The 286,213-nt window shown below is 44.0% G+C and overlaps 2 protein-coding genes across 3 annotated transcripts; one reads left to right on the forward strand and one right to left on the reverse strand.

The window, feature by feature from the left end:
* Positions 1-13,372: 13,372 nt before the first annotated feature.
* On the forward strand, positions 13,373-39,591 carry LOC137335542 (nucleotide-binding oligomerization domain-containing protein 1-like). Its single transcript, XM_068000865.1, has 11 exons — positions 13,373-13,593; positions 18,254-18,428; positions 20,609-22,418; positions 22,931-23,014; positions 26,102-26,185; positions 26,293-26,376; positions 28,414-28,497; positions 31,373-31,456; positions 33,600-33,683; positions 35,489-35,572; positions 37,799-39,591. Exons 1-11 carry the CDS (start codon positions 13,408-13,410, stop codon positions 37,866-37,868), a joined length of 2,829 nt encoding a protein of 942 aa, XP_067856966.1. The 5' UTR covers positions 13,373-13,407; the 3' UTR covers positions 37,869-39,591.
* A 2,977-nt stretch (positions 39,592-42,568) lies between these two features.
* Positions 42,569-197,510, reverse strand: znrf2b (zinc and ring finger 2b). Of its 2 annotated transcripts, XR_010966457.1 has the most exons (6): positions 196,722-197,510; positions 105,279-105,374; positions 55,408-55,513; positions 48,755-48,848; positions 43,704-44,010; positions 42,569-43,555 (listed from the first exon to the last, which is right to left on the reverse strand). XR_010966457.1 is itself a non-coding variant. In XM_068000873.1 (5 exons), the coding sequence occupies exons 1-4, from the start codon at positions 197,134-197,136 to the stop codon at positions 48,791-48,793; spliced, it is 675 nt and encodes a 224-aa protein (XP_067856974.1). In that variant the 5' UTR covers positions 197,137-197,510; the 3' UTR covers positions 42,569-44,010; positions 48,755-48,790. The 2 variants fall into 2 exon arrangements, 1 of the variants encoding a protein (XP_067856974.1); XM_068000873.1 differs by having other exon boundaries at positions 42,569-44,010.
* Positions 197,511-286,213: the final 88,703 nt, after the last annotated feature.

The raw sequence follows: 286,213 nt of genomic DNA on the forward strand, positions 1-286,213 counted from the left end.
ACACTCGCACCAGATAAGTGCCAGGCAATGACCATCTCCAACAAGAGAGTCTAACCATCTCTCCTTGACATTTAATTGCATTACCATTGCTGAGTCCTCAACGATTAATATCCTGGGGGTCTCCATTGATCAGAAACTCAACTGGACCAGCCTCATAAATGCCTTGACTACTAGAGCAGGTCAGAGGTTGGGTATTCTGTGGCGAGTGATTCACCTCTCGACTCCCCAAAGCCTCTCCACCGCCTACAAGGCACAAGTCAGGAATGTGATGGAATACTCTCCACTTGCCTCGATGAGGCAGCTCCAATAACACTCAAGAAGCTCGACACCATCCAGGACAAAGCAGTCCGTTTGATCAGTACCCCATCCACCACCCCAAACATTCACTCCCTCCACCACCAGTGCACCGTGGCTACAGTGTGCACCATCCACAGGATGCACTGCAGCAACTCGCCAAGGCTTCTTCGACAGCACCTCCCAGATTCGCGACCTCTACCACCTAGCAGGACAAGGGCAGCAAGTGCATGGGAACAACACCACCTGCACGTTCCCCTCCAAGTCACACATCATCTTTACTTGGAAATATGTCGCCGTTCCTTCATCGTCGCTGGGTCAAAATCCTGGAACTCCCTTCCTAACAGCACTGAGGGAGAACCTTCACCACACGGACTGCAGCGGTTCAAGAAGACGGCTCACCAAAATCTTCTCAATTAGGGATGGCCAATAAATGCCGGCCTTTCCAGTGACACCCATATCCCAAAGAAAGATAAATTTTAAAAATCCTCCTCTTCACCCCCAGTCCCCCCATTGTCCCTCCTTCTGATCTCCATCACCTTTCCCCCCCCATAACATCTCCGATGCACCCCCTAACAATGTGCCCTACCTCTCTAACTTTCTCATCTTCCGCACTGCCCCCTAACATTCCACTCTGTCACCCTTAACCTGCAGAGCTACCCCTTTCCCTCCTAATGGGCTCGATATTAGGAGGGAGGCGGGTTGGCAGTGGGGGGTCGACTGGGCGCATGGGTAACGCACCTAGTGAATTCGGGGTGCTCCGCACGCGATCGCATCCTGATTGAAGCCACTTACCTTGGATTCTGGGTTTCGCGCTGGAAAGCTGCGCAGCGGGCAGACTGTGCGCCCGCATCATAGGCTGTCAGCTGGAGGAGCCCTATTTCAAGGGGCAGTCCTCCACTGACTGATGCTGCTGAAAGGAGACAAAATTACAGCATGGAGCAGCCCAGGGGGATGGCTGCTCCCAGGTTTAATGATGCCTCACTCCAGGTCCTACTGGGTGGGGTGAGGAACATAGGAACATAGGAACAGGAGTAGGCCATTCAGCCCCTCGTGCCTGCTCCGCCATTTGATAAGATCATGGCTGATCTGTGATCTAGCTCCATATACCCGCCTTTGGCCCATATCCCTTAATACCTTTGATTGCCAAAAAGCTATCTATCTCACATTTAAATTTAGCAATTGAGCTAGTATCAATTGCTGTTTGCGGAAGAGAGTTCCAAACTTCTACAACCCTTTGTGTGTAGAAATGTTTTCTAATCTCACTCCTGAAAGGTCTGGCTCTAATTTTTAGACTGTGCCCCCGACTCCTAAATTCCCCAACCAGCGGAAATAGTTTCTCTCCATCCACCCTATCTGTTTCCCTTAATATCTTATAAATTTCGATCAGATCACCCCTTAACCTTCGAAACTCGAGAGAATACAACCCCAATTTGTGTAATCTCTCCTCGTAACTTAACCCTTGAAGTCCGGGTATCATTCCAGTAAACCTACGCTGCACTCCCTCCAAGGCCAATATGTCCTTCCGAAGGTGCGGTGCCCAGAACTGCTCACAGTACTCCAGGTGCGGTCTAACCAGGGTTTTGTATAGCTGCAGCATAACTTCTGCCCCCTTGTACTCTAGTCCTCTAGATATAAAGGCCAGCATTCCATTAGCCTTATTGATTATTTTCTGCACCTGTTTATGACACTTCAATGATCTATGTACCTGAACCCCTAAGTCCCTTTGGACATCCACTGTTTTTAACTTTTTACCATTTAGAAAGTACCCTGTTCTATCCTTTTTTGATCCAAAGTGGAGACCTCACATTTGTCTACATTGAATTCCATTTGCCACAGTTTTGCCCATTCACCTAATCTATCAATATCCCTTTGTAATTTTATGTTTTCATCTCCACTGCTTACAATGCCACCAATCTTTGTGTCATCGGCAAACTTAGATATGAGACTTTCTATGCCTTCATCTAAGTCGTTAATAAATATTGTGAATAATTGAGGCCCCAAGACAGATCCCTGCGGGACTCCACTAGTCACATCCTGCCAATGTGAGTACATACCCATTATCCCTACTCTCTGTCGCCTTTCGCTCAGCCAACTTCCTAACCAAGTCCGTACTTTTCTCTCGATTCCATGGGCTTCTATCTTAGCTAACAGTCTCTTATGTGGGACCTTATCAAATGCCTTTTGGAAGTCCATATAAATAACATCCATTGACATTCCCCTGTCCACTACTTCAAAAAATTCAATCAGGAGGAGGGGGAGGACAGAGATCTTCTCCCCGGTGGGCGGGAGGAAGCGGCCTGCCTCTGCCACCACGAAGGCCTGGCTCGAGGTGGCAGAGGAGGTCACCTGCACCACCAACATATCGCCCACCTGCATACAGTGCAGGAGGCGCTTTAACCACCTAAGTAGGTCAGCTGACGTGAGTACACTTACTCATTCCCCTACACTCCGTCTGCCACATCATCGCCCCCACCCCACATCTCCTTCTGCACTGCCAACACTACTCTGTCACATCACCCCTCACACCCACTCAAAACTCATCCTCATCTTACCTGCACTTACTCACCTCGCCAGTACTCATCCCACCACTACCACTCAACCCAATCCTCATACAATCTCATGGCTCTATCTCATACTCACCCTCTCATGCATCTCTTTCATGGTCAGCCTCACTCAACCTGCCACTACCTGTGCTGCAGCCACAGGGCATGCATCACATATGTGCAGTAGGAAGCGTAAGGCAAACGTGTCATGAGCATGAAGGGGATGCACAAGGGTGTTTGAGGGTTTGTCATGGTTTTTACTTATATTTGATTTCTGATCAACTCACATAACATATTATGTTGTCACCACTACTGCAAATCTTGTCTGGTTTGTGCAATAATGCCCTTTCCTGAGGATCACAATGAAGACCCACACCTGATGCCACCCATTGTGTCACTGCAGAGTGGGTGTAGTTGTATTTGCAGGGCTCTTTTGTGCAGACGACTGAGAGACGTCGGCGATGTCCCCGGTGGCACCCTGGAAGGATGCGGAGGAGAAGTTGTTGAGGGCAGTGGTGACTTTGACAGCGACAGGTAAGAAGATGTTGCTCGGGCCAGCCGGGAGCAGCTTGGCATAAAGGAGACTACATGTCGAGTGACTCTGAGCCTCCATGTGCACTGCTTCTCTGAGAGGTCCAGGAAGTTGAGCCTCGGTCTGTAGACCCTGTGGCGAGGGTAGTGCCTTCTGTGACGCATCTCTCTCTGCGGTTGCCCTCCCCCCTGCTGTGCAGGTGGATGTGTCACAGCACTGTGTTGCGGAGCTCCACATGTCAGAGGTGGACGGCGTGGCCGGCGAGGCTGGTGATGCTGTTCGTCCTCCGAGGAGGTCATGACTGCAGCTATGGCGGCCCCCATCCGGAAGATGTACATTTGAGGGGGTCCGCAAGGTAGGTAATTTTGTCTGCACACTGGGGTTGAGGTTCCAAGTTGGTGAGTTTTATTGGTAGGAGGAGGGTGGTGGAGGCCAAACTTTATCCAAAGTGACAGAGTGGCCTCCTGCAATGAGTGAGGGTCTCCCCGCCCCACACCTGTCAAATGGACCTCTGCAGCTGCCACAAGCTGGTGCCTGCAACACGCCCATTTCAACTAGGAGTGTTTCCACCAGTAGGGGAAACACGCTCAATTGAGATGAAAATCCCACCCCTCCAAAAATATCCTACAAATCAGGTCTGCTAACGACCTGAACTATCACATTAATTGCCTTAAGTGGGATCCCTCCGGCTTTAATTGCTGGCGGGAGTCCCGCATGCGGGGGCTGCGCGCGCATCTAAGAGCGTCATTGGGGAACCCGGAATTGGGCAGGTTGGAGGCAGGCTCTGGACCCGCCCCAGGAACCCCCGATTTTCGGAGTCTCCCCCCGCCATGAACCCGCCGGCTCGGATGTCCAAAAATCGAGCCCAATATCTCCAGTGGCTCGATGGCGGTTTTTGTCTGATTACATTTCTGTGAAGAGCTTTGGGACATCTTTCTACTTTAAAGGCATTATATAAATGCAAGTTGTCATCCTAGTACTGAATAAAAGGATTTCTCTCAAGATTGTATCACAGTGTTCACCAAATTATAACTGATAGTGAAAACAAAATGAACTGACATAGGCGAGGTGGTAAATATTTGCTACTAACCTATCAGTGCCATAAAGAAAATGGATTTGTTGTTAAAAGTCTTCTAGTAAAGCTAAAATAAAATAAGCTTTTTTTTGTAACCTAGAGGAATACCACACTACTTCTCAAAGAGATAAACTTTCCCTAATTTGCATGATCCCATGCAGTTGCTGTGTGGCCTGGCCAAGGTGGCCATCCACATGTTCAGGTTGGACGCAGCCCATGGGGGTACTCGTTCTGGCTGCCTGCTTCTCTTCCATGCATTGTCCATGCCCGGATGGCCCTGGAGAAGGAACACACAGTGTCTGCTGGTACGCTTGAGGCCTTCCACCGCAGGGACTGGAGTGCGTTGTGGATAGTGCAAACAACATTATGATTTAATTTGACACGTTGCTGTTGTTTCTCATGATTGGGGTTTCTATTAGTCGTGCACCTCTAAAAAGGGGGCACTTTTGTTAGATTTTTTTTGCGTGTCTCCTTATCGTTTTAATTGAAAGAGGCATGTAGTTGCTGTTAGGATCTGATCACAATCAGCTGCATTTATCTCCCACAATCTTGGGATCTCAGCCAGTCTGTCATGTGACCTTAAAGCAGAATCACACATCTAGTCTGACTGGTGGTGGTGACGTGGATTTAGGGAAGAGGTTCCCCTTTGGGTGAACTCAGTGCGGTGGGATGCGAGGGGTTGGACTCGATGCACAAGACGGAAGGAAGAGGAACGACCTATTGGATGACCATCTGAGGTTGGGGGGGGAGGGGGGAATTTCCCATTTAAAACGGGAAGAAAATCAATAACAGCATTCCTTAACTCTACTGCCTTGGGCCAGCCACGTAACTGAGGTAAGGCTGAAACCAGAAGTCCTGGGTCTTCAGAGCGAAAAGAACATACAAGTGCTGGGTGTGTACAGTGTTGCAGTGAGACAGTAAGATATTCCTAGCTCTTAAGTACTAATGACTCAAGTAAACTAACAGGTTTTGGATTCTTTGGTTGAAATAATCAGCAATAGTAAAATGCTTGGAGCTGAAGAGGGTTAAGCTGCGTTACTTTAAAAAAACTTGAAGTTTTTTGTTCACCAAATATCGCATCACTGTGATCTGAGGGGGTGTCATTGACAACTGAGGGGGTTGAGTTCGTAATCTGGGTTACACTCTGGAGCAGGACTGAGTGAGTCCTGAATTGTCAGTATTACTGACTTTCAGATGAGGCATTAAACTCTGACCCTGTTGCCCTACTCCATTGCTTCAAGTGGATGTTAAATATCCCATGCACTAATCCCTGTGTTTTAGCTTCTTCCTCCTTCAGTTAATACAACCAAAGTAAAAAGAAACAGATTAACTGCTCATTTATCTCGTTGCTCTTTATGGAAGTTTGCTGCTCCATTTGTCTACCCGAGTCTCACTATCCTTCAAAAGTAATTCATTATGTAAAGGGTTTAAGCACTAGTTCTGCTAGTTGGGGAATCAGTCACTAGTTATAAGTGTCACTAAGAGAGTGAGGAGAGCGATTAAGGGACATTTCTTTATGCAAAGTGTATGCTTTGCCACAGGGAGTGGTTAAGAGAGACACCATTGCATCTTTTAAAGAAAAAGTGGATAAATACTTGAAGCAGAGAAAGATACTGAGCTATGGGGAGACAGCAGGGCAATGTGATTAGTTTTTGGGTTGCTTCAGCAAAGAGCCAGCACAGACGCAATGGGATAAATGGCCTCTTTCTGTCCTGTGAATGTCTGTGATCCCAAGATATTTCAATATGATAATGCGCTGTATAAATATTGGTGTTATTATTAATTGCACCATGAAACCATGTCACATATGTGTGTGTGACATTATAAATGGCCTAGCTCGTCTGTTGATCGGGTGGATGAATGATGCATCACCTGGTGTGCAACGGGACAGAAGTTCCTGGTTCAATTCCCAATTGAGTTACCAATTCCAGCTGCAATGCTTGGAAAGGGGGAAATTAGGCCAGATGCCAAATCCCAGGTCATTATTTTGTGACCCACGTTGAGAAGTGTGGATAGGCGTGAAATTCAGTTGAGCACAGGCATGTGGATCTGCTGTGATGCCCTACATGGTCAAATAGGTTGTTGACATTCACCGACCAGGCTGCCCCATGAAAAAAGGGCCAATTGGGTGGCACTGAAGGGAGTTTGGCACCAATGGGAGATATAACCCGACAGGAGTCAAGAGAAGAAGGGGAGCAAAGGTGGAGGAAGAATGGAGAGAACAAGGTCACTTAACTTGCCTACTCTTCAAAGGTAAAATCAAATGTCTCTTACCCAGAACATGCACAGTGTTGTACATTACTCAGCACAAAGGAGAGGAAGGGGGCCCCATGTATGTGCATGGGGAAGTTGGTTTAAGTTGTGTTGCTTAACTGGTTTTGGATGTAGTCCCAAACCTAGTACCATCCAACAATAGACTCCTTCCAGGCAATGATTTGTTGACAGCGACAGTTTAAAAAGACAGAACCGTAACAAGATCTCCCTTCCCCTTTCCAGTTGCGCTCTTGCGACAATCAATCATGTGCGGAATTGTTGCACTATATAAAGGTTATGCAGAGAGGTAGGTGCCACATACACCAAGTATATGTGATCCTGAGAGAGAACTGCTCTCTGATTTAAAACCACTGCTTGGTTCATCGCCAGTCTGACTGCTAAGGTTGCCAACCCTCCAGGATTGTCCTGGAGTCTCCAGGAATTGAGGATTAATCTGCAAACAACCCAGGAGAAAAATCATTGGGTCATTGAAAAGATTTGTCTGCTTTTTTTCATTTTCTTTTGTTTATTAGTTATAAAAATATTGGAGATGGGAGAAATCGCTGTTTGATTGACAATCACGAGTCATCCAATCAGGTAACAAAGAATGGCTTTCCTATTAGCGAGGGTACGCGGTTGTCCGCGAGGAAAGTTGTGTTAGGCGACCAATGGCGGGCGTGTGGGGGCAGGACGGTTGGAGACAGGAGGTCATGTGATGAAACCTCTAAGAATACGACCAACTAGAGTTGGCAACCTTACTGCACCAAATGAAGCGTTTGAATGCACGGAGTATGGCTGTACTGGGCTAGTACATGAGCAGGAGTGTGGTACGGCTTTCATTCATGTAAGTGCTGGAGGGTGTGCAGAATATAGCCAATCCCTACCAGAAATCACCAAATCCCTTAGCCTGGTACTTCACCTCTCTCCTCTTCTATAAGAGCCCCCTGAAGGCCTCGCTCCTTGATCTTTTCTTCAGTCGTGCCTGCCCCCCCAACCTTCCTCCTCTGTGAAACCTGCCGTCCTTACCCGGTCTGGCCTATTTGTGACTCCAGACCCACAGCAATGTGGTTGATTCTTAATTGCCCTCTGAAATGGCCTAGCAAGCCACTCAGTTGTAAAATCTCGCTACGAAAAGTCATAATAAGAATAAAACCGGACGGACCACCCGGCATCGGACCACTAGGCACCAGACACGACAACGGCAAAACACCAAGCCCAGTCGACCCTGCAAGGTCCTCCTTACTAACATCTGAGGACTTGTGCCAAAATTGGGAGAGCTGTCCCACAGACTAGTCAAGCAACAGCCTGACATAGCCATACTTACAGAATCATATCTTTCAGCCAACGTCCCAGACTCTTCCATCACCATCCCTGGGTATGTCCTGTCCCACCGGCAGGACAGACCCACCAGAGGTGGCGGTACAGTGATATACAGTCAGGAGGGAGTGGCCCTGGGAGTCTTCAACATTGACTCTGGACCCCATGAAATCTCATGGCATCAGGTCAAACATGGGCAAGGAAACCTCCTGCTGATTACCACCTATCGTCCTCCCTCAGCTGATGAATCAGTCCTCCTCCATGTTGAGCACCACTTGGAGGAAGCACTGAGGGTAGCAAGGGCACAAAATGTACTCTGGGTGGGGGACTTCAATGTCCATCACCAAGAGTGGCTCGGTAGCACCACTACTGACCGAGCTGGCCGAGTCCTGAAGGACATAGCTGCTAGACTGGGCCTGCGGCAGGTGGTGAGCGAACCAACACGAGGGAAAAACTTACTTGACCTCGTCCTCACCAATCTACCTGTCGCAAATGCATCTGTCCATGACAGTATTGGTAGGAGTGACCACCGCACAGTCCTCGTCGAGATGAAGTCCCGTCTTCGCACTGAGGACACCATTCAACGTGTTGTGTGGCACTACCACCGTGCTAAATGGGATAGATTCAGAATGGATCTAGCAGCTCAAAACTGGGCATCCATGAGGCGCTGTGGGCCATCAGCAGCAGCAGAATTGTATTCCAGCACAATCTGTAACCTCATGGCCCGGCATATTCCTCACTCTACCATTACCAACAAGCCAGGGGATCAACCCTGGTTCAATGAGGAGTGTAGAAGAGCATGCCAGGAGCAGCACCAGGCGTACCTAAAAATGAGGTGCCAACCTGCTGAAGCTACAACTCAGGACTACATGCATGCTAAACAGCGGAAGAAACATGCTATAGACAGAGCTAAGCGATTCCACAACCAACGAATCAGATCAAAGCTCTGCAGTCCTGCCACATCCAGTCGTGAATGGTGGTGGACAATTAAACAACTAACGGGAGGAGGAGGCTCTGCAAACATCCCCATTCTCAATGATGGCGGAGTCCAGCACGTGAGTGCAAAAGACAAGGCTGAAGCGTTTGCAACCATCTTCAGCCAGAAGTGCCGAGTGGATGATCCATCTCAGCCTCCTCCCGATATCCCCACCATCACGGAAGCCAGTCTTCAGCCAATTCGATTCACTCCACGTGATATCAAGAAACGGCTGAGTGCACTGGATACAGCAAAGGCTATGGGCCCCGACAACATCCCAGCTGTAGTGCTGAAGACTTGTGCTCCAGAACTAGCTGCGCCTCTAGACAAACTGTTCCAGCTGCAACACTGGCATCTACCCGACAATGTGGAAAATTGCCCAGGTATGTCCTGTCCACAAAAAGCAGGACAAATCCAATCTGGCCAACTACCGCCCCATCAGTCTACTCTCAATCATCAGCAAAGTGATGGAAGGTGTCGTCGACAGTGCTATCAAGCGGCACTTACTCACCAATAACCTGCTCACCGATGCTCAGTTTGGGCTCCGCCAGGACCACTCGGCTCCAGACCTCATTACAGCGTTGGTCCAAACATGGACAAAAGAGCTGAATTCCAGAGGTGAGGTGAGAGTGACTGCCCTTGACATCAAGGCAGCATTTGACCGAGTGTGGCACCAAGGAGCCCTAGTAAAATTGAAGTCAATGGGAATCAGGGGGAAAACTCTCCAGTGGCTGGAGTCATACCTAGCACAAAGGAAGATGGTAGTGGTTGTTGGAGGCCAATCATCTCAGCCCCAGGGCATTGCTGCAGGAGTTCCTCAGGGTAGTGTCCTAGGCCCAACCATCTTCAGCTGCTTCATCAATGACCTTCCCTCCATCATAAGGTCAGAAATGGGGATGTTCGCTGATGACTGCACAGTGTTCAGTTCCATTCGCAACCCCTCAGATAATGAAGCAGTCCGAGCCTGCATGCAGCAAGACCTGGACAACATCCAGGCTTGGGCTCATAAGTGGCAAGTAACATTCGCGCCAGATAAGTGCCAGGCAATGACCATCTCCAACAAGAGAGAGTCTAACCACCTCCCCTTGACATTCAACGGCATTACCATCGCCAAATCCCCCACCATCAACATCCTGGGGGTCACCATTGACCAGAAACTTAACTGGACCAGCCATATAAATACTGTGGCTACGAGAGCAGGTCAGAGGCTGGGTATTCTGCGGCGAGTGACTCACCTCCTGACTCCCCAAAGCCTTTCCACCATCTACAAGGCACAAGTCAGGAGTGTGATGGAATACTCTCCACTTGCCTGGATGAGTGCAGCTCCAACAACACTCAAGAAGCTCGACACCATCCAAGATAAAGCAGCCCGCTTGATTGGCACCCCATCCACCACCCTAAACATTCACTCCCTTCACCACCGGCGCACTGTGGCTGCAGTGTGCACCATCCACAGGATGCACCGCAGCAACTCGCCAAGGCTTCTTCGACAGCACCTCCCAAACCCGCGACCTCTACCACCTAGAAGGACAAGAGCAGCAGGCGCATGGGAACAACACCACCTGCACGTTCCCCTCCAAGTCACACACCATCCCGACTTGGAAATATATCGCCGTTCCTTCATTGTCGCTGGGTCAAAATCCTGGAACTCCCTTCCTAACAGCACTGTGGGAGAACCTTCACCACACGGACTGCAGCGGTTCAAGAAGGCGGCTCACCGCCACCTTCTCAAGGGCAATTAGGGATGGGCAATAAATGCTGGCCTCGCCAGCGACGCCCACATCCCGTGAACGAATAAAAAAAAACTCACTGGGATATTTTATCACATTAAAGCGTATCAATAAGATGAATGAGAAATCTGAATATAATAACCAACAGAACGAATATACTGTAAGATCAATATTAAAAGTAATATCAGTGTAGTAAACCTTTCAAAAAAGCATTTCCTACATTACAACAGTGATTACACTTCAAAAGTACTTAATTGGCTGTAAAGCACTTTGGGACGTCCTGAGGTTGTGAAAGGCGCTATAGAAATGTAAGTCTTTCTTTTCTTTCTTTCAAACAAAAGAAAATAATTCTCCATATTATGAGCTATGGGTATGGTAGTGCAGTGGTTGTTACTGGACTAGTAATCCAGTGGCCTGGACTAATACTTTGAAGGTGAGTTCAAATCCCACCATGGTAGTTTTTGAATTCAGTTTTTTTAAAAATCTGGAAATAAAAAGCTGGTATCAGTAAAAGTGACCATGAAGCTGTCGGATTGTCGTAAAAACCCAACTGGTTCACTCATATCCTTTAGGGAAGGAAACCTGTCGTCCTTACCTGGTCTGGTCTATATGTGACTCCAGTCCCACACCAACGTGGTTGACTCTTAACTGCCCTCTGAAGTGATGTAATACTCACCACAGCCTTTTCAGGGCAACTAAGGATGGACAATAAATGCCGGCCTTGCCAGCTATGTCTACAATCTGAGAATTAATAATAATTTTAATGAATGTTATTTTCTAACAACAACTTGCATTTATATTGCCTTTAATGTGGAAAAATGTCCCAAGGTACTTCACAGAGCTGTAATTTTAAAAAATGGACCCAGCCAAAGGAGGAGATATTAAGAGGGGTGACTAAAAGCTTGGTCAAAGAGGTGGGTTTTAAGGAGGATCTTAAAGGATGAGAGGGAAGTGGCGAGATGGACGGGTTTGGGAAGGGAATTCCAGATCTTAGGGCCTAGACTGCAGAAGGCACCCCGCCAATGATGGAAGGGAGCCAGTGTCAGAGGAAGGGAGAGTTTGGCGGGGTGTAAGACCACACCGGGATTTAAACAGGAGGCTGGGAATTTTAAAGCTGAGGCATTGGGGGACCATGAGTTAATTTAGATCAACGAGGACGGGGGTGATGGGTTACTGAAACGTGGTGTGGGTTAGGATACGGGCAGCAGAGATTATTAATAAGTGAGCTTCCTTAATCCAGTGCTTTTGAATAATATCTTTCTTAGGACCACACATCTTTAAGCAAAGAAATTGACAAAAGGGTTTGTGTTGAACATGAGAAGTCTGTAACTAGAGAGAACAGAGCTGGAGAAAGCTGAATGAGATCACCATTATATTAACTGGTCTGTGTTCATGATTAAAGTTATTCTCAACCCTTATAAAGAACCACTGAAACTCAAGGGTTTAAAAGAGCAAACTAAAAATGACAGACTTAAATTATCCTATTGCCAAACATCTATATATTAAAAAATTGACATAGGCCACATACTTCCTGTTCACAAACCTTACTTCCTATTCTCATGATATTTTATGATGTGGAGATGCCGGTGATGGACTGGGGTGGACAAATGTAAGGAATCTTACAACACCAGGTTATAGTCCAACAGTTTTATTTGAAAATCACAAGCTTTCGGAGGCTTTCTCCTTCATCGGGTGAGTGTGGGATTCCATGGAAGGTACCGCATATATAGTCAGAGAACAATGCCTGGTGATTACAGATAATCTTTCCAACTGCCCGTTGTCAAGGCAATCAAAGGAGTCGAATAGTGTTCAGACAAAGAGACATTACATACAGGGCTACTAAATATACAAACGGTCAGAACCCAAAGACAGAGAGAGAGAGAGAGAGAAACATCCGAAAGGAAGAGAAAGAGAGAGAATGATCAGTTGTATTAAAAACAGATAACTTTTTTTCGCTGGTGGGGTTACATGTAGCGTGACATGAACCCAAGATCCCGGTTGAGGCTGTTCATGTCATGCTACACGTAACCCCACCAGCGAAAAAAAATTATCTGTTTTTAATACAACTGATCATTCTCTCTCTTTCTCTTCCTTTCGGATGTTTCTCTCTCTCTCTCTCTCTCTCTCTGTCTTTGGGTTCTGACCGTTTGTATATTCAGAAGCCCCTGTAATGTCTCTCTGTCTGAACACTATTCAACTCCTTTGATTGCCTTGACAACGGGCAGTTGGAAAGATTATCTGTAATCACCAGGCATTGTTTTCTGACTATATATGCGGTACCTTCCATGGAATCCCACACTCACCCGACGAAGGAGAAAGCCTCCGAAAGCTTGTGATTTTCAAATAAAACTGTTGGACTATAACCTGGTGTTGTAAGATTCCTTACATGATATTTTAGACATGACAGAATTCACCATTGTAAATTGCCACATTGACAATTCCCATTAAATTTTTCTGTGTCAAATATCACAATGTAGTTGCAGGCTCCTGCTACTAGATGGCTCTGTGGAGTCAGATTCTGAAGTCTCTCTCCCAACTCCATCACCATTTTGTATATGAAAAGGACTTGTATCCATCAACTGACTGTGAGCAATTCACTAGTTTAAAGTAATATTACTGACCATCCTAGTGTTTGCTTCCTTTAGGAAAGCAGAATTTGAACTTCACCAAGACGTGACTTTACTATGGAGCAGACAGCAGCCCATGAACAACAGGTTGCCTCTTACCATGATCTCCTCACGGTGCATCGGGTGGAGTTAGTGAATGGAATTAAAAACACTGACTGCATCCTGGATAACCTGCTACAGTCTGGATACTTCACGCCGGAAGATACAGAGTTTATACAGCAGAGTACAACTCAACATGAAAAGGTACATCCAGCCAATAAATTACAGGTCATATACCTTTAGTGAGCGGCCTGGATTTAGAAATTTGTATAGTCACTCAGTTCATTTAGCATATTCATTGTAGCAAAGATGTGGAGATGCCGGTGATGGACTGGGGTTGACAATTGTAAACAATTTTACAACACCAAGTTATAGTCCAGCAATTTTATTTTAAAATAAAATAAAATTGCTGGACTATAACTTGGTGTTGTAAAATTGTTTACCATTGTAGCAAAAATAGTGCTTAAGCCAACTGGGTTTTACTGTGTGCAATACACTTCTTGTGTGATACTCTAATTCATCTCCTGAGTTACTCCTACCATATCCAACACCAGTAATAGACCCTTAGCCACTAGTACTTCATCCTAGTGTTATACAGTTCCAGATGCTCTCTCAAGGCACAACCCAAGTTTGCAAGGACAAAATCCCGTAATGTACCACTGTCTGTGTTTCATTGTTCAGGTAGACACAGTACATAAATTTCACAACCCTATGATTTACTGAGCTCCTAACTTCCTCCCTTGGGAATTGTGATTCACCCAGCACAACTTGCTCAAACTCACTCCTGAAATTCTTTGTGCTGCTTGTGGCTATGTTGGTGCTGAGGACAGGGTGGGTGCTCGATGAAACCTACTGCCACTTGGTCCTTCCTGCCATCTCCTTCTGGAAAGAACCTACAGGAAGAGAAAAGGCGAGGACACTCCCATTATGTCACAGAAACATTTTGTGTAGCCAAATCAGCAAGTTAGTCTGCAAAATATGATTAGGTGCCTTTAAAACCTTTGAGCCATTGAACTTAACTTAATGTGTGTGTGGAAAACAAATGACATCACACCGCAGGGGTTGTGTGCATCCCCACTTATTCTTTAAGTAAACCAACCTTGTGAAATTAGATTTTGCAAGGTTCCCAAGTAACCAACAGTTAGCTGTGAGTCATGTAACTCGGAACTAATATTAGTTATGAGTTACATAATATTCTATTCCATAAGGACAGACAGGACAGCGTGGGGCCATGGTTTCAGATGTCACATTAATACTGACCCCGCACTCTACAATGCAAACGAGGGGAACATACAAAAAAAAGAGGTAAAAATCAACTGGACCATCCAGCCCACCCCATCCAGACATGGTGCAGTCTTCATGTTTCTTTAAGCTCTCTCCCAGTCACAGACCCCCAGAAAAGTAAATAAACATTAAAAAAAACCTTAGGCCAATTTAGGAAAAGTTCTGGGAAATTTGCACTCTGACCCCCAATGGCAACCAGGAAACTGGGGTAACTCGCATCAATAACCAAGGTACCATAACTCGAGATTCTTCCACTCTCAGGAAGCTGCCCAGCTCCCTCTTGAAGGATGGCAGTGACTCCGTATTTGCCAAGCGTTTAATCTGTTCAGCAGGCTGACGACTCTCTGTGAAAATAAATACTTCCTGGTACCTAACCTGGGAAAGGAGGATCAAGTTTCTTGCTTACTGGAGAATTGCGTTGGCAGTGCAGAGTGTAATGAAATCATTGTTGGTTCCACTTGCAATAGAATCTATACTAGGAGGTTTGTGCACAAACGTGGTATGCTTTTGAGGCGCTGGTTTTTGAGCAGCTCATAGTCTGAGATTTTAGATGATCCCACCTTCACACAATCATGCACACGCACACAACAGAAATGAAGCATTTTTTTTGGTCTGTGATTTATCCTTCCTGAATTCCACCTTGGTATATAAGGGATTAAAAACCAGCTTCACTCAGAGAAATCATATCCCAGGCTATCTTCACACATTTGTCGCAGAAATTAGTTAGGCTACCGTTGGGGCAAATAGCTGGGTCATTCAATTCAAATACAAATATCCCGTGTGACTTATTCAATTATGTGTTTGATTGGCAACTTCTTTTGATATTAACAGGCGGTTATTTCAACCATTGGGTCCCATTCACTGCTTCAAAGGTACTTATCACCTTTGGATACTTCGTGGTGCATGGATTGATGGCAGGTTAGATCTTTGGATGCTGCTATGATAGGGTTTTGCTGTTAGAAACATACAAAATTTACAGCACACAAGGAGGCCATTCGGCCCATCGTGTCTTTCCGGTCGAAATAGAGCTATCCAGCCTATCCCACTTTCCAGCACTTGGTCCGTAGCCTTGTAGATTACGGCACTTCAAGTGCATATCCAAGTACTTTTTAAATGTGATGAAAGTTTCTGCCTCTCCCACCCTTTCAGGCAGTGAGTTCCAGACCCCCACCACCCTCTGGGTAAAAAAAACTTTTCTCAGCTCCCTTCTAATCCTTCTACCAATCACTTTAAATCTATGCCCCCTGGTTATTGACCTCTCTGCTAAGGGAAATAGGTCCTTCCTATCCACTCTTTCTAGGCCCCTCATAATTTTATACACCTAAATTTAATTACCCCTCAGCCTATCCAATCTTTCCTCATAGCTAAAATTCTCCAGTCCTGGCACATCCTTGTACATCACTGCACCCTGTCCAGTTCAATCACATCTTTCCTGTAATATGATGACCAGAACTGTCTGATAGCTGTGACCTATCTGGGGTTTTATACAGTTCTAGAATAACCTCCCTGCTCTTATATTATATGCCTCAGCTAATAAAGGAAAGTATTCCATATACCTTCTTAACCACCTTATCTACCTTTCCTGCTACCTTCAGGAATCTGTGAACATGCACTCCAAGGTCCCTCTCTTTCTCTACACCTCTCAGTATCCTACTATGCCTTGTTTGCCCTCCCCAAAAGCATTACCTCACACTTCCATTTGCCTCTTTTCTGCCCACCTGACCAGTCCATTGATATCTTCCTGCAGTCTACAGCTTTCAACCTCTGTTAACCAATTCTCAATCCATCTGTTAACCAATTATCAATCCATGCCAGTATATTTTTGTATCATCTGCAAACTTCTTAATCATGCCCCCTACATTTAAATCTAAATCATTAATATATACCACAAAAAACAAGGGACCTAATCCTGAGCCCTGCAGAACCCCACTGGAAGCTGCCTTCCAGTCACAAAAACACCCATCAACCATTACCATTTGCTTCTTGCCAATAGGCAACTTGCCACTTTCCCTTGGATCCATGGTCTTTTGTTTTTTTGAACAGTCTGCCATGTGGGACCTTGTCAAAAGCCTTGCTAAAATCCATGTAGACTACATCAAATATACTACCGTCATCGATCCTCCTTGTTACCGCCTCAAAAAATTCAATCAAGTTAGTCAGACATGACCTTCCCTTAACAAATCCATGCTACCTATCTAGTTTGCATTGATTAGTGCCAGCTATAGTGGTTAAGTTGATTGGAGAAGGATCAATAAGAACATAAGAACATAAGAAATAGGAGTAGGCGTAGGCCATCCGGCCCCTTGATCCTGCTCCGCCATTCAACAAGATCATGGCTGATCTTCTACCTCAACGCCATTTTCCTGCACTATCCCCATATCCCTTGATGCCTTTAATATCTAGAAATCCATCGATCTCTGTTTTGAATGTACTCAATGACTGAGCCTCCACAGCCCTCTGGGGTAGAGAATTCCAAAGATTCACCACCCTCTGAGAGAAGAAATTTCTCCTCATCTCAGTCCTAAATGGCCTACCCCTTATTCTGAAACTGTGACCTCTGGTTCTAGACTCCCCAGTCAGGGGAAACATCCTCCATGCATCTACTCTGTCTAGCCCTGTAAGAATTTTGTATGTTTCAATGAGATCACCTCTCATCCTTCTAAACGCTAGAGAATACAGGCCTAGTCTACCCAATCTCACACGACAATCCTGCCATCCCAGGAATCAGACTGGTGAACCTTTGAGGCAAGTATATCCTTTCTTAGGTAAGGAGACCAAAATTGTACACAATTCTTCAGGTGCGGTCTCAGCAAGGCCCTATATTATTGCAATAAGACATCTTTACATCTGTACTCAAATCCTCTTGTAATAAAGGCCAACGTACCATTTGCTTGCTGCACCTGCATGTTAGCTTTCAGTGACTTATGTACAAGGACACCCAGGTCCCTTTGAACATCAACATTTCCCAATCTCTCACCATTTAAAATATACTCTGCATTTCTGTTTTTCCAAAGTGGATAACTTCACATTTTTCCACATTATATTCCATCTGCCATGTTCTTGCCCACTCACTTAGCCTGTCTATATCCCCTTGAAGCCACTTTGCATCCTCCTCACAACTTACGTTCCTGCCTAGCTTTGTGTCATCAGCAAACTTAGAAATATTAAATTTGGTCCCCTCATCCAAATCATCGATATAGATTGTGAATAGCTGGGGCCCAAGCACCGATCCCTGCAGTACCCCACTAGTCACAGTCTGCCAACCTGAAAAAGACCCATTTATTCCTACTCTCTGTTTTCTGTCTGTTAACCAATTCTCAATCCATGACAATACATTCCCCCCAATCCCATGTGCTCTAAGATGACAGGTGTTCAAGACTAGGTTGTTGAAAGGATTACTTTCCAGGGCCTTTAGTAATACAAATGCGTCTAATCTAGGATTTGATGTTTATCCATTAAGGTTACAAACAAACTATTTTGCAGGGGCTAAAACTTTATTGAATTGATCCAACATGTGCAGCAGAAAAAAGTGATCCAGCTCAAAACTTGCTTGTGCAATTTTTCTTCAAAAATATTTCAGGTTCGTCAAATACTGGACATAATATCAGCTAAAGGAGAAGAAAGTGCGGAGTACTTTGTATATATCCTGCATTGCGCCAAAGAGGTTTACTCAGATTTTCACCCTTGGTTGAAAGAAATTCATTACTGCCCATCAGACCACCTGCTGAATAAACCAGTGCTGATTACAGATGCAGGTGAGTCGGTGTTTCGCAAATGCATTTGGCTCCCACATTAATCAAACGATCCAGGGCCAAGAATTAATTCAACGATGACCAAATACCTTGTTGATTGTGATTATTCAGACAGTGACTGTGGCTGAGAGCCAATTGTCCATTATCTCACGGCAAGACAGATATCAATACTGTAACCAGTGATTGCCGCATTGTAGCAACCCTGGAATACCGCAATCAGAGTGATGAATATCTCGTCTATATAAACATTTGCCTCAAAACCAATGCGACTGTCACATTGCAGATACCAATTCTATTCATGGTTACGATTTAAAGTTATTTATAATAAAAATAACGATAGCATTTTAGAACAGAGCAATACCACCGGACTCAATATCCGCACCCTCCACCATTGGCTCACTGTGGATGCAGTGTGTACGATCTACATGATGCACTGCAGCAACTCGCGATGCTTATTTCAACAGTACCTCCAAGAGCAGCAATATGGTGGAATCCCCATCCAATATTTCTATCCTCTGCAGAGAGATGCCAAAACTTCTAGCAAGCACCTCCCTGGGAGATACATCTGAATCCTTCACACTCTATGTGGCTCAGCATTAGTGCTTGATTGTTTGATACCATTGCACTCTCCTTAGCAATTTTTTTTTTTTTTTAAAAACCACATTGGTTATTTTAGGGCTCTGCTTTTTCTCACATGAAACCAATCACAGGCATGGTAATACCTCAGATAGATAGCCAACTTCTTGTTCGTTATTCCCTAAGGAAATCCCCAGAACTTTCAAAGAAAGCTTTATATCAAAGTGTAACAAAGTACGAACATACGAACAATGACTGACAGGAAATGACCCTCTGGTCCATCCAGCCTGTCCCACACAATCGTGATACCTTGTGTATCACAGTATATACACTCCCCACCCCACACCATGCAATCCCCTGGGAGAGGAGAAAAAACAGACAAAAACCCAGGCCAATTTGGGGGGAAAAATCTGGGAAATTCCTCTCCGACCCCTTTGGTGATTGAAACAAGTCCAGGAGATCACTCTGGCCCCGATAATTCTATGCATTACATTTTGTACCTTTTGGAGGAGGTGATCTCCGCCCCAGCCAGAAACAGGTCCAGCTCTCGCTTGAAGGAATTCAATGAATCGGTGTTCACTGTATGAGCCGGCGGCCTGTTCGAGATTCTCTACTCTCTGGGAAAAGAACCACCTCCTGATATCTAACCTCGATCTGGCCTCATACAACTTAAAATTGTGACCCCTGGCCCTCTCTAACCTGGAACAAAATGTCAACTGAAACACAATCTATTCCTTTCATCATCTTGTAAACCTCAATCAGATCATCCCTAAGTCTACGGGTTTCTAAAGTGTAGAGTCCCAGCTTTTTTAGCCTATCTTGGTAACTAAGATGCTTTAAGCTGGGAATCAATCTAGTGGCCCTCCTCTGCACCCTTTCCAAAGCCTCAATATTACCCATCAAGTGAGGAAACTTGGTTTGTTGCCAGGAAAGAAAATGCAGTGGAAAATTTGTAAGCAACTGGACACAATATTCCAAATGAAGCCTGACCAAGATCTTGTACATGGAGAAAATAGCATGCTTTGTTAATTGTCCTATAAATGGACCCCAACACCCTATTTGCTCTAGCTATCGCTTCATGGCATTGCTCATGAACCTTTAGAGATCTGTGCACTAGATCATCCAGATCTCTTTCTTTCTCCACCAGCTTTAATGCTTTTCCCTGAAGGGTGTATGTATGTTGAGCATTTGTCCACGCATAACAATGCACTTCTCCAAATTAAACATAATTTGCCAGTCATGACCCCAATTCCCCAACTCATCAAGATCCAGGAGTAGAAGACATTCTATTAACCTGATCAAGTTTAGGCTGTGCTGTTAGCAATCCGAGTTATATTTAGAACAAACCACTGTACAAAGTTTATATAAAAAATCAGAGGCTTATTAATATACGACCTGCCATTCTAGTACATTAAAGCAAAACTGATAAGATTATACACTCTGCTTTGGATTACAGTATATATATTTTCCTCTCATGATTGCAAAGATCTTATTTAAGCTCATGCAAACACCAGGGGAAGTAATGACTAAAACAAACCTTTCTACAATTACGTCATTGATATACTAGTTGCAAAGCCTGTCACTAATGTATTGTGCATGTCTTTCAGTTTGCCAGTACACTGAAAAGCTCCGACTTGAATTGCTTCGAGATACAAGGTTCACTTCATCATATGTCCAAAAGGAAGATACTCCGTTCGATGACATGTACACTGAGACTATTATGGAATTACTCAATGCGGTCAATGAAATCAAAGGAAGCATCTCCCAATTGGAGGATTTGTTCGGTGACACTGGCGTCATCAATGACAATGCAGAAACAGTGTTTGTAACTGGTGACGCTGGGGTTGGTAAGACCATACTGCTCCAGAGACTTCAGAACTTGTGGTCCAAGGGAGAGCTGTGCGCTGATGTTAAATTCTTCTTCAAATTCAGATGCCGAATATTCAATAGCTTTAAGGAGGAAGACAAGATCTCACTCAAGGATCTACTGTTCAGGTACAACTGTTACCCTGACAAAGATGCTGATGAAATATTCAGTTACATCCGGCAACATCCTGACTCTGTTCTCTTCACACTGGATGGGTTTGATGAAATTAATGTGGACTGTGACCCTAATGATATCCCTGACATCTCTTCACCCTTTGACCCCACGCATCCTGTGGCCCTGTTGATGAACCTTCTTCATGGAAAGTTACTTAAAGGTTCCAAAATATTATTGACAGCAAGAACTGGCACAGACCTACCGCTGAGAATGGTGAGAAAGAGAGTGACGCTGAAGGGCTTTTCCAAGGACCATTTGCTGCGGTATTTGAAGAAATTCTTCAAAAACAAGGCCCATCAAAGCTTGGTTTTAACCCAGCTGGAGGCGAACCCTCACCTGTGCAGTCTGTGTTCAGTGCCATTGTTTTGCTGGATTATATTTAAATGCTACGAACACTTTCAGTCCACAGGTAGTTCCCAGCGGTTGTCACATTCCGTTACGCTGACTGACGTTTACCTGGTCATGATTGAGGTCTTCCTAAACCGCTCTTCTCGGGCCAATCTAAATAGGAAAAATGCCAGAAGCCAGATAAACATGTTCACAACAAAAAAGGAAGCTCTAATGCGGATTGGTAAGCTAGCCCAAAAAGGCATTGAAAACAGCAATTTTATATTCAGCCACGACAAAATTACAGCAGCAAAGATTTGGGACGAGGACTTACAGCTGGGCTTCATCAAAACTGTAGGCCATTATGATGGATGTGGGAATCAATCGACTTATGAATATCTTCACTTAACACTCCAAACATTTTTCACTGCTTTTTCATTAGCTCTAGATGATGAGATCAATTCACGGGACTTTCTCACACTATTCAACCATGGTAATGTACCAACACCGTCAACCAACAAACTTAGTGATTTATTTTTAGCTTTGTTGAGCCCGATGAGGCAGTCCTCCTCAAATGTCCTCAAGCCATTCAGCGAACATCTGCAGTTTACCTTGCTGTTCCTTTGTGGCTTGTTGTCCAACAGGAATATTGATCTGTTGCTAAATCTCGCCTCTCCTGCAACCGTTAAGGAAAAGCAGTCAGCATTGACGTCCTACCTGATCAGCTGCATCAAAGCGCACTTGCAAAGTCTCCCTCGCTCGTACCTTGAGGATGGCTGCAAGGTTCACGTCCTACCACGTTTCATATGGCTGATAAGGTGCATATTCGAAATGCAGAGTGCAGCAGAAGCCAAACTGGCAGCCAAAGGTATCTGTGCCGATTACATAAAGCTGAACTATTCCAACGTCTCCTCCGCTGACTGTAGTGCTCTCGCCTTTATCTTGCGCCACATCCAGAGGCCCCTGGCACTGGAGATGGACAACAACAACATCAATGATTATGGAGTCGAGCAACTGGTCTCCTGTTTCAGTCAGCTCACGGTCCTCAGGTAAGCTTTGTCACCAGATATTGGTGTCGTCTGGAATTGAGGTGCTTCCAGTAGAACAATGGGATTCACCCTTGTCCGACTGCATTATGCTTTTCCTTCAGGTGTTAGCCTTGGCTCAGTTGAGAATCCCTGAGTCAGAAGGTCTTGGGTTTGAGCCCCACTCCAGAGACTTGAGCACCTGATCTAGGCTGACACTTCAGTGCAGTACTGAGGGATGAGGGAGTAGGAGGGACCACCTATCAGATAAGACATTAAACCAAGGCCCGTCTGCCCTCTCAGGTGGACGTAAAGGATCCAATGGCACTATTTCAAAGAGCAGGGGAGATCGCCCCAGTTTCCTGGCTAACATTTATTTATTTATTCAACCAACATCATTAAAAAGTTTATCTGGTAATTTATCTTATTATGCCTTGATTTGTTGAACAAATCTGTGTCTCTGAAATTGCATCCTTGTTTGGAACAATATTTATTGATAAATTAATCTGTTTCTAACATTTTTTTAACCAATACAGATTGAGCGTGAATCAGATCACAGATCACGGAGTGCACATCTTGGTAGAAGAACTCAAAAAGCACCAGCAGATCAGATCGCTCGGGTGAGAGTGCATGATCCCAGTATGCCTGCGTGGTATATTCCAATTTTTTTTTAAACTTGATTGTATTTCTTCTCTGTCCTGTTTTTCCTTTTCCTCTTCCTAGCTCCTCCACCCCTCTCATGTACAGCTCATGTCGATACTTCATTCCTTCTGGTCGCACAGCTGCTCTGTGGTTTAGGTGGAAGATACCGCACTGCCATAGGGTCAGGCAGGTGGAGTGCCAAGATAGGAATGCCTCATCTAACAGTTTATGCCTCATCTATTAAAAAATATATAATTTAAACAGAAAGAGAAAGCATGTAATGGTTCACCTGTTGGTGGGTGTTAATGTTGCCCTGCACTTGGATTTAAATAAACATTCTCCTAGACTAGGAGCAGCTTGCTTGAATTACATAGTATTACATGGAATTTACTTCACAGAAACAGGCCATTCGGCCCAACCGGTCTATGCCGGTGTTTATGCGCCTCCTCCCACCCTCCTTCATCTAACCCTATTGGCATATTCTTCTATTCCTTTTTCCCTCATATGTTTATCTAGCTTCCCCTTAAATGCATCTATGCTATTCGCCTCAACTACTCCATGTGGTAATGAGTTCCAGTCTCTGTGTAAAGAAGTTTCTCCTGAATTCCTTATTGGATTTATTAGTGACTATCTTATATTTATGACCCCTAGTTCTGGTCTTCCCCACAAGTGGAAACATCTTCTCTGCGTCTACTCTATCAAACCTCTTCAGAACTTTAAAGATCTTTATCAGGTCACCCCTCAATCTTCTCTTTCCTAGAGAAAAGAGCCCCAGCCTGTTCAATCTTTCCTGATAGGTATAATCCCTCAGTTATGGTTTCATCCTTGTAAATCTTTTTTGCACCTTCCCCAGTGCCTTGATATATGGAGACCAAAACTGTGCACAATACTGCAAGTGTGGTCTGACCAAGGTTCTATCTCAGATTTAGGTCCAGGGAGGCAGGAAGTATTGATTCATTCAAGTGAAAATTAGACAGATGTCTTTCAGAAAATAATAATTTGGGATATAGCATAATCTGAAACATGAATTATGCTAACTGTGGTATGTTTGAGAGAAACAGGTGAATTTGAAGTTATGGTTCCCAAAGCTCTCCACTGTTGGGGGCTTTCCCCATCCCCATGTCTGGGTCTGTTGTAGACTAATTGATCGAGATTGATTGCTATGATTAGTCAACAACTTCATTATTGTTGTATCAGGTGACTACCAGGATGGTAGAAGGAGAACTAGATGGACCTTGGTCTTTTTTCATCTAACAGTTCATATTTCATTCTGTTTTAGAGTTGCCCTCTGCTAAAGCATAGGAACAAGAATAGACCATTCGGGCCCTTGAGATTGTTCTAAAAATTCTATTAGATCCTGCTTGATCTGTATCTCAACTCCATTTACCCACCTTTTCTCCACATGCACCTTTGTCCATGTGCAAAATGTATTCTTTATTAACATGACTATGCTTTTATTTAATAATAAACTTGAACATTTGTTAAAAAGAAGCTTACTGTGTCAGAGTTAACACGATGATACTGTACACTAATGTTCTAACATGGCGTTCCAGCTCTGGCCTCTTGCACATCCCCCACATCCTTCATCCCACCATTGGCAGCCGTGACTTCAGCCATCTAGGCCCTAACCTTTGGAATTCCCTCCCTAAACCTCTCCTCCTCTCTCTCCTCTCTATCCCCCTTTAAGACGCTCCTTAAAACCTACCCCTTTGACTGAGCTTTTGGTCACCTGTCCTAATATCTCCTTCTTTGGCTCGGTGTCAATCTTTGTCTGATTACGCTCCTGTGAAGCGCCTTGGGACGTTTTCCTACATTAAAGGCGCTATATAAATGCAAGTTGTTATCACTGTTGGTGTGTCAAACTGGTGAGATACAGGCTCACATGTATAACCTCCCGCACCACGAGTTCCTGATCTCAGCCTTGTTGCCAGGGAGAGGCAATGAGCAAAAGGTAGACAGTTCCGCACAGGGGTGGAAAGAAAATCGAGACAGTATATTCCCCCTCAATCAAGGACTGAAACACCTTCCAGCAGTTGGTTTAAGAGAGTCACTGGCAGTGATCTAGGAGCAGCTCGTGGGAGAGCGACCCAGGGAGACAAGATTAAGCTCAGCTACAATGTCCAATGGTCACTTAATCTGCTCACATTGACTGACAAGGCTCAAACATGAAGAAGAGCCACTTGGGGAAAGTATGGAAGGGCTGTCGGCAACTGTGGAACTCTATCCCAGCAGGAGTCTGCATTTTCATGAGAAGAGGAAATCCAACAGTAGTTAAAGAGTTAAACAACAAAGTAACTTTGCATTCAATGATAATTCTTTACAATGGTTTGTTTTCACATGGTACAGATGATGGCAATTTTTGGCAGAATGATGTCAGAAAAGTTCTTCCACGTGCAAAGAGTGATTAGCGCACGGTCTGGACTGCAGATAGAGTGTGGGAGGCCAAAGCCTAGGATGAGGGACTTCAGTTATGTGGAGAGACTAGAGAAGCTGGGATTGTTCTCCTTACAGCAGAGAAGGTTAAGGGGAGATTTGATAAAGGTGTTCAAAATAATGAGGGGTTTTGATAGAGTAAATAAGGAGAGACTGTTTCCACTGGCCGGTGGGTCGGTAACCAGAGGGCACAGATTTAAGATAATTGGCAAACGAACCAAAGGGGAGAGGTAGAGAAATGTTTTTACGCAGCGAGTTGTTATGATGTGGAATGCACTGCCTGAAAGGGTGGTAGAAGCTGATTCAATAGTAGCTTTCAAAGGGGAATTGGATAAATACTTGAAAAATAAAAATTTGCAGGGCGATGGGGAAAGAGCAGGGGAGTGGGACTAATTTAACAGCTCTTTCAAAGAGCCAGCACAGACACGAAGGGGTGAATGTCTTTCTTCTGTGCTGCATAATTCTATGAAACCTCTGGAATCATTTAAGAAACAATTAGATGCTGCAGTGGGGAGGACTATAGAGTTCTTCTGGTTGGATGAACAAAGATGGCCTATAATGGCCTCACGATGTGTTAGTTTCACATTTGTTTTTTGAACGGCTAAAGTTCAATTGCTTCTACTCCATTTCAGACTTTACAAGAATCGCATAAGTGATGTTGGTGCCAGGGATGTTGCTGAGCTGATCGAAGGTTGTCCCAGTCTTGTTCAATTGAAGTAAGTCACTTCTATTGTGGTTACAAGTTATTGATCATCCGTAAACACTTTTAAGACAACTGTAGAATTATTCATATTATGCCTAACAAGACATGATGTTCAAACAGGATGGGAGCAAACATGATTACCCATGAAGGGGGAACTTACCTAGCTAAAGCAATCCAGAAAAGTAGAACTGTGGAAGACATTGGGTAAGTCGGATATCAGAGTACACTAACATGGGCGGGGGGGGGGGGGGGGGTGCTGAAATTTATAGTAACTCAAGGCTATCAAAATATTAACACCAAAATGTTGCAAAGCTACTAATTCTGAAATATTGGTAGAACATTATATTTTCCCTGAGCAGATCCTTATTATGGCAGTGAATGACTAAACTGATTATCATATAATAGAAATCTGTGTTATTTTTTACCATACGGAGACTCCTGTTAGAAGAAGCCTATGAAAGACAGGAGACTAAAACTCATTCATACATAATTAATGACTTCAGCTGGGTATTGCAGAGACCTATCAAACTTGACAGGTAGGGCGCTTGACTGGTTAAGATTTAAAAACAAATCGAATGTGTTCCCATGTTGATATGGTTTGACTGATCCTTTTTCTCTACCTGTGGAATAGTCGATTAAAAAGGGAATTCCCCGCCTCCTCCTTTTCCCGTCACTAACTCTCGTTCCTGTAGAGCAGGTAGGACAGCTGGATCTTTTGAGCTGTCAACTCGCCTGTCGCTGTGAAAGCTACTCTGTGATTGTCTGATTTTGCTTCTGTGGGATGGAGCAAATGCCCAAGCTTGTTAATAGCTCCTCTTGAAATGGGATGGGGTTTTCCACATGGTAGCTGAGAGTGTTGGATTTAGTCCTACAGCAAATAACCACTAGACAGTTGCCATTCTAATTAGACTCTGGATAAAGGAAGATAGCTTGGCAGCATCTCAGTGTAATAATAATAATAAGATTAATTCAGTCCTCATTGCCATCCACTACTCAACACCAACATATTTAATAACTACTATTTAGAAGCCATGCTAAAGATCTCCCAGGCATAACATCCTACTGCTCCAATTTGTTTGTCCACTTTTTTTTAATCTCAAATCTAATATTGGTAATCCTGAAATTCATTCAGTGGAGTCTTAATGAATTTCTACTCTCCAAATTCTTTTCTAACAGTGCTGAGATATAGGTGGTTTTCTGCTAGCGATATCAATAGAAAACTGTGCTCTTGCTGGATTCTTCAGATGTACACTTTGTCAAAGCAAGAGAGCATGGGAAAATTGGTCATCTTCTCTTTGATTTCCCTATCCTCTTCCCTTATCTTCTTCCTGCTCTCCTTTCGCACTCCACACCATCCTCTGAGTCAGAGAATAGGAACAATGTAAGCCAAACCCGGCCTCAATATTATTTCCCATCAGTCAATTTCTTACTCCACAGTGCTGACTAGATCTTCCGATCATTGATTAATCTTTGCCTTCCCTTCCCAGCCGAACATAAGAAGCATTCTACGGTCACAGGATGTACCACCTAGCAGGCTCAGCTGAGGAGCAGATTGCTGGAGACTGGCCGGCTTTTAACATCAGCCGAGGCTAAGATCAGAAACCAAGCCTTGTGAATGAGAATCCAGCACTGTACATGTCAAGTATCAGCTTGGCCCTGTGGTATCACTCTTACCTTGGTGTCCAAAGGTCATGGGTTCAAGCCCCACTCCATAGACTTGAGCACATAATCTAGGCTGACACTGCCAGTGGAGTACTGAGGGAATGCTGCACTGTTGGAGGTGCTGTCTTTCAGATGAAATGTTGAATTGAAGCTCTCCCTGCTCAGGTGGATATAAACAATCCCATAACACTATATGAAAAACAGCAAGCATATTGTCCTGGACATCCTTCAACCAGCACCACCAAAACAGTTTAGCTGGTCATTCATTTAATTTCTGTTTGTGAGAGCTTGCTGTGTGCAAATTGGTTGCCACATTTGCCTACATTGTAACAATGACTTCACCTCAAAAAGTAATTCGTAGGCAGTGAAGTGATCTTGGATGCCTTGAGGATGTGAAAGGTGTTCTATAAATCTTTCTTTTGCCATGAAAACCAGTGAACAATCCAACTGTATTGAACACCTTTATCACAGTATATGTTTCTCATCTCTTTTTAAAAAAAATCTTTCTTCTTTGTCTTAATTACGGTTTGTAAATCTCAAACAATTCACCAAAGTAATTTAAGTTTTAATGATTGACAGGTTCTGGGGAAATCAGTTAGGAGACCGAGGTGCAGAAGCCTTTGCAGAAGCGTTAAAAAATCACCACAGTCTGAAGAATCTGAGGTAACTAAGTTGATTATCATGTGGCATTTGTGTGCACAACTTCCTGAATGTTAGAAGAGGCATTTACGCCTCTAGCCGAACTGTTCCAGTACAGCTACAACACTGGCGTCTACCCGACAATGTGGAAAATTGCCCAGGTATGTCTTGTCCACAAAAAAAAGCAGGACAAATCCAATCCGGCCAATTACCGCCCCATCAGTCTACTCTCAATCATCAGCAAAGTGATGGAAGGTGTCGTCGACAGTGCTATCAAGCGGCACTTACTCACCAATAAGCTGCTCACCGATGATCAGTTTGGGTTCCGCCAGGACCACACGGCTCCAGACCTCATTACAGCTTTGGTCCAAACATGGACAGAAGAGCTGAATTCCAGAGGTGAGGTGAGAGTGACTGCCCTTGACATCAAGGCTGCATTTGACCGAGTGTGGCACCAAGGAGCCCTAGTAAAATTGAAGTCAATGGGAATCAGGGGGAAAACTCTCCAGTGGTCGGAGTCATACCTAGCACAAAGGAAGATGGTAGTGGTTGTTGGAGGCCAATCATCTCAGCCCCAGGACATTGCTCAGGAGTTCCTCAGGGCAGTGTCCTAGGCCCAACCATCTTCAGCTGCTTCATCAATGACCTTCCCTCCATCATAAAGTCAGAAATGGGGATGTTCGCTGATGATTGCACAGTGTTCAGTTCCATTCACAACCCCTCAGATAATGAAGCAGTCCGTGCCTGCATGCAGCAAGACCTGGACAACATCCAGGCTTGGGCTAATAAGTGGCAAGTAACATTCGCGCCAGACAAGTGCCAGGCAATGACCATCTCCAATAAGAGAGAGTCTAACCACCTCCCCTTGAAATTCAACGGCATTACCATCACCAAATCCACCACCATCAACATCCTGGGGGTCACCGTTGACCAGAAACTTAACTGGTTCAGCCACATAAATACTGTAGTTACAACAGCAGGTCAGAGGCTGGGTATTCTGCGGTGAGTGACTCACCTTCTGACTCCCCAAAGCCTTTCCACCATCTACAAGGCACAAGTCAGGAGTGTAATGGAATATTCTCCACTTGCCTGGATGAGTGCAGCTCCAACAACACTCAAGAAGCTCGACACCATCCAGGACAAAGCAGACTGCTTGATTGGCACCCCATCCACCACCTTAAACATTCACTCCCTTCACCACCGGCGCACCGTGGCTGTAGTGTGTACCATCCACAGGATGCACTGCAGCAGCTCGCCAAGGCTTCTTCGACAGCACCTCCCAAACCCGCAACCTCTACCACCTAGAAGGACAAGGGCAGCAGGCACATGGGAACAACACCACCTGCACGTTCCCCTCCAAGTCACAAACCATCCCGACTTGGAAATATATCGCTGTTCCTTGATCATTGCTGGGTCAAAATCCTGGAACTCCCTTCCTAACAGCACTGTGGGAGAACCTTCACCACACGGACTGCAGTGGTTCAAGAAGGCGGCTTACCACCACCTTCTCAAGAGCAATTAGGGATGGGCAATAAATGCAGCCCTTGCCAGCAACGCCCACAACCCATAAACGAATAAAAAAGGAAAAAAATGTGCCGTGACAAAAAGCTTAATTCTACATCTTCACGTCCAGTTACTTTTCCACCAAAAGACATGTATGGGAAAAAAAGAACTTTACCAGTCAATATTAAACGATGAGAAGGCTCTCTTAAAAAGGGTAAATGGAAGAAAATATATCCTCGCATCATGAATGACTTACACCATTTATAACCAGAAATACTTCATGGGGTGATGCTGGGTAGAAATGACTAAAATAATGCCTCACTCTTGATCTCAATTGGCATTCCATGGGAAGGAGGGAAAATCACAAAGAGTCAACTCAGCTCTTGGGGATCTCCCTCTGTGGTTGGTTCCAAATTAACATTGGTGGAGACCTAAGAGTAGGCCGTCCAGCCACCTCTCTCAGCTGCAGTGGTTCATGTTGCAGGGAGACCATTAGAAAGAGCAAGGGAAGAAAATACAAGTGCCATAAAAAGGATTTTAACTCTAACCGAAACAAAAACCAGAAGCATTTAGTTGCGTCTCTGGACCTAGAAGATCAGTATTTATTTCTATCCCTGTCAAGTATTGCTTCAATTGCTTCACATATCACAAAGGATGTCTCATTTTTTCTTTACCCTATTTCCATTGAATTTTCAGCAGCTGGATTCAGTTACAACAACTTTAAGTTTACAGTTCATGTTTTCAATGCTATTCCAATGCTCTCCTGGCTGGCCTCCAACCATCCTCCTTCTGTAAACTTCAGCTCATCCAAGACTCTGCTGCCCATATCCTAACTCGCACCAAGTCCCATTCATCCATCACCCCTGTGCTCGCTGACCTACATTGGTTCCCGGTCCGGCAACGCCTCGATTTTAAATTCTCACCCTTGTGTTCAAATCCCTCCATGGTCTCACCCCTCCCTATCTCTGTAACCTCCTCCAGCCCTGCAACCCTCCGAGATCTCTGCGCTCCTCCAAGTCTGGCCTCTTGCGCATCCATGATTCTCATCGCTCCACTGTTGGCTGCCGTGCCTTCAGCTGCTTAGGCCCAAAGCTCTGCAATTCCCTCCGTAAATCTCTCCACTTCTGTACCTCTCCTCCTTTAAGTCACTCCTTAAAATCTACCTCTTTGACCAAGCTCTGTGTCCTAATATCTTTTTATGTGACTCAATGTCAATTTTTTGTCTGATAACGCTCCTGCGAAGTGCCTTGCGATGTTTTACTATGTTAAAGGTGCTGTATAAAAGCAAGCTGTTGTTTTTGTTTTATTCCTTGAATTCTAAAACCTTTCTAAGTCACAGTCAAGGCATAGATTCACTGCAAAAGAAAATCAATCACTTGTTTCCATATTTTCCCAGCCTTGCAGCAAACCAGATCTCATCAGAAGGCAGCAAGCACCTGGCCAAGGCACTCTGCAAGAACAGCTCACTGAAGATACTCTGGTATACACAGGCATTTAGACAGATGCTCAGCATGCTGATTGATAGTTGAACACTGAAGGCAATTCCAACATCAAACTAAAAACAATCACTAAGGGAAAAATGTACTTTTCTGTTCACTTGTTCCAAAAATAATTGAGTAAAAGTCAAATGTTAATAGCAGTTGGTCAGAATTACAAGTTTAATGGAAATTAGTTTTAATATGTTTATTTGATATTTAAGAATATTCAGCTTCCATAGAATTAAATTAAATTAAGGTGACATTTTATAAGAAACATACTAACATATTTTTTTTAATTTAAAACATTCTTTTTAGTAAGAACCCAGTCACGTTGCTGCAAAGTTAAGGACAAGGTTTAAATGCATAAATTAACCTTAATCCATGTTCAATGTAGTGACACGTGTGGATTTAGAGTGAAAACTGGATTGTAACCAGTGACTACCAAGTTTAAAGAAATATCTTGTATTACTAACTTATATCACTGTGTTTATAAGTAGTGATTATTGCTCTGGATTTATGACAATTTACTACATTTTTCAAAAATTGTTTATTACAAATCACCTCCATGCCAAATTGGACATGGAATAGTTATGAACCTAGGAACTGCTCACAATTCCAGGATCACCACCCCCACCCGCTTCTCTTCTCCACTTAAACCCCTCTCCCCTCCACCCTCACCTCCAACAACAAACATGAGGAGCTCGTGGACTTCTTTGTCACTAAGATTGAGACCATCCGCCCAACTGTCTCTGCTGCTTCCCTCCCTTCCCCTAGTCCACCAAGCCAAACTTCCCCTACGGTCCCCCACCCATCCTAGCCCTGAACTCACATCTTTCTCTAGTTTCTCTCCTATCTCCCCTCATGCCTCTCCAAGCTCACCTTGACCATGAGACTCACCTTCCGCTCCCTCAACCCTATTCCCAGTAAACTACTGACCACCCAACTTCCCTTCCTGGCCCCCATGTTAGCTGATATTGCTAATGGTACCCTCACCTCAGGTATTGTCCCCCTCCTCTTCAAACCTGCTGTCATTCCCCCCCCTCAAAAAATCCACCCTTGACCCCTCTGTCCTTGCAAACAACCGCCCCATCTCCAATCCTCCTTTCCTTTCCAAGTCCTTGAAGGTGTTGTCGCCTCCCAAATCCATGCCCACCTTTTCTGCAACACCATGTTTGAATCCCTCCAATCAGGTTTCCGCCCCTGCCACAACACTGAAACAGCCCTTATCAAAGTCACAAATGACATCCTATGTGACTGTGACCAGGGTAAACTATCCCTCCTCATCCTTCTCGACCTGTCTGCAGCCTTTGACACGGTTGACCACACCATGCTCCTCCAACACCTCTCCTCCGTCGTCCAGCTGGGTGGGACTGCGCTCGCCTGGTTCCATTCCTATCTATCCAGTCGTAGCCAGAGAATCACCTGCAATGGTTTCTCCTCCCGCTCCCGCACCGTTACCTCTGGAGTTCCCCATGGATCTATCCTTGGCCCTCTCCCATTTCTTATCTACATGCTGCCCCTTGGCGACATCATCCGAAAACACAATGTTCACATGTACACTGACGACACCCAGCTCTATCTCACCACCACCTCCCTCGACCCCTCCACTGTCTCTGATTTGTCACACTGCTTGTCCAATGAGCAAAAATTTCCTCCAACTAAATATTGGGAAGACCGAAGCCATTGTCTTTGGTCCCTGCTGCAAACTCCATTCCCTAGCCACCGACTCCATCCCTCTCCCTGGCCACTGTCTGAGGCTGAACCAGACCGTTCGCAATATTGGCATCCTATTTGACCCTGAGATGAGCTTCCGACTCCATATCTGCTCCATCACCAAGACTGCCACTTCCACCTCTGTCGCCCGTCTCCGCCCCTGCCTCAGCTCATCTGCTGCCTGTATCCTAACTCGAAACAATCACCCATCACCCCTGTGTTCGCTGACCTACACTGGCCAGTCTTAATATCTCCTTATGTGGATCGGTGTCAAATTTTGTTTGATTACGTTCCTGTAAAGCGCCTTGGGATGTTTTACTACGTTAAAGATGCTATATAAATGCAAGTTGTTGTTGTTGTCGTGAAGAGATATTCCCATCAGGAACACATACTTTGGATTTGCAATACTGTGATTTATTTTCCCTCTTGCAGGTTGACACAAAACAATTTGGATGATGAAGCAGCTGAAAGTTTTGGAGAAATGCTGAGAGTTAACTCATCTCTGGAAAAGTTATGGTAATATTTAATAGACACCCCTCCCCGATGGGGGACTTGCACTCTTTTCATGTCACAGTACTGTTGCCAGAGGCTGAAGCTGTAGAATAAATCAGGCGCCGTGCACCACTGTAAAGGAACGTCTCAAGATTTCTTTATTTTGGTTGCTTGGCTCCAGAGACGAAGTGCAAACAGCCACCAGACTGCCACTTGGTCCCAGCTGTGAGTAGGTGGAGCACTCAGGCCACCCATGCAGAACAGAAATGGTGTTTGCATATTGCTGGCCTTCTGACCCCTCCCCTCACGTTGGGGAATGTCCACACCATGACCCTAAAGGTGCAAATGCAACCTTTGAGCGACTGCACCTATGGAGGATTGCACATGCTCAGTTGCTTTAAGATTGTGTTTTTGACTTTTGAACCACTTGCACTTAGATATCACCTTTTAAAAATGACAAAATATCCCAAGGGACTTCACAAAGTGGTGGTGAAGGGGAGTCAGATAACAAGTGAGAGTTGGGGAAAGAGTAAGGAGAGGTGACCGAAGAGGTAAGTTTTGAAAAGGATTTAAGATATGGAGAGATGATGGAGAAAAGTGAATGGGTTTAGGAGAGCTCCGAGAAGGGGAGCAAGATGGCTGATGGTGCTTCCAGCAATGGCAGAGTGGCGGATGTAACCTGAGTTATGGGTTGCAGAGAGAGGCTGGTGCAAGACTGTGGCAGGAACTCTAAAGGAACGAGGATTTCGAATTCAGTTATTCTGGCGTTATCGCCAGTGCCAAATCTTCCCTGTAGCGTGAGGGCGGTAAATTCAGAACAATCCCCCATGTCGCATAGCAGCTTCCACTGGGTCCAGGTACCTACCTACATGTCTGTTAAATGGTTAACAAGAGATCGTTGAGAGCGGTTTCCCCCCATTTTTATGTGGAAGTTCCTGCTTGTTGCCAACCCTTGATGGTCCAATTGAGATTGGGGCCTCATCTTGGGAAGAAATTTATATCCGAACTCCCAATCCTGCTCCCTCCCAACCCCCACATTATACTGTGTGATATCACCAATGGAAGGCATTGGAATAGGTTGGGACTAGCACTGTTCCTGTTCTTCAGGTACACCTATCATTCTGTTGCAATCATACAGAACACTAAGTTAAGAATAATTTTAGCATATATTCCGGATGTAGAACCAGAAAATAATGTGTAGATTGGAAATTAATTCCGTTGTGCTTTTCTCCCCAACTTACCTTCAATTCAAGAACATTTTACAAAATAGCAAAAGCTCAATGTTAGCTCCAAAGTGTTCTCTTCTTTGAAATGATCCAGTTTTGAGCACACGTTCAGATGGGTTTGGAATATGTGTTGTTATTATTAGAAGACAGGGAGGCCCAATATCTGGAGAGCTTCGGGCCTCACCATTCAAACACGGGGGTGCGCGAATTTACCCTCACATCACCGCCCCCCCCCCCCCCCCCCGTCGCGCCATCGCTCGTGCCCAGAAATGGTTGCGGCCCAATTTCTAGGCCAACGTATTTAACACTCTCCAAACAAAACTTACAACAGCTGTTCACAATATTTTCCTAAGCAGCCATCAGTATCGTAAAGATCAGATTCTGAGTGATTAATCCTTAGGCTGATCTATGCTCAATCTGAACCAGTTTGGATTAGTGATGTTCTACTGAGTTTGAAATTCTATTGCATTTCTACGCTCAGTAGTTCAGTCTCAATGCGCCCCAGCCCTGCACATTCAGTCGGTTTGCAGGAGGTGGCATTGTATCTAGTGTGCGGGTGTGGTCGCAGGGCAAATCGCCAAGAATGTGATTGAATTTTTGCAGGTTGATTGAAAACAAGATAACAACCCATGGAGCTACGTATCTCCTCAACTCGCTCAGAGAAAACAACGCCATAGATGAGATCTGGTAAGGCAAAAATCTCAATCAGCATTTCTGTCGCGTTAGTGAGCGTTCAGTGGAATCCACTTGATACTGAATTTTAATCAAGTCACAAGGTCAGGCAGCTGGCAATTCTAGGTTATTTAACCAGGTTTCTCCCCTTTCTCTTGAAGCTATACAGACCCTTCAGGCACCTACCCAGTACCCCATCAACAGTCTTTATATGTCAACCTATTCAGTGAATGTCGGCAGGCTATGTAATCAGAGGCAGGTATCAATGCCAAGCCAGATATCCTGGCCTCCTCCCAGTGTCCACACACTGGTCCTTTCCTAACCCAGGTTATTGCATCAAGATTAGGAGGAAGAACTGCCTCCCCAGCTCAGTGGCACTGACGCCAGTTGTAGCGTCCCCACTGCTACCCCGACTGAATCACCTAATTTAACATAGCCTGACCGAGCCTTTGGTTCAGTGGTAGCATTCCCACCTCTGAGTCAGAGGGTGCAGGGTTTGATCCCTAATCCAGACAGTCCAGGTGGGTGGAGACCGGAGCTCCGACTCTGAATTCTGGGCTGACATCCAGTGAGATTCTTGTGTCCGGTGGGTGTGGGTTTGGGTGCCCCCCCCCCACCTTCATCGTATGGGTTGTGGGAGCCTATAAAACCCACTGCTGTAGAGGAGAAACTCCCCTATTGGCTGGTGTAAAGATGGTTACAGCTATGGAAGGTATGTTCACGTTGCAGACTGCTAATCAGCCTGCAAATCCTTCCACTACTCCACACTGTTCTCCCAGGAAAGAATGTGAATATATAAGATGGATTTCTTTCAGAAAATAATATTTTGGATACAGTATATGAAGACGACGTGGTAAGTGTAACATGCTTGGGAGGAACAGGTGACTTTGGACCTCTGGTTCCCAAAGCTGTCCACCACTGGGAGTTTACCTCATGTCTGGGTCTGTTGTAGACTAATTGATAGAGATTGATTGCTACGACTAGTCAACAACTCCATTATCATTGTATCATGTGACTACCAGGATGGTCAAAGGTGAACTAGATGGACCTTGGTCTTTTTTCATCTAGCAATTCCAATGTTCCTTTGAAAGCAGCACAGACTGGGAATTGAACCTGGGACCTTCTGGTCTCTATAGATCAGTCACCCACTTCCTTTACTAACTGATCCATTGGATGAGCTCAGGAATTCTACATACAATCTATTATGAGCACTTCTCCTGTGACACATTTCTCAATCTCACTATACTGAACGACGATGAGATAGCTTTTCTATGCAGATATATAACTTTCACTTTGAAACCTGGTGTTACATTCTATTGAGATAATCTAATACAATAAAACATTTTTTGGCTTTTAAAACAATATTAAAAAATTACTGGGGTGGAGGGAAGGGAGATAGCAAGGAGGCACCAATGAGTGGGACTCGGGAAGCTGTGTTCCAAGATCAACCGTTTCTGATCTGTCACTCAGCTTTAGAGGAATTGGTGATACTTCAGGCTAGAACCAAAGGAGATGGGATTTCCGTCACACTTCTGGTAAAGTTATGGAGGTGTGTGGAGGTAAAGTTATGGAGAAAATGGGAAAAAAAGCAGAGTTTTATTTTGATGATTTTTCTCCTGGGTTGCTTGCTGCAGTGAGATTAATCTTCAATTCCTGGAGACTCCAGGACAATGCGGAGGGTCGGCGATCCTAATAATGATGTGATGCTTTGCTGGTTGCTGAGGCTGGAGCTGTCTGATCAGTCAGTGGTTGAGGTGATTGGAACTGTCGCACCTCAATACCAACAGGGGGAGAGGCACCTCGATTCACAAAGATCAACACATCATATTCTGCAGTGTTCCTTTACTCCCTTGCCCCAACAGAACATTGGCCTATTTGTGCTTTCAGTTTGCAAATCTTCCTGCATGCACCAGTCTACAATTGAGAGTAGAAGCAGTGCAGACTGGCCGTAGACTGGATTTGGTCAGATCCGTGATCTCCGGTGGTTTGCAGAATCAGCTTTGGTTGGATCTGGTGCAGAACCCTTAAGGATCCAAGTGCCCTGGGAGCCAGTATAAATGTGACAATCAGTCACTACATTATCTTGTGTATGGTTGTTCGTTACCAGTGTTGGGATATTTTTCATCGTTTTATTAGATTTTTAAAAATGCTTCATGAGGGAAGTAAATCTAGTTCCTGGCACTTTTGGTCTATGAGAAAAGTAATAAATGCCACTTGCGTAATCTGTTGTTTCTTTTTCAGCCTAAAGGATAATCGAATTCCGCCAGAAGATGCTTTGCAGCTTGTGAAAGACAAACGCATCGTCATCTAGGCCGCTCCCGGAACTGTCACTGTTTGCAGCACTAAGGATCGGTCTTGGTTCAGTGGTAGCCACACCAGAACTAGAGTACATAATCCAGGCTAACACTCCCAGTGCAATACTGAGGGAGTGCTGCACAGTCGGAGATGCCGTCTTTTGGATGAGATGTTAAACAGAGGCCCTATCTGCCCTCTCAGATGGACGTAAAATATCACATGGCACTATTTCGAAGAACGACGGGGATTTCTTCCCGGTGTCCTGGCCAACATTTATCCCTCAACCAATACCTAAAACAGATGATGTGGTCATTTATTTCATTACTGTTTGTGGGATCTTGCTGTGTGCAAATTAGCTGCCGTGTTTCCTACATTACAACAGTGACTACACATCAAAAGTACTTCATTGACTGTAAAGCACTTTGGGACATTGAGTTTATGAAAGGAGCTATATAAATGCAAGTGCCTTTCTTTCTTTTTTATTGTTTTCAAACATTCCCTAAAGTAGATGATTTCCTTGCCTTGCTTTAGTGGGTTCTAATTTGAGACAAGCACTGCTTCAGATCAGGGCTGCACTGACCTATACAGTCTGCTCTGCATTGGGCTCCAGTCAGGCCCAGTAGAACTCTGTGACTAAGCGTGCAGATCTTTGCTCACCAACAAAGTGCTGAATAAGTTTCTTGTGTTAATTTAAAAAACTTAAAGGACAAAGGTTAAAAAGTCTGTGGAGTACCTCGGAACTTTTAATAGTTTCCTTTGCAGCAGTTGCAGTATAATTGCAACTGACATGAAGGTGGAAGGACACCAGACATTGTCCCTGAACTGGCTTCACACCTGATTCCCATTGCAGTAAAACTAGACCATTAACTCTCAAGAGCTCATTTATACCACCATTGGACTGACACATCTAAAACTGAGGACCATTATAACATGTTTGGAAGGGCTACAGCATAGATGTACCAGAATGGAGTTAAGGTGCAGATCAGCCATGATCTGACTGAATGGCAAAAGAGGCTTGAGGGGCTGAATGGCCTACTCGTGTTCCTAATGTTCCTGTGTTTAGCTTTCAACATTTAGTGAAATCCCAACTAGGAATTAACTGCCAACTAATCAATCATTAGCTAACATATTTGGAAATATTTTGAGGGACGCCATCTCTGCTACTGGAGAAGATGAAGCAAAGAAAGAGCCACGTATCATTTTAACAAATAGATGACATAACAACCGGTTTTATTGCAAACCGTACCATCACCAAACTGAACAAGGACAGGCCTGTTAATGAGTCAACAGAAAAGTGGAGATAAAAAAAAATCAGCAAGAAAGTGCAAATTTTAACCTCATACCTTAATTATCTCTGTGTATTCCACTCGCAGGTAAAACCAGCTCAAATCACTCATTGTATTAACATTGAATTTCTGAAGGACCATTTATAGCTCAGATGCTTAGCTTACCACATATAGATTCTTAATATGAATCATTCCCACATTACAACATTGACTACACTTCAAAAGTACTTAATTGGCTGTAAAGTGCTTTGGGACATCCTGAAAAGGCGCTATATAAATAAGAGTTCTTTCTTTTCAATAATAGAATTTTGAGAGTGATTTACCCAGTACATAACATATAAAACATCTTTGTACTCTGGCACATATTGACAATATGGTTTGGATGTACTAGATATAATATGCAACTTTATATGGTCTATTATATATTTAATAAAATGAAAACTGATGATAAAATGGTACTATAGTATACATTTTAATATTCGTGACACAGATTTATATTAGCTGTTCCAATTATTTTATGATGTGGAGATGCCGGTGATGGACTGGGGTGGACAAATGTAAGGAATCTTACACCAGGTTATAGTCCAACAATTTTATTTTAAAATCACAAGCTTTCGGAGATTATCCCCTTCGTCACCTGATATATAACCTGGTGTTGTAAGATTCCTTCCAATTATTTTAGATCAAGGGCAATCAGTAGAAAATGCAGTATCTTATTGCTAACAATACTTTATTGCAGACAACTTCTAGAATATGTGCTTGTTTGCAGTGTACGAGCATATTATTTTGCATTTTAAAAGGAGAAGGGCCAAGGCACATAGTGCAGGACATGAACAAGACTGAAAAAGTGAAGATGGAGTAGATCAAATCATAGTGACTATCATCAACTGTGGGGTACCAGTGTTAAAATCAAGGATCAGTTGCTAGTGTTTGTATTGATCCTCTGGCAATTCCAACCATGTGGAACGAGTGTTTGACTGGACTGGACTGCTGCATCGCTGATTCATCCTGTTACAGAGTGAATTGAAGAGAAATGATCGAGATATTTTTCACCAGTATGTTTTGTCACCATCACTGCTGCTCTCATGCACCTTCTGGTACCTGATTTTAAAGAAAGAGAGGTGATAGTTTCGGTCACGACTGAGGGTCTGAGGGAAAGGAAGAAAAACGGACAGTCTTAGGTTGCCGTTGTACTGCTGGTGTTTGCCGCACATCGATGTTAAAGAGATTGTCAAACTGGGGTGCCGGATCCCCATCGGACACCAACTCACTAAAGCCAAGCAGTGCGAGATTCCACCCCCCAACCCGCCAGGAGGCAATCTCACATCAGTTTGAGCTTGCACCACCTGCAGTATGACTCCAGTCCGCTGCACAACAGTAATTTAAAAAGAGCCCAAGCAGTCTACCTAGGAACTTTGGATGGAATCTTTTTAACATATCAAGGAATTGGGGGCCTGCACCGTCTCCCTCCTAACATTAAAGATTAGCTGACAGGACAGCAGCACTGAACGTGTGTCCAACCAAGTACGCAGAGAGCTTCTCAGCGGCTGACCTTACTGCAACCTGGAAGGATTTGCAGCTGGAATTCCCATCAGCCACCTGCACATCTTGCTTCACAGATGCTGGCCTGAGATTGGCAGCTACAGTATAACCAGTCTTACCCCCCAAAAATAATACTCTACTGCTGGCCAACCCAGTGTACTTCAGAATGATAATGAACACATCCACCCCAGATATAGGACCATGGTGTTAAATGTAGAAAAGCATCACTTAGTGCCTTTAAATCTGAAACTTCCATCTGGTACAGAAGCTGAAGGTCTCTAAATAGTCCCAAAAAGTTTAACATGGGATCAAGACCATCCAGAATAGTCCTACTGCACTGTACCATTCCTTCCTTCCTCTCCTTCCCCTACCCATTGTTAACACGTCCTAGTGTGTGAGGCATTAGGAACAGGAGTAGGCCATTCAGCCCCTCATGCCTGTTCCACCATTCAATTAGATCATGGCTGAGCTGCACCTCAACTCTAATTCCCCACTTTTGCTCCATATCCCTTGATACCCTTTGTAAGAATATAGGTATGTTTTTGAATTGTTTTAATACAGAACAAAGATAGACCAGCTAATGTAGGCAGAATTGCTTTAAACAGTATGCTTGCAGATCTTATCCGTTGATCTGAATGACATTGAGAACATTGGCGACGGATGAAACTTTAGATAATGGACAAGATATTGGTCAGGATGAGGCCCCTATGGGTGCATGTCCAGCATTCTATTTGATGACCTAAGGGTCATAAAACAAAATTAATCTCAGCGAGGATTAGACAATGAGAATGCTTGTTTTTAACATGGTATGAAAGAGAGATACAAAGCTTCACTCAGTTAGGAACTTTGGCTACCTTCAAGGAGAGGTATGGTGAACGGCCAGGACAGGCAGTCGCTCACGATTCCCGGGGAGTTCTTTACACGTGAGTTTCTAGACATAGGACTACATGTACTGCTCTGTATGTCGTCTTAAGGTGAATGTTTTGAAACAATAATAAATATAGTTAATTGTCAGACATATTACTGTCTCTAGCCTTCACAAATCTGTTATTAAAAAGGATAAGGATTATCCCAACACCCTTAGCCAACAAAAATGATGCAACCAGGCCATGTTTTTTTAAATACCAGATGAGTGCAAGAAGATTTAGTCACACACAGTAAATGTTTACAGTAAACTGGTCCATTAATCCTTTGTTTGCCACACTATTCAGCTGTATTTGGTTTTACTGTAGCCACCAACAAGAAAGGATTAACTAGCACCAGAAGCTTGATCTTTTTATTAATCCCTGTAGGAGTGGGGGGGATGCGAAGGAAATGTTAATTTTTATTGCGTCACCATGGCGATTGCTTTATTAAGTTACAGGTGAGAATTTACAGCAGTTTCTGGGTTGTTGCAACACCCCCTTGGCCTGATTGCAAAGGCTGCTTATATCTGGGTCTATGCACCATTGCTAATGCACAAAGTTTGTGGGACCAAAACATGATAAAAACAATCACCCAAGGCCAAGGGTGTTGGACACAGAAGACTTGAGATGCTGAGACAGTCAGTTAGGAACTCAGTCTCATACAGCAAAGGAGATGGCCATTTGCCCCATTGTGCCTGTGCCGGCTCTTGGAAGTGCTATCCAATTAGTCCCCACTGCCCTGCTCTTTCCCCATAGCTCTGCAATTTTTTTTCCTTTTCAAGTCTATATCCAACTCGACTGAAAACCTGTGCTTGGAACTGAAATGCATTTTGAAGACGTTATCTTTTGGATTCAAGCCTGGTTATTCCTGTAAACTGACTCAAGAGTGTTAAAAACCACAACAAACTTCACCACGTTCTTGCATTAGCATCTCATCTTCAACTTTGTATTTTCTACCTTTTTAAAGTAGACACAGAATACAATTTATTTTTATATAGTCAATTTATTGATTTTTTTTTGTCGTTGATTTGTTTGTGATAATGTCTCTTCCTTCTGCCAGAGGTGGAGAGATGGTCACCCCAAAAGGTGCAGCAAATTTTACAATGTTTCTTGCAACATTATTAGCTGCTAGTAATTATTATGCAGTTGAGATTTTTACTGCACTTTGTGGTGCCCAGATATCAAAAAGAGGAGCTGGTATATATGCAAGTGCATCTTTTTTCTTTTTGGCTAATGGATGGAGAACGATGGAACATCTTCCTACTTTTGGCACTCACAGTTAGCATCGAGCGTTCCCACATCAGGAAGAAGATGCTCCAACAATGTGCCTTAACCCCAGCTATGGCAGAGCACCCATTGCTGCACTAATGTGACATTTGCATCTCCTACGGGATCCATCTCTGAGCAAGAGTGCGGTCAATATTACATTGCAAACCTGGGCTCATTGGAAGCAGAGTTGAGACTGTCCCAAGTTGATTGGTCTATGCATTGGATCCTTAATGCCAGCAGAGAGAGGAGATTTAAGCTGATCATTCTAGGCTGGATCAGAAGCCTGGTCCCAAGGGATGAATATTAACCCACCGCACTGCTCCATCCTTGCAAGCGCACCTATTATTAAAGAGGTCCAGATCTTCAGGGAAACGCAGGCTTGTTCACTGGGTTACCCTCAATCAAGATGAGGGACATGGTCCATTCTGGCACCTCTCCCTTTTTATGTGCAAAGTAGCGGTGCCGATAAACAGCAGGTCCCAAATTCAGTTCGAACCATCCAGGCTGAGTTCCGCTTTTCCATGCGTTGCCTGAAAACAGGATTGGAACGCCATCGCCCACTGCTATCTGCATTGAAGTTGCTTTCTCTGTGTGTGTGTCGGACAAGAACGTCCAGTTACATCCTAGAGTTCCAACGACCCTATTCCAGTTTTTAAGATCAAATGCTGAGCCATTCACATATCTCTCACTAATGGCTACAGCTGCACAGTTACAGTGCAAAAAAAAAATGTAGAGAAAAAAATAATAACGAACAAATTAATCGACATGTGCTTTCAAATCAAAAAAATGTAGAAAGGCACAAACTAATTATCATACAATTAAAAGTTGGCTGTATACAAAAAGACAAACCTTTTAATCCTTGTGTGTCCTTCATATATATATATACATTTGGCACACCATGTCCAAATGGCAACAGAGCCAACCCACAGAGATTTCAAAACAAAACCCAAAAAGAGGAGGGGTGTGGCGTCACTGAATCTGTAGCCATCATTTGTAAAGAACAGAAGATAGATTTCCTATTCAACAGTCTAAGGAAGCAGCAATGATCATCGCATTCTGTAAGATCCTCCGCCTTTTAGGAATTCAGTCCAGTTTATTAGGACAAGCCCCTGTTTATTTGGACAAGTTGTTCCATTTACACAAGTGGCAGGTAAACCTGATGAAGGAACAAAAAAATAAATAAGTAAAATATACTTCAGAGAGTTCTGACATTTAATACAGGAAATTGGAATATGTTTCATCACCTTTTACATCTCTAACATTAGGCAGAATGTGTAGAGTAAGCAAAGACCATTTATGTACCCGCTTCACAGATGCCCTGAACCACCTGATTTCCAATTAGACTAGACAGTCTATAACAAAGAAAGGTGCAGATACCTGTACTTCAGCTCATTCCTTAGGCACAAACAGGATGAAATGACCTCAGCCCAGCATATTACACAGTCAGTGCCAGTCCGTGAAAGCGATGTCAGTCATGAGCCACAGAACATCTTTCACATTTTAGCATCTAATTTCAACATTTGGTACCCTCGGGTCAAGTCCATTAGCGTTTAGATACAGACTAAACCTTTCTCTTCCCAGCCCATCAAACACTCCCACATCAAGTACAGCACAGGTTATATGCAGAGAAAAGCTCCCTCTGCACTGCCCCAAACACTCCCAGGTCAGGTACGGCAAAAATAGGAATTGTGCCAAAGGACTAGAGAGTGGCAAATGTTACAATCTGTTCAAATTAGGGGAAAAGGGACGGGACAGGAAATTATAGGTCAATTAGGGACGGGACAGGACAGGAAATCATTGGTCCGTTCGGGATAGGACAGGAAATTATAGGTCAATTAGTATTGCATGCAGTTCTGGGCACCCCATTATAGATAGGATATAACAATCTAGAAAAGATACAGCAAAGATTCACTGGAATGAAAGGAGGAATAAGAGGTTATAGTTATGAAAAATGTCTCAACAAATTGGGACTTTTTTCCCTGCATCAGTGAAATTTATTAATTTTTAAAATCTTAATGGAGATTTTCAAAATTATGAAAGGATGTGAGAGGGTAAACAGTGAAATACTGGTTTCATTGGTTCATGAATCAGTAAAAAGGGCACAGCAACTCAGGATCGTCACTAGAAGAATGAAGGGGGAATATAGAAGATTTTCTTTTACATAAAATTTATTAGAACACGGGATGCTTTGTCACAAGTGGCTATTGAGGCAGAGGCAGTAACACATGATAGGAAATTATATAATTATGTGAACTGGAAAAAAAAGAATAGGATACAGGTCAAGGACACAGGGAGATGGAGGTAGCGTAGACAGCTCCATTTGAAGAGCTAGCATAAGTGCAGGCACAATGGGCTGAATGGCCTCCTTCTGGGCTGTAATCCTATAATTCCTTCAGTTCACGCACTAAAGTCTTCAAAAGCCCTTTTCCACTCCCTCTTTCCCCTTCCCCATCCTAAAGTTCCCAAAATACTACATCTAGGGGCTTTTAGCTAGGTCTTCCAGGGTCCTCCTACATTACAACAGTGACTACAGTGCTTCATTGGCTGTAAAGCGCTTTGGGACATCCTGAGGTCGTGAAGGGTCCTCTATAAATGCAAGTCTTTCTTTCAGATCCAAATATAAATTTTTCAAATTGTTATAAAACTAACAAATTTAATGAGTTTCTTTCAACGCAGACTCAAATTTACACTCACGATAAAAACAAAAAGAACCATGCAATCATTGGCCTGCTCTGCAAATACTGAAGTGGAACACTCAGCTCTTATTTCAGTAGAACAGCAAGACTAATGGCCTGAAATTCTTTGTACACGCATGAAGTCATGAAGATAAACATGGAAAGCAGTTCCAGCACTCTCCAGTGAACCAGGTTACAGCTGAGGATGAGATACCACTGTGAACCAAATACATTCTCTCAGGAGGCCAATCTCTTTTGGAAAGAGACAAGAGGCAGCTCAACTAGTAATGGGTACTCAAAAATATCATTCCTACTCAACAGTTGTCAGGATTCAAAAATCGATGGTAAATTAGTTTCTAAAATATTTTAAATACATGGTATTGGCAATTCAATGAGTGATTGACTGGCGACATGCTGCAAGAGATTCGCCTGGCATCATATTTTTCCCCAAATTGTTTACATAAAGCCCAGCTCCAGAGGCAAATTTGGCCCAGAGCCATCACTGGATTGATAGGACTTCAATTGAAGGGCACTTTAATACTGATTACAACAGATATTTAAACAGTCAAATCTTCAAATTTGCCATTAGGTTAATCTGTTACAAGGTTACATGATAAATACTTCCCCATAAGATTAGACAACAAGTCTTTCTTTACTTCACATTCATAGTTGGCTACATATTTATAATTTAAAAAAAAATATTATCCTCTGCGGTCATCATAGAACCCCTTCCCCCAACTGCTAATTGAACCACATACCACCCACTACCATCCCCCATACCACATACTTATCTCTGGACGATTGAATGGGCAAGTACTAGCAACCTGCTTCCAGATCTCTGCCAATGCTGCTTCATGCCTTGGCAATGGTAGGTACACAACAGTGGACTGAAGTGGTTTGCTGTCTGAATTTTCCCTCCTCCCCTCACTCAATAGAACCACTGGGTTTCTACTCTCTGCTTTCCCTGCAGCTACCAGGGATCAGGGATTGAATACTTGACATGGCACCCTACTATTTTATGGCAAAGCCACAGTACACCCTTCTGTAAACTCATACAATTTAGGGAAAAGTTATTCTCAGTCCATAAATGTATCCTAGGGGGGCAAAATATTACATTGAGATTGAAATGTTCCCTCAACCCTTGTCAGATTTTCCGCAGAATATACGTACTCTCGCTGCAAAGTCTGGGTTGGGCTTGCTGCAGAAATTGACCTCGAGGTACCATAGAGACCTTGACTATGAAGGGCTCAAGCACCAGGGGGCCCAAGTAAAACAATTAGGAATTTAAGAAGTAAGAAGGGAAAATCAGGTGAAACACATCTACTTAAATAGTAGAGTAAGTTATCAGGAAGACCAAAGAAGTGGACAGTAAAGATGGGCAACTAAATGCATTCCTGGAGAGAAGGGATTGAGCAATGCAGCGAGAATATAGGTAGATGCGAGAGGAGACCAATTAAATGGATGGGCATGTTAGGATAATAACTTTTCCCTCCTCCTAAAAATGATTAGCCCGGGAATTGCTCATGGAATAATGGCAAAGTTAACAGCGCTCACCATTATTTCAGGGCAAATGGAAGAGCAACTTCTGGCGAGTGCATTGGCGCAGTCAAATGCAGAAATCAGGAAACTGCTCTACCATTTGCCCTGCTCGTTTGAAAGCTGCATGGGAAGGACAGCTCGCCAGCTGAATAAAATGGACCAGCGCGAACTTGCTCTCCTGCCCAGCTGGAAACAAACTAAAATATGAACAAAAGAACAATGACGGACAGGAAAAGACCTTCTGGTCCATCCAGCCTGACCCACACAATTGTGGTACCTTGTGTACCACAATATATACACTCTCTACCCCACCCGAAACCATGTGAAACACCAGATAAAAACCCAGGCCAATCTGGGAAATTTTTTGGCAAATAACCACATTCTCCAACCTTTTGATTGTAGAGTTTTATCTCAGATTCACCCCCACATCAAAACAATTTGGATGATCCTTTGCTGCTCAAAACTTGCAAGGAGAGGTTACTCTATAATCAGAGTAAGGATGCCCAATTAAATCTATGCTGAAATAAAGCTAATCATTGTTATGCTCTGGAATGCACTGCCTGAAAGGGTGGTGAAAGCTAATTCAATAGTAACTTTCAAAAGGGGACTTGGATATATACTTGAAAAGGAAAAAAAATTGCAGGGCTATGGGGAAAGAGTGGGGGAGTGTGACTAATTGGATAGCTTTTCCCAAAGAGCCAGCACAGACACAATGGGCCAAATGGCCTCCTTCTGTGCTGTAAGAGTCTATAAAGCCTGTCAGACCAAATGTCATATCACAACTACAGCCTGTTAACGGCTGTCAAACTTCCATCGTCTGTCCCATAGCCCTTGGCTGACTACTGCAGTGAGGGAACATTTTGTTTATGTCTGAAAAATGCACAGCGTTGACTTGTGATCAATCGGAATGGACGTAGCATCCTTCACAGTCATGACTCAAACACAAGCAGGTTTAACAGCAACATGAAACATTTCATACTTCAGGGCATTTTCAATTACGATTGAAAGTATTCAAGACATGGAACAGAAAGTGAATCATTTCAATGAGAATCCCCAGTTAAATCAACAAAGTGTAGAAAACAGGCTCTTTGTCGAACAATTTACTGTGTGCATAAGGAAAGAGAACCAAGATTCATTGGGTGAAATGAAGTCAAATGCCTTCAATAAATGTGAATGGGAGAGCAGGAATAGAACTTAAATGGGAGCAAATTGTTCCAACCAGAAATACCGGAGGTAAATCAACTCTTCCCTAATAATTGATAACTGTTAAAACAATTAGACTCAGATAATCGTTCTATAATCCTAACACGCCTTGTCCACACACACACTCCGAATGGAGTTGCATTATCCGTCTGCCAGTTTAGATATATGTAAGTTCATATCCAGTCTGAAGCATTTTCATATACAGGACAAATTCACTGAATGCCAATGACAGCTGACAGTTGAAGACATCACAAGTGTCCTATTAGCAGGTTGGATATAGTAGGTATGTGATCCTGTATATGTTTCAGATCAAAAAACATTCTATGAATACCATTAAAAAGCCTTCCAGAGACTTCAGTAACTGTAAGTGACTTGTGTTTCATCAGTACAGTATCAGTCAAAAAAGCAAAAAACAATCTAGTTAACAGACCAAAACTGAGGAGATGGAGCGTTTTGTGGAGACAAGACGTACAAAGGCATTACCTATAGCAACAGCAAACAGTTGGTTCCGTTCATTTGTTAATCTGATGGGTGCTCAGGACATGACCTATTGACTTCAAACCAAGAATCTATACATCTGGAGAAAGAAAAGCAGACACAACATTACTGTTACACCAAGTTTACACACACAAGACACTGTCTACTGGAAAGACAGCAACTTCTTAAAGGACAGTACAGGCCATTACATGGAACGGGGGTTTCCAGGATCTGTGTACAGTTGGAGGATGGCAGGTAACAGAAGAGAATCATCTCACAGCAAAGTTTGTGAGGCATGCCCCATTTTATTAGTTTCAAAGGAGCATGGTCATTTTCTCATTTCTTTCTGTATTTCTGCTTTTCCTTCCAGCGTGCCTGGTGTCTCCCTTCTTTTCTTTCCTCAGTCTCCACTGTGTGTAGTCCAGATGTCCCTGTGTCTCTCCCCTGGCACCTGTTACTTCCTGACTGAGAGCAAGACGAGATAACCTGTTCTTAAGGCCTCTGCCAGTGCTGCGCTCAGCCCTCTCTCTCTGGAGAAAATATTCTGCAGCACTGTCAAAAGACAAGCTGAGGACATTAGCTCACCATGTGAAGTTTCCTGGGTTAAAAAAAACATACCCCACACTAACACATTGTTGCACTGTATTGCATTAACCCACATCATTACCTTTGATGGAGAGGGGAGTCCAGGGTATTTATGGATAATATTCCCTCAGAAGGACAATAGGTGGGATAAAAATCAATAGCTGGTTATATTGTACATGGTCTTTGAAAGGAGCAAGCTGGTGGGCCAAATGGAGAAATTCACTGTCCATCTTGTGAGAGGTGGCAAGTATCATTAGGAGTTCTTAACTCTAAATCAAAAGCAAAATAGTGCGGATGCTGGAAATCTGAAATAAAAACAGAAAATGCTGGAGAAGCTCAGCAAGTGAGGCAGCATCTGTGGAGAAAGAAACAGAGTTAATGTTTCAGGTCGAAGACCTTTCGTCAGAACTGTTTCTTTCTCCACAGATGCTGCCTGACTTGCTGAGCTTCTCCAGCATTTTCTATTTTTAGCTCTTAACTCTAATTAATTGCCACAGTCCAGAAGTCCCTCCCTAAGCTCCCTCCCCTCCTTTAAGAGCCTCCTCTTTGACCAAGCTCGTGAACTCCTCCTTCTTTAACCTGGTGGCTTTTTTCCTCACAGCTGTGAAGCACCTTAAGATGTTCTTCTGTGTTAAAGGTGCAATGTTAAAGCAAGTTTTTGTTGCTGCTGATGTTGATTCTGTAATAATTCCATTCATAGACCTGTGCTCCAAAACAAAAACAGGACACCATCCAAATCCCATACTGATTCTCCGTCATGGACAGTTTTCAGGGGAGTATTAAGCTTTTGATGCTTCTGTACCAATGCAAGCTACATAAGAACACAAGAAATAGGAGCAGCAGTAGGCCATACGGCCTCACGAGCCCGCTCCGCCATTCAATGAGATCATGGCTAATCTTCGACCTCAACTCCACTTTCCTGCCCAATCGCCTTATCCCCTCAGAGTTCAAAAATCTATCTATCTCGGCCTTGAATATACTCAATGACTGAGCATCCACAGCCCTGCGGGGTAGAGAATTCCAAATATTTACCACCCGCTGAGTGAAGAAATTCCTTCTCATCTCAGTCCTAAATGTCTGACCTCTTATCCTGAGACTAAGTCCCCTAGTTCTAGACTTTCCAGTCAGGGAAAACAGTCTCTCAGCATCCACCTTGTCAAGCTCTCTTAGAATCTTATATGCTTCAGTGAGATCACCGCTCATTCTTCTGAGCTCCAGAGAATATAGGCCCATTCTTCACAATCTCTCCTCACAGGACAACCCTCTCATCCCAGGAATCAGTCCAGTGAACATTTATTGCACCGCCTCTAAGGCAAGTATATCTTTCCTTAGATAAGGAGACCAAAACTGTACAATTGCAGCAAGACTTCCTTACCCCCTTGCAATAATGGCCATCATACCATTTGCCTTCCTAATTGCTTGCAGTACCTGCACGTTAACTTCCTGTGTTTCATTTACAAGGACATCCAAATTCCCCTGAACATCAACATTTAATAGTTTCTCACCATTTAAAAAATATTCTGTTTTTCTATTTTTCCTACCAAATTGAATAACCTTACATTTCCCCACATTACACTCTACCTTCTAACCCACTCACTTATATCCCTTTGCAGGCTCTTTGCTTCCTCCTCACAGCTTACTTTCCCACCTAGCTTTGTAACGTCAGCAAACTTGGATACATTACACTCGGTCCCTTCATCTAAGTCATTAATGTAGATTGTAACTAGTTGAGGCCCAAGCACTGATCCTTGCGGCACCCCACTAGTTACAGCCTGCTAACCGGTTTATTCCTATTCTCTGTTTTCTATTTGTTCACCAATCCTCTATCCATGCTAATCTATTACCCCCAATCCCATGAGCCCTAAACTTGTGTAACAACTTTTTATGTGGCACCTTATTGAATGCCCTTTTGAAAATCCAAATATATTACATCCACTGGTTCCCCTTTATCTACCCTGCTAGTTACACTCTCAAAAAACTCTAATAGAATCATAGAAGTTTACAACATGGAAACAGGCCCTTCGGCCCAACATGTCCATGTCGCCCAGTTTATACCACTAAGCTAGTCCCAATTGCCTGCACTTGGCCCGTATCCCTCTATACCCATCTTACCCATGTAACTGTCCAAATACTTTTTAAAAGACAAAATTGTACCCGCCTCTACTACTGCCTCTGGCAGCTCGTTCCAGACACTCACCACCCTTTGAGTGAAAACATTGCCCCTCTGGACCCTTTTGTATCTCTCCCCTCTCACCTTAAATCTATGCCCCCTCGATATAGACTCCCCTACCTTTGGGAAAAGATTTTGACCATCTACCTTATCTATGCCCCTCATTATTTTATAGACTTCTATAAGATCACCCCTTAACCTCCTACTCTCCAGGGAAAAAAGTCTCAGTCTATCCAACCTCTCCCTGTAAGTCAAACCATCAAGTCCCGGTAGCATCCTAGTAAATCTTTTCTGCACTCTTTCTAGTTTAATAATATCCTTTCTATAATAGGGTGACCAGAACTGTACACAGTATTCCAAGTGTGGCCTTACTAATGTCTTGGACAACTTCAACAAGACATCCCAACTCCTGTATTCAATGTTCTGACCAATGAAACCAAGCATGCTGAATGCCTTCTTCACCACCCTATCCACCTGTGACTCCACTTTCAAGGAGCTATGAACCTGTACTCCTAGATCTCTTTGTTCTATAACTCTCCCCAACGCCCTACCATTAACGGAGTAGGTCCTGGCCCGATTCGATCTATCAAAATGCATCACCTCACATTTATCTAAATTAAACTCCATCTACCATTCATCGGCCCACTGGCCCAATTTATCAAGATCCCGTTGCAATCCTAGATAACCTTCTTCACTGTCCATAATGCTACCAATCTTAGTGTCATCTGCAAACTTACTAACCATGCCTCCGAAATTCTCATCCAAATCATTAATATAAATAACAAATAACAGCGGACCCAGCACCGATCCCTGAGGCACACCGCTGGTCACAGACCTCCAGTTTGAAAAACAACCCTCTGTCTTCTGTCGTCAATCCAATTTTGTATCCAATTGGCTACCTCACCTTGGATCCCGTGAGATTTAACCTTATGTAACAACCTACCATGCGGTACCTTGCCAAAGGCTTTGCTAAAGTCCATGTAGACCACGTCTACTGCACAGCCCTCATCTATCTTCTTGGTTACCCCTTCAAAAAACTCAATCAAATTCGTGAGACATGATTTTCCTCTCACAAAACCATGCTGACTGTTCCTAATTAGTCCCTGCCTCTCCAAATGCCTGTAGATCCTGTCCCTCAGAATACCCTCTAACAACTTACCCACTACAGATGTCAGGCTCACCGGTCTGTAGTTCCCAGGCTTTTCCCTGCCTCCCTTCTGAAACAAAGGCACAACATTTGCTACCCTCCAATCTTCAGGCACCTCACCTGTAGCCGTCGATGATTCAAATATCTCTGCGAGGGGACCCGCAATTTCCTCCCTAACCTCCCATAACGTCCTGGGATACATTTCGTCAGGTCCCGGAGATTTATCTACCTTGATGCGCGTTAAGACTTCCAGCGCCTCCCTCTCTGTAATATGTACACTCCTCAAGACATCACTATTTATTTCCCCAAGTTCCCTAACATCCATGCCTTTCTCAACCGTAAATACTGATGTGAAATATTCATTTAGGATCTCACCCATCTCTTGTGGTTCCGCACATAGATGACCTTGTTGATCCTTAAGAGGCCCTACTCTCTCCCTAGTTACTCTTTTGCTCTTTACGTATTTGTAGAAGCTCTTTGGATTCTCCTTTGCCTTATCTGCCAAAGCAATCACATGTCCTCTTTTTGCCCTCCTGATTTCTCACTAACTCTACTCCGGCAATCTCTATACTCTTCAAGGGATCCACTTGATCCCAGCTGTCTATGCATGTCATATGCCTCCTTCTTCTTTTTGACTAGGGCCTCAATCTCCCGAGTCATCCAAGGTTCCCTACTTCTACCAGCCTTGCCCTTCACTTTATAAGGAATGTGCTTACCCTGAACCCTGGTTAACACACTTTTGAAAGCCTCCCACTTACCAGACGTCCCTTTGCCTGCCAACAGACTCTCCCAATCAACTTCTGAAAGTTCCTGTCTAATACCATCAAAATTGGCCTTTCCCCAATTTAGAATTTTAACTTTTGGGCCAGACCTATCATTCTCCATAGCTATCTTAAAACTAATGGAATTATGATCACTGGTCCCAAAGTGATCCCTCACTAACACTTCTGTCACCTGCCCTTCCTTATTTCCCAAGAGGAGGTCAAGTTTTGCCCCCTCTCTAGTCAGGCCATCCACATACTGAATGAGAAATTCCTCCTGAATACACAACAAATTTCTCTCCATCCAAGCCCCTAATGCTATGGCTGTCCCAGTCAATGTTGGGAAAGTTAAAGTCCCCTACTATTACCACCCTATTTTTCTTGCAGCTGTCTGTAATCTCCTTACATATTTGCTCCTCAATTTCCCATTGACTATTTGGGGGTCAATAATAAATTTGTCAAACACTATTTCCCTTTCATAAAACCATGTTGACTCTGCCTAATCATATTATGATTTTCTAAGTGCCCTATTACTACTTCCTTAATAATAGATTCTAGCATTTTCCTACCAGTGATGTCAGGCTAACTGGCCTGTAGTTCCCTGTTTTCTCTCTCCCTCCTTTGTTGAATAGCAGGGTTACATTTGCTACCTTCTAATCCACGGGGACTGTTTTAGAATCTAGGGAATTCTGGAAGTTCAAAACCAATGCATCCACTATCTCTGCAGCCATCTCTTTTAGAACCCTCGGATGTAGGCCATCAGGTCCAGGGGATTTGTCGGCTTTTAGTCCCATTAATTTTTCTAAAATATTTTCTTTATTAATCATAATTACTTTAAGTTCCTCCCTCTCATTAGACCCTCGGTTCCCCACTATTTCCGGTATGCTTTGTGTGTCTTCTACTGCGAAGGCAGATATAAAATATTTGTTTAATGTCTCTGCCATTTCCTTATTCCCCATTATAATTTCTCCTGTCCAAAGGAACAAAAAAGCCCTGTGCAAAAGACTAAATGACACAAAGGCTCAAGTTGGGTGAGATGTGGGGGGTGGAGCAAGATGTGAGATGGAGGGAATGGATCTTATAGAATTCAAGGAGGAGGACACTTTTCTTAATGCTTTCTTAGAACTTGAAACCACACACTTTTTTAAAACCATTTTCCACAATGAACATCAACTCGTGGTTGAGATGCTCCCTTTTGGAAATCAATGAAAGAGCATTACAGTGAAGGGCAAAATGTAATAAACTTCTGTAGTTACTGTGAGGACTCTGCTCATGCTATGGATTAATCCTGAGCCAAAAGTGGGGCAAAGAGACTTGCTTCTCAGCCACGGGAAATTATGCTGAGTCAGCAGTCAGTAAAGAGTGGCCCTGTAGGGTCGCCGACCGGAGTCTCCAGGAATTGAAGATTAATCTCCTGGACACTGTTGTGTCCAACCCGGGAGAAAATTCATTGGGGCATTAAAAAAATTGTGTGCTATTTTCATTTTCTTTGAACATTTTCGTTCATTAGTTATAAAAATATTGGAAATGGAAAAAAAAAGGCTGTTTGACCGGGCGGGGTGGTTGGAGGTCGGAGATCATGTGATGAAACCTCCAGGAATACATCCCACCAGAGTTGGCAACCCTAGCCCAATGTGATTTGCCTGTGAAATTGCCTTCGACCATTCCGGTATGGAGATAACTACCCTTTACTGCTCCCCGACAGTATGAAGACAACTGGGAATAACCCCCTATTAAGAATTACAAGTCTGATCATCCTCTGATGCAGTGCGTTGGGAGCTATTAAATATTTCAGTGAATTTAATCATTTACGCCATCAGCTTTTGAAATGACCTGCTCAAAATTTTCTTGAGATTTTCCAAGGCCTTGATGGTAGATCTCGGCAATACAGTACTGAGAGCGGTGTCAGGATTTCCATCAGAAGTCTCCTTCCTGGGGCATTAGAGGCCTTGACGCTCAAAGACATGCAGTGCAGCAATAATCTCAGCCTACTTACCCTTTATGGTAGATGCATAGACAAGGCAGGCGTGCAATCGTGTCTCCCTGCTGCAGTTCTTCGAGGCATATTGCACACTCTCCTGTATCTTTACTCAGCACGTCCTCTGCAAAGCAAAACATCAATGACATTACTACAACTTGGCTGTCGATTGTTAGCGCGTTAATACTGTTCCGAGCCTGTACCAGCAGAGACTCAACCGCATGTTGGTGTGACAGATTTCTGAAAGGAAGTCTTTACTGAAACACCATCAGTTGAGTGTGTTCAGCACAAGTTGTCCAGAGTCAATTCTCTGTATGTTGTGTGTAAGGAGAAGGTCCTGTTAATACATATTGCACACACAGGATTGACTGCTCCTTAAGTAGATAAAGAATATGTTCTGTAGCCAAAAAGCCCATTTACACAATCTAACGGCTCCTTCATATTACAAGGCTGCCACCAATGGCATTGGCTTGTGACGCACCCTCTGGCTTCAGGGGTACCACCAGCTGCAGATGGTGGTGGTGCTGGCCAGCACTTTTTCTGGCTTAGGAGGACTATCAGCTCAGCACCCACCACTGTACAGGTCTGCAGTGGATCTGTATTTGCATGGAACACTGTGTGCGCACGTGTGTGTGAGAGAAAGAGAGAGTGAGCGTACATGAGAGAGCGAGCGAGAGCGAGCGCACACGCACGAGAAAGGGAGATCGCACACGTGAGAGGGGAGAGCGTGTGTAGGCAAACTAGGCTGTCGATTGTTAGCGCGTTAATACGTGTGTAGGCAAAAGAGGGAGAGTGAAGACTACAGAGAGAGTGAACACCAGGGAGAGAGCACGTGTGTATATATGGGTGTGCGTCTACATCTGGATGTGTGTGCGTGTGGGTGTGCTTGTGTGCGGGCATGTGTGCATGTCTACGTGTGCATGTTTGTTTGGAAGGGGGCGAGGTCGGTTTAGGTCTAATGTTTTACTACGTATATTTACTGATTGTAGTAAGAGTGATTCCCAGCTTTTTACTTTGTTTGTGGAGAGACCTGCCTGCGTTATTCCTCTACAGGGTCTAAGTCACAATTCCACGAGCGTGTGTTAATTATACAAGAGACTGAGCAGAGAGCTCAGCCGCCGTGGTAACGGAGCATTTAAAAAAAAAATCTTACTCATTGATTTGATGAAATGGCACCAGTAGAGGGGGCTTGCCTCTTTCTGTTTTGTGCTGATGAGCTTAGGTCACATTCAGCAGCTAGTTTTCCAAAGCCACGGAGAAAGCAAAACAAACAAGGCCAATGTATTCAGGGTGTCACTGATGCTCAGCACTAAACCTGCCAGGTATCTGCAATAGGACGTGACTGATTAGGGAGCGAATTCCAGAGCTTAGGGTCTAGACAGCTGAAGACACGGCCGCCAATGGTGGGGTGAATGAAATTGGGGATGCACAAGAGGCCGGAGTTGGAGGAATGCAGAGATCTCGGAGAGTTGTAGGGCTGGAGGAGGTTACAGAGATAGGGGAGGGGCGAAGCCATGGAGGGATTTGAACACGGGGTGAGAATTTTAAATTTGAGGTGGTGGTGGTGGGAAGATCAGAAAATAAAACAATCATTGCACTCTTCACTGATTTCATATACATCATAGGCAGGTGTTTTAAGCTATAGTAACCGTTCAGCTCCTCACTGCACACACATCCGACTGCATCAGTCGTAAATTAAAACTGAGATGAGCTCAGAGCTCCAGTTGTAAATTCTGCTGGTGAGAGATTTTAACATGAGCAGCGACCACTAACTGCGGTTACACACAAGTCTCTCCATTACGTCTGCACTTCAAACACAAGACACTCACCTCCTCCAGCTCAGTGACCTGAAGTCACGTGGTTTTTGTTTCCCCTTCTTCTCAGTCCCTTATTTTTATAGTCTCTCACTTTGATCTAACTGGCTTGAAAATGCAGAGGTTCAAGGATACTGTCTGGATAAGAGTCACATATCCCTCGATCATCATCTTCTCTGGAGCCCGCAACCCTGCATAAGGCGTGCGATTACAGAATGTCTCACCAACAACTGGAGACTTATTCCAACAAGAGAAAGCCATTCTGCCCCTCGAGCCTGTTCTGCCATCCTATTAAATCATGGCTGATCTGTACCTCAACTCCATTTACCTGCCTTTGATCCATATCCCTTGATACCCTTACCTAATAAAAATCTATCGGTGTGCGTGCGTGCGTGTTATATAAAATATATACTACATATGTATGTGTGTGTATTAAATACATGGTTATGGTCATTTAATATAAATTGAATTTTTCTTATTCAGTCACTAAATCAGTGTCCTTGATGTCGCTACAGAATAAGAATTCAGGTCCATTTACGTTGGCTGATTATTTTTTCTTCCCTTCCATAGCTCAAGGGCACTGGCACCAATTATAACACTCCCACTACAGACCCCTGTGAGATCAGCTAACTCAGCACAGAACAGAGGGATCAAACCTGGGACCTTTCTCATCTCAGTGCCTCGCCAGGTAGTGTCTGTACTGACTACACCATCTGGGTCATAGAACACTTCTTAGCTCCAAGCAACTGCCACTGCTTCATTGAAAGTAACGAGCAGGGTAGGACATTGGGAGACACGTTGCGAAGACACTGACTGGGAGAAGTCCCTCTGCATGGTACAATTAAACAAAAATTGGCCTTGGAGGGGGTGCAGCGCAGATTCACCAGAATGACACCAGGGCTTAGAGGGTTAAATTATGAGGACAGGTTGCATAGACTTGGCTTGTATTCTCAAGTATAGAAGATTGAGAGGTGATCTAATTGAGGTGTTTAAAATGTTAAAAGGATTTGATAGGGTAGATACAGAGAAACTATTTCCTCTGGTAGAGGGATAAAGAATGCAGGGACATAATCTTAAAATTAGAGCTACGCCATTCAGGAGTGAAATCAGGAAGCACTTTTCCACACAAAGGGTGGTAGAAATCTGAAACTTTCTCTCCCAAAAGGCTGTGGATGCTGGGAGACAACTGAAATTTTCAAGACTGAGATCGATAGATTTTTGTTAGTTAATAATACCAAGGGACATGGAATTAAGGAGGTAAAATGGAGTTGAGATACAGATCAGCTATGATCTGAGTGAATGGCGGAGCAGGCCCAAGGGGCTGAATGGCCTCCTCCTGTTCCTCTGAACCTTGCTTCAATTTGTATAGGAGTTTTGTGTGTAATTACTCCATTACAATGGCTGTAACCTTAAGGACTCCTTTAAATCGGGCGGGGACGGGAAGACAGGACAGACACTCACTAATTTTTGATCAAACGCCATAATTCCAAGCGGTGACTCAAGGGCCAATCTCAGAGTCTCAGCATCATGGACTCGTGGAGGAGACCATGCTGTCACAAAGCCGGAGCTGTCAACACCTCTGTCAACAGAGGTCTCAGCCGTGGCTCGGTGATAGTGCTCTCACCTCTGAGTCAGAAGGTTGTGAGTTCAAGTCCCACTCCAGAGACTTAAGCACACAATCTAGACTGAAGCTTCTGTGCAGCACTGAGGGAGTGTTGCACTGTCAGAGATGTCATTTTTCGGATGAGACGTTAAACCGAGGCCCCGTCTGCCCTCTCAGGTGGACGTAAAAGATCCCATGGCACTATTTCAAAGAAGAGCAGGGGCGTTCTGCAGTGTCCTGGCCAATATTTATCCCTCAAACAACATCGCTAAAAAAAGAGATTATGTGGTCATTCATCACAGTGTTGTTTGTGGGACCTTGCTGTGCACAATTGGCTGCTGCAGCTCCTACATTACAACAATGATGCACTTCAAAAATAATTGGCTGTAAAGCGCTTTGGGACATGCTGAGGTGGTGAAAGGCACTATATAATGTAAGTTCGTTCTTTTTAACACTGGACAACTCCTAAACATGATGTTTTCAGTCATCAGTCAGTCCAGTCCTCAGGTATTTCCCCGTGCACCAAAAATACAAACATGGTTAAAATGGTAAAGGATCATCCTGAATAAGGTCCTCCTACCCAGTGATACTCTTCAATCTGGTCATTTGCAGTTGCACACTGTGTTGACCGGAACTGAAACCCTATCTCTGTAACCTCCGAGATATCAGTGCTCCTCTAATTCTGGACAATTGCGCATCCCCGATTTTTATTGTTCCACCATTGCGGCCATGCCTCCAGCTGTCTAGGCCTAAAGCTCTGGAATTCCCTCCCTAAACCTCTCTACCTCTCTCTCCTCTTTTAAGACGCATCTTAAAACATACCTCCTTGACCAAGCTTTTGGTCACCTGTCCTAATATCTCCTTATGCGGTGTCAAATTATGTTTGATTATGCTCCTGTGAAGTGCCTGGGGACATTTTACTGTGTTAAAAGCGCAATAGAAATGCAAGTTGTTGTTGTTGTTGAAACGGGAACTACTCTGGGAACATTCATTCTGAAAACTTCCCATTTCTGCTTCGTGTTAAGTAGAACGTAATGGAAAGATTAAAAACACAAATGTCAAACACTCTCTCTTCCCTTTTCAGCTTATTTCTTGAGCTGTGCAAAAACAAAAGAGGAACCATCTCGATGTAAAAACGGGTTTGGCTAAAAAAAGACAATTGCGGATTATGGAGAGAGAAGCAGCAGCCAAAAGAGTTGTGTGCCTTTTTCATTAATGTGTAGTTTATTTGTAAACAGATCAAAAAGGTTTGCCAAACACTTCTGCTTAAAGTTGCAGCCCCTTCGATATACTGGACTACAGGGTATTTAAGTGGACAGTGTGCGACATATTATGTTACAAGTCCAAGGGCAGGAGTCAAGTTTATCTTCTCAAGTTAAAAACATTGCCATCAAAGTGAGGTAGGATTAAAAAATAAAAAAGCTTGGCATGAGAAAAGGCCATTCAGCCCATCAAGCCCATACATGACCCCCACCCCCCCCCCCCACAACAGCCAAATCTCTCTACTCTCTTCTAGCCCCCATGTGAACCAAACAGGCTCCATTACCTTCAACCCCCTTCTTTATCTATGACTTTATCTGATCATCTGCTTCATAACTTACGATCCTGTGAATGGCTGAGTCTTTAGTTCATAACTTAGTCCCCTAAGGCCTGGATCTATCTTTGTCCGTCTGAACTCCTTCAAATATAAATATATATTTTTTCAGGCAAATGTGACCAAGACTGCACACTGTAATCCAGAACTGGGCGCAGCAGTGAGCTACACAGTCATCGTTAGAACTTTCTCTGACTTGTAATCCAATGCCCACTAGATAAATCTGCCTTATTGACAATTGAAAAAAAAGAGCATGCTCAGAGCAAATAGTTCAGCTAAAACGATCGAATCCAATATGTAAACCTTCATTTTGCATGTCTTCGTTGGAAACAAAAATGTAACATACTTCAGCTCGAATAACTGATATTATTCAGTACTACAACAACAACTTGTATTTATATAACGCCTTTAACGCAGTAAAACGTCCCAAGGCACTTCACAGGAGCGATTATCAAACAAAAATTGACACCGAGCCACATAGAGATATTAGGACAGGTGACCAAAAGCTTGGTCAAAGAGGTAGGTATTAGGGAGCGTCTTATAGGAGGCGAGAGAGGTAGAGACACAGAGAGGTTTAGGGAGGGAATTCCAGAGCTGGAAACAATACCACAATGCACAGCTCCAACCCACAGAGGAGAATAAAGTGACTGAAGTAGTGGTCATACTGTATATTGATTTTGGAAATTCTACTACATTAATATGTAGTTCCCTAGCTGGTTTCCAACGAACCACTACATTATTGATGCCATGATTACATGTTGTAATATGGGAACTGGACAAAGAACCTCAAATTTAACTGATATGAGATCAAGTTATTATGATATACTGTACTTAAATTTCAAACTGGATTAGAAAGCTTATTCCATTGAATGCAGAATTTTGGATTTCCCCAAAATTAATATATTTCCTTCTGCTATTTTTATTTCTTTTGAAGCTCTTTTCCAAAAAAAAAACAACCTTTTTTCACCTTTGCCTCCCTTCATGTAGCCTTCCCCTCCACCTCCTTTAATCCGCCATAAGATAGTGGGCACATGACCTGCTTCCAGACCTCCATTGACAACTTGTGTCAGCTCTGGCTCAGTGGGTAGCACTCTCACCTCTGAGCCAGAAGGTCATGGGTCCAAGTCCCACTCGAGCACAAAATCTAGGCTGACGCACCAATGCATTCATCCTTCAGATGAGACATTAAACTGAGGCCCCGTCTGAGATTCCATGGCACTATTTCGAAGAACAGCAGGGAAGTTTTCCCTGGTGTCTTGGCCGATATTTATCCCTCAACCAACATCACTAAAAAAAAAACCAGATTATCTGGTCATTATCACATTGCTGTTTGTGGGATCTTGCTGTGTGCAAATTGGCTGCTGTGTTTTCCTACATTACAACAGTGACTACACTTCAAAAGTGCTTCACTGGCTGTAATGCGCTTTGAGACACCCTGAGGTCATGCAAGGCGGTGTTTAAAGGCAAGACTTTCTTTTCCTTCTTTAAATTCTCCCAGGGGGCCCCTCCCCCTCCATCCCCTTTTCCTATCTCAGTACTTGGCCAAACAAACAGAAGCTGTGGAGAACCGCAGATACAAACCAGCATCCTTATCTCTCCAGGGCACACACATGCTGGTACATCACCACCAAACTGCCTTCCTACCTTTCCTTCCTTCCTGGAAAGCTCATTATGGTCACAATGAGATGGAATTAAAAAAAAATAAAATCCCTTACAAAGTGAGACTGTCAGAAAAAATACCACAATGCACTGCTCCAACCCACGGAGGAGAATAAAGTGACTGAAGTAGTGGTCATACTGCATATTGATTTTGGAAATTCTATTACATTAATAGTGCGGGTGTGTTGCCTAGCTGGTTTCAAACTATTACATTATTGATTCCTTTGTGTGGATTCCTATTAGAGCTAGGGCTCGCTTGAAAAGTCATTTTTTTTCCGCTGAATGTGGCAGAGAGGTGAAGTCTTTATAAGGGTCTTGGGTCCTGTCAAAGGTACTTGGTTTACGTCAGTGTTTGGAAAATTATTGCACTGCAATGGCTCCCAAAGGTTTAAAAGTGATGCTGATCATCCAAGAGTTTAGAGATGCAAAAGGGGACTAATGCCCGTTGTTATCTCTTGGGTTATTAATAGCCCAGGCCAAAGCAGTCCGCTTGATCAGAAACCCTATTGGTTTAAACATCCATTCCCTCCACCATCACCGTACCATGGTTGCAGTGTGGACCATCTACAGGATGCACTGCAGCAACTTGCCAAGGCTTCTTCGGCACCACCTCCCAAACCCGCGACCTCTATCACCCAGAAGGTCAAGGGCACTAGGTGCAATGGGAACCACCTCTCCTAATTACACACCGTTCCTGACTTAAACATATATCGCCGTTCCTTCATCGCTGGGTCAAAATCCTGGAATTCCCTACCTAACAGCACTGTGGGAGAACCTTCACCACACGGACTGCAGCGGTGGCTCACCACCTCCTTCTCAAGGGCAATTAGGGATGGGCAATAAATGCCGGCCTTGCCTGCGATGCCCACATCCCGAAAACAAAACAAAAGGTGAGTTAATGACAGCAATGGTGAGTTAATGACAGCAATGGTCACTTGATCGGTGGGGAAACATTTACAACATTGCTAGAAGACTTCACTTGAAGCCTAGGTGATGAGCCCCAAAGTCCTGGGGGAAACCATCACTGAGTTCCTGGAAGGCTCCATTTAAAATCTTGGTCTTTGTGCCAGGCACCACGCATAAGCCGGCAAGTGTTCAAATAAAGGAGAAGGAAAGAAAACTCTGATCCCATTTTCCACACATTGGGTTCCCAATGCCACGTCACCTCTATCGACAGAAGGCTGGATAGGCTTTCCGAACCATGGTCCATGGTGCCCTGTGGCTCAGTGGTGGCACTCTGGCCTCTGAGTTAGAAGGTTACAGGTTCAAGTCCCACTCCAGAGACTTGAGCACATAATCCAGGCCAATATTCCAGTGCAGTGCTGAGGGAGTGCTGCACTGTTGGAGGTGCCGTCTTTGGAATGAGGTGTTAAACAGAGGCCCCGAATGCCCTCTCAGGTGAACATAAAAGATCCCAAGGCGCTATTCGAAGCAGAGCAGGGGAGTTCTCCAGGGGGTCCTGGCCCTCAACCAACATCACTAAAGCAGATTATCTGGTCACTATTGAGAATCCCTACGTGGTCAGTTTTCAGTAAAATATTAAAATGTCTACGTGGCAAAGAAGCAGAATGCAAAATGGTTAGAAAGGGTTAATTAGTTAGTAACTGAGATTGGTACAGGTGGCCTGGCCTCCTGCTGGGCCATATGTTTGCGTAGTCAGCAGGTTTGCATGGTCTTAGCAATGTAGAGTCTTTGATGTGATTCAAGGACTGGTCTGAATGTCTCCATGTTTATGGCAGATCAATATAGGTAACGAGCTTAGCCAAAGTTGAAAGACATTCCAGGTTGGGAGATAAGGAACAGAAGGGACAGGGAAGAACATTCCAAGTTGGAAGGTGAGGAAGTATCCCCTTTGATGTCTAACAGCAACATGATCAGCACATGGACGATTTATGATTGGCCGGAAATAATGTAACCTCGCATGGCAACCTGTGCCCGGCTTATGATTGGTGTTGACCCTCGTTAAGTATGTTCCAACCCTATTGATTTGTATAAAAACGTGTGGATTTCTGTATGTTTTTGTTCTTGCTCTGCCAGCATAGAGGGACTCTATCAGGAGTCCAAATCAATGCTGCAGACTAAGAACCCTGCTATTAAAGTTGTGATGAACTTTAAAATGTATTCGACTTCAGTTTTTACTGAACCAGACTGAGGGGAAAGAATCCGGTTCGTCACTATCACAATGCTGTTTGTGGGACCTTGCTGTGCGCAAATTGGCTGCTGGGTTGCCTACATCACAACAGTGGCTACACTTCAAAAGTACTTCATTGGCTGTAAAATGCTTTGGGATGTCCTGAGGTTGTGAAAGGAGCCCTACAAATTCAGGATTTTTCTTTCTATATCTATCCCCCTCCTCTCTCGCTCGCTCTGTTCCCTCTTATAAGCTGCTCATCTGTAGTGTTTACTGGTTCTGATGGGGGGCAGCACCTGAAATGTTAACCTGTCACTTTCTCTCCACAGATGCCGTGCCTGACTTGCTGAGCGTTTCCAGTATTTTCTGTTTTTTGATGCAACATCTTTCTGGCTGCAGGTGTTGGAGTTGCCCACAGGAGGACGCATGAAACCTGTTACGTGGGCTCGAGTCCGGGATCTGAGTGTTGGGCTCATCAGGCCACTATTGTTAGTTCAACTGTACTAATGCTCGGAGGATCAAGTAAGGTGCAGGAGGTTAGAATTTTCTCTGGGACCCGAGTCTGAAACTAATCCAGCTTAGACTGATGAGATACCAAGGTGAGGCTGATACTCGCTGTGGGAAATGAATACAACACCAACATGCAATTGGGAATGTTCAAATCGTGTTCACAGCCCTCCATGGCCTTGCCCCTCCCTATCTCTGTAACCTCCTCCAGCCCTACAAACCTCCGAGATCTCTGCGCTCCTCCAATTCTGGCCTCTTGTCCATCCTCACTTCATTCTCTCCACCATTGCCGGCCATTCCTTCAGCTGCCTAAGCCCTAAGCTCTGGAATTCCCTCACTGAACCCCTCTACCTCTCTCTCCTCCTTTAAGACGCTCTTTAAAACCTACCTGTCCTAAGGTCTCCTTATGCGGCTCGGTGTCAAATTTTATCCGATAACGCTACTGTGGAGCGCCTTGGGACATTCTGCTACATTAAAGGCGCTATATAAATACAGGTTGTTGATGTTGTCGATCACGTGGAAGATGAGTTAGTTTGAGCAATGTACAAGAGAAGACTGAACAGTGAACAGCACCTCGAAGTTCTATTACACCTGCCCGAGGCCTGCTCCATACGATGCTAACAGGGAAAAGAAATATTCCATTCCTCAGCACTCTCATTTCAATGTGATCAGCACAAAAAGTCCTCCTCCCCTGGAAAGGACCTATCAGATCTATCCTCAGGACAGCAGATGGAATCTGGGTAACTTGGACTTCAACGAAGCAGACTTGATTGTGATTTAAATCCAACACTGCAGCAATTTTTTAAAATTTTTTTTAAAAACACAACTGTTTCAAGGTCAACTTAATTATTAAAAAAGCCCCGTAAGTGGCACAATCATGGTTGTAAATCACTGTCTGTATGTGGTAGTAAAAAGCACATCACATTCTGCATAAGACTCTAATCTCTCCCATTGAGGTCATGGTCCAACAGGGCTATAAATTCTATTGTACTGTATAATTCTTTCAACACTGTGTAACATAAAGTAATCCTTTAAACAAGTCTATCTTTGGCCTGGAGAGCATTCAGTTCAGTCCAATGACGTTTAATCGCAGTAATATGGGAGAAGAGAATTATACCGCACAGAATCAAAATAGAGAGAGATGTCGAGGGTTTTATTGAGGTCAGAGTCAGGATAATCTCGGTGGCATTTACAAACATTTCAAAATGGCTGTTGCATGTAGCAATACAAACATGCAAAGGCGGTGCATCAAGATGCGAATGCAAAACTATACCATATTAAATAGTACCACAAACCTCTTGGGGTTGTGAATTTACTTACTGCACTTGTGGATTACGACCTGGGTTTTCCCTCCTCCAGTGAGGAGACTTCTATCACCACAGAGCCTGCTCCACAGCCTGCCTTAGAACAAGAGCCAAGTCAGACGGTCAGGATTACAACTGCACAGTACTACATGATGCTGTGTGCTTACTGTCTGCAGAAGCAAATTTAATCAAATGTACTTCTGGCTGCAGACAGGCGCAGAGTTCCCGAAATAGCCCAGAATGTTTACTGAAATTTTCATTTGTAATTTCTAACCACTCCTACTCCTGTCACTCACACTCACAATTAAACGCCTGTATTAACTTCTCCCCTACTCTGTGATAGGGTGAGATGTTTCTGTCCAAGGGCATTTTCACCATCATAGCACTTCCATCATCAAGACATCAGGAGCCACCATTAAGCTGCCCAACTGTTGTAAAACTCTAAACTGGTTCATTGATGTCCTTCGAGCAGGGCAATTTGCAATCCCTACAAGGTCTGGTCTACATGTAACTCCAGTACCTTCAAATCTGGATTCCCCAAAGGAGAACTCAATGTTCTAGCACTGCAGCCAGCAGCCCCTCCCCCCTTTCAATCAGAATGCTTCACATTTGAATGCTGAAAATTAAGATGCTCTTAATGCAAGTCTCAAACAAACAGGGGACATCTTGCAAGACGTGATCGCAAAATATGGAAGCTACAGAGAAAGATAATTTAAAATATTTGCATTTATTTAGCATCTTTTGCATTAAAGATGTCAGCCATGGCTCAGTGGTGGCACTCTTACCTCTGAATCAGACTTGAGCCCGTATTCCAGGCTGACATTTCAGTGCAGTGGTGAGGGAATGCTGCACTGTCAGAGGTGCTGTCTTTTGGATGGGACGTTAAACCGAGGCCCCGTCTGCCCTCTCAGGTGGATGTAAAAGATCCCACAGCACTATTTCAAAGAAGAGCAAGGGAGTTCTCCCAGGTGTCCAGGCCAATATTTATCCCTCAACATATCACTAAAAAACAGATGATCTGGTCGTTATCAAATTGTTGTTTGTGGGACATTGCTGTGCTCAAATTGGTTGCTGCGTTGCCTACATTACAACAGTGATTACACCTCAAAAATACATTCATTGACTGTAAAGTGCTTTGGGATGTCCTGAGGTCATGACAGGCGCTATATAAATGCAGGTCTTACTTTTCTTTCATTATATGCTGCTAGATTTTCTGCCGCTAGGGCATTTTTGGGGGTTTTAGTAACAATAGCACAATGCAGGTTATTCAGAGTCTAACTTCAAGGCAGGGGACATTTGTCAATCACTTCTGAAAACTATCCCATAAACTTGGCTTCTGGATATGTCCAAAAATGACCACTTGTATTTATAAAATATCAACACTATTTGGAGCCTAATGGCAAAAACTTGGGGTAAACTTGTTCTGCTTTCACGTACGTCTCAAATATCCGGCAATTCCAGAATTACTGGTTTTGAGGTTGGCTAAGAAAACCTTGGTTTACTCAGAGCTTGTTAATAAAAGCATCAGGCAGATGTAAATAGATTGGCTATCTCTTTACCAAGGGCCCTGTTGTGGTGTGGTGAAGTTACCCGCGGCCCTGGTATGCCTCCATTCTAACCACCTTCTCAAACCCTATCTTCAATCCAGAGCGGTGTGAATCTGGAAAGCTCTCTTCTGGCTGAGTATGCAGCTGTACAAGCTGCTAGTGTCTTTTTGTGATCAGAAGGCTCCAGATGCGTCAATGCAAGGAGTGTAGTGAATAAGACAGATGAGCTGAGGGCACAGATAGACACGTGGCAGTAAGATATCTTAGCTATTACAGAAACATGACTTAAACAGAGGCAGGAATGGCAGCTCAACGTTCCTGGTTTCAGGGTTTTCAGACGAGATAGAGATGGGAAATAAAAAAGGAGGGGGGGTGGCAATTTTGGTTAAAGAAACAATTACAGCTGTGAGGAGGGATGATATGTTAGAAGGGTCATCAAATGAGGCCATATGGGTTGAGTTAAGGAACAAAAAAGGGACAGTCATATTACTTGGCGTGTACTACAGCCCCCAAAACAGTCAGAGGGAGATGGAAGAGCAAATATGTAGGTAAATTTCCGAGCAGTGCAAAAACAATAGGGCAGTAATAATAGGGGATTTCAACTACCCTAATATTGACTGGGATACAAACAGTGTGAAGGCTATAGAGGGCATGAAATACTTAAATTGCATTCAGGAGAACTTTTTTAGTCAGTACGTAGCAAGCCCAGCAAGAAGGGGGGCAGTTCTGGACTTAGTTTTAGGGAATGAAGCTGGGCAGGTGGAAGGAGCATCAGTGGGAGAGCATTTTGGTGGTAGTGATTATAATTCAGTTAGTTTTAGCATAGTTATGGAAAAGGACAAAGATAGAACAGGTGTTAAAGTTCTCAATTGGGGAAAGGCCAATTTTACTAAGCTGAGAAGTGAATTAGCAAAAATGGACTGGAAACAGCTACTTGAAGGTAAATCAGTGTCAGAGCAGTGGGAGGCGTTCAAGGGGTTCAGAGTATGCATGTTCCCACAAAGAAAAAGGGTGGGACTGCCAAATCTAAAGCCCCCTGGATGTAGAAACATAGAAAATAGGAGCAAGAGTAGGCCATTCGGCCCTTCAGGCCTGCTCTGCCATTTAAAATGATCATGGCTGATCGTCTAACTCAGTACCCTGTTCCCGCTTTTCTCCCATATCCCTTGATCCCTTTAGCATTAAGAAATATATCTACCTCATTCTTGAATACATCTAATGACTTGGCCTCCACTGCTTTCTGTGGTAGAGAATTCCATAGGTTCACCACCCTCTGAGTGAAGACATTTCTCCTCATCTCGGTTCTAAATGGCATACCCCGTTATCCTGAGACTGTGACCCCTGATTCTGGACTCCCCAGCCATCGGGAACATCCTCCCTGCATCTAGTCTGTCTAGTCCTGTTAGAATTTTATACGTTTTGATGAGATCACCTCTCATTCTTCTAAACTCTAGTGAATATAAGCCGAGTCAACCCAATCTCTCCTCATACGTCAGTCCTGCCATCTCAGGAATCAGTCTGGTAAACCTTTGTTGCACTCCCTCCATGGCAAGGACATCCGTCCTCAGATAAGGAGACCAAAACTGCACATAATACTCCAGATGTGGTCTCACCAAGGCCCTGTATAACTGCAGTAAGACAGCCCTGCTCCATGTCAAGGAGCATACAGGGTAAGAGAAGGTAAAAAAGGGAAGCTTATGTCAGACACCAAGAGCTCAATACTGCAGAAAGCCCAGAGGAGTATAGAAAGTGCAGGGGTGAAATTAAAAAGGAAATTAGCAAAGCAAAGAGAGGGCATGAAAAAATATTGGCAAGTAAAATCAAGGAAAACCCAAAGATGTTTTATAACTACATTAAGAGCAAGAGGATAACTAAGGAAAGAGTAGGGTCTATTAGAGACCAAAAAGGTAACCTATGTGTGGAGGCAGAAGATGTTGGTATGGTTCTTAATGAATAGTTTGCGAATGTCATCACAAAAGAGAGGGACGATGAAGACATTGTCGTTACGGAAGAGGAGTGTGAAATATTGGATGGGATAAACAGAGAGAGAGGAAGTATTAAGCGGATTAGCATCTTTGAAAGTAGATAAATCACCAGGGCCGGATTAAATATATCCCAGGCTGTTAAGAGAAGCAAGGGAGGAAATAACGGAGGCTCTGACCATCATTTTCCAATCCTCCCTGGATACAGGTATAGTGCTAGAGGATTGGAGGACTGCTGACGTTGTACAGTTGTTTAAAAAGGGAGCGAGGGATAGACCAAATAATTACAGGCCAGTCAGTCTAACATTGGTGGTGGGCAAATTATTGGAAACAATTCTGAGGGACAGGATAAACCATCACTTAGAAAGGCACGGATTAATCAAGGATAGTTAGCATGGATTTGTTAAGGGAAGGTCGTGTCTGACTAATTTGATTGAGTTTTTTGAGGAGGTAACAAGAAGGGTTGATGAGGGTAGTGCATTTGATGTAGTCTACATGGATTTTAGCAAGGCTTTTGACAAGGTCCCACATGGCAGACTGGTCAAAAAAGTAAAAGCCCATGGGATCCAAGGGAAAGTGGCAAGTTGGATCCAAAATTGTCTCAGTGGCAAGAAGCAAAGAGTAATGGTCGATGGGTGCTTTTGTGATTGGAAGGCTGTTTCCAGTGGGGTTCCGCAGGGCTCAGGACTAGGTCCCTTGCTTTTTGTGGTATATATTAATGATTTGGACTTAAATGTACGGGGCATGATTAAGAAGTTTGCAGATGATACAAAAATTGGCCGTGTGGTTGATAGTTAGGAGGAAAGCTTTAGACTGCACGAAGATATCTATGGACTGGTCAGGTGAACAGAAAAGTGGCAAACGGGATTCAATCCAGAGAAGTGTGAGGTAATGCATTTGGGGAGGGCAAACAAGGCAAGGGAGTACACAATAAATGGGAGGATACTGAGAGGTGTAGAGGAAGGGAGAGACCTTGGAGTGCATGTCCACAGATCCATGAAGGTAGCAGGATAGATAGATAAGGTGGTTAAGAAGGCATACAGGATACTTTCTTTTATTGGCCGAGACGCAGAACATAACAGCAGGGAGGTTATGCTAGAACTGTATAAAACATTAGTTAGGCCACAACTTGAGTACTGTGTACAGTTCTGGTTACCACATTACAGGAAAGATGTGATTGCACTAGAGAGGGTACAGAGGAGATTGATGAGGCTGTTGCCAGGACTAGAGAGTTTTAGCTATGAGGAAAGATTGGATAGGCTGGGATTGTTTTTTTTTGGAACAGAGGAGGCTGAGGGGTGATTTCATTGAGGTGTACAAAATTATAAAGGGCCTAGATAGAGTGGATAGGAAGGATCTACTTCCCTTAGCAGAGACGTCAATAATCAGGGGGCATAGATTTAAAGTGATTGGTAGAATGATTAGAGGGGAGCGGAGTTAATAAATTTTCACCCAAAGGGTGGTGGGGGTCTGGAACTCACTGCCTGAAAGGGTGGTAGAGGCAGAAACCCTCATCACACTTAAAAAGTGCTTGGATGTGCACTTGAAGTGCTGTAACCTACAAGGCTATGGACCAAGTGCTTGAAAGTGGGATTAGGCTGGGTGGCTCATTTTCAGCTAGCACGGACACAATGGGCTGAATGGCTTCCTTCTGTGCCATAAATTTTCTATGATTCTATGTTGTACTTGGGTGGACCAAACCACTGGTTAACATTGGAGTTGATTTGGGATGCACCGACCCTTCCTGGTAATGGACGCCATGGAACAACTTGCTGGGGGGCGGGGGCTGGGAAGAGACGAAGGAACGATCGAGCTCTGGTTCCTCAAGGTCGCTGTTCCGACAGTTAACCAATGTGTTAGCACATTTTCTTTTAGGTAGACATTGATGGAGAACCATGAATAGAAAGGGATCTCCCTACGCTTTCCTTGCCCTTTAGTATTAGGGTCGCCAACTCTGGTTGGACGTATTCCTAGAGGTTTCATCACATGACCTCCTGCCTCCAACCACCCCACTTGGTCAAACAGCCTTTATTCCCCATCGCCAATATTTTTATAATTAATAAACGAAAGTGGTCAAAGAAACTGAAGAAAGACACACTTTTTTTTAAAAAATGCTCCTATGATTTTTTTCCCGGGTTGCTCGCAGCAGTGTCCAGGAGATTAATCTATAATTCCTGGAGACTCCAGGATAATCCTGGAAGGTTGGCAACCCTATTTAGCATAGAGGCACGAGTGGCTGGAGCAAGAGTTTGGAAGCACATCGGGGAGAAGGGACTTGTGGACTTCCTAGATGGCTGGGAGGAGACGCAGAAGCAATTCAGCAAGACAGGAACATGAGACATAAGGAAGGCCTCAGGTGACAGGGTGTAGGGACTAAGTGGCCTCGACTATGAACTATGGATACCCATGGGTTGGAATGACCAGTTCATCCATTTTATTGACTAGATTCAAACTAATCACCAGAGAAAACTATACTAACTTTGAATAATGGGGATCACTGGAGCGGCATAGATAATCTATTTAATTAGGAATCACAGAACAAGGGTAATTCCAATGTAGACAGTATGAAAATGTATAGTAGTATGCCACCCAGCTGATTTTTTTTTTGCCACCTAGCTGTTTCCAGGTCGAAATTTTGGCTGTATTCTTCTAATTTATCATCAGGTAACTGATGACTGTGCAGGCGAATGACATTGCTTTGTACTCTAGGCTGAGCTTCAGCTGACTGATGAAGCTGAGAGCTCATTACTCACTTGCAGCCCCGAGGCTGGAGCCTGGTACCACGGCCTTACTAGTTTGCCCAAGGAGCAAGGTAACTGGTGCTTGAAAGCTTTCTCCTTTGCAGAAAGCACTTAGCAGTGCTTTCAAAAAGAAAAGACTTATTTCTATACAGCACCATTCACAACCTCAGGATGTCCCAAAGCACGTTACAGCTTTTTGTGGTCAAGTCTCTGGAGTGGGACTTGAACCCACATCCTTCTGACTCAGAGGCGACAGTGATACCCACTGAGCCACGGCTGAACCCAAAACTTCAGAATGTCCATTTTCTAGGTTCCCAACCAAGTCCTTTCCCCATTCACCCTACCAGTTACCGCACAGATGCTTTCACCTCTACAGAACGACGACATCAGCTTCTGTCTGTGCTTAGGAGAACGGTTTTGCATATTCTGAAGGTCAGATCCTGCTGAGTCATCTCAATGAAGCCGACAAATGCAGGTTCATCACAGGTTTGGCCCAGACTGCCAGTTGTCTCCGCAACACTCTGGCCTGTTTGATCAGTTCAGCTCCAAGCAGCCCATTCTACATTCAGCTACCTTTGCTTAACTGTTTCCTTCCCACCTTTCAAGCCCCACTCGAGAGACTCGAGTCTATAACCCAAGCTGACACTCCCAGTGCAGTACTGAGGGGGTGTTGCACTGTCGGAGGTGCCGTCTTTCAGATGAGACTGTTAAACCGAGGCCCCATCTGCCCTCTCGGGTCCCATGGCACTATTTGAAGAAGAGCAGGGGAGTTCTCCCCGGTGTCCTCAACCAACACTTAAAATAGACTATCTGGTCATTAATCTCATTGCTGTTTGTGGGACCTTGCTGTGCACAAATTGGCTGCTGCATTTCCTGCATTACAACAGTGATTACACTTCAAAAGTACTTCACTGGCTGTAAAGTGCTTTGGGTCATCCTGACGCCATGAAAGGCACTATGGAAATGAAAGTTCTTTCTTTCTTTCACCCCCACAGCAATTCTATTTAATGTTTCAAATTCTACAAAAACAGTAGAATTGGTTACCGCATCTGGACATTTGTGTAATGCAATCAGAAGCACTTGCCCAGAGAAGGACCAGCTACAGAGTTATAGTGAGTTATATAAGTCACTCAGAATATTAATTTTAATCAAGGTTTCCTTTGTAAGGTTCCCCTCTGTCCTTCTATGACCTCCCCTGTACAATGATTTGCTCACTCGGCACACAACTCCTGAATGGGTTTGGTTTACAAGACGTTCCCAGTGCGTACTGCCATTTATACAGTACCTCCCCTCCTCACCCTTGCCTCCCATTGTAACAAACTGTTTAATGAACAGAGCTGAGTAAAGCGCCATTTTCTCCCCACTCAACACAAAGTTTCTCTAAATCACCAGGTCTTTATCTCACCAGCAGTTTTGCTTTCAAACAAAAGTGCCAATGAACAGCTTGAAAAGGCACGACTGCATCACTTGCATTTGAATGTGTCGGGGGAGCAGGTTATGCTTTAACGATGGCTTTACAAGTGTAATAAAGGACACCATACTGTTTAGAAGCACAAAAATTACAGCTAGTGACTGCTGAAGATGCAGGCTCACTCTTTAGATCTGTGTTCAGACTGGTTTCGTCCTGCTGTACTATTTTAAACACTTCTTTATGAAGATAGAAGAGCAAATATGAAGGCAAATTTGAGAAGTGCAAAAACAATAGGGCAGTAATAGTAGGGGACTTCAACTACCCTAATATGAACTGGAATACAATCAGTGCAAAAGGTATAGAGGGCCAGAATTCTTAAATTGCATTCAGGAGAACTTTTTTAGCCAGTACGTAGCAAGTCCAACAAGAGAGGGGGCAGTTCCAGATAGTTTTAGGGAATGAAGCTGGGCAGGTGGAAGGAGTACCAGTAGGAGAGCATTTTACTGGTAGTGATAATAATTCAGTTAGATTTAGCATAGTTATGGAAAAGGACAAAGATAGAACAGGAGTAAAAGTTCTAAATTGGGGAAAGGCCAATTTTACTAAGCTGAGAAGTGATTTAGCAAAAGTGGACTGGAAACAGCTACTTGAAGGTAAATCAGTGTCAGAGCAGTGGGAGGCATTCAAGGGGGAGATTCAAGGGGTTCAGGGTAAACATGTTCCCACAAAGAAAAAGGGTGGGACTGCCAAATCTAGAGCCCCCTGGATGACAAGGAGCATACAGGGTAAGATAAGGCAAAAAAAACGGAAGCTTATGTCAGACACCGGGAGCTGAATACTGCAGAAAGCCTAGAGGAATTATAGAAAGTGCAGGGGTGAAATTAAAAAGGAAATTAGGAAAGCAAAGAGAGGGCATGAAAACATACTGGCAAGTGAAATTACGGAAAACCCAAAAATATTTTATAAATACATAAACAGCAAGAGGATAACTAAGGAAACAGTAGGGCCTATTGGAGACCAAAAAGGTAACCTGTGTGTGGACGGGAAGATGCGGGTATAGTTCTTAATGAATACTTTGCATCTGTCTTCACAAAAGAGATTGTAGTTAAGGAGGAGGAGTGTGAAATATTGGATGGGATAAACATAGTGCGAGATGAAGTATTAAGGGGTTTAGCATCTTTGAAAGTAGATAAGGGGGATGGGAACCGATGCAGGAAGTCAGTGGGAAATAAAATGGTGACAGAAACAAAAGGCAGTAAGGGAGAGTGTACAGAACATGACCGGACAGATGGTCTGAGAAAGCAGGGCAAAGACCAAGGGAAGTCTAGATTAAACTGCATTTATTTCAATGCAAGAAGTCTGATGGGCAAGGCAGATGAACTCAGGGCATGGATGGGTACATGGGACTGGGATGTTATAGCTATTACTGAAACATGGCTACGGGAGGGGCAGGACTGGCAGCTCAATGTTCCAGGGTACAGATGCTATAGAAAAGATAGAGCAGGAGGTAAGAGAGGAGGGGGAGTTGCGTTCTTGATTAGGGAGAACATCACGGCAGTAGTGAGAGGGGATATATCCGAGGGTTCGCCCACTGAGTCTATATGGGTAGAACTGAAAAATAAGAAGGGAGAGATCACTTTGATAGGATTGTACTACAGACCCCCAAATAGTCAACGGGAAATTGAGGAGCAAATATGTAAGGAGATTACAGACAGCTGCAAGAAAAATAGGGTGGTAATAGTAGGGGACTTTAACTTTCCCAACATTGACTGGGACAGCCATAGCATTAGGGGCTTGGATGGAGAGAAATTTGTTGAGTGTATTCAGGAGGAATTTCTCATTCAGTATGTGGATGGCCCGACTAGAGAGGGGGCAAAACTTGACCTCCTCTTGGGAAATAAGGAAGGGCAGGTGACAGAAGTGTTAGTGAGGGATCACTTTGGGACCAGTGATCATAATTCCATTAGTTTTAAGATAGCTATGGAGAAGGATAGGTCTGGCCCAAAAGTTAAAATTCTAAATTGGGGAAAGGCCAATTTTGATGGTATTAGACAGGAACTTTCAGAAGTTGATTGGGAGAGTCTGTTGGCAGGCAAAGGGACGTCTGGTAAGTGGAAGGCTTTCAAAAGTGTGTTAACCAGGGTTCAGGGTAAGCACATTCCTTATAAAGTGAAGGGCAAGGCTGGTAGAAGTAGGGAACCTTGGATGACTCGGGAGATTGAGGCCCTAGTCAAAAAGAAGAAGGAGGCATATGACATGCATAGACAGCTGGGATCAAGTGGATCCCTTGAAGAGTATAGAGATTGCCGGAGTAGAGTTAAGAGAGAAATCAGGAGGGCAAAAAGGGGATATGAGATTGCTTTGGCAGATCAGGCAAAGGTGAATCCAAAGAGCTTCTACAAATACATAAAGGGCAAAAGGGTAACTAGGGAGAGAGTAGGGCCTCTTAAGGATCAACAAGGTCATCTATGTGCGGAACCACAAGAAATGGGTGAGATCCTGAATGAATATTTCACATCGGTATTTACGGTTGAGAAAGGCATGGATGTTAGGGAACTTGGGGAAATAAATAGTGATGTCTTGAGGAGTGTACATATTACAGAGAGGGAGGTGCTGGAAGTCTTAACGCGCATCAAGGTAGATAAATCTCCGGGACCTGATGAAATGTATCCCAGGACGTTATGGGAGGTTAGGGAGGAAATTGCGGGTCCCCTAGCAGAGATATTTGAATCATCCACCGCTACAGGTGAGGTGCCTGAAGATTGGAGGGTAGCAAATGTTGTGCCTTTGTTTCAGAAGGGAGGCAGGGAAAAGCCTGGGAACTACAGACCAGTGAGCCTGACATCTGTAGTGGGTAAGTTGTTAGAGGGTATTCTGAGGGACAGGATCTACAGGCATTTGGAGAGGCAGGGACTAATTAGGAACAGTCAGCATGGTTTTGTGAGAGGAAAATCATGTCTCACGAATTTGATTGAGTTTTTTGAAGGGGTAACCAAGAAGATAGATGAGGGCTGTGCAGTAGACGTGGTCTACATGGACTTCAGCAAAGCATTTGACAAGGTACCGCATGGTAGGTTGTTACATAAGGTTAAATCTCATGGGATCCAAGGTGAGGTAGCCAATTGGATACAAAATTGGCTTGACGACAGAAGACAGAGGGTGGTTGTAGAGGGTTGTTTTTCAAACTGGATGCCTGTGTCCAGCGGTGTGCCTCAGGGATCGGTGCTGGGTCCGCTGTTATTTGTTATTTATATTAATGATTTGGATGAGAATTTAGGAGGCATGGTTAGTAAGTTTGCAGATGACACCAAGATTGGTGGCATTGTGGACAGTGAAGGAGGTTATCTGGGATTGCAACGGGATCTTGATCAATTGGGCCAGTGGGCCGATGAATGGCAGATGGAGTTTAATTTAGATAAATGTGAGGTGATGCATTTTGGTAGATCGAATCGGGCCAGGACCTACTCCGTTAATGGTAGGGCGTTGGGGAGAGTTATAGAACAAAGAGATCTAGGAGTACAGATTCATAGCTCCTTGAAAGTGGAGTCACAGGTGGATAGGGTGGTGAAGAAGGCATTCGGCATGCTTGGTTTCATTGGTCAGAACATTGAATGCAGGAGTTGGGATGTCTTGTTGAAGTTGTACAGGGCATTGGTGAGGCCACACTTGGAGTACTGTGTACAGTTCTGGTCACCCTATTATAGAAAGGATATTATTAAACTAGAAAGAGTGCAGAAAAGATTTACTAGGATGCTACCGGGACTTGATGGTTTGACTTACAGGGAGAGGTTAGACAGACTGGGACTTTTTTCCCTGGAGAGTAGGAGGTTAAGGGGTGATCTTATAGAAGTCTATAAAATAATGAGGGGCATAGATAAGGTCGATAGTCAAAATCTTTTCCCAAAGGTAGGGGAGTCTATAACGAGGGGGCATAGATTTAAGGTGAGAGGGGAGAGATACAAAAGGGTCCAGAGGGGCAATTTTTTCACTCAAAGGGTGGTGAGTGTCTGGAACAAGCTGCCAGAGGCAGTAGTAGAGGCGGGTACAATTTTGTCTTTTAAAAAGCATTTGGACAGTTACATGGGGAAGATGGGTATCGAGGGATATGGGCCAAGTGCAGGCAATTGGGACTAGCTTAGTGGTATAAACTGGGCGACATGGACATGTTGGGCCGAAGGGCCTGTTTCCATGTTGTAACTTCTATGATTCTATGATAAATCGCCAGGCCCAGATGAAATGTAACCCAGACTGTTAAGCGAAGTAAGGGAGGAAATTGCGGAGGCTCTGACCATCATTTTTCAATCCTCCCTGGCTTCAGGCGTGGTGCCGGAGGATTGGAGGACTGCTAACATTCCATTGTTGTTTAAAAAGGGAGAAGGAGATAAATCGAGTAATTACAGGCCAGTCAATCCAACCTCAGTGGTGGGCAAATTATTGGAATCGATTCTGAGGGACAGCATAAATCGTCATTTAGAAAGGCACGGGTCAATCAAGCACAGTCAGCACGGATTTGTTAAGGGAAGGTTGTGTCTGACTAAATTGATTGAATTTTTTGAGCAGGTAACAAGGAGGGTCAATTAGGGTAACATGTACATGGATTTTACCAAGGCTTTTGACAAGGTCCCACATGACAGGCTGGTCAAAAAAGTAAAAGCCCATGGGATCCAAGGGAAAGTGGCAAGTTGGATCCAAAATTGGCTCAGTGGCAGGAAGCAAAGGGTAATGGTTAACGGGTGTTTTTGCAACCGTAAGGCTGTTTCCCGAGGGGTCCCACAAGGCTCAGTACTAGGTCCCTTGCTTTTTGTGGCATGTATTAATGATTGGGGCTTGATCAAGAAGTTTGCAGATAATACAAAAATTGGCCGTGTGCTTGATAGTGAGGAGGAAAGCTGTAGACTGCAGGAAGATATCAATGGACTGGTCAGGTGGGCAGAAAAGTGGCAAATGGGATTCAATCCAGAGAAGTGTGAAGTAATGCATTTGGGGAGGGCAAACAAGGCAAGGGAGTACACAATAAATGGGAGGATACCGAGAGGTGTAGAGGAACAAAGGGACGTTGGAGTGCATGTCCACAGATCCCTGAATGTAGCAGGTGGTCAAAAAGGCATACTGGATACTTTCCTTTATTAGCCGAGGCATAGAATATAAGAGCAGGGAAGTTATGCTAGAACTGTATAAAACATTGGTTAGGCCACAGCTTGAGTACTGCATAAAGTTCTGGTCACCACGTAACAGGAAAGATGTGATTGCACTAGAGAGGGTACAAAGGAGATTTACGAGGATGTTACCAGGGCTGGAGAATTTTACCTATAGAAATGATTGGATAGGCTAGGGTTGTTTTCGTTGGAGCAAAGGAAACTGAGGGGTGATTTAATTGAGGTATATAAACTTCGACGGGACTAGATAGAGTGGATAGGAAGGACCTATCTCCCTTAGCAAAGGAGTCAGTGACCAGGGGGCATAGATTTAAAGTCATTGGTAGAAGGATTAGAGGGGAGGGGAGGAGAAATTTTTTCACCCAGAGGGTGGTGGGGGTCTGGAACTCACTGCCTGAAAGGGCGGTCGAGGCAGAAACCCTCAACTCATTTAAAAAGTAATTGGATGAGCACTTGAAGTGCCGTAACCTATAGGGCTACGGACCAAGTGCTGGAAAGTGGGATTAAGCTGGATAGCTCTTTTTTGGACAGTATGGAAACGATGTGCCGAATTGCCTCCTTCTGTGCTGTAACTTGCTATGATTTCCATGCTGCAGCTTGCTAAATTGGTTTGCCACTTGCAAGTCAAGATGTTTAAACCATTGCAACTCACTTTAGTATAAAGCTAATTTACTAACAAGTCAATCGTTGGGGCCTTTGAACTTCAACTTTATATAATCATTCAACTTATTTTGTGACCAACATATGAAATGGATTAGAAGAAGGAAAGAAGTGTAGTCACTATTGAAATGTAGGAAACATGGCTGGCAATGTACGCACAGCAAGGTCCCACACGTAGCAATGTGATAATGACCAGATAATCTATTTTTAGTGTTGCTGGTTGAGGGATAAATATTGCCCAGGACACCGAGGAGAATGCCTCTGTTGTTCTTCGAAATAGTGCCATGGGATCTTTTACATCCACCTGAGGGGGCAGACGGGGCCTCGGTTTAACGTCTCATCCGAACGACGGCAGCTCCAGCAGTGCAGCGCTCCCTCAGTATTGCACTGGAGTGTCAGCTTGAATTACGTGCTCAAGTCTTTGGAGGGGGACTTGAATTCGACAGCCTTCTGACTCAGAAGCAAGAGTGCTACCCACTGAGCAAGGGCTAATTAGTGCCTGTATACATAGACTTATTTTTAAAAAAACACACTGGAAACGCAAAATCTATTGTAAAATCCCAGCGTATTAGGCACACTGGTACATAAGCTGAATGTGTAACACTTAACCTGCCAGAAAATACTTGTGATTTATGGACCAGTGGGAACAAATCACAACACCAAGGTTATGAAAAACTGCTGAAGTCCGACTTACAAACCAGATTTTACCAGGTACACGCAGATTTTATACTTCTGAAAATATTTAATGGGGCAGATTGCAACGGTGAAATATTGCTTAAGAAACACAATATTGATATGCAATGTTTTATTGAGAGAGCTGTCTTTATTAAAAGACAGTCTATTAGTGGATCCAAAGTTGGGTTTGCACAGTGCCATGTTCTAGGAACCAAACTTGCCCAGCACTAAGATGATTAAAGGATTTGATAGGGTAGATAGAGAGAAGCTATTTCCTCTGGCGGGAGAGTCCAGGACAAGGGGGCATAACCTTAAAATCAAGCAGTTCAGGGGTGATATCAGGAAGCACTTCTTCACACAAAGGGTATTAAGCGTTACGGAGCCAAGGCGGGTAGATGGAGTTAAGAAATGGATCAGCTATGATCTAATCTAACAGGCTCGAGGGGCTAAACGACGTACTCCTGTTCCTATGATGCTGCTTTAAACCTTGAAACTGCAATGGCTATGGTTAGAGCTTGCCTGATGACTACATTCATCTTCATTGTCTACAACAAAGTACATTTATACAGCACCTCTAACGTAGGAAAATGTCCCCGGATACTTCACAGATGCATAAGGGAAAAACAGACACTGAGCCAAAGAAGGAAATAAAAGGAGGGTCAAAACATGGTGCGATTTAAGGAGGGTCTTAAAGGAGCAGAGGGAGGTGGAAAGATTTGGGGAGGGGATTGCAGAGCATGAGGCCTAGATTGCTGAAGGGACACAAATGAAGACTGGCCACGTGAGGTACTGAACATCTGCTAGTGGAACAGTGACCCAGTAAGAGTCGGCACCTTCAGAAGACGGCGGGAGTAGGGTTGCCAACTCTGGTTGGATGTACCTGAAGGATTCATCACATGGCCTCCCGCCTCCAACCGTCCTGTCTTTTTTCCCCCATCTCCAATATTTTTATAACTAATAAACAAAAGTGTTCAAAGGAAATGAAAAAAACAAGTTTTAAATGCCCCTATGATTTTTCTCCTGAGTTGCTCGCAGCGAAGTCCAGGAGATTAACCTTTAATTCCTGAAGACTCTAGTACAATCCTGGAAAGTTGTCAACCCTGGCAGGAGGCAGGACAGTTAGGGAAGAGAGAAGGGGGGGGGGGGGGGGGGGGGGGGAGAATACAAAAGAACACGGATCAACAATACCAGATTCAACCTAACAAGATTCACTTGTAGGGTGAACAGGTTAAAGGAACCTTGGTGGGTCTGTTCTTGGGCTTGGCTAAGTTATCCACTCTTAAGTCCAGGATATGTAGGAACACTGGCAAGTTATCTCTAACCGTTCTGTCACATCTTGAGAGCTATGGTACTCCCAGGAATAGATTCCACAACCAGTAAGAGTTGGATGGGACGGATGATACTAACACAAGTTGCCTTTTATTTACTTTCGGATATTAGTTTGGACAGACCATCTGTAATTAGTGGTGACTTCCTTCTTGTTGGGGTGGCATTTGTAGATGCTTGTGGTGGCACTGGACGTGCCCAATAACCCAATAACCAGCCCCTATGAAACAGAGCAAATTGCAAATTTCAGATCTGCCGTAGTTATTCCCCCACCTGGGCTTCTCCATTGATGGATAGGCGGAAATGGCGAACACCCAGGCAAGTCAAGGTCAATGACAGGTCTAGGCGCTAATTTACTTTGCAGAATACACAACTGAACAAATCCAGCATTTCCAGCCCTGCTGGCCTGTGAATTTAACACCTTCAGAGCTAAAGTTAACTCAATGGTAGCCATTTTTAAACATATATCACACCAAGGCAGGCCTGTGATGATATAATCTAACATCCTGAAATGTGACAGTATAGAACGCGCTATATAACATTCTACTTTCATCTTCAGCTGACAGTGAGGGATTAAAGCCCGGAGCAGACCATGAATGACTCATTAAAACAGATGACAACAAGTTGGAGGCCAATTATCTCAGCCCCAGAACATCGCTGCAGGAGTTCCTCAGGGCAGTGTACGAGGCCAAACCAGCTTCAGCTGCTTCATCAATGACCTTCCCTCTATCATAAGGTCAGAAGTGGGGATATTCACTGATGATTGCACAGTGTTCAGTTCCATTTGCAACCCCTCAGATAACGAAGCAGTCCATACCCGCATGCAGCAAGACCTGGACAACATCCAGGCTTGGGCTGATAAGTGGCAAGTAACATTCGCACCAGACAAGTGCCAGGCAATGACCATCTCCAACAAGAGAGAGTCGAACCAGCCCCCCCATGACATTCAACGGTATTACCATCACCGAATCCCCCACCATCAATATTCTGGGGGTCACCATTGACCAGAAACCTAACTGGACCAGCCACATAAATACTGTGGCTACACGAGCAGGTCAGAGGCTGGGTATTCTGCAGCGAGTGACTCACCTCCTGATTCCCCAAACCCTTTCCAACATCTACAAGGCACAAGTCAGGAGTGTGATGGGATACTCACTTGCCTGGATGACTGCAGCTCCAACAACACTCAAGGAGCTCGACACCATCCAGGACAAAGCAGCCTGCTTGATTGGCACCCCATCCACCACCTCAAACATTCACTCCCTCCACTACCGGCGCACCATGGCTGCAGTGTGCACCATCCACAGGATGCACTGCAGCAACTCGCCAAAGCTCCTTCGACAGCACCTCCCAAACCCATGACCTCTACCACCTAGAAGGACAAGGGCAGCAAGCGCATGGGAACAACACCACCTGCACGTTCCCCTCCAAGTCACACACCATCCCGACTTGGAAATATCTCGCCGTTCCTTCATCGTCGCTGGGTCAAAATCCTGGAACTTCCTACCTAACAGCACTGTGGGAGAACCTTCACCACACGGACTGCAGTGGTTCAAGAAGGCGGCTCACCACCACCTTCTCTAGGGCAATTAGGGATGGGCAATAAATGCTGGCCTTGCCAGCGATGCCCACATCCCATGAATGAATTAAAAAAAAGTGGCACAAATAAATGAAGTTGACAGACACATCACTGAAGGCAAACTTCAAGCTATAGAGTTTCACCAAACGAAACGGTAAATTGGAGCTTATTACGTCACAGTCGGATTTAAATCTGGCAAACGGGCCAGGAGAAGAACCCTAAAAAATTCTAGGAGCAGAGACACTACTGGACCAATCACTGAGCCACAAGGAAATATCCAGTTCAGCAATAAGAAAGGTTCTCATTTATGTAGCACCTTATCACATCTCTCAGAAATGCCTGAGAGTTCTCCACTTACAATGAATTACGTCCAACAGCAGTGACTGTTACGTGGGCAAAAAGCAGCCACTTTTCACACAGCAAGATCTACTGCTGTGATGTATAATTGCATTCCGTACCATGTTTTGCATCGCCTAATGTAGTTGTATTTTGTACTTGCTTAATATATTGTTATTACTTAAAGCTAAAACTGCAAGAATGAGTGCTTGCACTCTTTATCAGACAAGAATCAGACAACCCTAATGAATCAAAAAGCTTTTTAGAAACAACCTTGGAAAAAAAACTAACACTGAAAAAGCCGTAAATTACGAACTTTCGAAAATGACGGTCACAAAAAGGCCAGCTGGTCCATCCAGCCTGCCCCACACTTATGATGATGCCTGGAGCATCATAACTAGACATTTCCTCCCCACCTCCCCCCCACAGTCATGTTAACTCCTGGGAGTGGCAAAAAAAAGGGGAAAAAAAAACAGGGCCAATAAGGGAGAAAAAAAACTCTGGAAAATTCCTCTCCGACCCCCCTCAGGCAATCAAAACCAGTCCAGTTCACAATTCATTTAAAGGAACCTTGAGAAAGATCAACAAGGAAGAGGGGTGGATCAGTTGTGAATGTTTGAGTTGAGCTGAGTCCCATTGACGAAACTGTGATAATCAGAACATAAATGTCTGCTGCAAGGAAGAGTAGAGAAGGCTGTGTAGGTTGGCAGAACCTGGTCATAAACAAAGAGGGACATAAATATAGTGAACCATCCAACTGGAGAGCAGCCATACTCCTGACCTTCTGAAGGAAGAAACATCTAAGGGTCATGCCCTAGCCTGAGGGGAGAAGACCACCAGACGAAGAAAGAAGACTTCCCTTTAGATTAAACCAGAGCTTTCGTGAGATTCTCTATTTATTAACTAGTGAAACAAATGCACCTATCAAATAGTTTGTAATCGAATGAGCATTTCATTTATAAAGGAAAATGCCTCAGTTTCTGCTACCTTTGTTCTTAGGATTCCTTTTTACGGATAGTTGATCTATACCGGAATAATATTAGTTAAGTAATGTCCTATTATCGTAACAGATTTAGAGATAGTAAGCAACACCACCAACACAGCACTGAATGGAATGATCACTTAATCTATTTTTTGATGGTGTGGGTTGTGGGAAGATTGTTGGCCAGGACACCTGGAGAGCACTCTACTTTTGTTCCAATTATGCTGTGGGATCATCTATGCCTTTTACCTCCACACGAACAGGCAGGCCAAGGCCTCAGCTTAGTGCTTCATCGGAAATTCCTTGGATAATACACCGGTGTCTCAATACTGCAACTGAAGGATCGGCCTAAATTATGTACTCAAATGCTGGAGTGGGGCTTGACCCTTCAACCTCCGAGTCAGGGAGAAAAGTGATACCAATTGTGCAAAGTTAACAGTGTATCCGATAGATAGATGTTGGGAGTAAGTCACTGCCATTCGGGTGGAGGCAGAAAGATCCTTTTTACTCTCTTGTACCTGGCATATTGCTGCCACAACTGACCGGTGCCCCCGTCACTGAACTCACCCCCTCCACCACACTGTGGCTGCAGTATGTACAATCTACAGGATGCACTGCAGCAACTCACCAAGGTTACCTGAACAGCACCTCCCTCCCCTGCAGCCTGAACCACCAAGGACAAGAGCAAGATACAAACATATGAACTTGTGACTTGTGATGTAGCAACACCCATCATCTCCAAGTTCACCTCCAAATCATGCACGCCATCCACACTTGGACATATATCGCCGTTCCTTCACCGTCCCTGGATCTAAATCCTGGAACTCCCTCCCGGAACAGCACTGTGGGAGAACCTTCACTACAAGGACTGCAGCGGTTCAAGGAGAAGGCCCACCACCACCTTTTCAAGGTAACTAGGGAAGGCCAATAAATGCTGGTCTTGCCAGCATCACCCACGTTCTGAGAAAAAAAATGTAACTGATGCAATAAGTACTTTTGAAGTGTACTCACTGTTGGAATGTAGGAAATATGGCAGTCAATTTGTACACAGCAGCAATGTGATAATGACCAGATATTCTGTTTTTAGTGATGTTGGTTGAGGGATAAATATTGGCCAGGCACCAGGGAGAGCTCTCCTGCAAATATCACCATTGCATCTTTTACGTCCACCTGAGGGGGCAGACAGGGCCTTGTTTAACGCCTCATCCAAAAGGCGGCACCTCCAACAGTGTAGACCTCCCTCAGTACTGCACTGGGAGTGTCAGCCTAGATTACATGTTCAAGTCTCTGCAGTGGAACTTGAACCCACAACCTTCTGACTCAGAGGCAAGTGTGATACCAACTGAGCCACGGCTGACACCTGACAAACATAAGGAAATTTTAAGCTTATTTGCTGTATTTCTTTCATGTGTCTCGTTAGATACTTGAGCAGGAAGATCAGGGAATGTAGATTGAAAGTAAATGATAATATAACAGCCAGAGTTAATCGTAAAGAAACAAGAGCAAATCAGAAACTGAGCGAACAATACGGAAATAGAGCATGTGAATAAAACTGTTGACTGGACAGACTAACATCAGATAGATGAAGCGACAAGCATATTAAATGGGGAACAGCAACAGCAGAAGCAGCATTTAGCAACATGCAGGATTCTGCACAATTACAAACTGAAGCTGGTGATTAGTAGGGAGAATGATTACATGATGTGTGTGATGCGTAGCATTACAGGTGTGGAACACTGGACCTTGAATATTTGAGTAAGAGGGGACTGGAGGCACTCGAGTTATAGGGCTATAGGCACTTGCAGAAAATGAAACGGACAAGAAAAATGACAAAGGAGAGAGTCACCCAATCTGAGTTTGATCTCCCTGATGTACCATAAGAGATAGGAGCGGGAGTGGGCCGTTCGGCCCCTTGAGCCTGCTCCACCATTTAATGAGATCATGGCTGATCTGATTTTTACCTCAACTCCACTTTCCCCATATCCTTTGACTCCCTTGCTGATCAAAATTTGTCTCACTCAGCCTTGAATGTATTCAATGACTCAGCCTCCACAGCTTTTTGGGGTAAAGAAATCCAAAGATTCATGACCCTTCGGGAGAAGAAATTCCTCCTCATTTCCGTCTTAATCGGGCGACCCCTTATTCTGAGACTATGCCCCCTAGTTTTAGATTCCCCCATGAGGTGTAACATCTTCTCAGCATCTACCCTATCGAGTCCCCTCAGAATCTTATATGTTTCAATAATATCTCCTCTCATTCTTCTAAACTCCAATGAGTATAGACCCAACCTGTTCAATCTTTGCTCATAAGGCAACCCTTCCATACCTGGAATCAACCTAGTGAACCTTCTCTGAACTGCCTCCAATGCAAGTATGTCCTTCTTTAAATAAGGGCTCCAGAACTGTACGCAGTTCTCCAGGTGTGGTCTCACCAGCACCCTGTGCAGTTGTAGCATGACTTCCCTGCTTTTATACTCCATCCCCCTAGAAATAAAGGCCAATATTCCGTTTGCCTTCCAGATTACCTGCTGCGCCTGTATGTTGACTTTTTGTGTTTCATGTATGAGGACACCCAGATCCCTCTGTACCACAGCATTTTGTAGTATTTCTCCATTCAAATAATATTTTGCTTTTTTATTTTTCCTCCCAAAGTGGATGACATCACATTTTCCCACATTATATTCCATCTGCCAGATTTTTGCCCATTTGCTTAAACTCTCAATATCCCTTTGCAGACACTTTGTGTCCTCATCGCAACTTGCTTTTCCACCTATCTTTGAATCATCAGCAAATTTGGCCACAAGACACTCTGTTCCTTCATCCAAGTCACATAGAGCGGACTGCACCTCTACTAATATAATATTTATTGTGGATCTGTAGTCATGTGTCTCCCAATAGCTCCTTTTCTTCCCCTCTCTAAAGACATCAACTGCTGCTGGAGTTTCCATGGGAGCACATGCAAATAGTCACTTTTCATGTGTAAGCCTAGATAGACAGTGAGTGTTACAGACTACTCCATCACGAGGGGCACTGCAGTCAAAGCCAATCCCGCCCTTAATGGGTATTAAGTCTGTCTCTGAGGCTCACAGTTCCACATGACTTGGGGGATCTGCCTGGCTTGATTTTTGGTGTGCGTCAAGTTAGTCAGTCTCAGCTGGGACAAATGGGGCTCGGGAAAGGCTCACACATGAAAGCGGCCCTTTTCTTTCTTTATTAGGAGGTGGACATCCTCCTTCTTTATTAGGAGGTGGCAGGCCAGTATTTGTTGCTCATCCCTGGTTGGCCTGACAGCATTGAGTCAACTGGTAAGGATGGCAGGGTCCCTTCCCTAGTGAACCAGTTGGGTTTTAAGCCAATCCGACAGTTTCATGGTCACTTTCCGGTGCCAGCCCACAACTTATCAGATGTATTGAATGGTGGGATTTGGACTCATGACCTCTGCGTTGCTAGTCCTGTATCATAACTGCTAGGCCACCATACCCTCGTACAAGTGAGATGTCACAGGGCTATCAACTCCAATGGAACTAAAATCCCAGCAAAGATTGGTACTTTCAGGAGAGAAAAATGGAGAATGGGGAGGGTTTGGAGGGGTAGACAATTTCTACACAGTCTACTGATCTCAAAATATATTTTCACTCATATGTCAGAATTGTACATTACACGATATTGCTGAGTTAGGTCATCACTAAGCCGTGGGCAATGGATTACAATGCACAGTATACTGTAGTCAGTTGGTTCTGATGAAGAGCTTGGACTTTGCGAAGCAATGGGCCGTTCTGTCCACTAATATTTCACTGCTGCTCCTCCTAATCCACATCCCCTGGTTACAGTCTCACAGTAAGTTGTAGTTTCAGCCCCACACCAGGCTCAAACCTCACGATCGGGGACATTTTTCCTCATTTAATCATGCTGTTAGCCAGCATTTCATTTTCTGCTTTCTGATACCAGACTCATCCTTTATCTCAATCTCCTTTTTAGCTCTATCGTTTAATCTTTTTCTATCCAATTAAGTGTGTGTTTCTTTAAGCAATCGGATTGCTAACATGAGATGTAAACAAATTGGTCATGTGGTTACTATTGACCGATAAGAGGGCTTAAATGTATACTGCTAGGTGTGCTCTGAACTTCATTTTAAGATTCCCCAAATCCCTGCACTGGACTACAGTTTAAGAATTTTAAAGCAACAAGGTAACAGGTTCAAAAGCAGCGTACATAACTTAGTAAAGAACAAGGTACAATTGCATGGTTATCTCAAGACCCAGAAAGGCCCGTTTCTTTCAGACCCCTTTGACAAACACCAGCCGCCAGAGTTCTGTCCTTACCCCTTTGCTCAGTCTGTACCAGATCCACTGTAAAGGTCAAGACTCAACGATTGCACATCAATATCGTCTGTCCAAGGTAATCTCGACATTTAACCTTGTATTGCCCAGGAAACGTTGGTTCCTGGCGTTTATAGATATCGATGTGCAGTCACCGAGTTCTCACCTCTGGGGTGCACCCTGCATAGAGCGGTATCTCAGCTTCAAAGGTCACAGGGAGACTGACGCGTTTCAGACTGATTAAAAGACTGCTTTGCTTTTGAAAAAAAAGGGGGAAGGTGTTTTAAGAAGTAAACCTTTATGTATACTGAGGTAAACCTAAAAATAAATCATTGAGCCGAATCTCGCTGGAAAAATAACGGCGCTGTCATTAATGTGCAAATCAGCCAGCAATTCCAGAGGATTAAGAGATACAGTGTGATTTGTGAATCTCCAGGACTTGCTGGTCGATTTACGCCACTCCTCCGTTCACTTCGCACAAACTGCATCTCGCCCTTAGCCTCCCCGTTGTTTTTAAGAACTTGCTGATTTTGCACATTAATTGCCCATTAAACGCGCCACAGAAAGTTAGGGCTGGAACTTAACAGCGTAAGTCCCCTTTTAACGACGTGATAATTATTAATGCAATGCCAATCAACCTCTCTTGCCCAGGATGGGAACAATTTGAAATGTTCAATCTCATTCCTGCACGTAGTCAATTGTTCTTAGAGATTTAAAAAATGTCAAATTTTAAATTTTTACATTTTTTTTTCTTACTTTTCCTTTCTGTCTCTTTTTTCTCTCTCTCTTAATTCAATCTTTGTTTCCCTCTCTGTATTTCTCTTTCTGTACCTGATTTGTCTTTAATTCACTCTATTTCCTTCTCCGTTGTTCCTCTGTTTCGTTCTCAATCCTTAAATCTCATTAGTTAAGGAGATACACTGTTGGTCCCGTTGTTCACCAAGGTCCCAGATGCCCCTGTTGCCCTCGCTATTGCCCCGTTATCAGCTCGCACTTCCAGCAAGTTACAGCGCAAATAATTTTTGAGCTGAAGGGTGCAGGAAAAAGTGTAACAAACAGCAAGATGCCTCACTCCAGCAAGATTTAGCCCAATAGTCTACACTTATGTAAACAGTAACTAAATACATAATGCTTTTCAAAACCTCTATTATGATCAAATATTACTGAACAGGCTACAAAAAAAAGGACAAAACAGTGGAAAGTTTTCAGTCTGAATTCCTCAGCCATTGTTGTTTAGTGAGGTTATTTTGATAATCGCCAGCTCAATCTGCCCTGTAAAAGCTGTCAAGATTTAATTAGCAATAAAGCTGTGCAGAAGACACCAGTGATGGTCAGATGGTACGCAGCAGGAGATCAGCCTCTGCATCATAGTAAAGGTCATTCAATCAATATACTGCACAGCTCAGTAGTGTTGATAGGAACACATTAGTGACAATGGATGGACTTTTACATTCATTTCAATAATGCTGTGCCCCCATTTTAGTAGCAGGTGACGCCAATAATCATTGGCTAATCTATGGAGTTCGAGATGAAAAGGCACTTTGTCGTACCATCTCTTCATGGTCACTGATATCGCCTTTAAAAATATCAAATCGAAGTGGAGAGCAAGGTGCAGCCAAGTGCTCTAATCAGTTCAAGACTAAGGTTGTCATCTTTTGCCCAGTTCAAGCCAGTTGGGGTGGAGTTCTAGGGTGTATCTGGCCACAGGTGAAAATCTTAATAATTAATGAAGTGCAGGAGTGAATAGAAACAAAACTGACTTTTACTTTAGAAAAAGACTTTCCAATTTGCAGACTGACACAAGCCAAGGGGCAACCCTACTTTATACCGGTATATAAAAGGCTGCAGCCTTCACTGTAAACATCAACAGACAGAGACACAAGTGTTTTGCTACATCAGTAGAGGTTGCTCTGGAATTGTGGGCTTTTAGAAGAAAGAACTTGCATTTATACAGTGCCTTTCACGACCTCGGGATGTCCCTAAGCCCTTGACAGCTGATGAGGTATTTTTGAAGCGCTGACACCGTTGTAACGCAAGAAATGCGGCAGCCAATTTGTGCATTGGCAAGGTCCCACAAACAGTAATGAGATAAATGATCAGTTGATCTGTTTTTGGTGGTGTTGGTTGAGGGATAAATATTGTCCAGGACACCGGTGAGAACTCCCCTGGCTCTTCTTTGAATAGTGCTGTGGGATCTTTTACTTCCACCTGAGAGGGCACTTGATGGTTTAATATCATCCAAAAGACAGCACCTCCGACAGTGCAGCACTCCCTCATTGCAGAAGTATCAGCCTAGATTAGGTGCTCGACTCTGGAGTGAGGCTTGAACTAGAGGTGAGAGTGCTACCACTAGGTCAAGCTGACACTTCATGTATGAATGCCTGAAGAATCACCAGGATTCAGGTGTATGAGGCCTGTATTATATTGTTAATGACAGGACCAAAACAAAAATCCCTCTGTATTTAAAAACACCCACTTCCTGTTCTGTCTATTAAAACAATACGTGTCTGAACTTGGTCACTCAATCTTCTTTAGCCTTACTAGAAGCCATTGGTTAGACTGGCCTTCACCAAGTGCTGTAAAGGACCATCAATGTATATTTACTCTATTGGGCCATTTTCCTATTTTTGGCACCTAGTTTCAGTTCTCTAAATTCCAGGAAATGTAATCCAAACTGACACAACAGCATATTTCCAGATGTGCTGATATTACAATGCATGCCTCAGTTTGACCCATGATACCAGCACTTCTGGGGGATGAGCTCACTATGTTACACAATGCCTGAAACTATTATGGTGATTAAGTCCGAGTCGAGTCCACAGGAACGATTTCTAAAAAAAACATTTTAAATTTACCTTTGGTTGGGAGGCCGCTGAAGAATCCTGAGCGAGGTAGGCCTGATGCCTGCTCTGCTCACGTCAGCTAATTTTAGCAAGGGGTCCTTCAACAGGCATTAGGCACCTAATTTACATATTTAAGGGCCCCAATGCCTGCTTCAGGCATCCATCCAAGACGCCTAAAAAAAAAAAGAGGTCCCCATGAATTTAGCAGTGGGACCAAACGGCTGTGCAGATTCGGCACGTGCAGTCCCACTGTTAAATTGGTACGCTTTGCGCCTGTTTTACACCCGATAAATGGGCACAACATATACTAATTTCTACCCCTCTTAATTTGAGGGCCATTAAACTTGATTATTGATTATGGTAGCAACAGAATGATTAAGATAGTGACATAGTAAATGGGTGTACCAATAGAGATCTTTAAAATTATGAAGGGGTTTGATAGGGTAGACACAGAGAAAATGTTTCCACTAGTGGGGGTGTCTAAAACTAGGGGTCTTAAATATAAGATAGTCACTAATAAATTCAATAAGGAATTCAGGAGAAACTTCTTTAACCAGAGAGTGGTTGGAATGTTGTACTTGGTGAATAGCACAGATGCATTTAAGGTGAAGCTAGATGAACACATGAGGGAGAAAGGAATAAAAGTTTATGCTGATAAGGTTAGAAGTAGTAGGGTAGGAGGAGGATGTGGAGCATAAACACAGGCACAGACCAGTTGGGCCAACTGGCCTGTTTCTGTGCTGTAATTTCTATGTAATATATAGCTATATTACGGCTAGTTCGACAGTTTTACAAGTTTTACTCTTTTTTTTCAGCAGGAAATTACTGAGAATTAAACTATAACCCAACCATAATAACATGAAACAGCAGAAGGTCATTCAATCCATTAAACCCAATCTTTCCAAAAGCATGTCTGCAATTTATATTCCTAATGACTGTACCCAATTTCTAAGGTGTGGTGGGAGCTGGATAGCCAGAGGCAAAACTTTTAAGAAAATAAAATGACACTTTCTCCCTGACCCCTGAAGATAGCATAGCAAAAGCTCCAGGACATTAATCCATCAGATGTCACCAGGTTTCCAATGGGAAAATTATATTTTAATACTCTGTTCATCTGAACTGTGTGTAAACAGCCAGTGGTATAATTATAGATTCTGTTCTTCCAAAGGCTGTTAATCCAAAATAAAAGCAGAAAGTGCCACGAATACACAGCAGGCCAAGTCAACTTTATGAAAGAAAAAAACAGAGATTGCTTAATTCTTCAGGCATAAACTCTTCAGCAAGTTCAATTTTGCCAGAGTGAACAGAGATAGTATTGGGGCATTTAATCCCAAATGCAAAGAACCAGCAACCTCTATCAGCCCTACAACCATCTGAGACCTCTGCACTCCTCCAATTCTGGCTTCTTGCGCAGTCCTGATTTTCATCGCTCCACCATTGACGGCCATGCCTTCAGCTGCCTAGGCCCTGAGCTCTGGAATTTCTTCCCTAAACCTCTCTGCCTCGCTCTTCCCCTTTGAGACGCTCCTTAAAACCTACCTCTTTGACCAAGTTTTTGGTCACATGATCTAACATCTCTTTATGTGGCTCAGTGTCAAATTTTGTTTGATATTGTTCCTGTGAAGCCCCTTGGGGCATTTTTACTATGTTAAAGGCGCTATATATAAATGCAAGTTGTTGCTGCTGTCGTTGAACCCCAAACCACATGATGCTGTTACTGTCTATGGATAAAACGACAGTGAAGAAAATTACAGAATTATACCTCCCGTTTGCATTTTGACACGCATGTTACACTTCTGGTTGTCAGTGATTTGGACGATGAAACAGACAATACGAACATACGACATTGATGAGCAGGAAAAGATCAGCTGGTCCATCAAGCCTGCCCCATACCATGATGGTCTGACCATCATGGCTAAACACTTCTTCCCTCCCCCGACCTCCCCTCCTCACACCCACCCCCGCAGCCATGTAACCTCCTGGGAGAAGCAAAAAAAAGAGAAAAAAACCCCGGGGCCAATAAGGGAAAAAATACTCTGGAAAATTCCTCTCTGAGCCTCTCAGGCAATCGAAACCAGTCCAGGAGATCGCATGGACTAAGGGTTATCTACAAAGACACTTACCTTCTATATGATGCGATCTCTGCCCCAGTCAGGAACCGGTTCAGCTTCCTCTTGAAGGCAGAGAGTCAATACCCACCACACCAGCTACCAATGGATTCCAGAGGCTCACAATCCCCTGTGAATAGAACAACAGCCTAACATCCAGTCTATCCCTACGCTTTCTTAGTTAAAACTCATGTCCCCCTGGTCCTCCACAACCTGTTAAACTGGAATTATCTATCAATAGTAGGGAAGCTATCCAGCCCTTTCATTATTCTATAGACCTCTATCAGGTCACCTCTAAGTTTACGCTGCTCTAAAGTAAATAGGCTCAAGGACCTTGAGCCTATCTCAGTAGCTGAGGTTCTTTAATAGGAATCGTTCTTGTGGCTCTCCTCTGAACCTTTTCCAAAGCTGCTATATCACCACCGTGTGGGGGGGACCAAAACTGGGCCCAGTACTCTATACAGGTTGCTGGTCGGACTGCATCTAGCGTCAAAATGGTGTCCTTTGATTTATACTGAATGATTCTATTAATACAACCCAATACCCTGTTAGCTTTAGCTACAGTTTCTCTACATTGGTCATGAACCTTTAGTGATCTGTGCACAATAACACCAAGATCTTTTTGTCACTCAACCTCTTTCAATATTGTTCCCTGCAAATGACATGTGTATTCTGTGTTGGCCCCACCAACATGTATAATACTACATTTATCTAAATTAACACCGTGAAGAGTTCCCTCCTGGAACCAACACAAAATCGTTAAAGTGTTGGGAGCTCCAGTTTAATGCTAACCATTTAGTCTCTCATCCTCGGATGAAGAATTCCGAATGTCGTACGATGCAGCTTCCTTTGTATTTGTACATGCAAAGCTGCGATCAAATTGAGAAGGGACCTAATAATGCTTTATATTGTCTGCGTGCGGTCATTTGTTTTTGGCTACAGATATTGGTCCACATTCTGCCCGAGAGTAATCGGAGCTAATATCCATTGATACCCAAAGCTCTCGACCGCTGGGGTTTTCTTTGCATCATGACAGGCCCCTGTGTGTGCGCTCTGTGAGTAGAAGCTAGGTAATATTGCACCATGTGATTGGACAGTAAGGGTTATTGAATGTTCAGCAGTTGATGGAGCGAACGATCCCAGCTTCTGTGTTATTTAATCCCAAAAATTGAAGGGCGAGGAGGGAAAGGAGGGGCAGTGATTGTTTAATCCTATTTTTGGCAAATTTTCAATCCAGCTGGGGTTTTGTTTCCCCAAAAGAGAGACAGGAAGGAGAAACAGAACACTCCAGAGAAACTGAGTGCGACTGTGCGTGTAAGTGAGAGGACGTGTGCAAGAGTGCAAGGGAAAAGGACTATTGTTGGTACACATACCGCACTCCTACGTGATGGTGTGGAAGTATGGGGTAATTTTCACCTTCGCCACCTGGGCAGTAATCCGGCTGAGCAGATTGCTCACTCAATAGAATGTAAATTAGGCAGGTTCTACAATGAGCAGGTTACCACCAGGGGGTGGATGGGATAATTCCCCACTTTGTATCTTACAGTTGCCCATTCCTCCAGGCAGGCTGCCTGGATCATCTGTTGTAGCACGGCCATTTCAAATTTCTCCTGATTAGCAATCAGTTTAATACCCACAAGATCCAGTAAGGACAGAATCCCAATTTTTTTTTGGGATCTACAAAACATCCGGATTAGAAACCTGTTCTCTCTCAATCACCCCCCTTGTTAGTTTGTGTGCCTATTCTGACCTGACAGTGCTCCTGGCACAAAATGGTTTTGCAAAGTGGTTTGACTGGACCACCTCATGGAATATCAGAGGGGCATTTGTGAAATGGAGAGGGTAACCTTCTCCGACAGTCGCTAGGACCTATTCAATGTACAACTGCAAAGTCCTGCAGACAGCTGTGTACTCGTGTCCTAGATGGGAGGGGGGTATCTGGCAAGTGACTGATGTGTACTGCGCTGGTTAACACCCACATCCCCGGCTGGAGCCTTTAGCTGTGGATAGCACTCAAAGCCAAGGGGATGGTAAACAAGAACAGCCATTTGCTCAGATTCATAGAAAAAAAATAGGAGCAGGAGTAGGCCATTTGGCCCTTCGAGCCTGCTCCGCCATTCAATATGATCATGGCTGATCCTCTATCTCAATACCATATTCTCGCTCTCTCCCCATACCCCTTGATGCCTTTTGTGTCCAGAAATCTATCTAGCTCCTTCTTAAATATATTCAGTGACTTGGCCTCCACAGCCTTCTGTTTTAGAGAATTCCACAGGTTCACCACCCTCTGAGTGAAGAAATTTCTCCACATCTCAATCCTAAATGTCCTACCCCGTATCCTGAGACTGTGAACCCTCGTTCTCGATCCCCCAGCCAGGGAAAACATTCTCCCTGCATCCAGTCCGTCTAGCCCTGTCAGAATTTTATAGATTTCAATGAGATCCCCTCTCATTCTTCTAAACTCGAGTGAATACAGGCCTAGTCGACCCAATCTCTCCTCATACGACAGTCCTGCCATCCCAGGAATCTTCCTCCTTCGCAGTGTGTAGAAACATCCTCTGCTCTGTGCCTTCACACGCTCGTACAGACGAGATCAGGAACTCACCACACGATCTTTAGAAACATCAGCAAAGCTCTCCATGGGACTACACACCTCCTTAGCCCTGGTACTTACCCATATAGGCAATGCCCACTTTCCTTCAGAAGTGCAATGATTCATTAGTAATGGGTTTTTTGGTTCACTCTAAAGGTTTTACTCTTAAGGCGTTTAAAAGGCCTTCTTATTGAGAGGACTAGCCACATGATTCAGCTAAAAAACATGCTACAAAAGGTGTCATCCGTGGCTCAGTTGGTAGCACTCTTGCCTCCGAGTCAGATGGTCGTGGGTTCAAGCCCCACTCCAGAGACTTGATCACAAAGTCTAGGTTGATACTCCACTGCAGCACTGTCAGAGGTGCTGTATTTTCAATGAATCGTTAAAACAAGTTCTCACCTGCCATCTCAGGCGGATGCAAAAAAAACCCACAGCACTATTTCGAAGAAGAGTAGTGGAGTGCTCCTCAGTGTCCTGGCCAATATCTATCCCTCAACCAACATCACTAAAAATAGATTATAGAGTCATACAGCACGGATAGAGGCCCTTCGGCCCATCGTGTCCGCGCCGGCCATCAAGCCCTGTCTACTCTAATCCCATATTCCAGCATTTGGTCCGTAGCCTTGTATGCTATGGCATTTCAAGTGCTCATCCAAATGCTTCTTGAATGTTGTGAGGGTTCCTGCCTCCACAACCCTTTCAGGCAGTGAGTTCCAGACTCCAACCACCCTCTGGGTGAAAAAGTTCTTTCTCAAATCCCCTCTAAACCTCCCGCCTTTTACCTTGAATCTATGTCCCCTTGTTATAGAACCCTCAACGAAGGGAAAAAGCTCCTTAGTATCCATCCTATCTGTGCCCCTCATTATCTGGTCATTATCACATTGCTGTTTGTGGGACCTTGCTGTAAGCAATTTGGCTGCTACATTTCAACAGTGACTACACTTCAAAAAGTACTTCGTTGGCTGCAATGCACTTTGGGACATGAAAGACACCATATAAATACAAGCTCTTTCTTTAAACACTATTTTTCAGAAGGATTGTGAGATTGGAGAGAATCAGAAATTATTTTCACATTCAAAAGGTTGAAAACAGCTTAAATTTCATTGCAAAAGGTCATACTGGAGTCTTGTCTCTTCGATCTCATTGTTTACAAACAAAAAGATTGCTCTTCAGTTGCTAGGGTAACCAATCCCTTTACAGTTCACAAGGGATGAACTATTGCTCTAATGTCATAGAACAAAACAGCATAGAAGGAGGCCATTTGGCCCATCGTGCCTGCACCAGCTCTTTGAAAGAGCAATCCAATTAGTCCCATTCCTCTGCTCTTTCCCCATAGCCCTGCAAATTTTCCCCCTCAAGTATTTATCCAATTCCCTTTTGAAAGTTATTATTGAATCTGCTTCCGCCACCCTTTCAGGTAGTGCAATCCAGATCATAACAACTTGCTGCGTCAAAAGAATTCTCCTCATCTGGCCTCTGGTTCTTTTGCCAATTACCTTAAATCTGTGTCCTCTAGTTACTGTGCTGTCTGCCACTGGAAACAGTTTCTCCTTATTTACTCAATCAAAACCCTTCATGATTTTAAACCAGTGATTTATAAAGGCGTAGCATAACTTCCTTTCTTTTTCTCTATGCCTCTATTTATAAAGCCACGGATGCCGTATGCTTTCTTAACAGCCTTCTCCTGCCACCTTCAAAGATTTGCCACCTTCAAAGTTCTCTCTGTTCCTGCACCCCCTTTAAAACTGTACCCTTTAGTTTATATTGCCTCTCCTCATTCTTCTGACCAAAATGCATCACCTCACACTTCTCTGCATTAAATTGCATCTGCAATGTGTCTGTCCATTTCACCAGTATATGTCCTTCTGAAGTCTGTTACTATCCTCCTCACTTTACAACATTTCCGAGTTTCGTGTGATCTGCAAACTTTGAAATTATGCCCTGTATACCCAAGTCCAGGTCATAGTAAATATCAGAAAGAGCAGGGTTCGAAATACCAATCCCCGGGGAGGGACACCTGTATACTTCCCTCCAGTCTGAAAAACCGTTCACCACTATTATCTGCTTTCTGTTCCTTAGCCAATTTCATATCCACGGTGCCACTGCCCCTTTAATACCATGAGCTCCAATTTTGCTAATAAGTCTATCATGTGTTACTTTATCAAACGCCTTTTGAAAGTCCATATCTCTACCCTCATCAACCCTCTCTGCTACTTCATCAAAAGTAAGTTTTTAAAAATCTGGAAATCAGTAAAAGTGACAATGAAGCTGTCGGATTGTTGTAAAAATCCCACTGGTTCACTAATGTTCTTTAGGGAAGGAAACCTGCCGTCCCTATCTGGTCTGGTCTGTATGTGACTCCAATTCTACACCAACATGCCTTAACTGCCCTCTGAATTGGCCTAGCAAACCACTCAGTTGTTAAATGCCGGCCTTGCCAGCGATGCCCATATCTCGAGAATGAATAAAAGAAATAATAAGAGGATGAAATGGGGGTGGAGTGTCAGTAGCACTGGACATTTAAGCTACAATTCTCACGTCGTTCTTAAAATGGCTAACTTTGTAGGGTAAAGTGCAGCACTCCACATTAGCATTTATACATTCTTGCTATAAGTGTAAAGTTGCTATACTTAGGTAAACTGTGTTTCATGTTTGATTCCAAATTGTTATAATAATGACTGCAGTCTGAATTCTTCTGTTTGAGAAAGCTTCTTTAAGAGCATTTGAATTTAGTCATGTGTTGAAACCAAAACCTGCAAATTACCCTGTCAAATTGTTTATATTTGATACAGACTTGGCTATATTAATCTTACATTTGTTTTATTTAGAAATTGAATTTTTTTTTAAATTATGCAGCCAAGGAGGTATATATACAAATGAATGCACTTCAAGAGCAATTGGGTAGGATGTTGAGGGTAAATTATGTATTTTTGTTCAGCGCACAGAGTTGGTTTTAAGATTTAATCTCAATCAAATCCCCTCTTAACCCTTCTCCAATCCTAGAGGCAAGAGCCCCAGTTTCTCTTCTGGTAACTAAATCCTCTCATCCCTGGTGTCATTTTAGTGAACTCTTTCTGCAACCTCTCCATAGTCTTGACTGAGATTTTGAATCTCAGTTCCAAATCATATATTCTTTATCTCACATAAGTAATAAAATAATAACGTTAAGCATCAACATTAATTTTGAATATGTTGCATGGATGGATAGACTGCAATGTGGTTCCATAACGTCATAATGAACCAGGTATTTCCTTCCAAGTACTCTGATGATGGATTATAACCAAAATGCAGACCCATCTTTCTCAATCAGATTCTGACCGAACTGCTGTGCATTTCCAGTGTTTTTTATTCTTTTTGAACCATGTGGGTTTACAGCACAGAAGGCAGACAATCTGTCCATCGTGTCTGTGTTGGCTCTTTGCTAGACCAATGCAAAATTAATCCTACCGCCCTGCTGTCTCCCCATAGACCTGTGTTTCCTTTACTTTGTATATTAATCCATTTTATCCCCCCTTGAAAGATGCCTCAACCACTCCCTGTGCAAAGTCTTCCATGCTCCAACAACCTGCTGCATAAAGAAATATCTCCAAATCTCTCTCCTCACTCTCTTAGTGACCATTTTAAATTGATAACCCCCCTCATCACTGCCTCCCCAACCAGAGGAAATAGTCTTTGCCTTTTCTTCACTCCATCAAAGCCCTTCATAGCTTTAAAAAGCTCGATTAAACCTCCTCTTAGCCTTTGCTGCTCCAATTGTACCAGTCCCAGTATCTCAAATCTCTCCTCATTACTATAGTTTCCCATTCCTGGCATCATCCTGGTGAATCTACGCTGTAGGCTCTCTATGGCTTTAATGTCCTTTCTATGATGGGGTGCCAAAAACAGAACAATGGCCTAACCAATGATTTGCGTAAATTCATCATTACTTCTTCACTTGCTTTTGTTTATAAAACCGTTCAGATTTCCAGCATTCACGGGGTTTTATTTTCTTTTTGCCTTCTGACGCCAGTTCAATGAAACGTGAAAGATTTGTGCACAGTGAAAGCAGACGTATAACATTTAATGGCAACCAACGGAAAGCACACAGTGTGAGACAACATCTGAAGCTTAGGTTTCATGGGCGGAAAGAGGCATTCTGGAAAGAGTCTGTCTTTTCCATTAGCGCAGATGCTTAGAGAAGAAGATAAGTGGTACTCAGTGGTGTCACTAGAATTTCAGTGATGTATATAGATATATTTTTTGGCCAGCTAGGTGGCCAAGCAAGTGAGTTGGATAAGATAAATACAGATGAGGGAGGCCATTCAGGACACCCTAGCTCAGCCATCGAAGAGAAGGACAATATTGTACCTTTCATGAGCTTAGGAAGCCCCAAAGAACTTCAGTGCTTAAAGGGTTAAATTATGGGGCCAGGTTGCATAAACTTGGTTTGCATTCCCTTGACTTTAGAAGGTTGAGAGGTGATCTGATCGAGATGTTTAAAATATTAAAAGGATTCGATAGAGTAGATACGGAGAAACTATTTCCTCTGGTGGGGGAATCCAGGGCAAGAGGACATAATGTTGAAATTAGAGCCAAGCCATTTAGGAGGGAAATCAGGAGGCACTTTTTCAGACAAAGGGTAGTAGAAATCTGGAACTCTCTCCCTCAAAAGGCAGTGGAAGCTGGGGGGTCAATTGAAATGTTCAAGACTGAGGTGGATAGATTTTTGTTGGGTAAGGGCATCAAGAGATGTGGAGCAAAGGTGGGTAAATGGAGTTGAGGTACAGATCAGCCTGGGTCGAAATGAATGGTGAAACTCAGAATCCCCAGGTACTGATATTAAACAAATAATTGGAACTAATGCCACCAATATCTGTTGAAAGCCATTTAAAAAGGTTGTGGGGCACCCACCATGCCATTCCCCTGGCTAGCCATGGATCAAGATGATGAGCGAAGCACACTGGATCCCCAGGTGAGTCTGCCAACAAGACATCATCAGCGAAAAGCACAACAGTGGGCTGCGAAATTCTCGCCCTTTGTCTGCCGGAACCAGGAAAACCGACTAGCACTGACTGTCCTTCCAAACTTGGGCTGTGCCTGGAGGGAGCAATTTTGAGCTACGCAACAACAGGGAGAGTAACACTGATAACTAGTCTATCCTTGGTGGGAGCAATGTGGAGTCGAGCATTGAGAGCAGCACACCAGAAACATATTGGCACAAAATGGGAGCATATTGGCTGAAGTGTGATTAATCTTACAGCTCCTTGGTGCTAATGTACTAAAAGGTCCTAGTGATAATGGATGTTACAAACACATTCACTATTAGATGTAAATCTCCTGAGAACACTGCTTGTACTGAAACACTACACTGTAAACTGAGAATCCATGAAGAGCAAAACAAACGCTTGCTTTTTTAAAATATAATTAGATTAGAAAGCAGCTGATGTCGCATCAATTGCAACAACGGTTTGCTTTCTGAATCTGACAAGTGCTTTCTTTGTTGGCGTCATTTAAATGGCATCAACAAACAGAGGGAAAATATGTTTTTCGAAGCCTCATCAATAGGCTGCAGATAAAATTCCTATTCAGATGCATATTTAAAAGAAAAACAATTGCCTTGAGCATTGCTGGGGGGAGCTGATTGGTCAATGGCATTAACTTACGTCAAGATTCATTTCACTCGTTTCACGAGGGAGGTTTTCAACAAGCGTCACTTTTTTTTTTAAAAAGTATGAGCTCGATTTTAACTCACGAGGGGCGAATGCGGCAAAGCGAGCGGCTGCTCGACTGGGAGTGGCAGCAGGCAGGCTGGGCCCACTTTATTGGCCGGGCCTCATCAGTCGGGCGCTTGCTGACCTCCCGCCAAAAACAGCCCCTGGTACAAGGCAAGTGCTCTGCGAGGGGAATCCGGGTCGGGGAAGGGTGGTGGGGGGGGGGGGAAGGGCGGTGGGGGGGGGGAAGGGCGCAAAGCACTGAAGGCCCAAGGTTTCCTGTGAGGCCTAGAGGAGAACTCCTGCCCACCCTGATCCACAAGCAAACTTAAGAAAAACAATTTAAAACTTACCTTACTGGGCCTCTTCTGGCCCTGCTGCTGTTCAAGGCAGGTCTGACCTAGCAGGGAAGCCACCACTGCTCCCCTGCTCAGACCTCAGATTAAAATGGCAGATCGGGCCTCGACGACATCATCGGAGCCCGATCTGCATATTTAAAGAGGCCCCCGCCGATTTGGGGCGGGTGTCCTTGCTGCCAGCAATTTAAAATTGCAGACAGCCAGATCAGCGCGGGAAAAGAGAGGGTAAGTCCCCTGTTCCGTTTTAACTGCAACCCCCCACCACCACCCCCCCAACTTTCTGCTAGGTGGCGGGAGCTAAAATTGAGCCCGATGTCTAAAAAAAAAGGTTGGGAAGATTCTGGCTGTCTAAAAGCTGTATTATTGGATATAGTTTTCTAGGAGTTACACCTCCCACTGTCCAATTTTCCATTTCCTTTATAACACGACAACACGATATTAGATCGGAGTGTGGTATCCTGGATACAATAACAAGTTGAGAGGGGGTTTGATGGGAGGACGACTGACCTGGTGATCAACTCATAAAATGTAAGTATTTTGCTATAAAAATGGCAAATGGAAAACACAATTGGATAAAATATCTAAATTTATTGACATGAGAGAGAGATTTTCTGTTCAGGAATGGAGAAAGCAGATGTCGCTATGACCAAACCAGCATGGATCTTTAGTGCATGCCTTGGGACATTTGTTTCTCAACTCGAGTTTAGAAGAATGAAAGGGGATCTCATTGAAACATATAAAATTCTGACAGGGCTAGACAGACTGGATGTTTCCCCTGGCTGGGGGGGGGGTCCAGAATGAGGGGTCACAGTCTCAGGATACAGGGTAGAACGTTTAGGATGAGATGAGGAGAAATTTCTTCAATCAGAGGGTGGTGAACATAAGAACATAAGAAATAGGAGCAGGAGTAGGCCAATTGGCCCCTCGAGCCTGCTTCGCCATTCAATAAGATCATGGCTGATCTGGTCCCAACCACAAATCTAAAGAACACAAGAAGTAGGAGCAGGACCCGGCCACTCAGCCCCTGGGCCCGCTCCGCCACCCACAGGGCATTGACCGATCCAAACTCAGCTGTGGAATTCTCTACCACAGAAGGCTGTGGAGGCCAAGTCACTAAATATATTTAAGCAGGAGCTAGATAGATTTCTAGACACAAAAGGCATCAAGGGGTATGGGGAGAGAGCGGGAATATGGTATTGAGATAGAGGATCAGCCATGATCATATTGAATGGCAGAGCAGGCTCGAAGGACCGAATGGCCTGCTGCTGCTCTTATTTTCTATGTTTCTAAAGTAATGGCTCAATAAATTCCTCAGTAGGGAAGATACCTGTGAATGAGATCAGGCAATATTTGTACCCATATTCACCAAAAAAACCCTCTGTAGCTATGCTGACAACCGTTGCTGTAATAACTCTAACCATGTTACAGCACGAATGAGGGAGAGAGAATAAGAAAGAGAGTCCAGGAAAGAGATAAATGAGACAACACACGTCAGAGAGAGACACCCACCCACTAAGAGTGGTAGGTAAACAATAGGACAGACTGGGGACGAAGCAGAGAAACAGTTACAGAAGATACTTATTTTTATCCATGAGCAATTGCAAAGATGATCAGCTAGTACCCACTTACTCAGCAGCGTTTAAAGGTTGTATGAACTATTTGATACAGTAAGCATTTCCATTCCCTCATCCAGCATTATCGTTCTTTGCCAACTGAAAGGTACCTGGATGGAATGCTTTATTTGGAAATATTGAAGGAATTGGAAACTTTTTCTAGGCCTCACACAGCACGGTACCTATAATCCCCTCAGAAAAGCACCTCCGAGTCAGGATCGCTCACTCCTGCACTGGAGGAATGACCTCTCAGCCATTAGATTCTAGCTCAGGTCCCAGTCTCAATGGAGACATACGTTGGGCTCCCACTGCACAATCTCATCCTGTGGGATGGGAAACTACTCAAGCGAATCCCTTACTGCACAACAAGCATATCCGTACCAGCCTGACCAAATACCGGATTTGACAGCACCCAGGGATATGTTCATGGGCTGGGACACCCTGACTAGAGGGCCACAGCACAGAGGCAATAGCTAAATGCTGAAGGCAGAAACAACTTAGATGAAAAAACACCCAGCATTATCGTTCTTTGCCAATTAGCAAAACTACGACAGATGCAGCAAGTCAGTTAACGGGAATCCAAGAATGGAGACCCCCTCGGATCATTACAGAAACAGCAACCAAACAAACTGCTTAAACAAATTACAGCTTCTCTCAGGATAGGATTAATTCTTTCATCAGTGCAAACCTATATTTAGATTTGGACAAAACATACTCTGCGATGGTATTACCCTATATTTCAGCAGTTGCAACTGCTCTCTATTATCTTCTGACACACAGCTGACTGGCAGATGGTGTATATGCACATGGAAATGAAAATGATAGTCAATCTCTGTCCATGGTGTCTTATTATTTCAGGGAGGAGGAGGGGGAGGAAGAGAGTCTGTTTTTAAAGCGCCAAAAATGTCACCGCTAGCTGAATTAACATCTCACCTCCCTAATATGTGGCCTCTCCTGAATAATTAGTTCAGATCCAGTGGTATTTTAAATCCACCCCAATTGGCCTCCTGCATCTTTCACACAACATGCTGATGACATCTGGACGGTCTTAAGTTTGGTGTCCTGGCTTAGCCTGATGTACATCTGGACGACTTGTACCCAAAACAGGTGCAATTCAATAACAGTTAGTCCTAGTCCACAAGAACTACCCCAGAGGAGAAAACAAACAAGCTTTCTCTATTGACGAAGAAGTCACACACAGCGCATCAAAGGTTATGCTGCGTCAGTGTCAAAATGAGCTACACAGTTGCTCACAGGTGATGGTGACAGCTCAATGTAGTTCTTTAGTGACCCATATAAGATTACAATGGCCTGTACAAATTGAGGCTCAGCATATTCAGTAGAATGAAGCTCCTTACCATTGTAGGTTACCCTTGGTTTGGTCAGACACATGACAAGGTGCAAATCCATTTCATCTGTAGAAACAAACTTTGAGCACACGGGACACTTGAAACCTGGTTTGAAGAAAAAAAAGAGAATAAATTAAACTTGATACAACTTTAGATCAATGTAGAAAGCCTTTATTTGATGCACAAACACTCTCTTACATTGGCCCATAGGCGATCGTGGCACACTAAAACACAGGCAAACCCGAGGCACAGCTACCTGTGCGACATTCATACAAAGGCAACCTGTTACTCAAGGCAATGCAAGCTGCTGTGTATCACATTGTAAGCGTGTCTCAAAATAAACTTAATTTTTTTTAAAAAGGAGCAATTAGGAGATGCAGTCAGAGTACAAAGAATAAGAGTTTTGTTACTTGGAGGCAATAATTCACTGCTACTCTAATAGACCACACTGAACAGTTGAAAATTAGCAATGAGACTTCCAACTGCACATGGGTGGCCAGTTTATTTTCTAATGATTCTTGGAGAAACGCAAGTTGAAACAAACTCCGGCTTTCACTGAAACACCATCACAATGATGGAGTGACACCACCAAGTATTTGTAACTGCTTTTCTTGGGGCTCTCATTAAAATGCACTTTTTCTCGTTCAAGATGCAAGTGCTAATGAATAGGACATAGGTCACGGTAGCAGTGCAGTCTCCCCAATTTAGAGGCTGGCGAAAACCTACATGCAACTTCTTCCCTCGTGAATGGAGAGCTTTGTTGTGTTACAATCTGGACAATTCTGTTCATCACATCACCTGCCAAAAGCACTTGGACAATCAAACCCTTCTCAACACAGAGCTTCACTGTTAGAAGGACCTACTCTCATCTTAGTGCACACTTTTCGACGATTCAAAAAGAAATTCAAAATCTGGTGAATAGCTTGCTACAGTAAACAACAACGGCAACATGCATTTATATAGCGCCTTTAACATAGTGAAACGTCTCAAGATACTTCACAGGAGCGTTATCAGACAAAACTAATTGACACTGAGCCAAAGGAGACATTAGGACAGGTGACCAAACGCTTGGTCAAAGAGGTAGGTTTTAAGGAACGTCTTAAAGCAGTAGAGAGATGTGGAGAGGTTTAGGGAGGAAATTCCAGAGCTTAGAACTTAGGGCCTAGATGGTTGAAGGCATGACCACCAATGGTGGAGTAAAGGGAGTTGGAGATGCACAAGAGGCCATGCAGCCCATGAAGTCAAGTACCTCAGACACCTCTACCAACTTCTCACACACAGTGGGTGGGAAAAGTAGATTGTTTATTGCCTTCATGATGAAAGCATTTGGCAAAGCAGTCCTCATTCATCAATGAACTGCACTGAAAGACAGCGGCCCCAATATTAAAGAGGAGGCGGGATGGCAGCCGGGGGGTGGGGGGGGCGCGAAATTGGGCACGTGGGTAACCCGCCCAATAAAATCTGTCCATTCCCCACATGCTCACGGGTCAATTGGAGCCACTTAACGTGGCTTCCGGGTTTGCCGTCCGAAAGCTGCGCAGTGGGCAGACTGCACACCCGCATCACAGGCTGTCAGCTGGAGGAACTCCACTTAAAGGGGCAGTCCTCCAATGGCTGCTCCTGGAGCAAACACAGCACAATAGAGCAGCACAAGGGAAAGGCTGCTCTATGATTTAGTGATGCCTCATTCCAGGTGCTACTGGATGGGATGTGGAGGAGGAGGGATGTCTTCTACCCGGCAGACAGGAGGAAGTGGCCTGCCTCTGCCACAGAAGGCCTGACTCAAGGTAGCAAAGGAGGTCACCAGCAGCAGCAACACCTCCCGCACCTGGATCCAGTGCAGGAAGCACTTCAATGACCTAACTAGGTCAGCCAAAGTGAGTACCCTTACTCATTCTCCTACATTCCGTCTTCCACATCACCACCCCCACCCCACAACTCATTCTGCACTGCCAACACTACTCTATCATATCACTCCTCACACCCACTTAAGGCTCATCCTCAATTTACCTGCACTTACTCACCTCCCCATTAGTCACCCCACCACTACCACTCAACCCAATCCTCATACAACGTCATGGCTCTGTCTCATACTCACCCCTCTGATGCACCTCTTTCACGGTCAGCCACACCCAAACCAATGCATTCATCGGTTGGCCACGTCACCATCACTCACTCACGCGACTGTACTTTTTCCCCTTAAAGAGAAGAGAGCTCAGAATGCACGGGAGAGGGTGAGGATCGGAGGGGCGCCGCAACAGATTGTCGTCCTCACAGACACGGAGCAGGAGGCGCTGGAACTCAGCTGAACCCTCGAGTGCCTCTCCGTATGGGACACCGAGACTGGCACCCCACAAATGTCTGGTGACAGAACTTTAACATTCAGCACACACAATATGTATTGATGTTAACATGCCTTGCCATCTTTAGCACCTCAGTGTGATCATGCTTAACATAGCCTTTTGTTTCCTTACAGGGCCTTCAGCGACTGCTGTGATGGCAGAGGGTGATTCCTCAGAGGACCTGCCGGCCTCTGAGGAGGCACCATCACATCTGAGCGAGCCGTCCACCAGCGCAGATACACACACCTCGGTGGGTCCCCATCCTCACTTAGTTGGGGTCACACGTGGTGAGTTACCACACACGAGCAGACACAGGTGGCAGGGGCAGCTGTGGAAAGTCCGCGTCGGTGGGAGCACTCTTCTCCAGGCTCTGCTCAGCTAGACACAGATGCTGAACCCTGGGGGCCATCCTTTAACAGGAGAATGATCGAGGGGCAGCAGCACATTTGCGAGGTGCTGGAATAGGTGCCACACGCACTCTCCACAATAGTGCAGAGGATGGAGGAGTCCAACTCCTGCATGAGAGGAATGGTTGCACAGGTACAGGAGGGAATCTCTGAGATGCTGTCACAGGGACGTGAAGGCATCTCCGAGATAGTGTCGCGGGTAAGTGCGGGAATGTCTGCGATGGAGGGAAGGCTAGCCTCCATGGAGCTTCAAGCACGGCTCACAAATGAGTCCATTCAGGCCCTGATAACAACCTTTCGAACTCAGGGTGAACAACATTCTGCCACCTTAAATAGGCAGGCAGATACACTAGTACAGGCCTTACAAGGCATCACACGTCCTCCCATCTGTTGTCCAGCAGAGTGGAAGAGTGATGTGGGCCTGGCCCAGGGGAGGGATGATGGCGAAAGGGGACATGGAAGTGGGGACGCCACTCAAAGTGCTCCCACGTCTCACCCATTGCCTCCCTCCCAACCAGTACCCACAATGCAGCCTCCTCTCCAAATGGCCGAGTCTGCCTATGCACAGGTGCAGGTGGAGCAGTCTTTGGAGGGACCCTCATGGGCACCAAAACCCAGAGGGCGTAGGCCCAAAGCATCTAAGCAGTCAGGGCATGAACAAGAGCAACCTGCCACTACCTCTGCTGCAGCCACAGGGGATGCAACACGTAGAAGTAGTGGGAAGAGAAAGGTTTTGTAAGCACGCAGGGGATGCACAAGGGTGTTTAACGATTGGTCATGTTTTTTATTTATATTTGCTTTTTGTTAAACTCACATTAAATATTATTATTGTCATCAATACTGCCACGTCTTGGCCATTCTTGACTGGCTTCTGTAATAAGTCCCTTTCATGAGGTGCACCATGAACGCCGATGGGGGATGGGGCCTCCTCAAGCGGCACCCCTCTCTGTTGTGCACAACACACGGCTATAATGCGTCCCACTCTGTGTGGCGTGTATTGAAGCGCTCCCCCAGAACGGTCAAGGCACCTGAAGCGCATCTTGAGCAGCCCTATAGCATGCTCAATTGTAAACCTGGTAGCGATGTGGCTGTCGTTATATCAACACTGTTGCTCGGCGATGGGGTTCCTCAGAGGTGGCATGAGCCATGTGTGCAGAGGGTATCCCTTGTCCCTGAGGAGCCAGCCCTTAAGGGTGTTCTGTGCTTGGAAGAGGGGCAGGACGTTGGATTCCCGAAAGATGATAGAATCGTGGCAGCTGCCAGGGTAACTGGTGCACACGTGAACGAATCTCTTGCGTCACAAACGAGCTGAGCGTTGGAGTGATAGCCCTTCCTGTTGATGAACAGTCCTGGCTTGTGTGGAGGTGCTCCTATTGCTATATGGGTGCAATCGATTACACCCTGCACCCATGGGAAGCCAGCCACAGAGTGAAATCCTACTGCCCTCTTCGTGTGGCTGAGGTCATCCATGGGGAAGGTGACATAGTGCAAGGCCCTGCGAAACAAGTAGTCGGTGACCTGCCTTATGCACTTGTGTGCCGATAACTGAGAGACCCCGGCGATGTCCCCGGTGGCACCCTGGAATGATCCGGAGGGGAAGAAGTTGAGGGCAGTGGTGACTTTGACAGCGACAGGTAAGAAGATGCTGCTCGGGCCAGCCGGGAGCAGCTCACCATGAAGGAGGCTGCAGATGCCCACGACTGACTCTGAGCCTCCGAATACACTGCTCCTCAGAGTTCCAGGAAGCTGAGCCTCGATCTGTAGACCCTATGGCGAGAGTAGTGCCTCCTGCGACGTTGCTCTCTGTTATTGCCGTCCGTGCTCTTGTGCAGCTAATTGTGACGCAGCACTGTGTTGTGGAGCTCCACGTGGCGGAGGTGGACACCGTGCCTGGCGAGGCTGGTGAAGTTGCTCGTCCTCGGATGTAGTGGTGAATGCAGCCATGGCACCCCCCATCCTGACGGTGAGAGTTTGAGGGGGTCTGCAAAGTAGGTAAATATGTTTGAACAGCAGTTTTGGGTGGAAAGTAAGAATTTTGAGTGAAAACACAAAGGTCTTGCAGCCAAAACTTTGTCTGAAGTGACAGAGTGCCTTGCTGCAATTAATGACGTTTTCTCCCCACCTGTCAAATAAGCATTTGCATCTCCCACTGGCTGCTGGCTGAAACACGTCTGTTGCAACAGGGAGTGTTTCCCACAGCATGGGAAACACGCTGAGGATGCTTCAAAATCGCACCCCTGCCAAAATGTCGAGTCAATCAAGTAGTTCAAGTACCTCAACTATCAGACAAACTATGCAAATTATCATCCCGCCGGCTTTAATTGCTGGTGGGACTCCCGCGTTCGGGAGACGCGCGCGCACCTGGACGCGTCATTGAGTAACCCGGAAGTCAGCGGGTTGGAGCCGGGCTCTGAACCCGCTCGGCATTTCAGCGATTTTCGGAGCCCCCCCACCCCGAACGCACCCGCTCCGTCACTCTAATATTGGCCCCAGTGAGTCACTAGTACATGGCATCATGATCAAAGTGACATAACCTTTGCTAGTTCTTCCCTGTGCAAACAAAAGAAGGCTTGCCAAGCCAAAACTTTCCATCAGACGATGGCCCTTACAGCAGACTCACAGGTTTGTTGCTTTCCTTTCAACCAAACTGTTAATAGCTAACTGAAGAGTATTCACAACAAGTCTCCTGATCTATCTGCTTGTAATCCAAACCAGATCAACACTTGACTACAGTGAGTGCAAAAGCACAACTGCATGCAGTTAACCAACTGGCATCATTTGTTAAATCTAATGATTTAAAATATTCCAATTTCACTTCAATAAATCCAGTATTTCTCATGTGAACAGAATATATTAAAAATCTTCCCATCAACTGTTCCTATTATAAATTCTTGTGTCCACATTTATAATGGAAACTGCCCATGTAAACTTGTCCTGTTGTGATAGAGAGGGTGCAGCGCATCACTGGCAGGAGGGTGTAATTGCAACGTGACACGTTTACACGGGCAACTTCTATTGTAAATATGGACACAGGCATTTAGAATAGAAATATAAAAATAAGGGAGAATGCACGACTTAAAAATGGGGATTGAATTACATTGGCATACCCGGTCCAACTACTCCCCCTGCCCTTTAACCACACTACCTAAAGATTACATTGATCTCGACTCAGTGTGCAATGCCAATGATCATTCGACTAGTATGCTGTAGTTTATGTTACATAGTTCTCTGTACAACAAAGCTTTGTCATTTTGCCAAGGCCACAACAGAAGAGAAACAGCAGAGCAGCACAGATTTATTCATGTAACAGAGAGCACATTTTATAAGTAAGATTGTCAGATGAAAGCTCAACTCAGTTAATGATTGATAAACTGAATATTATCGCATTAGCAAGCACTAAACTATAAGGACACTTAAAGAACATGAACTTGTTTAAGAGGAGCACCTGCTTCACTTTTACAGTGTTGTGCTACTTTTTAAGCATTGCCTCTATTGACAGACTACCCAGTAACACCTGTATCTGGACAAAGACTATAAGGAAATCTTTCTACTCCACTAATATACTTCATAAGCATGGTGTTTATTGAAACTGTCTCTGGTTTTGGGAAGGCAGATTTGACTCTTCTCACCCACCCTCTCCTATAGTGACACCCCCTTCAATTAGGGAAGGGGGAAAATCAGCCAAGCTTCCTGCTTCCGATTACTATCCAGTGGCACAAGCTGGTTTTTGGCTCAGTGGGTAGCACTCCCGCCTCAGTCAGAAGTTCGTGGGGTCATGCTCCACTCCAGAGACTTGAGCACATAATCCAGGCTGACACTTCAGAGCAGTTCCGAGGGAGTGCTGCACTGTTGGAGATGCCGTCTTTCAGATGAGATGTTAAACTGAGCCCCCGTCTGCCCGCTCGGATGGATGTAAAAGATCCCATGGGACTTTTCAAAGTAGAGCAGGGGAGTTCTCCCCGGGGTCCTAGCCAACATTTATCCCTCAATCAACATCACTAAAAACATATTATTGCTCATTTATCTCATTGCTGTATGTTCACAAATTGGCTGCTGCCTTTCCTTACATTACAAAAAGTACTTCATCAGCTATGAAGCACTTTGGGACATCCTAAGGGCGTGAAAGGTACTGTATCAATGCAAGTTCTTGCTTTATAATTCACAAATGACACTGCTGAGCGAGTGAGTTATACAAGCTTCCCACACAAATGGAACAGATGTGCTTGCTATTCCATCAATCTTCACATGACAACCACACAAGCCTTTTACATGGTACAATTAAAAATAACAACTTGCATTTATATAGCGTCTTTAATGTAGTAAAACATTTCAAGGAGCTTCACAGGAGCATTATCAGACAAAATTTGACACCGAGCCATATAAGGTGTGCAAAAGCTTGGTCAAAGAGGTAGATTTTAAGGAGCGTCTTAAAGGAGGAGAGAGAGATAGAGAGGCAGAGAGGTTAAGGGAGAGAATTCCAGAGCTTGGGACCTAGGAGGCTGAAGGCACGGCCGCCAATGATGGGGCAAAGGAAATCAGCAACGCACAAGAGGCCAGAATTGGAGGAGCAGAGAGATCTCAGAGGGTTGTAGGGCTGTCAGAGGTTACAGAGATAGGGAGGGGCGAGGCCATAGAGGGGTTTGAACACAAGGTTTGAGAATTTTAAATTTGAGGCGATAAATAAAAAGTAACTTGCGTATTCCAAGTGGTTGGTTATGGTGGGACTTTTGCTTCAGGTCATAGTGCAGACAACTACACAGCGACATCCCAGTGGGGCTAAGGGCAGTCATCATCATGGCGGCTGAAGCATCACTTGGTTGAAGAATCTGGAGCTCATCAATAGCCAGACCCAGTACAAGTGACTTTTTAGCTGACTATTCCAAACCTCTCCTGGCCAGCCTCCCATCTTCCATCCTCTGTAAACTTGAGCTCATCCAAAACTCTGCTCCCCATATCCTAACTCGCACCAAGTCCCAGGATCTCTGCATTCCTCCAATTCTGATCTCTTGAGCATCCCCGATTTCCTTCACTCCACCACTGGAGGCCATGCCTTCAGTGCCTAGGCCCTAAGTTCTGGAATTCCTTCCCTCTCCTCCTTAAAACCCATTTCTTTGACCAAGCACCAGTCTTAATATATCCCCAGTGTCAAATTTTGTCCGACAATGCTCCTGTGAAGCACCTTGGGACGTTTTACTACGTTAAAGGCACGATATAAATGCAAGTAGTTGTTGTTGTTGATTGAACTAGGGATGTTGCTGGTCTGTATGACCCAGCTATTCATTGGGTAAACTTGCTGGGGCACTGAGGAAAGGTCTACATCTGTTTAACATCAGATTTATTTCATTATGGAATAAAAAAAAATAAAAAAAAGATGGGGAAGGAGGAGAAAACAGATTCAAAATAAAATGAATGCCAATTGAGTTGCTCCAGTTGTTCAAAAAAATTGTGTGATCCTTTTATTCCAGTCTCATGATGAAGTAACCCCCCAAGGGTGTACATTTCCAGAGCTTGAAATATTCTCCCACTGACATCATTCTTTCAAAGGAGTGATAACTTGATTTTGTTCACTGCCCTGCTCGTTACAAGCCAGGTGCTTTTCGGTGGCTGAAATTAAAGCAAATTGCTGAGGCAGCGTAGAGGGAACATAGGAAATCTCAAGGATAGAAAGGACCAACTGTCCATCTAGGCTGCCTTCCTCAAGGTTGTAAGTAACCCATGATGTGTTACTCGAAGATACTTGTCCAATTCAGTAGCGACACAAGAAAGTACAGAGATTAAGGATCAAAGATGCCTCTACAATTGGTAAGCTGTTCGAGACTACCCTCTCGGTGAAGTAATGCTTTCTTACACCCCGTCCGAATGCAACTCTTTTCATCTTATGCTAATGTCTCCTTATCCTACGTCAAATCAAATATCCCTGACTGATCCTCTACATCCCTAAGCCTTATTAATTTGAATATGTTAATTATATTCCCCTCTCCAATGAGAAGAGTCTCAGTTCTGGAGAGTATATCCTCATAGGTTGTGCTGTCCTCTCCTCTGTACCTTTTGCCAGCTCAGCTACATCCTTCCTGTAGAGAGTTTTCCAGGACAGCACACAACACTCCAAGTGCGGCCTGACCAATGCTCTGAACAGTGGCACGATAACCTCCTTCAATCTAGACTCTATTCCTCTTTTTATACAACGTAGCATCCCATTTTCTTTCTTGACACGAGCCAGACATTGGCTTGAGGGAACCATCTCCTTTGACTCCCAGATTCCTTTTTTTTTGTGTTTGTTTTGGTCAGTATTTTCCCATTAATCCTATAGTCGCTCTGCTCCTTCATATCCAGATTAAACTGCATCGGCCAATCGTCTACCCAACTCCCCAAGCAGTCTAAACCCCCAGTAGGTTTTCCCCCTCTTCCACCACTCCTGCTACTTAGGTGTCAAACGCAAACTTTGAGACAAAGCTACGGACACTGCATCCCCAGGACATTTCTGAAAATGGAACCTCATGTGGACATGGGATGGGGAGTCAATGATTGGAAAATTCTATTTTTCACACAGACATCCCTCAGCTTGATAAGCACGAGAATAAAAAAAAATTACTCCAAACTACTAAAAAGGATTGAAAATAAAGCATTCTCTGGAAGAATGCAACATAATGGTATTGAATCACTGGGGATTCCATTCATATGTTGTGAACCAACTACAGCAAGTTTTTGGTTCACAACATATGAATGGTATCCCCCAGTGAATGAAAGGTCTTCGATCCGAAACGTTAGCTCGGTTTCTTTCTTCACAGATGCTGCCTCATTTGCTGAGCTTTTCCAGCATTTTCTGTTTTTATTTCAGATTTCCAACATCCGCAGTATTTTGCTTTTGACAGCAAATATGAATGCAATATCTAAAGTGTTTATAAAATGAGACTCAATTAAAAACCTAGTAATAAAATAACTAACAGCAGATGATAGCAGAAATTATTGGATCTGGAATTATACCAAACACGGTCAAAGTATTGATGCTTTGAATCAAAACTGGGCCTGATGGAAATCTGCTTCACATCTCTTGCATTATGTGAATGGGCAGAAAACGTCAATGATAATCAATTCCATCTCCCTGAGGATAGCAAGTTGGGATGGAGTCGCATGGTGCCAAAGCTCTGATTAATCTTTCAATCATTTAGAGCCCCTCATTTAACATGGTAACCACCTCCGAGCAGTCTGCTACAGTCACTGTGTCCCATTACTGTGATGTATCTATACTTTCCGCCATGAATGATTGCATTACACACACCTCTTGTGTGTATTCATAGCAGCCTTTCCAATCTAATCCTCAATCATAAAAACAGAACTAAAACATAAACACTGCCGTCCAAAAGTTCTACTTGCTGAGATTGCAGCGCTAAACTGATTTACCCAGATGGATCTGCAGGAGATGCTCTTTGCTTTTGATTGCCATCTCGTATACAGAGCAGTGACCAGAGGTAGTGACTAATAATCAACCAGTCACTCAGCATACAGAAGGAGAAGGACAGTCGTAGAGGTTCAGTGGCTCGTCAACAGCATTTTACTGCCGTACATCTGTGACTCCACTGGTCTGCTGTGGGGATCGCATAACAAGCTCAGACTGGTGCCACTCCAATGCTTTTAACCCCTTTATTTCACCTCCAAGGCCAAATTAGTCTCATTCTTCTTCATCACTTTACATTCCTTGGTGAACGCTGATCAGCTTTGGGAGGGGGATATGCGGTTGGGTAAGAACATAAAAAAAATAGGAGCAGGAGTAGGCCACACAGCCCCTTGAGCCTGCTCCGCCATTCAATAAGGTCATGGCTGATCTTCGACCTCAACTCCACTTTCCCGCCCTATTCCCATATCACTTGATTCCCTTAGAGTCCAAAAATCTATCGATCTCAGCCTTGAATATACTCAATGACTCAGCATCCACAGCCTTCTGGGGTAGAGAATTCCAAAGATTCACAACCCTCTGAGTGAAGAAATTTCTCCTCATCTCAGTTCTGAATGGCCGACCCCTTATCCTGAGACTACGCCCCCTAGTTCTAGACTCTCCAGCCAGGGGAAACAGCCTCTCAGCATCTACCCTGTCAAGCCCCTCAGAATCTTACATGTTTCAATGAAATCACCTCTCATTCTTCTAAACTCAAGAATATAGGCCCATTCTATCAATCTCTCCTTATGGGACAACCCTCTCATCGCAGGAATCAGTCTAGTGAACCTTCGTTGCACCGCCTCTAAGGCAAGTATATCCTTCCTTAGATAAGGAGACCAAAACTGTACACAGTACTCCAGGTGTGGTCTCACCAAAGCCCGATACAATTGCAGCAAGACCCCCTCTTACTCTTGTACTCCAATCTCCTTGCAATAAAGGCCCGCATACCATTTGCCTTCCTAATTGCTTGCTGTACCTGAATGTTAACTTTGGTTCACCAACAGCAGCTTCAAAAGCTTCTATCAATAACACAAGGGTCAACTAAAAGCCTCACACAATATGTACCACACTCCAGTATACTTCACTACTGGAACCCTGCGGTACATACGTTGGAAAGGCCACAACGCTGGCAACTTCTTGCGTCTGGCCTGGATAATGGTTTTGAGAACATCCATTCCTTGGTGACAGATATTGACTGCAATCACCTTCAGTGCATTTGGGATTCCCAGAGAAAAACTTGTAAATGGGCACAGGCTGACCCATTAGCCTCCTCCTTTACAATGTACAGTAATGCATTCTAGTCTCTTGGCAACAGGCAGAGGTGCAAAATATCTGCCTGGATCAAGGTGCTCTGGAAAATAGCCCAGAGATTGTATACGCTGTACGGTAAAATCAAATCAAGTTCAGGATGGTTTGGGCTACCATCTGGGAGTAGGTTATATGCTGATTAGGAGAAGATCATCAACAGCACACACTGCCTGGGCATCCTCCGAATGGCAACACGAAAACCCCAAACACTTTTAAAAGAAATAAACATTCATTTGCATTTATATTTTCACAACCTCAGGACATCCCAAAGTGCTTTACAGCCAATGAAATACTTCGCAAGTGCAGTCACTGTTGTAATGTAGGAAACGGGGCAGCCAAATTGTGCACAGCAAGATCCCATAAAAAGCAATGAGATAATGACCAGATAATTTGTTTATAGATTTTGATTAAGAGATAAATATTAGTCAGGACACCGGGGAGAACTCCTGCTCTTCTTCGAATAGCAACACAGGAGCTTTTACGTCTAGTTGAGAGGGCAGATGGGGCCTCGGTTTAACGTCTCATCCAAAAGACGACACCTCCGACAGTGCAGCACTCCCTCAGTACTGCACTGGAGTCTCAGTCTGGATTATGTGTTCTAGTCTCTGGAGTGGGAAGGGAACCCACAACCTTTCTAACTCAGAGGGGATCTTGCTTCCACTGAGCCACAGCTACCATCGCAACAGAAAGGAAATCAAAAAAATTAATGTGAGCCAGTCTTCAAAGGTCATCAGCTAAGTCATAGCTTTCAGGCACTGCCAGAAACAAAATAAATCATAATTCAAGGTAAGGGAGAAAAGACAAAAGAGATGAACTTAAAAAGTGAGTAATCTATGAGATGGAATCCTCTGAACCTACTCTTTGGTTGCTTTTATATACATTCTAGCAAGGCCGCATTTATGGCCATACCCGAGTTGTCCCGAGGGCATTAAGAGTCAACCACATAGTGTGGGACTGGAGGCACATGTAGGTCAGACTGGGTAAGAGCAGCAGGTTACTTTCTCTACAGGACATTAGTGAACCAGTTGGGTTTTTACAACAATCTGGCAGCTTTCATGGTAATTTTATCTGGTGCTAGCCTATAAATTACTAGATATTAATGAAATCAATTTCACAACTTGCCATGGTGGGATTTGAACTCATGACCGTGGGTCAGACGGTGGGGGGGGTCGCGAACGTGGACGGGGGGGGGGGTCGCGAACGTGGACGGGGGGGGTCGCGAACGTGGACGGGGGGGGTCGCGAACGTGGACGGGGGGGGTCGCGAACGTGGACGGGGGGGGTCGCGAACGTGGACGGGGGGGGGTCGCGAACGTGGACGGGGGGGGGGTCGCGAACGTGGACGGGGGGGGGGTCGCGAACGTGGACGGGGGGGGTCGCGAACGTGGACGGGGGGGGTCGCGAACGTGGACGGGGGGGGTCGCGAACGTGGACGGGGGGGGTCGCGAACGTGGACGGGGGGGGTCGCGAACGTGGACGGGGGGGTCGCGAACGTGGACGGGGGGGTCGCGAACGTGGACGGGGGGGTCGCGAACGTGGACGGGGAGGTCGCGAACGTGGACGGGGGGTCGCGAACGTGGAAGGTTAGGGGATCGGTCATCGAGGTAGTCGGCCAATCGCGAGTGTAGGATCGTGCCAGGTAGGCTTGTTGAGCCTGGAGGAAACACTCCTGCTCCTCCTGGCCCACAAGCAGTGCAATAAAGGCACTTACCTCATGATCCAGGCTTTCCCACCTCCTCTTAAATGGCGTGAAGCAGAAGGCCTGGGAATCCCAGCCCCCAGGAGTTAAAGATAAAAATGCTGTTAAAATGGAGGCCTGCGTCCTCCTTAAAAGATTTTACTGACCGACCCGCCTCCTGAGAGAGGATTGGTCCCCTGCCCCTCAACCTGCCTCCATTAAAACCGGAAGCGGGCGCGTTTTACAATTTTTACCTTCCCACCGGTCCCCAACCCACCCGTTCTTGGGTTAAAATTTAGCCCTAGTAGTTACAGAATAGAGTTTATTCAGCAGTTTCAGTGCTGAACCTGTGGTTTTCTTCTGATTACTGCGAGGTAATAGGGTTTACACAAGACCGGATGTCTCACACACCATTCTTCTAAGTAGGGTTGGTTGGAGCTGTAACATGCCCAAGGTCTTTAAGTTCCATTGTTATTTTACTCCTCGATCAATGGTCTTTGCTTAAGGTTCTCTCTTTCATACTATCCAACTACATTTTCCCTCTCTTGCATTATTCATCACCTCACTTTCAATTCTTCATCCTTAATTGCCTTTTATTCCAATGCTTTATTTAATACGAGCAAGTCTGACATGGGTGAACAGATGAGTTTATCAACGACTCTCCTGTTTAAAATTTCTCCTACAGTGAAACATAAGAACAGGAGTAGGCCATTCAGCCCCTCGATTCAATTAGATCATGGCTGATCTGTATCTTAACTCCATTTACCTGCCTTGGTTCCTTAATCCTTAATACCTTTGCCTAGCAAAAGCCTATCAATCTCAGTTTTGAAATTTTCAATTGACCCCCCAGCCTCAACAGCAAAAGCCACTGAAAAAAAAGGAGAACCCATTGCTCCCCACAACAAACTTTTCAACTACTGGACCTCTCCCCCACAACCAATGAGATGTAATCATTTGAAATTAAGGGGTGCTGTCTTATGGTGATGGAGGGGGAGGTGAGCAGGAACTACAACCGTTATGCTGTTTTTCTAACAATGAAATAGCCGGCAAGGATCCATACTGAACATTCCAATGATCTCAATGTCAGATTCCCACACTGATGTCCTATGTGACAAACAGACCCACAGTAGGGATATCAAGTATTACACACTTGGGGCAATTTCCCTGCTAGTTCAGTATGGAACTGAGCCACACATGCCAAGAAGGTCTCTAGCTAAATGTCAGCCATGGCTCAGTGGGTAGCACTCTCGCCTCTGAATCAGAAGGTCCATGGGTTCAAGTCCCACTCCAGAGATTTGAGCACAAAATCCAAGGATGATACTTTTAGTGCAGTAACTGAGGGAGTGCTGCATTGTTGGAGGTGCCATCCTTCAGATGAGATGCTAAACTGAGGCCCTGTCTGCCTCTTGTAAAAGATCTTACGGCACTATCTCGAAGAGAAGCAGAGGAGTTCTCACCAGTGTCCTGGCCAATATTTATCCTTCATTAAACAGATGATCTGGTCATTTATCACACTGCTGTCTGTGGGACCTTGCTGTACACAAAGTGGCACAAATTTCCTACATTACAACAGTGACTACACTTTAAAAGTACTTAATTTGGCTGCAAAGCACTTTGGGACATCCTGAGCTGATGAAAGGTGTGATAAAAAATGCAAGTTCTTTTCTTTTAGTTCATTCGAGGGCTGGGCTGGTCTGAGCCAGCACAGCTGTGGGAAGCATGACAACTTGCCCCTGGGATAAAATAACAACCAGCCACACTTCCCATTCTCAGTGAGGTGTGAACGGTGCACGCCGACAGAATAAGTCTGATCACACCTCCTATCCAGGTTCACACGCAAAGAATGGCCTACCAGGAGTCTTCCAGCACCCATGGGACCATGCTCAGTACAAATCACCATCTTCAGGGGAGGGAGGAGCAATAGGGCAGGAAAATATGGACAATTATGTATTAATTTAGTTTTTTAAAAAAATACACAAGTCAACATAGTGCTGATTATTTTTTTTTTAATTTTACCCATGGGGACTTCCTAGCAAGTTGATACATGGCGATGTCACTGCCAAAGAGAATAACAAAAAACCCATAAGGGCTTTCTATATGAATGAATCAGGCTGGTATATTCTCCTCGTGTCTCAACACCAATAAATTTGTTCTTGATGCTAAAAACCTTTCACTTACTCTGCATTTGCTCAAATATATCAAGATTTGAGCCTTTAACATTTGACCCAGTTCTAAAAGTGAAGATCACAAGGCTCTATGGCCAACAGAATACTATCCACGATAAATTGATGAATTCCATACATAAGCTCCAATTTTCTTTCCCATTGCAGACATACAGACAAAGCACTGCAATCCTATTGGATCACTTGATCTTTCAGGCGCTTTTGTGTTGCGGACAGTCCAAACTCCTGTCAAACAAATTTCAGCTGGTATCAGCAAAAGTGACCATGAAGTTGTCAGACTGTCGTAAAAACCCAACTGGTTCACTAATATCCTTTAGGGAAGGAAACCTGCTGTCCTTACCCAGTCTGGCCTATATGTGACTTCAGTCCCACACCAACGTGACTGACACTTAACTGACCTCTGAAGCAGGCTAGCAAGCCACAGTTGCAACTATCAAAGTGCTACTAACGGTTCAATAAGGCGCCCCAACACCACCGTCTCAGGGCAACCAGGAAGGGGCAATTAAATACCGGCCTTGCCAGTGATGCCCACATCCAGAGAACGAATTAAAAGAAACAAATTTAGTGCCAGCTTGGTTGTCAGTGGAATTGAAATGGTGAGAGCAGCTTACGGCTGCCAACATTGCTTGCTGGGGGGGGTCAAAGTCTACAAAGCATCTTGTGCACTTCACTGGCACTATTTGCGGCACAATTTCTATGCTCCAAACATCAGCAGTTATCACTTGCTCCTATTCCTTTGCTCCTGCAAAGTTTTATAGCTAGCAAACTAAAAACACCCAGGCAAAAGTTCACACCTGTACTTTTTGGATTCTGGTTCTTAATTAGCTAAACCTTGGGTAATTGGTTTGCTTTTTTTTCCTCATGTGTAATTAGCCAATTACCAACAAGATGCTGCAGACTTCTTGTGGGTTCACACCTGAGCTCATTTTAGCATAAACAAAGAACTTGCATTTGTATAGTGCCTTTCACGATCTCAGGATGTTCCAAAAAGGTTTACAGCTAATGAAGTACTTTTGAAGTATAGTCACTGATGCTCTCCAATGGTCTTGTGTGTGGTACAAAAGACTTTTTGAAAGTCCATGTACACCACATCCACTGCATTTTCCCATCCACCATATCTGTCACTTCCTCAAAGAACTCGATCAGGTTTTGTCAAGCACAGTCTTCCTTTCTGAAATCCACGTTGGCTGCTTCTAATTACTTTCTCTTCATTTAACTATTTAGTAATTTCATCTTCAATTAATAGATCCCAAAAATTTACCAACCACAGATGTTAAACTAACTAGTCTGTAACTACACAGGTTAGCACTGTCTCCCCTCCTGAAAATAACTACTCTCTCCAGTCCTCTGGCACACTCTCAATAGAACCTGGAAATAGGTTTTTAAATAGAATAGTGTGAAGAAGTGCTAAAGAGATGTATGATCATGCTCTGAAACATGATCAGATTCTGAAGGACTTCTCATAGAATGCTGCATGGCCCAGTTTCCATCTCAAATGATTAGAGAAATCAGTAAGGAACAAAGATTATTTTTAAAAGATAAACACAACTAATCAAACAAGTGAGTTGGAAAAAAATAAGGACCACAACAGAGACCAGAGAAACATCAAGGACATCCCAAAGGACGGAAGAAGCACAATAAATAACTTGTGACCCGATATCATAGCCCAGGAGTACTGAGACAGACTTTTTTTTTTGTTTTCAATGGGTCTGAGGAAAATTCTATTTATACCACAGACTGCTTCCTACATCCAATGTTGGTTGTATAATATTCAATGAATGGCCCAGGTAAATTGGAATCAAAGATTGGCAGGCAAAACTGTAATTAAACAGTGCGCGGCCTTTAAAGAGGAGATGGTTCGCGTACAGTTTAGACACATTCATATGAGGCAGAAATGTAGGGCAACTAAAGCCAGAGCTCCCTGGATGACAAAAGAGATAGAGAGTAAGATGAAATGGAAAAAAAGGGGCATATGACAGATGTCAGGTTGATAACACAAGTGAGAACCAGGCAGAATATAGAAAGTTGGGAGGGGAAGTGAAAAAGGAAATAAAAGGGTCAAAGAGAGAGTATGAGAATATACTGGCGGCCAACATAAAAGGGAATACAAAAGTCAACTACAGGCATGTAAACAGTAAAAGGGGTGGGGCTGACTAGGGACCATAAAGGAGATCTACTCATGAAGGCAGAGGGCAAGGCCGAGGTACGAAATGAGTACTTTGCATCTATCTTTACCAAGGAAGATGATGCTGGCACAGTCTCAGTACAGAAAGATATAGTTGAGATACTGGATGGGCTAAAAATTGATAAAGAAGAGGTACTAGAAAGGCTAGCTGTACTTAAAGTAGGTAAGTCACCTGATCCAGATGAGATGCATCCTAGGTTGCTGAGGGAAGTAAGGGTGGAAATTGCGGAGGTACTGGCCATAATCTTCCAAACATCCTTAGATACGGGGTGGTGCCAGAAGACTGGAGAACTGCAAATGTTACACCCTTGTTCAAAAAAGGGTGCAAGGATAAACCCAGCAACTATAGGCCAGTCAGTTTAACCACAGTGGTGGGAAGCTTTTAGGAACGATAATCCGGGACAGAATTAACAGTCACATGGACGAAGGTGGATTGATTAGGGAAAGCCAGCACGGATTTGTTAAAGGCAAATCGTATTTAACCAACCTGATAGAGTTTTTTGATGAGGTAACAGAGAAGGTAGGTGAGGACAATGCAGTTGATGTGGTGTATATGGACTTTCAAAAGGCGTTTGATAAAATGCTGCATGGTAGGCTTGTCATCAAGATTGAAGCCCATGGAATAAAGGGGGCAGTAGCAGCATGGACACAAAATTGGCTAAGGGACAGGAAATAGAGAGTAGTGGTGAACGGTTATTTTTCGGACTGGAGGGGGGTGGACAGTGGTGTTCCCCAGGGGTCGGTGCTGGGACCACTGCTTTTTTTGATATATATTAATGACTTGGATTTGGGTGTACAGGGCACAATTTCAAAAATTTGCAGATGACACAAAACTTGGAAGTGTAGTGAACAGTGAGGAGGATAGTGATAGACGTCAAGAGGATATAGACAGGCTGGTAGCATGGGCAGACACGTGGCAGATGAAATTTAACAGAAAAATGCAAGGTGATGCATTTCGGTAGGAAAAATTAGGAGAGGCAATATAAACTAAAGGGTACAATTCTAAAAGGGGTAAACGAACAGAGAGATCTGGGGGTATATGTACATAAATCGTTGAAGGTGGCAGGGCAGGTTGAGAAAGTGGTTAAAAAAGCATACGGGATCCTGGGCTTTATAAAGATAGGCATAGAGTACAAAAGTATGGAAGTCACGATGAACCTTTACAAAACACTGGTTCGGCCACAGCTGGAGTACTGTGTCCAGTTCTGGGCACCGCACTTTCGGAAAGATGTGAAGGCCTTAGAGAGGGTGCAGAAGATTCCAGGGATGAGGGACTTTAGTAACTCTCCTTGGAATAGAGACGGTTCCGAGGAGATTTGATAGAAATATTCAAAACCATGAAGGGTCTAGACAGAGTAGATAGAGAGAAACTGTTCCCATTGGCAGAAGGGTCAAGAACCAGAAGGCATAGATTTACAGTGATTGGCAAAAGAAACAAAGGTAATATGAGGAAAACCTTTTTTACACAGCGAGTGGTTATGATCTGGAATGCACTACCCGAGGGGGTGGTGGAGGCAGATTCAATCATGGCCTTCAAACGGGAACTGGATAAATACTTGAAAGGAAAAAAAATTGCAGGGCTACGGGGATGGGGCGGGGGAGTGGGACTAGCTTGATTGCATAGAGCTGGCATGGCCTCAATGGGCTGAATGGCCTCCTTCCATGCTGTAACCTTTCTATGATTCTTTGAGGCTTGGATTACTTGTATCTTTAGCTGATTAGGGTGTGGGTGGGAGTGTGTAAGAGTGTGAGAAAGAGAGAGAGTGTGCACGTGCAAGAGGGCAAGTAAGCAAAACAGAGGAGGAACTGAGAGCAAGCGAGAGAACGAGAGACAGAGTGAGCGACAGAGAGCAAGCAAGAGGGAACAGGAATGAGAGGGAACATGAGACGACGAGAGCGGGAGGTGGTATAAGGTCCATTATCTTATGGTCACATAAGTACAATGTAGCCACAGCACTGCTCTGTACAGACAGCAAAGTCTGTAAGCTTTGTGAGGACAACTAGGGGCAGTCAGAGTCGTGGGAGGAAAGCAATTTGCTCCATGGATACTCAGCCTGCTGCACTGACATTTCACAGTTGAGAGATGAAAAAACAACACTGGTAAAATATTAATCAATGGTGCGTTGTTCGGCAGGGGCTCCTGTCTATCACCCATCCTTGTGATACCCCACAGGGTGAGATTGTGACCTCAGTGGGCAACAGTGAGCAGAGCCAGCAGCAAACAAGCAAGAACTGGAGGGGAACCTCTCATACTTTATAACAGCCAGTTAGAGGCCTGCGACCTAGTCACCGACCGTCCCTCTTGGTCAGGTTACATCATTGGTACTGAGGGGAACGGGGGGAAAATACAAGAGCAGGAGAGTTTGAGGCAGCAGTCCATCCTTCACAGTCCAATTATCTGGGATGGTTTAGTACTTCATTCCTATCGAGCAAATGAAGAGTTTATCATCCATTTAAACCAATTCCCAGTAGTTGCTGCTAGATAGGAAGAGACTGCAATTAGCAGAACCATTTGCTCTGCATGAAACATGTTTTTCATAAGCCGTTTATATGCAAACATCAACAATATTTGTAGAGTTTATAACCAAAACCATTTCAGCTTTTCTCTGGCAGGAGGAAGCCTTCATGGGGACAAATCAGGATTTATTCTTTTTTTTAAATACAAGCTCCTAGTTACTTCATAAAAAATTATGATCCTCGAATATTAGCTATGACAGAACACGTATAAGCAACAGGCAATATTGTAACAACGATGTTGAGGGTCAAAGATACAGGAATATAGAAAGTGCCGTGAACAGAATCGAAGCTTCCATTTATTCACACCCACAAACAATGTTCCTTAAACTGTCAGAGAACATTTTGATTTTCTGTTTTCAGACAAGTGAATACATTTCACAATCATTTGGTACATGGATATCTTGTAGGGTATTCTTTATTCCTTGTAAAATATAAATCCTCCACACACCACCGCAGTAAAGCCTAGCCGAAGTGGTTCTGGGCAAGTACTCAGCACTCACGTACAAATGGCATTGTGATTTTTGCAGATAGGTGGCACTGCGTGTGCTCTCCTGCTCCCGTATCAACAACAACTTGCATTTATATAGCGCCTTTAATGTCGTAAAACATCCCAAGGTGCTTCACAGGAGTGCAATCAGACAATAGATACCGAGCCACACAAAGGAGACATCAATTATAATATTATATCTGGGAGCCGGGAGCCCAGCGTGTCCATGGATATTCGCGTGGGGAACCCGGAAGCCAAACGAGTGCGTTGCAATCAATTGAAGGTAAGTATTTGAGCTTCCAGGTTTCCCACGCACCAGGCAACCAGACTGACAGGCTGGCTCCCTGTCGGGAAGGAAAGGAGCTGCAAATCAGAGAGGGGGGAGGGAGGGAGGGAGGGAGAGATCGATCGTGGGCCGTGGAAGAAATCGGAGGGGTGGGGGAGTGGGGGGACTGGACGACATCGGGTGGGCCTTGGAGAAGATTGGTGAGGGGGTGGGTCCAACATGAAGTGGGGGGGGGGGGGGGCACGATCGCGGGGTCCTGTTGACCAGGTGAACTTGCTGGGCCTGGATGAAGCACTCCTGCTTCTCCAGACCCACAAGCAGTGCAATAAAGGCATTCAACTCATGGATCCGGCCCTTCCCACCTGCTTTCACCTGACGTGAATCAGAAGCGATGGGAAACCCGAACAGGTACGGTTAAATTTGTTTGACATTTCTAATACTCAAAAAACTAAGTACCTCAACTATCACATTGAGGTACATCCCTTTTAAATATCAGCCCGGAGGCTTTAAGTAGGGACGGGACTTCCGGGTTTCTATTGTCCGCGTGCATCCAAACGCGCCTGGATTAAACCCGGAAGTGGGGGCATTGAGCTGGGATGTGGTCCCGCTCCAAAAACCAACCATTTTTACTGCCCGCCCGCCCACAACGCACCCGTTCTTGGGTATTAAAATTACCTCCATTATGACAGGTGAAAGACGTAGGTTTTAAGGAGCATCTTAAAGGAGGAGAGGAAGAGAGGTTTAGGATGGGAATGCCAGAGCTTAAGGCCTCGACATCTGAAGGCACGGCCACCAATGGTGGGGTGAAGGGAGTGGGGGATGCACAAGAGGTCAGAATTGGAGGACACAGAGTCTTTGGAGGGTTGTAGGGCTGGAGGAGGTTACCGATATAGGGAGAGTTGTCGGGCTGGAGGAGGTTACAGAGATAGGGAGGGGCGAGGCCATGCTGTCACCAGTCTGCCTTGGGTATAAGGCAGAAAATTGGAGCTTCCAATCAGCACCTGTTGCATCAGTACAGTTGCTAACACTGACTAGTAGATCACCTGCACCAAAAACAAACTAAGTGCTACTTGATGTGAGACAACATACACACCTCAACCTCTGCCACAGGCTATAAACGCTGTGGGAAATGCAATAGGCCGTTCACCCACTGTACTGTTAGAGCTCTTACAATATCTGAAACACTCAAAAAAGCCTATGATAGCCTCAAACCAGCACATTATCCAGTAGCTAAGATGAAAGTCACATTAAGCCTACATTAAAGTGTGTGCAGGATGCAATGCAATCCTGTACTGAGACTGAGCACTCAAGGTCTCTCAAACAAATATGCACGTAGCTGCATTTTATCACAGTTCCTTAATCATCATAACCCACACAGCATCAACAAAACATAAATACTGGCACGCTCCCGGGTACAGCCTGCAATTACAGACACCCTCCCGGGTACAGCCTGCAATTACAGACACCCTCCCGGGTACAGCCTGCAATTACAGACACGCTCCCGGGTACAGCCTGCAATTACAGACACGCTCCCGGGTACAGCCTGCAATTACAGACACGCTCCCGGGTACAGCCTGCAATTACAGACACGCTCCCGGGTACAGCCTGCAATTACAGACACGCTCCCGGGTACAGCCTGCAATTACAGACACGCTCCCGGGTACAGCCTGCAATTACAGACACGCTCCCGGGTACAGCCTGCAATTACAGACACGCTCCCGGGTACAGCCTGCAATTACAGACACGCTCCCAGGGACCCCCTGTTAATACTGACACACTCCCAGGGACCCCCTGTTAATACTGACACACTCCCAGGGACCCCCTGTTAATACTGACACACTCCCAGGGACCCCCTGTTAATACTGACACACTCCCAGGGACCCCCTGTTAATACTGACACACTCCCAGGGACCCCCTGTTAATACTGACACACTCCCAGGGACCCCCTGTTAATACTGACACACTCCCAGGGACCCCCTGTTAATACTGACACACTCCCAATTTGAAAGCTATGGTGATAACTTGGCGTCCTATTAATATTTCCAGCACTTCAATTTATTCCTTCTTGTAGCATTAGCATCACATTGAGCAGGTGTAGAACAGTTCACGGAAACATTGCCATAGGCTGCATCCATTTAATTACTTTTCTTATGAAACACAGTTTAGAAAATTATTTTTTCTGCTTCACTCAAATCAATAGATGCGACGGAGTCTAAGAGAAACCTAGGATTGGCAACGAACATGTAACGCCTACTCCCCGAGGGAAATGTGCAGTCTCTTTGAGTGTGGTGATCTACTGAATTAATGTAGTTAGTTCACATTTCCACCAAAGCTGTCCTCTTTAATTTGCAAAACAGCTGCTATTGCCACATTGTCAGAAGGACTCTGAAATCCATCCTCAAGTCATGCTTTACTACTCTCGAATACAATTAGTTTGACAAATAGACTTACCTTGCTGCTTTAGAAGCTTTACACACTCACACATTCACTCTGCTCTCCTCTGACATCTCTTGCCCTCATCTCCTCAAAGGGGCAAATTTTACCTCCTGACAGTTTAATCTGTCACTGAGAGGGTGCTGCACTGTCGGAGGTACCGTCTTTTGTATGAGACATTTTTTTTTTATATTCGTTCACGGGATGTGGGCGTCGCTGGCAAGGCCGGCATTTATTGCCCATCCCTAATTGTCCTCGAGAAGGTGGTGGTGAGCCGCCTTCTTGAACCGCTGCAGTCCGTGTGGTGATGGTTCTCCCACAGTGCTGTTAGGAAGGGAGTTCCAGGATTTTGACCCAGCGACAATGAAGGAACGGCGATATATTTCCAAGTCGGGATGGTGTGTGACTTGGAGGGGAACGTGCAGGTGGTGTTGTTCCCATGCGCCTGCTGCTCTTGTCCTTCTAGGTGGTAGAGGTCGCGGGTTTGGGAGGTGCTGTCGAAGAAGCTTTGGCGAGTTGCTGCAGTGCATCCTGTGGATGGTGCACACTGCAGCCACAGTGCGCCGGTGGTGAAGGGAGTGAATGTTTAGGGTGGTGGATGGGGTGCCAATCAAGCGGGCTGCTTTATCTTGGATGGTGTCGAGCTTCTTGAGTGTTGTTGGAGCTGCACTCATCCAGGCAAGTGGAGAGTATTCCATCACACTCCTGACTTGTGCCTTGTAGATGGTGGAAAGGCTTTGGGGAGTCAGGAGGTGAGTCACTCGCCGCAGAATACCCAGCCTCTGACCTGCTCTCGTAGCCACAGTATTTATATGGCTGGTCCAGTTAAGTTTCTGGTCAATGGTGACCCCCAGGATGTTGATGGTGGGGGATTCGGCGATGGTAATGCCGTTGAATGTCAAGGGGAGGTGGTTAGACTCTCTCTTGTTGGAGATGATCATTGCCTGGCACTTATCTGGCGCGAATGTTACTTGCCACTTATGAGCCCAAGCCTGGATGTTGTCCAGGTCTTGCTGCATGCAGGCTCGGACTGCTTCATTATTTGAGGGGTTGCGAATGGAACTGAACACTGTGCAGTCATCAGCAAACATCCCCATTTCTGACCTTATGATGGAGGGAAGGTCATTGATGAAGCAGCTGAAGATGGTTGGGCCTCGGACACTGCCCTGAGGAACTCCTGCAGCAATGCCCTGGGGCTGAGATGATTGGCCTCCAACAACCACTACCATCTTCCTTTGTGCTAGATATGACTCCAGCCACTGGAGAGTTTTCCCCCTGATTCCCATTGACTTCAATTTTACTAGGGCTCCTTGGTGCCACACTCGGTCAAATGCTGCCTTGATGTCAAGGGCAGTCACTCTCACCTCACCTCTGGAATTCATCTCTTTTGTCCATGTTTGGACCAAGGCTGTAATGAGGTCTGGAGCCGAGTGGTCCTGGCGGAACCCAAACTGAGCATCGGTGAGCAGGTTATTGGTGAGTAAGTGCCGCTTGATAGCACTGTCGACAACACCTTCCATCACTTTGCTGATGATTGAGAGTAGACTGATGGGGCGGTAATTGGCCGGATTGGATTTGTCCTGCTTTTTGTGGACAGGACATACCTGGGCAATTTTCCACATTGTCGGGTAGATGCCAGTGTTGTAGCTGTACTGGAACAGTTTGGCTGGAGGCGCAGCTAGTTCTGGAGCACAAGTCTTCAGCACTACAGCTGGGATGTTGTCGGGGCCCATAGCCTTTGCTGTATCCAGTGCACTCAGCCGTTTCTTGATATCACGTGGAGTGAATCGAATTGGCCGAAGACTGGCTTCTGTGATGGTGGGGATATCGGGAGGAGGCTGAGATCGATCATCCACTCGGCACTTCTGGCTGAAGATGGTTGCAAACGCTTCAGCCTTGTCTTTTGCACTCACGTGCTGGACTCCGCCATCATTGAGGATGGGGATGTTTGCAGAGCCTCCTCCTCCCGTTAGTTGTTTAATTGTCCACCACCATTCACGACTGGATGTGGCAGGACTGCAGAGCTTTGATCTGATTCGTTGGTTGTGGAATCGCTTAGCTCTGTCTATAGCATGTTTCTTCCGCTGTTTAGCATGCATGTAGTCCTGAGTTGTAGCTTCACCAGGTTGGCACCTCATTTTTAGGTACGCCTGGTGCTGCTCCTGGCATGCTCTTCTACACTCCTCATTGAACCAGGGTTGATCCCCTGGCTTGTTGGTAATGGTAGAGTGAGGAATATGCCGGGCCATGAGGTTACAGATTGTGCTGGAATACAATTCTGCTGCTGCTGATAGCCTCATGGATGCCCAGTTTTGAGCTGCTAGATCTGTTCTGAATCTATCCCATTTAGCACGGTGGTAGTGCCACACGACACGTTGGATGGTGTCCTCAGTGCGAAGACGGGACTTCATCTCCACGAGGACTGTGCAGTGGTCACTCCTACCAATACTGTCATGGACAGATGCATTTGCGACAGGTAGATTGGTGAGGACGAGGTCAAGTAAGTTTTTCCCTCGTGTTGGTTCGCTCACCACCTGCCGCAGGCCCAGTCTAGCAGCTATGCCCTTCAGGACTCGGCCAGCTCGGTCAGTAGTGGTGCTACCGAGCCACTCTTGGTGATGGACATTGAAGTCCCCCACCCAGAGTACATTTTGTGCCCTTGCTACCCTCAGTGCTTCCTCCAAGTGGTGCTCAACATGGAGGAGGACTGATTCATCAGCTGAGGGAGGATGGTAGGTGGTAATCAGCAGGAGGTTTCCGTGCCCATGTTTGACCTGATGCCATGAGATTTCATGGGGTCCAGAGTCAATGTTGAGGACTCCCAGGGCCACTCCCTCCTGACTGTATATCACTGTACCGCCACCTCTGGTGGGTCTGTCCTGCCGGTGGGACAGGACATACCCAGGGATGGTGATGGAAGAGTCTGGGACGTTGGCTGAAAGATATGATTCTGTGAGTATGGCTATGTCAGGCTGGTGCTTGACTCGTCTGTGGGACAGCTCTCCCAATTTTGGCACAAGTCCCCAGATGTTAGTAAGGAGGACCTTGCAGGGTCGACTGGGCTTGGTGTTTTGCCGTTGTCGTGTCTGGTGCCTAGTGGTCCGATGCCGGGTGGTCCGTCCGGTTTTATTCTTATGACTTTTTGTAGCGAGATTTTACAACTGAGTGGCTTGCTCGGCCATTTCAGAGGGCAATTAAGAATCAACCACATTGCTGTGGGGCTGGAGTCACATTTTGGCCAGACCGGGTAAGGGCGGCAGGCTTCCTTCCCTAAAGGGCATTAGTGAACCAGATGGGTTTTTACGACAATCCGGTAGTTTCATGGCCATCATTACTGATACTAGTATTTTAATTCCAGATTTTATTTAATTAATTCAATTTAATTAATTAATTGAATTTTTTTAATTCGCCAGCTGCCGTGGGGGGATTTGAACTCATGACTCTGGATTTTAGTCCAGGCCTCTGGATTACTAGCCCAGTAACATAACCACTATGCTACCGTACCCGCTGGGTATAAAAGATCCCATGGCACAATTCCAATGAAGATCAGGGGAATTCTCCCCGGTGTCCTGCCCAATATTTATCCCTCAACCAACATCAGTAAAACAGATTATCTGGTCATTATCACATTGCTGTTTGTGGGACCTTGCTATGCGCAAATCAGCTGCTGCGTTTCCTACATTACAACAGTGACTACACTTCAAAAAGCACATCATCGGCTGTAAAGCACTTTGGGATGGCCTGAGGTCGTGAAGGGAAAAGTTGGAATGCGAATGTCCCAGACTACTTTTGTGCATCTCTTAGCAACAGGATTCAGTGAGGTTTTGCCGGTGGGGGGGGCTGAAAGCAAGTTGCCCACTCTCACGCTCTCAGCCATACCTGGTGCGATAGCTGCCACAATGCTCTGCTCGGCATGAAATGCTGTATCTCGACTTGAGAGCAACACATCTCAAAAGGTTCCCTGTCCTCCACTGAATTGCCTTGCAAGTCAAATGGCCAATTTGATAAATAAAGGAGAGCCATAACATCATCGCGTCATCTACAAAATGGCCACCCACCCCATCCTCTCAAATTTTTCATGTAAATTTTGTGTTCACCAAGGTTAGAAATGTTAGCGCTGGAAAATGGGACACTTTTCCATTTCAGGTGACCCCTCTTCCAACCCCCCCACAATGTCAGAGTTTAGATGCAGAGTTAAGATGCAGAGTTTCCATACCGTTCACCTGACGAAGGAGGAAGCCTCTGAAAGCTTGTGGAATTAAAAATAAATTTGTTGGACTATAACTTGGTGTTGTAAAATTGTTTACAACTTACAGTACTTGAGCTGAGCTTGTGGAGTAAGTGATTGAGTTAACAACAACCCTTGAAGACCTTTGTGATCTGACAGACTGTCTGCACCACAACACCAGCCCACGGTGACGTATCTTTTATTGAGCTACGAAGGCCAATGACCATCACTGGATGAAAAACAAGTTGGATGTGTGGGATATTAATATGGATGTGACAGAGCCAACTGGCAAACAGCTTAGGGTCAGGATTAGAATTTAAAAGACACTGAGATGTGAACTGCTTAACAGACGCTTTCCAAAACAGCTGGGAGATTGACACCCTCTCACCACTAACCAGCTCCCATCGCTGCACATCTTTTAGATATAATCACACACGTATCAGGTGCGACCGTGAACTCCACCAGAGATGTATATCTGTACAATATAAAGGCACAACATTTGCAGCTGATCCAACCATCACAAATGCCAGACAGATCAAGTTAGTATTGGCCCCTCTATCACAGACGCAGCAAGTAACTGCTCTCAAATACCCCTTCTTCCACAGTATTAACAGCCAGTGTTTCCAGTTCTACACACATGACAAGGGGCCGGCCATACGCCAATGGTTACTCGCTTGTGTTAAGGGATCACACTCCCAATATCTGTTATCAGTGTCAATCTCCCAGCTTCTGCAACAGTCCAAAGCTGAGGACTATGGATGAAGCACAGACGGAACAAGGTGTCTGCCCAGAGCTGCAGGAGGGGTAGATGGGCCTATTGATAAAGTAAACAATTGCATCCAAAGCTAGTGCATTCTGGATGACTAAAGATATAGAGATTAAAATGAAACAGGAAAAGGAGGCTTATGATAAATGTTAAGTTCGTGATACAGTAGAGAACCAGGCTGAATACAAAAAGTGCAGAGGAGAACTGAAAAGGAAATAAGAGGGGCAAAGAGAGTATATGAAATAGGTTAGCGGCTAACATAATCCAAAAATCTTTTACAAACATATAAATAATAAAAGCGTAATCAAAGGAAGGGTGGAGACAGAGGGCATGGCTGAGGTACTAAATGAGTACTTTGCATCTGACTTCACTAAAGAAGAGGATGCTGCCAATGTCACAGTAAAGGAGGTGGTAGTAAAGAAATTGGATTTTTTTTAATTCGTTCATGGGATGTGGGTGTCGCTGGCGAGGCCGGCATTTATTGCCCATCCCTAATTGCCCTTGAGAAGGTGGTGGTGAGCCGCCTTCGTGAACTGCAGTCCATGTGGTGAAGGTTCTCCCGCAGTGCTGTTAGGAAGGGAGTTCCAGGATTTTGACCCAGCGACAATGAAGGAACGGCGATATATTTCCAAGTCGGGATGGTGTGAGACTTGGAGGGGAACATGCAGGTGGTCTTGTTCCCATGTGCCTGCTGCTCTTGTCCTTTTAGGTGGTAGAGGTCGCGGGTTTGGGAGGTGCTGTTGAAGAAGCCTTGGCGAGTTGCTGCAGAACATCCTGTGGATGGTACACATTGCAGTCGCAGTGCGCCGGTGAAGGGAGTGAATGTTTAGGGTGGTGGATGGGATGCCAATCAATTGGGCTGCTTTGTCCTGGATGGTGTCAAGCTTGAGTGTTGGTGGAGCTGCACTCATCCAGGCAAGTGGAGAGTATTCCATCACACTCCTGACTTGTGCCTTGTAGTTGGTGGAAAGGCTTTGGGGAGTCAGGAGGTGAGTCACTCACCGCAGAATACCCAGCCTCTGACCTGCTCTCGTAGCCACAGTATTTATGTGGCTGGCCCAGTTAAGTTTCTGGTCAATGGTGACCCAGAGTATGTTGATGGTTGGGGATTCGGTGATGGCAATGCCGTTGAATGTCAAGGGGAGGTGGTTAGACTCTCTCTTGTTGGAGATGGTCATTGTCTGGCACTTGGCTGGCTAGGATTGGATAGGATAAAAATAGATAAAGGAGGTACTTCATAGGTTGGCAAAGCTCAAAGTAGTAAAGTCACCCAGTCCAGATGGTTACTGAGGGAAGTAAGGGTGGAAATTGCAGAAGCTCTGGTCACAATCTTCCACTCCTCCTTAGATATGGGAGTGGTGCCAGAAGACTGGAGGATTGTAAATGTTATATCCCAGTTCAAAAAAGGGGAGGGGGTAAACCCGACAACTACAGGTCAGTCAGCCTAACGACGGTGGTGGGGAAACTTTTAGACACAATAATCTGGGACAAAATTAATTGGCACTTGGAAAAATATGGGTTGGTAAATGAAAGCCAGCACAGATTTGTTAAGGGCAAATTGTTGTATGACTAACTTGATTGAGTTCTTTGATGAAGTAATGGAAAGGGTTGATGAGGGTAGTGCTGTTGTATATATGGACTTTCAAAAAGCATTTGATAAAGTACCACATAATAGATTTGTTAGCAAAATTGAAGCCCATTCTTGCTGCGTTGATACAAAATTGGCTAAGGGACAGGAAGCAGAGAGTAATGGCGAACAGTTGTTTTTCAGACTGGAGGAAAGTATACAGTGGTGTTCCCCAGGGGTCAGTATTAGGACCACTGCCCTTTTGATATTTATTAACGACCTGGACTTGGATATACAGGGTATAATTTCAAAGTGTGCAGATTACATAAAACTAGGAAATGTAGTAAACAATGTGGAGGACATAGATAGACTGGTGAAATGGGCAGACACATGGCAGATAAAATTTAACGCAGAGAAGTGTGAAGTGATTCATTTTGGTAGGAAGAATGAGGAGGGGCAATATAAACTTAATGGCATAATTCTGAAGGGGGTGCAGGAACAGAGAGACCTGGGGGTGTACGTACACAAGTCTTTGAAGGTGGCAGGACAAGTTGATAAGGCTGTTAACAAGGTATATGAGATTTTTGGCTTTATAAATAGAGGTGTCGAGTACAAAAGCAAGGAAGTTATGCTAAACCTTTATAAAACATTGGTTAGGCCCCACCTGGAGTATTGTGGCCAATTCTGGGCACCACACTTTAGGAAGGATGTCAAGACCTTAGAGAGGGTGCACAAGAGACTTATTAGATTGGTACCAGGGATGAAAGACTTCAGTTATGTAGAGACTAGAGAAACTGGGCATGTCCTCCTTAGAGAAGGTTAAGGGGAGATTTGATAGAGATGTTCAAAATCATGAAGGGTTTTGATCGAGTAGATAAGGAGAAACTGTTTCAAGTGGAAGAAGGGTCGGTAACCAGAGGACACAGATTTAAGGTAATTGGCAAAAGAACCAGAGGTGAGATGAGTGGAAAAAAAATTACGCAGCAAATTGTTATGAACTGGAATGCACTGCCTGAGAGGGTGCTGGAAACAGCTTTCAAAAGGGGTTCATATAGATACTTGAAGGGGAAGAATTTGCAGGACTATGGGGAAAGGGCAGGGATTGGGACTAATTGGATAGCTCTTTCAAAAAGCCGGCATATAGGCATGATGGGCCCAATGGCCTCCTTCTATTTGATTACTACATAATCACATAAAGGTCATTGCACCCCAAAAGAAATTAACTGCGAACGCAGAGACATTTCGACATGATTAGACACTGTGTAGATGCCAGTACTTTGACCTGTACTAACGGTCAATCTGATTCCTGGAATGAGACACACACTATATGGTCACATAACTACTATTGGCTAATGAGATTGCCAGAAAGAGCACCAGTCATGTGATGACCATTAGCCAATAAGCTTGCTGAAAAGCAACACCAATTTTTTTTAAAGGATAGCTGCATCATACATTGATAGACTCCAGTAAAGAAGGACATTAAATGACATTGCTTTGTACCCATGGGGTATTGTAGTTCGTATAATGAAAGTGCTAACAAATGTTAGTTTTTTGGCTTCCCCCCCATACATATTGTGGAGGGAAAATAACTTATTTTAAGAAGTGAGATAGGAAAGGAGCAGCCACAGTCAGAAACCTTCCTTTTGGTACAAAACTCCTTGGGGACCCTCGAGATATGGAAATGAGATCTCGGCAACTTTCACTGCACAATATTCAGTCAATAGCATTAGGAACAGGAGGAGGCCATTCAAACCCCCCCCCCCCCCCCCCCCGAGCCTGTTTGGCCATTCAATTAGATCATGGCTGATCTGTACATAGGAACAGGAAGAGGCCATTCAGCCCCTGGGTTTCTAATTTTAAACTGCATTCAAATATTTAAAACCTGGGAGGGAAAACATTTTGTTCTTTCATCATGAGCAGAGAGTGAGCTCACAAACATCAGGAGCAAGAAGTGAGCAAAATTCTGGGCTCAATTTTGCAAGAAGTTATCTAAGTCATTAAACATTATGTTGTATATCGTTAAAAACTCTTCGACCAGAGACTTCGATGCTCTCACAGGAGATTTGGCGAGTGGAGAATAGTTTTATATTTAGCGTGGTGCAGAGGTGGCAGCTGTCCAGGAAATTTCAGCAGTCCAGCACCACAAACTTTGGGCCATCACATGCACATCCCCCAACAAAACCAATTCGCTTCGAAAATGAATTTGCCTCTTAAACGGATCTATTATACAGCCTCTGGAGACTAGTTCTGGTCACTGCATTTTAATTCCCGTCAAGCCAGACTTGCAAAAAAGACTGATTCAAAGTGCCAGTGATCACATTACTGTAATTCATCCTCTGGCGTGAATGTTATATACAGAGGACCCCGACTGAACTGCATCATAACATCAACCAACAAAGCCAACCAAAGTGGTGCACTATAAAACTCTCCCCATAAGTTCCATTATTTTTGATTGAACGAACAGCCTGGAACAATTTGAAGGGTGTGATCGTGTAATAGACAGCCATTGCTACAAGTCTGCAATGAGAAAAAGTATTCAGGTAACAGATGAAGATTGCCCAGGGGAATTTCTGGTACTGAGCCGCCAGCACAGACCAGAAAGGTGGCTCGTGTTAAACTTAGGGAACAGAAAATGAAGCAGTTCAGCCTGCGATGAGCTGAGCATACATAGGAACAGGAGTAGGCCATTAAGCCCCTTGAGTCTGTTTCGCCATTCAATTAGATCATGGCTGATCTGTACCTCAACTCCAGTTACCCGGCTTTACTCCATATCCCTTGATACCCTTACCTAACAAAAATCTATCGATCTCAGTCTTGAAAGCTTCAATTGACCCCCCCCCCCCCCAGCATCTACAGCCTTTTGGGGGAAGAGAGTTCCAGATTTCCACTACCCATTGTGTAAAGGTGTGCTTCCTGATTTCACTCCTGAACAGCCTAGCTGTAATTTTAAGATTGTGCTCTCTTGTTCTGGATTCCCTGATCAGAGGAAATAGTTTTGCTCTATCTACCCTATCGAATGCCTTTATCATTTTAATCATCGATTAGATCACCCCTCAACCTTCTAAATTCAAGGGAACACAAGCCAAGTTTATGCAACCTGGTCTGATTTAACCCTTTGAGCAGCAGGACTCACTATCGCAAGAGACCCGAGTGCTCCAAGTGAAGCACGTGCTTACTCTAGTGCAGTAAGGGATTGTAAGTAATCTACTGCAAGGGACCAAATGTTTTCTCAAAGTGGCTCAGCTTGTAGTGGGCTGAAAGATAAGATTCTGCGTTGCAAAGGACCAAGTATGTTTCATGTGGGTCCAGCAGACATCACTGGGTAATAATCAGGAGCAGGAACCATGACTGATTTCCCCCCTTACACCCAGCTCAGGGGGACTGAGGCCACCACAACATCCCAATTTCTGCTCAGGCTGAGATCAGGTAACTAAGGGCAGGACTTTTCAGTCCTCTGATTCTGATCCCTTGTGCACATCCCTCTCCACATTCCACCTACGGTGGCAGTGCTTTTCGACATGCACCGTCTGTGATGGTCAAAGTTAATCAACCAATCACTGATGGCTGAGGAGGTTAGAAAGAGTTTGTTTACACAGAAAGCGGAATTCTCTGGCACAAAACTATCGTTCAAGCAGTATCCATTGATTAATTTAAAAAGGGAATTAGTTGCTTGAAAAATATTGAAGGGTCTGGAAAGAGAGCAGGTTCATGTGGAGGAAAAACCACCAGCACAGACTTAATGGGCCAAATGGCATGTTTCTGTGCTGTAACATTGTACGATTATACGGTGAACATCATAGGTACCAGGACTGATCCCCATAATATCCCCACTGGTCATTGCTGTCCAGTATAACTATCCCCATTGATCCTGATTTTTGCTTTCTGTTATATAAAAAAAACCTGTTTACAACATCCACTTTCATCCAAATAGACTCAGGTATAAATCGAACATCTGAGGCTCTGGAACAAAATATCTTCTAAACATCAAATTATATAGCAGCCATTACACTGCTATTATCACCAAATAATGCAAATACATTTGCTATGTATGACTAATTGGAATTATATGCATTTACTTTTGTTGGATGCTCTTGAATCCAGGATGTCCAGGAGGGGTCAAGGACAGAATCTATTTGGTTAGAGTTAAGAAATAAAAGTGGTGCCATTACATTACTGGGTGCATTCTATAGGCCACCAACTAGTGGGGAGGATAAAGGGGAGCAAATCTGCAGGGAAATTACAGAGAGGTGCAAAAGCTATAGAGTAGTGATAACTGGGGACATCAACGATCCTAATATAGGCTGGGATAACAATAAAAATATAAGGGGCAAAGAGGGGGAAGAATTTTGAAATGTGTTCAGGATAACTTTCTTAACCAGTAAGTTTCCAGCCCAACGAGGAAGGAAGCATTGCTGGACTTGGTTCTAGGGAATGAGGCGGGCCAAGTGGAACAAAGTGTCAGTGGGGGAGCATTTAGGGAGCAGCGATCATAGTATCATAAGGTTTAGAATAGCTATGGAAAAGGACACAGACCACTCTAAAGTAAAAATACTCATTTGGAGGATGGCCAATTTCAATGGGATGAGAACAGATCTGGCCTGGGTAAATTGGAATCAAAGATTGGCAGGCAAAACTGTAAATTAACAGTGGGCGGCCTTTAAAGAGGAGATCGTTCGAGTACAATTCAAGCACATTCCCGCGAGGCAGAAAGGTAGGGCAACTAAAGCCAGAGCTCCCTGGATGACAAAAGAGATAGTGAGTAAAATGAAACGGAAAAAAGGTATGTGTGACAGATGTCAGGTTGATAACACAAGTGAGAACCAGGCAGAATATAGAAAGTTCAGAGGGGAAGTGAAAAAGGAAATAAAAGGATATGAGACTAGACTGGCGGCCAACATAAAAGAGAATCCAAAAGTCTTCCACAGGCATGTAAACAGTAAACAGGTAGTAAGGAGAGGTGGGGCCGATTAGCGACCATAAAGGAGATCTACTCACTGAGGCAGAGGGCATGGCCGAGGTACTAAATGAGTTCTTTGAATCTGTCTTTACCAAGGAAGAAGATGCTGCCACAGTCTCAGTAAAGGAAGATATAGTTGAGATACTAGATAGGTTAAAAATTGATAAAGAAAAGGTACTTGAAAGGCTAGTTATACTTAAAGTAGATAAGTCACCCAATCCAGATGGGATGCATCCTAGGATGCTGAGGGAAGTAAGGGTGGAAATTGTGGAGGTACTGGCCATAATCTTCCAAACATCCGTAGATACGGGGGCGGTGCCAGAGGACTGGAGAACTGCAAATGTTACACCCTTGTTCAAAAAAGAATGTACAGATAAACCCAGCAACTATAGGCCAGTCAGTTTAACCTCAGTGGTGGGGAAACTTAGAAACGATAATCCGGGACAGAATTAACAGTCACTTGGATGAGTGTGGATTGATTAGGGAAAGCCAGCATGGATTTGTTAAAGGCAAATCGTGTTTAACGAACCTGATAGAGTTTTTTTTAATGAGGTTACAGAGAGGGTAGATGAGGGCAATGAAGTTGATGTGATGTATGTGGACCTTCAAAAGGCGTTTGATACGGTAGGATAATCATCAAGATTGTGGCCCATGGAATAAAGGGGGCAGTAGCAACATGGATACAGAATTGGCTAAGGGACAGGAAACAGAATGATGGTGAACGGTTGTTTTTCGAACTGGAGGTAGGTGTGCAGTGATGTTCCCCAGGGGTCGGTGCTAGGACCACTGCTTTTCTTGATATATGTTAATGACTTGGGTGTACAGGGCACAATTCCAAAATTTGCGGATGACACAAAACTTGGAAGTGTAGTGAACAGTGAGGAGGATAGTGATAGACTTCAAGAGGATATAGACAGGCTGGTGGCATGGGCGGACACGTGGCAGATGAAATTTAACACAGAAAAATGCAAAGTGATACATTTCAGTAGGAAGAACGAGGAGAGGCAATATAAACTAAAGGGTACAATTCTAAAAGGGATACAGGAACAGAGAGACCTGGGGATATATGTGCATAAATTGTTGAAGGTGGCAGGGCAGGTTGAGAAAGCAGTTTAAAAAGCATATGGGATCCTGGGCTTTATAAATATAGGCAGAGTACAAAAGGAAGGAAGTCATGATGAACCTTTATAAAACACTGGGTCGACCACAACTGGAGTATTATGTCCCATTCTGGGCACCTCTCCTTAGGAAGGATGTGAAGGCCTTAGAGAGGGTGCAGAAGAGATTTATTAGAATGATTCCAGAGATGAGGGACTTTAGTTAAGTGAATAGAATAGAGAAGCTGGGATTGTTCTCCTTGGAACAGAGACGGTTCCAAGATTTGATGGAGGTATTCAAAATCATGAAGGGTCTAGACAGAGTAGATAGAGAGAAACTGTTCCCATTGACGGAAGGGTCAAGAACCAATGGACATAGATTTAAGGTGATTGGCAAAAGAACCAAAGGTGAAGAGGAAAAACTTTTTTTTTTTTTTAAACACAGCGAGTGGTTAGGACCACACGCCCGAGGGGGTGGTGGAGGCAGATTCAATCATGGCCTTCAAAAGGGAACTGGATAAGTACTTGAAAGGAAAAAAATTGCAGGGCTACGGGGTAAGGGCGGGGGAGTGGGACTAGCTGGATTGCTCTTGCATAGAGCCAGCGTGGACTCAATGGGCCGAATGGCCTCCTTCTGAGCTGTAACCTTTCTATGATTCTATAAGAAACTCAGGCTAACAGGCCAATACTTCCCAGCCTCCTCCTCCAGACTGTTTTAATCTTCTGCGGGACTAATCAGCTGCATAAAATGTCAGCCACAGTTTTCCTCATTCCCTTAAGTACTCTGATGGATTCCATCTGGTCTTGATCGTCGAATACATCGTCGGGCATTCTGTGTTTCCGCTGTGTAAGATTTTTCCTCACCCAACTTTCCCCTGTCCTCTCCTCTCATAGAGGCAGCAAGGGGGTAATTTAAGTGCAAAGATCGGGTGGGTTGGGGGCAGGTGCAAGGTAAAAATTACAGTTTTTTGAAGTGGGCACACAACCTGCCTCCATCGTGCCCACATCCGGGTTTAACCCAGGTGCGTTAGGATGCACGCGCAACAGAAACCCGGAAGTCCCGTCCCCGCTTAATGCCGGCGGGTGGATTGTTAAAGGGGCAATGTACCTCATTGCGATAGTTGAGGCACTTAATTGATTATAAAGGTAAAACAAATTTAACCTTAACTGGATGAGTTTCCCATTGCTTCCGTTTCTAGTCAGGTGAGAGGAGGCGAGAAGGGCCAGATCCATGAGGTGAGTGCCTTTATTGCACTGAAGGAGCAGGAATGCTTCATCCAGGCCCAACAAGCTCACCTAATATGTTCAGACCCCCACGACTGGCCGACACCCCCCACCCCCCAACATCTTCTTTAAGGCCCACCTCCCGATTTCTTCCACAGCCCACGATCTCCAACTCCCTCCCTCCTCTCTGATTTGCATCTCCTTTCCCTCCCTGTCAATCTGGCTGGCTGTTGCGAGGGAAACCTGAAAGCACAAATACTTACTTTTAATTGAGTTGCAATCGTAGAATGCGCACACTCACTTGACTTCCGGGTTCCCCACGCGAATATTTACCCACCCGCTGGGTTCCCAGCTCCGAGCTGAATTGATGCCTCAAGTCTTGCTGAGATATGGATCCTGGAGCCCAAATGGGCAGTAGCCCAATTGGACACTCTCCTGGATTCCCGCAGTAGTTCTGCACGTTTCCAACGGTATTACGGGCACACAGAGCATCTACACACAGTGCACATTGGGCCTCGTTTTATACTATAGACCTGAGGGCTGTTATGGGGTCTCTGAAACCCCGAGAAAATAAAAGAAAAAGATAGAAAGAAGGAACTTGCATTTATATAGCGCCTTTCATGACCTCAGGATGTCCCAAAGTGCTCTGCAGCCAATGAGGTACTTTTGAAGTGTTGAAATACAGAATAAATGAATGACCCTTCGCTATTAGAGTACAAACCATAGCTTCTAAATTATTCAGCATATACTGCATCAACTCCATACACCCACAGATCAAATTCAGCGCTCATCACTGTTACAGATATTAGGAGCATTTGACAGCTGGGATTTTGTTTTAAATTATTCGATGCAGTGGTGATCATAGCGGGCTGCCACACCAGTCTTCTTGCTCTGCATCCCTACCCACTCCAAAACTACGTTTAAAAAAAACCCACCGCTGCACAAATTGTGAAATAATCACCCAAAGAAGATTAAAGCAAAAATAAATGGGCTGGCTATTTTGGAGCTGGCTTTAGTGCGTGACACTACTGTAGGTTACGTTCATTATCAACACAAACAGCCCAGGGACTGATTCCCACACTCTGCCTCTCACCACCAGTCACAGCCAGTTACAGGTTACAGAAAGAAGCAGTGAAGACAAAAACAACACATTTCTTGCATCGAGGCAGTCAATCTGGCTTCGTCCGCCTTTACCTCCACACTATCAGCAACGTACTGGAGTTATTTTTTCTTTAAAGTGACCTGACTTCTCTTCCCTGCCACGTTGTAAAGAAGCAAGAAAAACTTGCATTTATTTCCATGACCTCAGGACGTCCCAAAAAGCTTTACAACCAATTAAGTACTTTTTGAAGCGCTGCATCCAATTTGCACACAGCAAGGTGATAATGACCAGATATTCTGTTTTTAGCGATGGTGGTTCAGATAAATATTGCCCAAGATATCAGGGAGAACTCCCCTGCTGTTCTTCGAATAGTGCCATGGGATCTTTACGTCCACCTGAGAAGGGACCTCATTTTAACGTTTCATCCGAAAGACAGCACCTCTGACAGTGCGGCACTCACTCAGCACTACACTGGAGTGTTAGCCTAGGTCGTGTGCGCAAGTCTCTGGGAGTGGGACTAGAACTCACAACCTTCTAACTCAGAGGGGAGAGTGCTACCCACTGAGCCACGGCTGATAATTATGCTTACTGACAGCTTCCAGAAGCAGCAGAATTTAGAGGAGACTGTGGCATTGGGTTTGAAATTCATTCCAAACTTCCAATTCATAGGAAAGAAAAATGTGAAGATCATGTAAATATTGAACAGAGCGAGTTCATATGTTTTAAGTCTCCACTTATTTTGTGTTGCTCCTCCAAAGGCTACTTTCCATCCACTTATATCGCTTTGAACTCTTCTACGTGCACCAATGGCCCGGCTGGTCTCTAAGTCCACCAATCAGAGCCATCCATTGATGGTTAGCTGAAGTTTCCATCGAAACACATACCTAAAATGGCAAGACGTATTCCAGGCTCTCCCCTCCCCCCATCACCACCGTCCTCCCCCCTACAGTACTTTTACAGTTCTTGACAGTGAGTCAGGCTATTAGGCTGTGAGGGGCTTCACAGCCAAGTCAGCCAAAATACAATGGGGTGAGTGCAAATGGGCCTGAAGGACTTTTGTCCTGCTCAGTACACAACCTAAGCTAACAATCCCAACCCTTTTTGCTGCCGGTATGCACAAAGATGCATCTTTCCATCGGGGGTCATTGGATAGATAACAAGCAGGAGTGGGAACCCTAGCTGATTTCCTCCCACCCCCTTTTCTAGCTTAGGAGCACTGAAGCCAACTAGAGTACCTCCCTTCCTGTCCCATCAGATCAGCTAATTCAGGACAGGCCGTGATCCAAGCCTGGGGCTCTTGTAGTCTGTATGGCTCAGTCCCGCAAGGGAAGACAGTTAACATTTGAAAAACTACGTTTTTAAGAGTAGTGTACACTTAGAGGCGACCTGATAGAGGTCTATAACATAATTAAAGGGCTGGATGGCGTGCCTATTGATAGATTATTCCAGTTTAACAGATTGGGGAGGAGCAATGAGTTTGAACTATGGAAGAATAGGAATAGACTGGATGTTATGCGGTTCTTCTTTTCCCAGAGAATTGTGAACCTCTGGAATATATTGCCGGCTGGTGTAGTGGGTGCTGACTCTCTGCATACCTTCAAGAGGGAGCTGAACTGGTTCTTGACTGGGGCAGAGATCACATCATATAGAAGGTAAGTATCTTTATAGATAACCCTTGGTCCATGTGATCTTCTGGACTGGTTTCAATCATCTGAGGGGGTCGGAGAGGAATTTGACAGAGTATGTTTTCCCTTATTTCTCTGGTTTTTTGCCTTTCCCTGGAGATTACATGGGATTAATTCAGAGATTAGAGAGGTTTGTAGCAAAAGCAGAGTTGTTTTAATGGGAGATTTTAATTTTCATATAAATTGGGAAGAGCAGAGTAACTCAAGTCAGAAAGGCAGTGAGTTTCTTGAGTGCATTCAAGATAGTTTTCTGGAGCAATAAGTTCTAGAACCAACAAGAGGGCAGGCCATACTAGGATTTAGTAATGAGTGACGAGCCAGATTTAGTTAGTAATCTAACAGTGATCATAATGTGATTGAATTCAATGTTAGGTTTGAAAAGGAGAAACTTAACACAGTTACTAAGATTCTAGATTTTGGTACGGCTAACTTTAATGGGATGAGACAGAGATTGACAACAGCAAACTGGTCAAAACTGTTATCGGGTAAAACTACAGATAAACGGTGAGCGGTGTTCAAAAGAGAATTTAGCTTAGTACAGGACCAGTATACACCACTAAGGGGCAAGAGCACTACTTACCAAATAAAATAGTCATGGTTGACAAAAGAGGTGAGAGATGACATAAATGTAAAGGAAAGAGCATACAAAAGTGCAAAGAATAGTGTAGATCCAGGGGACTGGGAGAGATATAAAGAACAGCAAAGGAAGCTGTATGATTCAATCAGACAGCAGGTCCGAGAAGAGCTTTGAAACGGCCTACCAGATGTAAGGGCTCAGTAATTAACTACAAAGTCCCCATTCTAGAGAGGAGAAAATGAAACGTCAGGCAACTTTCCAACTCCTAGCCACACGTTCCTGGTCATGAGATAAACTTGTGTCAGATGAAACTGTGGGGCCAATACTTTGGTCAGAACCCTTAGGAGGAGTAGTTAGAGTTGAAGGAAAAACATATTTTTTGTCTATTTCGGGAGCAGTCATTAAAATAATGAACTCCAAAAAAAACATTAACTGTTTGGCAGGCAAGGAATTTTTTAATTCCAAAATGATCTCCCATGGTGCAGCATATAGGAAGTCAAGGTCAAGTATGATCTTTGGGTGAAATGGAGTTCAAAGGCAGGGAGAACATTAGATCAGGGCACACAAATTTGATTCAGTTCCCAATTTAAAGTCTTTCAGTTCTTATTTTTAGATTTCCATTGTAAATACTTATGTTCACATTTACAGTGGAAGCTGCCTGTGTAAACTTGTCACACTGTAATTACAACCTCCTGCCGGTGGTGGTGCTGCCGTGCTTCCAGTAAAGGGGGAGGGGAGTGCGAGAGTTTATTTACAGTGTGACAAGTTTGTATTGGTACTTTCCATTATATAAATATGGACATAGGAATTTAAAATGGACAAAGCTGAAAGAAAGTGTGTTCATATTATTTTTAATACACTTTTAATATATTGCTAGTCGATATCCCATGCCATTGTACATGGGGGATCAAAACCATGTGAAGTCTTCGATAGTGGAGGTTAATTGGACCGGGGAGCAAAGACATAATTCAGTCCCCATTTTGAAGTCATCCATTCTGTCCTCATCTTTGTATTTCTATTATGAATATTTATGCCCACATTTAGAATGCAAATTGCTTATGTAAATGAGGGGGAAGAGTGTAATTACAGGGTGGCAAATTTACAGAGGTAGTTTCCATTATAAGTGTGGAGATAGGAATTTATAATGGAAAAAGTGCACACAGACACAAGATTAATCTATTCTAGATAGACTAATGCAGGTGTGGAGTTCCATTTGTGGGTCAAATATCTTATTAAAAGTTATCTGTAATATGGCTGGATCAGTCACACTGATAAGACTTGATCACCCAAAACAACAATGAAAGCAAGAAAAACAGATGTGATGAGTAGGTGCAGATACTACCGCCTACGTCGATTGCCCCTTACGTCCTGCATATCGAAAGGAGCTGCCTTTCTGATGTGCACAGAAGACTGGAAGAGACAGAGATGGCAAGGAGTGCAGGCCACCTGCAGTCAAGTTCAAACTTTGTTCTATCATACACACAACAAAGCCGTTGAGAGGATGTTGATTACGATACAGTTGTGGTTGACACTGTTCAATTTTTTTTTTAAAACGAGAGCATCGTGCTGTAAAAGAAAAACAAGAAGCCGGAGGGTTTGATGCAGAATCTTGCAATCATAGTCAGCTAGTGAGCTTCACAAGCCGAGGACATTGCCATTTCCATACAAGTGCAGTTGACAAAAGGTCATTGGAATGTCCATATGTTTTACTTGGTGTCACCCCTCACAAGGGGTTAGGTGAGGAGAAATTTAGAAATCTAAGGAGAACAGTGTCATGGCTTAGGTAAAGAAAAGCAGAGTGTGGCAGGAAGGGATAGAGAGTTCACCAATAATAGTGCAACAAATAAGGTCAAAGCAGGAAAAAATGGTAAAAAGTCAAAATTAAAGGCTCTTTATCTGAATCCATGGAGCATTCAGAACAAAATAGATGAATTAGTTGCACAAACAGAGATAAATGGGTTCGACCTAATAGCCATTACAGAAACGTGGTTGCAAAATGACCAAGGTTGGGAACTAAATATTCCAGGGTACATGACATTTAGAAAAGGCAGGCAGAATGGAAAAGGAGGGGCTATTGCCCTAATAATAAAGGATGACATAAAGAGAGTAGTGAGAAAGGATCTTGGCTCAAAGGATCAAGAAGTAGAATCAGTATGGGTGGAAATAAGAAATAACAAGGGGCAGAAAACACTGGTGGGATAGTTTATAGGCCCCCGAATAGTAGCTATACTGTTGGACAGAGTATTAATCATGAAATAATAGGAGCTTGTAACTAAGGTAATGCAGTAATCAGGTGGGACTTTAATCTTCATATAGACTGGGCAAATCAAATTGGCAAAGGTAGTTTGGAAGACTAGTTCATGGAATGAATTCGAGATGGATTCCTAGAGCAATATTTCATGGAACCAATCAGGGAACAGGCTATTTTAGATCTTGTATTGTGTAGTGAGATAGGGTTAATTAGTAATCTCACTGTAAAAGAACCTCTGGGGAAGAGCGATCTTAATATGATAAAATTTCACATTGAGTTTGAAAATTTCACATTGAGTTTGAAAATCAGAAACGAGAATCATAAACTTAAATAAAGCCAATTACATAGGTATAAGGGGCGAGTTGTCAAAGGTAGATTGGGAAATTAAATTAAAGAGTTTAACAGTTGAAAAGCAATGGCAAACATTTAAAAAAATATTTCAGCATTCTCAACAAATATACATTCCATTGAGAAATAAAAACTCCACGGGAAAAGTGATCCACCCGTGGCTAACTAAAGAAGTTAAGGAGAGTATTTGATCGAAAAAAGAGGCCTATAATGTTGCCAAGAAGAGTAATGAGCCTGGGGATTGGGAGAATTTTAGAAACCAACAAAGGACGACTAAAAAATTGATAAAAAGGGAGAAAATAGAATTTGAAAGTAAACTAGCAAGAAATATAAAAACAGATTGTAAGAGTTTCAACATGTAAAAAGTAAGAAAGTAGCAAAAGTAAGCATTGGTCCCTTAGAGGCTGAGGCAGGAGAAATTATAAATGGAAATCAGGAAATGGCAGATGTGTAAAACAAATATTTTGTATCTGTCTTCACAATAGAAGACACAAAAAGCATACCAGAAATAATGGGGAACCAAGGGGTAAATGAGAGTGAGGAATTTAAAACAATTAATATCACTAGAGAAAAAGTACTGGTCAAACTTAAGGGACTAAAAGCTGACAAATCCCCTGGACCTGATGGCCTACACCCAAGGGTTCTAAAAGAGGTGGCTGCAGTGATGGTGGATGCATTGGTTATGATCTTCCAAAATTCTCTAGATTCTGGAACGGTCCTAGTGGATTAGAAGGTACCAAATGTTGCCCCTCGATTCAAGAAGGGAGGAACAGAGAAAACAGAGAACTACAGGCCAGTTAGCCTGACATCAGTCATCGGGAAAATGCTGGAATCCATTATTAAGGAAGTAGTAACAGGGCACTTAGAAAATCATAATATGATTTGGCAGAGTCAACATTGTTTTATGAAAGGGAAATCGTGTTTGACAAATTTATTAGAGTTTTTTGAGGATGTAACTAACAGGGTAGATAAAGGAGTACCTTTATGGGAACCAGGATGCAATATATTTGGATTTACAAAAGGCATTCGATAAGGTGCCACATAAAAGGTTGTTACACAAGGAAAGGGCTCATGGGGTTGGGGGTAATATGTTAGTATGGACAGAGGACTGGTTAAAGGACAGAAAACAGAGTGTATGGATAAGTGGGTCATTCTCAGGTTGGCAGGCTGTAACCAGTGGGGTGCCGCAAGGATCGGTGCTTGGGCCTCAACTATTTACAATCTATATTAATGACTTAGATGAAGGGACCGAGTGTAATGTATCCAAGTTTGCCGACAATACAAAGCTAGGTGGGAAAGTAAGCTGTGAGGAAGACACAAAGAGACTGCAAAGGGATATAGACAGGTTAAGTGAGTGGGCAAGAAGGTGGCAGATGGAGTATAATGTGGGGAAATGTGAGGTTATTCACTTTGGGAGGAAGAACAGAAACACAGAATTTTTTCTAAAATGGTGAGAAACTATTAAATGTTGGTGTTCAGAAAGACTTGGATGTCTTCGTGCAAGAAGCACAAAAAGTTAGTATGCAGGTACAGCAGGCAATTAGGAAGGCAAATTGCATGTTGGCCTTTATTGCAAGGGGCTTGGAGTACAAGAGTAAGGAAGTCTTACTACAGTTGTACAGGGCATTGATAAGACCTCACCTGGAGGACTGCATACAGTTTTGGTCTCTTAATCTAAGGAAGGATATACTTGCCTTAAAGGCGGTGCAACGAAGGTTCACTAAATTAATTCCTGGGATGAGAGGGTTGTCCTATAAAGAGAGATTGAGTAGAATGGGCCTATACTCTCTGGAGTTTAGAAGAATGAGAGGTGATCTCATTGAAACATATAAGACTATGAGGGGGCTTGATAGGGTAGATGCTGAGAGATTGTTTCCCCAGGCTAGAGAGTCTAGAACTAGGGGGCATAATCGCAGGATACAGGGTCGGCCATTCAAGACTGAGATGAGGAGGAATTTCTTCACACAGAGGGTTGTGAATCTTTGGAATTCTCTACCCCGGAGGGCTGTGGATGATGAGTCAATGAATATATTCAAGGCTGAGATCGATAGATTTTAGGACTCTAGGGGAATCAAGGGATATGGGGATCAGGCAGGAAAGTGGAGATGGGGGTCGAAGATCAGCCATGATCTGATTGAATGGCGGAGCAGGGTCAAGGGGCCGTATGGCCAACTCCTGCTCCTATTTCTTATGTTCTTATCACTTACCTGCCAGTGTGCCACCTTCATGAGATAACACACTGCCAGTACGTTGGAGCTCAAACACAGGTCGGCCTATATCGGCAGAGAATAGGGCGGGCAAGTTCAAAACATAGAATTACAAACCAGTCAGCGGGTCAGATTTTTTCCTTCATTCTTGAGACATGGGCGTCGCAGGCAATGCTGGCATTTATTGAAAGAAAAAAAATATAAAGAACTTGCATTTATATAGTGCCTTTCGCAACGCCTCAGAGCGCTTTACAGCCAATGAGGTACTTTTGAAGTGTAGTTACTGTTGTAATGTAGGAAACGCGGCAGCCAATCAGCGAACAGCAAGGTCTCACAAACAGCAATGTGATAATGACCAGATCACCTGTGGTGTTTTTTTTTGCCTGTTCTTAGCTGCCTTGAGAAGATGGTGGTGGTGAACCGCCTTCTTGAATTGATACAGTCCATGTGGTGGAGGTGCTCCCACAGTGACGTTCTCTCTGGGTTGGATGGTTTAAAACATCCTAATTTTTCCCCAATCGAAGGGCTGGTTTAGCACAAACATTTAATGACATGTTCTGCTTCTTTTGTGTGGCATAAACTACTTTCCTTTAGTATTTTTCCTGATTACGTATTTTGTTGAAAGTCTTCCTTTCAGGGCAGTCATACAGTTCAAGAAACAGAGAGTCAAGGCTAGTAACTGGATCACAAGCTCAAATTCCAACTATACAGTGATTCGTGCTCACCGGAAGGGGGATTATACAAGGATTCAGGAGTTTACTCAGTTCACAGCCGGGCTACTCTGTGCTGTGCTGAGCGATCCATCTTAAGATGTCAGCCGTGGCTCAGTCGGTAACACTCTGGCCTCTGATGCAGAAGGTTGTTGGTTCACGTCCCACTGCAGAGCCTTGAGCACATAATCCAGGCTGAGACTCCAGTGCAGTACTGAGGGAGTGCTGCACTGTAGGAGCTGTTGTCGTTTGGATCAGATGTTAAACTGAGGCCCCGTCTGTCCTTTCAGGTGGATGTAAAAGATCCCATGGCACTATTTCAAAGAAGAGCACAGTTATCCCTGGTATCCTGGCAAATATTTATCACTAAAACAGATTATCTGGTCATTATCACATTACAGTTTGTGGGATCTTGCTGAGCCTAAATTGGCTGTTGTGTTTCCTACATTACAAGAGTGACTACAGAGAAATGAAATAGGGAATCTAATAACTTATTTTCAAAAAGGGGGAAAGGGAGGGAGAGGTTTTAAATTATTCCAATCTTTGAACGTTCTCTCAAAAGCAAATATTCACATAATTCATAACAATCGCTTGCATCTGTATAGCACTTGTCAAAGTAGAAAAATGTCCCAAGACACTTAACAGGGGCGTAATCAGACAAAAATAAATGCCAAGACTAAGAAGGAGATGTTAGGAGGGGTGGTTAAAAGCTTGGTCAAAGAGGTGGGTTTTCAGTAGGGTCACAAAGGCGGAAAAGGACGTGGAGGAGGAAGGGTTTAGGGAGGGAATTCCAGCACTTCTGGCGTAGATGACTGAAGACAAGGCCACCAACGATGGAGCAAAGTGAGGGAAGGGGATGCACAAGAGCCAGAGTCAGAAGAATGGAGAGTGCAAAGGGGGGGGGGGGGGGGAAGGAGGATTACAAGGCAGGAGCAGGAGGGACTAGGCCATGGAAGGATTGAAGCATAACAATGAGAATTTTTAAATTGGAGATTTTGGGGGTCCAGGCATCAATGTAGGTCAGCAAGGACAAGGGTGATGGGTGAACAGGACTTAGTGCAGGATTGGATGCAGGCTGCAGAGTTTGAGATGAGCTGAGGATGGGAGGCCAGCCAGGAGAGCATTGGAATAGTCGAGTCTGGAGGTGACAAAAGCATGGATGAGGGTTTCAGCAGCAGAAAAGCTGAATTAGGGGCAGAGACGGGCGATGTTACGGAGGTCAAACATATCAATTTTCTCCAATCTTGAACACCCGCCCCCCCGCCATTGACAGGTTTATCTCTACAAGTCCCATCTGTGAGCCAAGCTGCCTAATCAATCCTAAATACTGGAATATTGCAGACCCATCCACCTCAAGTATGGGATTCCCCACTCTACCACAGAGGCTAAAACAGTTCCCATTCTTCTATCACCAGGACCTTGGAGTCAACTCGACTCCAGATGACACTTGCTTAAGGAGGACAGTCAGTAATTAAGATAGTTTCCTACAGCTGCATTAAAAGCAAAATGCTTCATCTGCTGGGACATCGTCATGCTTTACCTGGGGGGGGGGGGGGGGGGGGGCGGGAAAGGAGGCTAAACTGGAAAAGCCATTTTAACAACTGAAGCCTGTGCAAAGCCACACCATCTGTCTGGGTAAAGTAAGTGGTGTGTCCGTGGGTCTGTAATTGGGACCAGCAGCAGCTGTTAATACTTTAAGTATGCATGCAATCAACCCTTATTAAATTAAATATACATTTGGCACCATAGCCATCATTCTCCCGCACCCCCCCCCCATCTCACCTAATTACACACACTCACTTGGCGACACTTCCAATGTGCTCCCCCCCCCCAACCCCGCTCTCCCCATCATGCACTGCTTACACACTAAGTTCTTGGTCCAGATTGTTAGTGCAGATGAAGCCCAGCACTTGCTGAATCTGTCTCGCTTAAACAAATTAACATGGATTCCAATTCCAGGTGAGCAGAGGGCGGCGCGTCTCAAAATAAATGGATGTTCTCCATTTAAAAAAAATCAAAGGACAACCCAGTCCGCTGTTACACTCCCACCAATGTAACAAACTAGAGATCAGTGCTGATAAATGCCTTGGGCATCTGCATGTCCGTTTGGCTAAAGGTGGCGCCACAGAGGTAGAACGTGGTGAAGGTTCGCTCATCTACTATGCTGCACTTGCAATTAAGGTGTCAGCCGTTGGTAGCACTCTCACCTCCGAGTCAGAAGGTTGTGGGTTCAAGTCCCACTCTAGGGACTGGAGCACAATATCCAGGCTGACACTCCAGTGCAGTGCTGAGGGAGCGCTGCACTGTTGGAGGTGCCGTCTTTCAGATGAGACGTTAAACCAAAGCCCCATCTGCCCGCTTAGGTGGACGTAAAAGATCCCATAATACTATTCAAAGAGCAGGGGAGTGCTCCCCAGTGTCCTGGCCAATGTTTATCCCTCACCCAATATCACTAAAAAGATTATCTGGTCATTATCACATTTCTGTTTGTGGGACCTTGCTGTGTGCTTTTTGGCTGCCGGTTTCCTACATTACAACAGTGACTACACTTCAAAAGTACTTAATTGGCACTTTGGGATGTCCTCAGGTCATGAAAGGTGCAATAGAAATGCAAGTTCTTTCTTTCTTTTGGCTCCACATTTGGAGATTTAGAATAGACCATCTTCTCTGTTTAAAGCTATGGCACAAAAACAGAGAGCTTTTTGGAACATGGTATCTGTTCTTGGATGACTTACGACAGTTCATTTGCAAATGGTTATGTAATTGAGCAACCCGATTGACTACATTTTAAAAATGCCATATGGTAAAGTTTTCCTAGCTGGGAACAATAATATATACGAGCTGTAATTTGCACAGCATGAATTTTTTTTTGCAGTGCCCATATTCCTGTCCAGATCATTTGGAACTGAATTTGACAATAAACATATTTGTTACAGTAACTGTTTAAATTTTTCCATACTGTTGAACTTTTAGCTTTCACAACAGTGTTTTTTTACCTCTTGTTGCACCTCCTCCCTTCTTTCTCAGTCACACACACACACGTACACCTCCCAGCAGCCAACCTTTGTTCCCAGGCCGACGTATGAGAAAAATGTTGTTGGTGTCTTGTGTGAGCACAGCCTGGAGCTGTAATCATAGGTCAGCCCTCAGTGCAAGAAGTGAGGTGATGGAAAGACTGCCACTTTACATTGAGAACCTCAGAAAACCTGGCTCCATTCCATATGAAGCCAACATATGCACACACACAAACTCACACAGCCACCCACCACCCATATATAAAGACAGACAAGACACACACCCACCGCCCATATATAAAGACAGACAAGACACACACCCACCACCCCATATATAAAGACAGACAAGACACACACCCACCACCTCATATATAAAGACAGACAAGACACACACCCACCACCTCATATATAAAGACAGACAAGACACACGCCCACCACCCCATATATAAAGACAGACAAGACACACGCCCACCACCCATATATAAAGACAGACAAGACACACGCCCACCACCTCATATATAAAGACAGACAAGACACACGCCCACCACCTCATATATAAAGACAGACAAGACACACGCCCACCACCCCATATATAAAGACAGACAAGACACACGCCCACCACCCCATATATAAAGACAGACAAGACACACGCCCACCACCCCATATATAAAGACAGACAAGACACACACCCACCACCTCATATATAAAGACAGACAAGACACACGCCCACCACCTCATATATAAAGACAGACAAGACACACGCCCACCACCTCATATATAAAGACAGACAAGACACACGCCCACCACCCCATATATAAAGACAGACAAGACACACGCCCACCACCCCATATATAAAGACAGACAAGACACATGCCCACCGCCCATATAAAAAGACAGGCACACACATGCACATATACAGGTATATTACACAGACACACAAACAGACGTACACACACATACAGACATAGCGTACTCTGAATAGTTTGATGGTTATATTTTATAAGTGTTTTTTTGAAAAAAAGAACAGAATGCAAACTACACGGTCAGCAATCACCCGTCAGACACATCCGTTTCATGAGCCTTTCATTCGAGTGAAAAAGGAAGCAAAAAAATCCCCTGTTCATTGTTTGCAACACCAAAAGTATACATTTTACTCTCCATGTAAAAATCAATCATCTCTGTAAACTGAAGTAGATTTGCTTGGTTGCACAACTATTGTGCTTTAGGAGGAAGAAAATATCTCGATTGAGTAGTGCCATAAAAACATGCTGATGAACGGCTGATGAAGATGCACTTAGCTTTTGCTTTTGAAAATTACAATCTGTACAAACTTTGCTTTCATGACTGAGTAAAGAAAGGGCTACATGTGAGTTTGAAGAGGTTTACTAATTCATGGGTTCTCTCTTTTAGAATATATACAACTAGAGCGTAGTTTGAAGTTAGACTGAAAATGGTGAGAGGTTTGCTTTCCTCCAAAAATAAAAACGTTGATGGTACATTGGACTGAGAGGGGGAGGGGAAAACATTTCCATTGAAATAGAGCAGTACAACAGGTACCTTCCACCAACCGAGAATGCTCAACTCCTCCGGGGGCTAATGGGAAAAAAACATTGACTCTAACACTTCAAGTCAAGCCTCCAGTTTTGTTATCTCACCAGCCTAGCAAAAATATAACATTAAACCCTTACTGCTCTGACCCAGTGTGAAAGGTAATTTGGTTTCTTGGAAACATGGCGACCAGTGATTTCACAATAAATTGGGTTTCTGGCAACAGTTCTGCAATAGTGGATTTCTGTTGACAGATTTATTGACAAACTGATACCGGGGATGAGGGACTTCAGTTATGTGGAGAGACTGGAGAAACTGGAAACGTTCTTCTTAGAGAACACTACAGTGGAACAGTACCAACAATGGCAAAACTTGGAAATGGCATTTTCATCCCAAGTAAACCCATCACCGAGACTACAGAAGAAATATAAATCGGCTGCAGCACTAGTGTGCAAGAACAGGCACTTAATAAAGACAAACTTACATTATAGCATCGATAGTAAAATGTGGCAAGCTTTCATTAATTGATGGCAAGTGACTCCAAGGTGACCTTTTACTCTCTCCTTTGCTCTCTCAGTCCTTTTCAATCTCCTTCTCCTTCCCCATGACTGAGGCAACCTTGAGTCAACTTGCCCAAGAGCAGGTGTGTTGACAGTTGTCCCTTGGGTCCATCTGTTTGCACAGATATAAACTTTACTCCAAATCTCATTCCAAAACCACCAGTGATGCTGATAACGTAGAGCCTTCCATTTGGATTAGAAAGAAAGAACTTGCATTTATGTAGCGCCTTTCATGACCTCAGGATGTCTCAAAGCGCTTCACATAGAATGACACAGAAAGTACAGCATAGAAATAGGCCATTCCACCCAACAGGTCTATGCCGGTGTTTATGCTCCACGCAAGCCTGCTCCCACCCTACTTCATCTAACCCTATCAACATATCTTTCTATTCCTTTCTCCCTCGTGTTTATCTAGCTTCCCCTTAAATGTATCTATGCTATTCACCAAGTTCCACATTCTAACCACTCTCTGGGTAAAGGAGTTTCTCCTGAATTCAGTTACAATGGCACTTTCAAATTCACAACTGTCTAGTCTTTGGCCCTCCAATCACCACGACATTTCTGCGGCTACCGATCTGCTCAATCACACCCTCATCTCCATCTTTGATGCTCTTGTCCCCATTAAAAACATTACTCTCTCTCTCACCCTGAACGATCCCCCTGGTATGCCCCTCATCCCTGCTCCTTTAAGTCCAAGGGACACGCAGTTGAATGTTTATGGCGGACAATCGGTTTAGCCATTCATCGCCAGATCTGACTGGACCGCATAAAGCACTGTCGGGTCATGCTCTCCTCTGCCAAAACTGCTCACTATTTCAAAATCATCCTGAAATGAAAAGATAACCCCCAGCTTCTCTTCTCCACTACAAACAGTCTACTTAAATCTCTCTCCCCTGTCCCCTCCACCCTCATCTCCAACAACAAGGGACATGTGGGAAGTCAGTCAGACAGCTAAACCTGGGGAGGAAGCCTAGCAAGGGGATGATCACTCTTCTCAAACCCGGAGGGAGTCAGAATCAGAAGGCTGAACAGGAAAAGTTAAGGAAGGCACTAATAGGGATAGTGTGGACTATTTCTTTGTCACTAAGATTGAGACTATCCGTTTAACTGCCTCTGCCACTTCCCCAAACCCACCAAGCCAAGCTTCTCCTAAGGTTCCCCCTGCCGTAGCCCTGAACTCACATCTTTCTCCAGTTTCTCTCCTATCTCCCCTCATGGTCAAGATGAGCTCGGAAGGGCATGAGACCCACCTCCTGCTCCCTTGTCCCTATTCCCACCAAACTGCTGACCACCCAACTTCCCTTCCTGGCCCCCATGTTAGCTGATATTGTTAACGGCTCTCTCTCCTCAGGTATTGTCCCCCTCCCCTTAAAATCTGCCATCACCACCCCCTCCTCAAAAAACCCACCCTTGACCCCTCTGTCCTTGCAAACTACCGCCCCATCTCCAACCTCCCTTTCCTCTCCAAAGTCCTTGAACGTGTTGCCACCTCCCAGATCCGTGCCCATCTTGCCCGCAACTCCATGCTTGAATCCCTCCAATCAGGTTTCCATCCCTGCCACAGTACTGAATCGGCTCTTATCAAAGTCACAAATGACATCCTATGTGACTGTGACCATGGTAAACTATCCCTCCTCATCCTTCTTGACCTGTCTGCAGCCTTTGACACGGTTAACCACACCACCCTCCTCCAATGTCTATCCTCCACTGTCCAGCTGGGTGGGACTGCGCTCGCCTGGTTTCATTCCTATCTATCCAGTCGTAGCCAGACAATCACCTGCAATGGCTTCTCTTCCAGCACTGTTACCTCTGGAGTCCCCCAAGGATCTATCCTTGGCCCCCTCCTATTTCTCATCTCATGTTGCCCCCTCGGCGACATCATCCGAAAACACAGAGTCAGGTTCCAAGTGTATGCTGACGACACCCAGCTCTATCTCACCACCACCTCCCACGACCCCTCCACGGTCTCCGATTTGTCACACTGCTTGTCCGACGAGCAAAAATTTCCTCCAACTAAATATTGGGAAAACCAAAGCCATTTTCTTCGGTCCCTGCCACGAACTCCGTTCCCTAGACACCGACTCCATCCCCTGGCACTATCTGAGGCTAAATCAGACTGTTCGCATCCTTGGGGTCCTATATGACCCTGAGATGAGCTTCTGACCACATATCCGCTCCATCACCAAGGCCACCTACTTCCACCTCTGTAACACTGCCCGATTCCACCCCTGCCTCAGCTCATCCGCTGCTGAAACCCTCATCCATGCCTTTGGTATCTCTAGACTTGACTATTTCAATGCTCTCCTGGCCTCCCATCTTCCACCATCCGTGCAACAAACCAGTGCTCTCAGCCCCTCTCTCACACTGACCAGTCCCCAGGCCCCTCTTTCACACTGACCAGTGCCCGGACCCCAGGCCCTTCTCCAACTCTGCCTCTCCGGTCACCAGTGCTCCAGCCCCCAGGCGGGCTGCTCTGCCTCTGGTGCTGGGAAGTGTCCGATCCCGTGGCTCCAGCCCCAGCCACCACATTGTTTACTGCGTTACTGGGAAATGCAGTCAGCGAGCAGCTGCGCGGAAACCAGACCAGGAAGTAAAATCGAAACTGATGTGTTTGTCAGTGGCCAATCACAGACCGGACATCTCCGCCCACTCAGAGATGAGGGGCCCATACATAGAGGCAGCCAAATCTAATGCGGCCTGCAAGATGTACAATTGGAATACAATAGTTTTTTAAACCCTGCTGAGGATTCAATAGGGGGGGGGGGGGGGGGGGGGGGCGGGGAGGGGAGGTGGGAGGGGGAGCTTTAATTAAACTGTTCCCTATCTCCAAATTCACACTGACTGATTTGACAGCTCTTTTGTATTTTTGACTCAATTTAAAAATTCTGATTGCACACAATTTATTTCAGTTTGAATCAGATTCATTAAACTGATTCATCAAAAAGCTGATTGGAATCGTTCCCATCAGATCACTTTTAATAAAATATAACGAGACTGGTCTGCTCAATCCTAGTGCAACTTAAGAAACACATTTCATAAATTATATAAATTTATCAACCAATATATTAAATTGTTACAATTATCCATTATTTTGTACATTTGTTCTGTTTGTTATTTACCCTGAACAATGTTTTATAAAAACATGTTCTATTTAAAGTTGTGATTTTTTTTTAAAACGGTGGCGCGTACAGTCTTTATATCGATGCACAAACCCAAATTCATTCCGCACAGGGCCGAAAAAAATTAGAGGGAACCTCCGAGATCTCTGCACTCCTGATTCTCATCACTCCAATATCGGTGGCCGTGCCTTCAGCTGCCTAGGCCTCAAGCTCGGGAATTCCCTCCCTAACCCTCTCCACCTCTCTACCTCGCTCTCCTTCTTTACGACGCTCCTTAAAACCTACCTCTTTGGCCAAACTTTTGGTCACCTGTTCTAATATCTCTTTATGTGGCTCGGTGTCAAATTTTGTTTGATAATCGCACCGGTGAAGCGCCATGGGACGTTTTACTACATTAACAGCGCAATAAAAATGCAAGTTGTTGTTGTTGCTATTGGATTTATTAGTGACTATCTTATATTTATGGCCCCTAGTTCTGATCTCCCCCACAAATGGGAACATCTTCTCTACATCTACCCTCTTAAACCCTTTCATAATCCTAAAGACCTCTATCAGGTCACCCCTCAGCCTTCCCTTTTCTAGAGAAAAGAGCCCCAGCCTGTTCAACCTTTCCTGATAGGTATAACCTCTCAGTTCTGGTATCATCCTTGTAAAATGAATTTCATTGACTGTGCTACACACACAGCAACTTGCATTGATATAACGCCTTTAACATAGTAAAACGTCCCCAGGAGCTTTACAGCCAATTAAGTACTTTTGAACTGTTGTAATGTAGGAAACGCAGCAGCCAGTTTGCGCACAGAAAGATCCCACAAATAGCAATGAAATAAATGACCAGATCTTCACTTTTACATGCTGATTGAGGGGTAAATATTGGCCAGGACACCAGGGAGAACTCCTCTGCTCTTCTTCAAAATAGCGCCACGCAATCTTTTACATTCACCCGAGAGGGCAGACTGGGCCTCTGTTTAACGTCTCATCCGAAAGACGGCACCTCTGACAGTGCAGTACTCCCTCAGTGCTGTAATGGAATGTCAGCCTGGATTATGTGCTCAACTCCCTGGAGGGGGGCTTGAACCCACAACCTTCTGACTCAGATTATCCACATAGAGGTGGGTTATTGAGCCATTCCATAATTAAGGCACAAGCTACTTTTAAACACACTGCAATACTTGAATGGAAAGGGAGTGGGGAAGTGTAGCAGGGAAACAAACCTTTACAGGCTGGGCTGGAAAAATATGGGCAGGAAATGGAAGTACCTGTGGGTTATACAATCTTTCCATTTGTGAAACATCAGGAATCTCTCAGCAAAACACGTTAAAAGCACCAGGGGGAGAGAGGGAGAGTGTTTGAAAGTTCACTCTGTTTTAACAGGTGCTGGGATTATAACCAGAGCACAGAGGACCAATTTCTTCACCAAAAACTAACCTGTAGTACCTTAGCAATGCACACCTTGATCTGGAACTCTCACTGTTCCTTAAATTATTGAGTTCAGTAATCCCCAGCTTCATAAAGGAAAATCAGTGCTACTTTGAGGAGGGGGAGGGGCAAGAGAACAGAGGACTTCCTACTGTTTGCCTTTCATGAATAGGTTGTGTACAACAACAACTTTCATTTATATAGTGCCTTTAACGTAGTAAAACATTCCAAGGCACTTCACAGGAGCGTTATCAAACAAAATTTGACACCGATCCTCATAACATGATCTTAGGACAGGTGACCAAAAGCTTGGTCAAACAGGTAGGTTTTGGGCAGCTGTGAGAGAGAGAGAGTGTGTGTGTGTGTGTGTGTGTGTGTGTGTGTGTGTGTGTGTGCGCGCGCGTGCGTGCGTGCGTGCGTGCGTGCGTGCGTGCGTGCGTGCGTGTATGTTTGTTTGGGAAGGGAATTCCAAAGCGTAGGGCCGAGGCAGCTGAAGGCACGGCTACCAATGTTGAGGCGAGGGGAGTGGGGGTGCACAAGAGGCCATAGTTAGAGAAACGCAGAGATCTTGGAGAGTTGTAGGGCTGGAGGAGGTTACAGAGATAGGGAGGGATGAGAACATGGAGGGATTTGAACACGAGGATGAGAATTTTAAAGTTGACGTGTTGCCGGACCGGGAGCCAAAGTAGGTCAGCGAGCACAGGGGTGATGGGTGAACGGGACTTGGTGCGAGTTAGGATAAGGACAGTAGAGTTTTGGATGAGCTCAAGTTTATTAAGAGTGGAAGATGGGAGGCCAGCCAGGAAAGCATTGGAATAAGAGAGTATGGAGGTAATACATTAGGCATCATTTCATTGTAGAGTTACCTTGACCTAATGGTTTTGAGATGAAGTGCATTAAATCTAAATGTGCACCTTGGTGGCTGGAATGATCAGTCCCTAATTATGTTCTCAATCCCTTAAAGCTGTCAGTTCACCTACAAAAAAGGGAGAGAAAACAACACTCAAATATGTGAAAGCTTTTACTCCCTGGTAAGGGCAAAGTTCTTTTTGTATATTTAAAAAAAACCACTAATTTGTATTGCTGTTATATAGATCCCCATACACATTTATAGGCCAAACCTGTTACAGCCTCCCTCCCCCACTTTTTGTACTCTTTATTAAGTGCAACGACCATGATTGTAGCAGTTTCTGCAAAATATGTATTGGAGCTGGGGGAGGGGGGATGTGATCACCCCAAGGTGGAATCAAATACTGGCCCAGGCCAATCCTCCAGTTACAAACAGAGCAATCTACTTTTCAAGATGTCAAAACACACCACTAGGTACAAATTTGACAGTGGGAGGAGGTAGCAAGTCAAGATAGGAAAAGGACACTTGACATTTCATCCACTTACTGCCAACATCTTCAGACCTGACGAAGACTCCTGAGGCTTGATTGAGGGTGACCAGCCTGACAGTCGTCTTATGTCAAACTTCAAGTTGATTGCTTGTCATTAAATATGAATTGTAGTGGAAATAGTGACATGCAGTGGGGAATATGATCTAAAAGGTAACTGATATTAATTCAAAAGATGGACTTATCATTAGTGATACCTGTGGTATTTTGATGTGGAGATGCCGGTGATGGACTGGGGTTGACAATTGTAAACAATTTTACAACACCAAGTTATAGTCCAGCAATATTATTTTAAATTCACAAGCTTTCGGAGGCTTCCTCCTTCGTCAGGAAAACATCGTTCACCTGACGAAGGAGGAAGCCTCCGAAAGCTTGTGAATTTAAAATAAAATTGCTGGACTATAACTTGGTGTTGTAAAATTGTTTACAATTGTGGTATTTTGAGTTACCCAGGCAATGATTTAAGGGTTTTTGGGTCAATTGGTTGCCTTCTGGCTTAAAGGGTTTTCATTAATTTGACATCCGCCACACCTGTTGTTTCTACAGTCCTGCTTTTGCTCTTATTTATTAACAGCTTGCCTCTGTTTTTTTTGTTATTTTTGAAAACACCAGCTGTAAGAGTGAAGATTAACTCCTACCTTTTCTATACTTCCATCTTTCTCAGCCTGATCTATTCACTTTTGCAAATAATTCTGCGACCGGCCATACGTAACCCATTTTGATGCTGCCTTTGAAAACCACCTCCTTACCTGAGAAATCTTTTTAAGATTTTTAGCATGTTTGCTATTTGCTTCAAGCAGAAAACCAGCCTAATTTTCATATAGACTTGTTATGTCCTTCTCACTAGTGCTACATCCAGTTAATAGAAACTAAAACCCATCAGGTAATTGTGTCCAAGCTCTGAGCATTAAAATGCATGACATTTGTTAGTATTCATTCATATTGTGGGTGTCGCTGGCAAGGCCAGCATTTATTGCCCATCCCTAATTGCCCTTGAGAAGGTGGAGGTGGGTCTTCTTCTTGAACCACTGCAGTCTGTGGTGAAAGTGTTACTATCTGTAGCGGTTCGATACAACTGAGTGGCTTTGCTGGGCCACTTCAGAGGACAGTCAAGAGTCATCCATGTTGATGTGGGGCTGGAGTCATATATAGGATAGACCGGGTAAGGACGGCCGGTTTCCTTCCCTAAAGGACTTCGGTGAATCAGTTGGGTTTTTACGACAATCCGACAGCTTCATGGTCACTTTTACTGATACCAGCTTATTTATCATTTCCATTTGAGTTTTGTCTCTCTGTTAGTGAAGCAAAGCAAATGCATCAGACTTCAGGACTGTGGAAACAACAGGTGTGGTGGATGTCAAATTAACGAAAACCCTTTAAACCAGAAAGCAACCAATTGACCCAAAAACTTTACGTTCCTCCAATTCTGGCCTCTTGTGCATCCCCAATTTTCATAGCTCCACCATTGGTAGTCGTGCCTTCAGCTACCTAGGTCCTAAGCTCTGGAATTCCCTCCCTAAACCCCTCTACTTCTTTCTGCTCCTTTAAGACGCTCCTTAAAATCTACCTCTTTGACCGAACTTTTGCTCGCCTGTCTTAAGATTTCGTTATGTGGCTCGGTGTCAAATTTTGCTCTGTAATGCTTCTGTGAAGCGTCTTGGGACGTTTTACTGCACTAAAGACACTTTAAAAATACAAGTTGTTGTTTAATACACCAGTGTGAAAATTACCACAGCTGGTACATGGAATACAAAGTCACAGTGTTCACCGTAATACATATACCCAAAACGGGCACACCCAAAATGGAATGAAACCATCCCACAAACTCCACAGTATTGCTAATAGTAGCACGCTCAAAAGCACTCTTCGGAGAACATCTTCATCGTAGCCAGAGCTGTCAGTGCAAGAAACGGCACCAGTTCCACAGAGCAGACCTATCTCACAGACCCTGCAGTGCAAGCCACAGATGATAACAGAAGTAAGCAACAATAACCTGCATTTGTACAGCACCTTTAATGTAGTAAAACGTCCAAGATGCTTCACAGGAGCAATTATCAAGCAAACTTTGACAGCAAGACACATAAGGAGATATTAGGATCAAAAGCTTGGTCAAAGTGGCAGGTTTTAAGGAGCGTCTTAAAGGAGGAGGAGAGAGATAGAGAGGCAGAGGGGTTTAGGGAGGGAATTCCAGAGCTTAGGGCCTAGGTAGCTGAAGGCACGGCCACCAATGGTGGAGCCATGAAAATTGGGGATAAACAAGAGGCCAGAATTGGAGGAGCGCAGAGATCTTGGAGGGTTGTAGGGTTGGAGGAGGTTACAGAGATAGGGAGGGGCAAGGCCAGGGAGGGATTTGAAAACAAGGATAATTTTAAAATCGAGGTGTTCCCGGACCGGGAGCCAGTGTAGGTCAGCGAGCACAGGGGTGATGGGTGAACGGGACTTGGTGCGAGTTAGGATACAGGCAGCAGAGTTTTGGATGAGCTCAAGTTCATGGAGGGTGGAAGATGGGAGGCCGACCAGGAGAGTATTGGCATAGTTAAGCCTAGAGGTAAATTCCAATGTAGTCATCCCTACAGCAGGGGATTGCAAAATCTTTGGGGTTTGAGAGCCTTAAAGTGACAAACTCTAACTTAACAGGTTGTCAAACGCCAACTTACGAGAAGATTATTGCATCAAAAGCACCATGAAGGAAAATTCCACCACTTTCCAGCAGGCAAACAAGGCTGCAGTTATATTGTGTTACCAACTTAGGACTTGCAGTTGTGGAGTGTAAAGCACAGCTGGCACCATCCAAGTTAACTAGTGATTTGTTGCTGATTTGGTTCAACCATTGCTGCCCCCCTCCCCTGCCTCTCCATGCCAAGGCCACCCTCAGAGCGAGGGTACGGTAGCATAGTGGTTATGTTACTGGACTAGTAATCTATGTAGGCCTGGACTAATAATCTGGAGTCATGAGTTCAAATCCTGCAACAGCAGGTGGGGAATTTAAATTCAATTAATTAAATAAATAAAAACTAGTATCAGTAATGGTAACCATGAAACTACCAGATTGTCGTAAAAACCCATCTGGTTCACTAATGGGAAGGAAACCTGCCATCCTTACCCGGTCTGGCCTATATGTGACTCCAGACCCACAGCAATGTGGTTGATTCTTAATCGCCCTCTGAAATGGCCTAGCAAGCCACTCAGTTATTTAAGAAGGCAGCTCACCACTACCTTCTCAAGGGCAATTAGGGATCGGCAATAAATGCTGGCCCTGCCAGCAACACCCACATCCCATGAATGAATAAAAAAAACATGGCACTACAATCCCTACCTGGTGCTGTGTGCTTCCTAAACAGATAAAACCCAAGTCCAAGCCACCCTCATGGAGGGGAGAGGGGGCTGAAACAAAACACATTAGGGGACAAAAGGGAGACAGAAAGACAAACAACGCATTCAAAAAAGAAACAGAAAGAGGTGAAACAACAGAGAGAGAAGTGAACACAGGGCACAATGAGAGCAACAAACCCAGTTCACATCCAGCAATCCACACATGCCAGAGATTTGACTTAGATTGTTGCTGAACTTGTCCAATTCCTGAAGTTTCTGGCATGATGGCTTGATATTAGACAGTAATTGAAAGCAGATAAATGCCCTTTTAAAAAACAATTGAACTGGCCAACACGCCAGCATCTCAGATGGGTTTTCGAACACTTTTCCAGTTAAACTCTCCCCAAAGCTGTGCAATCCAAAGCTGCTTTAGATATATTTTAATCTAATCAGTTACATTTGTGCAATGCACCCACCTCACCATGTCCACACTGATGTTAGGCATCCAATCCAACCGATTACACAAGATAAAGTTTGGCAAACGCCCACCTTAAAAGATTTTGCAATCATTAATGTGCAATATTCTAACTGTGATTACAACTCCACAAAACTTCAATCCAATTGTAACATAGTCTGTTAATTCCTAAGACAGGTTACATTTACAATAAATTTCTAGCCCTTGAATTTAATACTGCAGTCTGGCGTGGTACTTTTGGTAGAAAAGCTGGAACAAGAGATTTGTACAAATAAGCACTTTGGTCCCTCCAGTGACCTGCTGTATTTGACATCAAGCTGTCCTTCACGTCTCTAAAGTGCAGACCTATTCAAATTGGAAGGTGAAAGACTCTCAGCTGCAGTCTGCTCATTCTGTCATGAAATTGCTGCGTTATTTATTCTAAAAGCTGCAGTGCTCCATCATTTTTCCTTAAAAATGGGAATCGGCAGTTGTGGGGAGGGTCAAACCAATGAGGAACAGTTGGATCTCATACTGTGACGCCAACATATTCAAAGATGCAGAGATCGGCAAGATGAAACCAATCTACTTAGTCTTTTACAAAAGCAAAGCGTCAACAGTAACACAGTGTGAGGCACAATAACTTCTATCTCCAATATAAGTAAGTAACCACCTAACCATCACTTGACTTAAGAGAAATGATCCCCTCATCCCCGCCCTTTTCTTCCTTTATTCTTCCTCTCTCTCCTGTTGACAACTTATTCAGGGGTACGAGGAGCATGAGTTGTCAGGCAGTGAGTGTCTTGTTTTGATCGAGAGAGGTAGCACAACCAAAACAGACCCCTGTCTTCTCCTCATCACGACTGTCAGTTTAAGAAAAAAAAATCAGAACAAAAAAAGGGGTGCGATGACTTTTAGCCATCAAATTTTGGAAGTAATATTGTTGGCAGACTAACGCTATGAAGTATCAGCAGAAAAGCCACATTATTACTCTAAAAAATAAACAACGATTTGCTACAGGCAACTGATTTTGCATCTGCAACGATAAGCAAAATGTTTAGTGCTGAAGAACCAAAACCAACCTTAGGAGCATTAACAATACTTGAGATAACTGTCCAACCATATATTTTTATGCCTAGCATATATTCTAATCTGTACTCCTATCCTGAGATTATAATACGTACTCTCTCGTGTCTGCCGAGAAAAGAATGTCTTGCAGTTATATAGCACCTTTCATGACCTCAGGACGTCCCAAAGCCAATTAAATACTTTTGAAGTGTAGTCAATGTTGTAATGTAGGAAACGCAGCAGCCAATTTGCGCACAGCAAGATCCCACAAACAGCAATTTGTTAATGACCAGATAATCTGTTTTTAGTGATGTTAGTTGAGAGATAAATATTGGCCAGGAGACAAGGGAGAACCCCCCAGCGCTTCTTCGAAATAGTGGCATTTCAGAGGGCAGACAGGGCCTTGGTTTAACATCTCATCCAAAAGATAGCACCTCCGACAACAGTGCAGCACTCCCTCAGTACTGCACTGAAGTGTCAGCCTAGATTATGTGCTGAAGTCTCTGGAGTGGGGCTTGAACCCACAACCTTCTGACCCAGAGGCGAGAGTGCTACCCACTGAGCCACGGCTAACATACTGAGCACAATTGTGAACTTTTCAGATCACGTGTGTGATCCTGGTATTTAAGTGATCAAGTGGATCTCCACCTCTTTTTTCAGCACAGAAGCAAATGCACAGGTAGATTTTCAACTTGCTGCCCGGGTGTAATATGAGATCCCAATTGTGGCAGGTGCCTCTCACCCATTGGAGCATCTCTTGGGAAGTTAGGCATGTCTCACCATGATTTCCTGCTCATTTAATGTCCTGTAGGTAAAGCTCGCCCCCAGTTTGAGTCTTTGTCAATAAAACACAAGTCTCAGCGTATTACGCAAGGTATGTTACAACAGGCAAATTTGCAAACTCTCACTTTGTGTAACAACCAATTTGCCCCCTCTCCTGCAAAAAAAACACAGGTACAATTTACAATGGAAGATGATTCCATTTAGAGTACTGTGTTCAGTTCTGAGCATCGCACCCCAGGAATGATATATTGGCCTACAGCGCAGATTCCCTAGAATGATACCGGGCCTATAAAGGTTACTACACAAAATAAGAGCTCATGGTGTAGGGGGTAACATATTAGCATGGATAAAGGATTGGTTAGCTAACAGGAAACAGAGAGTAGGCATAAATGGGTCATTTTCAGGTTGGCAAGATGTAATGAGTGGAGTGCCACAGGGATCAGTGCTTGGGCCTCAACTATTTACAATCTACATCAATGACTTGGATGAAGGGACCAAATGAATGGTTGCTAAATTTGTTGATGACACAAAGGTCGGTAGGAAAATAAGTTGTGAAGAGGACATAAGGAGTCTGCAAAAGGATATAGATAGGTTAAGTGAGTGGGCAAAAATTTGGCAGATGGAGTATAATATGAACTTGTCCACTTTGGCAGGAGGAATAGAAAAGCAGTATATTATTTAAATGGAGAGAGATTGCAGAACTCTGAGGTACAGAGGGATCTGGGCGTCCTAACAAAAAGTTAGTATGCAGGTACAGCAAGTGATTAGGAAGGCAAATGGAATGTTGTCATTTATTGCAAGGGGAATGGAATATAAAAGTAGAGATGTTTTGTTACAGTTGTACAGGGCATTGGTGAGACCACATCTAGAATACTGTGTGCAGTTTTAGTCTCCTTATTTAAGAAAGGACATAATTGCTTTGGAGGCAGTTCAGAAAAGGTTCACTCGACTGATTCCTGGGATGAGGGGGTTATCTTATGAGGAAAGGTTGGACAAGTTGGGCCTGTATACATTGGCGTTTAGAAGATTGAGAGGCGAACTTATTGAAACATAAGATCCTGAGGGGACGTTTCCGCTTGTGGAAGAGACTAGAACTCGGGGTCACAGTTTAAAAATAAGGGGTCTCCCATTTAAGACGGAGATGAGAAGAATTTTTTTCTCTCAGAGGGTCGTGAGTCTGTGGAACTCCCTTCCCCAGAGATTGGTGGAGTCAGGGTCATTGAATATTTTTAAGGCTGAGTTAGATAGATTCCTGATTAACAAGGGAGTCAAAGATTATAGTAGGTAGACAGGAAAGTAGGGTTGAGGTCGCAATCAGATCAGCCATGATCTTACCAAATGGCAGAGCAGGCTCGAGGGGCTGAATGGCCTACTCCTGCTCTTAATTCAAATGTTTGTATGTAAATTATGAGGACAGGTTGCATAAACTTGTCTTGAGTTCCCTTGAATTTAGAGTTTAGACGGTTGAGGAGTGATCTAATCGAGCTATTTAAAATGATTAAGGGATTCAATAGGGTAGATAAAGAGAAACTATTTCCTCTGGTGGGAGAATCCAGAACAAAGGGGCATAATCTTAAAATTAGAGCTTTAAAATTTAGGAGTGAAATCAGGAAGCAATTTTTCCACACAAAGAGTAGTGGAAATCTGGAACTCTCTCCCTGAAAAGGCTGTGGATGCTGGGGGTCAATTGAAACGTTCAAGACTGAGATCGATAGATTTTTGTTAGGTAAGAGCATCAAGGGATGTGGAGCAAAGGCGGATAAATGGAGTTGAGATACAGATCAGCCATGATCTAACTGAATGGCAGAACAGGTTCGAAGGGCTGAATGGCCAACTCCTGTTCCTTTGTTCCTATCATACAGGTCACTTGCTTTTTCCATTTTACCCCCACAATGCATCAGCGCTACAGTCAAGTTTTGTCAGATGACCTCCAGCTGTGAGACTGTGCCACAGGCAGAATGTCAACAATATTTATCATCACACACTGCACGATTGAACTAACGTAGCCCCACACCAAACCAGAAAGAACACATGAAAAGAATTCACACAACAGGCTTTCAACTTCGTACAGTTTGAATAGATAATCTTCCTTGTGAATCTTGCCAAATAAACGTTCAAAGTCATGGGATTATAACGATACACAGGTATGCAGTAATATGACAGGAATGTTAGAGCATGTTGATGTGACTACAGTGTGGAATTTTAATCAATGTCATGAACGAAAATAAGCATAAACAACAATAACTTGTATTTATACGGCGCCTTTATTGTAGAAAAATGTCCTCAGGTGCTTCATTGAAGTGTACACAAAAAATGCACCCTAAGCCAAAGCAGGAGATATTAGGTGGGGTGACCAAAAGCTTGATCAAAGAAAGGAGGAAAGGTAGGTGGAGAGGCGGAGGTGTTTTAGGGAAGGAATTACAGAATGTGGAACTTAGGCAACTGAAGGCACGGCCTCCAATGGTGGGGCGAAGGGAGGAGGTTGCACAAAGGGGCTGGAGTCAAAGGAACAGAGAGTTTGGGAGGCGGTTGTAGGGCTGGAGGTTACAGAGATAGGAAATGTTGAGGCCATGAAGGGATTTAAACACGAGGATGAGGCTTTAAAGTTTGAGGCACTGGGGGACTGAAAGGCCGTATAGATCAGCAATGACAGGGTTGAGTGGGACTTGATGTGGGTTAGAATACGGGCAGCAGAGTTTTGGGTGAGCTAAAATTTGTGGAGGGTTGAGAATGGGAGGCTGGGAGGCCAGCCAGGAGAGCACTGGAATAGTCGAGTCTGAAGGTGACAAGGATATGGGTGAGAATTTCAGCAGGAGATGGGATGAGGCAGGAACAGAATGAGGGTGGATGTGATGGATGGAGAGGATTATGGGGTCGGAAGCTCAGCTTGGGGTCAAAAGAGGTTGCGGACAGCATAGTTTGTGAGAACCAGATAAAATCAACAAAACCTTTCTATAAATATATTGTATTAGGAGTAGGAACCACTCCCCATTCCTGAAGGTTTGGCACCAAGAGGTAGTTTCAAGTTACCTCCAACACATGTAATGACGTACAATCGATTCTGGGACAGTCCAACTGCTCGCTGGAGCCAATATCACTCCACCAACAACCAGAACATTGAGAGTCGACAAGCGCTACACTGCGATTTTCATGCTACATTTACACTGCGCTATGGGCACAAGCTGAGTGCCAATATTGCAGTGCAACAAGAGCAGCTACTTGGGAGCAGAAATAAAATCTCAACTCTACAGAGGCAGATCCATGAATCCCCTCACGGGAAGTTCTCGGTCTTTGCTGTACCATCAGAGTTGTAAATTAACTCGCGTGCTTTGGGCACAAGGAACGGGCACTGGCAGGAGCACAGCACCATCCAGGGTCACTATGCACTTTGGGCAAAGAGCCAAGAGCAGGTTGCAAGTCAATCCACATCAAACTGCGTGACTAAACAGGCACTCTGGTTGTTCATGGAGTTACACATTATTGAAAGTGGCACCATGCCTCACTTCCACTCCCCTTCCTTCCCCCCCCCCCCCGCCATTGGTTAAAACTAACTCTATGCTTCTTCAACTCTCTTGATGCTAGAAAACTTCAGAATCGTCACTTAGCCCACATTTGTTCATTTCAACTAAAATGTGAGTCGAAATAGTTAACAAGTAGTTAAATAAGGCAGATCGGCACAGGTTCCACTGCCATTGACTAAATGGGCCTCTTAGCACCTTTGCCTATAGCACAGGCCCAGCCTCCAACTTCTCAATCCTGTGCTATTGATAGAATTAATGTCCTGTGCAGTCGCTCCCTCCGTCCCATGACATGCTCTGCCGTGTACTTCAAAGGACGCTCATGTCATAGACCCTCACCCTACACTTGATGCGTTGAGGGCAGCTTCTGTCTCCTCAAGCAAGGGAAAAAACACTGTACTCACTCGCTGATCATTCTTCGTGTTTGGGAAAGCTGACTTGTAGCCCCTCGGCGGTAGCACAATGTGGCAAACTCCTCCCGGGACTGGTGCTCAGCTTAATTATCCAGTGAATCAGAAACCAAGCATCACTCCAGGAGAGCTGCACATATTAGCCAAATAATTCTGACGTGATAGGATGCCAAGGCCTTGGAGAAGGTGCAGAGAAAATTTACTAGAATGGTACCAGGGATGAGGGGCTTCAGTTATGTGGGGAGACTGGAGAAGCTGGGGTTGTTCTCGTGAGAGCAGAGAAGGTTAAGGGGAGATTTAATAGAGGTGTTCAAAATCATGAAGGGATTTGATAGAGTAGATAGGGAGAAACTGTTTCCAGTGGCAGGAGGGTCGGTAACCAGAGGACACAGATTTAAGGTAACTGGCAAAAGAGCCAGACGCGAGATGAGGGAACATTTTTTTAATGCATCAAGTTGTTATGATCTGGAATGTACTGCCTGAAAGGGTGGTGGAAGCAGATTCAATAGAAACTTTCCAAAGGGAATTAGATAAATACTTGAAGGGAAAGACATTGCAGGGCTATGGGGAAAGAGCAGGGGAATGGGACTAATTCAATATCTCTTTCAAAGAGCTGGCATAGGCACGATGGGCCGAGGAGTCCATCTGTGCTGCATGATCCTATGAAACCTGTTTTCATCATCTCATTTGGATTTGGTCATACATAACAGTACAATACTCTGAAATATGTACATAACCCTGCATTCGAGCTGGCTCATAAGAATCCTCCTCACACTTGCCTAAGGATGTTGCTCACAAGACTGGCCCAGTGTCTCATCTCCCTGGAGTGAAACCGCTGCATTTTTTTAAGCAGAATCTTTCCAGTGTTTTCAAGTGTGAGCACAATGATTGTACTTGTGCCAGTCGTTCACCAAGGAATGGAGTACACTGATCAGCAGATCGCAGCAGAGAAGGGAGAGGTGGTCGTTGGATTAACTGAAGCTTCAGTCTTATTATTCAACCACTCAAACCCAAGTTCTCCAAAACTGTACACTATATTGCTATCCATATTCTTGATATGGAATTCCATTAATTCATTTCAAAATCTAGTTTTACTTCCAATAGCCAAGTGGATAAATACATGTGATATTGAGCCATAGAGACCAGAACAGTACCGGATGTGATCGTTGGACTTGCATTTATATAGTGCCTTTTGCATCCTCAGAATACCTCCAAAGAGCCAAAGAAGTCATTTTTGAAGTAATCTCTGTTACAATGTAGGAAACACGGCAGCCAAAATTGCGCACAGCAAGGTTCCACAAACAGCAATAAAATAAATGACCAGATCATCTGTTTTAAGTGTTGGTTGAGGAATAAATATTGGCTAGGACACTGGAAGAACTCTCCTGCTCGTCTTTGAAATAGTGCCATGGGATCTTTTACTTCCAGTGAAAGGCAGCACCTCTGGCACTGCAGCGCTCCCTCAGTACTGCACTGAAGTGCCAGCCCAATAATGTGTGCTCAAGTCTCTGGAGTCGGACTTAGTGTCCCCATGGTGGCAAGGAGACTAAAACCGGGACAGGTTTTGTGCATCCAGTGACTCCTGCTTCAAAGTGCACATTTGTGGAGCCCAATCAAGGCAGGATCAGGGTGCCTGTGACACTCTTTTAGTCTAAAAGTTTGGAAACTTCCCCCAGCACGAGTCACTGCCTTTTTGAGAGATGGACTGAAGAGGAAGTCGGGGAGAGACTGGAGAGAAAAGCACAGCCGTAGTCTTAAGGAACCTGTCATGAATGAACCACACTTGCTCAGTCCGGGCCTCTTTTCTACACAAAGGTCAGGTCACAGAAGAGGCTCAATCTCAGGGAGAAGCAAGATTACAAAAAAAACCTTTACTTTTGCACATCTTCATTTTGAACTCCATACAATTCTTGTTTCAGTAACGTATTAAATTCAAAAGAGCATGTTCCCAGATAAAGGAGTCTCTGTAAAGTCTATCTCATGACCAGTGGACTCAACCACCAAAAGGATTTCAGTCAACCGATCTCCCAACCTCCACTCATCCAAACCTCTGCTGCCTGTATTCCGACCCACTCCAAATCCGACTCTCCTATCACTCAGGCCCTCATTGGCCTACACTAGCTCCCGGTCACCAGTGCCTCAAAATTTAAAACAGTCATCCTTGTGTTTTAATCCTTCGACGGTCTCACCCCTCCCCATCTCTGTAACCTCCTCCAGCTCTAAATCCCTCCCCCCCCCCCCCCCCCCGAACTCTCATTCCTCTGACTCCGGCCTCTCCCATCGCCTGCCGTACTTTCAGCCACCTAGGTCTCAGTCTCCGGGATTCCCTCCATCTCTCCAGCTTCCTCATCTCCTTTTAAGACCTTCTTTAAAATCCACCTCTTTGACCAAGTTTTCGGTCACCCCTAACCCTTCCTTCTTTGGCTCAGCATCCATTTTCCCTATGACTCTGGTGAAGTGCCTGGGACATTTTTCTTGGTTAAAGGTGCTATATAAATGCAAGTTGTTGTTTCCTTTTTTGGGGATGAAATCATCGCACCTACTTTATTCAACAATGGCAATGGGACAGTCGGCACTGAACACTTCTCAGAGGCAAGGTTCTGGGATGCTATTCATTTCAGTTATCCCACAGCCCCTCCCTGCCAAACGGATCATACTCACTCCATTCCCATGTTCTGTCTCGTACCCAACCTGAGAAGTAGAGAAATGCTGTTGAATGAGAGGAGCCTTGCTCAAATGTTGGTTGTTTCAACTCATGCCCCTTTAAAAAGAGAATTCTACTCTCAGCTGGGAGGGCTACTCTCCGACTATAGTGGACATTACAGTTTGAAACGTGGTCCAAAGGCTACACACATCAATATATCCTCTGTGAGAAAACAGCTATCAATACAACCAAAATGGCCAACTGCACATTCGAATCTCTCATTATGGTTCCCTATAATTAATTCAATTAAGACTTTCCAAGCTTGAAATCATTTTCAGCTCTAATTTTAAGTACATTTGGTAAACTTGCACATTAGACCAGTGTGAAACCAGTGATCACACAACTCTATAGTTTACCCTCTAAGACTACTGCGTATTTACTAAACATGAACTTAGAAAGGAGGCTGCAGGTAGACACCAGCATGTTTGAATGAAATTAAGAATGCAGTTATCTATTTTGTTTATTAATGCCTAACAAATGTACGCTGTTGAATTTATTAAATTAAGTATGTCAGGTTGAAAAGGAAAGAACTTTCATTTTTAAAGCATCTTTCACGACCTCAGCAGGTCCCAACACGCTTTACAGCCAATTAATTTTGAAGAGTGGTCAGTTGTAATGCACGTTATTTTGGGAGAAGATTTGGGTGCAGAGAGCGAACCTCCAAGCCCGTTCATTGGTTCTCAAGTCAAAGAACCAAATGTCTGAACACGGGCTAAACTGGCCTTTTCAAGTTGGTTATGGGGAGCAAGTTTAACTCAGTAACAGTCTGCTGCATTTCATAAATTGTAAACAATTTTACAACACCAAGTTATAGTCCAGCAATTTTATTTTAAATTCACAAGCTTTCGGAGGCTACCTCCTTCCTCAGGTGAACATCGTTCACCTGAGGAAGGAGGTAGCCTCCGAAAGCTTGTGAATTTAAAATAAAATTGCTGGACTATAACTTGGTGTTGTAAAATTGTTTACAATTGTCAACCCCAGTCCATCACCGGCATCTCCACAGCATTTCATAAAGTAATTAATTGTGCGTAGGGCTTGGAGACATCTTGACAAGATGAGATGGCATAGAAATGCAAGTATTTATTATTTAAATGAGCAAGCTACTGAGACAAGCAGCATGTTTGAGCAGGAGAGTGCCAGCTGTGATGTAGCTTACCATTTCACTAACGCACTGCACTATTGGATGGTGGGATAAAATCTCTTCCCTGGGAATCCCAGCATCGACTGGAGAGGGGGAGGGCAGTGGGGGGGAGCAGAGGGGGAGAGGAGAAACACAATCACAGATAGGATTAGCTGACGATACTGCCACAAAAGGATTTCAAAAAAAGATGTAAAATCAGAAACATTGAAACTGTGCTTCGAGTGCTCTTTCAAGCAGTCAGCTCACATTGGTACCAGCTATTGAAAAAACTAGAATTACATAGAACTTACAGCACAGAAACAAGCCAATCAGCCCAACTGGTCTATGCTGGTGTTTATGCTCCACACGAGTCTCTTCCCACCTTACTTTATCTAAGTCGATCCTTCTATTCCTTTCTCCCTCATGTGCTAATCTAGCTTCCCCTTAAATGCATGTATACTATTCACCTTAACTACTCCATGTGTTGGAGAGTTCCACATTCTAACCACTCTCTGGGTAAACAAGTTTCTCCTGAATTCATTAATAGATTTATTAGTGACTATCTTATATTTATGGCCCCTAGTTTTTTTTTTAAATCAACCACATTGATTTTTTTTTTATATGCACGGTTATGTATATGAATTCAACCTAATCGCCCAAATTATGCTTTATTAAATAATCACCACATTGAAAGCAAAAGATTTGTTTACTTAAGACAACAAATTAAAACATGGGAGACCAATTACGCAAAGTACTGATCTTTACTGAAATCAGCCTACACTTCACAATAATCAAATCATCTTATGCTCTTTAATAAATTAAAAAACAGACCAGAGTGCAAACCAACTAAAGTACTACAATGTTATCAGATTTTTAACTGTAGTTTTAGACGGGTCAACTTTGATTTGGTAAATGGCAACGCCTCAATTTTAAAATGCTCATTCTTGTTTTCAAATCCCTCCATGACCTCACCTCCCCCATGTCTGTAACCTCCTCCAGCCCTACAACCCTCAGAGACCTCTGCACTCCTCCAATTCTTGCCTCTTGTACCTCCCCGATTTTAATTGCTCCACCATTGGTGGCCGTGCCTTCAGCTGCCTAGGCCCTAAGTTCTGGAATTCCCTCCATAAACCCCTCCGCCTCTATACCTCTCTCCTCCTTTAAGACGTTCATGGGATGTTGGGGGCGTCGCTGGCAAGGCCAGCATTTACTGCCCATCCCAACTGCCCTCGACAAGGTGGTGATACGTACATACATATGAACATACGAATTAAGAGCAGGAGTAGACCATTCAGCCCCTCGAGCCTGCTCTGCCATTTGATAAGATCATGGCTGATCTGATTGCGACCTCAACCCTACTTTCCCGTCTACCTACTATAACCTTTGACTCTCTTGTTAATCAGGAATCTATCTAACTCAGCCTTAAAAATATTCAATGACCCTGCCTCCACCGCTCTCTGGGGAAGGCTGTTCCACAGACTCACGACCCTCAGAGAAAGAATTTCTCCTCATCTCTGTCTTAAATGGGAGACCCCTTATTTTTAAACTGTGGCCTCTAGTTCTAGTCTCTCCCACAAGGGGAAACATTCTCTGAGCATCTACCCCTTCAAGTCCCCTCAGGATCTTATATGTTTCAATAAGATCACCTCTTATTCTTCTAAACTCCAGTGTATACAGGCCCAACTTGTCCAACCTTTCCTCATAAGATAACCCCTTTATCCCAGGAATCAGTCGAGTGAACCTTCTCTGAACCGCCTCCAAAGCAATTATGTCCTTTCTTAAATAAGGAAACCAAAACTGCACACAGTATTCTAGATGTGGTCTCACCAATGCCCTGTACAACTGTAGCAAAACATCTCTACTTTTATATTCCATTCCCCTTGCAATAAATGACAACATTCCATTTGCCTTCCTAATCACTTGCTGTACCTGCATACTAACTTTTTGTGATTCATGTACTAGGACACCCAGACCCCTCTGTACCTCAGAGTTCTGCAATCTCTCTCCATTTAAATAATATACTGCTTTTCTATTCCTCCTGCCAAAGTTCACATTTTCCCACATTATACTCCATCTGCCAAATTTTTGCCCACTCACTTAACCTATCTATATCCCTTTGCAGACTTCTTATGTCCTCTTCACAACTTACTTTCCTACCTACCTTTGTGTCATCAACAAATTTAGCAACCATACATTCGGTCCCTTCATCCAAGTCATTGATATAGATTGTAAATAGTTAAGGCCCCAGCACTGATCCCTGTGGCACTCCTCGTTACATCTTGCCAACCTGAAAAGACCGATTTATGTCTACTCTGTTTCCTGTTAGCTAACCAATCCTTTATCCATGCTAATATGTTACTCTCTACACCATGAGCTTCTATTTTGTGTAGTAGCCTTTGATGTGGCACCTTGTCAAATGCCTTCTGGAAATCCAAGTACACCACATCCTAAGGATCCCCTTTATCTACATTGCTTGTTACTTCCTCAAAGAACTCTAATAAATTAGTCAAACACGATTTCCCTTTCACAAAGCAGTGTTGACTCTCCCTGATTGCATTGAGATTTTCTAAGTGCCCTGCTATAACTTCCTTAATAATAGATTCTAGCATTTTCCCTATGACAGATGTTAAGCTAACTGGCCTGTAGTTTCCTGCTTTCTGTCTCCCTTCTTTCTTGAATAGAGGAGTTACATTTGCTATTTTCCAATCTGATGGGACCCTTCCAGAATCTAGGGAATTTTGGAAAATTAATACCAATGCTTCTACTATCTCTGCAGCCACTTCTATTAAGACCCTAGGATGAAGTCAGTCAAGACCTGGGGACTTGTCAGCTTTTAGTTCTAATATTTTTTTCAGAACCCTTTCTCTGGTGATTGTAAATGTTTTAAGTTCCTCCCTCCCTTTCACCTTTTGATTCACAATTATTTCTGGCATGTTATTTGTATCCTCTACAGTGAAGATGGGCGCAAAATATCTGTTCAATTCATCCGCCATTTCCTTATTCTCCATTATTAATTCCCCAGACTCACTGTCTAGAGGACCAACGCTCACTTTACTTACTCTTTTCCTTTTTAAATACCTGTAGAAACTCTTACTATCTGTTTTTATATTTCTAGCTAGCTTTCTCTCATACTCTAATTTCTCTCTCCTTATTATTCTTTTAGTCATTCTTTGCTGTTTTTTATATTTTGTCCAATCTTCTGACCTGCCACCAATCTTCGCGGAATTGTATGCTTTCGCTTTCAACTTGATACTATCTTTAACTTCCTTAGCTAGCCACGCATGGTACATCCTTCCTCTAGAGTCTTTCTTACTAGAACGTATCTTTGCTGAGCGTTATGAAATATCTCATTAAATGTTTGCCACTGCATCTCTACTGACCTATCCCTTAACCTAATTTCCCAGTTCACTTTAGCCAGCTCTGTCTTCATGACCTCATAATTGCCCTTATTTAAGTTTAAAACACTAGTCTTAGACTTACTCTTCTCTCCCACAAACTGAATGCGAAATTCAATCATACTGTGATCACCCTCAAACTGAATGAGCCGCCTTCTTGAACCGCTGCAGTCCGTGTGGTGACGGTTCTCCCACAGTGCTGTTAGGTAGGGAGTTCCAGGATTTTGACCCAGCGACGATGAAGGAACGGCGATATATTTCCAAGTCGGGATGGTGTGTGACTTGGAGGGAAACGTGCAGGTGGTGTTGTTCCCATGTGCCTGCTGCCCTTGTCCTTGTCCTTGTCCTTCTAGGTGGTAGATGTTGTGGGTTTGGCCTCGTTGTCCAAGCTTTTGGTCACCCGTCCTAATATCTCCTTACATGGTTTGGTGTCAAATTTGGTTTGATAACGCTCCTGTGAAGCGCCTTGGGACATTTTACTATGTTAAAGGCGCTATATAAATGCAAGTTGTTGTAATAAAACCCAGAATGTAATTCAAGGTTGCTGGACATTAGAGGGAAAATGCTAAGAGTTTTAATTACCGATTCCTAATACCAGCTAACAGTATTAGAAACACAGAGACAAATCCAAACCAAACCACTGCAGTTTGTATCTTGCAATCAATAATCTAAAAGCACCGGAGATTGAGAGTCAGTTATCAATCCCACTAACCCAAAAGGGAGGGTAGAAAGTCAGCAACTGGAATGGGGCTTGAGATAATGGTTAAGATAATGAAGCTACCAGCTGGCATTCTCATTCACAAAAGTATCTAGGAGCTAGCAATTGTCCTTAAAGGAAGGGAGGAGACCAACTGTAGTCATCACTACAAGAGGTTATGGAATGCGCAAAAAACGGAAAAACTCTTGTCTGATCTACTGATTGATACAAATGTTGTGACATAGTCTAGTAAAAGTACCTCAGCTTGTTTTCTAAGCATGATCGACAGGATCTGAATTCCATAGGCCAGCAACCTGGCAGAAGCTGAGAAGCCAACCAATGGTGTTCAGTCAACCCACTCAGCACCTGACTGCCAATCAGAAAGATGAGAGTTCAAGTTCCAGCGTTGCTCCTCACTCAGACCAGCTCATCTCAATCGGGTGAATTCCCAGCTCGGCTGGTGGACAGAGCACATGCAGTCTCAAGGAATTCGGTTTGTCTGCAAGGCTGGGATGAAAGGCTTGATGCTGCTCCTGCTTTTCATCTTGTGTCAGTCGATCTTGAAATAGAGTGCACACTGACCTTTCCAGTTAGGATACAATAGAGCACCCAAGTACTGGGCTTTAAAAAGAGCTCAATAGACCAACAGAATGTCTGAATAATATGAAACATTAGACAGACAATAAATAGATATGGGTCAAGTACATTGAGTTCCCAATCTCAGCTGTACTATCAGAGAGAAGCACCAAAACCAGGAAGGTTTCCCAGAGAGACAAAAAGGAAATGGGGTCGTTTTTACCTTCCATTAGTCAGCTGGTTGTTGTTTTCCTATCTTCTCCCTCTTCCCTTGGAGCATAGTGTGAAGTAGTGGAAGGATTCACAGGCTGATTAACAGTCTGCGATGTGAACGCTCCTTCCATGGCCGTAACCATCTTTACACCAGCTGATAGGGGGATTAGTCCTGTTCCGTGGGGGGGGTGGGGTTTATGGGCTCCCACAAAATGAGGAGGGCGTACCCACCGGACGCGAGAATCCCGCTGGATGTCGACCCAGAATTCAAAGCCAGAGCTCCGGTCTCCACTCATCGGGACTGTCTGGAGTGGGGTTGTGAACACTGCACCTTTCTGACTCAGAGACGGGAATGCTACCAGTAAGCCAAAGGCTCGCTTCTAGTCAGCTAGTGACTGAACAGTCCTGGGGACGGGTGATCTTCCTTACCTTTAAAGCAGACAGCCAAAAGGAGGTTCAAGGACAGCTGGAGAAATAGAAATTTAGAAAGAAAAAGAAAATGTATTTCTCTTGTGAGCTCTGTATGGCTAATGCATTATCCAGAATTCTGGAAAATTGAATGCTTTCTTCATTCTTTTAGTTGCTTCTCTCATCAATCAAGTCCCGCCGTCTGCAAATGGAGTTAATGAGGTAAAACTTCGATTATGAAAAGCAAGTTCTAGTTAAAATGTAACATTGTTCGTAATACTTTGTGCCATTAAAATTCCAGCCCAGTAAATCTAAAGGGCAAGGGTCTGTAGGTGAAACAATATTGACGATGGCGAGAATTAAAACCTACCGATAGATCTCTTGAAATGCCCTCACTTGTTGGGAGCTCAGCTGCATATGCAGAGCCTCAAAACAATGCAAAACACATTCACCAAACCAGAATTCTTTTACACTGCGTTATGGTTCCCCTTTTTAATCCCAATATATAACTAGCAAAAGAGGACAGTTTGTGAATTCCTGCCCAGATCTGTGAAATCTTTTATTAAAAAGGTACAATAACATGTTCTTTACATGTGCGCATAGACACACAGGCGAGCTTCTGTAGACAGTAACTACTGCCATAGATCATATCTACAGCACACAACGCTCTACTGGTCTATCTCTGTGTTCAATCATAATATCACCAATATTTCTGACAAATTGAATGAAGAATGTCAAACAGCCAACGACAGCAGTGGCCTTTGTTTGGACTTGTACACAACATTTACTTGTCAACACAAGGGTTTTTCTACATGAACACGGAAGTCTTTTAAGGAGTGCCATTCCCTCAGCTCTCCCCAACGTAAAAAGTTTCCTCAACAGACCCCGCGAGCAACACAATACAAAGGACACTGTTGTATATGCACCAGTGTTTTAAACTGCACGCGCATTTCAGATGAAAACTAACTATAGTTAGGGGAGAGGGGGCAGAGAAAAAGGGGAGAGGGGGCAGAGAAAAAGGGGAGAGGGGGCAGAGAAAAAGGGGAGAGGGGGGATGAACGAATCAGTCTAGGTTCTTATTTCCAATGGCTACCCAGCATTTATTGGAAAGTGCATAAAGACAAATTGGTGCATTGCTGCGATGCACCCCTCCCTCCCCCCATGATCAAATGGCCTACCAACAATCCCCTGTTCAGATATGAAGAACGGCCACGGCAAGAGGTAACGAAGGACAGTCTGCACACATGGAGTTATAATCAACAACAACAACTTGCATTTATGTAGCACCTTCAATGTTGTAAAAGGCGCTTCACAGGAGCGTTATCAGACAAATATAGACTCCAAGCCACATAAGGAGATATTAGGATAGGTGACCAAAAGCTTGGTCAAAGAGGTAGGTTTAAAGGAACATCTTAAAGAAGGAGAGAGGGTGAGAGGTAGAGGGGTTTAGGGAAGGAATTCCAGAGCTTAGGGCCTATGCACCTGAAGGCACGGCCGCCAATGGTGGGGCAAAGGAAATCAGGGATGCACAAGAGGCCAGAGTTGGATGAACGTAAAGATCTCGGAGGGTTGTAGGTCTGGAAAAGGTTACAGTGATAGGGAGGTACGAGGCCATGGAGGGATTTGAACACAAGGATAAGAATTTTAAAATCAAGGTGTTGGTGGACCGGGAGCCAGTGTAGGTCAGCGAGCACAGGGGTGATGGGTGAATGGGACTTGATGTCAGTTAGCATACAGGCAGCAGAATTTTGGATGAGCTCACGTTTATGGATAGTGGAAGATGAGAGGCCGGCCAGGAGAGAATTGGAATAGTCGAGTCTGGAGGTAACAAAGGCATGGCGGATCTCAGTAGCAGATGGGCTGAGGCAGGGCGGAGACGGGTGATAGTACAGAGATGGAAGTAGGTGGTCTTGGTGATGGAGAAGATATGGGGTCGGAAGCTCAGCTCAGGGTCAAATAGGATGCCAAGGCTGCGAACAGTCTGGTTCAGCCTGATATAGTAGCCAGGTACAGGGGGCGGAATCGGTGGCAAGATAACAACTTGAGTCAGTGATTAGAGGGGAGAAAAACTTGAAACAGAAAAGAAAATCCGTCATCAGTATGTAGAACTGGTCATGGAGACTGTGATGGAGGTGATCACATCACAAGTACATCATCCATACAGGTGCTAGCTTGACTCAAAATAGTTTCTACGTAGAGGCCACTTGACTTCCACTAGTCTAAGATGACTTTTACTTCCCCACATACATTTCAAACCAGACATGCAGAGGATTGGTTATTTTTTTCAGCTTTTACACAGAAAAGCGCATTGGAACAGAAAGCAGAATTGAAGGAGTGGATCTTATTCTGCTTTTCTTGCAAAATTTCCATCAAGATGTTGCTGGAACTGTGACCACTCTTGAAATTAGAGCCTAGTGACAGTTCAGATGTTGACTCTGAACTGTCATGATCTCTGCATGTTACAAGGTGTAGTCAGTGGTACGGAGGTCAGAAAGGAATTTTGCTGCGAGCACCATCTGCCGATTACAATTTGGAGGAAGCAGATCTGGGTGTCAAAATGCAGAGGTAAAGAAAGGAAAAATAACTTGCATTTATATAGTGCCTTTCACGACCTCAGGATATCCCAAAGCGCTTTACAGCCAATTAGGTGCTTTTGACGTGTAGGCACTGCTGTAATGTAGAAAATGCATTGTCAATCTTCAGCAGTAAGTTACAGCCTCTCCCATGCTGCCCATATAGATCCTGTTTATTAAGCTGCCTGATTAACCCTTAGAATGACATAAACTTATGGCTGAACAAATAATACTACAGAAAGTATTAACCTAAACTTTGGTTTGCACTGCACTGTGTGTTTTAAACAATTGCACATCCTTGCAATTCACATCCTTGAATTAAAGTTGATGAGAATTCAATCCTTACATTTTAGTTCTGTCAAAACTATCAGTGACTGAGTGACGAGAGCAACCTTCAGAGAGAACAATGCGCAGAGAGCTTTTCAGCTCATGCAAGAGCACTGCCCCCTCACCTCCCCCCCTACCTCTCTATTAACCCCTTCATCAACTAATGGGAATTACAAAGAAGCGTTGTGCGCAACACAAAGTTAAAATGTTCTTTATACTGGTCTCTAAATGGTGTCTTCTCGTTGGTACTTAAAGGCTTTTTCTCAATAATTCTGCCTTTCAGACCTTTTAGTCAACCGCAAGAGTTCTGTGTGACGGTATCAAATTGCATCAAGGACTCAGAATTATACAACAATGGCACATGTAGCAAACCTGTATCGAGCAGTTTATTGCTCTCCATATAACTTACTGACCTGCAGGAAGTTCTTTGTTCTTCAGCCAACATCTTTCCAACATGCAACACACTTGTGGAATTCTGAGGAAATTGCACATGCGTTAGTCATCATCTTCCAAAGTTCTCCAGATTAGGGATGGATTGGAAAGTTGCAAATGTCACTCCATTATTTAAGAAGGGATGGAGGGAGAAACCAGGTAACTATATACCTGCCAGTTTAACATCAGTTGTGGGGAAGTTACTGGAATGTATCATCAGAGACAGAGTGACTGAATACTTGGACAGGTATCAGCTGGTCAAAGAGAGTCAGCATGGATTTGTGAAGCATTGGTCACATCTGACTAATCTAGTTGAAATTTTTTGAGCTGGTTACTAGTATGGTGGATAGGGGTGTTGAATGTTGTCTATATGGACTTCCAGAAAGCATTTGATAAGGTTCCGCACAAGAGATTATTAGCAAAAGTGAGTGTACACGAAATGGAAAGGAATCTTTTAACTTGGGTTGGTAATTGGTAATGAGGTAGGAGACAGAGAGTAGGAATAATGGGTATGTACTCAAATTGGAAGCAAGTGACTCGTGGTATCCCCCAGGTTTCTGTACTTGGGCATCAGCTTTCACCATATTTATTAACGATTTGGATGAAGGAATAAAGAACTGTATATCCAGGTATGCAGATGACACTAAGTTACTAGTAAGTTGTGTAGATGTGAGAAGGAGGTTGGAAAGGGACAGACAGATTAAGTGAGTGGGCAAAACCTGTAGCAGATGGAGTTCAGTGTGGGGAAGTGTGAGGTCATCCACTACGGATCTGAGAAAGACAAATCGGAACATTTTCTTAATGTGAAGGAGCAAAGGGATTTGGGTGTCCATGTACACAAATCACTAAAAGCTAGTTCGCAGGTAGAAGAAGTAATCAAAAATGTTGGCCTTTATCTCAAGGGGGTTAAAATACAAAACAGGGGAAGTGATGCGTCAGTTGTACAGACTCCATCTGGAGTTCTATGTTCAGTTCTGGTCACCACAGTTCAGGAAGGATATTTTGGATTTGGAGGGGGTACAGCGCAGATTCACCAGAATGATACCGGGGCTAAAAGTGTTAAATTGAGGACAGGTTGCATAAACTTTCTGTGTATTCCCTTGAGTTTAAACGGTTGAGGGGTGTGGATGCTGGGACAATTGAAAATTTCAAGACTTGTATTGATAGATTTGTGTCAAGTAAGGGTATTAAGGGTTACAGAACCAAGGTAGGTAAATGGAGTTGAGGTATAGACCAGCCATGATCTAACTGAATGGTGGAACAGCACAAGGGGCTGAATGTTCCCCAGTGATTCCCCAGGGCATGAACAGTGTAAACCACCATACAACTGTATGAAATAATTCCGACTGTGGTGAAATAAACACCTTAAAAAGCACACAGTCATATCTGTACCTTCCACAGAGGTGTATTTATATGTCAATGGATATAGGTAACACGCCCTGCCATTCAGTATTAATGCTCCGAGTTCATTGGAAGCACATACAAGGACAACATGGGATTTCAATGGACCAGATCACTAGAGAAAAGTCAGATGGTTTGGTGTTAAAACTCCAAATCCAGATTAATTATCAAATTATTAAATGCATGCTATAAACAGAACACATTATGAAGACCCTTGGGATAGGGTTTACAGGTCAATCAAGGCATTGACCACGGTTTAATCGTGTGTTTGTTCCTCATAATTATCAGATAAGCCACTTGTGGGATATGAATGCCATCCCATGAGTTTCAACAATGCATCTGCTATTTACAAACTGGAGAGGACACAGTTAAATAGGAAGAAGGAACGTGCATTGATATAGCACCTTTCACAACCTCAGGATGTCCGAAAGCACTTTAGAACCAATGAAGTATTTTTTTTGAAGTATAGTCACTGTTGTAATGTAGGAAACACAGCAGCCAATTGCACACAGCAAGGTCCCACAAACAGCAATGAGATTAATGATCAGATAATCTGTTTTAGAGATATTGGTTGAGGGATAAATATTGGCCAGGACACCAGGAAGAACTACCCTGCTCTTCTTTGAATAGTGCCATGGGATCTTATACATCCACCCGAGAGGGCAGACAGGGTCTCGGTTCAATGTCTCATCCGAAGGACGGCACCTCCGACAGTGCAGCACCCCATCAGTACTGCACTGAAGCGTCAGTGAGATTATGTGCTCTGGAGTGGGACTTGAACCCACAACCTTCTGACTCAGAGGTGAGAGTGCTACCACTGAGTCAAGTCTGACACCTTGCTCCAAAAGCTGATCAGTTCAGAATTACAGTCCGCTTACAATATATTACAAATTTGTCTAATTTGTCCAAGGTCAAAGGCTGAGGGAAACACAATACTCTCTTGGCTGCAGTTTGAGGGGAGGAGAGAGACTCTTAGACTCACAGTCACTTTTTCAGCAGCCATCAGGAATCTAGGACGGGTGAAAATTTACATCTTGTCAATGTCAATGTTTGCTCTGTATGCTGATTGGTCACTATTCAGGTGGCTGTCATGTTTCCCAATTTTTGCATTGTTGAGAATGGTTCCTAAGGGAACCAAAAGATATATATTGTATAAATAAAATTTAACAGAAATGATGGCTCGAGGTGTTAAATTCAGTCCATGAGGGTCCGTTCAGACCAGCAACACCGTGGGTTCAATTAGCTGATCGTGGCTGGGTTAACACAATTGCCTCATCAGCACAAACCCCCTCCCACGACTTGGAATGAAATATAGAGAGTGTTCCCACTCCTGATCACTAGCGAGCAATTCCTGTTATCTGCACACACATGTGAACATCATGTGAAAACAGAATTGGACTGTGTTGTGATGACCCCAGAGTTGAATAGCCTAACACTCACTATCAGCTTACATATGAAGAATGTGAGTGTCACATTTTCGAGATTTTTGGGCTAGCGAGAATTTTGGATAATTTATATTAATTTGTTGCTATGAAGTTAAATTCAGCAAATATGGAGTTAAATGCACTCTACACACAAGCTATCTGGGAAAACATTTGCCCCAGTAGCTAGGCGTTCCTCACATACTGTGCGAGTTGAGACAGTGAGGTTCCTTAATACATTCTTGGGTCATTTACACAAACAATGTTGGGTTGGTTTCATTCATTCACTGCAGCACAGCAGGGGTTAACTACCAGGGGCACCCACATCTTGGAGGTTGGTAGCAGGTTTGATTGTCAGCTCAACTGGCCAATCCCCTGACACGGAGAGTTGGGGAGGATCAGAGGTCAAGTCTTTGCCTTCCCATTGAGCTAAAGCAAGGTCAGTCTGCCGAGACTTAACAGTGAATTAATTAAAAAGGGAGGGATCCCCCTTCTTAAGGTCACTGCCAGTCAGTTCAAGGACTACGTTTGCATAATTTGTTGTTTTCAATGTTATGAGGAGCAATAGAATTTAAATTTAATTTAGCTGAAAACTGTATTCTGTTTGTTCATATATTATACATAAAATAAACCAGCTTGATTGGCCTCATCTCATGTGCTTATCAGTCTGCATTCTGGGAGGTAGGAGAAAGGCACATGCAGGATTACAGTATCCAGTACGCACAAGGGGTTGAATTGTTACCTCTGCAGGTCACGTGAACATATCGGCCAGATAAGGGGAAACTCATGATCATAGGGGACATGTGGTCCACTTAAATGAAGAAGTCACTGGAGCTGAATCAGAAAGAATACCACGTGCAGACCCAAAAATTGCAAGCATGAGCACCTGCATCATAAGCCAATGTTTTCGGGGGAGGGGGTAAAAACTGGAGGGACAGAACTTAAAATTAGAAAAATGTATGAGGACACAGCTAACAATCCAGGATATTCTATTCTTTGCTGTCAATTGAACCTCTTGAGCCACTGTTTGTGAAGCTGACAGTTTCTCTCTGGCCTCAATCCAGACATGAACAAGGTTAAAGAGACCTTAGAAAAATACCCTACTTTCAGCCCAAGCTGTACAAATGTTGACTGACTATTGCCCAGCCACTAATCTTACACCTATCATTTGTTATATATCACTACCATCCATAACAAAATAAATACCTTTATTAAAATACAAATTTTGAAGCAATTCTAACAGCTTTTGAAATTTGATATATTAAAACAGACAGTATCGAGCACTGTAATGCACTTTTATAGAGAAGCTCATTTAAAATTTTAATGAAAATGTTTTGCATAGGGTTATATACTCTACTATACCACGGATTAATAGTGTGTCTGGGACAGCTGACAAGATGCATTAAGTATACTAAACACGCAGCACACAGCTATACAAGGCAGCCCAGGTTTTTAAATATGCTTTGTGCCCGGAGAACAAAGGAGTGTATCAAACACAAGAACATGCAAAACACCTGCCAACAAACTGCACCCAAGCAAGCTGAAACTAGTGAAGGACATTGAATCAGACGTGCGCAAAAACGGCCAAGGGAGCACTCCCAAGACAAGTCACGACAGAAAACGCAAAGAGAACACATCTCCGAGCATGTTTTCACCGCTGCAAGGAGGCCGGCGTTTTGTTCCTTGTCTGCAGTGTAATCAGTCTCGCTGTAGCTCACGGAGTCATTCAATGTCGTGAAGCAAGTTACTCTCAAGACAATTACTGCCATGCTTACCCCCTTCAAATAAGTCCAACTACTGAATGGCAAATCTAAAATACGGCGCAGCACACAACACTCCCATGCTGTTCGCAGAGCTGGAAATTAATACTGAGCCGTTTATTTCCATGCCGTGGCTGTGTGCTCAGCTCACTGGTGTACAGTACAAATAACGCGCCTTCAAAATTAAATCTCTCTTTCATTGGGGCGTAAGCCAATTGGTTAGAAAAAGTTTTGCCACCTTAGCATAAAATCCGAGCCTAACATTTTCCAACTGAGTGACGGCCATATTAGATTGTCTTTAAATCAGACCGAGATGACACAGCACATCTTCAGCCTCTGTAGACAGCTACTGTAAAGAAATGTTGCGAACAGAGCCTCCCCCAGTTGCTCAGCCACTGTACTCGCTGAGTGGATGAGCAGTGCAGCCCCACGTTCAATCCCGACCCAAGACAAGTTGGTTGATCTCGGGTGGGGCAGTGGTAGGTGTTACACCAGCTAACAGGCTTGGGGAAGGGAGTAGGGGGGGGGGCAAATTAATCAGGGCCCCAGCCCTTGATCACAATGCAACGCCCCCTGATGGAAGTAAACACATCTGGACGTCAGAGGAGGACAGAAATGGGCACGGCGGTGATGCCACTGTGTGTGAACAAGCCAGTCAATACTCATCTTCAGGAGAGTAAAAGAAAATTGATCATCGCATAACAAATTGATCAATATGTTGCAGAATTAGTGGAGGTCATTCTAATTGTTTAGACCATAAAAATGATTTTGGAACACCTGACCTGAGCAGGAAGTACTGGACTCCATCCTCACACTTTAAACAAAAACTTCCCATTATTTTTCAAGCTAATATTCTCCTTTTCTATTTCCTGGCACCACACACTACTCTATAACCAAGAGGACAAGCAGGAAACCACACCACTGCCAATGATGCTTATAAACCACCACCCCCAGCCAGCCTAGCCAGCAACGCCCACATCCTAAGAATGAATTTTATTTTTAAAAACTGGCTGCTGGAAAAAGCCCAACTGGCAAAACTTCTCTTTGGAAGTGCCCAGCCTCCATTCAGTGTTTCTCAGCAGACAGGCAAACTGAAAGCTGGCACCAACTCGTGACTGACCCCATATCCCATCTGTCGCAGGGCATGTGTTAGGGCCGGAGGAACAGAAGTGGGCCATTCAGCCCCTCGAGCCTGTTCCGCCATTCAAATAGATCATGGCTGATCTATACCTCAAACCCCATTTATCTGCCTTGGTTCCATATGCCTTAACTAACAAAAAAAATCTAGCGATCTCAGTTTTGAACTTTTCAATTGAGCCCCAGCCTCAACAGGTTTTTTGGGGGGGGGAAAAGAGAGTTCCAGATTTCCATTACCCTTTGCGTGAAGAAGTGCTTCCTGTCATCACCCCTGAACGGCCTAGCTCTAATTTCAAGGTTAAGCCCCTTTGTTCTGGACTCCCCTGCCAGAGGAAATAGTTTCTCTCCATCTACCCTATCAAATCCTTTAATCATCATAAACATCTCAATTAGATCACCCCTTAATCTTCTATACTCTTCATTAGTACACAAGAGCATGCTTCTCATCATTTTCAACAACTGTCAAACAACGATACAGAATATGTACAGAACTACAGAATAGATTCTTGTATTGAGAGTTCTTCACCATCAATGTGAAAGGACAGTGGCATGTCATAAGGTGCTTACAATCTGAAAATTACCTGAAATATTATAATATACAGACAAAATATAAGTCACCAAACTCAAATCCAAATTATCAGGTATGATAATTATATCATAGTTATTGAGAGTTTTTAAAAAAATAAGCAACAGCTTTCTAACAGCTGGAGGTTTTACTAAATGTATTTATTTGGTGTTTTAAGAAAAAGGAATATCTGAGGTGACCAGTGCACCGTGAAACAATGTGGATTCCCCACAAAGGGGGTTGTTGAACTGCCCTGGGGATGTTGTCAGAAGACAGAGTGGAGCAAAGCGAGCGAGATTCAACCTGCACTTGTTACAGTGCAAGAGGATTGGGAATGGGACTTAAACTGGAGGAAGCAACATAAAAGTAACGGCTTCTGGTGTTAGTGTAGGGTTGGTTATCAAATCAAATAAGTCTAACCACCACTTAACATGTAAAACTGGTCAATGAGATTTTAACACTGTAGATACTCAACCTTCAAAGAACTCTATGACAAATAAAATGTTGACTTCCTGCTACTTTTAGTCCCAGGTAAATAATTGCTTCAGCCGTTCTAAAGAGGAGCTATGAGGTGACAGTGTTAGCCGTGGCTCAGTAGTAGCACACTCGCCTTAGAGTCAGAAGGTTGTAGGTTCAAGCCCCACTCCAGTGACTTGAGCACATAATCTAGGCTGATACTTCCAGTGCAGTACCAAGGGAGCGCTGCACTGTCAGAGGTGCCACCTCTCGAATGAGGTGTTAAAACTGAGGTCCTATCTAGCCTCTCAAGCAGACTTAAAAGATCCATGGCACTATTCGAAGAAGAGCAGCAGAGTTCTTCCTTGTTTCCTAGCCAAAATTTATCCATCAACCATCACTAAAAAACAGATTATCTGCTCATTATCACATTGCTATTTGCGTGACCTTGCTGTGTGCAAATTGGTTGCCATGTTTCCTACATTACAACAGTGACTACAACTTAAATTGGCTGTAAAGCACTTTGGGAGGCTGGGAGGTTGACAAACTCCAGTTCACTCATCACCCCTGTGCTCATTGACCTACATTGGCTCCCAGTCCAGGAACATCTCGATTTTAAAAGTCTCATCCTTGTTTTCAAATCCCTCCATGGCCTCACCCCTCCCTATCTCTGTAACCTCCTCCAGCCTTACAACCCTCCGAGATCTCTGCGCTCCTCCAATTCTGGCCTCTTGCTCATCCCTGATTTTAATCGCTCTACCAGTGGTGGCCGTGCCTTCAGCTGCCTACGCCCTAAGCTGTGGAATTTCCTCCCTAAACCTCTCCGCCTATCTACCTCTCTGTCTCTCCTTCTTTAAGACACTCCTTAAAACCTACCTCTTTGACCAAGCTTCTGTCCTAATATCTCCTTATGTGGCTCGGTGTTTTGTTTGACAATGCTCCTGTGAAGCACCTTGGGATGTTTTACTACGTTAAAAGGTGCTATATAAATGCAAGTTGTTGTTGTTCTGACCATCATGACAAATTCCGTCTTGGGACAAGGAGGGTTAAAAAACTGAGGACACTACATAGGATTGTGTTGTACGGTCACGTTAATTTTGGACTCCTGGGCAGGTTTATATCTGTTACAGTAACCAAGAGAGTCTGACGATCATTTTGCACTTTATTAATATGTACCTTTATTAAACGTGCTTGACAAAATGTTTTTTTGTTAGTTTAAGAATCTGCAATGCAATGGACACAAAGCACATCATCACATGTTTGTAAATGATGATATAATGGAAAAAACCTTACAGTTCTTCCAAATAGAAAGGCTTCTTAAAAACTCTCTGAATGAAGACTTTGTCCCTTCTAAGCGTAGATTTTTTTTTAAAACTCTTATCAGTTGCAGAACAATAACTTCCTCATCAAACCGCCCCACTTTGTTTAGTACAGAGCGGTGGAATTCCCCTGCCCCAAGAACAGCTTCTAAATTAGTTCGGTTCTCAAACTCAGTCAAACTGAGAAATTAATGTGTTCATAATCCCTCTGCAGTGAGGAGCTGAACAGGTTGAAATATTGGATTGTACTAATAGCCTCTCCCAGGGGAAGACAGCTGGGCACGTATTAGCTGAATAAATCTATTCTCACCTTTTGAGCAGGCAACCCTTTACATTAGCAAAACAAAGATGTGAAACGTGTAAAAAGTAACTTAGCAAATAAATTATGAACAGATGGGAGAATGAACAAACAGCTGCAACAGTGTATATTAAAACCCAAGCAAATATATAGCAGTTGCAAGATAATGTACAGCCAGATATCCTTGCATCAGTTTTCACCATTAGGTAAAACAAAAAGCTAAACACTTTCTTTCTCGTCTAACATGAAAATTTGAATTGACTTTTTAAAAAATTCATTCTCGAGGCGTGGGCATCGCTGGCAAGGCCGACAGTTATTGCCCATCCCTAGTTGCCCTAACTGAGTGACTTGCTAGGCCACTTGAGAGGGCAGATACGAGTCAACCACGTTGCTGTAGGACTGAAGTCAAATATAGGCCCAGACAAGGTAAGGATGGCAGGTTTCCTTCCCTAAAGGAAGTCAGTAAACCAGTTGGGTTTTTACGACAATCTGACAGCTTCATGGTCACTTTTACTGATGCAAGCTTTTTATTTCCACATTTTTTTTTAAAAACTGAAATCAAATTCTCAAACTGCCCTGGTGGGATTTGAACTCACGTTCTACTGGATTATTAGTTGAGGCCGCTGGATTACTAGTGCAGTGACATAATCACAAAGAGACTTAGGGGTCCATGTACATAGATCATTAAATGACACAGATAGGTACAGAAAATAATCAAAAAGGCGAATGGAATGCTGGCCTTTATATCTAGAGGACTAGAATACAAGGGGGTAGAAGTTATGCTACAGCTATACAAAGCCCTGGTTAGACCACACCTGGAGTACTGTGTTCAGTTCTGGACACCGCACCTTAGGAAGGATACATCGGCCTTGGTGGGAATGCAGCGTAGATTTACTAGACTGATACCTGGACTCCAAGGGTTAAATTACGAGGAGAGATTACACAAACTAGGGTTGTATTCACTGGAATTTGGAAGATTAAGGGGTGATTTGATCGAAGTTTTCAAGATATTAAGGGGAACTGACAGGATAGAGAGAGAGAAACTATTTCCGCTGGTTGGGGAGTCTAGGACTAGGGGACATAATCTAAAAATTAGAGCCAGGACTTTCAGGAATGAAGTTAGGAAACATTTCTACACGCAAAGGGTGGTAGAAGTTTGGAACTCTCTTCTGCAAATGCAGTTGGTGCTAGCGCAATTGTTAATTTTAAGTCTGATAGATTTTTGTTAACCAAATGTATTAAGGGATATGAGCTAAGGTGGGTATAGGGAGTTAGGTCACGGATCAGCCATCATCTCATTGAATGGCGAAACAGGCTCGAGGGGCTAAATGGTCTACACCTGTTCCTATCTTCCTATGTTCCTCTGTACACTACCATACTTAAAGGCGTCTATTTAATAGTTGGAAGTAAATTACATTATTTAAACGGACTCAATGGGCCAAATGGCCTCCTTCCGTGCTGTAACCTTATATGATTCTATGAAACGACTGTCACACACATACAGCACAAACACAGGGTGTGAAGAGAATTGAATGCTTGGTGTATGCTGGCACAGAGTGTTAGAGCTTCAGAGTGTGACAGAATGGGGTAACAGGGTGCACATTCAAACTCTCTCACTGTTCGACTGCCCAACACAGCCACCTGCCACTGGGGGAAGGGGCTGAGTGGCGATCAGACATCTCCCCACAAAGAGGGAGGGAGGAATGACAGGCAGGAGAGACAGACTAGTCCACCACCCCTCACCCATCTCCCAACACATGGAAGGGTAGTGAGGCAGCAGCCTGGGCACAGGTTGCCCATCAGCCTTCCTGGCTACAGTAGGTGTGTAACTCAATGTCATGAGAACAGTGGAGATGGGGAAAATTAAGATGGAAACATAAACAAAAAAAATATTATGAGGTAGGCAATCACAGAATTGATTGTTTCAGTAATGTGTGTATTATTTCTCGTTCACCCGTCATACCCAATTATAATTTATATATATTAGAAAATAACGTACTGTGGGTGTGCAAACAATGTACTCATCCTAACCACTGACTGTATCACACGGTGAGGCAACTAAGTACAACACTTCAGGCACTACAATGGAAGACGATGTAACAAGCAGAACACATTCAAGAACTACAACCTCCTAAGGACATACAGTGGTGCCTGGAATAGTCCAAAACGTCGATTCATTGATCTTGGATATGTTACTGTGAGGAGGTTGTGCCATTCCCCACAGAAAGGAACATAACAATAAATGTAAAATCACGTCTCCCAGTAGTCTGCTTCTCAGCCACACGGGCAAGAGCCTGGAAGCACACCGCCCTCCCGCGCCCCGGGCGGCGCACACCGCCCTCCCGCGCCCCGGGCGGCGCACACCGCCCTCCCGCGCCCCGGGCGGCGCACACCGCCCTCCCGCGCCCCGGGCGGCGCACACCGCCCTCCCGCGCCCCGGGCGGCGCACACCGCCCTCCCGCGCCCCGGGCGGCGCACACCGCCCTCCCGCGCCCCGGGCGGCGCACACCGCCCTCCCGCGCGGCGCACACCGCCCTCCCGCGCGGCGCACACCGCCCTCCCGCGCCCCGGGCGGCGCACACCGCCCTCCCGCACGGGATCAGAGCTGGGATGGCCCAATGCAGGAAGAAAGGAGAAAATACCTTAAAATGAGGCAATCTCACCCTTAGTAAAGGACAATTACATACCCCTAAAGGTAAAGGTTAGTCAGAAGGCAATGCGCCAACAATTGTTACTTCATTAAAACAAACCCTCGTTTTCATCCATGGCAGGTGTTCAAAATACACCAACTCTCAAAACAGGCAACCCTTCCAGAGCATAGTCTGCAGTATGTTTTTTTCCCACAAGGGATAGATTACAGCACCTAGAGATTTACTAATTATACAACACGCCTCTGAGCAACAGGGACAGATAGAAACAAGTAATGGGGCAGCAAAGCTTAAGATTTGTTAACTAAGTTTTTTCAGAGTCAGTGCTCCAAACAAGTCTCAGGAAGGTTTGTCTGTGTGCGCAGTTCTTTATGATGTCAAACTCAATGATCACATCACACCGCCTTTATGATATTGCGGGTTCACTAAACCAGGTTTGGGTGAAGTTATTACACAGATATGGAGCACCAAGGCTGCGGAGTTGCTTTCTAATCTAATCAGGGCCCAATACGTGACCAAACACTGTGTACAGAATAACCAACAATGTGTGCAGGTGTAGGCAATGAAAGTCTCCATTTGTTGCTTTCTGCTCCTGTGAACACAGAGAGTCTGTCCTCTGTAACCTGTTAACAGTCAACCAAAGCGGGACAAGGACATGTTTTGAAAACATGGATGCAAATAAATATGTTAGAGAATTTTAAAAATTGTAATGTTGGTTGAGGGGGGCTCTCTGTGGTTGATATTTCTTTGTCTTTGAAATCGATGCGAATGATAAAGTGTCGGTGGAACATGCTGCTTGGCGACTGGGCACCACTCTCCGAGTTACTGCTTTCCAGATGAACGAAGGCAAAAAAAAAATACAGAGCCCACGAATGTCCGGAACCAGTGTGTCCCCGGACACAGCACCAGAGGGGAATGGCCAACGCTTAAAACACCATATTCGCTGTGCAGATAGCAGGCCGTGCTGATGAAAAGGGGAGCGGGGGGTCTTTCAAACCTGTGGAACTTGTGTCCCTCAGACAGATGCTGCATTTGGAAAATAAAACAAGATTGTAACGCGAGGGAAGGAATTAATCCGGCGCTGGTTGTGGAGACCGCGCTCGGTGGTAGATTTGGCTCCCCAGGTGGGCCAGGTAAACTGGGCCGGGGTGTGGATAACAGGAGAGGGAAAGGGGGGGGGAGAAGGAGGGGGAGGGAAAGGGGGGAAAGGAGGGGGGGGGGAAAGGGGGGGGGGGGAAAGGGGGGGGGGGAAAAGGGGGGGGGGGGGGGGAGGGAAAGGGGGGAGACTGAAACTCGGGCTCTCACTAAAAGCTTTAGGACTTGGAGCCTGACACTCACCAATGGGCTCCAATCCCCTCCACCTCCCCAGGTGCCCAGCCTGTCGCCCTCCCTCCCATGTTAAACGCCCCAGGTTGTCTTACCTCCGAACAGGTGAGGCGACAGGTGAGCGGGGAGCGATCCGATGAGTAACCGGGGCCCCCCGTGTCCCCCCGGCCGCTCCTCCGGGGTGCTGCCCTCCGATTCCTCCTGCGAGCTGTACGTGCCTCCGCTGTTGGGGATGTTGAGCGACTGGTTGCGGCTGCTCGCCGCCGCCGCCGACGACGACCTGGAGCCGCCGGGAGGCGGGGGGCCGTACAGGTAGCGGCCGGGTGCCAGCGTCGTCGCCGCCGCCGTGGTGGTGGTGGTGGTGGCCGCCGCCATCATCCCGGAGCCACTGGAACCGGCGGCCGCCGCCCGGTTGCTGCCGTTGCTGCTGACGGTGCTGGAGGGTAAATCGGAGCTCGAGTAAGCCCGGGTCCGACCGTTCGTAGCCGGGCTGCTCTGCTTAGTGCCCATGAGGGGGGGGGGGGGGGGGGGGGTGGTGGAGAGAGAGAGTTTGAGCGGGAGGAGGTCGAGGAAAGGGCGGGCGGCGGTTGGCGGTTTGAAAAGCCCTTCGAGAGTCGGTCCCCGGCTCGTCCACCAGCAAAACTTCTGCTCCACTTTCCACCTCCTGGGTCCCTTTTCTCCCCCCCCCCCCCCCCCTCCCTCCCACCCAAAAAAAAAATGTTCCCAAATTTTCTCTTCAGTCCTTTTCCTCCAGCGACGTCTCCCTCAACAGCTGCCCATGGCTGGCAGAGAATAGAAAGATCCCAACACAGAGAGAGAGAGAGAGAGAGAGACACAGTCACCCCCACCCCCGGCGGGCTTCACACTCCCCACCCCCGGCGGGCTTCACACTCCCCACCCCCGGCGGGCTTCACACTCCCCACCCCCGGCGGGCTTCACACTCCCCACCCCCGGCGGGCTTCACACTCCCCACCCCCGGCGGGCTTCACACTCCCCACCCTCAGTCCCTGGGGGTGGAGGAGGGGGGAATGGGGGGGAACACCAGGCAGAGAAGGTTTAGAAGTTGCCTCGGGCTCCGGTGTTGTGTAGCCGGGGTGAGTGCTGTGCTGGTCCGGCTCCTGATCCACCTCCTGCCGCTGTTGCTCGGGGTTCCTGCTGCCCGGCTCTCTCCGCCATCGCTGTCTTTTAAACCGAGAGCATTTGTTTGGGGTGGGGGAAGAGAGGCTGTTGCTTTGTGTTCAGCGGGTCCCCTTTCCCCTCTCTTCCTCACGCCCGAGGGGCTCCTCGCTCGCCCCCCGACAGGGAGACACGGAAACGCCGACTCGCACACATCGTTAAAAGCCGAGCGGACTGACACCGAGAGGCGGTGGAGAGCAGACACTGGGACTGACTGACTGACGGCCCCCCGCCCGCGTCAGGGCACGTCACAAACAGAGGGAGAGATCACAGGAACAAGACCGAGAGGACAGTGAGAATAGAGAGAGGGGGGACACAGTGATAATAGAGAGAGAGGGGGGACACAGTGATAATAGAGAGAGGACAGTAATAATAGAGAGAGCACACAGTAATAATAGAGAGAGAGGGGGGACACAGTGATAATAGAGAGAGAGGGGGGACACAGTGATAATAGAGAGAGAGCACACAGTAATAATATAGAGGGAGAGATCACAGGAACAAGACCGAGAGGACAGTGAGAATAGAGAGCACACAGTAATAATATAGAGGGAGAGATCACAGGAACAATACCGAGAGGACAGTGATAATAGAGAGAGGGGGGACACAGTAATAATAGAGAGAGGACAGTAATAATAGAGAGAGAGGGGGGACAGTAATAATAGAGAGAGGGGGGACACAGTGATAATAGAGAGAGGACAGTAATAATATAGAGGGAGAGATCACAGGAACAATACCGAGAGGACAGTGATAATAGAGAGAGAGCACACAGTAATAATAGAGGGGGGACACAGTGATAATAGAGAGAGGACAGTAATAATAGAGAGGGGGGACACAGTAATAATAGAGGACAGTAATAATAGAGAGAGCACACAGTAATAATATAGAGGGAGAGATCACAGGAACAATACCGAGAGGACAGTGATAATAGAGAGAGGGGGGACACAGTGATAATAGAGAGAGAGGGGGGACACAGTGATAATAGAGAGAGGACAGTAATAATAGAGAGAGAGCACACAGTAATAATATAGAGGGAGAGATCACAGGAACAATACCGAGAGGACAGTGATAATAGAGAGAGGGGGGACACAGTGATAATAGAGAGAGAGGGGGGACACAGTGATAATAGAGAGAGGACAGTAATAATAGAGAGAGAGCACACAGTAATAATATAGAGGGAGAGATCACAGGAACAATACCGAGAGGACAGTGATAATAGAGAGGGGGGACACAGTAATAATAGAGAGGACAGTAATAATAGAGAGAGAGCACACAGTAATAATATAGAGGGAGAGATCACAGGAACAATACCGAGAGGACAGTGATAATAGAGAGGGGGGACACAGTAATAATAGAGAGGGGGGGACACAGTGATAATAGAGGGGGGACACAGTGATAATAGAGAGAGGGGGGACACAGTGATAATAGAGAGAGGGGGGACATAGTAATAATAGAGAGAGGGGGGACACAGTGATAATAGAGAGAGGGGGGACACAGTGATAATAGAGAGAGGGGGGACACAGTGATAATAGAGAGAGAGCACACAGTAATAATAGAGAGGGAGAGATCACAGGAACAATACCGAGAGGACAGTGATGATAGAGAGGGGGGACACAGTGATAATGGAGAGAGGACAGTAATAATAGAGAGAGGGGGACACAGTGATAATAGAGAGAGGACAGTAATAATAGAGAGAGGGGGGACACAGTGATAATAGAGAGAGGGGGGACACAGTAATAATAGAGAGAGGGGGGACACAGTAATAATAGAGAGAGGGGGGACACAGTGATAATAGAGAGAGGGGGGACACAGTGATAATAGAGAGAGGGGGGACACAGTGATAATAGAGAGAGGGGGGACACAGTGATAATAGAGAGAGAGCACACAGTAATAATAGAGAGGGAGAGATCACAGGAACAATACCGAGAGGACAGTGATAATAGAGAGAGGGGGGACACAGTGATAATGGAGAGAGGACAGTAATAATAGAGAGAGGGGGGACACAGTGATAATAGAGAGAGGACAGTAATAATAGAGAGAGAGCACACAGTAATAATATAGAGGGAGAGATCATAAGGAACAATACCGAGAGGACAGTGATAATAGAGAGAGGGGGGACACAGTAATAATAGAGAGTGGGGGGACACAGTAATAATAGAGAGGACAGTAATAATAGAGAGAGAGCACACAGTAATAATATAGAGGGAGAGATCACAGGAACAATACCGAGAGGACAGTGATAATAGAGAGAGAGAGCACACAGTAATAAGAGAGGGGGGACACAGTAATAATAGAGTGAGGGGGGACACAGTAATAATAGAGAGGACAGTAATAATAGAGAGAGAGCACACAGTAATAATATAGAGGGAGAGATCACAGGAACAATACCGAGAGGACAGTGATAATAGAGAGAGGGGGGACACAGTAATAATAAAGAGAGGGGGGACACAGTAATAATAGAGAGAGGACAGTAATAATAGAGAGCACACAGTAATGATATAGAGGGAGAGATCACAGGAACAATACCGAGAGGACAGTGATAATAGAGAGAGGGGGGACACAGTAATAATAGAGAGAGGGGGGACACAGTAATAATAGAGAGAGGACAGTAATAATAGAGAGAGAGCACACAGTAATAATATAGAGGGAGAGATCACAGGAACAATACCGAGAGGACAGTGATAATAGAGAGAGGGGGACACAGTAATAATAGAGAGAGGGGGGACACAGTAATAATAGAGAGAGGACAGTAATAATAGAGAGAGCACACAGTAATAATATAGAGGGAGAGATCACAGGAACAATACCGAGAGGACAGTGATAATAGAGAGAGAGAGCACACAGTAATAAGAGAGGGGGGACACAGTAATAATAGAGAGAGAGCACACAGTAATAATATAGAGGGAGAGATCACAGGTACAATACCAAGAGGACAGTGATAATAGAGAGAGGGGGGACAGTGATAATAGAGAGAGAGCACACAGTAATAATAGAGAGCACACAGTGATGATAGAGAGGGGATACAGTGATAATAGAGAGAGAGAGCACACTAATAATAGAGAGGGGACACTAATAATAGAGAGAGAGCACACAATAATAATAGAGGGGATACAGTGATAATAGAGAGAGGGGATACAGTGATAATAGGGAGAGCACACAGTAATGAGAGAGAGAGAGCACAAAGTAATAATAGAGAGAGGGGGGACACTAATAAGAGAGAGCACACAGTAATAATAGAGAGAGGGGGACACAGTAATAATAGAGAGAGAGCACACAGTAATAAAAGAGAGAGAGCACACAGTAATAAAAGAGAGAGAGGGAGCACAGTAATAATAGAGAGAGGGGGACACAGTGATAATAGAGAGAGGGGATACAGTGATAATAGAGAGAGAGAGCACACAGTAATAAGCGAGAGAGAGCACACAGTAATAATAGAGGGGACACAGTAATAATACAGAGAGAGGACACTAATAATAGAGAGAGGACACAGTAATAATAGAGAGAGGACACAGTAATAATAGAGAGAGCACACAGTAATAATAGAGAGAGCGCGCACAGTAATAATAGAGAGAGAGAGAGCACACTAATAATAGAGCACAGTAATAATAGAGAGAGAGAGAGCACACAGTAATAATAGAGGGGGACACAGTAATAATAGAGAGAGAGAGCACAGTAATAATAGAGAGAGAGAGAGCACAGTAATAATAGAGAGAGAGGACACAGTAATAATATAGAGGGAGAGATCACAGGCACAATACGGAGAGATCACAGGCACAATACAGAGAGGACAGTAATAATAGAGAGGGACACAGTAATAATAGAGAGAGCACACAGTAATAATAGAGAGAGAGCACACAGTAATAATAGAGAGAGCACACAGTAACAATGGAGAGAGGGAGCATAAAGTAATAATAGAGAGAGCACACAGTAATAAGAGAGAGAGAGAGATGGAACAATACAGAGAGAGCATAGTGATAATAGAGAGCACACAGTAATAATAGAGAGAGAGAGCATACAGGAATAATAGAGAGAGCACACAGTAATAATAGAGAGAGAGCGATGGAACAATACAGAGAGAGAAAGAGAGATGGAACAATACAGAGAGAGGACAGTAATAATACAGAGAGAGAGATGGAACAATACAGAGAGAGCACACAGTAATAATAGAGAGAGAGAGCACACAGTAATAATGAGAGAGAGATGGAACAATACAGGCAGAGCACACAGTAACAATGATAGAGAGAGAGATGGAAAAATACAGAAAGAGAGTACACAGTAACAATGAAAGTGAGATGGAACAATACAGGGAGATCACACAGTAATAATGAGAGAGATGGAACAATACAGGGAGAGCACAGATTAACAATTAGAGAGAGATGGAACAATACAGGGAGAGCACACTAATAATGAGAGAGAGAGAGAGATGGAAAAATACAGGGAGAGAGCACACAGTAAAAATGAGAGAGAGAGATGGAACAATACAGGGAGAGAGCACACAGTAAAAATGAGAGAGAGAGAGATGGAACAATACAGGGAGAGCACACAGTAACAACAACAGAGAGAGAGATGGAAAAATACAGGGAGAGTACACAGTAACAATGAGAGAGAGATGAAACAATACAGGGAGAGCACACAGTAATAATGAGAGAGAGATGGAAGAATACAGGGAGAGCACACAATAACAATGAGAGAGATATGGAACAATACAGGGAGAGCACACAGTAACAATGAGAGAGAGATGGAACAATACAGAGAGAGAGCACACAGTAACAATACAGAGGGAGAGAGATGGAACAATACAGAGAGAGCACATAGTAATAATGAGGGAGAGATGGAACAAGACAGAGAGAGCACACGGTATCAATGAGAGAGAGATGGAACAATACAGAGAGAGAGCACACAGTAACAATGAGAGAGAAATGGAACAATACAGAGAGAGCACACAGTAATAATGAGAGAGAGAGTTGGAACAATACAGAGAGAGAGCACACAGTAACAATGAGTGAGAGAGATGGAACAATACAGAGAGAGAGCACACAGTAACAATGAGAGAGAGAGATGGAACAATACAGAGAGAGCACACTGTAATAATGAGAGAGAGATGGAACAATAGAGAGAGAGCACACAGTAACAGTGAGAGAGAGATGGAACAATACAGGGAGAGCACATAGTAATAATGAGAGAGAGAGATGGAAAAATACAGGGAGAGCACACAGTAATAATAGAGGGAGCACACAGTAATAATAGAGAGAGCGCGCACAGTAATAATAGAGAGAGAGCGAGCACACTAATAATAGAGCACAGTAATAATAGAGAGAGAGAGAGAGCACACAGTAATAATAGAGGGGGACACAGTAATAATAGAGAGAGAGAGCACAGTAATAATAGAGAGAGAGAGAGCACAGTAATAATAGAGAGAGAGGACACAGTAATAATATAGAGGGAGAGATCACAGGCACAATACGGAGAGATCACAGGCACAATACAGAGAGGACAGTAATAATAGAGAGGGACACAGTAATAATAGAGGGAGCACACAGTAATAATAGAGAGAGAGCACACAGTAATAATAGAGAGAGAGCACACAGTAACAATGGAGAGAGGGAGCATAAAGTAATAATAGAGAGAGCACACAGTAATAATAGAGAGAGAGAGATGGAACAATACAGAGAGAGCATAGTGATAATAGAGAGCACACAGTAATAATAGAGAGAGAGCATACAGGAATAATAGAGAGCACACAGTAATAATAGAGAGAGAGCGATGGAACAATACAGAGAGAGAAAGAGTGATGGAACAATACAGAGAGAGGACAGTAATAATACAGAGAGAGAGATGGAACAATACAGAGAGAGCACACAGTAATAATAGAGAGAGAGAGCACACAGTAATAATAGAGAGAGAGATGGAACAATACAGGCAGAGCACACAGTAACAATGATAGAGAGAGAGATGGAAAAATACAGAGAGAGAGTACACAGTAACAATGAAAGTGAGATGGAACAATACAGGGAGATCACACAGTAATAATGAGAGAGATGGAACAATACAGGGAGAGCACAGATTAACAATTAGAGAGAGATGGAACAATACAGGGAGAGCACACTAATAATGAGAGAGAGAGAGTGATGGAAAAATACAGGGAGAGAGCACACAGTAAAAATGAGAGAGAGAGATGGAACAATACAGGGAGAGAGCACACAGTAAAAATGAGAGAGAGATGGAACATTACAGGGAGAGCTCACAGTAACAATTAGAGAGAGATGGAACAATACAGAGAGAGCACACAGTAACAACAACAGAGAGAGAGATGGAAAAATACAGGGAGAGGACACAGTAACAATGAGAGAGAGATGAAACAATACAGGGAGAGCACACAGTAATAATGAGAGAGAGATGGAAGAACACAGGGAGAGCACACAATAACAATGAAAGAGATATGGAACAATACAGGGAGAGCACACAGTAATAATGATAGAGAGAGAGATGGAACAATACAGGGAGAGCACACAGTAACAATGAGAGAGAGATGGAACAATACAGAGATAGAGCACACAGTAACAATACAGAGAGAGAGAGAGAGATGGAACAATACAGAGAGAGCACATAGTAATAATGAGGGAGAGATGGAACAAGACAGAGAGAGCACACGGTATCAATGAGAGAGAGATGGAGCAATACAGAGAGAGAGCACACAGTAATAATGAGAGAGAAATGGAACAATACAGAGAGAGCACACAGTAATAATGAGAGAGAGAGTTGGAACAATACAGGGAGAGAGCACACAGTAACAATGAGTGAGAGAGATGGAACAATACAGAGAGAGAGCACACAGTAACAATGAGAGAGAGAGATGGAACAATACAGAGAGAGCACACAGTAACAGTGAGAGAGAGATGGAACAATACAGGGAGAGCACATAGTAATAATGAGAGAGAGAGATGGAAAAATACAGGGAGAGCACACAGTAATAATGAGAGGGAGATGGAACAATACAGGGAGAGCACACAGTTATAATGAGAGCGAGATGCACTAATACAGACAGAGATCACACGGTAACAATGAGAGAGAAATGGAACAATGCAGAGAGAGCACACAGTAATAATGAGAGAGAGAGATGGAACAATACAGGGAGATCACACAGTAACAATAATAGAGAGAGATGGAACAACACAAGGAGAGCACACGGTAACAATGAGAGAGAGATGGAACAATACAGAGAGAGAGCACACAGTGATAATGAGAGAGAGAGAGATGGAACAGTACAGCGAGAGCACACAGTAACAATGAGAGAGAGATGGAACAATACAGGGAGAGCACACAGTAACAATGAGAGAGAGATGGAAAAATACAGGGAGAGCACACAGTAATAATGAGAGATGGAATAATACAGAGAGAGATCACACAGTAACAATGAGAGAGTGATGGAACAATACAAAGAGAGAACACAGTAACAATGAGAGAGATAGAGAGATGGAACAATACAGAGAGAGCACAAAGTAACAATGAGAGAGAGGTGGAACAATACAGAGAGAGAGCACACAGTAACAATGAGAGCGATATGGAACATTACAGAGAGAGAGATCATACAGTAGCAGTGAGAGAGAGAGAGTTGAAACAATACAGGGAGAGCACACAATAATAACGAGAGAGATAGATGGAACAATACAGGGAGAGAGATGGAACAATTAAGGAAGAGCACACAGTAACAATGAGAGAGAGATGGAACAATACAGAGAGAGCAAACAGTAACAATGATGGAGAGAGAGATCGAACGACACAGGGAGAGCACACAGTAATAATGAGAGAGAGATGGAACAATACAGAGAGAGAGCACACAGTAACAATACAGAGAGAGAGAGAGATGGAACAATACAGAGAGAGCACACGGTAACAATGAGAGAGAGATGGAACAATACAGAGAGAGATCACACGGTAACAATGAGAGAGAGATGGAACAATACAGAGAGAGCACACAGTAATAATGAGAGAGATAGATGGAACAATACAGGGAGAGCACACAGTAAAAATGAGAGAGAGATGGAACAATACAGAGAGAGCACACGGTAATAATGAGAGATGGAATAATACAGGGAGAGCACACAGTAACAATGACAGAGAGAGATGGAACAACACAGGGAGAGCACACAGTAATAATGAGAGAGAGATGGAACAATACAGAGAGAGAGAACACAGTAATAATGAGAGAGAGATGGAACAAGACAGAGAGAGCACACGGTCACAATGAGAGAGAGATGGAACAATACAGAGAGAGAGCACACAGTAACAATGAAAGAGAGATGGAATAATACAGAGAGAACACACAGTAATAATGAGAGAGAGAGATGGAACAATACAGGGAGAGAGCACACAGTAACAATGAGTGAGAGAGATGGAACAATACGGAGAGAAAGCACACAGTAATAATGAGAGAGAGATGGAACAATACAGAGAGAGCACACAGTAACAATGAGAGAGAGATGGAACAATACAGAGAGAGCACACAGTAACAATGAGAGAGAGAGTTGGAACAATACAGGGAGACCACACGGTAACAATGAGAGAGAGATGGAACAATACAGAGAGAGAGCACACGGTAACAATGAGAGGGAGTTGGAACAATACAGGGAGAGCACACAGTAATAATGAGAGATGGAACAATACAGGGAGAGCACACAGTAATAATGAGAGATGGAATAATACAGGGAGAGCACACAGTAATTATGAGAGATGGAATAATACAGGGAGAGCACACAGTAATAATGAGAGCGAGATGCACCAATACAGAGAGAGAGCACACAGTAACAATGAGAGAGTGCTGGAACAATACAAAGAGAGAACACAGTAACAATGAGAGAGATAGAGAGATGGAACAATACAGAGAGAGCACACAGTAACAATGAGAGAGATATGGAAAAATACAGAGAGAGAGATCATACAGTAGCAGTGAGAGAGAGAGAGTTGAAACAATACAGGGAGAGCACACAATAATAACGAGAGAGATAGATGGAACAATACAGGGAGAGAGATGGAACAATTAAGGAAGAGCACACAGTAACAATGAGAGAGAGATGGAACAATACAGAGAGAGCAAACAGTAACAATGATAGAGAGAGAGATCGAATAACACAGGGAGAGCACACAGTAATAATGAGAGAGAGATGGAACAATAGAGAGAGAGAGCACACAGTAACAATGAGAGAGAAATGGAACAATGCAGAGAGAGCACACAGTAACAATGAGAGAGAGAGTTGGAACAATACAGGGAGACCACACGGTAACAATGAGAGAGAGATGGAACAATACAGAGAGAGAGCACACGGTAACAATGAGAGGGAGTTGGAACAATACAGGGAGAGCACACAGTAATAATGAGAGATGGAACAATACAGGGAGAGCACACAGTAATAATGAGAGATGGAATAATACAGGGAGAGCACACAGTAATTATGAGAGATGGAATAATACAGGGAGAGCACACAGTAATAATGAGAGCGAGATGCACCAATACAGAGAGAGAGCACACAGTAACAATGAGAGAGTGCTGGAACAATACAAAGAGAGAACACAGTAACAATGAGAGAGATAGAGAGATGGAACAATACAGAGAGAGCACACAGTAACAATGAGAGAGATATGGAAAAATACAGAGAGAGAGATCATACAGTAGCAGTGAGAGAGAGAGAGTTGAAACAATACAGGGAGAGCACACAATAATAACGAGAGAGATAGATGGAACAATACAGGGAGAGAGATGGAACAATTAAGGAAGAGCACACAGTAACAATGAGAGAGAGATGGAACAATACAGAGAGAGCAAACAGTAACAATGATAGAGAGAGAGATCGAATAACACAGGGAGAGCACACAGTAATAATGAGAGAGAGATGGAACAATAGAGAGAGAGAGCACACAGTAACAATGAGAGAGAAATGGAACAATGCAGAGAGAGCACACAGTAACAATACAGAGAGAGAGAGATGGAACAATACAGAGAGAGCACACAGTAACAATGAGAGAGAGAGATGGAACAAGACAGACAGAGCACACGGTAACAATGAGAGAGAGATGGAACAATAGAGAGAGAGAGCACACAGTAACAATGAGAGAGAAATGGAACAATGCAGAGAGAGCACACAGTAATAATGAGAGAGAGAGATGGAACAATACAGGGAGATCACATAGTAACAATAATAGAGAGAGATGGAACAACACAAGGAGAGCACACGGTAACAATGAGAGAGAGATGGAACAATACAGAGAGAGAGCACACTGTGATAATGAGAGAGAGAGAGATGGAACAGTACAGCGAGAGCACACAGTAACAATGAGAGAGAGATGGAACAATACAGGGAGAGCACACAGTAACAATGAGAGAGAGATGGAAAAATACAGGGAGAGCACACAGTAATAATGAGAGATCGAATAATACAGAGAGACATCACACAGTAACAATGAGGGAGTGATGGAACAATACAAAGAGAGAACACAGTAACAATGAGAGAGATAGAGAGATGGAACAATACAGAGAGAGCACAAAGTAACAATGAGAGAGAGGTGGAACAATACAGAGAGAGAGCACACAGTAACAATGAGAGCGATATGGAACATGACAGAGAGAGAGATCATACAGTAGCAGTGAGAGAGAGAGAGTTGAAACAATACAGGGAGAGCACACAATAATAACGAGAGAGATAGATGGAACAATACAGGGAGAGAGATGGAACAATTAAGGAAGAGCACACAGTAATAATGAGAGAGAGATGGAACAATACAGAGAGAGCAAACAGTAACAATGATAGAGAGAGAGATCGAATAACACAGGGAGAGCACACAGTAATAATGAGAGAGAGATGGAACAATATAGAGAGAGAGCAAACAGTAACAATGATAGAGAGAGAGATCGAATAACACAGGGAGAGCACACAGTAATAATGAGAGAGCGATGGAACAATACAGAGAGAGAGCACACAGTAACAATACAGAGAGAGAGAGAGATGGAACAATACAGAGAGAGCACATGGTAACAATGAGAGAGAGATGGAACAATACAGAGAGAGAGCACACAGTAACAATGAGAGAGAGATGGAATAATACAGAGAGAGCGCACAGTAATAATGAGAGAGAGAGATCGAACAATACAGGGAGAGAGCACACAGTAACAATGGGTGAGAGAGATGGAACAATACAGAGAGAACGCACACAATAATAATGAGAGAGAGATGGAACAATACAGGGAGAGCACACAGTAACAATGAGAGAGAGATGGAACAATACAGAGAGAGCACACAGTAACAATGAGAGAGAGAGTTGGAACAATACAAGGAGAGCACACAGTAATAATGAGAGGGAGATGGAACAATACAGGGAGAGCACACGGTAACAATGATAGAGCGAGAGATGGAAAAATGCAGGTAGAGCACACAGTAACAATGAGAGAGAGATGGAACAATACAAAAAGAGCACACAGTAACAATGATAGAGAGAGATCGAACAACACAAGGAGAGCACACAGTAATAATGAGAGAGAGATGGAACAATACAGAGAGAGAGCACACAGTAACAATACAGAGAGAGAGAGAGATGGAACAATACAAAAAGAGCACACAGTAACAATGAGTGAGAGAGAGATCGAACAACACAAGGAGAGCACACAGCAATAATGAGAGAGAGATGGAACAAGACAGAGAGAGATCATACATTAGCAGTGAGAGAGAGAGAGTTGAAACAATACAGGGAGAGCACACAGTAATAACGAGAGAGATAGATGGAACAATACAGGGAGAGAGAAGGAACAATTAAGGAAGAGCACACAGTAACAATGAGAGAGAGATGGAAAAATACAGAGAGAGCAAATAGTAACAATGATAGAGAGAGAGATGGGACAACACAGGAAGAGCAGACAGTAATAAGGACAGAGAGATGGAAGAATACAGGGAGAGCACACAGTAACAATGATAGAGAGAGATGGAACCACACAGGGAGAGCACACAGTAATAATGAGAGAGAGATGGAACAATACAAAAAGAGCACACAGTAACAATGAGTGAGAGAGAGATCGAACAACACAAGGAGAGCACACAGTAATAATGAGAGAGAGATGGAACAAGACAGAGAGAGAGAGATCATACAGTAGCAGTGAGAGAGAGAGAGTTGAAACAATACAGGGAGAGCACACAATAATAACGAGAGAGATAGATGGAACAATACAGGGAGAGAGATGGAACAATTAAGGAAGGGCACACAGTAACAATGAGAGAGAGATGGAACAATACAGAGAGAGCAAACAGTAACAATGATAGAGAGAGAGATCGAATAACACAGGGAGAGCACACAGTAATAATGAGAGAGAGATGGAACAATACAGAGAGAGCAAACAGTAACAATGATAGAGAGAGAGATCGAATAACACAGGGAGAGCACACAGTAATAATGAGAGAGAGATGGAACAATACAGAGAGAGAGCACACAGTAACAATACAGAGAGAGAGAGAGATGGAACAATACAGAGAGAGCACACAGTAATAATGAGAGAGAGATGGAACAAGACAGAGAGAGCACACGGTAACAATGAGAGAGAGATGGAACAATACAGAGAGAGAGCACACGGTAACAATGAGAGAGAGATGGAACAATACAGAGAGAGCACACAGTAATAATGAGAGAGAGAGATGGAACAATACAGGGAGAGCACACAGTAAAAATGAGAGAGAGATGGAACAATACAGAGAGAGCACACGGTAATAATGAGAGATGGAATAATACAGGGAGAGCACACAGTAACAATGATAGAGAGAGATGGAACAACACAGGGAGAGCACACAGCAATAATGAGAGAGAGATGGAACAATACAGAGAGAGCACATTGTCACAATGAGAGAGAGATGGAACAATACAGAGAGAGAGCACACAGTAACAATAATAGAGAGAGATGGAACAACACAAGGAGAGCACACAGTAATAATGAGAGAGAGAGATGGAACAATACAGGGAGATCACACAGTAACAATAATAGAGAGAGATGGAACAACACAAGGAGAGCACACGGTAACAATGAGAGAGAGATGGAACAATACAGAGAGAGAGCACACAGTGATAATAAGAGAGAGAGAGATGGAACAGTACAGCGAGAGCACTCAGTAACAATGAGAGAGAGATGGAACAATACAGGGAGAGCACACAGTAACAATGAGAGAGAGATGGAAAAATACAGGGAGAGCACACAGTAATAATGAGAGATGGAATAATACAGAGAGAGATCACACAGTAACAATGAGAGAGTGATGGAACAATACAAAGAGAGAACACAGTAACAATGAGAGAGATAGAGAGATGGAACAATACAGAGAGAGCACAAAGTAACAATGAGAGAGAGGTGGAACAATACAGAGAGAGAGCACACAGTAACAATGAGAGCGATATGGAACATTACAGAGAGAGAGATCATACAGTAGCAGTGAGAGAGAGAGAGTTGAAACAATACAGGGAGAGCACACAATAATAACGAGAGAGATAGATGGAACAATACAGGGGGAGAGATGGAACAATTAAGGAAGAGCACACAGTAACAATGAGAGAGAGATGGAACAATACAGAGAGAGCAAACAGTAACAATGATAGAGAGAGAGATCGAATAACACAGGGAGAGCACACAGTAATAATGAGAGAGAGATGGAACAATACAGAGAGAGAGCACACAGTAACAATACAGAGAGAGAGAGATGGAACAATACAGAGAGAGCACACATTAATAATGAGAGAGAGATGGAACAAGACAGAGAGAGCACACGGTAACAATGAGAGAGAGATGGAACAATACAGAGAGAGAGCACACGGTAACAATGAGAGAGAGATGGAACAATACAGAGAGAGCACACAGTAATAATGAGAGAGAGAGATGGAACAATACAGGGAGAGCACACAGTAAAAATGAGAGAGAGATGGAACAATACAGAGAGAGCACACGGTAATAATGAGAGATTGAATAATACAGGGAGAGCACACAGTAACAATGATAGAGAGAGATAGAACAACACAGGGAGAGCACACAGCAATAATGAGAGAGAGATGGAACAATACAGAGAGAGCACATTGTCACGATGAGAGAGAGATGGAACAATACAGAGAGAGAGCACACAGTAACAATGAGAGAGAGATGGAATAATACAGAGAGAACGCACAGTAATAATGAGAGAGAGAGATGGAACAATACAGGGAGAGAGCACACAGTAACAATGAGTGAGAGAGATGGAACAATACGGAGAGAGAGCACACAGTAACAATGAGAGAGAGATTGAACAATACAGAGAGAAAGCACACAGTAATAATGAGAGAGAGATGGAACAATACAGAGAGAGCACACAGTAACAATGAGAGAGAGATGGAACAATACAGAGAGAGCACACAGTAACAATGAGAGAGAGAGTTGGAACAATACAGGGAGAGCACACAGTAACAATGAGAGAGAGATGGAACAATAAAGAGAGAGCACACAGTAACAATGATAGAGAGAGAGATGGAAAAATGCAGGTAGAGCACACAGTAACAATGAGAGAGAGATGGAACAAAACAGAAAGAGCACACAGTAACAATGATAGAGAGAGAGATCGAACAACACAAGGAGAGCACACAGTAATAATGAGAGAGAGATGGAACAATACAGAGAGAGAGCACACAGTAACAATACAGAGAGAGAGAGAGATGGAACAATACAAAAAGAGCACACAGTAACAATGATAGAGAGAGATCGAACAACACAAGGAGAGCACACAGTAATAATGAGAGAGAGATGGAACAAGACAGAGAGAGCACACGGTAACAATGAGAGAGAGATGGAACAATACAGAGAGAGAGCACACAGTAACAATGAGAGAGAGATGGAACAATACAGAGAGAGCACACAGTAATAAGGAGAGAGAGAGATGGAACAATACAGGGAGGGAGCACACAGTGATAATGAGAGAGAGATGGAAGAATACCAGGAGAGCACACAGTAACAATGAGAGAGAGATGGAACAATACAGGGAGAACACACAGTAATAATGAGAGAGAGATGGAACAATACAGGGAGAGCACACGGTAATAATGAGAGATGGAATAATACACGGAGAGCACACAATAACAATGAGAGAAAGATGGAACAATACAGAAAGAGCACACAGTAACAATAATAGAGAGAGAGATGGAACAACACAAGGAGAGCACATAGTAACAATGAGAGAGAGATGGAACAATACAGAAAGAGCACACAGTAACAATAATAGAGAGAGAGATGGAACAACACAAGGAGAGCACACAGTAACAATGAGAGAGAGATGGAACAATACAGAGAGAGAGCACACAGTGATAATGAGAGAGAGATGGAACAATACAGGGAGAGCACACAGTAACAATGAGAGAGAGGTGGAACAACACAGGGAGAGCACACAGCAATAATGAGAGAGAGATGGAACAATACAGAGAGAGCACATTGTCACAATGAGAGAGAGATGGAACAATACAGAGAGAGAGCACACAGTCATAATGAGAGATGGAATAATACAGGGAGAGCACACTGTAATAATGAGAGCGAGATGGAACACCACAGAGAGAGATCACGCAGTAACAATGAGAGAGTGATGGAACAATACAAAGAAAGCACACAGTAACAATGAGAGATATAGAGAGGTGGAATAATACAGAAAGAGCACACCATAACAATGAGAGAGAGATAGAGGGAGATGGAACATACAGAAAGAGCACACAGTAGCAATGATAGAGGGAGAGAGAGAGATGGAACAATACAGAAGGAGCACACCATAACAATGAGAAAGAGGGCGATGGAACAATACCAAGCAAGCACACAGTATCAATGAGAGAGAGAGATGAAACAATGCAGAGATATCACACAGTAACAATGAGAGAGTGATGGAACAATATAGTGAGAGCACACAGTAACAATGATAGAGAGGGAGATGGAACAATATCGAAAGAGCACACAGGATCAATGAGAGAGAGAGATGAAACAATGCAGAGATATCACACAGTAACAATGAGAGAGTGATGGAACAATACCAAGAGAGCACACAGTAACGATGAGAGAGAGAGAGAGAGATGGAACAATACGAAGGCAGAGCACACAGTAATAATGAGAGAGAGAGATGGAACAAGACAGAGAGAGCACACGGTCACAATGAGAGAGAGATGGAACAATACAGAGAGAGAGCACACAGTAACAATGAAAGAGAGATGGAATAATACAGAGAGAACACACAGTAATAATGAGAGAGAGAGATGGAACAATACAGGGAGAGAGCACACAGTAACAATGAGTGAGAGAGATGGAACAATACGGAGAGAGAGCACACAGTAACAATGAGAGAGAGATTGAACAATACAGAGAGAAAGCACACAGTAATAATGAGAGAGAGATGGAACAATACAGAGAGAGCACACAGTAACAATGAGAGAGAGATGGAACAATACAGAGAGAGCACACAGTAACAATGAGAGAGAGAGTTGGAACAATACAGGGAGAGCACACAGTAATAATGAGAGAGAGAGATGGAAAAATACAGGGACAGCACACAGTAATAATGAGAGGGAGATGGAACAATACAGGGAGAGCACACGGTAATAATGAGAGATGGAATAATCCAGGGAGAGCACACAGTAACAATGAGAGAGAGATGCAACAATACAGGGAGAGCACACAGTAATAATGAGAGATGGAACAATACAGGGAGAGCACACAGTAATAATGAGAGATGGAATAATACAGGGAGAGCACACAGTAATAATGAGAGCGAGATGCACCAATACAGGGAGAGAGCACACAGTAACAATGAGAGAGTGCTGGAACAATACAAAGAGAGAACACAGTAACAATGAGAGAGATAGAGAGATGGAACAATACAGAGAGATCACACAGTAACAATGAGAGAGATATGGAAAAATACAGAGAGAGAGATCATACAGTAGCAGTGAGAGAGAGAGAGTTGAAACAATACAGGGAGAGCACACAATAATAACGAGAGAGATAGATGGAACAATACAGGGAGAGGGATGGAACAATTAAGGAAGAGCACACAGTAACAATGAGAGAGAGATGGAACAATATAGAGAGAGCAAACAGCAACTATGATAGAGAGAGAGATCGAACAACACAGGGAGAGCACACAGTAATAATGAGAGAGAGATGGAACAATAGAGAGAGAGAGCACACAGTAACAATGAGAGAGAAATGGAACAATGCAGAGAGAGCACACAGTAACAATACAGAGAGAGAGAGATGGAACAATACAGAGAGAGCACACAGTAATAATGAGAGATGGAATAATACAGGGAGAGCACACAGTAACAATGATAGAGAGAGATGGAACAACACAGGGAGAGCACACAGCAATAATGAGAGAGAGATGGAACAATACAGAGAGAGCACATTGTCACAATGAGAGAGAGATGGAACAATACAGAGAGAGAGCACACAGTAACAATAATAGAGAGAGATGGAACAACACAAGGAGAGCACACAGTAATAATGAGAGAGAGAGATGGAACAGTACAGCGAGAGCACACAGTAACAATGAGAGAGAGATGGAACAATACAGGGAGAGCACACAGTAACAATGAGAGAGAGATGGAAAAATACAGGGAGAGCACACAGTAACAATGAGAGATGGAATAATACAGAGAGAGATCACACAGTAACAATGAGAGAGTGATGGAACAATACAAAGAGAGAACACAGTAACAATGAGAGAGATAGAGAGATGGAACAATACAGAGAGAGCACAAAGTAACAATGAGAGAGAGGTGGAACAATACAGAGAGAGAGCACACAGTAACAATGAGAGCGATATGGAACATTACAGAGAGAGAGATCATACAGTAGCAGTGAGAGAGAGAGAGTTGAAACAATACAGGGAGAGCACACAATAATAACGAGAGAGATAGATGGAACAATACAGGGAGAGAGATGGAACAATTAAGGAAGAGCACACAGTAACAATGAGAGAGAGATGGAACAATACAGAGAGAGCAAACAGTAACAATGATAGAGAGAGAGATCGAATAACACAGGGAGAGCACACAGTAATAATGAGAGAGAGATGGAACAATACAGAGAGAGAGCACACAGTAACAATACAGAGAGAGAGAGATGGAACAATACAGAGAGAGCACACATTAATAATGAGAGAGAGATGGAACAAGACAGAGAGAGCACACGGTAACAATGAGAGAGAGATGGAACAATAGAGAGAGAGAGCACACGGTAACAATGAGAGAGAGATGGAACAATACAGAGAGAGCACACAGTAATAATGAGAGAGAGAGATGGAACAATACAGGGAGAGCACACAGTAAAAATGAGAGAGAGATGGAACAATACAGAGAGAGCACACGGTAATAATGAGAGATGGAATAATACAGGGAGAGCACACAGTAACAATGATAGAGAGAGATAGAACAACACAGGGAGAGCACACAGCAATAATGAGAGAGAGATGGAACAATACAGAGAGAGCACATTGTCACGATGAGAGAGAGATGGAACAATACAGAGAGAGAGCACACAGTAACAATGAGAGAGAGATGGAATAATACAGAGAGAACGCACAGTAATAATGAGAGAGAGAGATGGAACAATACAGGGAGAGAGCACACAGTAACAATGAGTGAGAGAGATGGAACAATACGGAGAGAGAGCACACAGTAACAATGAGAGAGAGATTGAACAATACAGAGAGAAAGCACACAGTAATAATGAGAGAGAGATGGAACAATACAGAGAGAGCACACAGTAACAATGAGAGAGAGATGGAACAATACAGAGAGAGCACACAGTAACAATGAGAGAGAGAGTTGGAACAATACAGGGAGAGCACACAGTAATAATGAGAGAGAGATGGAAAAATACAGGGACAGCACACAGTAATAATGAGAGGGAGATGGAACAATACAGGGAGAGCACACGGTAATAATGAGAGATGGAATAATCCAGGGAGAGCACACAGTAACAATGAGAGAGAGATGGAACAATAAAGAGAGAGCACACAGTAACAATGATAGAGAGAGAGATGGAAAAATGCAGGTAGAGCACACAGTAACAATGAGAGAGAGATGGAACAATACAAAAAGAGCACACAGTAACAATGATAGAGAGAGAGATCGAACAACACAAGGAGAGCACACAGTAATAATGAGAGAGAGATGGAACAATACAGAGAGAGAGCACACAGTAACAATACAGAGAGAGAGAGAGATGGAACAATACAAAAAGAGCACACAGTAACAATGAGTGAGAGAGAGATCAAACAACACAAGGAGAGCACACAGTAATAATGAGAGAGAGATGGAACAAGACAGAGAGAGAGATCATACATTAGCAGTGAGAGAGAGAGAGTTGGAACAACACAGGGAGAGCACACAGTAATAACGAGAGAGATAGATGGAACAATACAGGGAGAGAGAAGGAACAATTGAGGAAGAGCACACAGTAACAATGAGAGAGAGATGGAAAAATACAGAGAGAGCAAATAGTAACAATGATAGAGAGAGAGATGGGACAACACAGGAAGAGCAGACAGTAATAAGGAGAGAGAGATGGAAGAATACAGGGAGAGCACACAGTAATAATGAGAGATGGAATAATACAGAGAGAGATCACACAGTAACAATGAGAGAGTGATGGAACAATACAAAGAGAGAACACAGTAACAATGAGAGAGATAGAGAGATGGAACAATACAGAGAGAGCACAAAGTAACAATGAGAGAGAGGTGGAACAATACAGAGAGAGAGCACACAGTAACAATGAGAGCGATATGGAACATTACAGAGAGAGAGATCATACAGTAGCAGTGAGAGAGAGAGAGTTGAAACAATACAGGGAGAGCACACAATAATAACGAGAGAGATAGATGGAACAATACAGGGAGAGAGATGGAACAATTAAGGAAGAGCACACAGTAACAATGAGAGAGAGATGCAACAATACAGGGAGAGCACACAGTAATAATGAGAGATGGAACAATACAGGGAGAGCACACAGTAATAATGAGAGAGAGATGGAAAAATACAGGGACAGCACACAGTAATAATGAGAGGGAGGTGGAACAATACAGAGAGAGAGCACACAGTAACAATGAGAGCGATATGGAACATTACAGAGAGAGAGATCATACAGTAGCAGTGAGAGAGAGAGAGTTGAAACAATACAGGGAGAGCACACAATAATAACGAGAGAGATAGATGGAACAATACAGGGAGAGGGATGGAACAATTAAGGAAGAGCACACAGTAACAATGAGAGAGAGATGGAACAATACAGAGAGAGCAAACAGCAACTATGATAGAGAGAGAGATCGAACAACACAGGGAGAGCACACAGTAATAATGAGAGAGAGATGGAACAATAGAGAGAGAGAGCACACAGTAACAATGAGAGAGAAATGGAACAATGCAGAGAGAGCACACAGTAACAATACAGAGAGAGAGAGATGGAACAATACAGAGAGAGCACACAGTAATAATGAGAGATGGAATAATACAGGGAGAGCACACAGTAACAATGATAGAGAGAGATGGAACAACACAGGGAGAGCACACAGCAATAATGAGAGAGAGATGGAACAATACAGAGAGAGCACATTGTCACAATGAGAGAGAGATGGAACAATACAGAGAGAGAGCACACAGTAACAATAATAGAGAGAGATGGAACAACACAAGGAGAGCACACAGTAATAATGAGAGAGAGAGATTGAACAATACAGGGAGATCACACAGTAACAATAATAGAGAGAGATGGAACAACACAAGGAGAGCACACGGTAACAATGAGAGAGAGATGGAACAATACAGAGAGAATGCACACAGTGATAATGAGAGAGAGAGAGATGGAACAGTACAGCGAGAGCACACAGTAACAATGAGAGAGAGATGGAACAATACAGGGAGAGCACACAGTAACAATGAGAGAGAGATGGAAAAATACAGGGAGAGCACACAGTAACAATGAGAGATGGAATAATACAGAGAGAGATCACACAGTAACAATGAGAGAGTGATGGAACAATACAAAGAGAGAACACAGTAACAATGAGAGAGATAGAGAGATGGAACAATACAGAGAGAGCACAAAGTAACAATGAGAGAGAGGTGGAACAATACAGAGAGAGAGTACACAGTAACAATGAGAGCGATATGGAACATTACAGAGAGAGAGATCATACAGTAGCAGTGAGAGAGAGAGAGTTGAAACAATACAGGGAGAGCACACAATAATAATGAGAGAGATAGATGGAACAATACAGGGAGAGAGATGGAACAATTAAGGAAGAGCACACAGTAACAATGAGAGAGAGATGGAACAATACAGAGAGAGCAAACAGTAACAATGATAGAGAGAGAGATCGAATAACACAGGGAGAGCACACAGTAATAATGAGAGAGAGATGGAACAATACAGAGAGAGAGCACACAGTAACAATACAGAGAGAGAGAGATGGAACAATACAGAGAGAGCACACATTAATAATGAGAGAGAGATGGAACAAGACAGAGAGAGCACACGGTAACAATGAGAGAGAGATGGAACAATAGAGAGAGAGAGCACACGGTAACAATGAGAGAGAGATGGAACAATACAGAGAGAGCACACAGTAATAATGAGAGAGAGAGATGGAACAATACAGGGAGAGCACACAGTAAAAATGAGAGAGAGATGGAACAATACAGAGAGAGCACACGGTAATAATGAGAGATGGAATAATACAGGGAGAGCACACAGTAACAATGATAGAGAGAGATAGAACAACACAGGGAGAGCACACAGCAATAATGAGAGAGAGATGGAACAATACAGAGAGAGCACATTGTTAAGATGAGAGAGAGATGGAACAATACAGAGAGAGAGCACACAGTAACAATGAGAGAGAGATGGAATAATACAGAGAGAACGCACAGTAATAATGAGAGAGAGAGATGGAACAATACAGGGAGAGAGCACACAGTAACAATGAGTGAGAGAGATGGAACAATACGGAGAGAGAGCACACAGTAACAATGAGAGAGAGATTGAACAATACAGAGAGAAAGCACACAGTAATAATGAGAGAGAGATGGAACAATACAGAGAGAGCACACAGTAACAATGAGAGAGAGATGGAACAATACAGAGAGAGCACACAGTAACAATGAGAGAGAGAGTTGGAACAATACAGGGAGAGCACACAGTAATAATGAGAGAGAGATGGAAAAATACAGGGACAGCACACAGTAATAATGAGAGGGAGATGGAACAATACAGGGAGAGCACACGGTAATAATGAGAGATGGAATAATCCAGGGAGAGCACACAGTAACAATGAGAGAGAGATGGAACAATAAAGAGAGAGCACACAGTAACAATGATAGAGAGAGAGATGGAAAAATGCAGGTAGAGCACACAGTAACAATGAGAGAGAGATGGAACAATACAAAAAGAGCACACAGTAACAATGATAGAGAGAGAGATCGAACAACACAAGGAGAGCACACAGTAATAATGAGAGAGAGATGGAACAATACAGAGAGAGAGCACACAGTAACAATGATAGAGAGAGAGATGGAAAAATGCAGGTAGAGCACACAGTAACAATGAGAGAGAGATGGAACAATACAAAAAGAGCACACAGTAACAATGATAGAGAGAGAGATCGAACAACACAAGGAGAGCACACAGTAATAATGAGAGAGAGATGGAACAATACAGAGAGAGAGCACACAGTAACAATACAGAGAGAGAGAGAGATGGAACAATACAAAAAGAGCACACAGTAACAATGAGTGAGAGAGAGATCAAACAACACAAGGAGAGCACACAGTAATAATGAGAGAGAGATGGAACAAGACAGAGAGAGATATCATACATTAGCAGTGAGAGAGAGAGAGTTGGAACAACACAGGGAGAGCACACAGTAATAACGAGAGAGATAGATGGAACAATACAGGGAGAGAGAAGGAACAATTGAGGAAGAGCACACAGTAACAATGAGAGAGAGATGGAAAAATACAGAGAGAGCAAATAGTAACAATGATAGAGAGAGAGATGGGACAACACAGGAAGAGCAGACAGTAATAAGGAGAGAGAGATGGAAGAATACAGGGAGAGCACACAGTAATAATGAGAGATGGAATAATACAGAGAGAGATCACACAGTAACAATGAGAGAGTGATGGAACAATACAAAGAGAGAACACAGTAACAATGAGAGAGATAGAGAGATGGAACAATACAGAGAGAGCACAAAGTAACAATGAGAGAGAGGTGGAACAATACAGAGAGAGAGCACACAGTAACAATGAGAGCGATATGGAACATTACAGAGAGAGAGATCATACAGTAGCAGTGAGAGAGAGAGAGTTGAAACAATACAGGGAGAGCACACAATAATAACGAGAGAGATAGATGGAACAATACAGGGAGAGAGATGGAACAATTAAGGAAGAGCACACAGTAACAATGAGAGAGAGATGCAACAATACAGGGAGAGCACACAGTAATAATGAGAGATGGAACAATACAGGGAGAGCACACAGTAATAATGAGAGAGAGATGGAAAAATACAGGGACAGCACACAGTAATAATGAGAGGGAGGTGGAACAATACAGAGAGAGAGCACACAGTAACAATGAGAGCGATATGGAACATTACAGAGAGAGAGATCATACAGTAGCAGTGAGAGAGAGAGAGTTGAAACAATACAGGGAGAGCACACAATAATAACGAGAGAGATAGATGGAACAATACAGGGAGAGGGATGGAACAATTAAGGAAGAGCACACAGTAACAATGAGAGAGAGATGGAACAATACAGAGAGAGCAAACAGCAACTATGATAGAGAGAGAGATCGAACAACACAGGGAGAGCACACAGTAATAATGAGAGAGAGATGGAACAATAGAGAGAGAGAGCACACAGTAACAATGAGAGAGAAATGGAACAATGCAGAGAGAGCACACAGTAACAATACAGAGAGAGAGAGATGGAACAATACAGAGAGAGCACACAGTAATAATGAGAGATGGAATAATACAGGGAGAGCACACAGTAACAATGATAGAGAGAGATGGAACAACACAGGGAGAGCACACAGCAATAATGAGAGAGAGATGGAACAATACAGAGAGAGCACATTGTCACAATGAGAGAGAGATGGAACAATACAGAGAGAGAGCACACAGTAACAATAATAGAGAGAGATGGAACAACACAAGGAGAGCACACAGTAATAATGAGAGAGAGAGATTGAACAATACAGGGAGATCACACAGTAACAATAATAGAGAGAGATGGAACAACACAAGGAGAGCACACGGTAACAATGAGAGAGAGATGGAACAATACAGAGAGAATGCACACAGTGATAATGAGAGAGAGAGAGATGGAACAGTACAGCGAGAGCACACAGTAACAATGAGAGAGAGATGGAACAATACAGGGAGAGCACACAGTAACAATGAGAGAGAGATGGAAAAATACAGGGAGAGCACACAGTAACAATGAGAGATGGAATAATACAGAGAGAGATCACACAGTAACAATGAGAGAGTGATGGAACAATACAAAGAGAGAACACAGTAACAATGAGAGAGATAGAGAGATGGAACAATACAGAGAGAGCACAAAGTAACAATGAGAGAGAGGTGGAACAATACAGAGAGAGAGCACACAGTAACAATGAGAGCGATATGGAACATTACAGAGAGAGAGATCATACAGTAGCAGTGAGAGAGAGAGAGTTGAAACAATACAGGGAGAGCACACAATAATAACGAGAGAGATAGATGGAACAATACAGGGAGAGAGATGGAACAATTAAGGAAGAGCACACAGTAACAATGAGAGAGAGATGGAACAATACAGAGAGAGCAAACAGTAACAATGATAGAGAGAGAGATCGAATAACACAGGGAGAGCACACAGTAATAATGAGAGAGAGATGGAACAATACAGAGAGAGAGCACACAGTAACAATACAGAGAGAGAGAGATGGAACAATACAGAGAGAGCACACATTAATAATGAGAGAGAGATGGAACAAGACAGAGAGAGCACACGGTAACAATGAGAGAGAGATGGAACAATAGAGAGAGAGAGCACACGGTAACAATGAGAGAGAGATGGAACAATACAGAGAGAGCACACAGTAATAATGAGAGAGAGAGATGGAACAATACAGGGAGAGCACACAGTAAAAATGAGAGAGAGATGGAACAATACAGAGAGAGCACACGGTAATAATGAGAGATGGAATAATACAGGGAGAGCACACAGTAACAATGATAGAGAGAGATAGAACAACACAGGGAGAGCACACAGCAATAATGAGAGAGAGATGGAACAATACAGAGAGAGCACATTGTCACGATGAGAGAGAGATGGAACAATACAGAGAGAGAGCACACAGTAACAATGAGAGAGAGATGGAATAATACAGAGAGAACGCACAGTAATAATGAGAGAGAGAGATGGAACAATACAGGGAGAGAGCACACAGTAACAATGAGTGAGAGAGATGGAACAATACGGAGAGAGAGCACACAGTAACAATGAGAGAGAGATTGAACAATACAGAGAGAAAGCACACAGTAATAATGAGAGAGAGATGGAACAATACAGAGAGAGCACACAGTAACAATGAGAGAGAGATGGAACAATACAGGGAGAGCACACAGTAATAATGAGAGAGAGATGGAAAAATACAGGGACAGCACACAGTAATAATGAGAGGGAGATGGAACAATACAGGGAGAGCACACGGTAATAATGAGAGATGGAATAATCCAGGGAGAGCACACAGTAACAATGAGAGAGAGATGGAACAATAAAGAGAGAGCACACAGTAACAATGATAGAGAGAGAGATGGAAAAATGCAGGTAGAGCACACAGTAACAATGAGAGAGAGATGGAACAATACAAAAAGAGCACACAGTAACAATGATAGAGAGAGAGATCGAACAACACAAGGAGAGCACACAGTAATAATGAGAGAGAGATGGAACAATACAGAGAGAGAGCACACAGTAACAATACAGAGAGAGAGAGAGATGGAACAATACAAAAAGAGCACACAGTAACAATGAGTGAGAGAGAGATCAAACAACACAAGGAGAGCACACAGTAATAATGAGAGAGAGATGGAACAAGACAGAGAGAGAGATCATACATTAGCAGTGAGAGAGAGAGAGTTGGAACAACACAGGGAGAGCACACAGTAATAACGAGAGAGATAGATGGAACAATACAGGGAGAGAGAAGGAACAATTGAGGAAGAGCACACAGTAACAATGAGAGAGAGATGGAAAAATACAGAGAGAGCAAATAGTAACAATGATAGAGAGAGAGATGGGACAACACAGGAAGAGCAGACAGTAATAAGGAGAGAGAGATGGAAGAATACAGGGAGAGCACACAGTAATAATGAGAGATGGAATAATACAGAGAGAGATCACACAGTAACAATGAGAGAGTGATGGAACAATACAAAGAGAGAACACAGTAACAATGAGAGAGATAGAGAGATGGAACAATACAGAGAGAGCACAAAGTAACAATGAGAGAGAGGTGGAACAATACAGAGAGAGAGCACACAGTAACAATGAGAGCGATATGGAACATTACAGAGAGAGAGATCATACAGTAGCAGTGAGAGAGAGAGAGTTGAAACAATACAGGGAGAGCACACAATAATAACGAGAGAGATAGATGGAACAATACAGGGAGAGAGATGGAACAATTAAGGAAGAGCACACAGTAACAATGAGAGAGAGATGCAACAATACAGGGAGAGCACACAGTAATAATGAGAGATGGAACAATACAGGGAGAGCACACAGTAATAATGAGAGAGAGATGGAAAAATACAGGGACAGCACACAGTAATAATGAGAGGGAGATGGAACAATACAGGGAGAGCACACGGTAATAATGAGAGATGGAATAATCCAGGGAGAGCACACAGTAACAATGAGAGAGAAATGGAACAATGCAGAGAGAGCACACAGTAACAATACAGAGAGAGAGAGATGGAACAATACAGAGAGAGCACACAGTAATAATGAGAGATGGAATAATACAGGGAGAGCACACAGTAACAATGATAGAGAGAGATGGAACAACACAGGGAGAGCACACAGCAATAATGAGAGAGAGATGGAACAATACAGAGAGAGCACATTGTCACAATGAGAGAGAGATGGAACAATACAGAGAGAGAGCACACAGTAACAATAATAGAGAGAGATGGAACAACACAAGGAGAGCACACAGTAATAATGAGAGAGAGAGATTGAACAATACAGGGAGATCACACAGTAACAATAATAGAGAGAGATGGAACAACACAAGGAGAGCACACGGTAACAATGAGAGAGAGATGGAACAATACAGAGAGAATGCACACAGTGATAATGAGAGAGAGAGAGATGGAACAGTACAGCGAGAGCACACAGTAACAATGAGAGAGAGATGGAACAATACAGGGAGAGCACACAGTAACAATGAGAGAGAGATGGAAAAATACAGGGAGAGCACACAGTAACAATGAGAGATGGAATAATACAGAGAGAGATCACACAGTAACAATGAGAGAGTGATGGAACAATACAAAGAGAGAACACAGTAACAATGAGAGAGATAGAGAGATGGAACAATACAGAGAGAGCACAAAGTAACAATGAGAGAGAGGTGGAACAATACAGAGAGAGAGCACACAGTAACAATGAGAGCGATATGGAACATTACAGAGAGAGAGATCATACAGTAGCAGTGAGAGAGAGAGAGTTGAAACAATACAGGGAGAGCACACAATAATAACGAGAGAGATAGATGGAACAATACAGGGAGAGAGATGGAACAATTAAGGAAGAGCACACAGTAACAATGAGAGAGAGATGCAACAATACAGGGAGAGCACACAGTAATAATGAGAGATGGAACAATACAGGGAGAGCACACAGTAATAATGAGAGAGAGATGGAAAAATACAGAGAGAGAGCACACAGTAACAATACAGAGAGAGAGAGATGGAACAATACAGAGAGAGCACACATTAATAATGAGAGGGAGGTGGAACAATACAGAGAGAGAGCACACAGTAACAATGAGAGCGATATGGAACATTACAGAGAGAGAGCACACAGTAACAATACAGAGAGAGAGAGATGGAACAATACAGAGAGAGCACACATTAATAATGAGAGAGAGATGGAACAAGACAGAGAGAGCACACGGTAACAATGAGAGAGAGATGGAACAATAGAGAGAGAGAGCACACGGTAACAATGAGAGAGAGATGGAACAATACAGAGAGAGCACACAGTAATAATGAGAGAGAGATGGAACAATACAGGGAGAGCACACAGTAAAAATGAGAGAGAGATGGAACAATACAGAGAGAGCACACGGTAATAATGAGAGATGGAATAATACAGGGAGAGCACACAGTAACAATGATAGAGAGAGATAGAACAACACAGGGAGAGCACACAGCAATAATGAGAGAGAGATGGAACAATACAGAGAGAGCACATTGTCACGATGAGAGAGAGATGGAACAATACAGAGAGAGAGCACACAGTAACAATGAGAGAGAGATGGAATAATACAGAGAGAACGCACAGTAATAATGAGAGAGAGAGATGGAACAATACAGGGAGAGAGCACACAGTAACAATGAGTGAGAGAGATGGAACAATACGGAGAGAGAGCACACAGTAACAATGAGAGAGAGATTGAACAATACAGAGAGAAAGCACACAGTAATAATGAGAGAGAGATGGAACAATACAGAGAGAGCACACAGTAACAATGAGAGAGAGATGGAACAATACAGAGAGAGCACACAGTAACAATGAGAGAGAGAGTTGGAACAATACAGGGAGAGCACACAGTAATAATGAGAGAGAGATGGAAAAATACAGGGACAGCACACAGTAATAATGAGAGGGAGATGGAACAATACAGGGAGAGCACACGGTAATAATGAGAGATGGAATAATCCAGGGAGAGCACACAGTAACAATGAGAGAGAGATGGAACAATAAAGAGAGAGCACACAGTAACAATGATAGAGAGAGAGATGGAAAAATGCAGGTAGAGCACACAGTAACAATGAGAGAGAGATGGAACAATACAAAAAGAGCACACAGTAACAATGATAGAGAGAGAGATCGAACAACACAAGGAGAGCACACAGTAATAATGAGAGAGAGATGGAACAATACAGAGAGAGAGCACACAGTAACAATACAGAGAGAGAGAGAGATGGAACAATACAAAAAGAGCACACAGTAACAATGAGTGAGAGAGAGATCAAACAACACAAGGAGAGCACACAGTAATAATGAGAGAGAGATGGAACAAGACAGAGAGAGATATCATACATTAGCAGTGAGAGAGAGAGAGTTGGAACAACACAGGGAGAGCACACAGTAATAACGAGAGAGATAGATGGAACAATACAGGGAGAGAGAAGGAACAATTGAGGAAGAGCACACAGTAACAATGAGAGAGAGATGGAAAAATACAGAGAGAGCAAATAGTAACAATGATAGAGAGAGAGATGGGACAACACAGGAAGAGCAGACAGTAATAAGGAGAGAGAGATGGAAGAATACAGGGAGAGCACACAGTAATAATGAGAGATGGAATAATACAGAGAGAGATCACACAGTAACAATGAGAGAGTGATGGAACAATACAAAGAGAGAACACAGTAACAATGAGAGAGATAGAGAGATGGAACAATACAGAGAGAGCACAAAGTAACAATGAGAGAGAGGTGGAACAATACAGAGAGAGAGCACACAGTAACAATGAGAGCGATATGGAACATTACAGAGAGAGAGATCATACAGTAGCAGTGAGAGAGAGAGAGTTGAAACAATACAGGGAGAGCACACAATAATAACGAGAGAGATAGATGGAACAATACAGGGAGAGAGATGGAACAATTAAGGAAGAGCACACAGTAACAATGAGAGAGAGATGCAACAATACAGGGAGAGCACACAGTAATAATGAGAGATGGAACAATACAGGGAGAGCACACAGTAATAATGAGAGAGAGATGGAAAAATACAGGGACAGCACACAGTAATAATGAGAGGGAGGTGGAACAATACAGAGAGAGAGCACACAGTAACAATGAGAGCGATATGGAACATTACAGAGAGAGAGATCATACAGTAGCAGTGAGAGAGAGAGAGTTGAAACAATACAGGGAGAGCACACAATAATAACGAGAGAGATAGATGGAACAATACAGGGAGAGGGATGGAACAATTAAGGAAGAGCACACAGTAACAATGAGAGAGAGATGGAACAATACAGAGAGAGCAAACAGCAACTATGATAGAGAGAGAGATCGAACAACACAGGGAGAGCACACAGTAATAATGAGAGAGAGATGGAACAATAGAGAGAGAGAGCACACAGTAACAATGAGAGAGAAATGGAACAATGCAGAGAGAGCACACAGTAACAATACAGAGAGAGAGAGATGGAACAATACAGAGAGAGCACACAGTAATAATGAGAGATGGAATAATACAGGGAGAGCACACAGTAACAATGATAGAGAGAGATGGAACAACACAGGGAGAGCACACAGCAATAATGAGAGAGAGATGGAACAATACAGAGAGAGCACATTGTCACAATGAGAGAGAGATGGAACAATACAGAGAGAGAGCACACAGTAACAATAATAGAGAGAGATGGAACAACACAAGGAGAGCACACAGTAATAATGAGAGAGAGAGATTGAACAATACAGGGAGATCACACAGTAACAATAATAGAGAGAGATGGAACAACACAAGGAGAGCACACGGTAACAATGAGAGAGAGATGGAACAATACAGAGAGAATGCACACAGTGATAATGAGAGAGAGAGAGATGGAACAGTACAGCGAGAGCACACAGTAACAATGAGAGAGAGATGGAACAATACAGGGAGAGCACACAGTAACAATGAGAGAGAGATGGAAAAATACAGGGAGAGCACACAGTAACAATGAGAGATGGAATAATACAGAGAGAGATCACACAGTAACAATGAGAGAGTGATGGAACAATACAAAGAGAGAACACAGTAACAATGAGAGAGATAGAGAGATGGAACAATACAGAGAGAGCACAAAGTAACAATGAGAGAGAGGTGGAACAATACAGAGAGAGAGCACACAGTAACAATGAGAGCGATATGGAACATTACAGAGAGAGAGATCATACAGTAGCAGTGAGAGAGAGAGAGTTGAAACAATACAGGGAGAGCACACAATAATAACGAGAGAGATAGATGGAACAATACAGGGAGAGAGATGGAACAATTAAGGAAGAGCACACAGTAACAATGAGAGAGAGATGGAACAATACAGAGAGAGCAAACAGTAACAATGATAGAGAGAGAGATCGAATAACACAGGGAGAGCACACAGTAATAATGAGAGAGAGATGGAACAATACAGAGAGAGAGCACACAGTAACAATACAGAGAGAGAGAGATGGAACAATACAGAGAGAGCACACATTAATAATGAGAGAGAGATGGAACAAGACAGAGAGAGCACACGGTAACAATGAGAGAGAGATGGAACAATAGAGAGAGAGAGCACACGGTAACAATGAGAGAGAGATGGAACAATACAGAGAGAGCACACAGTAATAATGAGAGAGAGAGATGGAACAATACAGGGAGAGCACACAGTAAAAATGAGAGAGAGATGGAACAATACAGAGAGAGCACACGGTAATAATGAGAGATGGAATAATACAGGGAGAGCACACAGTAACAATGATAGAGAGAGATAGAACAACACAGGGAGAGCACACAGCAATAATGAGAGAGAGATGGAACAATACAGGGAGAGAGCACACAGTAACAATGAGTGAGAGAGATGGAACAATACGGAGAGAGAGCACACAGTAACAATGAGAGAGAGATTGAACAATACAGAGAGAAAGCACACAGTAATAATGAGAGAGAGATGGAACAATACAGAGAGAGCACACAGTAACAATGAGAGAGAGATGGAACAATACAGAGAGAGCACACAGTAACAATGAGAGAGAGAGTTGGAACAATACAGGGAGAGCACACAGTAATAATGAGAGAGAGATGGAAAAATACAGGGACAGCACACAGTAATAATGAGAGGGAGATGGAACAATACAGGGAGAGCACACGGTAATAATGAGAGATGGAATAATCCAGGGAGAGCACACAGTAACAATGAGAGAGAGATGGAACAATAAAGAGAGAGCACACAGTAACAATGATAGAGAGAGAGATGGAAAAATGCAGGTAGAGCACACAGTAACAATGAGAGAGAGATGGAACAATACAAAAAGAGCACACAGTAACAATGATAGAGAGAGAGATCGAACAACACAAGGAGAGCACACAGTAATAATGAGAGAGAGATGGAACAATACAGAGAGAGAGCACACAGTAACAATACAGAGAGAGAGAGAGATGGAACAATACAAAAAGAGCACACAGTAACAATGAGTGAGAGAGAGATCAAACAACACAAGGAGAGCACACAGTAATAATGAGAGAGAGATGGAACAAGACAGAGAGAGAGATCATACATTAGCAGTGAGAGAGAGAGAGTTGGAACAACACAGGGAGAGCACACAGTAATAACGAGAGAGATAGATGGAACAATACAGGGAGAGAGAAGGAACAATTGAGGAAGAGCACACAGTAACAATGAGAGAGAGATGGAAAAATACAGAGAGAGCAAATAGTAACAATGATAGAGAGAGAGATGGGACAACACAGGAAGAGCAGACAGTAATAAGGAGAGAGAGATGGAAGAATACAGGGAGAGCACACAGTAATAATGAGAGATGGAATAATACAGAGAGAGATCACACAGTAACAATGAGAGAGTGATGGAACAATACAAAGAGAGAACACAGTAACAATGAGAGAGATAGAGAGATGGAACAATACAGAGAGAGCACAAAGTAACAATGAGAGAGAGGTGGAACAATACAGAGAGAGAGCACACAGTAACAATGAGAGCGATATGGAACATTACAGAGAGAGAGATCATACAGTAGCAGTGAGAGAGAGAGAGTTGAAACAATACAGGGAGAGCACACAATAATAACGAGAGAGATAGATGGAACAATACAGGGAGAGAGATGGAACAATTAAGGAAGAGCACACAGTAACAATGAGAGAGAGATGGAACAATACAGAGAGAGCAAACAGTAACAATGATAGAGAGAGAGATCGAATAACACAGGGAGAGCACACAGTAATAATGAGAGAGAGATGGAACAATACAGAGAGAGAGCACACAGTAACAATACAGAGAGAGAGAGATGGAACAATACAGAGAGAGCACACATTAATAATGAGAGAGAGATGGAACAAGACAGAGAGAGCACACGGTAACAACGAGAGAGAGATGGAACAATAGAGAGAGAGAGCACACGGTAACAATGAGAGAGAGATGGAACAATACAGAGAGAGCACACAGTAATAATGAGAGAGAGAGATGGAACAATACAGGGAGAGCACACAGTAAAAATGAGAGAGAGATGGAACAATACAGAGAGAGCACACGGTAATAATGAGAGATGGAATAATACAGGGAGAGCACACAGTAACAATGATAGAGAGAGATAGAACAACACAGGGAGAGCACACAGCAATAATGAGAGAGAGATGGAACAATACAGAGAGAGCACATTGTCACGATGAGAGAGAGATGGAACAATACAGAGAGAGAGCACACAGTAACAATGAGAGAGAGATGGAATAATACAGAGAGAACGCACAGTAATAATGAGAGAGAGAGATGGAACAATACAGGGAGAGAGCACACAGTAACAATGAGTGAGAGAGATGGAACAATACGGAGAGAGAGCACACAGTAACAATGAGAGAGAGATTGAACAATACAGAGAGAAAGCACACAGTAATAATGAGAGAGAGATGGAACAATACAGAGAGAGCACACAGTAACAATGAGAGAGAGAGTTGGAACAATACAGGGAGAGCACACAGTAATAATGAGAGAGAGATGGAAAAATACAGGGACAGCACACAGTAATAATGAGAGGGAGATGGAACAATACAGGGAGAGCACACGGTAATAATGAGAGATGGAATAATCCAGGGAGAGCACACAGTAACAATGAGAGAGAGATGGAACAATAAAGAGAGAGCACACAGTAACAATGATAGAGAGAGAGATGGAAAAATGCAGGTAGAGCACACAGTAACAATGAGAGAGAGATGGAACAATACAAAAAGAGCACACAGTAACAATGATAGAGAGAGAGATCGAACAACACAAGGAGAGCACACAGTAATAATGAGAGAGAGATGGAACAATACAGAGAGAGAGCACACAGTAACAATACAGAGAGAGAGAGAGATGGAACAATACAAAAAGAGCACACAGTAACAATGAGTGAGAGAGAGATCGAACAACACAAGGAGAGCACACAGTAATAATGAGAGAGAGATGGAACAAGACAGAGAGAGAGATCATACATTAGCAGTGAGAGAGAGAGAGTTGGAACAACACAGGGAGAGCACACAGTAATAACGAGAGAGATAGATGGAACAATACAGGGAGAGAGAAGGAACAATTGAGGAAGAGCACACAGTAACAATGAGAGAGAGATGGAAAAATACAGAGAGAGCAAATAGTAACAATGATAGAGAGAGAGATGGGACAACACAGGAAGAGCAGACAGTAATAAGGAGAGAGAGATGGAAGAATACAGGGAGAGCACACAGTAACAATGATAGAGAGAGATGGAACCACACAGGGAGAGCACACAGTAATAATGAGAGAGAGATGGAACAATACAAAAAGAGCACACAGTAACAATGAGTGAGAGAGAGATCGAACAACACAAGGAGAGCACACAGTAATAATGAGAGAGAGATGGAACAAGACAGAGAGAGAGATCATACATTAGCAGTGAGAGAGAGAGAGTTGGAACAACACAGGGAGAGCACACAGTAATAACGAGAGAGATAGATGGAACAATACAGGGAGAGAGAAGGAACAATTGAGGAAGAGCACACAGTAACAATGAGAGAGAGATGGAAAAATACAGAGAGAGCAAATAGTAACAATGATAGAGAGAGAGATGGGACAACACAGGAAGAGCAGACAGTAATAAGGACAGAGAGATGGAAGAATACAGGGAGAGCACACAGTAACAATGATCGAGAGATGGAACCACACAGGGAGAGCACACAGTAATAATGAGAGAGAGATGGAACAATACAGAGAGAGAGCACACTGTAACAATACAGAGAAAGAGAGATGGAACAATACAGAGAGAGCACACAGTAATAATGAGAGAGAGAAGGAACAAGACAGAGAGAGCATACCGTCACAATGAGAGAGAGATGGAACAATACAGAGAGAGAGCACACAGTAACAATGAGAGAGAGATGGAATAATACAGAGAGAGCGCACAGTAATAATGAGAGAGAGAGATCGAACAATACAGGGAGAGAGCACACAGTAACAATGGGTGAGAGAGATGGAACAATACAGAGAGAGAGCACACAGTAACAATGAGAGAGAGATGGAACAATACAGAGAGAGCACACTGCAATAATAAGAGAGAGATGGAACAATACAGAGAGATCACACAGTAACAATGAGAGAGATATGGAAAAATACAGAGAGAGAGATCATTCAGTAGCAGTGAGAGAGAGAGAGTTGAAACAATACAGGGAGAGCACACAATAATAACGAGAGAGATAGATGGAACAATACAGGGAGAGAGATGGAACAATTAAGGAAGAGCACACAGTAACAATGAGAGAGAGATGGAACAATACAGAGAGAGCAAACAGCAACTATGATAGAGAGAGAGATCGAACAACACAGGGAGAGCACACAGTAATAATGAGAGAGAGATGGAACAGTAGAGAGAGAGAGCACACAGTAACAATGAGAGAGAAATGGAACAATGCAGAGAGAGCACACAGTAACAATACAGAGAGAGAGAGAGATGGAACAATATAGAGAGAGCACACAGTAATAATGAGAGATGGAATAATACAGGGAGAGCACAAAGTAACAATGATAGAGAGAGATGGAACAACACAGGGAGAGCACACAGTAATAATGAGAGAGAGAGATTGAACAATACAGGGAGATCACACAGTAACAATAATAGAGAGATGGAACAACACAAGGAGAGCACACAGTAATAATGAGAGAGAGAGATTGAACAATACAGGGAGATCACACAGTAACAATAATAGAGAGAGATGGAACAACACAAGGAGAGCACACGGTAACAATGAGAGAGAGATGGAACAATACAGAGAGAGAGCACACAGTGATAATGAGAGAGAGAGAGATGGAACAGTACAGCGAGAGCACACAGTAACAATGAGAGAGAGATGGAACAATACAGGGAGAGCACACAGTAACAATGAGAGAGAGATGGAAAAATACAGGGAGAGCACACAGTAATAATGAGAGATGGAATAATACAGAGAGAGATCACACAGTAACAATGAGAGAGTGATGGAACAATACAAAGAGAGAACACAGTAACAATGAGAGAGATAGAGAGATGGAACAATACAGAGAGAGCACAAAGTAACAATGAGAGAGAGGTGGAACAATACAGAGAGAGAGCACACAGTAACAATGAGAGCGATATGGAACATTACAGAGAGAGAGATCATACAGTAGCAGTGAGAGAGAGAGAGTTGAAACAATACAGGGAGAGCACACAATAATAACGAGAGAGATAGATGGAACAATACAGGGAGAGAGATGGAACAATTAAGGAAGAGCACACAGTAACAATGAGAGAGAGATGGAACAATACAGAGAGAGCAAACAGTAACAATGATAGAGAGAGAGATCGAATAACACAGGGAGAGCACACAGTAATAATGAGAGAGAGATGGAACAATACAGAGAAAGAGCACACAGTAACAATACAGAGAGAGAGAGATGGAACAATACAGAGAGAGCACACATTAATAATGAGAGAGAGATGGAACAAGACAGAGAGAGCACACGGTAACAATGAGAGAGAGATGGAACAATACAGAGAGAGAGCACACGGTAACAATGAGAGAGAGATGGAACAATACAGAGAGAGCACACAGTAATAATGAGAGAGAGAGATGGAACAATACAGGGAGAGCACACAGTAAAAATGAGAGAGAGATGGAACAATACAGAGAGAGCACACGGTAATAATGAGAGATGGAATAATACAGGGAGAGCACACAGTAACAATGATAGAGAGAGATAGAACAACACAGGGAGAGCACACAGCAATAATGAGAGAGAGATGGAACAATACAGAGAGAGCACATTGTCACGATGAGAGAGAGATGGAACAATACAGAGAGAGAGCACACAGTAACAATGAGAGAGAGATGGAATAATACAGAGAGAACGCACAGTAATAATGAGAGAGAGAGATGGAACAATACAGGGAGAGAGCACACAGTAACAATGAGTGAGAGAGATGGAACAATACGGAGAGAGAGCACACAGTAACAATGAGAGAGAGATTGAACAATACAGAGAGAAAGCACACAGTAATAATGAGAGAGAGATGGAACAATACAGAGAGAGCACACAGTAACAATGAGAGAGAGAGTTGGAACAATACAGAGAGAGCACACAGTAACAATGAGAGAGAGAGTTGGAACAATACAGGGAGAGCACACAGTAATAATGAGAGAGAGATGGAAAAATACAGGGACAGCACACAGTAATAATGAGAGGGAGATGGAACAATACAGGGAGAGCACACAGTAATAATGAGAGAGAGATGGAACAATACAGAGAGAGAGCACACTGTAACAATACAGAGAGAGAGAGATGGAACAATACAGAGAGAGCACACAGTAATAATGAGAGAGAGAAGGAACAAGACAGAGAGAGCATACCGTAACAATGAGAGAGAGATGGAACAATACAGAGAGAGAGCACACAGTAACAATGAGAGAGAGATGGAATAATACAGAGAGAGCGCACAGTAATAATGAGAGAGAGAGATCGAACAATACAGGGAGAGAGCACACAGTAACAATGGGTGAGAGAGATGGAACAATACAGAGAGAGGGCACACAGTAATAATGAGAGAGAGATGGAACAATAGAGAGAGAGCACACAGTAACAATGAGAGAGAGATGGAACAATACAGAGAGAGCACACTGCAATAATAAGAGAGAGATGGAACAATACAGGGAGAGAGCACACAGTGATAATGAGAGAGCGATGAAACAATACAGGGAGAGCACACAGTAACAATGAGAGAGAGATGGAAAAATACAGGGAGAGCACACAGTAACAATGAGAGAGAGATGGAACAATACAAAAAGAGCACACAGTAACAATGATAGAGAGAGAGATCAAACAACACAGGGAGAGCACACAATAATAATGACAGATAGATGGAACAATACAGAGAGAGAGCACACAGTAACAATATAGAGAGAGAGAGATGGAACAAGACAGAGAGAGCACATGGTAACAATGAGAGAGAGATGGAACAATACAGAGAGAGAGCACACAGCAACAATACAGAGAGAGAGAGAGATGGAACAATACAAAAAGAGCACACAGTAACAATGAGTGAGAGAGAGATCGAACAACACAAGGAGAGCACACAGTAATAATGAGAGAGAGATGGAACAAGACAGAGAGAGAGATCATACATTAGCAGTGAGAGAGAGAGAGTTGGAACAACACAGGGAGAGCACACAGTAATAACGAGAGAGATAGATGGAACAATACAGGGAGAGAGAAGGAACAATTAAGGAAGAGCACACAGTAACAATGAGAGAGAGATGGAAAAATACAGAGAGAGCAAATAGTAACAATGATAGAGAGAGAGATGGGACAACACAGGAAGAGCAGACAGTAATAAGGAGAGAGAGATGGAAGAATACAGGGAGAGCACACAGTAACAATGATAGAGAGAGATGGAACCACACAGGGAGAGCACACAGTAATAATGAGAGAGAGATGGAACAATACAAAAAGAGCACACAGTAACAATGAGTGAGAGAGAGATCGAACAACACAAGGAGAGCACACAGTAATAATGAGAGAGAGATGGAACAAGACAGAGAGAGAGATCATACATTAGCAGTGAGAGAGAGAGAGTTGGAACAACACAGGGAGAGCACACAGTAATAACGAGAGAGATAGATGGAACAATACAGGGAGAGAGAAGGAACAATTAAGGAAGAGCACACAGTAACAATGAGAGAGAGATGGAAAAATACAGAGAGAGCAAATAGTAACAATGATCGAGAGAGAGATGGGACAACACAGGAAGAGCAGACAGTAATAAGGAGAGAGAGATGGAAGAATACAGGGAGAGCACACAGTAACAATGATCGAGAGATGGAACCACACAGGGAGAGCACACAGTAATAATGAGAGAGAGATGGAACAATACAGATAGAGCACACAGTAACAATGAGAGAGAGGTGGAATAATACAGAGAGAGCGCACAGTAATAATGAGAGAGAGAGATCGAACAATACAGGGAGAGAGCACACAGTAACAATGGGTGAGAGAGATGGAACAATACAGAGAGAGAGCACACAGTAATAATGAGAGAGAGATGGAACAATAGAGAGAGAGCACACAGTAACAATGAGAGAGAGATGGAACAATACAGAGAGAGCACACTGCAATAATAAGAGAGAGATGGAACAATACAGGGAGAGAGCACACAGTGATAATGAGAGAGCGATGAAACAATACAGGGAGAGCACACAGTAACAATGATAGAGCGATGGGACAATGCAGGGAGAGCACACAGTAATAATGAGAGAGAGATGGAAAAATACAGCGAGAGCACACAGTAACAATGAGAGAGAGATGGAACAATACAGAGAGAGCACACAGCAACAATGATAGAGAGAGAGATGGGAAAATACAGGTAGAGCACACAGTAACAATTTGAGAGAGATGGAACAATACAAAAAGAGCACACAGTAACAATGATAGAGAGAGAGATCAAACAACACAGGGAGAGCACACAATAATAATGACAGATAGATGGAACAATACAGAGAGAGAGCACACAGTAACAATACAGAGAGAGAGAGATGGAACAAGACAGAGAGAGCACATGGTAACAATGAGAGAGAGATGGAACAATACAGAGAGAGAGCACACGGTAACAATGAGAGAGAGATGGAGCAATACAGAGAGAGCACACAGTAATAATGAGAGAGAGAGATGGAACAATACAAGGAGGGAGCACACGGTAACTACGAAAGAGAGAGATCGAACAATACACAGAGAGAGCACAGTAATAATGAGAGAGAGATCGAACAAGACAGAGAGAGCACGCGGTAATAATGAGAGATGGAATAATACAGGGAGAGCACAGAGTAACAATGAGAGAGAGATGGAACAATACAGAGAGAGTACACAATAACAAAGATAGAGAGAGAGATGGAAAAATACAGGCAGAGCTCACAGTAACAATGAGAGAGAGATGGAACAATACAGAAAGAGCACACAGTAACAATAATAGAGAGAGAGATGGAACAACACAAGGAGAGCACACAGTAATAATGAGAGAGAGATGGAACAATACGGGGAGAGCACACCGTAATAAGGAGAGAGAGATGGAAGAATACAGGGAGAGCACACAGTAACAATGAGAGAGAGATGGAACAATACGGGGAGAGCACACCGTAATAAGGAGAGAGAGATGGAAGAATACAGGGAGAGCACACAGTAATAATGAGAGAGATAGATGGAACAATACAGGGAGAGAGATGGAACAATTAAGCAAGAGCACACAGTAACAATGAGAGAGAAATGGGTAAATACAGAGAGAGCACACAATAACAAAGATAGAGAGAGATGGAAAAATGCAGGGAGAGCTCACAGGAACAATGAGAGAGAGATGGAAAAATACAGGGAGAGCACACAGTAATAATGAGAGATGGAACAATACAGAAAGAGCACACAGTAACAATAATTGAGAGAGAGATGGAACAACACAAGGAGAGCACACAGTAACAATGAGAGAGAGGTGGAACAATACAGAGAGAGAGCACACAGTGATAATGAGAGAGCAAGAGATGGAACAGTACAGCGAGAGCACACAGTAACAATGAGAGAGAGATAGAGCAATACAGGGAGAGCACACAGTAACAATGAGAGAGAGATGGAAAAATACAGGGAGAGCACACAGTAATAATGAGAGATGGAATAATACAGGGAGAGCACACAGTAATAATGAGAGCGAGATGCAACAATACAGGGAGAGATCACACAGTAACAATGAGAGAGTGCTGGAACAATACAAAGAGAGAACACAGTAACAATGAGAGAGATAGAGAGATGGAACAATACAGAGAGAGCACAAAGTAACAATGAGAGAGAGGTGGAACAATACAGAGAGAGAGATCATACAGTAGCAGTGAGAGAGAGAGAGTTGAAATAATACAGGGAGAGCACACAATAATAACGAGAGAGATAGATGGAACAATACAGGGAGAGAGATGGAACAATTAAGGAAGAGCACACAGTAACAATGAGAGAGAGATGGAACAATACAGAGAGAGCAAACAGTAATAATGAGAGATGGAATAATACAGAGAGAGATCACACAGTAACAATGAGAGAGTGATGGAACAATACAAAGAGAGAACACAGTAACAATGAGAGAGAGATTGAATAATACAGGGAGAGCACACAGTAACAATGAGAGAGATATGGAACAATGCAGAGAGAGCACACAGTAACAATGATAGAGAGAGATGGAACAACACAGGGAGAGAACACAGTAATAATGAGAGGGAGATGGAACAATACAGAGAGAGAGCACACAGTAATAATGAGAGAGAGATGGAACAAGACAGAGAGCACACGGTAAAAATGAGAGAGAGATGGAACAGTACAGAGAGAGAACACACAGTAACAATGAGAGAGAGATGGAACAATACAGAGAGAGAGCACACAGTAACAATGAGAGAGAGATGGAATATTAGAGAGAACGCACAGTAATAATGAGAGAGAGGGATGGAACAATACAGGGAGAGAGCACACAGTAACAATGAGTGAGAGAGATCAAACAATACGGAGAGAGAGCACACAATAACAATGAGAGATGGAACAATACAGAGAGAAAGCACACAGTAATAATGAGAGAGAGATGGAACAATACAGAGAGAGCACACAGTAACAATGAGAGAGAGATGGAACAATACAGAGAGAGCACACAGTAACAATGAGAGAGAGATGGAACAATACAGGGAGAGCACACAGTAATAATGAGAGAGAGATGGAAAGATACAGGGAGAGCACACAGTAATAATGAGAGGGAGATGGAACACTACAGGGAGAGCACACGGTAATAATGAGAGATGGAATAATCCAGGGAGAGCACACAGTAACAATGAGAGAGAGATGGAACAATAAAGAGAGAGCACACAGAAACAATGATAGAGAGAGAGATCGAACAACACAAGGAGAGCACACAGTAATAATGAGAGAGAGATGGAACAATACAGAGAGAGAGCACACAGTAACAATACAGAGAGAGAGAGAGATGGAACAATACAAAAAGAGCACACAGTAACAATGATAGAGAGAGATCGAACAACACAAGGAGAGCACACAGTAATAATGAGAGAGAGATGGAACAAGACAGAGAGAGCACACGGTAACAATGAGAGAGAGATGGAACAATACAGGGAGAACACACAGTAATAATGAGAGAGAGATGGAACAATACAGGGAGAGCACACGGTAATAATGAGAGATGGAATAATACACGGAGAGCACACAATAACAATGAGAGAAAGATGGAACAATACAGAAAGAGCACACAGTAACAATAATAGAGAGAGAGATGGAACAACACAAGGAGAGCACACAGTAACAATGAGAGAGAGATGGAACAATACAGAAAGAGCACACAGTAACAATAATAGAGAGAGAGATGGAACAACACAAGGAGAGCACACAGTAACAATGAGAGAGAGATGGAACAATACAGAGAGAGAGCACACAGTGATAATGAGAGAGAGATGGAACAATACAGGGAGAGCACACAGTAACAATGAGAGAGAGGTGGAAAAATACAGGGAGAGCACACAGTCATAATGAGAGATGGAATAATACAGGGAGAGCACACTGTAATAATGAGAGCGAGATGGAACACTACAGAGAGAGATCACGCAGTAACAATGAGAGAGTGATGGAACAATACAAAGAAAGCACACAGTAACAATGAGAGATATAGAGAGGTGGAATAATACAGAAAGAGCACACCATAACAATGAGAGAGAGATAGAGGGAGATGGAACATACAGAAAGAGCACACAGTAGCAATGATAGAGGGAGAGAGAGAGATGGAACAATACAGAAGGAGCACACCATAACAATGAGAAAGAGGGCGATGGAACAATACCAAGCAAGCACACAGTATCAATGAGAGAGAGAGATGAAACAATGCAGAGATATCACACAGTAACAATGAGAGAGTGATGGAACAATATAGTGAGAGCACACAGTAACAATGATAGAGAGGGAGATGGAACAATATCGAAAGAGCACACAGGATCAATGAGAGAGAGAGATGAAACAATGCAGAGATATCACACAGTAACAATGAGAGAGTGATGGAACAATACCAAGAGAGCACACAGTAACGATGAGAGAGAGAGAGAGAGAGATGGAACAATACTAAGGGAGAGCACACAGTAATAATGAGAGAGAGAGATGGAACAAGACAGAGAGAGCACACGGTCACAATGAGAGAGAGATGGAACAATACAGAGAGAGAGCACACAGTAACAATGAAAGAGAGATGGAATAATACAGAGAGAACACACAGTAATAATGAGAGAGAGAGATGGAACAATACAGGGAGAGAGCACACAGTAACAATGAGTGAGAGAGATGGAACAATACGGAGAGAGAGCACACAGTAACAATGAGAGAGAGATTGAACAATACAGAGAGAAAGCACACAGTAATAATGAGAGACAGATGGAACAATACAGAGAGAGCACACAGTAACAATGAGAGAGAGATGGAACAATACAGAGAGAGCACACAGTAACAATGAGAGAGAGAGTTGGAACAATACAGGGAGAGCACACAGTAATAATGAGAGAGAGATGGAAAAATACAGGGACAGCACACAGTAATAATGAGAGGGAGAGATGGAACAATACAGGGAGGGAGCACACAGTGATAATGAGAGAGAGATGGAAGAATACCGGGAGAGCACACAGTAACAATGAGAGAGAGATGGAACAATACAGGGAGAACACACAGTAATAATGAGAGAGAGATGGAACAATACAGGGAGAGCACACGGTAATAATGAGAGATGGAATAATACACGGAGAGCACACAATAACAATGAGAGAAAGATGGAACAATACAGAAAGAGCACACAGTAACAATAATAGAGAGAGAGATGGAACAACACAAGGAGAGCACACAGTAACAATGAGAGAGAGATGGAACAATACAGAAAGAGCACACAGTAACAATAATAGAGAGAGAGATGGAACAACACAAGGAGAGCACACAGTAACAATGAGAGAGAGATGGAACAATACAGAGAGAGAGCACACAGTGATAATGAGAGAGAGATGGAACAATACAGGGAGAGCACACAGTAACAATGAGAGAGAGGTGGAAAAATACAGGGAGAGCACACAGTCATAATGAGAGAGAGATGGAACAATACAGAGAGAGAGCACACAGTAACAATACAGAGAGAGAGAGAGATGGAACAATACAAAAAGAGCACACAGTAGCAATGATAGAGGGAGAGAGAGAGATGGAACAATACAGAAGGAGCACACCATAACAATGAGAAAGAGGGCGATGGAACAATACCAAGCAAGCACACAGTATCAATGAGAGAGAGAGATGAAACAATGCAGAGATATCACACAGTAACAATGAGAGAGTGATGGAACAATATAGTGAGAGCACACAGTAACAATGATAGAGAGGGAGATGGAACAATATCGAAAGAGCACACAGGATCAATGAGAGAGAGAGATGAAACAATGCAGAGATATCACACAGTAACAATGAGAGAGTGATGGAACAATACCAAGAGAGCACACAGTAACGATGAGAGAGAGAGAGGGAGATGGAACAATACTAAGGGAGAGCACACAGTAACAATGAGAGCGAGGGATGAAACAATACAGAGAGAGCACACAGTGACAATGAGAGGGAGATGAAACAATACAGACAGAACACAGAGTAACAATGAGAGAGCGAGAGAGAGAGATGGAAAAATACTGAGACAGCACATAATAATAATGAGAGAGAGAGATATGGAACAATACAGATAGAGCAAACAGTAACAAAGGAAGTGAGAGATAGAACAGTTTCAAAAGAGCACACAGTAACAATGAGAGAGAGAGAGAGATGGAACAATACAGAGAGAGCACACAGTAACAAAGGGAGTGAGAGATAGAACAATATCAAAAGAGCACACAGTAACAATGAGAGAGAAAGAGCAACATGGAATGATACCGAAAGAGCACACAGTTACAATGAGAGAGAGACATGGAACAATACAGAAAGAGCACATAGTAACAATGAGAAAGGGAGAGAGAGAGAGATGGAATAATATCGAAAGAGCACACAGCAACAATGAGAGACAGAGAGATGGAACAATACAGGGAGAGATCACAGAGTAACAATGAGAGAGCGAGACATGCAACAATATAGAGAGAGCACACAGTAACAATGAGAGAGAGAGAGAGAAAGAGGGAACAATACCGAGAGAGCACACAGTAACAATGAGAGAGAGATGGAACAATACAGAGAGAGAGCACACAGTGATAATGAGAGAGAGATGGAACAATACAGGGAGAGCACACAGTAACAATGAGAGAGAGGTGGAAAAATACAGGGAGAGCACACAGTCATAATGAGAGATGGAATAATACAGGGAGAGCACACTGTAATAATGAGAGCGAGATGGAACACTACAGAGAGAGATCACGCAGTAACAATGAGAGAGTGATGGAACAATACAAAGAAAGCACACAGTAACAATGAGAGATATAGAGAGGTGGAATAATACAGAAAGAGCACACCATAACAATGAGAGAGAGATAGAGGGAGATGGAACATACAGAAAGAGCACACAGTAGCAATGATAGAGGGAGAGAGAGAGATGGAACAATACAGAAGGAGCACACCATAACAATGAGAAAGAGGGCGATGGAACAATACCAAGCAAGCACACAGTATCAATGAGAGAGAGAGATGAAACAATGCAGAGATATCACACAGTAACAATGAGAGAGTGATGGAACAATATAGTGAGAGCACACAGTAACAATGATAGAGAGGGAGATGGAACAATATCGAAAGAGCACACAGGATCAATGAGAGAGAGAGATGAAACAATGCAGAGATATCACACAGTAACAATGAGAGAGTGATGGAACAATACCAAGAGAGCACACAGTAACGATGAGAGAGAGAGAGAGAGATGGAACAATACTAAGGGAGAGCACACAGTAATAATGAGAGAGAGAGATGGAACAAGACAGAGAGAGCACACGGTCACAATGAGAGAGAGATGGAACAATACAGAGAGAGAGCACACAGTAGCAATGAAAGAGAGATGGAATAATACAGAGAGAACACACAGTAATAATGAGAGAGAGAGATGGAACAATACAGGGAGAGAGCACACAGTAACAATGAGTGAGAGAGATGGAACAATACGGAGAGAGAGCACACAGTAACAATGAGAGAGAGATTGAACAATACAGAGAGAAAGCACACAGTAATAATGAGAGACAGATGGAACAATACAGAGAGAGCACACAGTAACAATGAGAGAGAGATGGAACAATACAGAGAGAGCACACAGTAACAATGAGAGAGAGAGTTGGAACAATACAGGGAGAGCACACAGTAATAATGAGAGAGAGATGGAAAAATACAGGGACAGCACACAGTAATAATGAGAGGGAGAGATGGAACAATACAGGGAGGGAGCACACAGTGATAATGAGAGAGAGATGGAAGAATACCGGGAGAGCACACAGTAACAATGAGAGAGAGATGGAACAATACAGGGAGAACACACAGTAATAATGAGAGAGAGATGGAACAATACAGGGAGAGCACACGGTAATAATGAGAGATGGAATAATACACGGAGAGCACACAATAACAATGAGAGAAAGATGGAACAATACAGAAAGAGCACACAGTAACAATAATAGAGAGAGAGATGGAACAACACAAGGAGAGCACACAGTAACAATGAGAGAGAGATGGAACAATACAGAAAGAGCACACAGTAACAATAATAGAGAGAGAGATGGAACAACACAAGGAGAGCACACAGTAACAATGAGAGAGAGATGGAACAATACAGAGAGAGAGCACACAGTGATAATGAGAGAGAGATGGAACAATACAGGGAGAGCACACAGTAACAATGAGAGAGAGGTGGAAAAATACAGGGAGAGCACACAGTCATAATGAGAGAGAGATGGAACAATACAGAGAGAGAGCACACAGTAACAATACAGAGAGAGAGAGAGATGGAACAATACAAAAAGAGCACACAGTAGCAATGATAGAGGGAGAGAGAGAGATGGAACAATACAGAAGGAGCACACCATAACAATGAGAAAGAGGGCGATGGAACAATACCAAGCAAGCACACAGTATCAATGAGAGAGAGAGATGAAACAATGCAGAGATATCACACAGTAACAATGAGAGAGTGATGGAACAATATAGTGAGAGCACACAGTAACAATGATAGAGAGGGAGATGGAACAATATCGAAAGAGCACACAGGATCAATGAGAGAGAGAGATGAAACAATGCAGAGATATCACACAGTAACAATGAGAGAGTGATGGAACAATACCAAGAGAGCACACAGTAACGATGAGAGAGAGAGAGAGAGATGGAACAATACTAAGGGAGAGCACACAGTAACAATGAGAGCGAGGGATGAAACAATACAGAGAGAGCACACAGTGACAATGAGAGGGAGATGAAACAATACAGACAGAACACAGAGTAACAATGAGAGAGCGAGAGAGAGAGATGGAACAATACTGAGACAGCACATAATAATAATGAGAGAGAGAGATATGGAACAATACAGATAGAGCAAACAGTAACAAAGGAAGTGAGAGATAGAACAGTTTCAAAAGAGCACACAGTAACAATGAGAGAGAGAGAGAGATGGAACAATACAGAGAGAGCACACAGTAACAAAGGGAGTGAGAGATAGAACAATATCAAAAGAGCACACAGTAACAATGAGAGAGAAAGAGCAACATGGAATGATACCGAAAGAGCACACAGTTACAATGAGAGAGAGACATGGAACAATACAGAAAGAGCACATAGTAACAATGAGAAAGGGAGAGAGAGAGAGATGGAATAATATCGAAAGAGCACACAGCAACAATGAGAGACAGAGAGATGGAACAATACAGGGAGAGATCACAGAGTAACAATGAGAGAGCGAGACATGCAACAATATAGAGAGAGCACACAGTAACAATGAGAGAGAGAGAGAGAGAAGGAGGGAACAATACCGAGAGAGCACACAGTAACAATGAGAGAGAGATGGAACAATACAGGGCAAGATCACACAAAAAGAATGAAAGAGAGATGGAACAATACAGAAAGAGCACACAGTAATAATGAGAGAAAGATGGAACAATACAGAGAGATCACACGGTAATAATGTGAGAGAAATGGAAAAATACAGGGACAGCACACAGTAACAATGAGAGAGAGATGGAACAATATAGTGAGAGCACACAGTAACAATGATAGAGAGGGAGATGGAACAATATCGAAAGAGCACACAGTATCAATGAGAGAGAGAGATGAAACAATGCAGAGATATCACACAGTAACAATGAGAGAGTGATGGAACAATACCAAGAGAGCACACAGTAATGATGAGAGAGAGAGATGGAACAATACTAAGGGAGAGCACACAGTAACAATGAGAGCGAGGGATGAAACAATACAGAGAGAGCACACAGTGACAATGAGAGGGAGATGAAACAATACAGACAGAACACAGAGTAACAATGAGAGAGAGAGAAAGTGATGGAACAATACCGAAGGAGCACACAGTAACAATGAGAGAGAGACATGGAACAATACAGAAAGAGCATATAGTAACAATGAGAAAGGGAGAGAGAGAGAGATGGAATAATATAGAAAGAGCACACAGCAACAATGAGAGACAGAGAGATGGAACAATACAGGGAGAGATCACAGAGTAACAATGAGAGAGAGAGAGACATGCAACAATACAGAGAGAGCACACAGTAACAATGAGAGAGAGATGGAACAATACAGAAAGTGCACACAGTAACAATGAGAGAGAGATGGAACAATACAGGGCGAGATCACACAAAAACAAAGAAAGAGGGATGGAACAATACAGAAAGAGCACACAGTAATAATGAGAGAGAGATGGAACAATACAGGGAGAGATCAGATAGTATCAATGAGAAGGAGACAGAGAGATATGGAACAATACCAAGAGAGATCACACAGTTACAGTGAGAAACAGACATTAAACAACACAGAAATCAAACAATAACCAAGAGAGAGTGAGAGCGACAGCCAGACACATGGAAAAATACAGGGAGAGATCACACAGTGAAAGTAAGAGAGAGAAAGAAACATTGAACAATACAAAGAGATCACACAATAATAATGAAACAGAGAGAGACAACCGCTCAGATAATGAAGCAGTCCGAGCCCGCATGCAGCAAGACCTGGACAACATCCAGGCTTGGGCTGATAAGTGGCAAGTAACATTCGCGCCAGACAAGTGCCAGGCAATGACCATCTCCAACAAGAGAGAGTCTAACCACCTCCCCTTGACATTCAACGGCATTACCATCGCCGAATCCCCCACCATCAACATCCTGGGGGTCACCATTGACCAGAAACTTAACTGGACCAGCTACATAAATACTGTGGCTACAAGAGCAGGTCAGAGGCTGGGTATTCTGCGGCGAGTGACTCACCTCCTGACTCCCCAAAGCCTTTCCACCATCTACAAGGCACAAGTCAGGAGTGTGATGGAATATTCTCCACTTGCCTGGATGAGTGCAGCTCCAACAACACTCAAGAAGCTCGACACCATCCAGGACAAAGCAGCCCACTTGATTGGCACCCCATCCACCACCCTAAACATTCACTCCCTTCACCACCAGCGCACAGTGGCTGCAGTGTGTCCCATCCACAGGATGCACTGCAGCAACTCGCCAAGGCTTCTTCGACAGCACCTCCCAAACCCGCGACCTCTACCGCCTAGAAGGACAAGAGCAGCAGGTACATGGAACAACACCACCTGCACGTTCCCCTCCAAGTCACACACCATCCTGACTTGGAAATATATCGCCGTTCCTTCATCGTCGCTGAGTCAAAATCCTGGAACTCCCTTCCTAACAGCACTGTGGGAGAACCATCACCACACGGACTGCAGCGGTTCAAGAAGGCGGCTCACCACCACCTTCTCAAGGGCAATTAGGGATGGGCAATAAATGCCGGCCTCGCCAGCGACGCCCACATCCCATGAACGAATAAAAAAAAAACATGGAACAATACAAAGAGAGATCACTCGGTAACAATGAGAGAGAAAGACATGGAACAGTACAGAGCTAGATGGTGTTAGGGAAACTTTTAGAAATGATAATCCAGGACAAAATTAATAGTCACTTGGACAAGTGTAGATTAATAAAGGAAAGCCAGCACGGATTTGTTAAAGGCAAATCTTACTTAACTAACTTGATTGAGTTTTTTGATGAGGTAACAGAGAGGGTTGATGAGGGCAATGCAGTTGATGTTTTGTATATGGACTTTCAAAAGGCGTTTGATAAAGTGCCACATAATAGGCTTGTCAGCAAAATTGAAGCCAGTGGAATAAAAGGGGCAGTGGCAGCATGGATACGAAATTGGCTAAGTGACAGGAAACAGAGGAGTAGTGGTGAATGGTTGTTTTTCGGACTGGAGGAAGGTATACAGTGGTGTTCCCCAGGGGTCGGTACTAGGACCACTGCTTTTTTTGAAATATATTAATGACTTGGAAGTGTAGTAAACAGTGAGGAGGGTAGTGATAGTCTTCAAGAGGACATCGACAGGCTGGTGGAATGGGCGGACACATGGCAGATGAAATTTAATGCAGAGAAGTGTGAAGTGATACATTTGAACAGGAAGAATGAGGAGAGGCAATATAAACTAAATAGTACAATTTTAAAGGGGGTGCAAGAACAGAGAGACATGGGGGTGTATGTGCATAAATCTTAGAAGGTGGCAGGACAGGTTGAGAAAGTGGTTAAAAAAGCATACGGGATCCTGGGCTTTATGAATAGAGGCATAGAGTACAAAAGTAAGGAAGTTATGTTGAACCTTTATAAAACACTGGTTTGGCCACAACTGGAGTATTGTGTCCAATTCTGGGCACCGCACTTTAGGAAGGATGTGAAGGCCTTAGAGAGGGTGCAGAAAAGATTTACTAGAATGGTTCCAGGGATGAGGGACTTCAGTTATGTGGATAGACTGGAGAAGCTGGGGTTGTTCTCCTTTTAGCAGAGAAGGTTGAGAGGAGATTTGATAGAAGTGTTCAAAATCATGACAGGTTTAGATAAAGTAAATAAAGAGAAACTGTTCCCATTGGCGGAAGGCGAGAATCAGAGGACACAGATTTAAGGTGATTGGCAAAAGAACTAGAGGAGACATGAGGAAAAAGTTTTTTATGCAGCGAGTAGTTATGATCCGGAATGTGTTGCCTGAAAGGGTGGTGGAAGCAGATTCAATTGCGGCTTTCAAAAAGGAATTGGATAAATACTCAAAGGGAAAATATTTGCAGGGCTACTGGGAAAGAGCTGGGGAGTAGGACGAACTGGATTACTCTTACAAAGAGCTGGCACAAGTTCGATGGGCCAAATAGAGTCCTTCTGTGCAGTAACCATTCTATGATTCTAGATCATACAGTAATATTGAGAGAGAGAGAGAGATCACAGGAACAATGAGAGAGATAGATGGAACAATACAGAGATAGATCATACAGCAATAGTGAGAGAGAGACTGGGAATAATAGAGAGATCACACAGTAACAATGAGAGAGAGAGAGAGAGAGAGAGATGGAACAATACAACAATTGTACAGGGCTTTAGTGAGTGCTGCATACAGTTTAGGCCTCGTTATCCAAGGAAAGAAACACTTGCTTTAGAGGTGGTGCAACTCGCCAAGGCTTCTTCGACAGCACCTCCCAAACCCGCGACCTCTACCACCTAGAAGGACAAGAGCAGCAGGCACATGGGAACAACACCACCTGCACGTTCCCCTCCAAGTCACACACCATCCCGACTTGGAAATATATCGCCGTTCCTTCATTGTCGCTGGGTCAAGATCCTGGAACTCCCTTCCTAACAGCACTGTGGGAGAACCTTCACCACACGGACCGCAGCAGTTCAAGAAGGCGGCTCACCACCACCTTCTCAAGTGCAATTAGGGATGGGCAATAAATGCTGGCCTCGCCAGCGACGCCCACATCCCATGAACGAATAAAAAAAAAATGAAGGTTCACTAGATTAATTTCTGGGATGAGAGGGTTATCCTATGAGGAGAGGTTGAGTAGAATGGGCCTATATTCTCTGGAGTTTAGAAGAATGAGAGGTGATCTCATTGAAACACATAAAATTCTGAGAGGGCTTGACAGGGTAGCTGCTGAGAGGATGTTTCCCTTGGCTGGAGAGTCTCGAGCTAGAGGGCGCAGTCGCAGAATAAGGGGTCGGCCATTTAAGACTGAGATGAGGAGGAATTTCTTCACTCAGAGGGTTGTGAATCTTTGGAATTCTCTACCCCAGAAGGCTGTGGATGCTCAGTCATTGAGAATATTCAAGACTGAGATCAACAGATTTTTGGACTCGAAGGGAATCAAGGGATATGGGGATAAGGCGGGAAAGTGGAGTTGAGGTTGAAGATCAGCCACGATCTGATTGAATGGCGCAACAGGCTCGAGGGACCATGTGGCCTACTCCTATTTCTTATGATCTTATGATCACACAGTAAAATGAGAGGGAGAGAGCTGGAACAATACAACAAGAGATCACAGTAACAAGGAAAGAGCAAGAGAGAAATGGAATACAGAAATAGAACATACAGTAATAGTGAGAGAGAGACTAGGAATAATACAGAGAGAGATCACAGTAACAATGAGAGAGAGAGAGAGAGAAACATGGAACAATACAGAGATAGAACGTACAGTAACAATGAGAGCGAGTCATGGAACAATAGAAAAAGTTCAGACAGTAATGGAGAGAGAGAGGCCCCGATATTACCAGGGAGGCGGGATAGCAGCAGGAGGGGCCACTGGGCACCTGGGTAACCCGCCCAGTAAAATCCATCTGTTCCCCACGCGATCGCAGGTAAATTGAAGGCACTTACCGTGGCTTCTGGATTTCCCGTCGTTAACCTGCGCAGCGGGCGGACTGCACACCCGCATCACAGGCTGTCAGCTGGAGGAACCTATTTAAAGGGGCAGTCCTCCAATGCTGCTCCTGCAGCAAACAACCAAAAGTACAGAATGGAGCAGACCAGGGGAAAGGCTACTCCCAGGTTTAATGATGCCTCACTCCAGGTCCTACTGGATGGGGTGAGGAGGAGGAGAGAGATTTTCTATCCAGTGGACGGGAGGAAGTGGCCTGTCTCTGCCACCAAGAAGGCCTGGCTCGAGGTGGCAGAGGAGGTCACCAGCAGCAGCAACACCTCCCGAACCTGGATCCAGTGCAGGAAGCGCTTCAATGACCTAACTAGGTCAGCCAAAGTGAGTACACTTACTCATTCTCCTACACTCCGTCTTCCACATCACCACCCCCACCCCACAACTCCTTCTGCACTGCCAACATTACTCTAACACATCACTCCTCACACCCACTCAAACCTCATCCTCAGCTTACCTGCACTTACTCACCTCCCCAGTACTCATCCCACCACTACCACTCAACCCAATCCTCATACAATGTCATGACTCTGTCTCATACTCACCCTCTGATGCATCTCTTTCACGGTCAGCCTCACCCAAACCAACGCATTCATCGGTTGGCCACGTCACCATCCCTCACTCACGCCTCTCTACTTTCTCCCCTTATAGGAGAAGAGAGCCCAGAATGCACGGGAGAGGGCGAAGACCGGAGGGGGGCCGCAACATCACGTCGTCTTCACGGACACGGAGCAGGAGACTATTGAACTAAGCCGCACCCTCGAGTGCCTGTCCGTCGGGGACGCCGAGACTGCCACCCGACAAATGCAGCACCTCAACATCTGCCATCATGCTTAATATTGCCTTCTGTTCTCTTACAGGGCCTCCAGCGACCGCCATGACGGCAGAGGGCGATTCTTCAGAGGACCTGCCAGCCTCTGAGGGGGTACCGTCGCATCTGAGTGAGCCATCCACCAGCGCAGATACACACACCTCGGTGGGTCCCCATCCTCACTTAGTTGGGGTCGCACATGGTGACACAAGTGAGCACGAGCGGACACTGGTGACAGGGGCAGCTGTGGAGAGTCCGCTTCGGTGGGAGCACTCTTCTCCAGGCTCTGCTCAGCTGGACACAGATGCTGAACCCTGGGGGCCATCCTTTAAAAGGAGAATGATCGAGGGGCAGCAGCACATTTGCGAGGTGCTGGAACAGGTGCCACGCGCACTCTCCACAATCACACAGAGGATGGAGGAGTCCAATTCCTGCATGAGTGGAATGGTGGCACAGGTAGAGGAGGGAATCTCTGAAATAGTGTTGCGGGTAAGTGCGGGAATGTCTGCAATGGAGGGAAGGCTAGCCTCCATCGAGCTTCAAGCACAGCTCACCAATGAGTCCATTGAGGCCCTGACAACGGCCCTTCGGACTCAGGGTGAGCAACTTTCTGCCGCCTTAAACAGGCAGGCAGACACTCTGGCACTGGCCTTACAAAGCTTCACACATGTCCCCCAAACTGTCGTCCAGCAGGGTGGTAGGAGTGATGTGGGCCTGGCCCAGGAGAGGGATGATGGCGAAAGGGGGCATGGAAGTGGGGACGGCACTCAAAGTGCTCCCACATCTCACCCGTTGCCGCCCTCTCCACCAGTACCCACGATGCCGCCTCCTCTCCAGGTGGTCGAGTCTGCCCCTGCACAGCTGCAGGTGGAGCAGTCTTTGGAGGGGCCCCCACCGGCACTGAAAACCAGAGGGCCCAAAACATCTAATCGGTCAGGGCATAAACAAGAGCAACCTGCCACTACCTCTGCTGCAGCTACAGGGGAAGCACCATGTAGGAGTACTTGTAAGTGTAAGGCGAAGGTTTTGTGAGCACAGAGGGGATGTACAAGGGTGTTTGGCGGTTTGTCATGTTTTTTATTTATATTTGATTTTTGTTAATGGCACATTAAATATTATTATTGTCACCACTCGAGGGTGCGGCTTAGTTCAATAGTCTCCTGCTCCGTGTCCGTGAAGACGACGTGATGTTGCGGCCCCCCTCCGGTCTTCGCCCTCTCCCGTGCATTCTGGGCTCTCTTCTCCTATAAGGGGAGAAAGTAGAGAGGCGTGAGTGAGGGATGGTGACGTGGCCAACCGATGAATGCGTTGGTTTGGGTGAGGCTGTCATGAGGTTCACCATGAACACCCACACTTGATGCCACCCATTGGGTCACCCTACAGTGGGTGTATGTGTAGTTGCACGACTACTTTGTGCAGGTGCCTGTGGTGCAGCACTGTGTTGTGTAGCTCCACGTGGCGGAGGTGGACGGCGTGCCTGGCGAGGCTGGTGATGTTGCTCGTCCTCGGATGAAGTGATGAATGCAGCTCTGGCGTCCCCCATCCTGACAGTGTGAGTTTGAGGGGGTCCGCAAAATAGGTAAATGTGTTTGCACAGCGGAGTTTAGGGTATAAATTAATAATTTTGAGTGGAAAGACAAAGGTGTTGCAGCCAAAACTTTGTCTGAAGTGACAGAGTGATCTGCTGCAATAAATGAGGTTTTCCCCCGAACTGTCAAATAATCCTTTGCATCTCCCACTGGCTGCTGACTGAAACACGTCTGTTCCAACAGGGAGTGTTTCCCACAGAACAGGAAACACGCTGAGGATCCATCAAAATTGCACCCCTGCAAAAATCTCCAGTCAATGAGGTCTGTCAAGTACCTCAAGTATCTAAATAACAATGTAAATTATCATCCCGCTGGCTTTAATTGCTGGTGGGAATCCTGCATGTGCGAGCTGCGCACCACTGAGGAACCCAGAAGTCAGCGGGTTGGAGCCGGGCTCTGAACCCGCTCCGGGATTCCGCCATTTTAGGAGCCCCCCCGCCCCCGCCCCCAACTCACCGCTTGGCCATCCAAAAATCGGCCCCACAGAGAGAGATGCATTGGACAATACAGCAAGGATCAAATAGTAACAACGAGAGCGAGAGAGAGAGAGACACACATGTGTTATAAATGTATAGCTATGAGGTGAAGGATAAAATACTACAGCCTGGTCTTGAAATTGTTTCCAAGCCTTTATTCACAGAGATTCCCCTTACACACACACCACACCCTAGATAAGCTGTCCTGTAAAAAGGATACAAGAGAGTCCCCAAATGATACCCACCACCCGAATACAATTAACACTCATTGATATAAATCATACAATTAACAGATTCCCTTCTTTCTTTAAATAAAAAAATAAACTTTATATATACACAATACAAACAAAAATTTCAAAAAATCAAAAACTTACATACTCTTTACAACTTATATTATTTCAGCATTACATTGTGAGGCAATCCTTCTTCGTACATGTACCTTTTAGTAAAACAATCCGACAATTGATGGCTTGAATCCACCCATTTGATTTTAGAGATTTCCTTCCTCTCCAGCATTTTATTCAAGCCAACAAGGTCAATCATAATCTTCTCACTCACATTTTTCGTAAAGTGTACATTATCCCACAATGTACGATTGTCTGCACAACATTCAAAGGGTATACTATCTTCAATACTCCCATTGTACAGGATGTCACTCAAAATATTTGCCAAATAGAATCCCATATCCATTGTGTCAACAAGAGCTAGTGTTTCGGCAGCCCTTTTAACAACCCTTTTTATTTTCTTAGTGTCCCAAGCTAAAGGACAACATTTCTCATTCTTACCCATAAGAAACATTATGAAACCAACTGCACTAGACTACCCATCGGGAAGATTGGCATGTGAAGCATCGCTAAAGATAACTAGCTTTATTTTCTTTCGGTCACCTAAGGATGGGAACTTAAGTACACATTTATCTAAATTTAATGTTTGATTTGCCCTTATAACACTCGCTACTATGGGGTGTTTCACTGAAGTACTTAACTCCAACACATCAAAACTAGCATCTGGTTTAGTCTGAGTGCACACCAGTTCAACTGACCAATCAAGCTGCGTAATTGCTCTGACTCTTCTTTAGATATAACATCACCTTTTTGTGATGACCTAGTACGATTCACCGGGATGGGGGTAACACTCTCTAAATAGGACTGTTGATTTAAGGTTATACCAGACCCACTCTGCTTAATATCTAAACCAATATATTAAAAAGCCCCACAGGCCTGACTCTCAGTTTTAAATTCTACTCTAATCTAATGACGAATTTCTCAAATTCCACAGTATCACCCCATAAGAAATCATTAACATGCATCATGAAGATGCCTGAAAGTTTTCAGTTATGGTACTAGTAAAACATTGCAGGATCTGCTTTTAGTTGAACACAACCAATTTGCAATAAAACAGACCTCACCAAAAAAATACCAGACCCTGGAAGCACCATTCAGGCCATAGACGCATTTGTTTAGCTTCTATAATTTTCCTTCCACATCTGCTGCCTCTTTAGACGGTTTCAGAAACACTTCTCTCTGAAAGTATCGCCCTGCAGAAATGTGGCTTTTATGTAAATTGACCTACACCCCCATGAAAATGTTGCCAAAAGAGCCAAAAAGATTTTTAAAATTACCTTTCCAGCAGTGGGAGAATCCACTTGAACAATGTTTTCTGATGTGAGATTCACTTCCGGACTCCCTATCACTACTTGTACTCCACTTTCATACTCTCCACTCTTTTACCCCATTCTGCCAATCCACGGACCTCCATCCTGAACATTCAACCAATATTTAAACCTACCAGTAGCTTTGCCTGCACGTCCTAAAATAGTTGCATTCCTCCATTCATTAGTCCCACTTTGGGTAATTGTTCTGTGGATGTGAAAGCTCTGTCATGTGTTTCTTGATCACTGACATTACCACTGTCCAGCCCTTGATTTACCTCAGTCTGTTCCTCAGGAACCTCATCAAAAAAAATCATGAACATCTGAGACACAAGGTGCCATGTTTACTTTTATCAACTGCTCAGAGATTTTATAATTAATTCCAATTAATTGTGAGGAATGAACCCTAACAACTTGATTGCCATGTTGGACAATTACTGTCTTACCATCATGACCTATTACCTTACCAGAGCCTTTCCATTCCCTATGACCCTCTCTTTTATGGTATACCAAACCTCCTGAATTGAATTCTGTCTCAGGTGGTCTAATACGATGCCTTACTGCTCTACGAATTTTCTCTGATACCTCAGCCTTGATAAAAGCCTGTCTCCCTCCTTGCATAGCAATTAAATGCTTAGACAAAATGGCACTATTATAGTACCTTATAGAGCAGGAGGATTATCGCAAAGGGCAGAAGTTAATTTGGGATTGTGCCCATAGACCAGTTAGTAAGGACTATATCCTCCAATCATCTGAAGAGAATTCTTTGCATGAACTGCCCATGCTGGGGCAGTTGACAATTTACACTCTGTCCGATCAGCCAAAATTTATGCATCATGCTATCACAAAGATCTTTGCTAAAAGGGCTTTCAGCTGCTGTATTCATTACAACTTTATTCATATTCAGACACATCTCTGAACTCTACGTTAGCGAATTCACCTCCATTATCAGTCAAAAACTTTGCTGGTGTCCCAAGTCCAGTCCCTATTCATTTATCCACAATTTTATCCCGAATAACCTTCTCCTTACTATATATTAGTGTAGAAATACTAAATCTCATAGCCAGGTCAATAAAATGTAAGATGAAAACATTTCTGTCTTTGTCCCATACCTTTAGATCCATGGCAACTACCTCGTTAAAGTCATGTGCTAATGGAATACTTACAATAGGATGTGGGGGTGTCCATCTATACTTCTTACAGATTTCATAGTTCTCACTAATCTCATCTATTAGCCTTGTATACTCATCAACTACACCTACATCTTTTAGCAGGATTATTAAACTTAAAATGAATTTAAATATTTTCATTCTTAATTAAGAAGGGAAAATTGTCTATGTAACTTTAAGACAATTTGTTTTTTTTTCTCTCATCCTTATCACCTGGACATCAATAATGTCCTGACAGGCTAAACTGCAGTTCAACCGATTTCCCAAAAATTATTGCCTCATCTTGTTCTATGTCAAGTTGCCTTTTTGCCTTTTTCATGGAAAGTTTACCCAAAAGCACAGGTATCTCACTAGAAACTACATCCATACTTAAAAATATGGAAATATGAACTATGAAATCTGTAAGAAGTATAGATGGACGCCCCCACATCCTATTGTAAACATTCCATTAGCACATGACTTTAACGAGGTAGTTGCCATGGATCTAAAGGTATGGGACAAAGACAAAAATGTTTTCATCTTACATTTTATTGACCTGGCTATGAGATTTAGTATTTCTACACTAATATATAGTAAGGAGAAGGTTATTCTGGATAAATGCTTATAAGATAGCTTATTCCAGCTATCTTACATGGAATTACCACTCTCGAGTGACTCAAGGTGTTGTCATCTCCAAACCTAAAACATGTAGAATTTTTATATTCCTTAACCTTGCTTCGATCCTCACTACTTAGTGAATCAAGGTAACATTTTAACCAATCTACCCTGCGTACAGTTGAAGTACATGCACGAACACCGCACAATTAAATGAATCCGCGACTAATATATTTATTATAGGATTAAAACTCCTTGTGACCAGTATAATCTCTTCATGTTCATCATTATCTTCATCCTCTTCCTCAGAACTATTTTCTTCATGCATCATTTCAAAGACCCTGCGTCTTCGCTCTGGGCAATTCTCCTCATAATGATAGATAAAGTCACATCTAAAGTATCTCCTGATTTTTCCTTGGGGATTCCTGGAATTCATTCGCCCGTTATTACTGTCCCAATTTTGTCTTCTGTTGATATAACTGGATTTGCTGTACCTGCATCCATCACCAATCTGGCTGTCTTTAGTCCTTCTGTCATATTGCCACCTACCTCTGGTCTCTTGAAAATTTTGAAACCTGGTCTGGCCCCTCCGTTTAATATCTGGAACATTTCGAAACCAGGTAACCATCGAATCTTCTATTCTTTGTGTCAGTGGAAGGCCTCATTTGTTCCATGAAAGCTGAAGGGAATGACTGGTTCCCCAGGAATTTTTTAAGGCAGCAGCCATTTGATCCAACAAAGTTTCCTTTTCCGAGAACTGGACACCAGTTAAGACCAGTTGCTTGTCCATATGAGGCACCTTAGCACAATCTAGTAATTTAAACGCTAGTACTGATCCAGGGATTTCCAATTTGAACTTTGTCAATCTTTTGTACAATTTGTTAAAGTCCATGATACACTCTTCCATTGAATGACAGTCTGTTTTCCAAAATCTATCAAATGCTGACCAGGCCTCATAGGCACTTAACAGGTCATCTCTCTTATAGAATTGATCCAGAAATTCTATTAGAAAGGTAAAACCTTCATCACGATCCAAAAGAACCGCATCCATCTCAGAAAATACCTTACTTCTGATTTGACTTTGTTCGGGAAGTGACAACGCCAAGGCTTTATCTTGTTTTCTCTCTAGCAGAGTAGTAACCGGTGTCCACATATCAACCTCATTCTTGCACTGGTCATACAATTCAAACTCCGAGAACATTGGAGGGAAGTCGTGCTTCGATGATTTAAACTTGTTTTCTTCCATTTTCCACAATGATCATCGGCTTTCAAATTTTTCTTCTTAATATCCAAAAAAAATCCTAGTTTCAAACCTCCACCTTTAGGCAACCATTCTCTGCTACCATGGCAAGCCGTGTGGTGAAGGACAGAATAGTAGCAGCTGATCTTTAGTTGTTTCCAAACAATGAGAGAGAGAGATGGAACAGTACAGGGAGAGATCACACAGTAACAATGAGAGAGTGAGAGATGGAACAGTACAGGGAGAGATCACACAGTAACAATGAGAGAGAGAGAGATGGAACAGTACAGGAAGAGATCACACAGTAACAATGAGAGAGAGAGATGGAACAGTACAGGGAGAGATCACATAGTAACAATGAGAGAGTGAGAGATGGAACAGTACAGGGAGAGATCACACAGTAACAATGAGAGAGTGAGAGATGGAACAGTACAGGGAGAGATCACACAGTAACAATGAGAGAGAGAGAGAGAGATGGAACAGTACAGGGAGAGATCACACAGTAACAATGACAGAGAGAGATGGAACAGTACAGGGAGAGATCACACAGTAACAATGAGAGAGTGAGAGATGGAACAGTACAGGGAGAGATCACACAGTAACAATGAGAGAGTGAGAGATGGAACAGTACAGGGAGAGATCACACAGTAACAATGAGAGAGAGAGAGATGGAACAGTACAGGGAGAGATCACACAGTAACAATGAGAGAGAGAGAGATGGAACAGTACAGGGAGAGATCACACAGTAACAATGACAGAGAGAGATGGAACAGTACAGGGAGAGATCACACAGTAACAATGAGAGAGTGAGAGATGGAACAGTACAGGGAAAGATCACACAGTAACAATGAGAGAGTGAGAGATGGAACAGTACAGGGAGAGATCGCACAGTAACAATGAGAGAGTGAGAGATGGAACAGTACAGGGAGAGATCGCACAGTAACAATGAGAGCGAGAGAGATGGAACAGTACAGGGAGAGATCACACAGTAACAATGAGAGAGTGAGAGATGGAACAGTACAGGGAGAGATCGCACAGTAACAATGAGAGAGAGAGATGGAACAGTACAGGGAGAGATCGCACAGTAACAATGAGAGAGTGAGAGATGGAACAGTACAGGAAGAGATCGCACAGTAACAATGAGAGAGTGAGAGATGGAACAGTACAGGGAAAGATCGCACAGTAACAATGAGAGAGAGAGATGGAACAGTACAGGGAGAGATCGCACAGTAACAATGAGAGAGTGAGAGATGGAACAGTACAGGAAGAGATCGCACAGTAACAATGAGAGAGAGAGATGGAACAGTACAGGGAGAGATCGCACAGTAACAATGAGAGCGAGAGAGATGGAACAGTACAGGGAGAGATCGCACAGTAACAATGAGAGAGAGAGATGGAACAGTACAGGAAGAGATCGCACAGTAACAATGAGAGAGAGAGATGGAACAGTACAGGGAGAGATCGCACAGTAACAATGAGAGAGTGAGAGATGGAACAGTACAGGAAGAGATCGCACAGTAACAATGAGAGAGTGAGAGATGGAACAGTACAGGGAAAGATCGCACAGTAACAATGAGAGAGAGAGATGGAACAGTACAGGGAGAGATCGCACAGTAACAATGAGAGAGTGAGAGATGGAACAGTACAGGAAGAGATCGCACAGTAACAATGAGAGAGAGAGATGGAACAGTACAGGGAGAGATCGCACAGTAACAATGAGAGCGAGAGAGATGGAACAGTACAGGGAGAGATCGCACAGTAACAATGAGAGAGTGAGATGGAACAGTACAGGAAGAGATCGCACAGTAACAATGAGAGAGAGAGATGGAACAGTACAGGGAGAGATCGCACAGTAACAATGAGAGCGAGAGAGATGGAACAGTACAGGGAGAGATCGCACAGTAACAATGAGAGAGAGAGAGATGGAACAGTACAGGAAGAGATCGCACAGTAACAATGAGAGAGAGAGAGATGGAACAGTACAGGGAGAGATCGCACAGTAACAATGAGAGAGAGAGAGATGGAACAGTACAGGGAAAGATCACACAGTAACAATGAGAGAGTGAGAGATGGAACAGTACAGGGAGAGATCACACAGTAACAATGAGAGAGAGAGATGGAACAGTACAGGAAGAGATCGCACAGTAACAATGAGAGAGAGAGAGATGGAACAGTACAGGAAGAGATCACACAGTAACAATGAGGGAGTGAGAGATGGAACAGTACAGGAAGAGATCACACAGTAACAATGAGAGAGTGAGAGATGGAACAGTACAGGGAGAGATCACACAGTAACAATGAGAGAGTGAGAGATGGAACAGTACAGGGAGAGATCACACAGTAACAATGAGAGAGTGAGAGATGGAACAGTACAGGAAGAGATCGCACAGTAACAATGACAGAGTGAGAGATGGAACAGTACAGGGAGAGATCGCACAGTAACAATGAGAGAGTGAGAGATGGAACAGTACAGGGAGAGATCGCACAGTAACAATGAGAGAGTGAGAGATGGAACAGTACAGGGAGAGATCGCACAGTAACAATGAGAGAGAGAGAGATGGAACAGTACAGGGAAAGATCACACAGTTACAATGAGAGAGAGAGAGATGGAACAGTACAGGGAGAGATCACACAGTAACAATGAGAGAGAGAGATGGAACAGTACAGGGAGAGATCACACAGTAACAATAAGAGAGAGAGAGATGGAACAGTACAGGAAGAGATCGCACAGTAACAATGAGAGAGAGAGATGGAACAGTACAGGGAGAGATCGCACAGTAACAATGAGAGAGAGAGATGGAACAGTACAGGAAGAGATCGCACAGTAACAATGAGAGCGAGAGATGGAATAGTACAGGGAGAGATCACACAGTAACAATGAGAGAGAGAGATGGAATAGTACAGGGAGAGATCGCACAGTAACAATGAGAGCGAGAGAGATGGAACAGTACAGGGAGAGATCACACAGTAACAATAAGAGAGAGAGAGATGGAACAGTACAGGGAGAGATCGCACAGTAACAGTGAGAGAGAGAGAGAGATGGAACAGTACAGGGAGAGATCACACAGTAACAATAAGAGAGAGAGAGATGGAACAGTACAGGGAGAGATCGCACAGTAACAGTGAGAGAGAGAGAGAGATGGAACAGTACAGGGAGAGATCGCACAGTAACAATGAGAGAGAGAGATGGAACAGTACAGGGAGAGATCGCACAGTAACATTGAGAGAGAGAGAGCTGGAACAGTACAGGGAGAGATCACACAGTAACAATGAGAGAGAGAGATGGAACAGTACAGGAAGAGATCGCACAGTAACAATGAGAGAGAGAGAGAGATGGAACAGTACAGGGACAGATCGCACAGTAACAATGAGAGAGAGAGAGATGGAACAGTACAGGAAGAGATCGCACAGTAACAATGAGAGAGAGAGAGATGGAACAGTACAGGGAAAGATCACACAGTAACAATGAGAGAGTGAGAGATGGAACAGTACAGGGAGAGATCACACAGTAACAATGAGAGAGAGAGAGATGGAACAGTACAGGGAGAGATCGCACAGTAACAATGAGAGAGAGAGAGATGGAACAGTACAGGGAAAGATCACACAGTAACAATGAGAGAGTGAGAGATGGAACAGTACAGGGAGAGATCACACAGTAACAATGAGAGAGAGAGAGATGGAACAGTACAGGAAGAGATCACACAGTAACAATGAGGGAGTGAGAGATGGAACAGTACAGGAAGAGATCGCACAGTAACAATGAGAGAGTGAGAGATGGAACAGTACAGGAAGAGATCACACAGTAACAATGAGAGAGTGAGAGATGGAACAGTACAGGGAGAGATCACACAGTAACAATGACAGAGTGAGAGATGGAACAGTACAGGGAGAGATCGCACAGTAACAATGAGAGAGTGAGAGATGGAACAGTACAGGGAGAGATCGCACAGTAACAATGAGAGAGTGAGAGATGGAACAGTACAGGGAGAGATCGCACAGTAACAATGAGAGAGAGAGAGATGGAACAGTACAGGGAGAGATCACACAGTAACAATGACAGAATGAGAGATGGAACAGTACAGGGAGAGATCGCACAGTAACAATGAGAGAATGAGAGATGGAACAGTACAGGGAGAGATCGCACAGTAACAATGAGAGAGTGAGAGATGGAACAGTACAGGGAGAGATCGCACAGTAACAATGAGAGAGAGAGAGATGGAACAGTACAGGGAGAGATCACACAGTAACAATGACAGAATGAGAGATGGAACAGTACAGGGAGAGATCGCACAGTAACAATGAGAGAGTGAGAGATGGAACAGTACAGGGAGAGATCACACAGTAACAATGAGAGAGTGAGAGATGGAACAGTACAGGGAGAGATCGCACAGTAACAATGAGAGAGAGAGAGAGATGGAACAGTACAGGGAGAGATCACACAGTAACAATAAGAGAGAGAGAGATGGAACAGTACAGGAAGAGATCGCACAGTAACAATGAGAGAGTGAGAGATGGAACAGTACAGGGAGAGATCGCACAGTAACAATGAGAGAGAGAGAGAGATGGAACAGTACAGGGAAAGATCACACAGTAACAATGAGAGAGAGAGAGATGGAACAGTACAGGGAGAGATCACACAGTAACAATGAGAGAGAGAGATGGAACAGTACAGGGAGAGATCACACAGTAACAATAAGAGAGAGAGAGATGGAACAGTACAGGAAGAGATCGCACAGTAACAATGAGAGAGAGAGAGATGGAACAGTACAGGGAGAGATCGCACAGTAACAATGAGAGAGAGAGATGGAACAGTACAGGGAGAGATCGCACAGTAACAATGAGAGCGAGAGATGGAACAGTACAGGAAGAGATCGCACAGTAACAATGAGAGAGAGAGATGGAACAGTACAGGGAGAGATCGCACAGTAACAATGAGAGAGAGAGATGGAACAGTACAGGGAGAGATCGCACAGTAACAATGAGAGAGAGAGATGGAACAGTACAGGGAGAGATCGCACAGTAACAATGAGAGAGAGAGATGGAACAGTACAGGGAGAGATCGCACAGTAACAATGAGAGAGAGAGATGGAACAGTACAGGGAGAGATCGCACAGTAACAATGAGAGAGAGAGATGGAACAGTACAGGGAGAGATCGCACAGTAACAATGAGAGAGAGAGATGGAACAGTACAGGGAGAGATCGCACAGTAACAATGAGAGAGAGAGATGGAACAGTACAGGGAGAGATCACACAGTAACAATGAGAGAGAGAGAGATGGAACAGTACAGGGAGAGATCACACAGTAACAATGAGAGAGAGAGAGATGGAACAGTACAGGGAGAGATCGCACAGCAACAATGAGAGAGAGAGAGATGGAACAGTACAGGGAGAGATCACAGAGTAACAATAAGACAGAGAGAGATGGAACAGTACAGGAAGAGATCGCACAGCAACAATGAGAGAGAGAGATGGAACAGTACAGGGAGAGATCACACAGTAACAATAAGAGAGAGAGAGATGGAACAGTACAGGGAGAGATCGCACAGTAACAATGAGAGAGAGAGATGGAACAGTACAGGAAGAGATCGCACAGTAACAATGAGAGAGTGAGAGATGGAACAGTACAGGGAGAGATCGCACAGTAACAATGAGAGAGAGAGAGATGGAACAGTACAGGGAGAGATCGCACAGTAACAATGAGAGAGAGAGAGATGGAACAGTACAGGGAGAGATCACACAGTAACAATGAGAGAGAGAGATGGAACAGTACAGGAAGAGATCGCACAGTAACAATGAGAGAGTGAGAGATGGAACAGTACAGGGAGAGATCGCACAGTAACAATGAGAGAGAGAGAGATGGAACAGTACAGGGAAAGATCACACAGTAACAATGAGAGAGAGAGAGATGGAACAGTACAGGGAGAGATCACACAGTAACAATGAGAGAGAGAGATGGAACAGTACAGGGAGAGATCACACAGTAACAATAAGAGAGAGAGAGATGGAACAGTACAGGAAGAGATCGCACAGTAACAATGAGAGAGAGAGATGGAACAGTACAGGGAGAGATCGCACAGTAACAATGAGAGCGAGAGATGGAACAGTACAGGGAGAGATCACACAGTAACAATAAGAGAGAGAGAGATGGAACAGTACAGGGAGAGATCACACAGTAACAATAAGAGAGAGAGAGATGGAACAGTACAGGGAGAGATCGCACAGTAACAATAAGACAGAGAGAGATGGAACAGTACAGGGAGAGATCGCACAGTAACAATGAGAGAGAGAGATGGAACAGTACAGGAAGAGATCGCACAGTAACAATGAGAGAGTGAGAGATGGAACAGTACAGGGAGAGATCGCACAGTAACAATGAGAGAGAGAGAGATGGAACAGTACAGGGAGAGATCACACAGTAACAATGAGAGAGAGAGAGATGGAACAGTACAGGGAGAGATCACACAGTAACAATGAGAGAGTGAGAGATGGAACAGTACAGGGAGAGATCGCACAGTAACAATGAGAGAGAGAGAGATGGAACAGTACAGGGAGAGATCACACAGTAACAATGAGAGAGAGAGAGATGGAACAGTACAGGGAGAGATCACACAGTAACAATGAGAGAGTGAGAGATGGAACAGTACAGGAAGAGATCGCACAGTAACAATGAGAGAGTGAGAGATGGAACAATACAGGGAGAGATCGCACAGTAACAATGAGAGAGTGAGAGATGGAACAATACAGGGAGAGATCGCACAGTAACAATGAGAGAGTGAGAGATGGAACAGTACAGGAAGAGATCGCACAGTAACAATGAGAGAGTGAGAGATGGAACAGTACAGGAAGAGATCGCACAGTAACAATGAGAGAGTGAGAGATGGAACAATACAGGGAGAGATCGCACAGTAACAATGAGAGAGTGAGAGATGGAACAGTACAGGAAGAGATCACACAGTAACAATGAGAGAGAGAGATGGAACAGTACAGGGAGAGATCACACAGTAACAATGAGAGAGTGAGAGACGGAACAGTACAGGAAGAGATCACACAGTAACAATGAGAGAGAGAGAGATGGAACAGTACAGGGAGAGATCACACAGTAACAATGAGAGAGAGAGATGGAACAGTACAGGGAGAGATCACACAGTAACAATGAGAGAGAGAGATGGAACAGTACAGGGAGAGATCGCACAGTAACAATGAGAGAGAGAGATGGAACAGTACAGGGAGAGATCGCACAGTAACAATGAGAGAGAGAGAGATGGAACAGTACAGGGAGAGATCGCACAGTAACAATGAGAGAGAGAGATGGAACAGTACAGGGAGAGATCGCACAGTAACAATGAGAGAGTGAGAGATGGAACAGTACAGGGAGAGATCGCACAGTAACAATGAGAGAGTGAGAGATGGAACAGTACAGGGAGAGATCGCACAGTAACAATGAGAGAGTGAGAGATGGAACAGTACAGGGAGAGATCGCACAGTAACAATGAGAGAGAGAGAGATGGAACAGTACAGGGAGAGATCACACAGTAACAATGAGAGAGAGAGATGGAACAGTACAGGAAGAGATCGCACAGTAACAATGAGAGAGTGAGAGATGGAACAGTACAGGGAGAGATCGCACAGTAACAATGAGAGAGAGAGATGGAACAGTACAGGGAAAGATCACACAGTAACAATGAGAGAGAGAGAGATGGAACAGTACAGGGAGAGATCACACAGTAACAATGAGAGAGAGAGATGGAACAGTACAGGGAGAGATCACACAGTAACAATAAGAGAGAGAGAGATGGAACAGTACAGGAAGAGATCGCACAGTAACAATGAGAGAGAGAGATGGAACAGTACAGGGAGAGATCACACAGTAACAATAAGAGAGAGAGAGATGGAACAGTACAGGAAGAGATCGCACAGTAACAATAAGAGAGAGAGAGATGGAACAGTACAGGAAGAGATCACACAGTAACAATGAGAGAGTGAGAGATGGAACAGTACAGGGAGAGATCACACAGTAACAATAAGAGAGAGAGAGATGGAACAGTACAGGAAGAGATCGCACAGTAACAATGAGAGAGAGAGATGGAACAGTACAGGGAGAGATCACACAGTAACAATGAGAGGGAGAGATGGAACAGTACAGGGAGAGGTCGCACAGTAACAATGAGAGAGAGAGATGGAACAGTACAGGGAGAGATCGCACAGTAACAATGAGAGAGAGAGATGGAACAGTACAGGGAGAGGTCGCACAGTAACAATGAGAGAGAGAGATGGAACAGTACAGGGAGAGATCGCACAGTAACATTGAGAGAGAGAGGGCTGGAACAGTACAGGGAGAGATCACACAGTAACAATGAGAGAGAGAGATGGAACAGTACAGGGAGAGATCACACAGTAACAATGAGAGAGAGAGAGATGGAACAGTACAGGGAGAGATCACACAGTAACAATGAGAGAGAGAGAGATGGAACAGTACAGGGAGAGATCGCACAGCAACAATGAGAGAGAGAGAGATGGAACAGTACAGGGAGAGATCACAGAGTAACAATAAGACAGAGAGAGATGGAACAGTACAGGAAGAGATCGCACAGTAACAATGAGAGAGTGAGAGATGGAACAGTACAGGGAGAGATCGCACAGTAACAATGAGAGAGAGAGAGATGGAACAGTACAGGGAGAGATCGCACAGTAACAATGAGAGAGAGAGAGATGGAACAGTACAGGGAGAGATCACACAGTAACAATGAGAGAGAGAGATGGAACAGTACAGGGAGAGATCACACAGTAACAATGAGAGAGAGAGAGATGGAACAGTACAGGAAGAGATCGCACAGTAACAATGAGAGAGAGAGAGATGGAACAGTACAGGAAGAGATCGCACAGTAACAATGAGAGAGTGAGAGATGGAACAGTACAGGGAGAGATCGCACAGTAACAATGAGAGAGAGAGAGATGGAACAGTACAGGGAAAGATCACACAGTAACAATGAGAGAGAGAGAGATGGAACAGTACAGGGAGAGATCACACAGTAACAATGAGAGAGAGAGAGATGGAACAGTACAGGGAGAGATCACACAGTAACAATGAGAGAGAGAGAGATGGAACAGTACAGGAAGAGATCGCACAGTAACAATGAGAGAGAGTGATGGAACAGTACAGGGAGAGATCGCACAGTAACAATAAGAGAGAGAGAGATGGAACAGTACAGGGAGAGATCGCACAGTAACAATGAGAGAGAGAGAGATGGAACAGTACAGGGAGAGATCGCACAGTAACAATGAGAGAGAGAGAGATGGAACAGTACAGGGAGAGATCACACAGTAACAATAAGAGAGAGAGAGATGGAACAGTACAGGGAGAGATCGCACAGTAACAATGAGAGAGAGAGAGATGGAACAGTACAGGGAGAGATCGCACAGTAACAATGAGAGAGAGAGATGGAACAGTACAGGGAGAGATCGCACAGTAACAATGAGAGAGAGAGATGGAACAGTACAGGAAGAGATCGCACAGTAACAATGAGAGAGTGAGAGATGGAACAGTACAGGGAGAGATCGCACAGTAACAATGAGAGAGAGAGAGATGGAACAGTACAGGGAGAGATCACACAGTAACAATGAGAGAGAGAGAGATGGAACAGTACAGGGAGAGATCACACAGTAACAATGAGAGAGAGAGATGGAACAGTACAGGAAGAGATCGCACAGTAACAATGAGAGAGTGAGAGATGGAACAATACAGGGAGAGATCGCACAGTAACAATGAGAGAGTGAGAGATGGAACAGTACAGGAAGAGATCACACAGTAACAATGAGAGAGAGAGATGGAACAGTACAGGGAGAGATCACACAGTAACAATGAGAGAGTGAGAGACGGAACAGTACAGGAAGAGATCACACAGTAACAATGAGAGAGAGAGATGGAACAGTACAGGGAAAGATCACACAGTAACAATGAGAGAGAGAGAGATGGAACAGTACCGGGAGAGATCGCACAGTAACAATGAGAGAGAGAGATGGAACAGTACAGGGAGAGATCGCACAGTAACAATGAGAGTGTGAGAGATGGAACAGGACAGGGAAAGATCACACAGTAACAATGAGAGAGAGAGAGAGAGATGGAACAGTACAGGGAGAGATCACACAGTAACAATGAGGGAGAGAGAGATGGAACAGTACAGGGAGAGATCACACAGTAACAATGAGAGAGAGAGAGATGGAACAGTACAGGGAGAGATCGCACAGTAACAATGAGAGAGAGAGAGATGGAACAGTACAGGGAAGAGATCGCACAGTAACAATGAGAGAGGTAGAGATGGAACAGTAAAGGGAGAGATCACACAGTAACAATGAGAGAGAGAGAGATGGAACGGTACAGGGAGAGATCACACAGTAACAATGAGAGAGTGAGAGATGGAACAGTACAGGAAGAGATCGCACAGTAACAATGAGAGAGTGAGAGATGGAACAGTACAGGAAGAGATCGCACAGTAACAATGAGAGAGTGAGAGATGGAACAGTACAGGGAGAGATCGCACAGTAACAATGAGAGAGTGAGAGATGGAACAGTACAGGGAGAGATACAAAAGGGTCCAGAGGGGCAATTTTTTCACTCAAAGGGTGGTGAGTGTCTGGAACGAGCTGCCAGAGGCAGTAGTAGAGGTGGGTACAATTTTGTCTTTTAAAAAGCATTTGGACAGTTACATGGGTAAGATGGGTATAGAGGGATATGGGCCAAGTGGGGGCAATTGGGACTAGCATAGTGGTATAAACTGGGCGACATGGACATGTTGGGCCGAAGGGCCTATTTCCATGTTGTAAACTTCTATGATTCTATGATTCTATATAACTGCCCTGTTCTCCCACATTTACCTTTGCAATGTGAGAGAATGCTCTTCCTGTACCAGGCAGGCCCACCATCTCACACGCACTGACTGCCCATGACATCTCGGTCAGTAATTAGGCACAGAACAATGACATCATTACATCACCATAAGGAGAATTGCATCATGACATTGCCGTAAAAGCATACAGCCGCTGTCAGATCAAGGCATTTACTGATGCATTTCTTATAGAAAGACCCGGGAAAAAGCAAATCTTCCTGAAAACCATAATGTGTGACCACCAACTGTGTGAGACCCACACCAACTGGTGACCATTGTAAGAACAGCTTCAGTCCCTCCCGTAACTCCATCACTTCAGGGGTATATGTACCGTGTAGTCTGGTATTGAACGGCCATCATGTTTCAGGATGTTCCGAGCATTTTTCCACAGAAAGGATTTGAAAATATGAATTATATTTGATATTTTTAAAGCAAAAGTGCATTCTCATGAGGTTGTGGGGGGGGGGGGGCAGGCAGCTCAGAGACAAAAAGTAGTTAATATGAATCATAGAATCATAGAATCTTACAGCACAGGTGGAGGCCATTCGGCCCATCATGCCTGTGCCGGCTCTTTGAAAGAGCTATCCAATTAGTCGGTCCTTATGCTCCACAAGAGCAACCTCCCACCCTACTTCATCTAACCCTCTCTGCATATCTATCTATACCTTTCATACAGTACTGGCAGTACCGGAAGGTTTAGGTTTGATCTGTGCTCTGTGCTGAGTTAGCTGAGCTCAGGCAGGCTGTAGGTGGGATGCTATCCTCACCCACAATCGCCTTGGTTACCTGTCACACTAGCAGCGGCCCGGTCTTCATTCACTGTTCGCCACTCTTCAATGGAAATGAGGCTCGAGGCCCAATATCGGGGGCTCCTCAGGCATCACCATTCATGCGCACAGATTGCTCCTTGTGCACGAATTTCTGGGCCTTCGAATGTGATGGGTGGAATATGGCAAAACATTCACACTGGCGCAGCAGAAAAAGATAAGAAGAAAGACTTGCATTTCTATAGCGCCTTTCATGACCTCAGGACGTCCCAAAGCGCTTTACAGCCAATCAAGTACTTATGAAGTATAGTCACTGTTGTAATGCGGCAGCCAATTTGCACACAGCAAGGTCCCACAAACAGCAATCTGATAATGACCAAATCATCTGTTTTTAGTGATGTTGGTTGACAGATAAATATTGGCCAGGACACCGGGGAGAACTCCCCTGCTCTTCTTCGAATAGTACTGTGGGATCTTTTACATCCAGATGAGAGGGCAGGGAGGACCTCAGTTTGGAGCCTCATCTGAAAGATGGCACCTCCGACAGTGCAGCACTCACTCAGTAGTACTGCTGTGCAATGCCAGCCTAGATTTTTGTGCTCAAGCAGAGAGTGACCTTTTAGGGTTGTGACTATTGTGCATTGTTGGGTTAGTTCAGAGAGAGGCACATTCGGCATTCAAACTATGCTATAGTTGTGGCTGGGGTTGCTTAGTGGTGACACAATGTGCAGAAAATGAAAAAACCAAAAGGTTTCTTATTACTAGCACTAAATTGATGAAATTAATGAAAAATGTAAGTTTGATGTATTCTCACGAGGCTACAGTTTTCTTTAGAAATTTCTTTTAAAAAAAGAACACACATTCAATTATCTTGGGATCAGTTCCTGAATCCAGATGGTGCCAGTTTCCTGAAGGTGAGGAGTAAAACTCCATGTCTGACCCTGTGTGGCAGTAAATTCAGTCTCTTGGTTCTGTATCATTTAATTACATCATCAGATCACCTGATTGGTTCGATAGGAAGGTAGCGAGCATTTTGAGGTTCAATAAACAGTACTGCTGCGCTCACTGAAAAAAGCCATGCGATCTTTAGCATACCAACTATGTAAACAGCAGGTTGGCTAACTGACTGCGGAGATTTAATCAACTGGCAGCAGTGCAGAATTAATGAAGCCTTTGCTGAGTTTTTTTTTACAGCCTTATTATTTGCAGGAGTCTGACCTAGACACCTATGCATCCTCCACAGCTCAATGTCCTTGACAAAGCATGGAAGGAGGCAACAGTCTGACTTACTTTGTGAATTCTATGAAAAGATTGCTTGCCAGGCCGGGCATCTCCTAGACTCACAAAGAAATACCAATATCACTCTTACAAAAGGGACTATAACAGTTGGACTATAACCTGGTGTTGTAAGATTCCTTACATTTGTCAACCCCAGTCCATCACCGGCATCTCCACATCATGGCTTACAAAAGGGGAAAGAGAAGAATCCCCTCATTTTACTCTTGGAGTGATTTGCCAGCCACTACCAAACTCATCCACCCAGACCTCATTAGCAATCAATAAGTAACAATGAATATCTCCCAACCTTGAGCTGGTCGGGTCATTTCCCAAGATACAAAAAAAGACATTTGACCTTTCCTGCTGGCATTTTCTATTTGTGAAACAATAGAGATCAGGTTTGGTAAGACGCTAATCAATTTTGTCCTTTATTCCATTCCTAAAGTGTCGATCGAACCAACTATATAAACACCATACCATTCCTGTTTCACAGTAGTGGTGCTCAGTGCCCTCCACCCTCCTGTTGGTTTTACTGATGATTTAGTATTTGACAGTGGCTTTGCTCACCAATTGCATCTTAAGTGAATTGTGTCAGGAAGGAGCACAAATATTCTTCTACATCGGTGATGTTCCTTTAAATACTTACATCCCAATTTTTTGTGCTTATCAAACTGGATAAAGGGATATTAGTGCGGAGGAATGGAACACTGGCCACATCAGATGCCTCAGTGTCAGCACAGTGTCAGCATCAAGCACTTCCAGGTCAGACACATCACAGCAATGCCACGTGAAGAGTAGGGCCCCCTCTGCTCCAACAATATGCCCTGGCCCAAACATCAGAAGAGCATCACTGTGGCATTTTTCCCATTTCCGACATCAACCAATCTAAGGCCTGGCTAAACAAGGTTGCCAATTAGTGCCAATTAAGGGCAAATGTGTGCTGTAGGCCCATGCCCACTTGTAACTGGATTGGGACTGTCCGAATTCTTTTCACATAAGATCCCTATGGTCAGCTGGCAAAGGGGACTTTCATCCCATCAGTCTGGGCTGAATTTCAGCCATGACCTCAGGAGTGAAGGGATCATATCTAACCCATTGCACCACCCAGTTCCTATTTCCAAACCATTTAACTCATTGGCAATCTATTTTGAACAATTGAAGACTATGACCAAAGGTGAAGCCATGCCTAGCTACTGTAACATGGTGACACAAAATATTCAGCATACTTCCATTAAGTTCTTAGTGATATATATCTTGAAAAGATTATTGCAGGATACAATAGACTATATGGTGAAAATTAACTACCCTTCTCATAGACTTGAATTTACTTTCATTAATGAAAAGAAAACTGAGGGGACATGATTTAGGCTTTTGAAATGATGAGAAGGATAGATGATGGCCCCGATGTTTACAGGGAGGCAGGGAGGGTGGAGCATGGTTGTTGTACTGGGGTGGAACCCAGAAATCTGGGGAACACAGAGGTCCTGTCGAATTTAACAGCAGGACCTCATTATCATTTTTTTAATACTGTTTCCCACCCGGCAGCCGGCCAGATTGACAGGCTCGCTGGCTGCCGGGCGGGAAACAGAATAAAGAATGCTCTGTTTCCTTGCCAGCCGGGGCTGTCCACACACACCAAGGGTGATGACTCTCTGGATTACCACACTGTATGATGAACATCATACCACAAATATATTGAATACCTTACTGTGGTGCACACTGCAGGCCACCTCGCAATCTGTCCAAGTTCCAGAATATTATTTCTTCAGTGGCCTTTGTGGATATACATGTCTCATTCTACCAATGCTCTACTGGATTCGGTGCATTGTGAGTTTGTGCCATGATCAAGGATATTAGGACATACCTGTGGTCATATAGGAGCCAGCCAAAATGATAGATCACAGTGTGCATCGGCTCAAAATTAATTTTAGATTGATTCCAAGAAGTTGGTAATTGCACACAATATCATATTTTGGACGTTACATTCAATTTCCATGTTCATCCAATGATGGTCTACATGTGATTGAAATGTGGCATAGCACTGCACAGTGCTGCTCAAATTTCCACGAGTGCAGCCAGAGACCATGGAAACCCTGCTGCTTGATTATTTGCTGTTCTGTTTTTTTTAATGCATTTAGACAAGTAGATAAAGTGTGCCTTTGACTTCCTGGATGGAGCAATCGCATTACTTCTTGGTGCCTGGAAGGAACCTGCAGCATAGAAATTCATGTTATCCTCCCAGTTGTAAGTAATGCAGTGACTCTCAAAAGATGGGAATTCTGGGTTAGCAGCTAACAGATAACAGGTATGATTAAACACATCTCTGCTAAAGCCTGCCATGGAAGACCACAACCAGGGACCATTGGGGACAATCCTTGGCAATCGGGAAAGATCGGGGCATGGTGGTAGTGGGGGCTCGGAGCACGGGCAATCGGGAGGGAGGGAGGCAAAGATCAGGGGTTGGCAGATCGCAGGGCAGGAGGCTTGGGATCGCGGGTTTGGGGGGGGCGGGGTGGTCGGCCGATCACGGCAGTGAGGAGAGGCCGCGGTCGGCAGAAGTTTCGCTCGAGGGGCCGGGGGAGTACTCCTGCTCCTGGCTCACATGCAGTGCTATAAAAAGCACTTGCCTGCTTGATCCGGCTGCTCCTGTCCCCATTTCGCTGCCGGGTTTCCCAACTGGCCAGCTGCACTGTGGAAGCCTGATTCAAATATTATTATGAGGTGTCCCACCTCTCCACAGGTCATGGCTCACAACTTCCCGCTGTAAAAATAGCAGCAGGTGCATACATGGCAGGTTGGGGTCACGTTACGAGAATTTCAATTTTTAACACCCCCCCAACCCTCTACCGCCCGTTCTGGGGGGGTTAATATTGACCCTAATGTGTGTATAATCATGATTGCAGAACTAGAGGGCATGACTACAAAGTTAACAAGCTTTAAGTGAGTCTAGACATGAGAAGAATTCCACCCCCTAGAAAGTTGTGTAATAGACTCCCAGCAAAAGCAGTTTATGTTGAGTCAATTCACTCCTTTATAATAAAAAATAGTCCTGGGTAAAGAAATTCCCCAGAACTTTATCTTCTTGCAGGTTTGTCAGAGGTCACTTGCCTTGCTCAGAAGATTGAGTAGATTGGGTTGGTTCTCTGACAGGGCAGATTGTTCACAATCTGTGAGAAGCAAAAGGCTTGATCAATTGAATTGCCATCTTCCATTTCACAGTTTGATTTGTTCTTGCTATCTGCAGCAGAGCGAAGGAGACGCAAATGAAGCTGATGTCTAATACCACACCAGCTTGATAAAATAGACTCCATTCGCTGGAATAAATGTGCCGAAACAGTGACATACCTGCAAGACCTTGAAACAAGTCAGAAACTGCAAGCATCAAATGAAAGGGTTTGATAGAGTAGACATAGAGAAAATGTTTCCACCTATAGGGAATTCAGGAGAAACCTCTTTACCCAGAGAGTAATGAGAATGTGGAATGCACTACCACAAGGAGTAGTTGAGGCAAATAATATTGATGCATCTAAGGGAGGCTAAATAAGCACACGAAGGAGAAAGAAATAGAAGGTTATGCTTATAGGGGTAGATGAAGTAGGGAGGGAGGAGGCTCGTGTGCAGCATTATCGCTGGCATAGACCAGTTGGGCCGAATGGCCTGTTTCTCTGCTGTAGACTCATTGTAATTTTTGGGGGTAAAAAAATAACATTTCCTGCATTCACCAGACTATTAATGCTCCCTATTCTGAAGGGTCTAATATTCTTCCTACTGGGACTTCTATGTAAAAACAAACACAACGCTACTGAGAAAGAAAGGCCAAAATCCTTGTATATACAGCCAGTTATTGTAACTAATTCTGCAACGGTTATCTACGTACATTTTCCATTATGAATTCCTTTTCCCCATTTAAAATGGAAACCGCCTATGTAAACTTCTTATAACTGTAATTACACTCAACTGCCAGTGGAGACACTACAGCCCCACTGCTGGTTGGAGGGTGTAATTACACTGTGACAAGATTACATAGACAGTTGCCATGTGGACATAGGAATTTATAATTGAAATGCATAAAAATAAAGGTAGAATGCATGACTTTAAAATAGGGATTGAATTACATCGATGCCCCCTGGTCCAATTATCCCCCAACCTCCAACCCCGCTTCACTTGAAGACTTAACTTGGGTCTTGACTCCCTGTGTGAAACCCTACAGAAGATCAACTAGTAAACTTACAAAAGAGAAATAATGGAGACCAAATGACTGGCAGGAGTAGCACTACATTGACATCTGAAGGATGGTGATAATTTTTAGAAACAGAATAGTGTCCTTTTTTTTAGTTTTCCAGTCCAAGTAAGCACTCTCGTGTCAGCAACAGTATATAAAGACAGCTGCACTGAACAGTGCTGACATCTTGCAGACGAGGACTCCCAGCTGCAATTTCATGCCACCTATTCTTATGACTTTTCAAGCTCCAACATAGAAAGCTGTCAATTACTGTACGGAACTTTTTTGACATTTTTAACGGGAGTAGATTGTCGTCCACTGTCTGCACTTTACAGATTGAGTGAACAGTACTGTCTGCGGTCTTCACATTCCATAAGCTTCCATTTGCTTAACTGGCGTTGTTCCGGTTGCATAATAATTACAATAATTTTGTTTATTAGAGATGTTAAATTAAAGTAAACGTGAAGAATGCAGGGCTATATATCGAGCGTAAAGCAGATTTTAAAAAATTATTCTCGGGAGGTGGGTGATGTTGGGCAAAGCCACAGTTTTATTGCCCATCCCTGTTTGCCCTGAGAAGGCGGTGGGCCTTCTCCTTGAACCTTTGCAGTCCATGGGAGGTTAGGGAGGGAATTCCAGCATATTGACCCAGTGACGATGGTTTATGTCCATGATGTGGAGATGCCGGTGATGGACTGGGGTTGACAAATGTAAGGAATCTTACAACACCAGGTTATAGTCCAACTGTTTTATTTGAAAATCACAAGCTTTCGGAGGCTTTCGGAGATTTTCAACTAAAACAGTTGGACTATAACCTGGTGTTGTAAGATTCCTGGTATATGTACAAGTCAGGATTGTGCGTGGCCAGGAGGAGAAATGGGAGGTGATGGTGTTCCCGTGGTCTTGCAACTCTTGTCTTTCTTGGTGGTAGAGTTCATGGGGCTGGGGGATGCTGTTGAAAATAAAATGCAGTCAAGGGTAGGGTCGCCAACTCTCCAGGATTACCCTGGAGCCTCCAGGAATTAAAGCCTAATCTCCAGGACATTGCGGTGAGCAAACCCAGGAGAAAAATCGTAGAGGCAATAAAAAATAATGTTTTAAAAAAGTTTTCTTTGAACATTTTTGTTTACTTGTTATAAGAATATTTAACATGAGGACAAAAGGCTGTTTGACTGACAGTCAAGAATCATCCAATCAGGTAATGAGTCTATTCAATTTCCGATAGGTGTAGGATGGCAGTGCACTGGTGAGTATGGACATGTCGGGTGACCAATGGAGAGAGTGTGGGAGCGGGGCCTGTTGGTGACAGGAGGTCATGTGATGAAACCTCCAGGAATATGTCCAACCAGAGCTGGAGACCTTAGTCAAGACTCAGATTTACACAAAGCAGATTTTCACCCTTTGGGTGAATGATAAGAACAAAACTGCTGGGAAGTCTTTAAAAGACTCATCTGATTGGAAAGAGCACCTGATTCAAGTTCAGGGAGAAGAGAAACAATAGAGTGGATAACTAACCTGGATAAAGTCTTGCATTGTTATCACATTGTGTAGCAAACATCATTCAGACAAGTATCGCATTTCAATTTCAACTTACAAAGTTCTTTGAGGGCAATTAAAATTTCTGGGGCCCTTGAATAGGAAATTTTAATAGTAAACCGTTTTCATAGCACTTAACAGATTGCATATGTAGAAACTTAACCTTGAAATGCAGCCATAATTTCAAAGGCCAGTGATAAACATGGCATCCATGGTTTAGAGCAATCTTGTGTCTGTCAATCATGTTAATATAAGTGGCATGCTGATATTGTCAGTGCATTTATGATGCAAGGTAATTGTGACAAGAGGACTGACAGATCTAACAGTGGTGGACAGTTTGGGAACATGTTCATTGAATATGAAATATCCTACAGGCACACGAATTAAAGGGGTATGGTCTCCAACTCGGAGGAGGGGAGGGTTGGGCATATGAAGTTCTAGGGACAGTCACTCAATTGCTGCTCAACTGGCAACAAATTGAATGTCAGGAAAAATAAACAGATAATGAAGGACCTCTGAATTTTTGTAATGCTGTTCGCAGATTGTATCCATACATTTTATCACCAACAATAATAAAAATGAAGATTTTTTGCAGCCTTATCAGGTGTGCAATGGTATTGATTTTTATAGATTATTTTGTTGTGCTCTCCTCTATATATAAAGATGGCGAAGTGCCTTGCAAGACCATACAACACAACCCTTTAAAAAGGGATTTTTTTTTGGCATAAGTCCTATACTGAGCCCATTGAAATTGCTGAAGTTTGATTTACTCTGAGCTTTGAAGCTAACACTAATTGTGTGCGAGCCGTAATAATTTTGTTAGTTAACATTAATAGAAAGGGGGCCAACTTACTTAGAATCTTCCTCAATCACACACAATTTCTCACAATTGAAATTGATGTACGAGTGTCAGCTACCTGAACCTTAGTGAGAAACAATGTGTGAGGAGATGGTGTCTCAGTAGGAATATGATCCCAAACCTGTATCAGCTCCTTCAGATGAAACGTTAAACCAAAGCCTCATCTGTCCTCTCAGGTGGACATGAAAGATCCCATGGTATTATTTCGAAGACAAGCAGGGGAATTCTCCCCAGCGTCCTGACCAATATTTGTCTCTCAACCAGATCTCACTAAAACAGACGACCTGGACATTTATCTCATTGCTGTTTGTGGGACCTTGCTGTGCACAAATTGGCTTCCACGTTTCCCTCCATTGCAACAGTGACTGCACTTCAAAATTACTTCATTGGCTGTAAAGTGCTTTAGGGCCTCCTGAGGTTGTGTTATTCTTAGAATCAAACACTCTGGCCCTGATATTAGTGTGGAGGCGGGATGGCAGCGACGGGGGGGGGTGTGGGGGGAGGTGATTGGGGCGCGTGGGTAACCCACCCAATAAAAAATGTCTGTTTCCCACATGATCGCGAGTCAATTGGAGCCACTTAACGTGGCTTCTGGGTTTGCCGTCTGAAAGCTGCGCAGTGGGAGGACTGCGCACCCGCATCACAGGCTGTCAGCTGGAGAAGCTCTATTTAAAGGGGCAGTCCTCCAATGGCTGCTCCTGGAGCAAACACAGCACAATGGAGCAGCACATGGGAAAGGCTGCTCCATGATTTAGTGATGCCTCATTCCAGGTGCTACTGGATGGGGTGAGGAGGAGGAGGGATGTCTTCTACCCGGCGGACGGGAGGAAATGGCCTGCCTCTGTCACCAAGAAGGCCTGGGTCAAGGTGGCAGAGGAGGTCACCAGCAGCAGCAACATCTCCCACACCTGGATCCAGTGCAGGAAGCACTTCAATGACCTAACTAGGTCAGCCAAAGTGAGTACACTTACTCATTCTCCTACATTCCGTCTTCCACATCACCGCCCCCATCCCCCAACTCATTCTACACTGCCAACACTACTCTATCATATCACTCCCCACACCTGCTCATCCTCAACTTACTCAGCACTTCCTCACCTCCCCATTAGTCATCCCACCACTACCACTCAACCCAATCCTCATACAATGTCATGTCTCTGTCTCATACTCACCCTCTGATGCATCTCTTTCACGGTCTGTGGCACCCAAACCAATGCATTCATCGGTTGGCCACTTCACCATCACTCACTCACGCGTCTGTACTTTCTCCCACGGGAGAGGGCGAGGACCGGAGGGGGGCCACAACAAATCGTCGTCCTTACAGACGTGGAGCAGGAGGCGCTGGAGCTGAGCCGAACCCTCGAGAGCCTGTCTGTCGGGGACACCGAGACTGGCACCCAACAAACGTCTGGTGACAGAACTTTAACATTCAGCACACACAATATGAATTGATATTAACATGCCCCGCTATCTTCAGCACCTCAGTATGCTCATCGCAACAAGACACATCTGTGATCATGCTTAATATTGTCTTCTGTTCTCTTACAGGGCCTTCAGTGACCGCAGTGATGGCAGAGGGCGATTCTTCAGAGAACCTGCCGGCCTCTGAGGAGGCACCGTCACATCTGAGCGAACCATCCACCAGCGCAGATACTCACACCTCGGCGGGTCCCAGTTTGCAGTTAGTTGTGTTCGCACCTGGTGAGTTACCACACACGAGCACAAGCAGACACTGGAGGCAGGGGCAGCTGTGGAAAGTCTGCGTCAGTGGGAGCATTCCTCTCCAGGCTCTGCTCAGCTGGACACAGATGCTGAACCCTGGGGGCCATCCTTTAAAAGGAGAATGATCGAGGGGCAGCAGCACATTTGCGAGGTGCTGGAACAGGTGCCACGCACACTCTCCACAATCGCGCAGATGATGGAGGAGTCCAACTCCTGCATGAGTGGAATGGTGGCAAAGGAACAGGAGGGAATCTCTGAGATACTGTCACAGGGACGTGAACAACTCCCTGAGATACTGTCACAGGGACGTGAGGGCATCTCTGAGATACTGTCACGGGTAAGTGCGGGAATGTCTGTGATGGAGAGAAGGCTAGCCTCCATCGAGCTTCAAGCACGGCTCACAAATGAGTCCGTTCAGGCCTTGACAACGGCCTTTCGGACTCAGGGTGAACAACATTCTGCCACCTTAAACAGGCAGGCAGATACACTGGCACTGGCCTTACAAGGCTTCACACATGTCCCCCAAACTGTTCTCCAGCAGAGTGGTAGAAGTGATGTGGACCTGGCCCAGGAGAGGGATGATGGCGAAAGGGGACATGGAAGTGGGGACGCCACTCAAAGCGCTCCCATGTCTCACCCGTTGCCCCCCTCTCAACCAGTACCCACGATGCTGCCTCCTCTCCAGGTGGCCGAGTCTGCCTCTGCACAGGTGCAGGTGGAGCATTCTTTGGAGGGGCCCTCAAGGGCTCCAGAACCCATAGGGTGTAGGCCCAAAGCATCTAATCAGTCAGGGCATGAACAACAGCAACCTGCTACTACCTCTGCTGCAGCCACAGGGGATGCACCACGTAGAAGTAGTCGGAAGAGAAAGGCGAAGGTTTTGTAAGCACGAAGGGGATGCACAAGGGTGTTTGATGGTTGGTCATGTTTTTGATTTATATTTGCTTTTTGTTAAACTCACATTAAATATTATTATTGTCACCACTACTGCCACGTCTTGGCCATCCTTGACTGGTTTCTGTAATAGGGCCCTTTCATGAGGTTCATCATGAATAGCAACACTTGATGCCACCCACTGGGTCACTCTACGGTGGGTGTACGTGTAGTTGCAGGACTGTTTTGTGCAGGGAGGGGTGGGGGATTGCTGGTGTGGGCACTGCTCTATCCAGGTGTTAGGACTGGACTCTTCACACTGTCTGATGTTAGGAGAGCCGTAGGAGAACATATCAGTGACTCCCTGGCCTCACGAGCAGCCAGGTGAGCTGCTACTGTGCCCATGGGTTCCTCCTCCTCTTCCGCCTCCTCAATGTGGGTGGGAGATGTGAATCGGGCCTCCTCAAGCGGCACCCCTCTCTGTTGTACCATATTGTGCAGAGCACAACACACGACCATAATGCATCCCACTCTGTCTGGTGTGTATTGAAGCGCTCCCCCAGAACAATCAAGGCACCTAAATCGCATCTTGAGCAGCCCTACAGCGCAATTGTAGACCTGGTGGTGATGTGGCTGTTGTTATATCGACGCTGTTGCTCGGTGATGGGGTTCCTCAGAGGTGTCGTGAGCCACGTGTGCAGGGGGTATCCCTTGTTCCCGAGGAGCCAGCCCTTGTGGGTGTTCAGTGCATGGAAGAGGGGCGGGATGTTGGACTCCTGGAGGATGAAGGAATTGTGGCAGCTGCCAGGGAATCTGGCGCACACGTGAAGGAATCTTTTGCGGTGATCACAAACGAGCTGAGTGTTGATGGAGTGATAGCCCTTCCTGTTGATGAACAGTCCTGGCTCGTGTGGAGGTGCTCGTATTGCTCTATGGGTGCACTCGATTGCACCCTGCACCCGTGGGAAGCCAGCCACAGCTTGGAATCCCACTGCCCTCTCCGTCTGGCTGAGGTCATCCACGAGGAAGTTGACGTAGTGCGAGGCCCTGCGAAACAAGCCGTCGGTGACCTGCCTTATGCAGACTAGAGACCCCGGCGATGTCCCCGGTGGCACCCTGAAATGGTCCGGAGGTGAAGAAATTGAGGGCAGTGGTGACTTTGACAGCGGCAGGTAAGGAAATGCTGCTCGGGCCAGCCGGGAGCAGCTCGGTATGAAGGAGGCTGCAGATGTCTGCGACTACCTGGCGACTGAATCTGAGCCTCCATATGCACTGCTCCTCAGAGAGGTCCAGGAAGCTGAGCCTCGGTCTGTAGACCCTGTGGCGAAGGTAGTGCCTTCTGCGATGTCGCTCTCTATGTTGTTGCCCTCTGTGCTCTTGTGCCTGTGGTGCAGCACTGTGTTGTGGAGCTCCACATGGTGGAGGTGGACATCGTGTCTGGCAAGGCTAGTGCTCAGATGTAGTGGTGAATGCAGCCATGGCCCCCCCCGCCCCATCATGACGGTGTGAGTTTCAGGGGGTCCGCAAAGTAGTTAATATGTTTGAACTGCAGAATTTTGGGTGGAAAGAAAGAAATTTGAGTGAAAGCACAAAGATCTTGCAGCCAAAACTTTGTCTAAGTGACAGAGTGCCCTGCTGCAATGAATGAGGTTTTCTCCCCATCTGTCAAATAAGCATTTGCTTCTCTCACTGGCTGCTGGCTGAAACACATCTATTGGCAACAGGGAGCGTTTCCCACAGCACAGGAAACACACTAAGGATGCTTCAAAATCTCACCCCTGCCAAAATGTGGAGAAAATCTAGTAGTTCAAGTACTTCAACGAGCTCAACAACTATGTAAATCATCATCCCGCCGGCTTTAATTGCCGGTGGGACTTCTGCATTCAGGAGGCACGCGGGTACCCGGACGCGTCACTGGGGAACCCAGAAGTCTGCGAGTTGGAGCCGGGCTCCGAACCTGCTCGAGTTTTCTGCGATTTTCGGAGCCCACCCCCGCCCCAAACGCACCTGCTACTTCACTCGAAAATCGAGCCCTCTGTATTTCAACAGGTTAGCAATCTGTTCCACCCTTAAAGATCATTTATACCATCTGATGTTGTCAGCTCTTCACACCAGGGGCTGGGAGTAGGGTTGCCAACTCTGGTTGGACGTATTCCTGGAGGTTTCATCACATGACCTCCCACCCCCGACTGCCCTGCCCTATCAAACAGCCTTTTTTCCCCCTGTCTCCATTATCTTTATAACTAATAAACAAAAGAAAGTGAAGAAAGAACACACAGGTTATTTTTAATGGCTGTATGATTTTTCTCCCAGGGTGGCTCACAGCAGTGTCCAGGAGATTAATTTTTAATTCCTTGAGGAGGCTGGGTAAACCCTTTATCTGAAAATCAAGCAGTAAGGATACCGTTGAACTGAACATTTCCTTTCCCCTCCAGCTGGCAATAAAATAGCAAAACTAAAGTAAGTGGTTTAGAGCATTAATCACATTTAAAATTCCCCGATCTTTTGCGTTGGTTTGGCCGATTGCACGAGAAACTGGACACAAAACTAGCGGAAACTCTGCTCCATGATATTTAGAAAGGCCCATTGGAGCCCTCCAGTGGAGAGAAGTGGAATTCTTGGTGAATTTGAAACCTTTTACTGTTAAAAAGTAAGGGTGAAGCATCGCTAAAAGATTAACAGTGGTAGCATGGAAGCCTCTGAAAGCAGTGGCTGATTCTCATTTTGGAAACGTTGATGTGCAGATCAGTGGTGAAACCGGTCCTCAGTGACCAGGCGTTGCGAGTGCCATCAACAACAACTTTCGTGTATACAGCGCCTTTAACATGGAGCTAATGTAATGAGAACTAAAGTTTAAGCTCATGGAATTGAGGACAAATTAAGGTCAGCTATGAAGAGAGACTGGGAAGATTGGGTTTGTTTTCCTTGGAGCAGAGGAGGCTGAGGGGGGACATGATTGAGGTGTACAAAATTATGAGGGGCACAGATAGGATGGATACTAAGGAGCTTTTTCCCTTCGTTGAGGGTTCTATAACAAGGGGAAATAGATTCAAGGTAAAAGGCGGGAGGTTTAGAGGGGATTTGAGAAAGAACTTTTTCACCCAGCGGGTGGTTGGAGTCTGGAACTCACTGCCTGAAAGGGTTGTGGAGGCAGGAACCCTCACAACATTCAAGAAGCATTTGGATGAGCACTTGAAATGCCATAGCATACAAGGCTACGGACCAAATGCTGGAATATGGGATTAGAGTAGACAGGGCTGATGGCCGGCGCGGACACGATGGGCCGAAGGGCCTCTATCCGTGCTGTATAACTCTATGACTCTATGACTCTATAACATACGTGTGGGTTTGAAGTGGGGAGACACAGTACATTAAGAATACGAACATGTGTAACATGCACTATTAGAAATTAATTGAGTACGTGGAGGAGTGCCCAAAACATGACACAAAGAGGAGTAGAAATCTCTCCCCCAAAAAGCTATTGAGGCTGGGTGTCAATTGAAAATTTCAAAACTGAGATTGATAGATTTTTGTTGGGTATGGGTATTAAGGGTTACAGAACCAAGGCAAGTAAATGGAGTTAAGATACAGATCAGCCATGACCTAATTAAATGGTGGAACAGGCACGAGGGGCAGAATGGCCTACTCCTGTTCCGATGACAAGTCAATAAAGAGTTAACTTGTTTTTTAATTGTCCTATTTGTCAGGCTCCAATCAGCTAGTTTGTAACTCTTTCCTATCACAACTGCAGATGCAGGATGTGAACAATATGCCTGTCATATCAATCTAGCACATCTGCAGGGTTTTTTTTTGAGCATTGGTCTTTCTCTAAAAATAGAAGAAATAAGGTAAAGAAAATTAAAAATGATTGGAATGGATATAAATTAATGAGCGTATTCCTTATTCTTCCACTTGTGTAAAGAATCTTTTTGAAAATGTGCTCTTTATACATATGTGTTGCTCAGCAGTAACCTGGCCAGCCTTGACTCAGGGTAAAACTCTTGCCTCTGAGTCAGAAGGTCATGGGTTCGAGCCCCACTCTGGAGACTTGAGTACATAATCTAGGCTGACACTGAGAGAGCACTGCACTGTCGGAGGTCCTGCCTTTCAGTGTCAGATGATAAACTGAGGCCCTGTCTGTCCTCAGGTGGATCTAAAAGATCCCATGCACTATTTAAAGAAGAGCAGGGGAGTGTCTTGGCCAATATTTATCACTCAACCATCAGCACTAAAGACAACTATCTGGTCATTTATTTCATTGCTGCTTGTGGGAGCTTGCTGTGCACAAATTGGTTGCTGTGTTTCCTACATTACAACGGGGACTACACATTCAAAAGGCTGTGAAGCACTATGAGACATTCTAAGGTTGTGAAATGTGCTCTATAAATGCAAGTACTTTCTTTAAATCGTAAACCTTTATTCTTTTCATGATGTGGTTACATGAACTTTTGCTATTTTATCATTTGCTCTTCGGATGTGGGTGATACTTTCAAGCCAATATTTATTGCCCATTCCTAGTTGCATTGAAAGCATTGAGTCAACCACGCAATGTGACACTGGAGTTGACCAGACTGGGGAGAGGTGGCAGGTTTCCTTCCCTGAGGGACAGTAAGGAACCAGTTGGATTTTTACAATCCAATAGCTTTTATAATCATTTTTTCCCCTTGGTAAACCTAAAATTTACCAGGTTTATTGCATTTAATTTCACAACTTATTTATTGAGAACTCATGACCTCCAGGTTACTAGTTCAGTAGCATAACCACTAGCCCAGCACATAACCTAATCTCAATACCCCTTTTTTACTACAGGTCATTGCTGGACACAATCCTGCAATACAAGTGTAACCCTTCTGAAGCGGTAGTGTTTCAATTCTACCTCTAACTGAAAGCATCAGTGGCGGCAAATATAAATACAGGCTAACTTCATTATAACGAACCCCCAGTTTGAACGAGCTGAACAGCAAGAACCGCTTTTTTCAATGGAAATCAGCCCTACTACAGTGAACACTTAAACAGGATCGATCCGGATACAACGATGGAATTCAAACTGAGACTAATTGAAAAATAACCAATCGTAGTGCGAATCGCGCATGATGTATACGTTCGTTGCCTGATAGGATGGCCCACCTTCTGCACACAAACAAATCAGTGGCATCGAGTCGGGGGAAAGAGGATGAGGAACCTTCCGGTG

The sequence above is a fragment of the Heptranchias perlo genome, chromosome 2 (assembly GCF_035084215.1).
Source record: "Heptranchias perlo isolate sHepPer1 chromosome 2, sHepPer1.hap1, whole genome shotgun sequence".
Taxonomy (NCBI): Eukaryota; Metazoa; Chordata; class Chondrichthyes; order Hexanchiformes; family Hexanchidae; genus Heptranchias; species Heptranchias perlo.

Excerpts from the sequence above, each read along its gene's own strand:
- LOC137335542 (XM_068000865.1), top strand. The coding sequence starts at position 13,408 with ATGGAGCAGACAGCAGCCCATGAACAACAGGTTGCCTCTTACCATGAT. Across the intron at positions 18,429-20,608 it reads AGTGCTGATTACAGATGCAG|TTTGCCAGTACACTGAAAAG; the intron begins GTGAGTCGGTGT and ends CATGTCTTTCAG. Across the intron at positions 35,573-37,798 it reads AACGCCATAGATGAGATCTG|CCTAAAGGATAATCGAATTC; the intron begins GTAAGGCAAAAA and ends TTTCTTTTTCAG.
- znrf2b (XM_068000873.1), bottom strand. The coding sequence starts at position 197,136 with ATGGGCACTAAGCAGAGCAGCCCGGCTACGAACGGTCGGACCCGGGCT. Across the intron at positions 55,514-105,278 it reads ACCAAGGGTAACCTACAATG|AGGACGTGCTGAGTAAAGAT; the intron begins GTAAGGAGCTTC and ends TTTGCTTTGCAG. Across the intron at positions 48,849-55,407 it reads CTATGCATCTACCATAAAGG|ATGTATAGATTCTTGGTTTG; the intron begins GTAAGTAGGCTG and ends TTCTTTCTCCAG.